The sequence below is a fragment of the Chiloscyllium punctatum genome, chromosome 33 (genome assembly GCF_047496795.1).
Source record: "Chiloscyllium punctatum isolate Juve2018m chromosome 33, sChiPun1.3, whole genome shotgun sequence".
NCBI classification, from domain to species: Eukaryota; Metazoa; Chordata; class Chondrichthyes; order Orectolobiformes; family Hemiscylliidae; genus Chiloscyllium; species Chiloscyllium punctatum.
Genome location: NC_092771.1, coordinates 4,510,593 through 4,747,447, shown reverse-complemented (window position 1 = coordinate 4,747,447; position 236,855 = coordinate 4,510,593). Strand labels below are relative to the sequence as shown.

The 236,855-nt window shown below is 42.6% G+C and overlaps 2 protein-coding genes across 9 annotated transcripts; one reads left to right on the top strand and one right to left on the bottom strand.

Annotated features, from left to right (window-relative positions):
- Window positions 1-15,187: 15,187 nt before the first annotated feature.
- Window positions 15,188-167,791, top strand: otud7a (OTU deubiquitinase 7A). Of its 8 annotated transcripts, XM_072552762.1 has the most exons (16): window positions 15,188-15,302; window positions 35,458-35,514; window positions 46,795-46,931; window positions 55,927-56,167; window positions 57,823-58,018; window positions 69,055-69,209; window positions 80,471-80,641; window positions 84,782-85,000; window positions 107,448-107,549; window positions 109,098-109,225; window positions 124,722-124,834; window positions 140,364-140,491; window positions 143,672-143,821; window positions 162,503-162,617; window positions 163,245-163,329; window positions 164,082-167,791. In XM_072552762.1, exons 6-16 carry the CDS (start codon window positions 69,125-69,127, stop codon window positions 165,450-165,452), a joined length of 2,667 nt encoding a protein of 888 aa, XP_072408863.1. In that variant the 5' UTR covers window positions 15,188-15,302; window positions 35,458-35,514; window positions 46,795-46,931; window positions 55,927-56,167; window positions 57,823-58,018; window positions 69,055-69,124; the 3' UTR covers window positions 165,453-167,791. The 8 variants fall into 8 exon arrangements, with proteins under 8 accessions (XP_072408863.1, XP_072408867.1, XP_072408864.1 ...); XM_072552766.1 differs by lacking the exon at window positions 35,458-35,514; XM_072552763.1 differs by lacking the exon at window positions 55,927-56,167.
- A 28,492-nt stretch (window positions 167,792-196,283) lies between these two features.
- Window positions 196,284-224,050, bottom strand: klf13 (Kruppel like factor 13). The gene is made up of 2 exons (XM_072552761.1): window positions 223,333-224,050; window positions 196,284-199,507 (listed from the first exon to the last, which is right to left on the bottom strand). The coding sequence occupies exons 1-2, from the start codon at window positions 223,697-223,699 to the stop codon at window positions 199,221-199,223; spliced, it is 654 nt and encodes a 217-aa protein (XP_072408862.1). The 5' UTR covers window positions 223,700-224,050; the 3' UTR covers window positions 196,284-199,220.
- Between the last annotated feature and the right edge of the window lie 12,805 nt (window positions 224,051-236,855).

The following is a 236,855-nucleotide window of genomic DNA, read 5'->3' as shown; positions in this document are numbered from 1 at the left end:
GCTTATGTTGTTCTTGGTTTTTTTCCAAAATGGTTGTAAAGACAGAGATTCTGATATTTCTGGAAATATCTACTTGGGAAGTCTTTTAAGTCTTTCTTTTAAAATACTTTTTTCCAAGGGGAGCAGCCAGTTCTCCCAGTTAAGGGTTTAGTTTGATTTTAGGGACCAGTCTGTTTTGAGGCTTCTGGTCAAAAAAAAAAGCTCCTTGCTGAGCCTGACTCTCTCTGTAAGAACCTTTGTTTTGATTTTACCTTTCTTTGCCAAGGGGGTGTTTATGGGGATGTTCAAAGTATTTGGAACAGCATCATTAAGTTGCATTGGAGTTGACTGGGTTTTCAAATAGGTTAGGTTATTCTAATTTTGGTTCTCTTTTGTTTGTGTTTCATTCAGTAGTCTGTAAATACTTCTGTTTTGGTTAAAACTGTATGGTTGGGCCAGCTGCATCACCCTTGGAGTATCCACCTGACATCTGCTTAAAACAACGAGAATCTGGGCTACCTTCCTGAAATGTGTTGAGGGGGTCTGGCCTGGTCCATAACACAAAGTACAATTGGGGTCCGTTCAGTTATCGAACCCTCCTAGTACTTCAAATACATATAAATAGTCCCTTCCATTGGTAAGGAATGCCTTGGGGGTTCCCATTGAGTGAGTGAAACTCCAAAGTTTGTTTTTTCTCAATGTGCTAAGACTGTGCAGAAGTGAACTGCTTTAGTGACGATGGATGTATGTAAAGGTTTTTATGATTAAACTATATTTTTGAAATTAAAAATAGCGAAACAGATGAGGCCTTTATTAGTTACAATTTAGAAGATTGATGGGTGATCTTACTGTATCAAACAAGATTCTGAGGTTCCTTGACAGGGTCGATGTTGAGAAGATTTTCCAAAAATGGAGGAATCTTGATCTCAGAGACGTAGTTTCAGAATAATGGACACTCATTTCAAACTGAGATGTGAAGGACATTTGTCCCTCAGAGTATAGTGAATGTCTGGAATTCTCTGCTTCAAAGAATTGTGGAGAAAGTGAGGACTGCACGATGCTGGTGATCAGAGTAAAAAAATGTGATGCTGTAAAAGCACAGCCAGTCAGGCAGCCTCCAAGGAGTAGGAGAGTCAATGTTTTGAGAATGAGCTCTTCATCAGGAATGGTTGGGGGGTGGGGGTGGGTGGTGGTGGGGTTGTTCCAAGGGATCTGAGAGGTAAATGGGAGGGGCATGGGGCTGGGGGAAGGTAGCTGGGAATATGATAAGTTGATGAAGGTAGGAGGTGATTGTGATAGTTCAGAGCGGAGGGTGGAGCAGATAGGTGGGAAGTGAGATGGACAGATACAACATTTCAAGAGGGTGGTGCCAAGTTGGAGGGTTGGATCTGGGATAATGTGGAGGCAGGGGAAATGAGAAAACTTGTGAAATTAACATTGATCTTGTGTGGTTGGAGGGTCCCAAGGTGGAAGATGAGACATTCTTCCAGGCATTGGGTGGCTTGTGCTTGGCGGTGGAGGAGGTCAAGTACTTGTGTGTCCTTGGCAGAGTGAGAGGGGGAGTTGAAGTATTCACCATGGAGTGGTGAGGTTGTATACTGCATGTGTTCCAGAGATGTTCTCTGACAAAACTGTCTGTGTGGAGTTTGCACATTCTCCCCGTGTCTGCATGGGTTTCCTCTGGCTGCTCTGGTTTCCTCCCACAGCCCAAAGATGTGCAGGTCAGGTGAATTGGCCATGCTAAATTGCCCATAGTGTTAGGTGCATTAGTCATAGGGAAATGGGTCTGGGTGGGTTACTCTTCAGAGGATCGGTGTGGACTTGTTGGGCCGAAGGGCCTGTTTCCACACTGTAGGGAATCTAATAAAAAAAAAGTTCTGCAAGTTGGTGTCCTGCCTCCCCAATGTAGAGGAGACCACATCGTGTGCCATGGATACAGTAGAGGACATTGGTGGAGGTACAGGTAAACCTCTGTCAGAATTGGAAGGATCTTTTGGGCTCCTGGACAGAGGTGAAGGGGGAGGTATGTGTGCAGGTTTTGTACTTCTTGCAGTGTCAAGGGAAGAGGTGCTGGTACAGAGGATGGGTCTTGGGGGTGTGGACCTAACAAGGGAGTTGTGGAGGGAATGGTCTCTGCAGAACGTTGCAAGAGATGGGGAGGTATGTTTGCAGATGGCAGAGGACGATGTGTTGTACTACGAGGTTGGTTGAGTGAAAGGTGAGAACCAGGGGGTGTTCTGTCCTAGTTGCGATTGGAGGGGTGGGGTTCAAGGATGGAGGTGCAGGAAGTGGAGGAGATGTGCTGGTGGTCCATGTGGGAGGGGAAATTGAGGTCCCTGAAGAAGAAAACCATCTGGGATGTTCTGTGGTGGAATTAATCCTCCTGGGAGAAGATGCGGTGGAAGCAGAGGAATTGGAAGTAAAGGATAGCATTTTTGCAGAAGGCAGAGTGGAAGGAGGCGTAGTCCAGGTAGCTGTGGGAGTCGGTAGGTTTGAAGTAGATGTCTGTGTTGAGTTAATCGCCGGAAATGGGGTTGGAGAGATTGAGGAAGGGGAGGGAGGTGTTGGAAATGGTCCAGGTAAATTGGAAGTCAGGGTGGAAGGTGTTTGTGAAGTTGAACTGTTCAACCTCTTTGTGGGAGCACAAGGTGGTGCCGATACTGTGATTGGTGTCGCAGAGGAAAAGGTGGGGAATGGTGTCAGCATAGCTGCTGAAGATGGACTGTTCCATGTACCCGGCAAAGAGGTTGGCATAGCTGGGGTCCATGTGGGTGCCTATGGCTACCCCTTTGGTCTGGAAGAAGTGGGAGGATTCAAAGGAGAAGTTGTTGAGGGTGAGGACCAGTTCAGCAAATCGAATGAGTGTGTCAGTGGCTGGGTGGTACTGGCTCGGTCTGAGGGAGAGGAAGAAAAGGAGGGCTTGGCGGCCTTCGTCATGGCTGATGGATGTGTACAGGGACTGGATGTCCATGGTGAAGATGAGGCATTGGGGGCCTGAGAAATGAAAGTCACAGAGGACATGTAGGAGGTGGGTGGTGTCCCGAATGTATGTGGAGAGATCCTGGACAAAGGGGGACAGGACAATGTCAAGATATGCAGAGATATGTTCGGTGGGACAGGAACAGGCTGAGCCGATGGGTTGACTGGGGCAGTCAGGTCTGTGTATTTTTGGTAGGAGTTAGAACAAGGTGATGCGGGGTTCTTGAACTGTGAGGTTGGAGACTGTGGGTGGGAGATTCCCTGATGCCTGTGAGTTGGCACCTGGCTTCAGCACTTTCCAGGTCAATGCACCAAACTACCACTTCATCCTCCTTGTCTGCTGGTTTAATGGTGAGGTTGGGGTTGGAGCAGATGGAGTGGAGGCGTGCACATTGCAAGGGTAAGAGATTGGAGTGGGTGAGAAGGGTGGACATTTAAGGTAGTTGATGTTGCGACGGCAGTTGGAGATGAAGAGATCAAGGGCAGGTAACAGCTCAGCACAGGGTGTTCGGGTGGATGGGTGTGTTGGAGGTGGGAGAAGAGGTCCATAAATGGTGAGCAGGAAAAAGTAAGCACCGAGGCGGAGGCAGTGGAAGAAAAATTTGATGTCGCAACGCATCTTGAATTTGTTGATTTGGGAGCATAGGGGGACGAAGGTGAGACCTTTACTGAGGACTGATCGTTCATCCTCAGTGAGGTCTGGGGGATGGTAAGAACGCGGTAGGGCTAGGAGCTGGGACCTGGTGTGGGGCTGGAGTTGGGAGTGGGAGCGAAGACCATCTCTGAAGTGAGTGTGGTTATGGGATGGTGGCTGATGTCATCAACAGAAATGATGTTCACCATGGTGTTTGGGGGAAGGGGTGTGTGGAAGCGGTGCCTTCAGTGGATCTGCTGGGGCAGAGGTGACGGAACATGTAATGTTTGCAATGTTGTCGGTGGTGTTCCGTTGAGTGACTTAGTAGAAGAGGAACTGGCTTAGGCGGCAGCAATAGGGCAGAAGTGACGTGCAGGGTAATCTTTGTGGTGGTTTTAGGCAGTGGTGGATCTTGCAGCGGTCGGGTTAATCTTGATGGCGATCGTGGAGGCCGTTGTCTTGGCGGCGATCGCGGAGGCGGTACAGTAACGGAGGTAGTTGTCTTAGCGGCGATTGTGGAGGTGGTACAGTCACGGAGGCAGTACAGTCAATCGTGGAGGTGGTCCTCCCATTCCTAATGAAGAGTTCATTCTCGAAACATCGACTCTCCTGCTCCTCGGATGCTGCCTGATCGACTGTGCTTTTCCAGCACCACATTTTTTGACAAAGAGTTATGGAAGCTGGATCACTTGAACGTATTTCAAGAGGGCGTAGGTGTATTTTTAAAACATTAGAGCTGAGGGTTATGGGGAGATGACTAGAACAGGCATATTGAATGGCATATACTGGTTTAGTGGTGCTGGAAGAGCACAGCAGTTCAGGCAGCATCCAACGAGCAGCGAAATCGACGTTTTGGGCAAAAGCCCTTATTGAATGGCATGACAGGCTTAAAGAGCAAAATGCTCCAATTTGCATCAAGGAGAGGCTACTTGTCAGATTACCAATAAAATCTTAAATAATTGAACATAATTCAAATCCACCAGATTTCAATAGAGTTCAATACATTCCTTCTGGTCTCTCAAGCTCAACAGTGCATTTCTCTAGCATGATCACTTGGACAGTGCTCTTAGTCAATGTTCTAATTCTTTGGTTCATCTTCATCATCAATCTTGCAAACAATTCCCCATTTTATGTGCATCAAGAACATCCACTCTTTGTTGGTTCCAGTTGTGAAAGGCATAGCAGGCCACAATGATGTTGCAACTCTACCTGGAGTACTCTGCAGGCCCCTGCTAGAGTTATCCTGGCATTGAATACTCATCTGAAGAATGTCTGTGTTCTGTTCCGCTGTGGCCCTGTTTAAAGTAGTTTGGGTTAGAAATATTTTACAATGTTAAAAGGTTCCTGGGAATAATGGTGGAATTAATGCTGTGACATTTGAGCATGTGGGGATAGAAGGAAACATTTAAAAGCCTTTTTTGACCAAACAAAAACAAGTTGAACTGGTTGAATGGCATTTGTGAAGTGGCTTTTTGAGATCGTTTGGTAAGACTGGTAACTACAGCAAGTTTCTAGAATTTAAAACAAAATCTACAGTCTTTCAGTGGAACAGCATATTATGCACTGAAAGCAAAGGGACTTGGGTTTTTCAGCCAATTGTTATTGCTCAAAATGAACTGTTTGAGAACATGAGATCAAAAGACATTTATAGTAACCGTGAGGATCAGAAGGCAGAATCTTATGGAATCCTGAGCATTGTGGGCTGTGTACTAGATTTGACTTTTGAGTGGTGTGAAGCTTTAAAGAGACTTCAATGTGATTTGGAGAAATTGAGTGAGTGGACAACTTGGTGGCAGCTGCAGAATAACATGTATAAATGTGAGGTCCACTTCAGTGGGAAAAACAGCGTGGCAGAGTATTTAATAAATGGCGATAGATTGAGAAATGTTGGTATACAAAGGAACCTGATCATAGAAAATAAGCATGTAAGTGTAATAAGCAGTTAGGAAGTCAAATGGTATTTTGGCACAAGCATAAATAGAAATTGCTAGAGGAAGCCATCTGGTCTGACATCACCATAGGAGAGAAAACAAATGAGTGTTTCAAATCCGGTTACTCTTCTTCAGAACTGGAATTAGCTCGGTACAAACACTGAAATTACTGGAAAAGCTCAGCAGATCTGGCAGCATCTGTGGAGAGAAATCAGAGTTAACAGTTTGGGTCAAGTGACCCTTCCTCAGAAAAGTTACCTCTGATTTCCTTCCACAGATGCTGCCAGACCTGGTGAGCTTTTCCAGCAATTTTACTTTTTTGTTTCTGATGTACAGCATTCGCAGTTTTTCGGATTTTTGTTTAGGAAAAGCTGGTATTTGGTCTTCGTATCTAAGAGTCATAGAGTCATCAAAGTCTACAGCACAGAAAGAAAGGATACATTTGTCACATAGGAAGTGCAGTGTAGGTTCACCAAACTGATTTCTGAAGTGGCAGGTTTGAGAGCAATTGGGTTGATTGAACTTGAGCCTCATTTTCCATCTTGGGACCATCCAACCACATGGGATCAATGTGCGTTTCACCAGTTTCCTCATTTTCCATCCTCCTACCTTATCAAAGCTCCAAGCCTACAACTTGGCACTGCCCCCTTGACCAGTCCTATCTGTCCATCTTCCTTCCTTCCCATCCATCCGCTCCACCCTCCCAACTGACCTATCACTTCCACCCACACCTTCATCTACCTATGACATTCCCAGCTATCTTCCTCCAGGCCCACCCCCCCCCCCCCCCCCCCCCCCCCCCCGCATCTATCTCTCAGCCCTTCAAGCCCACAAACCTCATTTTTGATGAAGGGCTTATGCCTGAAACGTCAATTCTCCCGCTCCTTGGTTGCTGCCTGACCTGCTGTGCTTTCCAGCACCACACTCTTGTCTCTGAACCTGTAATCACTGGAGTTTAGAAGGATGAAATGGTACAGTATAAAATTCTAACAGAGCTACCCAGATGCAGGGATGATGTTTTGCTTGGTTGTAAGTCACACTCAACATACACAGTAGGTTATCTTAGATTGAGATGAGGAGAAGTTTCTTCACCTAGAAGGTGGTGAAGCTCTGGGATTCCCCATCACTGAAAGCTGTGGAGGTGAAAGCATTGAATATTTTAAAGAAAAAAATTGATCAACTTCTTGAAGCTGAATTGTCAAGGGGTATGAGGAAAGAGCAGGAGTATGACAAAGTAGAGGATCAGCCATGATCGTGTTGAATGGTAAAGTGGGATTAGTGGGCCTATGCCTCCTATTTTCTATGTTCAAAATATTGGGGATGAATGGTTTTTCGTTAATCTCTAAATAGCTCAAAAACTTCAGTCTTAAAATGTTTACTATATACAGAGTGTAAAGACATTTTAATAACAATGAGTGAGTGTTGACACCTTTATGATCATAGTACCATATTACTTGGTGCTGGTGATGCCAGCATTGCCATTATGTACTTGGTCAACAGATGACAGCCAAATTGCTCCAGGTTTACATAGCTCAATCAACAGGGCCCTCTCATGGCTTAACAAGGATGAATGAAACCTATCTTAGAAAAGAAAGTAAGTACAGCTGTGAATCTGTAAAGAGGTTTGGATATCATTTTATGCTAATCAAGTCATAGGAGTGGAATATAAATTAGCCACAGTAAAACCAATGGCTCAGTTGATGGGGGTTGCTGCAGCAGAGGATCATTAAATCTCAAACCAATGAGACGGAACAATCTTGTTTCCATTCCTATGACACTTTTTCACCACTTGAGATCTGTGTGATGTTGGAGAGAATACGGCTGTCTACACTGTCAGAGGGTCAGTGCTGAGGGAGTACTGCACTGTCACAAGGTCAGTACTGAGGGAGAGTCAAATTGTCAGAGAATCAGTACTGAGGGAGTGCTGCAGTGTTGGAGGGTCAGTACTGAAGGGGTACTGCACTGCTGGAGGGTCAATTCTGAGGGAGTGACAGATTTTCGAAGGGTTAGTACTAAGGGAATGCAGCACTGTGGGAGGGTCAGTACCCACACTGTGATGGACTGTTTATTGGTGCTGGAGATTTCAACCATGCGAACCTCAGGACTGTGCTCTCTAAATTCCATCAGCATATGGACAATGTGACAAGACGGGTGAACATGCTGGATCTTGTTTATACAAAACATTCCAAATGCATACAGGGCAGAGCCCTGGTCCCACCTCGGCTCCTCAGAGCTCATCTCTGTTATGCTAATCCAAGCATACAGACTGCTCCTCGTCAAACGTGTCAAACCGCTTTGGAAGCAGGCTGGAAGGAGCTATTTCTGCTCTTCAAGATTGTTTTGAGTGCATTGACAGGTGCGTGTTCAGGGAGGTGGTAACTGATGGTGATTACATCAACTTAAAGGAGTACATGGCGTCAGTGATTTGCTACATTAGCAAGTGTATTGACGACATCACTGTTTCCAGGGTCATCACTTCTCGCCCAACCAGAAGCCGTGGATGACTGCAAAGGTATGTGCGCTGCTCAGGACCCATGATTCTTCCTTCAGAGTAGATGGCAAGGCGGCCCTAACAACAGTGAGGACCAACCTGACCTGGGCCATCAACGAGGCAAAGCATGCACATGCACAGAGAATACACAGCTATTTTCAGGACAGCAGTGGTACGCGGAGCATGTGGAAGGGCATTCAGGCTATTACCAACAACAGAATAGCATCACTGTTTGTGCTGGTGATGCCTCCCTCCTGAATGAGTTGAATAATTTCTACGTACGGTCTGAGGCATGAAATGATGTGGCAGCGAGGAAGACCACACCCCCTCCCAATGACCAGGTGCTGTGTCTTACCACAGCCAACGTAAGGAAAACCCTATGCAGAGTCAACCCATGTAAGGCTGCTGGACCAGATAACAATCCTGGCAGAGTGATCAGAGGATACTCTGACTTAAAGGCGGATGTTCTCACGGACTTCAGTTCTACATTCAACACTATCATTTCTCAGAACCTGAATGGAAAAACTGAGTCTGCTGGGCTTAAATTTTTTTTTAATTTCAAAAATATACTTTATTCATAAATTGATTTGATGGTCTGTACATTTGATCATGCCATACATATGTCCACATTTACAAACAGATTCGAATTTATCCTTGTCATTTACAATCCTGTGCATTTTTCAATCTTGTACATATACATATATTTGGCTGAGGCATCAGCAGAGCCCAAAAAACGTCCGCATGGGCCCCCTGTTCTTCTTTAGGCAGGCCGATCTTACACGGTGGTCTTTCCCCACCGCGCCTTGGCGGCAGCTGCCCCAAGCTTCAGCGCGTCCCTCAACACGTAGTCTTGGACCTTGGAATGTGCCAGTCTGCAACACTCGGTCGGGGTCAACTCCTTCAGCTGGAAGATCAACAGGTTTCGGACCGCCCAGAGAGCGTCCTTCACCGAGTTGATGATCCTCCAGGTGCAGTTAATGTTCGTCTCGGTGTGAGTCCCGGGGAACAGGCCGTAGAGCACGGAGTCCCGCGTCATGGCGCTGCTCGGGACGAACCTCGACAAGCACCACTGCATTCCTCTCCAGACTTCCTCTGCATAGGCACATTCCAGAAGGAGGTGTGTGACAGTCTCGTCCCCCCCGCAGCCACTTCGAGGGCAGCGTGCGGTGCGGCAGAGAGTCCGGGCGTGCATAAAGGATCTCACAGGCAGAGCCCTTCTCACCACCAGCCAAGCCACGTCTTGGTGCTTGTTGGAAAGTTCTGGCGATGAGGCATTCTGCCAAATGGCTTTGACAGTCTGCTCAGGGAACCGCTCGACAGGATCCGCCCTCTCCTTTTCCCGAAGGGTCTCAAGGACGCTACGTGCTGACCACTTCCTGATGGACTTGTGGTCAAAGGTGTTTTTCCTCATAAATTTCTCCACGAAGGACAGGTGATACGGAACGGTCCAACTACTCGGAGCGTTCCGCGGCAGCGAGGCCAGGCCCATCCTTCGCAACACCGGGGACAGGTAGAACCTCAGTACGTAGTGACACTTGGTGTTTGCGTACCGGGGATCCACGCACAGCTTGATGCAGCCACACACAAAGGTGGCCATCAGGGTGAGGGTGGCATTGGGCGTGTTTTTTCCCCCATTGCACCGGTCTTTGTACATAGAGTCTCTTCGGACCCGGTCCATCTTTGATCTCCAAATGAATTGGAAGATGGCCCGGGTGACTGCGGCGGCACAGGTCCTGGGGATAGGCCAGACCTGTGCCACATATAGCAATACTGAGAGTACCTCACACCTGATGACCAGGTTTTTTCCCGCGATGGAGAGCGACCGTTGCCCCCATCTGCCTAGTTTCTGTCTCATCTTCCTGATCCGCTCCTCCCAGGTCTTGGCGCACGCCCCAGCCCCCCCGAACCAAATACCCAGCACCTTCAGGTGGTCAGTCCTGACGGTGAAGGGGATAGAGGATTGGTCGGCCCAGTTCCCGAAGAGCATGGCCTTGCTCTTGCCTCGGTTTATCTTGGCCCCCGAGGCCCGTTCGAACTGGTCGCAGATGCACACGAGTCTGTGCACGGACAGCGGATCCGAGCAGAAAACAGCGACGTCATCCATGTACAGGGAGGCCTTAACCTGCAGGCCCCGCTGCCAGGAATAGTCACCCCTCTCAGGCTCGCATCCTTCCTGATGGATTCGGCAAATGGCTCTATGCAACACACAAACAAGGCGGGTGAGAGGGGGCATCCCTGCCTGACTCCAGATCTTACAGGGAAGCTATCTGATTCCCACCCATTGATTGAGACTGCACTGACAATGTTGGTGTAGAGCAGTCTGATCCAATTTCCGATTCCCTCCCCAAAGCCCATTTTGGAGAGGACATCCCTCATATATTTATGCGATATCCTGTCAAAGGCTTTCTCCTGGTCCAGGCTGATGAGGCAGGTGTCCACCCCCCTGTCCTGCACGTAGGCGATCGTATCCCTGAGGAGTGCGAGACTCTCAGAGATCTTCCTGCCCGGTACAGCACAGGTTTGGTCCGGGTGGATCACCGATCCCAGAGCAGACCTGACCCGGTTGGCGATGACCTTTGACAAGAATTTTGTAGTCTGCATTTAACAGTGAGATCGGTCTCCAATTTCTAATTTCCTCCCTCTCCCCCTTCCGCTTGTAGACGAGGGTGATGATGCCTTTCCTCATGGATTCACTCATGGTACCTGCCCGAAGCATACTGACATACACCTCCAGCAGGTCCTGGCCGATCAAGTCCCAAAGAGCGGAATAAACCTCGACCGGTAAGCCGTCGCTTCCGGGAGTTTTATTCTTTTCTAAGGACTCGAGGGCCTTGGTCAGTTCATCCAGAGATAGCGGCTGGTCCAGCCTCTCTCGTGTTCCGTCATCTAGGACCTCCGTGATAGAGGACAGGAACGACTGGGAGGCCGCGCTGTCGGTTGGCTTCGAGTCATACAGGCTGGCGTAGAAGGATTTGCTGATCCTCATGACGTCAGCCTGAGATGACGTTACCGAGCCATCTTCTTTCTTCAGGCTGCTGAGCACGGAGCTCTCTTTGTGCACCTTCTGGAAGAAGAAACGTGAGCACGTCTCGTCCTGCTCCACCGAGCGGATCCTGGACCGGAAGATTATCCTGGAGGCCTCCGAGGCAAAGAGCGAGGCTTGCTGGCCCTTCACCTCCTTGAGGTCCTCCGTGACATCGACCCCCATCGTCTGCAGCAGGAGCAGGTTCTGCATACTTTCCTGGAGCTGGGACAGTTTTCCCAGCCTCTCTCTCGCCTCCTGGACACCTTTGAGGATAAAGAACCTCTTGATGTTCCCTTTTACCGTTTCCCACCAGTCCACTGGAGACTCAAAGAGGGGCTTCACGGTTCTCCAACCTGCGTAATCCCTCTTGAGCTCTTCGATGTTTCCCGGGGTCAACAGCTTAGTGTTCAGTTTCCACGTTCCCTTGCCCGCCCGCTGTTCGTCCTGTAGGTGACAGTCGGCCAGCAGGAGGCAGTGGTCAGAGAAGAACACCGGCTTGACGTCGGTGGATCTGACCGAGAGCGTTCGGGACACAAACAGGTAATCTATCCTTGAGCGGATAGACCCGTCTGCCCGTGACCAGGTGTATCTATGCTGCGCTCCATCTGCAGGGGCGCTGAAGACGTCGTGCAGCTTGGCGTCTTTGACCGTTTCCATCAGGGCCCTGGACGTAGCGTCCGGTTTACTGTCCCCCCCGCCGGATCGTCCATCTGCATCAATGATGCAGTTGAAGTCTCCGGCCAGAATGACCGGCCTGGACGTAGCCAGCAGCAGTGGAAGCTGTTGCAGGACGGCCAACCGTTCACTCTTACCCACTGGGGCGTACACGTTGATTAGTCTCACGGGAGCGTTTCTGTATTTAACATCCGCAACGAGGAGGCGCCCGCCCACCACCTCCTTAACCTCGGAGATGGTGAAGTTGCCTCCCCGCAACAGGATACCCAGGCCGGAGGCGCGGCTATCGTTGCCCCCCGACCACACTGACGGCCCGTGGGCCCACAAGCTCGACCATCTCCTGTAACTGCTGAGGTGCGGTATCCCACACTCCTGCAGAAACAGGATATCGGCTTTGACGTTGGCCAGGAAGGCCAGCGTTGAAACACATCGCGTAGCCGCTTTAATGCTACGCACATTTATGCTGGCAATTTTAAACCCCATTTTACCAGTTTACGGGGTTACCAGTGTCCATTTTCTTCTGGTCTTGCTCCAGTGGGGTAGCTGCGTGCATCCCCGTGGTGACAGCAAACTGCTGGACCTTCCCAGGGCTGAGGTAGTTGTCCGGCTCCACGCTGGAGTCATTTCCCCGCTCTGGTGTCATCGTGTCAGACCCAGGGTCCGCATCGCCCCGTTCTCCATCTGACAGCAGGGCTGTCACTGGGATGCTGCTCCCAGTTCCCTGGAGCTGTGGGCCGGTGGGTACCCCTTGGTTCTCACCGGGTAGGGGGAGGCCTTCACCCACCCCCTCAGAGGGATCGTCTTTTCCTTCTTGGGCGGTGCTGCCCTCCTTTCTCCCCACGGCGCTCTGCCTCTTCCTCCGGAGGCGACCCTTCTTGCGCCCGTCCTCACCCTTGGAGGAGCTGCCTGTATCCTCCTCTTGGAGGTGTCTCTTCCCCCTTCGCTTGGTGGCTTTGGGGCCCTCGAGAGGTTTCCTTTTCCTGTTTTTAACGATAATCCACTGCTCTGCCTCCTTTGATCCCTCCTCTTCCATTTCCTCCGTCTGTCTTGCAGGAGCTTGGGCTGGGCTTAAATATTTCCCTTTGTAACTGGACCCTGGACTTCCTGACTGGGAGACTTCAGTCAGTCCAGATTGGGAACAGCATCTCCATCACCATCACACTGAGCACAGGCACCCCCCTCCACCCCCCCCCCCCCCCCCCCGGGGCTATGTGCTCAGTCCGCTCCTGTTTACCGTGCTGACACACGACTGTGCAGCGATACACAGCTGGAATCATATCATTAAGTTCCCTAATGACACAACTGTAGTGGGTCGGTCTCATTAGCAGGAATAATGAGTCAGCATACAGAGAGGAGGTGCAGCGGCTAACTGGCTGGTGCAGAGCCAACAACCTTTCTGAATGTGGACAAAATGAAAGAGATGGTTGTTGACTTCAGGAGGGCACAGACCACTCTCTGCTGGATATCGACGGCTGCCTCGTGGAGATCATGAAGAGCACCAAATTACTTGGCATACAGCTGGTAGAAAATCTCACCTGGTCCCTCAACATCACTTCCATAGCCAAGAAAGCACAGCAGCGTCTCTACTTTCTGCGTAGATTGAGGACAGCCCACCTCCCACCCCCCACCATCACCACATTCTATAGAAGGTTCATTGAGAGTACCCTGAGCTGCTCCATCACTGCCTGGTTGCTGAATTGCACTGTCTTGGATCGTAAGATCCTACAACGGATGGTGAGGACAGCTGAGAAGATCATCAGGGTCTCCCTTGTTACAGGCATTTACACCACATGCTGCATCCAAAAGGCTAAGAGCATTGTGGAAGACCCCACACATCCCTCACTCAAACTCTTCTTCTTCCTGCCATCTGACAGAAGATGCCAGAGCATTCGGTCTCTCATGGCCAGACTGTGCAATAGTTTCTTCCCCCGGGCCATCAGGCTCCTTAACACTGTATTCTAGCTGAAGCTCTTTGCATGACTTCAAATTGCTGCTGGACCAATGTTTTATTAATTATCATTCTTTTACTACACCATAATCTTTTTACACCACTGTGCCTATTGTCTTGACTTTTCAAGAATTAATGTGCTGTCTTACATGTTTTGCACTGCTTATGCACTTTATGCTGCTCTGCGTATGATTATATAGTTTGTGCTGTCCATGTAGCACCTTGGTCCTGGAGGAACGCTGTCTCGTTTTTTTTACTGTATCAGTTGAATGTGGTAGAAATGACAAATAAAGCTACTCTTGACTACTAAAGGAGTGCCGCACCATCGGACGGTTAATACTGAGAGGGTACCACATTTTCAAAGGGTCAGTACAATGGGAGCAGTGCACTGTGACACTGTCCGTACAGAAGGACTCCTCCATTGTTGGAGGTTCCACATGGCAGAGTGCTGCACTGTTAGTGAGTCGGCACAATAGACAATAGGTGCAGGAGTAGGCCATTCTGCCCTTCGAGCCTGCACCACCATTCAATATGATCATGGCTGATCATCCTTACTCAGTATCCTGTTCCTGCCTTATCTCCATAACCCCATGTATGGGGAACACTGCACTGTTGGAGGATCAATGTAGTGCTTGTAACACGGTGAGTCAGATAGACCTCATAGAATATGCATTTCTTACTTGGGGCTGTTAATCCAGTCTGATCAAGGAACCCTGGCTGACAGATAAAAAGAGGAACATTAGACATTCTGCCAGTCTGAGAACTGAGTTGATGGGAGCTGGACTAAGTGTCACGGATTTTTCACATGTAAACAAAGGGTGACATGGTGACAGGATACCAGCTTCTCTGTAGTTATTTAAATCGTGATTGGAGGTGCTGGTGTTGGATTGGGGTGGACAAAGTCAGAAGTCACATGATGCCAGGTTGCAGTCCAACAGGTTTATTTTAAAACACTAGCTTTTTGTCAGTACTGAGGAAGTGCTGCCCTGTTAGGGGGGTCAGTGCTGAGGGAATTTTATTTCCTTACAACTTTCTTGGTTAAGGTGACAACAGCAGCTCAAGTGGGCAAAAATGAGGACTGCAGATGCTGGAAATCAGAGTCTAGATGAGAGTGTTGCTGGAAAAGCACATTAGGTCAGGCAGCATCCGAGGAGCAGGAAAATCGACGATTCGGGCGAAAGCCCTTCATCAGGAATGGCTTAACAGCAGTTCAAATCCCTACATTCTTCAGCTGCGGACCGTTTTATTCAAATTAAGTTCAAATTCATAGAATTATTCTGAGACTGCTGAATAGCCAACGATGGATACCTCATTTGGCTCTGTGCCGTCTGTCACTGAAGGAATTTGAGAAGCGCCTGGTACTGGGATGAATTGTCGATGGAATCGGTGGAGGGGCGGAGTTTATTGCCGTGGCGAGGTGATGCGTAAGAAGGGGGCGGAGCGTGTGTGCGCTTCTCTTCGGCCGCCGGGGCGTGGCTAACCTTGAGTGACAGCGCGAATGAGGCGGTGCTGGTAGGCTGCGCGCGCAGTCAGAGTGCGTCCGTTTGCGGGGGACAGCCACTGAGGTGAATTGTGAAAGAAACAGCATAACACAACGGTCCCTATTAAACCGATTTGTAGCTGCATAGCAATAAACTGAGGTAAGAGCTAAATACCCCAAATGAATTTTTCAATCTCAGTCTACGGCATGACTTCTGGCAGTGTTCTTTTGGTCTGGTGCAATGAATTTGAATTTTTTATTTTATCATATTTTCCCTGATCATTTATCATCATGAAAACAGGTCAGTCTTTATTTTTTGGCTATTTCGTTTGAGTCCCTTGGTAATGTCAAGGTTATACAATTAGGCAGGACGGAAGGTTTTATTTTTCTTATTTTGTGTTTAAATATTTTCAGCTAAATGCCTTTTTTGTGAAAATCTCTGTCGGGTAAAATGGCATCCGAAGCTCGTGTGTGGGTTAATTAAAGGATAATTGCTTACTGTTGAAATTCTAAAGCCTGGTCTTTCAATATACTGTATATTCTGAGGATGAAAGGCTAAAGCTTTTTATTGCTGTTACTCTGCCAAAGTATTTCACACATTGCATTTATCTTCTGTTGTTAGGTATTTTACTGCTTATTTAATGTGAATTTTACTTTAATTGCTGACAGTAACTGGCGGTGTTTTAATTCTGGTACTGGAAGTATTAAAATGACAGTTTTTTAAATTCAGACTAAGTTAGAGATTTTGCTGCAGTTCTGATTAAGATGCTTTTCGGTGATGTCATACAAGCATTGAATGTTGCCTTGATATCAATGTTCTAATTATACCTTCTGTCTTAAGAATTAGCATAGTTGTGAATTTTATTGAGGTAACCGAATTGTCTTAATCTAAAATTCAGAGTAATCCATACAATTTGGTTTAGTAGACATATGAATTATTTCATATTTTTCTTCACTTTGGAAATCACCAACATTGAATAGAATTGATGTAGTCTGGTGAAATGCTGTGCCCTAGGTCTTCAGCAATAAAATATAATCTATGTATAAAAACATCATTGTGCCAAATCCAGCAGAATCATTCAACCAAAGTTTACAGCAATGCCTGTATGACAGTATGTTATATATTAATTACATGCAGATCCCGTTGTATTTCCTGAATTGCTGTCTGTTTTTGTTTTAATCTGGTACCATCTTCCATTTGATTTAATAGTTATGACTTGGGTGTAATGTGTATACTGATTTGTATTTTCTTCATTATGGAATATTTTGGGCTTGCAATATTAGAAACATAGGTTCCTGACGAAGGGTTTGTTTGGCTACAAGGGCAGAAAACATTGTCATACATGATGCTGTTAATCTACTATGATCTACCAAGTTCATTCAGCATGGTTAACTTGTATCACGCTTAGCTATGTCAAATTGTGTGCAGTGTTTCATAATTTTGTCTTTTTGTTCAAATAGACAATTCAGTATAATGGTAGATATATGAACTAGAGGAGTTTCTAAGTAGAACAGCTTGCACTCACTCTGTGGAATTTGCACATTCTCCCCTTGTCTGCGTGGTTTCCTCCGGGTGCTCCAGTTTCCTCCCACAGTCCAAAGATGTTCAGGTTAGGTGAATTGGCCACGCTAAATTGCTTGTATTGTTAGGTAAATGTAGGGGAATGGGTTTGGTGGGTTGTTCTTCGGAGGGTTGATGTGGACTTGTTGGGCTGAAGGGCCTGTTTCCACATTGTAAGTAATCTAATCTAATCTAGAACATTTATCAATGGAATAGCTTTGACCCATTAATTTCAAGGATGTCTATGAACCTTGTGTTCAACTCTTTATGAATGCATGTATTAGCACCTAAATAGTATTCATTGTACAGACGAAAATCTATTTTTACTACTGTGAATGTAACCTCTCCATTTACTACATAAACAATACAATGAACTTTTTTTTTGCAGGACGAAAATATCACTACGTTAGTTAGGAATATATTCTGCTTCTGAGGTTTGCAGTATGATCTGCATGTTTATATGGAAGAGTTTAAGTTGACATAGACTATCACCAGCACTGGAAAATCCAGGGTATTTTTGTTTGCTCATAGTTGTCTCTTTCTGTCGATCCTAAGTGTCTTAGTGACCAAATATGTACTGTTTAAGATAAGCTGTTGCATGGTGGAGAATGACCAGTTTGAGACATAGTTAACTATATAAAAGCAGGAGTGAAGAATGGTTTGTGTTTACATCAAGAAAATCTTCGGTGGAGTAGGGCTTTTGAGCCTGGGGCCTGTTTGTTCTGTCTGCTTTTCTTTTCTCTTTTGTTTTCTCTCTGTTTCTCTCACTCTTTCTTTATTTTACTACTTGTTGAAGAGCTTGGTTGCAATGATGACATTGGCAGGAGGTGGTCCTGGTGCTGATTCATACCTGCTTTGGCAGACGTGAGTTTGGGTTCCTGGTGTTGTCTGCTTCCAGCACAGAGTCATGGAGGTAGAAGTGAGTTTGTGCCCCATGTGAGACCCGGTGACATTATCAGCGGCTGCATTGGCGAGGTGGGCTCGAAGCGGAATTGCGGGGACAGAGTCAAGTTTTGTCTGGCGTGCTACCGAGCAGCATTGTGGCATCTGCATTGGTGAGGTCCAGTGAGGGCTCAGTTGTGAGGGTGTCGGTGGAGGCAAGATGGTGCTGAAGAGTGGCAACTTTGGTTCTAGCAGTGGTGGCGTGGCAAAAGGGACTCCTGCATAGTCACAATGCCCACTGCCTGTTGCAGAGCACCTAACAAAAAGGACTGTAAAGTTGAACACTTTCTTTTATTTTTCTGCCTTTATGTTCTGTTTTGGTTTATTTTTCAATGTTTTAAAATGGTGCCGGAAAGGCGACACTTTAGAACACTTTTCTGTGTCATTTGTAACAAAATACATGTGGCAATAAATAAATCTAATTAATCAAAATGCAGTAACTCATCACGACTCCTCTGCAGCGCATCCTAAACTCCTGACCTCTAATGCTTAGTAGGACAAGAGCAGCAGATACATGGGAACACCACCTGCAGGTTCCCCTCCAAGGTGCTCATTGTTCTTGGAAATATATCACTACCCCTTCACAGTCACTCAGTCAAAATTCTGGCGCACCTTCCCTGAAGCACTGCGGGGTGTTTTTACACTTTAAGGACTACTGTGTTTCAGAAGGCAACTTGCTGCCGCATTCTTCACAGAAATTAAGGATGCATATAAATGCCAGTCTAGCCAGTCTAGTTCACATCCCATCGGCAAAAAATTTCAAAAATTCTTCTAGGAGTTAGGAGTAATGATAGAGTCATAGAGATGTACTGCATGGAAATAGACCCTTCGATCCAACCCGTCCTTGCCGACCAGATATCCCAACTCAATCTAGTCCCACCTGCCAGCGCCTGGCCCATATCCTTCCAAATCCCTCCTATTCATATACACATCCAAATGCCTCTGAAATGTTGCAATTGTACCAGCCTCCACCACTTTCTCTTTTATATCTTTCCCCACTCACCCTAAACCTATGCCCTCTAGTTCTTGACTCCCCAACCCCAAGGAAAAGACTTTGTCTATTTACACTGTATACATGCTCCTCATAATTTTGTAAACCTCTGTAAGGTTACCCCTCAGTCTCCGACGCCCCAGCCTGTTCAACCTCTCCCTATAGCTCAAATCCTCCAACCCTGGCAACATCCTTGTAAATCTTTTCTGAACCCTTTCAAGTTTCACAACATCTTTCCAATAGGAAGGAGACCAGAATTGCACGCAATATTCCAACAGTGGCTGAACCAATGTCCTGTACAGCCGCAACATGACCTCCCTACTCCTGTACTCAATACTCTGACCAATAAAGGAAAGCATACCAAACGCCACCATCGCTATCCTAATGAAGAAGACGTTTGGTATGCTTTCCTTTATTGGTCAGAGTATTGAGTTCTAGGGTACACCTGATCAGGTCCTGGGGATTTATCCACCTTTTATGCATTTCAACATCCAGAGACTTCCTCCTCTGTAATTTGGACATTTTGCAAGGTGTCACCATCTATTTCCCTACAGCTTACATAAACCATATCCTTTTCCACAGTAAATACTGATGCAAAATACTCGTTTAGTATCTCCCCCATTTTCTTGGCTCCACACAATGCCAGCTTTGCTGATCTTTGAGGGGTGAAAATGTGTTGCTGGAAAAGCACAACAGGTCAGGCAGCATCCAAGGAGCAAGAGAATCGACGTTTTGGGAAGGGCTCATGCCCGAAACGTCGATTCTCCTGCTCCTTGGATGCTGCCTGACCTGCTGCGCTTTTCCAGAAACACATTTTCAGCTCTGATCTCCAGCATCTGCAGTCCTCACTTTCTCCTGATCTTTGAGGGGCCCTATTTTTTTCTCTAGTTACCCTTTCGACCTTAACGTAATTGTAAAAACCCTTTGGATTCTCCTTAATTCTATTTGCCAAAGCTATCTCGTGTCCCCTTTTTGCCCTCCTGATTTCCCTTTTCAGTATACTCCTACTGCCTTTATACTCTTCTAAGGATTCACTTGATCCATCCTGTCTATACCTTACATATGCTTCCTTCTTTTTCTTAACCAAACTCTCAATTTCTTTAGTCATCCAGCATTCCCTATACCTACCAGCCTTTCCTTTCACCCTGACAGGAATATACTTTCTCTGGATTCTCATTCTCATTTCTGAAGGCTTCCCATTTTCCAGTCGTCCCTTTACCTGTGAACACCTGCCCCCACTCAGCTTTCGAAAGTTCTTGCCTAATACCATCAAAATTGGCCTCTCTCCAATTTAGAACTTCAACTTTTATATCTGGTCTATCCTTTTCCATCATGATTTTAAATCTAATAGAATTATGGTCGCTGGCCCCAAAGTGCTCCCCCACTGACACCTCAGTCACCTGCCCTGCCTTATTTCCCAAGAGGAGGTCAAGTTTTACACCTTCTCTAGTAGGTACATACTGAATCAGAAAACTTTCTTGTACACACTTAACAAATTCCTCTCCATCTAAACCCTTAACACTATGGCAGTCCCAGTCTATGTTTGGAAAGTTAAAATCCCCTACCATAACTACCCTATTATTCTTATAGATAGCTGAGATCTCCTTACAAATTTGTTTCTCAATTTCCCTCTGACTGTTAGGAGGTCTATAATACAATCCCAATTATGTGATCATCCCTTTCTTATTTCTCAGTTCCACCCAAATAACTTCCCTGGATGTATTTCCAGGAATATCCTCCCTCAGCACAGCTGTAATGCTATCCCTTATCAAAAGTGCCACACCCCCTCCTCTCTTGCCTCCCTTTCTATCTTTCCAGTAGCATTTGTACCCCGGAACATTAAGCTGCCAGTCCTGCTCATCCCTGAGCCATGTTTCTGTAATTGCTATGATATCCCCAGTCCCAAGTTCCTAACTATACCCTGAGTTCATCTGCCTTCTCTGTTAGGCCTCTTGCATTGAGATAAATGCAGTTTATTAGTCCTACCTTGTCTCTGCCTGCCCTGACTGTTTGACTTGCTTCTGTTCTCAACTGTATCAGTCTCAGATTGACCTCTTTCCTCTCCCTGGGTCCCAAGCCCCCACCTTACCAGTTTAAATGCTCCTGAGCAGCTCCAGCAAGTTTCCCTGCCAGTATATTAGTCCCCTTCCAATATTGGGACAATCCGTCCTTCTTGTACAGGTCACTTCTACCCCAAAAGAGATTCCAATGATCCAAAAATGTGAATCCTTCTTCGATACACCACCTCCTCAGCCATGCATTCATCTGCTGTATCCTCCTATTCCTGCCCTCACTAGCTCGTAGCACTGGGAGTAATCCAGATATTACTACTCTCGAGGACCTTGTTTTTAAATTCCTGCCTAACTTTCTGTAATCTCCCTTCAGACTCAATCTTTTCCCTTCCTATATCGTTGGTTCCAATGTGGACAATGACCTCTTGCTGGCCCCTCTCCCCCATGAGAACACTCTGCACCTTCTCGGAGAAATCCTTGATCCTGGCACCAGGGAAGCAACACACCCTTCTGATTTTTCGCAATTGGCCACAGAAACGTCTGTCTATATCTCGGACTAGAGAATCACCAAATACAATTCATCTCTTGGAACCCGTCATTGCATTAGAGCCAGTCTCAATACCAGGAACTTGGCTGTTCGTGCTACATTCCCCTGAAAATCCATCCCCCATCTACATTTTCCAAAACAGCATAATTGTTTGAAATGGGTATAGCCCCAAAAGACCCCTGCACTAGCTGCCTACCTCTCTTACCTTTCCTGGAGTTAACCCATCTATGTGACTGAATCTGAGACTTTTCCCCCATTCCTATAACTGCCATCCATCACATACTGTTGTTGTTGCAAATTCCTCATCGCTTCTAACTGTCTCTCCAATCGATCCATTCGATCTGATAAGATTCTCAATCAACAGCATTTATGGCAGATATAATCTGCTGTAATCTTAAACTCTCTCTTTAAACTCCCAAATCTGACAAGAAGCACATTTCACTCTACTAAAGGCCATTTTTGCTTCTTCACAATCTACGGACCCAGAAAATAACACCGTCTTATTCTTCTACAAACTCTGCCCCAGGTTAAGTTAATAGTTATGGCTTATATTTTAAGTTTAATCAAGAGATACATCTCCAAAAACATATAATCAAGAAAGAACCCACTCTGTCCACTACTGCAGCCTTTCTGTAGGTCACACTTAAAACAACAATACACTTATCTGCTTCTGTGTTATGAACTTCACCCAACAGTTCTTCCAAGATCAGTTGTGAATTTCACTGTTTGTTAATTTTCCCAGACGCACTCCAATGTCCAGCAGTTCATGAATTCAAACAGCAAAGGCAGTGTCAGTTTCTTTCTTTCTCTCTCTCCTACACTGACCTCACCATGTTCTTCCTTTTGTCTCTTCTTCTGCCTTTTAAAACTGTTGTTGTTTTGACTTCCTTTTTCTCCTAAATTCCAAAACAATGCAACAGCATATAAAACAGTAATTGGTGCCCCTGGAATTCGAGGCAATTACATTCAGCACCTTAAAAATACCTCAAAGGAGCAGTTGTTACAGCCAGAAATTTTTTCTGTCCTCCATCTTGGATTAATAGCAGCGTAGATAATGTGAACAAAGCACAAGGATACGTGAATGATAGAATGCAATAGAAATTTCTTTGCCCATTGAGTCTGTGCCACCAAGAATGCACGCTATCCACACTAGTTGCACTCTCCTGCACTAGGCCTCTGGCCTTGAATGTTATGATACTTCAAGTGTTCATCCAAGTACTTTTAAAAAGTTCTGTGGATCCCCTCTCAACTGTCCTCCAACACAGTGCAATCCAGAACCCCTTCACACTGAGTGAGAAAGCTTTTCCTCAAAGTCCCGTGCCTTTCACTTCAAAATTGCGCCCCCTTGTCCTTGTCCCTCCTAATCTTATACAACTTGATCAGGTAACTCCTAAGCCTAATCTGCACTCACGAAAACATCGCATGCTTATCCTGTCTTTGGTCATAGCTGAAATGCATCTTCCAAGACAATATTCTGGTGAATTTCCTTTTCAGCCCTTCTTTCCCATATTGTGGTGATCAGAACTACACACACTATCCCTAACTGTGGCCTAACCAAAGTATTGTCCAGTTCCAACATGGCCTCCCTGCTTTTAGAATCTTTTACCATGACTGATACCAGTAAGTATCCCATATGCTGCCTTAACAACCCATTGTCCTGCCCTGTCACTTCTCGGATTCTGTAGTCAAGCGCTCCAAAATCCCTCTGTTCCTCTGAGCTTTCTAGTGTCCTGCATTTATTGAGTATTCCCTCATCGTGTTCCAAAGTGCATTACTTCTCATTTTATTATGGTTGAATTCCATCTGCTGCTCATCTGCCCATCTGACAAATCTCTTCATATCCACCTGTAACCTAACACCTTTCTCCTCACTGTCACACACCTGGCAACTCTTTGTATCACCCACAAATTTACTTATCATTCTCCCATATTCTTATCAATATCATTTATGAATATTGCAAACAAGAAGGAACCTTGCACTGACCCCTATGGTATGCTGCTGCACATCGGGCTCTAGACTCGCAAACGGCCTTCTCCCAAAGCCCTGTTTTTCCTGTCACTAAGATAATTTTCGATTCAACTTGTCAAATTACCCATTATCTCATGAGCTTTTATCTTTTTCAGTTTCCCATGAGAGATATCATCACAGGCCTTGATGAAATCCATATAATCCACAGAGTAAGTTTGCAGATGACACCAAAGTTGGAGGTGTAGTGGACAGCGAAGAGGGTTACCTCAGATTACAACAGGATCTTGACCAGATGGGCCAATGGGCTGAGAAGTGGCAGATGAAATTTAATTCGGATAAATGCGATGTGCTGCATTTTGGGAAAGCACTTGTGCACTTAATGGTAAAGTCCTAGGGAGTGTTGCTGAACAAAGAGACCTTGGAGTGCAGGTTCATAGCTCCTTGAAAGTGGAGTCGCAGGTCGATAGGATAGTGAAGAAGGTGTTTGGTATGCTTTCCTTTATTGGTCAGAGTATTGAGTACAGGAGTTGGGAGGTCCTGTTGCGGCAGTACAGGACATTGGTTAGGCACTGTTAGAATATTGTGTGCAGTTCTGGTCTCCTTCCTATCGGAAAGATGTTGTGAAACTTGAAAGGGTTCATAAAGGATTTATAAGGATGTTGCCAGAGTTGGAGAATTTGAGCCATAGGGAGAGGCTGAACAGGCTAGGGATGTTTTCCCTAGAGTGTCGGAGGCTGAGGGGTGACCTTATGGAGGCTTACAAAATTATGAGGGGCATGGATAGGGGAAATAGGCAGAGTCTTTTCTCTGGGGTCAGGGAGTCCAGAACTAGAGGGCATAGGTTTAGGGTGAGAGGGGAAAGATCTAAGAGACCCAAAGGGCAACTTTTTCACGCAGAGGGTGGTACGTGTATGGAATGAGCTGCCAGAGGAAGTGGTGGAGGCTGGTACAATTGCAACATTTGGATGGGTATATGAATAGGAAGGGTTTGGAGGGATATGGGCCGGGTGCTGGCAGGTGGGACTAGATTGGGTTGGGATATCTGGTCGGCATGGACGGGTTGGACCGAAGGGTTTGTTTCCATACTGTACGTTTCTGTGACTCTATAACTGCCTTACCCTCATACGCACACTTCGACTCCTCTTCAAATTTACACCAGGTTTGTTAGGCGTGATGTTCCCTGACAAAGCCATGCTGATTATCACAAAGGGTGCTACAGGCTTGGAACGCTTTCCACAAATGGCAGTGGATGCTGGATAAGTTAATTTTAAATCTGAGGTCGATAATTTTTTTTGTGGAGCAAGAGTATTAAGGGATATGGACCAAAGCAGTTATATAGAATTAGGCCACAGATAAGCTATGATTGTATGAGCTACTCCTGTTCCTGTGTTCCTACTTAAATGATGATAATTGGTCCTATAAAATTTGGGAATTAATGGTACATAAGAAAAATAATTGAATAAGACTGTAAACCATAGGTGCAGAAGTAGGCCATTTAACATTTGATGAAGGTCTTTTGCCCGAAACGTCGATTTCACTGCTCCTTGGATGCTGCCTGAACTGCTGTGCTCTTCCAGCATCACTAATCCAGTATTTGGTTTTCAGCATCTGCAGTTATTGTTTTTACCTCATTTAACATTTGAGTCTGCACCTCTAGTCAATGAGATCATGACTTCAACTCCACTTTCTAGCCTTTTACTGCAACAACCTTTGATTCCCTTTCTAATTAAAAATCTGTCTATCTTTGCCTTGAACGTAGTAAATACCACAGCCTTGACAGTCATCTGCAGTAAAGATTTCCACAAAACTGCTAACTTCTGAGAGAAGAAATTCACCCTCATTTGTTTTTAAATGTGCTAATCCCTTGATGTGAGATTATTCTGTGTCTCCCCTGTCAAGTTCTCTAAGAATGCTATAGGCTTCAATAAGATCACCTCTGATTCAGTGAGTGCAGGCCCAATCTACTCAACCTCTTCCTCATAAAATACCCTCCATAACTAGTTTTAGCTGAAAGAATCTTCTCTGGACTGTCCCCAGTGTGAGTATATCTTTGTTTCGATAAGTGGACTAAAACTGTTCATTGTATTCCACCTGATGTCTGATTAGTGCATTGTACAGTTTTAGCAAAACTTCCTTACTTTTTATATTGTATTTCCCTTGAAATAAAAGCTAACATTACATTTGCCTTCCTTTTTACCCACTGAACTTGGCTGCCAGCATCTTTGTAGTTTGAGGATGAGGCCTCCCAAAACCCTCTGTTCTGTAGCTTTCTGCACACACATTCTCCATTTAAATAATATTCAGCTACTCTATCCTTCTGCATAACTGCATAATCTCCTATCTTCCCACAATGTTTTCCATCTGCCAAGTTTCAGCCTACATGCTTCGTGTCTCTATATTCCACTGCAGACATTCATCCTCAGGATGTGCCTTTCCACACATTTTTTGTCATCTGCAAACTTGGTTGTAATACATTCACTTTCTTCATCCAAGTCATTATTATATATATATTTTTTTCTCAACTGTCTTCTATTTGGTAGCTAATCCTCTTATCCATTCTAATACACTACTTTGAGCATGAGCTATTATACTATTAAATAGCTTCATGTGTGATACCTTATCAAACACCTTCGAAAATTCACATTTATTACATCCACTGCTTCCCCTTTATCTGACTTGTTACCTGCTCAGAGTTCTGGTAAATTTGTCAGGCATGATATCTCCTTCATGAAGCCAATACTGACTCTGTTTGACTATATTATTATTTATAAATGCTCTGCTATTACATCTTTTATACTAGACTCTGACAGATGTGATTTAGGTCAGTGAGCATAACCTACCTTTTTATCTCATTTCCTTTGTAAATTAACAAATAAAAAGAATAGGTAAAACATTACAAGAATAGTTGTAAGTCGGAGGATGGAATGGAGAGAGGAACTTGGTGAAATTACCATCACAAGGGGCACAGTAATAAGCAAACCCATGAAGGTGGGGACTGACAAATCTCCATGTCTGGATTAGCTTCATCTTCAGGTCTTCACAGAGGTTGTTAATGAGGTATTCAATTCATTGGTACTAATTTTTCAAAATTCCCTTGGTTTAGGAAAGGCTTCATTTGAGTCGAAAATATCAAATATAACCATCCTATTCAAGAAGGGAGGGAGGCCAAATACAGGAAACTATAGACCAGTTAGCTTGATGTCTGTTGTGGGACAGTGGTTAGAATCGTTCCTTAAGGAACTGATAGCTGTGCACTCAGGAAGTAATCAGGGAAAAACCAGCACATTTCCTTTCAAGGAAATCATGTTTAATCAGTTTATTGGAGTTAGTGTCACAAAGTAGACCCTTCAATCCAACTTGTCCATATCGACCAAGTTTCCCAAGCTAAACTAGTCTATTTGCCTGTGTTTGGCGCATATCCAATCTGGATTTCGAAGCTACTTGGGTGCTGCCTGAACTGCTGTGCTCTTCCAGCACCACTAATCCAGAATCTGGTTTCCAGCATCTGCAGTCATTGTTTTTACCGCATATCCTTCGAGACCTTTCCTATTCGTGAACCTGTCTGAGTCTGTTTTAAATATTGTAACAGTACTTGCATCTACCACTTCCCCTGGCAGTTTATTCTACATATGAACCACCCTCTGTGTGGAAAACGTTGCCCTTCAGGTTTCTTTTTGTCATCTCATCTTTAAAATTATGCCCTCTATCCCACCATTTTTTTAGTTCCCAGTACATTGACTTAGATCAAATTTCTGCTGAATTGAAATCAAGCCCTCAACTTATCCAGTTTGGTACTCAATGAAAGGTGCAAAGTGTTTCATTTTGAATGACTATGTATTTGTTGGGTTGACCATAATCAGTTATCCATCTGGCATTAAACAGTGAATTAAGGTTATATTGTGTTGTCAAGAAAGTTCATATCAGCCTGTGCAGCATGTGAAAAACTCTTTGAAAGTTCTTTTGAAAGAAGAAAGAGTAGTGTGCTGTGGATGAAGGGCAGCCTGTAGATGTTCTATATTCCAGGAGGCATTTGATAAGGTGTCAAATCAAAAGCTTTTGCATCAAAGCTCATGGTGTAGAGGGTAACATATTAGCTTAGCTATAAAGACTAGCTGGCAGAAAACAAAATATGCATAGATGTGTCTTTGATTGGCAAAGTGTAATAAGTGCATTCCATATGGTTTGCTAACATGAGAAAATTTTAATCAGTAACTGAGTCAAGGAGTATAATGGAAAAGGCAGGAAGTAGAAAAGGCAGGCAAGTGGAGTTGAGGACTTTCAGATTTAAATGAGCAGAGCAGACTCAATAGGCTGACTGGCCCATTTCTTCTCATCTGTGTTTGTGTGACTGTATGACTGAGTGGTGTGTTGATACTCTGCCTTTAAGAAATGTGTTCCGTGCTGTTGCTCTTGCAGAGGGGGTTGTCATATACGAAATGTGTCCTTCATACAAGCAGTTGGTAAACAACTATTTGAGAATAAAACCCAATTCTTCCTGGGTGTATTTTCAAAAGTAAGACAAAAGAATCATGAGTGGACAGGGTCAGGCTCATTCAGACCCAAAAGGATTTTTGTTTTGCCTAGTTAACACAGTGCACCCAGGCATATCCCTACGAATTTTCTTTTTTTCTGGAAGTAATCTTACCGGATCCTGAATATGAGTATATGGTGTCTAATTGTCTCCAGTTTTCTGTATTAACTAGTCAAATTGTAGATGGTTCACTTTGAGAACAGTCCACCTCTTCTACTCCACTCCAATATTATCTGTCATTCTTCACTACTCATACCATCTAATACATTTGCTCTTCCTGATTGACTTACCTGCAATATTGTTTTAATATGTTTTAAGTGACAAAACTGATTCTTCTTCCTGTGATCAGAAGTATCAATCAGATAAGTCACTTTACTGGTTTTCTGAGCTACCTTGTATGGAACTCTGAATTTTGCTTTCAGTGGTTAATCTTGCAAAGGCAATAATACTAATAATTCATCTCTTGTGTGAAATGTTAGATTAGATTAGATTTAGATTAGATTACAGTGTGGAAACAGGCCCTTCTGCCCAACAAGTCCACACCGACCCGCTGAAGCGCAACCCGCCCATACCCCTACATTTACCCCTTACCTAACACTACGGGCAATTTAGCATGGCCAATTCACCTGACCTGCACATCTTTTTGACTGTGGGAGGAAACTGGAGCACCCGGAGGAAACCCACGCAGACACGGAGAGAACATGCAAACTCCTGAGGCGGGAATTGAACCCTGGTCTCAGGCGCTGTGAGGCAGCAGTGCTAACCACTGTGCCGCCGTGTTCTTTTAGTGTGTTTGTCCACATTTTTAAAATTTTGCCTATAAATGTCTTTGTGCTTTTTAAAAATTCACTTGAGGCTTTTTGGAACACGTAATCTAATTAGCGAGTTTTCAAAAGATTTGTAGCTCAGGTTGAGGTTCTGGAATATAGGTTTGCTCGCTGAGCTGGGAGGTTCATTTTCAGACGTTTTGACACCATACTAGGTAGCATCTTCAGTGAGCCTCTGGACGAAGCATTGCTGATGATTTCTGCTTTCTATTTATGTGTTTGGGTGTCTTTAGGGTTGGTGATGTTCTTTCCTGCGATGATGTAATTTACTGTTCTTTTTCTCAGGTGTTAGTAAATGTGATCCAAGTCAATGTGTTTGTTGATAGAGTTACAGTTGGAATGCCATGCCTCTAGGAATTCTCGTGCATGTCTCTGTTTGGTTTGTCCTAGGATGGATGTGTTGTCCCAGTCAAAGTGGCCAAGGAACTACACCAAAGACTAAAACACTTAGTAGAAGACTCACGCCACTCTATCCACTCCACCCAAGAATTCCTGAAGACCGTCAAAGACACCAAGATAGAGGAGGATGAAATCATGGTATCCTTTGACGTAACAGCCCTGTTCACATCAATCAACATTAACCTGGCCAAGGAAACACTGACTACACCATTAGAAGAGGTGTTGCTGGAAAAGCGCAGCAGGTCAGGCAGCATCCAAGGAACAGGAGAATCGACGTTTCGGGCATAAGCCCCTCATTCCTGAAGAAGGGCTTATGCCCGAAACATCGATTCTCCTGTTCCTTGGATGCTGCCTGACCTGCTGCGCTTTTCCAGAAACACCTTTTCAGCTCTGATCTCCAGCATCTGCAGTCCTCACTTTCTCCTCCTACACCATTAGAAGACCCAAAGACATGTGTACCAGACACCGCTAACTTCGTCAGCAAGGACAGCATTGTCAAGCTAGTAGACCTATGCCTTACCACCCACGTCACATTCAACAACAACAAAACCTACAGACAAACCAATGGAACCAACGGGATCTCCGATATCAGGTTCTTCGCAGAGACAATAGTGCAGAGACTCAAACAAACAGCTCTGCCAACCGATTAACCCAAACTTTGGGTCCGCTATGTGGATTACACCTTTGTCACCACTAAACAAAGCAACTTAGAGGAAATCTTCAAGACTATTAATAATAGCCTTACTGGCATAAAGTTCACCAAAGAGGAGGAAAAGAACAATAAACTGCCATTCCTAGATGTCGCATTAAAGCGAACAGCTAATGCGGAACTTAAAACCAGCGTCTACAGGAAAACAACACATACAGACCAACTATTGATCTACAGAGGCAATCACCCCAACATCCACAAGCAAAGCTGCATCAGAATATTATTCCAATGAACTGCTACACACTGCAGCACAAAGGAGTTATGCAGAGCAGAGCAAAATCACCTATACAGTGTATTCAAAAAGAATAGGTACCCAATGAACAGAGTCTGCTGATTTCACAGCAACAAACTCAAACAAGCAGACAAAACATGTCCAGAAACCCTGGCCATTCTCTCCTATGTCAAAGACATCTCTGAAATGACTGCCAGACTACTCAAACCCCTTGGCGTCGTGGTAACCCACCAACACACTAAAACAGGAGCTAATGAACTGGAAAGACCCAATACAGACAACCAACAAAACTAATGTAATTTACAAAATACCATGCAAGGACTGTAACAAACACTACATTGGACAAACAAGCATAAAACTAGTCACCCAGGCTACATGAACATCAACTAGCCACAAAACGACATGACTCTCTGACACTAATGTCCTTATATACAGATGAGAAAGGACACCATTTCAACTGGGACAACACATCCATCCTGCGACAAGCCAATTAGAGAGAGACATGAATTCCTAGAAACGTAGTATTCCAACTGGAACTCTATCAACAAACACATCGACTTGATCACATTTGCCAACCCCCTGAGAAAAAAAACAGTAAATGACACCACCACAGGAAATGACATCATAACCCAAAGAAACCCAAACATATGAATAGAAAGCATGAATTATCTGCAGTGCTTCATCTGGAGGCTCACTGATGCCTAGTATGGTGACAAAATGTCTGAAATGAACCTTCCAGCTCAGTGAGCAAACCTATATCCAGATAATAATCTAATACTGAGTATTTATATTTTTGTCTTCAAAACTTCCCTTCAGATAGTTTTAATAGACCTCTTTATCTCATGGCCATAAAGCAATTCAAAAGTGATAAATCTAGTAGATTCGTTTTGGGGAATCTCTGGTAGCAAGTAGCAAAAAAGCTAATCTTTTGGATACACATGACCATCTGTCCTAATTATGGTTTTGGCAGTCTGGTACAATTCCAAAGCTCCCTGTATTTGCTGATGACATGGTGTTGGTGCAGTTGTTTTATACCCATGACATACTGATATGCTGGAAAAGATTAGACAAAGTCAGAGTACCTGAGATTGTTATGACCTACCAATGCAAATAAGTTAAAATAACTGAGTTAACCTTTCCATGAGTACTATGGTTGTAATTGTCCTTCAATAAGTAGCTTCTGGAAGTTGAGTTGTTATAGCTATAACTTTAAGTATATACTGATGTCCCGCTTGCAGTTTGGCAATGATTCTACTCATGCTCAATTTACTCAGATCGGTTACTGAAGAACCAGTTTCCAAGGTGCTGGTTTCATTACACGGTTTTTCTTACTACCTGACATGCATAGCACATTTTAGAGAGCTTCACCACATCTTTATGAAGTCTTGGCCAGGTAAAATGCCTGTTCATTGATGCTTGTGTCTCCTTATTCCTACATGTCCTGCCATAGGAATCTCGTGCTTCTTTGTATGATTGTATGATTATTTGAGGAAGAACATTGTTTGCTGATCTGTGAGGATAGCTCCAATTCCTTCTCCATTTTAATCTTAAGGATCACTGGGAAAGTGTGCTGGAAATCAAGTTGTGCTATTTCCAGAGTCAACACAAAAGTTAAATGTTTTAAAGAGTATGCTGAGTTTCCCAATTTACCTGCCTTTGAGGCCCAGAATGATAGAAAGCACTGACCAGGTGTCTGTTTGCTCTTGCTCTAGTTCACAGGTCACTCATTTTTGATAATTGCCTTGGGTGTCTAGTTACTTGCTTTACAAAACTTACAGGTGCCCTTTCAAACACTGGCTTCAGAACATGTTTTGGAACATTGGTTGTGGCAATGTAATAGCATTTCAAAACTCCTTCAGACAGTAACTTCTTTAAATCTGCATCTGCTTCTCATGCCTCAACTATTGAAGATGTCCCAAATAGGTGACTAACTTGGTTTAGCCATTTTTATGGTCATTACAATTGACAGAAGAATCCCTGGAACATATTCCATAAATACTGTGTCTCCTGTAACTTCTCTTAGACTGCCCATGATAATAGCTGAAGCTTTGACTTCCATTCCACCAAATCGTCACTCAGTAGTAAGTCAAGTCCATGCATGGATAATTTTTAAATTAACCAACAATGACTGGCCCAGATAAGGGGTCACACTCTAAATTGGACTTTGAACAGTGGAACTGGGATGTCCTGTGCACTTAGTGTAAGAGTTAGTATACAAGATTTCATGAAATTTTCTGGCGGGAAAACAAAATCCTTCTCATTGTTTTGGGTTTGGCTGTATCATTTGCCTAAAGGAAAACACTTCATCTTCCACCTTGGGACCCTCCAACCACATGGCATCAATGTCAGCTTCACCAGTTTTGCCTTTATGCCTCCAGCATGAACTCATCTGTATCCAGTATAGCTCTTTTTACCATGTCATAATTCCTCAAAATCTCTTCTGACTGTGAAGCATAAATTTCTTGTGCATTACCTGTCAATTTACCATGCCTGAGGAATATCTGATATTGTTTTGGTCAATTTTCCTGTCTCGTTATTTTCTCAAAGGACATTAAAGAATGTCTTCACATCCAATTCCCTAAAATTCTGGTAGGTCTGTGCAAGCTTAAGCATTTCCTTGGCAGTCTTTATGCTATCAGTAGGGTTTTCCCAATCTTCCTGGTTGCTGGGTTCTCTCTTTTAAGGCAGTGTCATTCCAAGCTAAACATTCCCTGGCGCGCACACCTTTTTTTCACCTTTTGCTCTTCTGAATCTAGTTTCATAAATTATTTGTCTTTATCTCTCTCTGCCCTTTAGAAGTCCGACATTTTTTATGTTGAGCTGCTTTATTTTTCTCCATACTCAAGCTACTTAAGTCAAACTATTTGATTTTGACTTTTCACTGCACTGAGTACCTGATCTATCCTGTATTTCTACTAAAACTCAAATGTGTCGCTAGCCCATGGATTATGTTTTTGCAGACAATTCCACTCCCAATTTATTTGTCAGTTCAATCCATCTGGCTTTTGTAATTTCATTTCAGCTTGTCAGGGGTTACTTTTCCATTTGTAGAAAGTTTCCAGTATCACTTCTTTCTAATTTAATAATTTATCACGTACTGATACCATATGCATATCTTCATTTCTCTATTCCATAATAATTCCAGACAAACCCCAAATCTCTTGTCATGACCTGTTTGGGAAAAACTGCCGATTTTAAGCATGACTATTTCCCAGGTTCTAATCACAGGATTACTGAGTTCCCTGATTTTCCTGCCGATTAACTCGGGCTAACAGAAAACACCAATCAGGTTTCTGTACTTTTTTTGCCAATAAATCATTTCTGGTTTGCAGTAGTTTCTTCCATGATCAGTCACACAACAGCGCTTAACTTTCTGAACTTCAAACAACTCCTTCAGGATTCTAATCAAACACTTCTAGTCTGGAACTTTCAAGATAATCCTGTAACACTGAGCTAACCTATTTCATAATTTTTCTGACCTAACTCCTTTTTCTTGGAGAAGTTTTTTAATATGTCTAATTTTAACCATTACAATTTCAGAAATACTGTCAAGTTTAATCATCAAATAGACCAAAGCCAGATGCCATGAATTCAAAATCCAACTGTAAATGTGATATTAAAATATATATAAATCACACGCCTTACATCACAAAATGTGACACATGACCTCTGCTTTTCCACCCCATTGAACTATTTTGCAGACATGCGGATGACTACATACACTCCTGGGATTGTGTCTTGCCTGTTCCCCTAGCTTGAATTCTGTATCATTATTGTCTCCTAATCTTCCATCTTCTATTTTACATAGCTGGCTTACCAATAATGCTGTGGTCTTCATGAATTGCAGAAATATGATGTGGAATGAGACTATTTGGCCCATTACACCTACACCAGCAAATGAGCATCCTTACCTAGTGCCAATCTCCTGCTTCAGCAAATCCTTGCATTGTGTTTCTATCCAAATAGTCATCCAGTGCTCAACTGAGGCATTCAATAGAGCGCCCCTTCACCACAATTCTTGGCAGAGCATTCCATATTGTAACAAATCATTGAATGAAAAACTTTTTTTTCTCACATCACCACCCTTGCTGCTTTTATACACCACTTTAAATCTATGCCCTCTTGTTTCTTTCCCTTTTTGAAGTGGGAACAGGTTCTCAGTATCTGTTCTATCTAGCCTATTCATGATTTTGAAAACCTCTATCGAAGATCCTCTCAGCCTTCATCGAGAACAGTCCTAACTTGTTCAATCTATCCTTAAAACTGAAGTTCCTTATCCCTGGTACCATTTTTTTTTAAGCCACATGCACTCTCTGTGATGTGCTCACATCCTTCAATAATAGAGTCTTCCAGTACGGAGACAGGACCTTTGGTCCCATCTAGGCCAAACTGAACTCAATATCGGGTTCAACAGTTTTAGGGATTGAGGCATTTTCTCCCGTGTCCTTACACCAAACCTCTTACACCAGGCCTTGTTATCACATGGTCTGCTATTATGTTCGATCCATTTTCCTTTTGCAGTTACTAATTCTCCTAGTCTGATTATCCATTGCTTTATCTGTCAAACTGTTCTTCTCTCTCTTTGGGGCTCTATTTACTCCTTACCCTCTCTGTCATTCTATAAGGATTGGAGAATTTGAGCTGTAAGGAAAGGTTGAATAGGCTGGGACTGTGTTCCTTGGAGCATCGGAGGCTGAGGGGTGACCTTATAGAGGTTTATAAAATCATAAGGGGCATGGGTAGGGTAAATAGACAGGTCTTTTGCCTGGAGTGGGGAAGTCCAGAACTAGAGGGGATGGGTTTAGGCTGAGAAGGGAAAGATATAAAAGGCACCCAAGGAGCATCTTTTGCATGCAGAGGTTAGTGTGGCTATGGAATGATCTGCCAGAGGAAGTAATGGAGGCTGGTGTAATTACAACATTTAAAAGGATTGGGTATATGAACAGGAAGAGTTTGGAGGGATATGGGCTGGGTGTTGGCAGGTGGGACTAGATTGGGTTGGAATATTTGGTCGGCAAGGACGAGTTAGACCAAAGGGCCTATTTCCGTGTTGTACATCTCAATGACTCTATCTTCGGTGTAAAAAAAGACTTCTTAGCTCCCGTCAGTTCTGAAGAACGATTGCTGGGCCCAAAATGTTAACTCTGATTTCTCTCCATAAATGCTGCCAGACCTTCTGGAATTTTCCAGCAATTTGTTTTTGTTTCAGATTTCCAACATCTATAGTTTTTTTTTGTAATCTAACTTAGATTGTGTTTGTTCATAATTTTCAGTTACATTGAGCATGTATATGTATAATCATGTTGAATATTTATCTTCCCAGATTCAACACAGCTGAATAATCTCAGACTGCCTTTTGAAGCAAATGTGTTGCTGAAAGGTGTTGCGTGCATTAGTTTATAATTTTGTTCTGGAGATAAGGTTGTATTTCAGTATAATACCTTTGTGATATTGTTGGGTTTATTTTTGAATGCTAAACAAACCTTTTATTGTTTTGAGATTTTGGGATATACATTAAATCAAAACTGTCACTGAAAGTGCGTGCTGAAGAACTGACTTCACAATGTTCATAATGGTATCTCCTTGCATTTTACAGTGATCCAGATCTGGAGCTTTTCCAATAGTGTGATACCGCCATTAAAACCCAAGTGTAGTAAGTTAATTTGAAATATATTTCTGGAGATGTACAGCACCAGTCAAACTTGGCTGTGAAAGTGAATAAAAACTTGAATGCTAAATGCGCTCCGATATGATTGAGGTATTTCTTAGGTCATGTTTAAAAAAGGACATCCCAGTTAAGAGTACACCTTGATGTCAAAAGGTTGAGGAATTATGGGATGTTGGGGCAGTTTTTACAAGTTAAACTCACAAAGGTGGCAATCCTGTAAAATGAAATTACACATCAGTCTCCTCTGATCTTGTTGTCTTAAGTTAATTTTTAATCATGGTTGTAATCATAGTTAGGAATGCCATAACATAAATGAAAGCATGTTCTTCAGTTAATTCACAGAAGAAGGGCTATTGGTCTAGTTGATCTGTGTTGGCATTAATCTTTATTGAGAGTAAGCAGTCAAAATCACACTCCCTTTGTTCCCATATCCCTTCATCAAACTGGTTTATGTTCCATTTGTTAATGGGGGACTTTTTACTTTGTGGCATGGCTGACAGTTGTATGGGAATAGTTTTAAATATAGATACCATTGTAATTTTGCGGTAGGTGTCAGTATTGTTATTGTTCTGAAGGAACATCTCATGAAAAGAGAACATTCTTTTAAGTAGCACGGTCTTTTAGAGTTTGATGCCGTCTGGTTCTGGAGAATTTTTTAACATTTTCTATGATGGAGACTGAGCTCAATTGCAGAGAATGTATCTCAATTGAGCCCTCCGACTTGATCAAATTGCAATGAAATCTGATCCTTCCAATGGATCTTGAATTTAGTTCCTTAGAAAAGAAAATGTTGTCCTTATTTGTTCTTGAGGGGTGCTTGCTATATACTGATGCAAGCAGATATGTCTGTTGAGGTCATTTCACATGAGGTCTCGAGCCATGGCAATGTCCTTCTCTGGAAACACAGGTTTTGTGTATGGTGTCAATTTAATTCTGCAGAATTTAGTTATCTCTTTTTTATATATATATTTAGTTATCTCTCTCCCTCTCTATATATAGAGATAACTAAAACATATATAAAAAAAAACTAAACTCTGCAGAATTAAATTGATATATAGGATTTATTCCACTACCCACTCTGGTTCCTGAGTTTTCCAGTTTGTTTATACCACGACAGAACTCAATAGTGAAATGTGCTCACTATGGTTTATTTTTATAATATTGTGTACACCACCGTAGCAGCAAAGCAGTACAACCTGCAGGACCTGGCCAAACATTGACAATAAATAAACAAAAAGATTAATAGAATTGTAGCCACGTACAAGAAACTGAAATAGTAAAAAATGGAGAAAAAAAAGGAAAATTGATGTAATATCCTTCCTGAAAATTTAGATGGGTGAGAACAACAAGGACTATCGGGTAAGTATGAGGAGAGGACAGAATCTAAATGAATTAAACGATAAGACTAATATCTTCCCTTTTATGTCTCCGTTTCCTACAAACACTATATTTTACCATTTTGAGACTGCTTTTTTTGGCTTTGGTACATGAGCTTCAGACACTGGCTAGGTAACTTGTGTCCTAATTTGATAGTCAGACAATTCTTTGGCTCCTTGTGATTCTTCCTTAACATTTTTATCTATGCAGATTTCAGTTTTGACACTTGTAGCAGGAGTTAGATGTCCCATCCTTTCTCTGCCTTTATTGTTCATTGGAAACTGCTATTGAATGGATCAAATCAGAATGTACAAGAGCATGTATTGTTAAAATGTCATGTCCTGCATTATAAAATAGCTGAAGGCTGAGGGAATGTATTCTGGTTTACATCGAGCATTAGAATACAAAAGAATAAACCTTCTACTACAAATATGAAGCTCTAATTAAACTACTTCTGAAATACTGAAAATTGTGCTGGCTATCACACCTTGGGAAGGACATATAGTGAATACTCAATTGAAGTTATGGTTGCACAAGTTAAACTTCAAGTTAATTGATTTTTAAGTGAATCAGATTCCTTCGTTAGAAAAAATGTAAGAGCTGTAGTTATGTTCTTTCGGACCTACGTTGTTAGAAAAAAAAACTCCATAAACTCTACATCCTGAAAATTGAATCACTTAATATTGGTAAATGAAAAACTTTTAAAATAATTGATAAATATTAAAGGAACATGGTCACTTTCAACTTTACTTTTGCTTGCTGTAATCACCAGAACACACATCCAACTCCTAGATGCCACTTTTCTTTGTGACCATCTGCTATTCCTTGGCCCTTGCTCTCACTGCTGACGAGATAGGCTCATGGCCTCTCCCTCTTGCTGCTGTCTCCAGGTCGAAGCTGCTCCACCTGACTCTTGCCATTCCTGTCCAGAACCCCTGCTTATAGTGAAGCTTCAAGAGAAGAAAATGTCAGGTGGAAGGAATTCCAAGAGAAGGAATTGGGGAGTAGGAGGTTTGATAAGAGGGAGTGTTAGTGAGAAGCAGAGGCTGTGACCATGGAGGGTTGGCAATGTGAGATAGGGTCAACGTGCAGGAGGGGCCATTTTAAAATGATATCAATCAGATCATGTGGCCCTATGCCAGACTAATGTGAAACAGTTTTGAAACAAGACTTGAAATATAAATTACAATATAGGCACATTAAAAGAAAACAACATAAAATCAAGACTTGGTGTATTAGTGTTGAAGGGAGGGTGGTGTGACTTTGCCGGAATATTACTTGGGCTCCAAGGGTTAATCATGAGAGATGACAGGCCCTCTAATTGTATTTGGTATTATGTTTTACGTTCTGTATTATCCACACAGTTATCATGAAGGGAACAGTCTGTGTAATTCTTAAAGATCTTCAGCTATGTGGCAATCTCAAATGGACCACGGACAGAGCCTGTCAAACACTGCAAAGGAAAATAGGAAGGAACATGAAATTTAGAAGGGTAATGGGTTAATTGATCAAAGCTTTCAAGATATTGAGAAGAATAGGTGGGGTTAATGGAGAATCCAACTTTTTCCACTCGCTAGAAAGTCGAATGTTCAGGGATACAGTGTAAAAATTAGAGCCAGACGTATCTGGAGTCATATTAGGAAATACATTTTCACTTTAATGATGATCAAAGTTTAAACTCTTAATATGTGGCAATTGTTGATTTTAAATGTGAGATGAATTTTATTTCACAAAAGGTATTAAGGAATATGAGGTAAAAGCAGGTGTATGGAGTTAGATCACAGGTATCATAGTGGAATAGCTCAAAGAGACTGAATATCATATTTCTCTTTCTAGGTTTCTAATTGTGTAGCTCACAACAGAGTCATATCAGAAATCCCAACAATTTTCATAGCTGGGGATAGACAGATTATGGCCAAGGTTTCTTTCAAACAGTAGCAGCCTGAGTAAATACTGCAATATCTACTTAAGTGTTATTACCTTGTAAATGTGGCATTTTTCCAACTCAGCCAAACAAAAATGTCAATGAATTGCACCTGTGGCACGACTAAGTTTACACTTGTGTTGAGGAAGGTGTTGAATTTTGCATCTATTTTTGTTTATTTCGTACTCCTCCTACTGAGTTTCCCCCTTGTCTTTTAGTTATCTGCATTGAAGGGTATTAAATAGCTTTAGCACCGAATAAAGACTATTAGTTGTCTACAAGGTTTACAACAAGGAAATAGGCCCTTTGGCCTAACTTGTCCATGTTGCTCAGTTTTTACAATTAATCTAGCCCCATTTGCCTGCGTTTGGTCCATATCCTTCCATGCCTGTCCCATCCATGTACCTGTCCAATTGTTTCTTAAATGACAAAATTGTACTCCTCCACCACTACCTCTGTTCCAGACACTCACCACCCTCTCTGGAAAACAATTGCCCCTCTGGACCTTTTTGTAACTCTCTTCTGTCACTTAAATCTATGACTTTCCAGTTTTAAATTCCCTACAGTGGGGAAAAGCTATTAGCTATTTACTTTATCTGTACCTCTCATGATATTATATACCTCTATAAGGTCACTTTTCAATCTCCTACAATCCAGTGATAAAAGTCCCAGCCTATCCAGTCTCCCCTTATAACTCTAACTTTCCAGTCCAGGTAGCATACTAGTAAACCTTTTTTGCCATCTTTCTAGTTTAATAATGTCCTTTTTATAATAGGGCGACCAGAACTGCATGCTGTCCTCCATATGTGTAAGAAGTGAGGAATGTTTGAGGACTCAGAGTCTGTACTCAATGGAATTTAGACGGATGAGGGGGATCTGTTTGAAATTAACAGAATACTCGATGCTGGACAGAGTGGATATTGGAAAGATGTTTCCATTCGTAGGAGAGACTAGGACCAGAGGGCACAGCCTGAGAGTAAAGGGAAGGCATTTTAGAACTGAGAAAAGGAGAAACTTCTTCAGCCAGAAGAATCTATGGAATTTATTGCCACAGAAGGCTGTGGAGGCCAGGTCAGTTGGTATTTAAGACAGAGATAGATAAGTTCTTGATTGTGAAGGGGATAAGGGTTACAGGGAGAAAGTGGAAGAATGGCATTGGGAAACTTATCAGTCATGATTTGAATGGTGGAGCAGACGATGGGCTGAATGGCTTAACTACTTCTCCTATATAGTATACTCTTATATGGCCTCACCAACGTCTTGTACTGCTGCAAACGATGTCCCAACTTGTATACTCAGTGCTCTGATTAGTGAAGGTAAGCATGCCAAAAGCTGACTTCACTACCCTATGTCTACCTGTGACTCCACTTTCAAGGAGCTATGAACCTGTACTCCTATACCTTTGTTCTTTAACACTCCCCAAGACCCTATCATTTATTATTGTAAGCCCTGCCCTAATTTGACCTACTAAAATGCAACACTTTGCATTTATCTAAATTAAACTCTGGTTGATCAAGATCTCGCTATATTCTGAGATAATCTTCTTCACTGTCCACTATACTAACAATTATGGTGTCATCGCAATTTCACTAACCATACCTCCTCATTCTCATTCAAATCATTTATAAAAGCAACAAAAAGCAGTGGAACCAGCACCTATCCTTGTGGCACCGCTGGTCACAGGCCTCTAATATGAAAACCAGCTGTCTACCATCATCCTCTGTCTTTTCCCTTTAAGCCAATTTAATATCCAGTTGGCCAGCTCTCCCTGTTTGCTGTGAGATTTAACCTTACTCAATAACCCACCATATGGTACCTTGTCAAAGGTCTTGCTGAAATCAATTTAGATAACGTCTACTGCACTGCCTTCATCTACTTTCTGGGTCACCCCTTAAAAAAAAATCAGATTCATGTGATATGATTTCCCATGTACAGAGCCATGCTGATTGTCCCAAGTGAGTCCTTGCATTTCCAAATGTCTTTAGATCCTGCATCTCTGAATCCCCTCTAACAATTTACCCAACGCAGACGTTAGGTGCACCGTTTCTGACATCCCAGTTCTGTAGATCAAAACCTGATGTTAAACATATTATCTTCAGATATTTTTGATACCTGTTGAAATTACTTGACAGTAAAAATAAAAGCTTTGAATTGAAGTCTTTATTGTTAATGCTATTTTTTTTGCTGGAAAGTGATGAGAAACAATCTAATCTGTTTGATGAATTGGCATGAATATTTGGAAGTGCATACACAGTAGTACTGTTCTATGTTAACATTTTTTGTAGAGTAGTGAAACTTCTGTGGCAATGTTTACCATATTCATGGAATTTTACAAAGTAGAGCAATTGGGGCTAGATTAGGTTAGGATGTCTGGTCGGCACGGACGAGTTGGACCAAAGGGTCTGTTTCCATGCTGTACATCTCTATGATTCTATGAGAAGGGGACCGTTTAGTCCATTCTGCTTGCTGACTCTTTGAAAGTGTTAGTCAATTAGTCTTACTCTCCCATCTCTTTCCCCATAGCAAGTTTTTCCTTTTCAACTGTACGTTCAGTTCTCTTTTACTATAAATCAGGTTTCACTACACCTTTTTAGCCTGGTCATCCACGATCATTAATAATCTGCTGTGAAAGTAAATCTACACATTTCTCCTATGGCTCTCTTGCTAGTTACAATAAGGCTATCCTCTGGTTACCACCCTTCCTGCCAGTGAAATATGTTTCTTCCAATATACCTTTACCAAAATCCTTGTCAATTTGAACACCACCACACCAACACTAATTTTTCCTGTACCACTGCTTTTGCACTTTTTTCCCATAATAATTGAAATCCTTCACCCCTTGCAATATTTGAATAATACTCTTTTTGTAACTTCTCCATCTTTAAATGAAGTAAGTATAATTGCTAAATTGATTTTTCAGGAATGTTGTTTGAAGAGAAACATTATGAAAGCAGAGAAATTAAACAAAAATCTTTGCAAGAGTTGTTCTGGACTTGAAACGTAAATTCTACTTCTTTCTCCACAGCCACTGCCAGGCCTGCTGAGTTTCTCCAGTACTTTCTTGCTGCAACACAGGCCAAGCCAAACTAAATCAGCCCCACTGTCACTGGATTCCCAGTACAGTGAAGTTAAAACATTCAATAACCCTCCATAATGCCCAATTGCTGCTAATCTGATTTTATGAGTAACGGATCTTGGACACTGTCTTTATAACTTAAAACAAAAGTTAACAGTTTATTCTTACCAATGAAACTTTAGCAGAACACAAGTAAACAATAAGGTAATCTGATTAATATCTACAATCTAAAGCCCTTTTTTAATTATAAACCCCCTTTTGCACAAAGACAGACACAGTTAAGGGATAAATTAACAAAGAAAATAAAACAATAACCAGTTTCCAATGATTGATACCAGGCATTCATGAAATCATTGGACAATAGGCTGTTCACAGACAAGTAGAACTGCATATGTTATGTTCGCATGTTCTATATCTTGCTTGAATTCTGAAGTCACAAGTTAGTGCAAACAACTTCAGAAGTATTTACCCATTTCTTACAGATTGGAGTTCTTTTCTCTGAACTTTCAATAAGTTGATTCATGGATTTGTACAATGTGGGAAAGACCCTTCAGCCCATTGAGTCTGTGTTGATAAAGCTACTATTAAAAATGTGCTAATACCAATTTCCTGCACTTGTCCCATATGCTTGAATGTTATAATATTTGAAGTAGTCATCCAGTTTTTTTTTTAAAAGTTTCTAAGGTTTCTAGCATCCATTACTTTCCCATGCAGTGCATTCCAGAGTCCCACCACCTGCTGAGTGAAAAGTTTTTTTTTCCCAGATCCCCTCTGAATTTCCTACCACTTTTCCAAAAGTTATACCCTCTTGTGATTGACCCCCTAAACCAAAGGGAACAGTTGCTCTCTCTTCACCCTGTCCATTCCCTTCATAACCTTGCACACCTCAATCATGTCCCCCCTCAGTCATCGCATGGTGGCTCAGTGGTTAGCACTGTTGCCTCACAGCACCAGGGATCCAAGTTCAATTCCCACCTCTGGCAACTGTCTGTGTGGAGTTTGCACATTCTCCCAGTGAGTGCGTGGGTTTCCTCCAGGTACTCCGGTTTCCTCCCATAATCCAAAGATGAGCAGGTCAGGTGAATTGCCTGTAGTATTAGGTGCATTAGTCTGGGGTCTATATAGGGTAGGGGACTGGGTCTGGGTGGGTTACTCTTCGGAGGGTCAATGTGGACTTGTTGGGCCGAAGGGCCTGTTTCCATACTGTAGGGCATCTAATCTAATCTAATAATCTCTGCACTCAAGAAAGAAATCCAAGTCTATGTATTCTCTCCTTATGGCTCAATTTCTCCAACCCAGACAACATTCTGGTGAACCTCCTCTAGTACTGTCATATCCTTGATGTAGTGAAGTGACCAGAACTGCATACAGTACTCCAATTGTTGCCTGACCAATGCTTTGTACAATCCAACATTATCTCCTTCCTCTTAAAGACTATCCCATGACTAATGAAAGCAAATGTTCCACATGCCTCCTTAACTGTCCAATTCACATGCTCTGCAGATTTCAGATATCTGTGAATAATACCTCTGTTCCTCTAAGCTACCCAATGTCCTGAACCCAGTACTCCTTCATCTTGTTTCTTCTTTCAAATTGCATCACCCTACACTTACCAGGCTTAAATACCATCTGCCACTGCTCTGCCCGTCTGACAAACCCATCTGTATCTTTCTGTAACCTACATCCATTTTCTTTGCTATTATCCATTCTAGCAGATTTGGTCAAAGTTTTGTAGCTTGGGTGCTTCTTGTTGTGGTTCTGTTCGCCGAGCTGTGAATTTGTGTTGCAGACGTTTCGTCCCCTGTCTAGGTGGCAGATACCAATCACTATAAATGCCGGAGGAAGCATCACAGAAGAACTTCACAGGAGGCTCCCAAACACTGAGGATGTCACCCAGACGGGAGACGAAATGTCTGCAACACAAATTCCCAGCTCGGCGAACAGAACCACAACCATAGCAGATTTGGTGTTTTGCAAGATTTGCTTGACCTTCCCGCCTTCCCCCCCCCCCCCCCCCCCCCCACCCCCCACACACACTTTTATCTATATCAGTTATGTATGTAACAAACAACAATGGTCTCAGTACTGATCCTTGCAGTACGCTGCTGGACACCAGCCTTCCAGTCACTCAAGTAGCCTTCTACCACTACCCTTTGTCCTATTACTAAACCAGTTTCTGATCCATCTTGCCAAGTTCCCTTAATTCCATGTTACTTAACCTTCTCGATCATTCTCCCAATTGGCTCCTTGTCAAAAGCTTTTCTAAAATTGATATAAACTACAGAAACTGAATTTCCCCTCATCCACACACTTGATCACATTTTCAAAGAATTCTAACATTTGTCAGACCTCCATATGACAAAGCCATACTGACTATCCCTAATTAACCATGTCTTTCCAAGTGGGTGTTAATTCATTTCTTCAGAGTTTTCTCCAATAGTTTCCCTGCCATGACTTGAAACTCACCAGTCTGTAATATCTACTACTGTCCTTAAAAGGTGGAACCATATTGTCCATCCTCCAGTTCTCTGGCACTTCCCTTGTGGCCAGGTAGGAATTAAAAATTTGTGTCAGAGCTCCTGCAATTTCCTACCTTGCCTCCCACAGTAGCTGGAGGTGCATTTCATCCGAGCCAAGGGATTTGTCTGTTTTTAAGCCCAACAAAGCCTCCAATACCTCCCCATTTCCTATGTCAAATTGTGCGAGTTCTCCATAGTCCCTTTTCCTGAATTTCACTCCAGCATTCTCTTATCCAGAATAAAAACTAAAGAGAAGTATTCATTCCAAATCCTTCCAATATCCTGCCCCCTTGGTCCCTAGTGGACCCTACTCTTTCCTTGGTTAACGTCTTCCCTTCAATATATTTACAGAGTATTTTAGGATTCTCTGTAATCTTGTATGCAGGTTCTTTCTCATGCTTCCCTTTTGCTCTTCAAATTGTGTTCTTAAGTTCTCTCCTGCACTTCCTGTATTCCTGTAAGGACACAGTTCAATTGCTCCCTTTGGACTTGCTAAAAGCTTGACTTTTCTTTATCCAGTCCTGAAATGTCCTAGTCATCCAGGGTTCTGTGAACTAATTGATGCTACATTTCCCTCTAAAGAGTACATGTTGAACCTGTACTCCCTCTTGCTTTCTGAATGCGTCCCCCTGCCATTGCACTGCTGTAGATCTACCTGCAAGGAACTGTTCCCAGTCTAGTGGTGAAAGCCTGCTTTATTTTAATGAAATCTGCCTTCCACCAATCCCAAAGCGTCTTTTGCAGGCCATCTTTTTTCTTATCCAGAATAAATTTGAACTATTTATCATGTTGTGGTTCCTATTACCTAAACGTACCCGGACTGCCATATCAAACATTTGTCCGGCTTCTTTACAACAGAACCAGGTTCTTGTCGGACCTTCTCTGTATCGATAGAGTATACTTATGAGTATTGATTGGGTGTATTTAAGAATGAAATAGGTTTTTGAGTATCAAACTGATCAAAGGTTACAGGGGGGAAAACGGGAGAATGGAGTTGAGAAACCTATTCGCCAGTATTGAATGGTGGAGCAGACTCTCTGGGCTGAATGGCCTGATTTCTGCTCCTATGTCTTATGGTCTTAAAAAGCTCCCCTGGATACATTTCGAGGAATTTGCCCCCAGTAAACCCTTAACACAATGATTATGTAATTACCCAAGTATCATTCTTACACATCTCTGTGAACTGTCTACATATTCACTCTTGGATAACTGGAGAGAGAGCTAAACAAAGCAGCACAGTCTCTGGAAGTCTCCAAAGAATCACTTGCTCCTGCTAACCTGAGTCAGAACCAGTTCATCCTTGATTGACCAACTCAACATCCAACCAGCTACTAGCCCTGGGCATAGCAACAACTCAGCACTGATTTCTCTATAGAGTCCTTAATCAGTAATAAAGATGCAGTATCTTCCAGACCAGTTTCCAGCAGAAAGCATCTGTCTTTGTTCTCTTCTCTTTTAAAACAAACTCCTGTTCAAAGTTCACTTATTAACTTTTGGCAGCACAGTGGATAACACTGAAGCCTCACAGTGCCAGTGACCCAGGTTCAATTCCGCCCTTGGGCTACTGTCTGTGTGAAGTTTGTGCGTTCTCCCTGTTACTGCATGGGTTTCCTCCCACTGTCCAAAGTTGTGCAGGCTAGGTAGATTAGCCATGGGAAATGTGGGATTATGGGGATAAAACAGGTGAGTGGGATGTGCTTTGGAGAGTCTGTGTGGATTCTATCGATCGAATGCCCTGCTTCCATACTGTAGGGATTCTATAATTTCGACACTCAGTTCCAAACTAAAACAAATGAGAAAAATAAAAGAAAAATAGCAATAGTCTCTTCTTTCTGTTTTTATTTTAGCAGCAGACTAAATGGATTCCTGTTATTAACTCAATCATAGTAAGGAAACTGATGAGAGGTTTAGAAGGGTAATGTTTGTGGGTTGCACATGTTAATATACTCCTATATGGTCCCTTATCCAATGTTTAAGAAGTCCATATAAGCTGTATTTCTTTCAAAGTGACCCAAAATTGACCGCATGCACTTTCTTAAAAAGTTGTTGAATTCATTTTTCAATGCAATCAAGTTCAAGAAGGTAAGAGATGGTTCGGCAGATATTGGATAAATCAGGTCCGGAAGTGGCTAAATATAGATTACAAATTTTGGCATTAATTGTGGGATGGGGTGAAAATAGTTGTAAAAGTAAGACTAAGTGGTAATGGAGGAGGTATTAGATCTAGAATTCTAAACTTAATCCTGTTGTATAGAGTTTGCACAGTTTGGTTTAGGCTGAAAGAGTAGAGCACTGAAGGGTAACGGTTGCAATTGGTCTCCCTGATGTTCAATTGGAAGAAATTTTGACTAATACATGACTTATATCAGGCAGGTAATCTGACGAGACACTTGTGTTTGCACAACTGAAGTGGTGGAGAAGTAGAATTGGATGTTATCTACATGTAAAGAAAATCTGATTCCATGTTAGTGGAGGATGTCACTGCGGCTATCACTAACTCAGGCAGGTATGTTTTCATGCTTTCTGGAAACACTTCTTTTTCCTTATGTTGAAAACTGTTCAGAAACTATGGCAATTCTTGCACCCAACGTCAGTCAACATATAATTAAAGGATTAGTTGTTGAGTCAAACAGACTGATTACTTGGTAGCTGCAAATCCTGGGACTCAGCAATGATTGTAGCTTGTCACAGGGACCCTTCTTCATTAAAGTTGTGTAACTGTTAAGTGGTAAAGACATCCACTTATGTGCCTGGATCAAAGAAGACTACAAGTCAAATTTATCGACTGTTGAATTGAACTTGCTATTAGTCAAAACCAATATATTTATATCTAAATCTTGACCACCTGATACAGAGTCACAAAGCAAGGAAACAGACCCTTTTGTTCAACCAGTCCATTCCAAACTAAACTAGTCCCACCTGCTGCTTCTGCCCCATATCCCTCAACCTTTCCTATTCATGTACTTATCTAAATGACTTCTAAATCTGCGTGGGTTTCCTCCGGGTGCTCCGGTTTCCTCCCACACTCCAAAGATGTGCAGGTTAGGTGAATTGGCCATGCTAAATTGCCCGTAGTGTTAGGTAAGGGGTAGATGTAGAGGTATGGGTGGGTTGCGCTTCGGCGGGGCGGTGTGGACTTGTTGGGCCGAAGGGCCTGTTTCCACACTGTAAGTAATCTAATCTAATCTAAATGTTGCAACTGGGCCCACATTCGCCACTTCCTCGAAGTTCATTCCATACGCACACCGAGCTCATGTCTTTTTTTAAATCTCTCTTCTCTCACTTTAAAAATGTATTCCCCAGTCTTGAAATCCCCCATCCTAGGGAAATAGCACCTATCATTAACCCTACTTATACACATCATGGATGTACATGGAATAGTGTAAGTTAGATGGGCTTCAGATTGGTATGACAGGTCAGAGCAACATCGAGAGCCAAAGGGCCTGTACTGTGCTGTAATGTTCTATGATTTTAAAGCATCTATAAGATCACCCCTCAACCTCGTACGCTCCAGTGAAACAACTTCCAGTCTTTCTGTGTAACTCAAATCTTCCATACCTGGCAACATCCTGGTAAATCTCTTCTGAACCCTCTCCAGCCTAATCCTATCCTAATAACAGGATCACCAGAACTGGACACAGTACTCCAGAAGAGGCCTCATCAATATCCTGCACAATATCAACATGACAACCCAACTGCTATACTCAAAGGACTGACCAATGAAGGCAAGCATGCTAAACATCTTTTTAACCACCCTGTCTATATGTGACTGAAAGTTCAAAGAATTATGTACTTCAACCTGTAGGTCCCTCTGTCCTACAACACTACCCAAGGTCCTGCCATTAATTGTATAACTCCTGTCCCCATTTGTTGTACCAAAATGCAATAACTCGCATTATCCAGATTGAACTCTATTTGTCATTTTCAACCCATTGACCCGTTTGATCAAGATCTCTGTAATTTTAAAAACCTTCTTCACTGCCTACTATGCCATCAATTTTGGTGTCTTCCACAAACTTACTAACCAGGTCTTCTATATTCTTATCTAATTCATCCAAATGACAAACAAAAGAGGACTCCGAAACGATGCCTGTTGAACACTGCTGGTCACAGGCCTCCAGTTTGAAAAGCAACCCTCCATCACTACTCTGTTTCCTGCTGTTGAGTCAATTATGTATCCAGTTGGCAAGCTCAAGTAGAACCTATGTGACCTAACTTTACTAATCAGTCTACCATGTGGAATCTTGTCCAAGACTTCATTAAAGTCTACTGTTTTGCCTTGTCAATTTTTTTGGTAATTTAGGCTGAGAATCAAAAGTTTGATGTTTATATTTTTTGATACCTGTTGAGTGAATGAAATACCTGGCTTGGTTGCTGAGATGAGAGTCTGACATGTTTATAATTCTAGTCTTTTTCGTCATGGACTGGGTCTGCTGTGCATGATTCTTCAAATGAGTTCATTTGTGTATCCAGTTATTCTAATTTAATGGATGCACTTGCTTGGCACTATGCTTCTCCTTTAACTGACTAGTGGCTGCTGTAACTCCCCCAGCAGCTTCTTGTTAATAACTCTGGAATTATTGAGGCCATATCTGGAGTAATGTGTTGGTTTTCTTATTTAAGAAGGGACATAATTGTATTGGAAGCAGTTCAGAGAAATTTTATTCAGTTGATTGCTGATATAAGGGCATTATCTTATGAGGATAGGTCTGACAGATTGGGACTGTATCCATCCTAGGAGTTTAGAAAAATGAAAGGTGATATTATTGAAACACACACAATCCTGAGGGAGCTTGACAGTGGTGAATATTAAAAATTGTTTCTCCTTCATAAGACTCAAACTAGGTGACACAGTTTGAAAACAAGGGGCCTTCCATTTAAGGCAGTTATGTGCAGATTTCTTTTCCTCCAAGGATTGTGTGTGGGGAACTCTTTCCCAGAGTACGGTGGAAGTACAGCCTTTGAATATTTTAAAGTGAGAAGCTGATAAATCTTTGACCAACAAGGGAGTCATAGAGTAAAGGAGGTAGATAGGAAAGTGGAATTGGGCTACAATCAGCCATGAACTTGTGAAGTGTGGCAGACTTGAGGCACCGAATGGCTTAGTCCTGCTCCCGGTTTGTGCGCTCATGCCTCAATAGGACCCCATAATTTGACTGATCTAGTCTTTTTGATGTCATCAAAACCTTTGAAATGTTTTTGTACCTCAGGTGCAGATAGACTGCAGTTTGGACTCGAGCCCATGGTTCCTGCTTTCTTTTCAATCCTGAGGTCAAACTGTCTTTGCTCCTTAATCTCCCTCTTATTCAGCTAACCTATCTTTGATGACCCCTTTTGTATGACCATGGCATCCTTCTTCCCCCATACCTGTACTCATCCTTTGTGCTCCACAGCATTTCCTGTTTTCATAAGATAGGCCTATAGATTGATACTCCTGAATGGGGTTCTTTACATGCTTTGCTTGATTTGAAGATTTATCCTAGGACCGAATGGTAGCTATTCCAGAGAGCAAGTTCAAATGGCTCCAACTTTGTCCCAGCTACACATCTCAAAATACTCCTTGGAAACTGATACCCCCAGTTACTTGGAAGTGCTTCATCAAACTACCCTGTTTCTTGGCCACCATCTCTGCCTTAGGCTTGCTGCAGTGCTCTAGCGAAGCTCAGCATAATCTGGAAAATCAGCACTTCATTTTCTGCTTGGGGATTCTGCAGTCTTCTGGACTCAGTATTGAGTTGAGTTACTTTAGAGCTTGAGCTCTCCCATGTCCTTACCCCAACCCCCGCAAACCAAGCCTTGTTATCGCTTATTACACATGCGCTATTACACACTACCTATTGTTAGCCACTAACAGTTCCCATTAATAGCTGTTCACCCTCTTAGCTGGATCATTGCCCACTCCTTTCTGTCTAAATGCTCTTCTCCCACTTTGGGCTTTATCCCCACCTATCATTTACTCCTTATCCATTCCCCCCACCTTATCTCCTGCATTTAAACCAACATTTTCCTAGCTACCATCAAATCAGAGGAAGGGTCACTTGACCCAAAACATTCATGCTGACTTCTCTTCACAGATGCTGCCAGACTGCTGAGCTTTTCTAGCAATTTCTCTTTTTGCACCCAGTTACTTCCTTGTTCTTGCCATCTCTTTCCTTTACTTTCAACCATTGCTGTCAGAAAACCTTGCATTTTGGAATATTGCATGCAGTTCTGGTCTCCTTCCTATCGAAAGGATGTTGTGAAGCTTCAAAGTGTTCTGAAAAATTACAAGGATGTTGCCAGGGTTGTAGGATTTGAACTGTAAGGAGAGGTTGAATAGGCTAGGGCTGTTTTTCCTGGAGCATCTGAGGGTGAGGGGTGACCTTAAAGAGGTTCATAAAATGATGAGGGGCATGGATAGGGTAAATAGTCAAGGTCTTTTCCCTGGGGTGGAAGAGTCCAGTACTAGAGGGCATAGGTTTAGGGTGAAAGGGGAAAGAGGCCTATGGGACAATGTTTTCATGCAGAGGGTGGTGCATGTGTGGAATGAGCTGCCAGAGGAAGTGGTGGAGCCTAGTACAATTGCAGCATTTAAAAGGCAACTGGATTGGTATATGAATAGGAAGGGTTTGGAAGGATATGGGCCAGGTGCTGGCAGGTGCAACTAGATTGGGTTGGGAAATCTGGTCGGCATGGACAGGTTGGACTGAAGGGTCTGTTTCCATGCTGTACATCTCTATGACTCTAGTACTGCCTTCACGTCTCTCTCTTGAGCATGCACATACCTGTGAACAAGGTCCTTGGATTCATGATCTTTGTTTCAGATAATTCTAATCATGTCAGGCTCAAGATATGACTCTCATCCAGCAGTTCTATCCAACTTTCACTTGGAAATCTATCATTGTGGTGACATGGGTTTAACCACTGCGTATGAAATTGGCTTCTTGATTTATTGCAACTGCACTTCGGTCTCTTTCAAAATCTTTTTCGTTTTCAAAATTGTGCCTCACTCAAAAATGCTCCTAAACCTTTTGCTTACATTTGTACTAAGATGTGAACTCATTTCTCTGTGTTCTCAAATTGTCCTGAACCCGTAGTCTAACTACATCAACATCCTCTGTTCTTACTTTGCACTTCTGTTTTCCTCTTTTAGACTTGCCTTGTATTAAAACATTCTCATTCATGTGCTTTGAATTCTCCTTGTCTTCATCGACAGCTCCCTGCCTCTCAAGATCCAAAGTTTTGATCACTTGAGGCAAACTTAATCCACTACCTCTAGACTTTAGTGACCACATCTTTCTCTTGTTACTTCAATTTCCTCTGTTCTCCCCATCCACCAATGGCAATAATTCCAAATTTTTATTTGCATTTGGAAATTTTGATTTCCTTGACTTTGACCTATCATTTATCACAGCAACTCTATTATAGCCTGCTTAATCGCCCTCATGTTTTTGGTTTTGACACCCTTGCTCCCTTCCTTCTTTTGAGCACTATCTTCCATGTCAGACTCCATGCTTTCGGTCATAGATTTGAAAATATCAGAAGCACAATTAGCCAAATCATCAATTGCCAATATATTTCACTGTCCTCTGCTGAAATCACGTGTTATTAAGGATCATGCTAGAAAGTAAGATAACACCATGCCTTAGACTCGCTGCACTCAACCCCCTACCCATGATTTCATGTGCTATCGAGCATTGGCATTATTCGCTTTTTCTTGAGGACTGTGTCACGCACGTCTGAAGTTCATTGGCACCATCTGTCCTCTCCAGCTATTATATCATCTCCTAACTTTTGATTTCTTTATAACATGGTTGAAGATGTCCCACGTGAGCTCCACACCCATCTCACCTTACCTTCCCTGTTTGAATCTCGACAGTCTCCCAGCCTCTTCACAGCATTAAAGTGGCACCAGCTGAACTAATGAAAGGCGTCCCTTTTCATGGTCTTATTAGAATCAGTTGTGCTATTAATTCCATGTCACATTTTTTTTTAAACAGCCCCTTTACATGGCTGCATTTCTTTAGTATGCATCTCGAGCAATGTATTTGGATTGAGATGCAATCATGTACAAAGGCCCCTCCCAGTCTGTTGTCGTCATGTGGCCTTTACTATGAGGTACATTGCTGTAGACTGACATCTTGAGCTCATTTCAGTAAAGATCTGGTGTTGCGCATACTTCTGTGTTATACACTTTAAACATCGTGTCAGAAATGACACTTAGGTGACTTACAGAGCAGTAATAAAGTGCAGGCACTGACAGTTGGGCATAGTTGAGCTCTGAGCTGCCACTGAAACAGAAGTGAATAATAACAAAGCAAGCCACAGTATAAACTGGATTTTTTCTGTGCACAATGGCAAAGTTATGAAATAACACTTTTATCACTGTTGGGAAGTGACTATTTCAAAATATATTCCACCCTAAAACCTCTCTGAAGAACAGAGAAAACACACCACAGAAACTTTAATTGCTCTGAAGTTACATTTGAGCTCAGGATGCATGTTATGTATGAATGGATCAAAGTGAAGAAAGAGTTCTTTAGCATATATATTCATCAATCTGTAAATCATGACTCCATCTTGCAGAAACTTTTGAATTTGCACAATTAAGGAATAATCCATTTAAAGCCAGGATTGTATTAGGCATAAAAGATCCCTGTTGTGGTTCTGTTCGCCGAGCTGGGAACTTCTCTTGCAAATGTTTCGTCCCCTGTCTAGGGGACATCCTCAGTGCTTGGGAGCCTCCTGTGAAGCGCTTCTGTGCTGTTTCCTCCGGCATTTATAGTGGCCTGTCTCTGCCGCTTCCGGTTGTCAGTTCCAGCTGTCCGCTGTAGTGTCCGGTATATTGGGTCCAGGTCGATGTGTTTGTTGATCGTCTGTGGATGAGTGCCATGCCTCTAGGAATTCCCTGGCTGTTCTCTGTTTGGCTTGCCCTATAATGGTAGTGTTGTCCCAGTCGAATTCATGTTGCTTGTCGTCTGTGTGTGTGTGGCTACTAAGGATAGCTGGTCGTGTCGTTTCGTGGCTGGCTGGTGTTCGTGTATACGATCGTTAACGGTCTTCCTGTTTGTCCGATGTAGTGTTTTGTGCAGTCCTAATGTAGTGTACAAAATCCCATGCAAGGACTGCATAAAACACTACATTAGTTTTGCTCATGTTGGGTATCGGGTCCTTCATTCTGGTGAGTTGTTGTCTGAGAGTGGCTGTTGGTTTGTGTGCTGTTATGAGTCCTAGTGGTCGCAGTAGTCTGGCTGTCAGTTCAGAAATGCTCCTGATGTATGGTAGTGTGGCTAGTCCTTTGGGTTGCGGCATGTCCTCGTTCCGTTGTCTCTCCCTTAGGCATCTGTTGATGAAATTGCGAGGGTATCCGTTTTTGGCGAACACCTTGTATAGGTGTTCCTCTTCCTCTTTTTGTAGTTCTGGTGTACTGCAGTGTGTTGTGGCCCTTTTGAACAGTGTCTTGATGCAACTTCGTTTGTGTGTGTTGGGGTGGTTGCTTTCATAGTTTAGGACTTGGTCTGTGTGTGTGGCTTTCCTGTAAACCTTTGTGGTGAATTCTCCGTTCGGTGTTCTCTGTACCATCACGTCTAGGAATGGGAGTTGTTGTCCTTTTCTTCCTCTCTAGTGAATCGGATTCCTGTGAGTGCTGCGTTGATGATCCGGTGTGTGTTCTCTGTAATCATTAAAAACACAGAAATAAAGGTGTCATCCACGTATCTGACCCAGAGTTTGGGTTGAATTTGTGGTAAGACTGTTTGTTTGTTCTAACCTTTGCATTACTGCTTCTGCTATGAGTCCAGAGATCAGTGAGCCCACGGGTGTTGTGAGGCACAAGTTTAAGTATGCCGTCTTTGTTGATAGGGTTTTGTCGATGGAGGTGAACAGTGCCGTTACATCGAATGAGACCATAGTTTCTTCATTGTCTAGGTGTATATTTCTGATGATGTCCAAGAATTCCTGTGTCGATTGCGTAGATTGTCTGGATCCGCTGATCAGGTGTTTCAGTTTCTGCTGTGGTCTCATTCGATGTAACGGCACTGTTCACCTCCATCGACAAAACCCTAGCCAAAGAAACAGTAGCTAACCTGCTGGACAGACATAACAGACAACAGGACGTTGAATCTATCAACAAAGACGGCATACTTAAACTACTGGACTTGTGCCTCACAACACACTTCACATTCAATAACCAAATATACAAACAAATCAACGGAACACCCATGGGCTCACCGATCTCTGGACTCATAGCAGAAGCAGTAATGCAAAGGTTAGAACAAACAGTCTTACCACAAATTCAACCCAAACTCTGGGTCAGATACGTGGTTGACACCTTTGTAATCATTAAAAACACAGAAATAGAGAACACACACCGGATCATCAACGCAGCACTCACAGGAATCCGATTCACTAGAGAGGAAGAAAAGGACAACAACTCCCATTCCTAGACGTGATGGTACAGAGAACACCGAACGGAGAATTCACCACAAAGGTTTACAGGAAAGCCACACACACAGACCAAGTCCTAAACTATGAAAGCAACCACCCCAACACACACAAACGAAGTTGCATCAAGACACTGTTCAAAAGGGCCACAACACACTGCAGTACACCAGAACTACAAAAAGAGGAAGAGGAACACCTATACAAGGTATTCGCCAAAAACGGATACCCTCGCAATTTCATCAACAGATGCCTAAGGGAGAGACAACGGAACGAGGACATGCCACAACCCAAAGGACTAGCCACACTACCATACATCAGGAGCATTTCTGAACTGACAGCCAGACTACTGCGACCACTAGGACTCATAACAGCACACAAACCAACAGCCACGCTCAGACAACAACTCACCAGAACAAAGGACCCGATACCCAGCATGAGCAAAACTAATGTAGTGTTTTGTGCAGTCCTTGCATGGGATTTTGTACACTACATTAGGACTGCACAAAACACTACATCGGACAAACAGGAAGACCGTTAACGATCCGTATACACGAACACCAACTAGCCATGAAACGACACGACCAGCTATCCTTAGTAGCCCCACACACACAGACGACAAGCAACATGAATTCGACTGGGACAACACTACCATTATAGGGCAAGCCAAACCGAGAACAGCCAGGGAATTCCTAGAGGCGTGGCACTCATCCACAGATTCTATCAACAAACACATCGACCTGGACCCAATATACCGGCCACTACAGCGGACAGCTGGAACTGACAACCGGAAGCGGCAGAGACAGGCCATTATAAATGCCGGAGGAAACAGCACAGAAGCGTTTCACAGGAGGCTCCCAAGCACTGAGGATGTCACCTGGATAGGGGACGAAACGTTTGCAAGACAAATTCCCAGCTTGGCGAACAGAACCACAACAACGAGCATCCGAGCTACAAATCTTCTCACAAACTTTGAATAAAAGATCCCACAATGCAAACACGCCTATTAAGAGAAGAGAAGTTTACACTCAGGAGAGTAATTAACCTGTTCAGAAGTGCTGGCTCTTGCATTATGCTGATAGATTCTCCAAGTACAAAGGGCAGAACAACAACAGACCAAGAGCGGAATGCAAATATTATGGAGGACATTGTACAAAGGAGAAGGCAGCACATCCAGCATGGGGAAAGCAGTGTTCTCAATGCAAGAACTGAATCATTTTACACCCAAGTGTCGTCTAAAAAGGAGCATACAAGCAAGTACAGATGGCCACTGGAGAGAGTGAGACGAAAGATTCTGACCAGTTACTCGACACCATATAACAGGTTGGTTCAGTGAAGTCACTATTTGAGACATGGTTTATGTCTTATTAAATGAGAACTACAGAAGGAAACTAACCAATCAACGTGAAGTGTCAGATACTGGTGCATCATGCATAATGTTCACAGACCTGTGAGAAGTGGCGAAACATGACAGTCCAAAAATGAAGGCCTAGAAAATAACATTAATGCCATATGATAGGTCTGTGCTAATGCCAAGAGGATAGATTACTCCAAGAACCCATTGTAACAACATGACCGAGGATCTGGAATTTCAGATCATAGATGGAGAGCAAATGCTAGTCATCTCAGCTGGGGCAAGTCTAAAATGTAGACCTTTAAACCTCACTGTGCCAAACAAGATTTGCAATGTGTCGTAGCACAGTTTAAGCCATTTATTTTGGGACAATTCCTAGAGGAGTACAACAGTGTGTTTACGGGGTTAGCGTATAGAATCCTAGAGATGTAGAGCACGGAAACAGACCCGTCAGTCCAACTCGTCCAATTGACCAGATACCTTAACCTAATCTAGGCCCATTTGCCAGTACTTGGCCCATATCCCTCTAAACCCTTCCCACTCATTTACCCATTCAGATGCTTTTTAAATATTGTAATTGTACCAGCCTCCATCATTTCCTGTAGCAGCTCATTCCATATATGCACTGCCCTCTGCGTGAAAAAAATGCCCATTAGTAACCTTTTAAATCTTCCCCTCTCACCCTAGACCTATGCCCTGTAGCTCTGGATTCCCCATCCCAGGGAAAATACCTTGTCTAATTACTCTATCCATGCCATTCATGATTTTATAAACCTCTATAAGGTCACCCCTCAGTCTCTGACATTCTAGGAAAAACAGCCTCTCCCTGTAGCTCGAATCCTCGAACCCTGGCAAATCCTTGTAAGTCTTTTCTGAACCCTTTCAAGTTTCACAACATCCTCCTTATAGCAGAGAGACCAGAATTGCACACTATTCCAAAAGGGATCTAACAAATGTCAAGACCTCCCCACTCATATACTCCCTGCTGTGACCAAAACGGAAAGCATACCAAATGCTGTCTTCACTATCTATCTACCTGCAACTCCATTTTCAAGGAACTATGAACCTGCAATCCAAGTTCTCCCCAGGACTTTACCATTAAGTGTATAAGTCCTGCTCTAATTTACCTTTCCAAAATGCAGCACCTCACATTTATCTAAATTAAACTCCATCTGCCACTTCTCAGCCCATTGGCCCATCTGATCAAGATCCTGTTGTGCTCTGAGGCATTTTCCTGGAGAATATCTACTTGAATGCAAGACTCGTCTTTGCTCTATTGAGGAAACTTCTACTGCACTCATGACCAGCCACAAAGACAAGATGGAAGAGCTGGAAAAGAAGGGCATAGTTAAGGAAGTGATAATTCCTACAGAGTGAGTTACCCGCATAGTAGCAATGAAACAACCTGGAAAGTTAAGTGTATGCATCGACCCAAGTATCTAAATAAGGCCCTGAAGGGATCTCGGTATTCCATGCAAATAATTGGAAAAAAAAGTTGCCACAATTTGCAACATCAAAAATTTTCAACACTTTTTTTAGATGTGAAGGATCGTTGCTGGTAAATCAGGCCAGATGAAAGCAGCAATTTTCTAACCATGTTCTTGACCCGCTTTGGTAAATACAGATGATTTTGCATGCCATTTGGTATTTCCACTGCTCTGGAAGAATATCACCACAAACCGTATCAAATCATTAGTGATCTTCCTGGACTGGAAACTATAGTGGATTATCTGCTTATTTATGGATGTGGAGACACAATCGAAGAATCCATCGCTGACCACGATCAAAATACAGTGAACTGCTTGACAGACCTTTTTCAGGTAAGCCTGAAGCTGAACAAGAAAAATTTACAATTTAACAATACCTGAAGTCAAGCAAAGTCAAGAACTTTTAAATGTTGATTGGGAAAGGCTATTTACAGGTGAAGGGCTAGTTGGTAAATGGGAGGCCTTTAAGGAGAGTTCAGGAACATACTGTTTCTGTTACAGTGAAGGACAAGGGTGGTAGGTGTAGAGAATGCTGGATGACTAGAGGTTGTGGTCAAGAAAAAGGAGGAGGCAAATATTAGGTATAGATAGCTGAGATTAAGTGAATCCCTAGAAGAGTATAAGGGCAGTAAGAGTATACTTAAGGGGAAAATCAAGTGGGCAAGAAAGGAATGTGAAATAGCTTTGGCAAATAGGATTAGCAAGAATCCAAAGAGCATCGAAAAATGCATTAAGGGCATAAGAGTAACTAGGGAGAGAATAAGGCGCCTTAAAAGTGAACAATGCTGTCTCTGTATCGAGAGGTTGGAGATGGATGAGATATTAAACGAGTATTTCACAGATCTGTTTACTGTGACGAAGGCTGTGGAAGCTAGAGAACTTGGAGAAGTAAGTAGTGATATATTGGAACATGTCCATATTATAGAGGTGGTGATGCTGGACACCTTAGAATGCAAAAAGGTGGATAAATCCCTGATCAGGTGTAACATTGAACTTTGAGGGAAGTTTGGGAAGTGATTGCTGGGCCACTTGCTGAGATCTGAAAATATGTTGCTGGAAAAGTGCAGCAGGTCAGGCAGCATCCAAGGAGCAGGAGAATCGACATTTCGGGCATGAACCTGCTGCGCTTTTCCAGCAACACATTTTCAGCTCTGATCTCCAGCATCTGCAGTCCTCACTTTATACTTGCTGAGATGTTTGATCATAGATAGCCACGGGTGAAATGCCAGAAGCCTGGAGGGTGGCTAGTGTGGTGCCATTATTTAAGAAAGATGGTCAGGAAAAGCAAGGGAACTGTAGACTGGTGAGCCTGACATGAGTGGAGGGGATTCTGAGGAGCAGGGTTTACATGTATTTCGAAAGGTAAGAACTGATTAGAGTGTCAGCATGGCTTTGAGCATGGGGAATTGTGTCTAATGAACTTGATTGAATATTTTGAAGAAGTGACGAAGAAGAGCATTGGACATTGTGTGGACTTCAGCAAGACTTGAAAGTTCTGCATGGTAGACTGGTTAGATCACGTGGGATTCAGGGATACCGAGCCATTTGGATATAAAGTTTGTTTGAAGGTGGGAGACAGAGGACAGTGGGGAAAATAATGCATTCATCTGCAGACCCGTTTAAGTTTTTTTGAAGGGGCTGCTGTTAAAGTTCTGGTTGCACTTCAGCTCCACACTCCTGATCTATGGTCACCTGAAGCAGGGTACGGTAGACAAGTCTATGAGCCGCCTTGTGGCTTTGCATCTAGGCCTGGCCAAGATAACCATTAATAGGTCCATGCTGCAGCCTGGAGAGGAGCTTGGTGTTCCTGCCTGTCTGCCCCTCTTTTGTGGTTACATCTGCGCTCAGGTGTCCTTGGAGGGGAAGCATGCAGTGCTCAGTGGCACATTCAAGGCCTTTCAAGATGCTGGGCGTAGTGTGGGCTGGAGCGCATTATCAATCGGGATAATAATATTCTGATTTTGTTAATTGTTTCTGTAGTATAAGTTTCTGTTTTGCCTTTTAAGTTTGCATTTGTTTTCTGGTTTGGTGCCTTGGGAAGAGGGCTGTTTTATTTGCCCTTTGTTCCAATTTTGGACCTCTTGTATTATCCCTGTCCCAGATGTACTTGATGAGGATTGGAACGAAGAGAATTTTATTTTTAGTTGGAATGAGCATGAAAACATCCTCTGGATGTTAATCCTTCGTTGTCTCTATCCCAGGAGTGTATGATGGGGATGGAGCAGAAGGCATTGACTTACTTAGTTATTTATTTGTTTTTTTTTGTTTTCTTTGATTTTCCTTTAGTCTCTTTTTATATTGGTCCTCTGTGGTCCCTACCCAAAAGAGGTTGGTGGGATCAGTCAGGGGAGAGCCATTTTTGCTGGTTAATTGTTTGTTTTTCCTCCGAGTAATAGGATCTTTATTTTTCTTTAACAGATTCAAGGCAGCTTTATTTTCTGTTTTGAAGGAGCAGTGTGGGCTTTGCTCTGAGTTTCACCCGGTGCTGTCCCTGTCCCCGAAGTGTCTAATGGGAGCAGTAGTGGAGGATGTTGGATTTGTCTGTTTACACCCTTTATTTAAGAGTGGAGCATTGTTTATCAGACTGCAGGCTTGTGACCAGTGATGTGTCCCGAGGATCGGTGCTGTGTCCTCTGCTTTTTATCATTTATATAAATGATTTGGATGCTCATATAGGAAGAATGGTTGGTATGTTTGCAGATGACACAAAGATTGGTGGTGTAACGGACAACGAAGAAGGTTTTCTCAGAATACAATGGGACATTGATCAAATGGACTGAGGGGTAGCAGGTGGAATTTAATTTTGAAAAATGTGAGGTGTTGCAATTTGGAAAGACCGATCAAGACCAGACTTTACACGTAATGGTAGGGTTCTGGGGATGTTGCTGAACAAAGAGATTGTGGGGTGCAGGTTTGTATTTCTTTAATAGTGGGAGTTGCAGATAGACAAGGTAGTATCGCAGGCACATACTATGCTTGCCTTAATTGGTGAATGCATTGATTACAGAAGTTGGGATGTCATGTTGTGGCTATACAAGACGTTGGTGAGGCCACTGTTGGAATACTGCATTCAGTTCTGGTCTCCCTGCTATAGGAAAGATGCTGTGAAACTTGAAAGGGTGCAGAAAAGTTTTACAAGGATGTTGCTGGGTGGAAGAATTTAAGCTATAGGCAGAGGTTGAATAGGCATGGGGCTATTTTCCCCAAAATGTAGGCAGAAGGGTGACATTAAGGGTTTATAAAATGATGAGGGGTGTGGAGAGGGTGAATAGCCAAGGTATTTTGACCAGGATAGGAGAGACAAAACTAGAGGATATAGATTTAAGATCAGAGGTGAAAGATTTAAAAGGGTTTTGAAGATCAACTTTTTCACGCAGAGGGTGGTGTTTGTATGGAGTGAGGAAGTGGTGGAGGCAGGTACAACTACAACATTTAAAAGGAATGGGTATATGAATAAGACCATAAGACATAGGAGTGGAAGTAAGGCCATTCGGCCCATCGAGTCCACTCCGCCATTCAATCATGGCTGATGCGCATTTCAGCTCCACTTGCCAGCATTCTCCCCGTAGCCCTTAATTCCTCTAGACAACAAGAACCTATCAATCTCGGCCTTGAAGACATTTAGCGTCCCGGCTTCCACTGCACTCCGTGGCAATGAATTCCACAGGCCCACCACTCTCTGGCTGAAGAAATGTCTCCGCATTTCCGTTCTGAAATGACCCCCTCTAATTCTAAGGCTGTGTCCACGGGTCCTAGTCTCCTCGCCTAACAGAAACAATTTTCTAGCATCCACCTTTTCAAAGCCATGTATTATTTTGTACGTCTCTATTAGATCTCCCCTTAATCTTCTAAACTCCAACGAATACAATCCCAGTATCCTCAGCCGTTCCTCATATGCTAGACCTGTCATTCCAGGGATCATCCGTGTGAATCTCCGCTGGACACGTTCCAGTGCCAGTATGTCCTTCCTGAGGTGTGGGGACCAAAACTGGACACAGTACTCCAAATGGGGCCTAACCAGAGCTTTATAAAGTCTTAGTAGTACATCTCTGCTTTTATATTCCAACCCTCTTGAGATAAGAGACAACATTGCATTCGCTTTCTTAATCACAGACTCAACCTGCATGTTTACCTTTAGAGAATCCTCGACTAGCACTCCCAGATCCCTTTGTGCTTTGGCTTTATTAAGTTTCTCACCATTTAGAAAGTAGTCCATTCCTATATTCTTTTTGCCAAAGTGCAAGACCTCGCACTTGCTCACGTTAAATTCCATCAGCCATTTCCTGGACCACTCTCCCAACCTGTCTAGATCCTTCTGTAGCCTCCCCACTTCCTCAGTACTACCTGCCTGTCTACCTAACTTTGTATCATCGGCAAACTTCGCTAGAATGCCCCCGGTTCCCTCATCCAAATCATTAATATATAATGCGAACAGCTGTGGCCCCAGCACCGAACCCTGTGGGACACCGCTCGTCACCGGCTGCCATTCTGAAAAAGAACCTTTTATCCCAACTCTCTGCCTTCTGTTAGATAGCCAATCCTCAATCCATCCCAGCAGCTCACCTCGAACACCATGGGCCCTCACCTTGCTCAGCAGTCTCCCGTGTGGCACCTTATCAAAGGCCTTTTGAAAGTCCAGATAGACCACATCCACTGGGTTCCCCTGGTCTAACCTACTTGTTACCTCTCCAAAAAATTCCAACAGGTTTGTCAGGCATGACCTCCCTTTACTAAATCCATGTTGACTTGTTCTAATCAGACTCTGCTCTTCCAAGAATTTAGAAACCTCATCCTTAATGATGGATTCTAGAATTTTACCAACAACCGAGGTTAAGCTGATTGGCCTATAATTTTCCATCTTTTGCCTTGATCCTTTCTTGAACAAGGGGGTTACTACAGCCATCTTCCAATCGTCCGGGACCTTTCCTGACTCCAGTGACTCTTGAAAGATCTCAACCAATGCCTCTGCTATTTCCTCAGCAACCTCTCTCAGAACTCTAGGAGGGGTTTAGCGGGATATGGTCCAAGTGCTGGCAAATGGCGCTAGATTAATTTAGGATACCTGGTTGGCATAGACGAGTTGGACTGAAGGGTCTGTTACCATGATGAAAATCTGTGACTCTGAGGTCTAGCAGGATCTGTGGAGAGAAAACTGAGTTTTTATAGTCCACTCTGAGGAAGAATAATTGGATCGAAAATGTCAACTCTGATTTCTCCACAGATACTGCCAGACCTCCTGTGCTTTTCCAGCATTTCTGTTTTTTGTTTATGATTTCCTGCATCCGCAGTTCTTTTGGGTTTTAAACAAATATTGGAGTTTAACTCTATCCAGCAAACAAACCAAAAGCATTTCTTATTTACAAGAATATATTTGATATAGTTGAGGCACCGAGAGGGTCTGATAACTGAATGGACCCCCATTTAACTTGGGCAGAATGAACAGTGGTCACGCACACCTACACCTTGGCAGCAGCTGCCCCAAGCTTTAGTGTGTCTCTCGGCATGTAGTCCTGAAACTTGGAATGTGCCAGTCTACAACACCTGGATGAGGTCAAGACCTTGCTCCGGAAGACCAACCAGTTTCGGGCAGACCCGAGAGCATCTTTCACTGAGTTGATGGTCCTCCAGGTGCATTTGATGTTTGTCTCAGTATGCTTCCGGGAGAACAGAACATAAGAATCCTGTGTCGCTCAGGATGAACCTTTGCAAAGACTACTGCATTTCTCTGCAGACTTCCTTTGCAAAGGCACATTTCAGTAGGAGATGTGCGAATCTCTATCCCTCTGCAGCAGCTTCAGGGGCAATGTGCGATGGTGCAGAGAGTCTGGGTATACATGCAGGATCTAACAGGGAATGTACTTCTCACCACCAGCCACGCGATATCTCGGTACTTGCTGCAAAGCTCTGTTGAGTCATTGTGTCAAATGACTGACAGTCTGCTCAGGGAACAACCCGACAGGATTCACCCCCTCTTTCCCACAGGGTCTCAAGGATGCTACCTGCTGACCACTTCCTGATGGATTTATGGTCAAAGGTGATTTTCTTTGCAAATACCTCCCTTAAGGACAGGTGATATAGAATGGTCAAACTACTTTGAGCAATCCGTGGCAACGAGGCCAGGCCCGTTCTTTACAATACTGGGGACAGGTAGGATCTCAGTGATATTTTGTGTTTGCACATGGAGTTCTATACACAGCTTAATGCAGCCGTACACAAAGGTGGCCATCAGGATGAAGGGGGTGTTTAGCAAGTTCTTTCCCCCCACCTTCTCCAGAGTTTTATACATTGTGTTACTGTGGATATGGTTTATCTTAGAGCTTCAGATGAAGTGGAAGATGGCTCGAGTGACTGCAACTGCGCAGATTCTGGGAATGAGCCAGCTCTATGCCAGTTGCTCTGTTGTAATGTGCACCAGCTAAACAAGCTAGAGAACTGTTGTCGACACACAACACCCCAGAAAGGCCATGGATGAAGCTGAGGAACAGATTTATCTTATCACTGTAGAATACTATTCAGGCCACTGTTGAAGTGGACCAGCCTTCTCAATGACTACAGGTGAAATTGTTAAATTTCTAAAAGTGAATGCTGACAATTACAGCAATCCAACATTGTCGTGAATGTGCATGAGCCACAATTCATGAGTGAGGAATTGTCATTTCATTAACTGCACCGCACATCATTTCCACATGATCCCAGTCAAATAAGGGCTGAAGCAGCAGTGAAAACGGTAAAAGAATCATTAAGATATCAAGCAAATCCCACATATTTATGCAAAGAAATTCTCAAGTTGGAAAGCATACTGACAGAATGGAAAATAATCCAGAACAAAGACCAGTGCCACACTGCGTAGAAACTACTCTTCCAATAGCAAGGAGCTACTGAAGCCAGAAATACTAACCAGTGTGAGGGGCAAAATCAAGATGAAACAGCATAAAACCAAATTTCATTTTGACAAGACCGCTAAACATTGGAGAGCCAGGCAAAGTATAAACCTTCAACACTTGACAAAAACCAGCCAAATTGGGATGTGCATGGAACAGTTATCTCTTTGATCATGTGCAGTGGATATATCATCACATCTCCTTAACTGGAGTAGCTGCACATGTCTGGTCAGGAATAGGTGAATTCACCACCTGTACAGTTTGCACATCAATCGGAGAAAGGGTTTGCAGCAACCCAACAGAAATAACATTAACAGTATCACAGCAGCTGTAGTGAATGATTCAGGAATGATACTCCCTTGGAAAAGAACAGCTAAATGAACTTCCAATGACAACGTGCATGCCCACACTACTAAGAGATCAGCACAACTCAAGGAAAATGTGCAAATAATGCATGTGTGTAGACTAATGAGCTTAATTACCTGCTAAGGCATGAGGAAGGCATATGATTGGTAAGTTGGGTAACTGCAAATATACATGATAATGCATGCAATTTTTTTGTATAGGAAGTGGAATTTGGATTAAAGCATAATCATGCACAAATGTTCCTGTTAGTCTGCCAAAGCCATGTGACTTCTACCATGCACATTATAGGCATAAGTCTTAAGCTTATGTCAGTAAAGACTTTTTGTTGAACACACTGTTTTGTAGACTCCAAACAGTCTATTTTTCCCCTTACACAGGGCACCTCTAGGGTTCATCAAAAATCTGTCCTCTGGCTCCCTCTTGCTAATTTGTATTTTATCCATTAATTTTGGCTCTGTTTTATTATTCAGAATTTAAGAAAGGAATACTAATGTCATATTCACAAACATTGTAACCAAGATATCTTGTCTGCACAGTCCTTTGTGCAAAGGAATTTTCCAGTAACCCAACAAAAACAAAAGCAGCAGTATTAAAATTAGAATAATATCGTCTTACAGGCTTCGGAGCAGAAAAGCTAAATCTCTAGCTCGTGCTCAAGATGTCAAAGCTCCTTCATTAAATTATAGTGGCACTTATAGAGATTATGATATCTTTGTGTTTTTCTGTCTTTTTCACACATCTTAGTTTGTTTTGGGAAGCTCCTGAAAATTGTACCAATCAATTGCGTTTGGTTCATATCCCTCTAAACCTTTCCTATCAAAATGCCTTTTTGATGCTGTAATTTTACTCTCCTCGGCCATTTCCTTCGGCCATTTCCTCGTTACATGTATATAACATATATGCACCATTCTCTGTGTGAAAACATTGTTCCTCCGGTTCCTTCTAAATCTTTCTTTCTCACCTTAAACCTATTCCCTTAGTTATTCGCCTTATCTATGTCCCTCATGATTTTATAAACCTCTATAAGGTCACCCATCAGCATCTTATGCTCCAGAGGAGAAAAGTCTGAGCCTATTCAAAGCCTCCAGTCTCTGTGACATTCTTGTAAATCTTTTTTGCACCCTTTCCAGTTTAATAGTATCCTTCCTGTAGGAGGGTGACCAGAATTGTACACAGTGCTCCAAATCTGGCCTTACCAGTGTGTTGTACATCTATAACATGATGTCCCAATTTCTGTTCTCACTGCTGTGACAAATGAAGGCAAGCGTGCCAAATGCCCCTTCACCACCCTACCTACTTGTGACACCACTTTCAAGGGACTATGTACTTACACCGCTGGGTCAGTCTGTTCGACAATACTTCCAAGGGCCCGAGCCTTCCAAATACTATGTAAGTCCTGCCCTGATTTGTCTAACCAAAATGCAACACCTCACATTTTTCCAAATTAAACTCCATCTGCCATTACTCAACCCTTTGGCCCAGTTATTCAAGATCCTGTTGTACTCTTAAAATTCACTGTCCACTTATACCATCAACTTTGTTGTCATCTGCAAACTTACCAACCAAGCCTTCTATATTCTCATCCAAATAGTAATAGTTGATCTCATGTAAACTTGACCCCCTATTTTTGGCCAAATAATCTGGAATTTTCCGGATACCTTGTGTAACGGTTGACCCTAGTTATTCACAGATAGTAGATCAACATTTACGAGTCAGTGTGCCGGCCGTCACATTCTGCTCCAGCTCTCTAGTCTGCCGTTGTTCCACTCCTGTCCCGGTCTTCCAGGCCATCTCCCTTTTTGTTCCCCTCCGGGTTTTCTGAATCACCACAATTCAATGTTTATTTTTCTTTGTTGTTTAGAGATCACTTGGGCTTCTGTTACTGAATTTCAGCCCCTCAAAAATAGTGTCCATGTAATAGTCGACCCCATAAATGTAACCTTAAAAATTACTTTAAAAAATTTGATTATTATTCGTGTGTATATGGTATATAAATGATGAACAACAGGGATCATTAGTTGGGGAACGAACATCGATCGTTGTGGCACACTACTGATAAAGGCCACTAGTCTAAACAACAACCGTTGTCTTCTGCCATCAAGCCAATTTTGTATTCAATTGGCTAAGTCTCCCTGGATCCCATTTGATCTAACCTTACTTATCAGTCTACCATGTGGAACCCTGTCAAAGGCCTAGCTGAAGTCCACATAGATAATGTCTCCCATTCTCCTTTCATCTATCTTCTTGTTCACCTCTTCAAAAAAAAAATTATCAAGTTTTTGGAACACAATTTCCCATCCACCAAGCCATGCTGATTATCCCTAATCAGTCCTTGCCTTTCCAAATGGATGTAAATTCCCTCCAACAAAGTACTCACCACTGACATCATGCTCACTGGTCTGGAATCCTCAAAGCTTTTCCTTGCAGTCTTTTTAAAATATTGGTGCAACAGTAGCTACTTTCAGCCTTCCCGCACCTCACCTGTGTCTGACACAAAAAACAAATGTCTCTGCGAAGGGCCCTGCAATTTCTTCCCAAGCTTGCCACAAATATCCTGGGATACACTTCTTCAGGTAGGGAAGATGTTTCTACCTTTATGCATTTAGGACCTCCAGCGCCTGTAATATGGACTCTTTTCAAGACATCATTATTTATTTCCCCGAGTTCCTGAGTTCCCATGTCTTTCTCCACAGTAAATACTGACATGAAATATTTGTTCAGCATCTCTTCCATCTCCTGTGGATCCACTCATAGATGACTTAGTTCATCTTTCAGAGGCCCTATTCTCTCACTTGTTACTCTTTTATCCTTAATGTACTTGCAGAATCTCTTCACATTCTCCTTAACATTATTTGTGAAGGTTAAGTTATGTCCCCTTTGTTCCCTCCTGATTTCCCTCTGAAGTGTACTCCGACACTCCCTATATCCCTGAAGGGATTCACTTGATCCGAGTTGATGTGTGCCTGTTTCTTTTTCTTGACCAGAGCCTCAGTATCTCTAGACATCCAGTGTTCACTCATCCTGTCAACGTTGCCCTTCACACTAAAAGGAATATGTTGTCCTTGAACTCTTGTTATCTCACTTTTGAAAGCCTCCAACTTAACAGATGTCCCTTTACTTACAAACAGCCTGCCCCAATCAACTTTTGAGAGTTCCTGTCTAATACCATGAAAATTGGCCTTGCCCCCATTTAGAACTTTATCTTGTGGACCAGTTCCAAACTGTTCCCCAACTAACACCTTAGTCACTTGCTCTGCCATATTTCCCAAGAGTTAAGTTTTACCCCTCCCCCAGAAGGGCCATCATGTATTGATTGAGAAAGTTTTCTTGAATGCACTTAACAAATTCCTTTCCATCCAAGCCCTTAACACTGTAGCAGTTTCAGATGATGTGTGGAAAGTTAAAATCCCTTACTATTGAAAAAATATGATTCTTAGATCTATCTGCGATCTCCCTACATATGTGTGTTTCTTAATTTTCCACTGACCATATGGGAGCCTATAGTGCAATCCCATCAAAGTTATCACTCCCTTCTTATTTCTCAGTTCCATCCATTTAGCTTCGCTGGGCGATCTACCACAAATATCTGCTCGAAGTACTGCTGTGATGTTTATTCAAAATTGGAGCAGAAGTAGGCCTTAACTAAATTAAGTTACGATGTAATGCTACCTGCTATTTAGACTTTTTTGTTCGGATTTCAGCATCTCACTTTTTAGGTGAAACAGGCTTGTTTTGTATTGGCTAAGAGAGAGTTGCTTTGGTTTTTAATTCTTAATTAGTTATTGTGGTGAAATGGAATAGTCATTATCTTTAACTGCATCCTGGTTGCAGTTGTGGATTGTTTTCTTGATTCTTTTGACTCATAAGGTATGAGTCATTGTCACACACTGGTGGAATTGTTACTTTCACAGCTACTGGATGGTACAAACAGTTAGGAGTGAGCTGCTGCATTCATATTACTTTGAGCAGTAGAAAACAAGCAAGTAATTCTGTGAAGGATGTTGTACTTCCCTGACTGACTGCAGCAATCAGAGGGCAACAGCCGTGGGCTTGTCCTGGATTGATATTGACATAAAGTTTGTTTTATATGCCCTGGAAACTGCTATTTATTTTTTTTAACAGATGACTGACTAAAAGTCTTGAGACCAAAACCAGTTCTGCTGTGCTTCAAGTAGAGCATCTACATGATCACATGACATTTGATATGGATTCGGTCCTGTCAGACTTTGTTCGCTCCACTGGGGCAGAACCTGGTCTGGCAAGAGACCTGCTGGAAGGTGAGTTAAATGCTGAAATATTGTTCATTGTTATATGGTATTGTATAATCTTTAGTGAAAAAGGGTAGAATATTTTGTTGCACATCTTTTTTTCAATAGGTTTTACCATGTAAAGTTGTAATGTTTAGAATTTCTTACCTTGACCACATGATGTAGGAGTATGACTTTTTGGTTGATTATTGGCCAGCTTTGCTGCTTTTATGCTGCCACACTAAATTGTTACAATGCTGCAGAATACCGCCACTCGTGTTAGTTGTTCACATTCTGCAGGAGTGGGGAAAAAGTATTCTTTGAAGCTACTTTAGTCCATTTCGGTCAGAATGTATGTCTGTTCATATGTAGCTTTTCAATAAACTGCTTAACCTTGTTAAAAATCACACAACACCAGGTTATAGTCCAACAGGTTTAATTGGAAGCACACTAGCTTTCAGAGCGCCGCTCCTAGCTCGTGTGCTTCCAATTAAACCTGTTGGACTATAAACTGGTGTTGTGTGATTTTTAACTTTGTACACCCCAGTTCAACACCGGCATCTCCAAATCATGACTGTTTAACCTCTGTCTTGTTCTTGTTTCTCCATGAAAATACTGATGCTTTTAAAACCAGATGGACTGTGTGTGAACATGCCATTTCTGTATTGTTTCAGGGCCCTTCATCAAATTCCTACCTAAGAGAAAGTGCGTTTCCTAGCAGTAATATTGAGGGCTCAATTTTTACAGATATCAGCCTTGATGGCTTCTTATCTATTGGATTGACATGAAATGACTTTGTTCCTGTAATGACTCCATATTCTGAGAACTCCACCACTATTCCCCTAGCATAGAGTGATTTTGAGTGGACTCTTCGATTCAGGGAGTTTCATTTGTGTCGATCAGGCAAAAACGCTTTCTTCTGGCCACTGTTTTGTTCTGCACATGTATGAATGTATAATTAAAATAACATGACTTTGAGGACACTGTGTTGTGAAATGAAGGAAAATTATGATGATAAATATTGTTATGCCATATACTTTTGATAACTTTAGCTTTTGGATACTACAAAGTCATGGCGATGTGAGTGATTGAGTAAAGGAGTGGGAGGTCATGCTCCAGCTGTATATGACATTGGTTAGGCCACTGTTGGAATATTGCGTGCAATTCTGGTCTCCTTCCTATTGGAAAGATGTTGTGAAACTTGAAAGGGTTCAGAAAAGATTTACAAGGATTTGCCAGGGTTGGAGGATCTGAGCTATAGGGAGAGGCTGAACAGGCTGGGGCTGTTTTCCCTGGAGCATCGGAGGCTGAGGGGTGACCTTATAGAGGTTTACAAAATTATGAGGGGCATGGATAGGATAAATAGACAAAGTATTTTCCCTGGGGTCGGGGAGTTGAGAAGTAGAGGGCATAGATTTAGGGTGAGAGGGGAAAGGTATAAAAGAGACCTACGGGGCAATGTTTTCATGCAGAGGGTGGTACGTATATGGAATGAGCTGCCAGAGGATGTGGTGGAGGCTGGTACAATTGCAACATTTAAGAGGCATTTGGATGGGTATATGAATAGGAAGGATTTGGAGGGATATTGGTCAGGTGCTGGCAGGTGGGACTAGATTGGGTTGGGATATCTGGTCGGCATGGACAGGTTGGACCGAAGGGTCTGTTTCCATACAGTACATCTCTATGACTATGACTCTATCTATACAGTAAGTGGTAAAATAAAATTTGATCCCCATTTTCAAGGTCTCATGTAAAACTGACTACTCTGAGAAGATAACTTGGCATCTTACGTTACTAGGCAGCAAGGGTATTGAAATAGAGTACATTAGACTACTATTGATCTTTCATTGAGCAATCTCCAAATTGACCTACAGTATTTTGCCAGTCTGCATGGCCTCAGGAGACTGGTTGATATCTCTGTTCGAGAAGAGAGACAGGATTCCCTTTCAAGGTCCTGCAGGAAAACTTGTGGACCAGCCAGAAATGTTCCTTGGATGCTGCCTGACCTGCTGTGCTTTTCCAGCAACACATTTTCAGCTCTGATCTCCAGCATCTGCAGTCCTCACTTTCTCCTCCCCAGTCATCTGAAGGTTCCTCATGCCTGATGGATATTATCCTTAATTGCAAGGGATTGCTGCCAATGACAAAAGAGTTTTATAATGAGCCAATGCTTTTAATAGCTTGTGCTGCAGTCTGGTGAGAGCCTATGGGTGATAAGGAACAAATAATTCACGGTTTGCCAAACAATTTGTAGCTTGAGTGTTGGTTGCCATAGTTGTCGTTATGTTTGCCAAGCTTGGAAGTTGATTTGTAGACATTTTGTCCCCCATCTAGGTGACATCTTCATTGCTTTGCAACCTCCTGTGTAGCCCTGCTATACTGTGTCTTCTGGAATTCATTTGGTTCCGTTCCTGCTGCTTCTGGTTGCTGGTTCCAGTTGTTCATAGTAGTGGCCAGTATATTGGGTCTAGGTCTACATGTTTATTGATGGAGACCATGGATGAGTGCCATGCTTCGAGAAATTCTCTGACTATCATCTGAATAGCTTTGTCTTATTGTTGTGTTGTTCCAGTTGAATTTGTAGTCCTTATCATCTGTGTGTATGGCTACAAGAGGCAGGTGGGCATGGTGTATATGGCTAGTTGGTGATTGTGGATATGGATTGCCAGTTGTCTGCCGATTTGTTCCATATGGTGTTTGTGCAGTCTTTGCATGGGATCTTGTAAATTATGTTTGACTTGCACATGATGGGTCTAGGGTCTTTTGTTCTGGTGAGCTGTTGATTGAGCATGTCAATCGGTTTATGGGCTGTCATGAACTTGAGTGGTCGGAGAATCTGGCTGATAGTTCCATGGCGTTTTTTATAAACTGTAGACTGGTTAGCAATTTTTGAAGATTTGCAGCTCAGGTTGAGGTTGAGGTTGTAAGTTTGCTCGCTGGGCTAGTAGATTTGTTCTCAGATGATTTTTCACCATGCTAGGTAACATCATCAGTGACCCTCAATTGAAGTGCTGGTGTTCTGTCCCACTTTCTATTTGTGTGTCTTTGCCTGTTATGATGGGTGATATAATTTCCAGTTCTTCTCAGAAGTTGGTAAATGGTGTCCAAGTCAATGTGTTTATTGATGGAGTTCCAGTTTGAATGCCAGGCCTCTAGGAATTCCTGTGTGTGTCTTTGTTTAGCTTGTCAGAGGATGGATGCGTTTTCCCAGTCGAAGTGGTGTCCACCTTTGTCTGTGTGTAAGGATATTAGTGATAGTTAGTCATGACTTTTTGGTGGCTAGTTGGTGCTCGTGTACACTGAATTCTTAGAGGCTTGACATTCAAACCAGAACTCCATCATTAAACGCATTGATTTGGACCCCATTTACCAACCTCTGAGAAAAAGAACGGGAAATGCTATCACCGACCGTAACAGACCAAGACACACAAACTGAAAGTGGGACAGAACACCAGCGCTTCAATGGAGGCTCACTGATGTTCACTAGCAAAGTGGTGAAATTTCTGAGAATAAACCGACCAGCTCAGTGAGCAAACTTAACATGTTGACTAGTTAGTGTGTTAGGTCACAGCAAGTCCTCGTTGCATTATTTGTCTGTTAGGTATCTGCGGATAAAGTTGCAGGGATATCCATTTTTGGTGAACACCCTGTCGAGATGTTGTTCCTCTCTTGGCAGATTGGAAGTGCTGTAGTGTGTTGTGGCCCTTTTGAACTGGGTTCTTATGCAGCTTCTCTTGTGTGTGTTTGGGTGGTTGCTGTTGTTGTTTAGGATCTGGTCCGTGTGTGTGGCTTTTCTGTAAACTTTTGTGGTTCTTTCACCGTTCTGTGTTTTTTCTGCTATCACAGTTGAGATGTTCGGCCACGGAGTCGTGCAGTTAATTGGTGCAGGTGTCCCGGAGATGTAAGCTCCGCGTGATTTAGTTTTCCCTTTCTGTTCTCCTATTATGAAGACATTGGCATTTTCTGGAGTATAGTGCCATAAACACTGGTAGTCTTATGTTTCTTTGATCTAGTGGCCAAACATTTTGCATTACATCCTTCAGTTATCAATATTCTGTGTTTACCACTGACCAGAAACTCCGCTCAACTAACCGTATAAATACTGTAGCTACAAGCACGTGTCAATCGCTGAGAATTCAGTGGCAAGTACTTCATTGCCTGATTTTCCAAAAGCCTGTCCTCCATCTATAAAGCACAAATCAGGGGTGTGATAGAATACTTCTCATCTGTCTAGGAAAGTACAACTCCACCAGCATTGTTAAAAGCTTGATGTGATTCAGAACAAAGCAGCCTATGTGATTGGCACCCACCAATCACTTTAAACATCTAGTTCTCGACCATAGATAGATGATGGCACATGCAAGATGCACTGCAGTAACTTGTCAAACCTATTTTGAAATCACCTTCCAAATCCCACAACCTCTGACAACTGGGAGGCAAGGACAGCAGATGGATGGGAGCATTACCACCTGTAAGATCAACTCCAAGCCTTAAACCATCCTGATTTTGAATCTTATTGCCGTTTCTTCACTGTTCCCTGATCAATATCCTGGGACACCCTTTCTAACAGCACTGGACTTACCTAACCATTATGGAATACAATGCTTCTAAAGACAGAAGTACGTCGGTTAGGCTACTTTGAAATGTTGCATGCTGTTTTGGTCGTCTTCCTATCAAAAGGATGTTCTGAAACTTGAAAGGATTCGGAAAAGCTTTACAAAGATGTTGCAAGATTTGGAAGATTTGATCTATAGAGGAAGGCTGAATAGGCTGGGGCTGTTTTCCCTAGCGTGTCAGAGGCTGAGGAGGTAACCTTTATAGAGGTTTATAAAATCATGGGCATGGATAGGATAAATAGGCAAAGTCTTTTCCCTGGGGTGGGAGACTCCAGAACTAGAGAGCATATGTTTAGGGTGAAGGGAAAGTTATAAAAGAGAACTAAGGGGCAACCTTTTCACGCAGAGGGTGGTACATGTATGGAATGAGCTGCCAGAGGAAGTGGAGGCTGGTACAATTACAACATTTCAAAGGCATCTGGATGGATATATGAATAGGAAAGGTTTGGAGAGATTTGGGCCAGGTGCTAGCAAATGGACTAGATTAGGTTGGGCTAGCTGATTGGTAATGAACCAGTTGGACCGAAGGATCTCTTTCAATATTGTTCATCTCTATGACTCTAAGGCAGCTCCCACTCCTGCGAATGAATGGTGATGTTCTGTGTTGTAAAAGTTGAATATGGCAGCATAAAAGCAGCAAATCTGTCCAATAACCAGACTCCTACAATATGTGGTCAGGTTAAGAAGTTCTAAACTTTACAAATACAGAATATAGTAAAAACTATTGAAGAAAAGGAGTGGGTAACAAATGCTGGTCTAACTATTTATGCCCACATCCCATGGGAAAAGACAGGAAATTAAATGCAGGTATTGAATATTGTTTGTGTGTAAATTAAAGCCTGGTCCTGCTCTTTGCTTTCTAACATCCCTACATATTTGGACCTGTCTGTCAGAGTCACTTAAAGCTATTCAAGATGAATTCCTGAGCATGTTGAGGATCCATCAAACTCACCACTCATAACTCCGTATTACAAAGGCCAGTTTCATGTCATTAAAACATAGGCCATTCAGTGGGAATAGGCCATTCAGCCCTTATCATGCTCCATCATTCAATAAGATCATGTGAATGACATCTCATCTCCACTTTTCAGTTTTTCCCCCATAATCTTTGGCTTTCTTTTCAAAAATTAATCTGCCTCAGCCTTTAAAAGATTCAATCATGCAGCTGTCACTGTTTTCTGAGGAATGAGTTCCATGGGCTTAGTCCTCAGTTGCCTTGATAGGTTCAACCAACTTACATGGAGTAGGGTTTGAATTTGAAATTTTCCTTTGTTGCTGGGTGCTCACTCCTGCAATGTATTAAGTTATCAGCATATTGATGTTAAATATTATGTTCTACATATCCTTTGTAAGTAGTGTTCAGCAACATAAATTAATTCAATTTCTTGAATATTTGCTTAAGTGGCCTCATCTAACTTACAATAGATATCGGACTTGGTAACATTAGTTCAGTGACATGATAAAATTTAATGAGCATTAAAATTGCTAGTAATTTTAAATTACATGCTGTTTTCCCCAATAAAAATGAGCTAACTTTCTCAAGCACTTACTTTCTGCGTTACATCAAGCTTCATTCCTTTTTAAATTTTCCTTTGTGGATTGTGTTGCATCTTATTGTTTGAGTTCTTAAATTGAATTGCATTGGACTTACAGCACAAAATCAGGGCATTTATTACAGTTAAGCTGTGCCAGTATTTATTCTCCACTTGAGGCTTCTTTATTCTTCCTCGTTTACATGTGAGCAACTTAATTCCCTTGTGGAGCTTCCCCTTAAATGCATCAATTCTCATGATTGCAAGTTTCACTGTCATGATTGAATTGGGAAGAATGCACTGATAATTATGCCCCACTGCTAAACAAACCTTCACAAGATGTATAAAATTCCAGTTGGACCACCAAGATGACAGCTTGCCTGACTGACAGGACAAAAGCAATTCACTCCAGGTTTTCCCATTAATAATGAAAAAAATTGTAGCACACCTAACTTGAACAAATAGCAGAGGGAAAAGAAAGGACTACTAATCTAATACTGTGCTACTTGAACTGTACCCCTATAAAGACTGTTGGCTTTACATATTATTGGTGCAAAATTCTGAAGATCAAGCAGCTATATACAAAAGTGGGTTAAATTAGCTGACATACTTCACTTTGACTTCTGCAATAATGAAAAGCTGTTGTCTGTAAAGCAATAGTCATTTTTCATTTCAGTGGTTGAAATAAAAGCCCTATTAGAATTCTGTCTTCAACTTTATTTCTCTCATCAGGAAAAAGGGAGAGTGAGAGAGATATTTTCAGTTTTCCAACTCTGGAGGTGTCTGGTTTCTTTACAATTAGAGATTTGTAACAGACTGCAACTCAATCAATAAAAGGCTATTGTCAGGCAGTTCTTCCTTCTCTCAAACTCCTTAGACCATTTCCTCAGTTAGAATCTCAGTGCTTCAAAAAGCTAAAAAGGTGTAGCTATATCGTAGTCCAACAATCATTTCAGCTTACAGTTGTAAAGGAAAATGAAAATGTGTTCCCTTTCACTATATTCTCATCACACGCTGGGTAAAGAAATTTTTCCTGGAAGTGGGAATAATCAAATGATTCCAAAAGAAAATTGGGGACCATTTGAATGGCTTTGGGAGGAATAGGAGAAACTGCATTATTCTGCATCGAGCCATACCGTACTTGATTGACCAAGTGGCCTCCTTTTGTTTTGATTTGGAGATGCCGGTGTTGGACTGGGGTGAACAAAGTTAAAAATCACACAGCACCAGGTTATAGTCCAACAGGTTTAATTGGAAGCACACTAGCTTTCGGAGCGACGCTCCTTCATCAGGTGATAGTGGAGGGCTCGATCGTAACACAGAATTTATTGCAAAAATTTGCAGTGTGATGTAACTGAAATTATACATTAAAGAATTGATTGTCTGTTAAGTCTTTCGTCTGTGAGAATACCATGATAGTTTCACTTCTTTTATGTGTAAATCACAAAACCTTTTTTTAAAGTTGCATTCTCAGGTTAGCTGTTAACAATGGTGATAGCTAGACAATATGTTGAAGGTGTTAGCCCCCTGTGTTCTCTGTCTATGACCTGATGTTTAAATTGATTCTAATCGAAAAAAGTGAGATAACAGAGTTTTACATAAATTCATGCAGTGGTCCAGGACATTCAGCCTCGGACCTTCGGGTGACCATCCTCCAAGGTGGACTTTGGGACAGGCAGCAGAGGAAAGTGGCCGAGCAGAGGCTGATAGCTAAGTTCGGTACCCATAGGGAGGGCCTCAACCGGGACCTTGGGTTCATGTCACATTACAGGTGACCACCATTGCACTACACACACACACACACACACACACACACACACACACACACACACACACACACACACACACACACACACACACACACACACACATATTCCTACACACGCACACAGACACCCACATACACACTCCTGCACTCACACATGCACCCCCTCACAGACTTAAGACACTCTGCACTCACCGCGGACGCACACGCACACTCACAACCTCCACCCCAGACGGATGGACGGACGCACACATGCATACATATATTTTGTGGGGTGAATTTGTACCTGCAGAGTTACATTGCACTTTGCTCAAAAACTGCATATGTTCATGTCAAACTCTGAGCTCAAAAACCGCATGAATTTATATAAAACTTTGTTATCTCACTTTTTAGATTAGAATCAATCTAAACATCAGGTCATAGACAGAGAGCACAGGGGGCTAACACCTTCAACATAATGTCTAGCTATCACCATTGTTAATAGCTAACCAGAGAATGCAACTTTTTTAAAAAAGGTTTTGTGATTTACACATGAAAGAAGTGAAACTATCACTGTATTCTAACAGATGAAAGGCTTAACAGACAATCAATTCTTCAATGTATAATTTCAGTTACATCACACTGCAAATTTTTGCTATAAATTCTGTGTTACGATCGAGCCCTCCACTATCACCTGATGAAGGACCATCGCTCCGAAAGCTAGTGTGCTTCCAATCAAACCTGTTTGACTATAACCTGGTGTTGTGATTTTTATCCTTTTGTTTTGTAATTGATTTTATACTTGGCCTTTAACTCCAAATGACATAAAGATTGTTTGGGATACTTTTAAATAGAGTATCACTTTGTCCACTATTTCAATTTGATTTCATGCAATATCTCTGCTATGTTTAGAAGGGATAAACATAGGAACTTATGCAGACATAGATACTTAATAGAAAATGATCAGTTGCTTGACTTATGGAAAGGATTGGGTGTTCACACTAGGTAGTTTGGAGTCAGAATTCTAGTTCTGGAGGATAAAACAGTCAAGCCTTTAATTTCTCCAAAATTAAGCTAAACTTTAAGTAAGGCCACAGCAGAAGCATTTGCTGCAGAAACCGAAATTATAAAGCTGATTGCTTTTTAATGAATAATAACAACAGTTTTTCTCTTTGACATAAACAGTTTGATTACAAAGATGATTCGGGGATATTAACCTGAAGAACCTATAATAACTATATTCATAAACAATCTTTCTTCTAATTCTGATACAATTTATTTCAGGATTGGAAGATTTTATTGTTCCCTTTTAATGATGGTTGATGTCATTCTGTTTTTATTGCTTTAGTTTACTCTTTTAAAAGAAAACTGAATTGAATTAATGACCTGGAGACAAGCATTATTCCCACCACAGCAGTTCAGGCACTTAAATTCAGTTAAATAAATATATATGGAATAAGTGAAGCTAGTTTCAGTTAATGTGACATGCAAATTCTAGATTCATCATTCATCACTAGTGTCCTTTAGGAAAAGAAATCTGTCATTCATACTTTGTGTGGCTTATATGTAACTCCAGATCCATGGCAATACAGTTGACTCTTAACTCTCCTCTCAAATCCCTAAATAATCAAGTATTATGAGTTAACATCTCCGCATACAGAATGATGTAGACGTGCTCTGCTGAGCAGTATGCTGTTATTGCAATGCCAACTTTTTATTGGAATGTGCTTCAAGTACATCGCAGTTATAGTAAATTTTGATATTAAATCAAACTAAAATGATCATTGATATGAGGTTGATGTCTTATGTAAATATATGCATTCATTCTCGTCAGTGAATTTGCTACTTATGTTAAATATCAGTTTCAAAATTTTTAATGTACTTAATAGAAATTAGTTTAGTAAACAATTATTCTGGCTAGTAAGAACTGATTAATATTTTAAATTATCTGAAGGAAGCTCTGCTGTCTTTCACAAATCTGATGCTGAAATATAAATGTGCACATCAGCCGTGGTCTAATTGAATGGCAGAATAGGCTCAATTGGGTGAATACTGGATTAGTGGTGCTGGAAGAGCACAGCAGTTCAGGCAGATCCAACGAGTTGGATGCTGCCTGAACTGCTGTGCTCTTCTAGCACCACTAATCCAGTATTTGGTTTTCAGCATCTGCAGTCATTGTTTTTACCTTACTCAATTGGGTGAATGGCTTACTCATGTTCCTGCTTCTCTACTTTTTGCTACTAGTAACTGTGTCAAAGGCTGACAGCAAAGGGGAATAGAAGGTTCACCAGCCTACATTACTCTCAATTTGAAATGCAATCCAATGCATTGTCTCTGTATTCAGGAGTATTGCTCAATGTATTTAAAACATTGGGTATCTCATGTTTCATAACTAAATAACTCCTTCTGAAGTAGAGTCACTGTTATAATTTTATTCATAGCAACATTCTTTCAAACTGCAATGGCATCAATTACTGAATTAATATTGGTACTCATTTGAGGAATAAATATTGGCTATACAGCAAGAGAATTCTTCTGGTTTTTTTTTTGAAAAAATAGCATGAGACCTTTAAAGTCCATCTGAGAGGACAGAGAGCATTTTGCCCACCATCCCAAAGACTATGGGTTGAAGTTAATCAGCAAAAAAAACCCCAAAGGGTTACGAAGAAGTTATTTAGCTTTGTGAGTCGACACGATCTAGAATGTGCTGCCTGAAAAGTCATGGGAGCAGATTTAAGAGTAATTTTCAAAAGGAAATTGGAAATAAACTTGAAAAGGAAATCCTTGTAGGGTTTTGGTGAAAGAGAATGGGTATGGGACTAAATGAGTGGCTTTCAAAGTGCTTTTAACCAATATGATAGCCTTGTCCTTTGTTGTAATAATTTGAAACAAAAGGCAAACCTCCTTCACACTGCACTGAAATGTCAGCCCAAACTTTGTGTCCAAATCTATGGAGTGGAACATGAATCCACAAGAGTGCTACCACTGAACCAAGGCCACATGTGGAAGCACTGAATGTCAAATATTCTGTACAGTACTGCGCAGAACTCAGTGAATCATTGTCCAATAGTGATATTGATTGATTATTATTACTTTGTTAATTATTTGATGAGCAGTTGCATCATCACATCTAAAAATGAGTTAGAAATTTTACACTTCTATTGCTCAGTGATGATATAACAAGTGTGTATCCAATTTTTTTTATAAGTAGACCTTTTAGAAATGCAATGAGCAAGTATTCCTATATTGATTTGTTTCAAAGTAACTTATTTCATCCATAGAGTTTGATGCCTAAATAAAGGTCATGGGAGGGAAGTCAGCTGATTTTTTTTTTCTCTTTAGATAACGTATCAGTTATATTTGGATAATAAGCAACAATGTACAATTTTATCTTTGTAGGTAAAAACTGGGATCTAAGTGCAGCACTGAATGACTTTGAACAACTTCGACAAGTTCATACTGGGAATCTACCTTGTGTGTTCAATGAAGGAAGCTTCTACAGGCAGCAAGACCAAGAACTGTCCGATCAAATGAAAACATCTGAGCAGAGACAGGATGAATTTGCTCAAGGTAATGTGTTTCACAGTTGGAACACAACATTCCTACAGGTCATGGAGTCACAGAGTTGAACAGCTTGGAAGTACATCCTTTTGTCCAACTCGTCCAAGTCCCATTTGCCAACATTTGGCTCATTTCCCTCTAAACCCTACCTATTCATGTATCCATCCAGATGCCTTTTAAATGTTGTGATTGTACCAGACTCCATCACTTCTTCTGGAAGCTCATTCAATGCACGCACCACCCTCTGCGTGAAAAAGTTGCTCTTCAAGTCCCTTTTAAATCTTTCCCCTCTCACCTTGGCTATTCACTCTAACCATGCCCTTCATGATCCTATAAACCTCTATTACATCACCTCTTGATCTCTGACACTTCAGGGAAAGTAGCCCCAGCCTATTCAGTCTCTCCCTATAACTTAAACCCTCTAACCCTGGCAACATCCTTGTAAATCTTTTCAAGTTTAACAACATCTTTCCTATAACATGGAGACCAGAATTAAATACAGTATTTAAAAAGTCCTGTAAAGCCACAACATGAAATCCCAACTCCGATAATCAATGCGCTGACCAATAAAGGCAAATATACCAAATGCCACCTTCGCTACCCTGTTGACTTGTGCGTCCATCTTCAAGGAACTGTGAATCTGCATCCCCAAGGTCTCTTTGCTCGGAAATACACCTGAGCAGGGTCCTCCCGAAGTGTATAAGACCTGCCCTGATTTGCCTTACCCAACTGCAGCACTCATTTATCTAAATTAAACTCCATTTGCCAGTCCTTGGTGCATCAACTCATCTGATGAAGGTCCAATTGTACTTTAAGGTGACCACATTCACTGTCCACTGCACCATCAATTTTGGCAAATAATTTCAAATTTAGTAACTATTCCTCCTATATTCCCATCCAAATAATTTATATAAATGAAAAAAGGAGTGGACCCAGCACTGATCCACGTGGCACACTGAGGCCTACAATCCAATAAAGAACCCTTCACAACCATCCTCTGCCATCTTTAAGCCAATTTTGTATCCAAATGGCTAGCTCCTTGGATTCCATGTGTCCAAGCCTTGCTAATCAAAGTCATAGAGTATGGAAACAGAACCCTCAGTCCTTACCGAGCAGGTTTTCCAGACTAAACAAGACCTATTTGTCTGCATTTGGCTCAATCCCTCTAAACCTCTCCTATTCATGTATTTTGAAGCAAAGTAAAAATATTGCATAATCTCTGTATAGTGGTTTACATGTGTACTTACAAAATAGAATGGAAAATTCTGAACATGTGCAGAGATATTGATATCCAAAGTACCTAAACTCAAAGCAGCCAATCTTTTACTGTGTCCAATTTGTAACTTGTTAACATTGTGGAAAAATGCTGTCAATGTGCTGGTTCCCTCAGTGGGTCTTGAGAACCGATCGAAGTGACTGGGCAACTTAAGTAAGTTTATATATGAACTTGACATCATTGGTAATCAGAAACCTATCTACTTCAAATAACCTGAGCTTCCTCTGAGTGAACAAATTTTTCTTGGTCCTAATTCACGTACCCACTTTATACTAGATTCACCAATAGGAAACTTCTTTCCTACAGCCGTCATGTCTATCCCTTTCAGTAATTTGTAGGTTTCAATTAAATCACCTCCCAAAGAGGAAGAAAATGATAGGAAGAAATTTTGCAAAATATGTTCCCCTTCCCCAGTCCTTCAGCTGGCAGGCAGACTAACACGCAGGCGCAGTGTGGGCCACTGCCCAGAGCAGGTGCAGTGTGACCTAACCCGTTGTCCTGTACAGCTGCAATATGACCTCCCAAATCCTATGTTCGATGCACTGACCAGTAAAGGAAAGCACACCAAAGGCTGCCTTCACTACCCTATCTACCAGTGACTCCCCTTTCAAGGAACAGTGAACCTATACTCCAAGGTGTCTCTGTTCAGCAACACTCCCCAGGACCTTACCATTAAGTGTATAAATTCTGTTCTGATTTGCTTTCTCAAAATGCAGCACCTCACATTTATCTAAATTAAACCCCATCTGCCACTGCTCAGCCCATTGGTCCTATCAGATCAAGATCCCTTTCTGCTCTGAGGTATCTTTCTTCGCTGTCCACTACACCTCCAATTTTGGTGTCACCTGCAGACTTACTAAGTATACTTCCTATGTTCACATCCGAATCATTTATATAAACGACGAAAAGCAGTGGACCCAGCATTGATCCTTGTGGCACACCACTGGACACAGGCCTCCAGTGTGAAAAGCAACCCTCCACCACCACCATCTGACCTCTACCTTTTGAGCCAGTTCAGTATCCAGATGGCTAGTTCTCCCTGTGTTGCATGTGATCTAACCTTGCTAACCAGTCTACCCTCAGGAACCTTGTTGAATATCTTACTGAAGTCCACTTCAAACATGTCTACAGCTCTATCCTCATCAATCCTCTTGGTTACTTCTTCAAAAAACTCAGTCAACTTAGTGAGACATGAATTCCCATGCACAAAGCCATTTTGACTATTCCTAATCAATCCTTGCCTTTCCAAATGCATGTCAATCCTGTCCCTCAGAATTCCCACCAACAGCTTGCCCACCACTGATGTCAGGCTCACCAGTCCATAGTTCCTTGGCTTTTCCTTACCACCTTTCTCAAATAGTGACACCATGTTAGCCATCCTCCTGTCATATCTTCAAAGACCTCTAGCAAATTAGTCAAACATGATTTACCTTTCATGAAAGAATGTGACTATGATTGTATTTTGTCTTTGCAAATGTCCTGCTATTACTTGCTTTATAATAGATTCTAACAATTTCCCAAGATTAGATGATAAACTTGCTGGTCTATAGTTCCCTGCTCTCTCCCTCCCTCCCTTTTTGAGTAAGGACATGTTATTAGCATTTTTTCAAATCACTGGAACCTTTCCTGCCTCCAGGGAATTTTGGATTATAATAGCCATGGATTCATTTTCCCCTGCTACCACTTCCTTCAAGATTCTATGATATAGGTTATTGGATCCTGGTCTGCTTTCAGTCTCGATAGTTCACTCAGTACTTTTTCTCCCAGTGAAGATTATTCTAAATTCTTCCCTTCCTATAGCCTCTGAATGACCTATTACTATTGGTGTAGTACGAGTGTTCTCCAGTGTGAAAACTGAGGCAAAATATTGATTGTGTCTCCACTCTTTCTCTATTCCCCACTGTGTACCCCATTATTAACTCTCCAGTCTCATCTTTCAATGGATCAATTCACTTTCTCTTCCTTTTTTATATATTTAAAGAAGCTTTTGCTGTCCATTCTTATATCTTGTATGAGTTTTCTTTCATAACTTACCTCTTCTTTTAATTACTTTTTTGAAGTAACCCCTGGTTAAGCTTTAATAGCTTGTCATATAAAACATGATTGTATAAAATATATATAGCAACTCGCGGACAAAACTGACTTTAAAAGCTGCTGATGCAATGTTTTTGTCACAAACTGCCTTCAAAATGTTTTTCTGCAAAACCATAATCTGTGTTTTTGTGCAGGTGTAATTTTGCTTAAAGTTAAGACTTTACATTTCCTAACTAATATTTTTACTATAGAATTAGGTTGCAGATGTGTTGCTTCAGTGGTAAGGACCAGAGTACTGAGAATGTCTTTTTCATTGAAACTCAAAAGGCAAAGGATTTAATTAAAAATGTACACAAGTTTAATGCAAGACTTTTTCTTTGAGTGTTATACGGATTAATTTTCACATCACTGTTTAAAAATGCTCATAGTTACATTTATCTTCTGTTTTCTGAAATGTCTGGGTGCAAAAAGAGATGTTTGAATATAGGTGTTATGTTATATACAGGATATGTCCTTTTTCTTTATTCACTTCACTTGATATCACATTTCAGTTGTTCATGGACTGACATTTACCAACACTTTTAGCCATCATATCAAAACTGTGGTTTTAAAATATTTGTATACATGAGTAATAGTGAATATTTTATGTTTATTCTAAAGGAAAATATTACATTTTTAAACTATTTTGTTTTATGTGCTAATTCCTTATTTATGTTGTTTTGTGAATTTCAGATTTGCATTTTTACTTTCTGTACATTGCATTGTAATCAAGTTGCTGATTCTGGGTACTTTTTAGCCAATAATATTTTGCATTCATCTTGTACTTTATTTTTTTTCAGAAAAACGTCTTTCCCGAGGAATTTCTCATGCAAGTTCAGCCATAGTGTCCCTTGCTCGATCACAGGTAGCAAACGAATGCACTAATGAGCATTTTCCTTTAGAGATGCCCATTTATACATTCCAGCTGCCTGATTTAAATGTGTACAGTGAAGATTTCCGAAGCTTTATTGAACGGGATTTGATTGAACAGTCAACAATGGTAGCCTTGGAACAGGCAGGTGAGGAAATATTTTACAAAATGTTGGGAAATGACTAGGTGTTGGGAGCATTGCTGCTTATCATACATGCAAATGAGTTGAACCCAAATTAGCTGTACAGGTAACAAAATAACCATTGGTACCAACTAAGAGGAGATGGTTAACAATGTCTTGGGCTACACCAAAATACAGAAAATAAAAACATACTTTAAGAATGTGTTGTTACGTGGCAAATGAAATTCAAAATAACAAATGGTAAAGCAAATCATTTTGAAAGTAGGAGTATAGAGGTTATTTATTCCTTGAAAGATAAGAAATTAAATGCAGACAAAGAAAAAATATGGAAATACAGATACAGACATCAGATGCAAGTTGATAAGGCAAACAGAAGATGGATAGGATCACTTCCAGAAGAATAAGATACCAGATCAGGTAGATAGTGCTAAATGTATAAAACACTTCGATTAAGTCAGCATAGACCACTGTACAGTTCTGCTCTACATTTGATGAAAAGGTTAATGAATCACTTGAATCACATTACCCTTGAGAAGGTTTCACTATCAGGAAAAGTTTGCAACCTGAGAGGAATATTTTGAATGAGAAGGGAAGACTATGGGGAGATCTAAATTGTAAAGAGATATGTTGGAGTGGAAATGGAGAAAACATTACTTGTGGTTAAACTAAGAGCAAAGTTTATAAGTATAAGCTAGTCATAAATGTATAAGTTGCTTTTAGCATGTTAAGAAATGTATAACTTGCCACAACAGGAAGCGGAGAACATTGGCACATTTGAGAGGCTTGAAGGGAATAGAGGGTTCCGGATCTGGATGGTATGTGGTTGGAGAGAGAGAGAGAGAGAGAGAGACAGCTAGAAGAATTTTAAAAGTTTGACAAGAGCTACAGAGTCATATACTATATAAAAGAGGCCATTCAGCTCATTATATCTCTGCTGACTATCCATGAACTGAATCCAGTCAGCCTCGTGCTCTGGATCTGTTCCCGTAGACTGCAAATTAATTTTTTAAAATATTCATTCATGGGATTAATTTATTGCCCATCCCTAATTTCCCCAGAGGACAGGTAAGAGTCAACCACAATGCTATTGGTCTGGAGTCACATGTAGGCCAGACGAGGTAAGGATGTCAGCTTCTTTCCTTAAAGGATATTAGTGAATTAGATGGGTTTTTCCTGATAATCGACTTAATTAGGCTCTTAATTCCAGATTTTTCTTGAAGTCAGATTCCACAATTTGCTGGATCTCAACGACATTACCTGGGTCTCTGGATTAATAGTCCAGTGATAATACCACCTAGGCCATCACCTCCCCTTCAAATCAAAACTGGCAGCAGTGGCATCTATAGTGACTGGAACTTGGGTTCAGTGCCTTGGACCTATTGGCCGTGCTACACCGGCCCACAGTCCTTTTGAGTATCCATCTAACTTCCTTTTGAAATCAGTGCGGCTCAATGGTTAGCACTGCTGCCTCACAGCTCCAGAGACCCAGGTTCAATTCCACCCTTGGGCAACTGTACAAACTCCATACAAACATTCTCCCAGTGTTTGTGTGGCTTTCCTCCACATGCACCGGTTTCTCCCCACAGCCCAAAGGTTGGTGCACCACCAAAGGTACAGGTTAATGCTAAATTGCCCGTAGTGTCCAGGGATTAGCAGTGGGAAATGCAGCGTTACAGGAGTGGGGTGGGGAATGGGTCAGATGGGATGCTAATCGGAGGGTCGGTGTGGATTTGATGGGCCACATGATCTGCTTCCACACAGTAGAGATTCTTCAATCATTGATTTGTCTCTGCTTCCATCACCCTTGTGGACAGTTCGTTCCAAGTCATTACCACACAATATAGAACACAGAACAATATAGTGCATAACAGGCCCTTCGGCCCTCGATGTTGCACCAATCTGTGAATTCATCTAAGCTCATCCCCCTACACTATCCCTTCATCATCCATGTGCTTATCCAAGGATTGTTTTAATCTCCCTAACGTGGCTGAGTTAACTACATTGGCAGACAGGGCATTCCACGCCCTTACCACCCTCTGAGTAAAGAACCTGCCTCTGACATCTGTCTTAAATCTATCACCCCTCAATTTGTAGTTAAGCTTCCTCGAACAAACTGACTTTGTCATCCTCAGAAAAAGACTTTGTGTATACCCTATCTAATCTTCTGATCATCTTGTTCCCTATCAAATTCCCTCTTAGCCTTCTTCTTTCCAATGAGAACAGATCCAAGTCTCTCAACCTTTCCTCATAAGACCTTCCCTCCAGAGCAGGCAACAGCCTGGTAAATCTCCTCTGCACTTTTTCTGATGTTTCCACATCCTTCCTGTAATGGAGCGACCAGAACTGCACACAATATTCCAAGTGAGGCCGCACTAGTGTTTTGTATAGTTGCAGCATGACATTATGGCTCTGGAATTCAATCCCTCTACCAATAAAACCTAACACACTGTATGCCTCTTTAACAGCACAATCAACCTGGGTGGCAACTTTCAGGGATCTATGTACATGGACTCGAAGATCCCTCTGCACATTCATACTACCAAGAATCTTTCCATTGACCCAGTACCCTGCCTTCGTGTTGTTCTTCCCAAAGTGAATCACCTCACATTTGGCTGCATTGAACTCCATTTGCCACCTCTCAACCCAATTCTGCAGTTCATCCAAGCCCCCTTGCAACCTGCAACATTTTTCCACAGTGTCCGCCACTCCACCCACTTTAGTGTCACCTGCAAACTTACTAATCCATCCACCTATGCCTGCATCTTCGTCATTTATGAAAATGACAAACAGCAGTCGTCCCAAGACAGATCCTTGTGGCATACCACTAGTAACCGGACTCCAGGCTGAATATTTTCCATCAACCACCATCCCTGCGCTCTTTCAAAAAGCCAGTTTCTAATCCATACTGCTAAATCACCCTCAATCCCATACCTCCAAATTTTCTCCATCAACCTACCATGTGGAACCTTATCAAAGGCTTTACTGAAGTCCATGTATACCACGTCAACTGCCGTATCCTCATCCACATGCTTGGTCACCTTCTCAAAAATCATCTGTGAGGTTTGTGAGACATGATCTACCCTTGATGAAACCATGTTGACTATCTGAAATCAAATTGTTGCTTGCTAGATGATTATAAATCATATCTCTTATAATCCTTTCCAAAACTTTTCTTACAACAGACATAAGGCTCACTGGTCTATAATTACCTGGGTCATCTTCACTGCCCTTCAAGCACACAACATTTGCAATCCTCCAGTTCTCTGTACTAAATCTGTAGACAATGACGACTCAAATATCAAAGCCAAATACTCTGCCATCTTCTCCCTAGTTTCCCAGAGGATCCTCTGATAAATCCCTTCAGGCCCAAGGGACTTGTCTACTTTCACTCCTTCTAGAATTGATAACACCTCTTCCTTACTAACCTCGATCCTTTCTAGTCTCATATCTCGTATCTCATTCTTCTCCTCTATAATATTATCCTTTTCCTCAGTGAAAACTGATGAGAAATATTTGTCTAGCACCTCTCTGATCTCCCACACAATTTCCCACTTCTGTCTTTGACTGGCCCTATTCCTACCCTAGTTGTCTTTTTTTTCCCCTCATATACCTATAGAAAGCTTTCGGGTTCTCCTTTATTCTACTTGCTAAAGACTGTTCATGTTCTCTCTAAGGCTCCTCTTAACTCTCCCTTTAAATCCTTCCTTGCTAATCTGTAACTCTCCATCACCTCATCTGAACCATCTTGTCTCATCGTCACATAAGCCTCCTTCCACTTAACAAGAGATGCAAATTGTGTCGTAAACCACAGTTCCCTTACCTTATCACTTTCTGCCTGCCGGGAAATTCCTATCAAGGACATGCAATATCTGTTCCTTAAACCAGCTCCACATTTCGATTGTCCCTATTTCCTGCATTTTGCTACCGCGTTCTATACGTCATAAATCTTGCCTAATCGCATTATAATTGCTCTTGCCTTGTGGCATGTATCTATCCCTTTCCATTGCTAAACTAAACGTAACTGAATAATGATCACTCTCTTCAAAATGCTCACCTCCAACTAAATCAAACGCCTGGCCTGGTACATTACCAAGCACCAGGTCCAGTGTTGTCTCCCCTCCTGCACATATTGAACAAAAACTGATCCATCCAACATACTAGAGGTATAGCATTTCCAGTTGATGTTTGGGAAGTTAAAGTCTCCCATTATGGCCACCCTGTTCCTTTCACTCCTACCCAGAATCATTTTTCCAATCCTCCCCCCCCTCTTTCCCCCCCCCACCTCCCTAGAACTTTGCGGAGGCCTATAAAAACCTCCCAGCGTTGTGACTTCTCCTTTGCTGTTTCTAACCTCAACCGATACTACCTCAGTAGATGAGTTCTCGTCAAAAGCTCTTTCAGCCACCGTTATACTATCCTTGACTAACAAGGCCACACTACCCCCTCTTTTACCGCCTTGCCTATTCTTAATGAAAGATCTAAACCCTGGAACCTGCAACATCCTTTCCTGACCCTGTGCTATCCAAGACTCCAAACTGGCCACAATATTGAAGTCTCAGGTATCTATCTATGCTGCAAGCTCACCTACCTTATTTCGGATACTTCTGGCATTGAAGTAGACACACTTCAAACGAGCTTGCTGTCTGCCAGCACATTCCTGTGACTGTGAAGTCCTGTCCATGCCCTCCCTATTCTCATCCTCCTGTGCACTGGAGCTATACTCAGGTTCCCATTCCCCTGCTGAATTAGTTTAAACCGACCCGAATAGCACCAGCAAATTTCCCACCCAGGATATTAATACCCCTCTGGTTCAAGTGAAGACCAAAGCTCTTTCTCAGATCTCCCTGAATCTGTTGTCCCAAACCCAGTCAATTAATTGAATTATCTTTTCTCTTTATCATATCTGGTCAACATGAACAGGTTGGACCAAAGGGTTTGTTTTCATGCTGTACATCTCTATGACTCTATCTTATTCAAACCTGCTATAACCTTCGACATATTTTAGAAAATCTTCTCTTGACCTCCTTTGTTCCAAACAATCAGAGTTTCTCCAATTAACCTTTTTAAAAATAATATTCCTCTATCTCTGGAACAATTCCATCTCCAGTATCCATTGTTAATATTATGGTGATGAGAGATAAAAGTAATATCCTACATGTAGCCTAGTCAGAGACTCTAAGTTCAATGTAATTTCCCTGCCTTTGAACTAAATAAATCGTTTTATGAAACTCAAGGTACTTTACGAACCATGCTGAATATTTCATGCCACCTTTAAAGATCCCAGTTACACCCTAGGACCCACTTTCCCTGCACACTGTATAAAACTCTGTCATTTAGTCTCTGTTGCTTCTCTTTATGTCATCTTTACACGATGCATGACCTCACATTTCCAGGTATTAAATGCTATCTGTTCCTGTCAACACATTGTTTTGCCCTAGCTATGTCTGGATACAGTTGATTTGTATTATCTTCACAATTGCCACTTCTCCAAGTTTGGTATCATTGACATGTTTTGAGGATTTGGATAAATAACCTTTTGACACAATGTCTAGATAATTTGGATAGCTGCTTTGGGAGAATGGGAAAAGTGTGGTGCTGGAAAAGCACAGCAGATCAGGCTGCATCCAAGGAACAGGAGAGTCGACCTTTTTAGGCATAAGCCCTTTCATCAGGACTCTGAATCTCCAGCATCTATAGTCCTGACTTTCTCCCAGAATAGGAAAAGAGACTGGCAATAATAAATTATTTCCTTTATCAATCATGAAATTTAAGTGATGCTCCATTTTTTATGTCCTGAGAGAAAGTAAACTCCTGAAATATTTGAATTGCTGAAGTAATATACTAATGTATTTGCTTTAAAATAAATCTGCTGTATATTTGTTGTGCCTTTTTCACTAACTTTTTGTTAGCCATCTGCAGTCTAATACTTTATCTAAAACTATGCTTGCTATGAATTTAAAAATTGAAATTAAATTAAATTTGCAGCACTTAAATATCATTCAGGATTTTACTTGAAATACCTTCTGAAGTTGCATATTAAAATAAAGGATTTATATAATCATCTGGAAAGGAATAATTTGATTACGGATAATCAACACTGGTTTTGTGAAGCGTCAGTTGTGCCTCACAAACTTTATTGAGTTCTTTGAAAAGATGACAAAACAGATGGATGAAGGTAGCGCAGTGGTGTATCTAAACTTCAGTAAGGTGTTTGATAAAGTTCCACACGGTAGACTATTGCACAAAATAAGGAATTTCGGGATTGAAGGTGTTTTAGTGGTTTGGATCAGAAATTGGCTCGCTGAAAGAAGACAGAGGGTGGTGGTTGACGGGAAATGTTCATCCTGGAGCTGTTACCAGTGGTGTGCCGCAAGGATCTATTTTGGGGACACTGCTGTTTATTATTTTTATAAATAAACTGGAGGTGGGCAAAGAAGGATGGTGAGTAAATTTGCAGATGACACTATGATAGGCAGAGTTGTGGATAGTGCCAAAGGATGTTGTGGGTTACAGAGAGATATAGATAAGATGTAGAGCTGAGTGGAGAAGTGGCAAATGGAGTTTAATGCAGAAAAGTGTGAGGTAGTTCACTTCGGAATAAGTAACAGGAATGCAAAGGTAATGGTAAAATTCTTGGCAGTGTAGATGAACAGGTCTGTGTCTAGGTGGATAAATCCCTGAAAGTTGCCTCCCAGGTTGATAGGGTTGTTAAGAAGGCATATGGTGTGTTGACATTTATTGGTATAGGGACTGAGTTTCAGAGCCATGAGGTCATGCTTCAGTTGCACTGGTAAGGCCGCACCTGAAGTATTGTTTGCAGTTCTGGTCACTGCTTTATAGGAAGGATGTGGTTGTTGTTGAACACTGATGACTAATTCCAGTGTAGTTGTCCATTCATGGTCAGTCGCACTGGTGTACAGAGTTTTTTGGCCTAAAATTTCTTGTTCGTTTTTGTGGAGTCAGTTGTGGGCATCATTTATCATTGCACAACGGACCTGAACAGGAAGACACAACATGTCCAGAGTCACCCTCCCATCCATTAAAGACATTTCAGAGATGACCATCAGACTACTCTGGCCCCTAGGCATCATAGTAGCCCACAAATCTATTACCACACTGTAACAACAACTGATGAATTGAAAGGACTCCATACCCACAACACCAGAACAAATGTAACATACAAATACCCTGTAAAGACTGTGACAAACTGGCAGATAACTAGCCACCAGGATACATAACCACCATAGGGCAATATATTTGTCCTGGGACAGGCCAAACAGAGACACAGGTGGGAATTCCTAGAGGCCTAGCATTCAAACCAGAACTCCTTTAACAAACTTACCGATTTGGACCTGGTTTACCAAACTTTCAGAAACAGAAGTGGAAAAGATACCAGCCAACACAACAAACCAAGACACGCAAATTGCAAGTAGGACAGAACACCAACACTTCTTCGGAGGCTCACTGATGATATTACATGGCATGGTGATGAACAGTCTGCAAACAAACCTACAACCTCATCCACAACCTGAGGTACAAATCATCTCCGAGGCCTCACCTATGTCTTCAGAGTCCACAGATTGCCTGTATGGGAGCCACCCTTTCCTGGTTATACTTTTGCTCCTTGCATTCTTCGAAAATGCCTTTCGATTTTCCTTTGTTTTACCTATGTGTTTTTCATGCTGTCTCTTCACTTCCCTAATTTCTTTAAGTAATCCCTACACTTTCTGTATGCCTTGAGCTTCTGGTATTATGAGCCCTCATTATTTGTCATATAAACATCCCTTTTTATTCCTTATTATTCCTGTACATTTCTTGACATACAGGTTTCTGAAATTTTTGTTCCATTTTAAATCTTTTTTTTTGTTTCGTAACCTTGTGTGTTTTTAACTTTGTCCACCCCAGTCCAACACCAATTCCTCCACCTCATGTTTCAGTCATGAAATTCAGATCTATGCTGTGACAACTGCTGCTCGAGAGCAGTTTCCTTGCTGAGTTCCTCAGCACGAAAGAACTGTGAAGGAATGCTATCTTGAGTGATCCAAAATGCATTTCCAGATGGTTCCTAATTCTGGTTCCATGTGTTACTTGCAACTTCCTGTCATACCTCAATTGAGCTTCATGTAATGTTTATTTTTCCTTGAGGGTCTAATTTTGATAATTTAATTATTAGAACAAAAGAACATTAGGAGTAGGCCATCTGGGCTTTCAAGCCCACTCCGCCATTCAATATGATACTGGCTGATCTTTTCGTAGCCTAGCTTCACTTAACTGCCTTCTCACCATAACCCTTCGTTCCTTTACTGTTCAAAAAATTATTTATCTTGGCTTAACTACTTCACTGGACATGGAATTACTCAGATTCCCAACCCTCTGGGTGAAGAAATTCCTTCTTAATTCAGTCCTAAATCTGCTTCCCCAAATTTTGAGGCACTGCCCTCTTGTCCTAGTTTCGCCTGCCAATGGAAACATCCTCTCTATGTCTATCCTGTCTACTCTCTTCATAATTTTATGTTTCTGTAAGAACCTGACTCATTCTTCTAAATTCCAGTTAATATAATCCCAGTCTCTCCTCATAAGACAACCCCCTTGACTCTGGAATCAACTTACTGAACCTACTCTGCATCTCTCTGATACCAGTGTATCCTTTCTCATACAAGGAGATTGCACACAGTATTCCAGGTGTGGTCTCACCAGCACTCTCTACAACTGCAACATAACCTCCCTGTTTGAAACTCAATCCCTTTAGCAATGAAGGACAAAATTCAATTTACCTCCTTAATTACCTGTTGCACCTGCAGACCAACCCTCTGTGATTCATGCACAGGGACACCTAGATCCCTCAGCACAGCAGCATGCTGCAATCTTTTTTACCATTCACATAATAATCCTTTTTATTGTTATTCCTACCAAAATGGATGACTTCACATTTATTAGCATTGTACCCCATTTGCCAAACCTTTGCTCACTCACTTGAAGTATCTATGTCCCTCTGCAAAGTTTCACAATCCTCTGCACACTTAGATCTACCACTCATGTTTGTGTCATCCGCAAACTTTGAAACACTACACGTGATCCCCAACTCCAAAGCATCTGTGTAAATGGTGAATAATTGAGGTCACAGTAATGATCCCAGAGCACATCACTAGTCACTGATCGCCAACCAGAAAAACACTCATTTATCCCCACTTTATGCTTCCTATTATCAATCCTCTATCCATGCTAGTTGATTACCCTTAAAGCTATGCATCTTTATCTTATGCAGCAGCCTTTTATGTGGCACCTTGTCGAATGCCTTTTGGAAATCTAGATACATTACAACTACTATAGAATTATAGAATCCCTACAGTGTGAAAACTGACCATTTGGCCCAACAAGCCCACAATGACCGTTCAAAGAGTAACCCACCCACACCCGTTCCCCAACCTTATTCCTCGACATTTCCCCTGTGTAATGCACCTAACCTACATAGCCCTGAACATTATGGTAAATTTAGCATGGCCAGTTCACCCAATGTGCACATCTTTGAACAGTGGAAGGAAACTGAAGCACCCAGAGGAAACCCATGCAGACAGTGGGAGACTGCAAACTCCACACAGACAGTTGCCCGAGGCTGGAATCAAACCCGGGTCCCTGGTGCTGAGAGACAGCAGTGCTAACCACTGTGCCGCCCATACTGGATCCTTGTTGTCAACCGTGCTCATAATATCTTTATAGAATTCCAGCAGATTAGTTAAGTATGACCTGCCTTTCATGAACCTATGCTGCATCTGCCCAATGGGACAATTTCTCTCTGGATGCCTTGCTAGTTCTTAGTTGATAATAGACTCAAGTATTTTCCCCACTACAGAAGTTAAGCCAACTGGTCTAAAATTCCCCAAGTTTTGTCTATCGCCTTTTTTAAACAGTGGTGTCACATTTGCTGTTTTCCAATCCACTGGAACTGCTTCAGAGTTCAGCGAATTTTGGAAAATTAGAGGAAGTGCATTTGCTGTCTTTCCTGCTATCTCTTTACCTCCATTAGCTTGTCCAACGCTATCTCTTTTGTGATAATGGTTGTTTCCAGGTCCTCACTTACTTTCGTCTCCTTGTCAATTACTGGCATGTTATTCGTGTTCCTTCACTGTGAAGAACAACACAAAATACCTATTCAATACCTCGGCCATGTCCTTGTATCCAAGGAGCAAGAGATTCAACGTTACGGGTATTAGCCCTTCATAGAGTCATAGAGATGTACAGCATAGAAACAGACCCTTCAAATGACGCTTGTGATTCGGGCCTGAGCGATAAATTGAGGGAATTGATCTGAGGGGGAAAGTAGCTGGGACACCAGTTGGTTCATGACACCATCCATATCCTTCACCTCCTCCAAGATTTTCATTTCCCTGGCCCCTAATGCCTCATCTTCACCATGGACATCCAGTCCTGTACACAGCCATCTGCCATGACGAAGGTCTCCAAGCCCTCCGTTTCTTACTCTCACTGTCCCAACCAGTACCCTTCTACTGATACCCTCATCCACCTGGCTGAACTGGTCTTCACCCTCAACAACTTCTCCTTCCAATCCTCCCGCTTCCCCCAAACCAAAGAGGTAGCCATGGGACCCAGCTATGCATGCCTGCTTTTTGGATATGTGGACCAGTCGATCTTCCACAATTACACCAGCACCACTCCCCACCTGTTCCTCCATTACATCGATGACTGTATTGGTGCCACCTCGTGCTCCTGCAAGGAAGTTGAACAGTTCATCAACTCTACCAACACCTTCCACCCTGACCCTAAATTCACCTGGACCATCTCAGAAACCTTCCTCCCCTTCCTGGACCTTTCCATCACCGTCTCTGGTGACCGACTAACCACAGACATATACGACAACCCACCGACTTCCACAGGTTCCAAATGGTTGATATTGCCCTCCAGAGCATCTCCTCAACTTTACACACCACCATCATTGAACCCCATCCCTCCCAATGTAACAAGGAAATAACCCTCCCTGGTCCTCACATTCCACCTCACCAACCTGTGTATACAACACATCATCCTCTGCCATTTCTGCCACCTCCAAATGGACCCCACCACGGAGAGATATTTCCCTCCCCATCCCTATCATTGTTCTGAAAAGACCATTCCTTCTGCGACTCACTCGTCAGATCCACAGCCCCCACCAGCCCATACCCCAGTGTTGGCGTCTTTCCCTGCCACCGCAGAAAGTGCAAAACCTGTGCCCACACCACTCCCTTCACCTCCATCCAAGGCCCCAAGAGATCCTTTCACATCCATTGGAAATTTACCTCTACCTCTACCAATGTCACCTGCTGCATCCATTGCACCCGATGTGGTTTCCTCTACATCAGGGAGACAGGACGCCTTCTTGCAGATCGTTTCAGAGAAATCTCTGGGACACCTGCACCCACCAACCCCACCGCCCCATGGTTGAAGACTTCAACTCCCCCTCCCACTCCGTCAAGGACATGCAGGTCCTGGGCCTCCTCCACTGCCAAATTGTTAGCACCTGATGCCTGGAGGAGGAACGCCTCATGTTCTGCCTTGGGACCATATAATCACATGGGATAAACAGCTTCCTCATTTCCCCTCCCCTCACATTATCCCAGTCCCAAGCTTCCAATTCTGCACTCCCCTCTGGACCCATCCATCATCCCCCTCCTCCCAATCTGTCACCTACACCTACCTGTCACTTTCCCAGCTACGTTCCCCCAACTCCACACCCCTCCCATTTATCTCTCAGCCCTTCTTGATGAAGGGCTTATGCCCAAAATGTCAATTCTCCTCCTCTGATGTTGCCTGGCCTGCTGTGCTTTTCCGGCACTACACCCTTGATTCTGAACTCTAGCATCTGCAGTCCTCACTTTCTCCATGTCCTTATATCCCATGACTAAGTCCCCCTTCTCATCCTGTAAAAGACCAATGTTTTACCTTAGCCACTCCTTTTGTTTTTTTATATTTCTTGAACCTTTGTATCTGTCTTTGTATTCTGAGCTAGTTTACTCTCATTATCTATCTTTCTTTTCTTGATAACTTTTAAAGTTTTTCCAATCTTCTAATTTCCCGCTGGTCCTTGCCACTTTGTATGCCTTCTCTTTTAATTTGAAGGCCTTCCTTATTTCCTTCAACACTCATGGTAGATTACCCCTTTCCCTGCAGACTTTCCTTTTCACTGGTATACACTTTTGCTGAGCCCTTTGAAAGTCCTCCACTGTTCGTCACATTGCCACCATGAAGTCTTTGCTTCCAGTCTACTTTAGCCAACTTCTCCCTCATCCTATTGTAGTCTCCTTTATTTAAGCACAGGACCGTCGTATTGGATTTTGTCTTCGTATTTTCCATCTGTATTCTAAATTCACCCATACTGTGATCGTGCCTTCCAAGAGGATCCCTATGATATCATCCATTATTCCTGTCTCATTACACAGGACCAGATCCAGGATCATGTGCTCCCTTGTTGGTTCCATTACATGTTCAAGAAAACTATCGTGGATACATGCAATGAACTTTTTCCTCAAGGCTACCGTGACCGACTTTATTCGATCAATCAACATATAGATTAAAATTGCCCATGATAACTGCCATGCCATTTTTTTTAATAGGAAATAGATATTTCTTTGCTTATTGCCTGCCCCAATGTGATATTGTTTGGTGGCCGATAGACTACGCCTATCAGTGACATTTTATTCTTAGAATTTCTAATTTCCACCCAAATGGATTCAACCTTATTCTCCATCGAATCTTTATCATGTTTCACCACTGCCCTGATGTCATCTTAAATATCAGAGCTACACCACCTCCCTTATCTTCCTGTCTGTCCTTCCAAATAGTCTGGTACCCTCGATATTTAATTCCCAATCATGACCATCCTGCTACTAAATCATACTCTTTTGCGATGATTTGTGCCATTAACTCATCTACCTTGTTTCGAATGCAACAAGCATTCAGGTAAAGTGCTTTTCTGCTGGTTTTTATACCATCTTTATGAATTCTAACATCTCCATTAATCATATCTCCTGAGTTATCCTTCCTTTTAATTTCTTTGAGTCTGCACACATGCTTTCCTCTCTATTTACCATCATACTTCCTGTCATTTTTTTCCCCCTTACCTTCCCCCAATTCACTAATTTATAGTCTTTGTGACCACCCTTTTCACTAGAACACTGGTTCCAGATCAATTCAGGTGGAGACTGTCCCATTAGTACAGATCCCCGTTCCAGAGCTGATGCCAGTGCCCCATGAAATGAAACCCCTCTTTCTCACACCACTCCTTTAGTTGCGTGTTTACTTCCCTAATTTTCTCATCCTTAAACCAACTGATAAATAAAGACCCTTTGATGATTTTTTAGCTGACCCACCAATTCTTAGTGGTATAACTGATTGTTTTGCAGCTGTGCTAATATTCCCAAAGGATATACCAGTGTCTCTGCAAAGATTAGTTAGCACATGGAAGTGGGTCAAAGTGACAGAAACGGTGTGATGGTACTTTGCTTAATTTTTGCCCCTAGCACAGAGTTAAAAGAAGGTGGTTTCTTTCATGTCATATATTCATGTACATGCTTGTTTGGTTGTTGAGATGATGCTTCTTCAGTTAACCTGGTGGTTTAAAGCTCAGCTATAAGTTGCAGAACGGTCTTTTCATTTGCAGGAAAGAAAATCACTTCAATCCGAATGTATAGAGTGATAGAGATGTACAGCATGGAACCAGACCTTCTTGTCCAACTCATCTGTGCTGACCAGATTTGGTAAATTAATTTGGTCCCTTTTGCCAGTGTTTGTTGGCCCACATCCTTCTAACCCCTTCCAATTGACATACCCTTCACTTCCCTCCACTTAACCTGATGAAGGAGCAATGCTCTGAAAACTTGTGATTTCAAATAAACCTGTTGGACTTTAACCTGGTGTCATGTGACTTCTGACTTTGTCTACCCAGGACCAACACCAGTATCTCTACATCATATTCATGTACCCATCTAGTTGCATTTTAAATGTTGTCGTTGTACCAGCCTCTACCACCACCTCTGGCAGCTCATTCCATACATGGACCACCCTCTGCAGGAAAGAGTTGCTTCTTAGGTTACTTTTAAATCTTTCCCCTCACCTTTAAATGTGTACCCCTTAGTTTTGGACTCCCTTAACCTGGCGAAAAGACCTTGCCCCTCATGATCTTATAAACTTCTGTAAGGTCAGCCCTCAGCCTCCCATACACCAGGGGAAACAACCCCAACCTATCCAGCCTCTCCCTATAGCTCAGACCACCCCCCCCCCCACCCCTCCTAAAACACCTGGCAACATCCTTGTAAAACTTTTCTGAACCCTTTCAAGCTTTAAAACAACTTTCTTATAGCAGGGAGTTCAAAATTGAATGCAGTGTTATAAACGTCGCCCAAGCAATATCCTGTACAGCCACCAGATGACCCCTCAACTCCTATACTCAATGCGCTGACCAATAAAGGAAAGCATTCCAAGCGCTGCCTTCATTATCCTATCTACTTATGATTAAACTTTCAAGGAACTAGGAACCTGTACCCCAAGGTCTATTTGTTCAGCAACATTCCCCAGGACCTGATCATTAAATGTATTAAGTGCTCTCCTGATTTGCCTTACCAAAATGCAGCACCTCTCATTTATCTTAGTTTAACTCCATCTGCCACTCTTTGTCCTATTTGGCCCATCTGATCAAGATCCCATTGTACTCTGGTGTAACCTTTTTCACTGTTGACTGCACCACCAATTTTGGTGTCATCTGCAAATGTACTAATCATGCCTATGTTTACATCCAAATCATTTTAAGCAAATGACAAAAAACAGTGGACCAAACACCAATCCTTGTGGCACACAACTGGTCACAGGCCCTCAGTCCGAAAAACAATCCTTCACCACCATCCTCTGTATTTTATCTTCAAGATAGTTTTGTATTGAAATAGCTCTCCCTTTATTCCATGTGATCTAACCTTGCTAACCAGTCTACCATGCGGAACTTTGGCTACATGGACTTCAGCAAGGCGTTTGACAATGTCCATTACTCTACCTTTATCAATCTATTTTGTCACTTATTCAAAAAAAACTCGATCAAGTTAGTCAGACATGATTTCCCATGCACAAAGCCACGTTGACTACCCCAATCAGTCAAATACAAGTACATCCTGTTCCTCAGCCTTACCCATGATTGACGACAGGCTCACCAGTCTATCGTTCCCTGGCCTTTCCTTACAACCTTTCTTAAGTAATGACACCATGTTAACCAACTTTTGGCACCTCACCTGTGGCTATCGATTGTACAAATATCTCAGCAAAGGGGCCAACAATCACTTTGCTAGCTTCCCATAAAGTTCTAGGGTGCACCTGAACAGGTCACTGAGATTTATCCACTCTTATGCATTTTAAGATGTCCAGCATCTCCTCCTCTGAAATGGGGACACTTCCCAATATATCATTATTTATTTCTCCAGGTTCTATAACTTCCAAAACCTTCTCTACAGTAAACACTAATGCAAAGCACCTGTTTAGTATCTCACCCACTTTTTGCAGTTCCACACATAGGTGGCCTTCTTGATCTTTAAGGGGCCATATTCTCTCCCTAGTTACTCTTTTGTCATTAATGTATTTGTAATATCTCTTTGGATTCTCCTTAACCCTATTTGCCAAAGCTATCTCATTTCCTCCTCTTGCTGTCCTGATTTCCCTCTTGAGTATACTCCTACTGCCTTTGTACTCTGCTGGGGATTCCGTCAATTTCAACTGTCGACGCCTGACCTATGCCGCCTCCTTTTTCTTGACCAGAGCCTCAATTTCTCTCGTTGCTACACCTACCAGCCTTGCCATTCACACTAACTGAAGCAGCCTATCTCTGGGCTCTCATTATCCTATTTTTGAAAGTTTCCCATTTTCCAGCTATCCCTTTACCTGCAAATAGCCTCCCCAATGAACTTTTGAAAGGATAGGATCTATTTATATTTAGAAAAGAATGAGCTTATCAGTGATAGGCAACATGGTTTTGTGCGGGGGAGATTGTGCCTTACCAACTTCACAGATTAGATTAGATTACTTCCAGTGTGGAAACAGGTCCTTAGGCCCAACAAGTCCACACCGACCCGCAACCCACCCAGACCCATTCCCCTACATTTACCCCTTCACCTAACACTGCAGGCAATTTAGCATGGCCAATTCACCTAACCTGCACATTTTTGGATTGTGGGAGGAAACCGGAGCACCCGGAGGAAACCCACGCAGACACGGGGAGAATGTGCAAACTCCACACAGAGAATCGCCTGAGGCAGGAATTGAACCCAGGTCTCTGGCGCTGTGAGGCAGCAGCGCTAACCACTGTGCCACCGTGCTGTCCACTTCAAGAGTTCTTCGAGAAAGTGACCAAGTTGTTAGATAAAGGACGGGCTGTTGATGTCATATACATGGACTTTAGTAAGGCGTTTGGTAAGGTTCCCCATTGTAGACTAATGGAGAAAATGAAGCCAGATGGAGTGCAGGGTGCTATAGCTAGGTGGATTAAGATCTGGTTGAGCAACAGGAGACAGTAATGGTTGAAGGAATTTCTCAAAATGGAGAAAGGTGACCAGTGGTGTTCCACAGGGGTCCGTATTGGGGCCACTGTTGTTTGTAATACACATAAATGATCTAGAAGAGGGCACTGTTGATATGATCAGCAAGTTTGCAGATGAGACAAAGATTGGCGGAGTAGCAGAAAGCATAAGGCACTGTCAGAGAATACAGGAGGATATAGATAGACTGGAGAGTTGGGCAAAAAAGTGGCAGGTGGCTTTCAATCCAGAGAAATGTGAGGTGATGCATTTAGGCAAGTCTAATTCTAGAGCGAATTATACAATGACTGGAAGAGCTTTGGGAAAAGTTGATGGGCAGAGAGATCTGCGAATGCAGGTTCATTGTACCCTGAAGGTTGCTGCACAGGTGGATAGAGTGGTAAAGAAGGCATATAATATGCCTGCCTTCATTTGGATGGGTATTGAGTATAAGAGTTGGCAAGTCATGTACAATTTTAACAAGACATTGTTTCGGCCGCATTTAGAAGACTGTGTACAGTTCTGGTCGCCACGTTACCAAAAGGATGTGGACGCTTTGGAGAGGGTGCAGAGAAGGTTTACAAGGATGTTGCCTGGTATGGAAAGTGGTAGGTATGAAGAGAGGTTGAGTAGGTTAGGTTTATTTTCACTAGAAAAAAAGGAGATTGAGGGGGGACCTGATTGAGGTTTACAAAATAATGAAGGGTAAAGACAGGGTGGATAGAGACCAGCTTTTTCCCAGGATGAAGGATTCAATAGCGAGAGGTAGAAAGTTTAAGGGGGATACACGCGGCAAGTATTTCACACAGTGTGGTGGAAGTTTGGAAAGCATTGCCAGCAGGGGTGGTAGAGGCAGGCACGGTAGATTCATTTAAGATGCGTCTGGACAGACGCATGAGTAGGTGGGGAACAGAGGGATACAAATGCTTAGGAATTGACCGACAGGTTTAGACAGTACATTTGGATCGGCTCAGGCTTGGAGGGCCGAAGGACCTGTTCCTGGGCTGTAAAATTTCTTTGTATTTGGCAAGAACAATCAAAATTAGCCTTCCTCCAATTTAGAACTTTAAACTTTATAGTCTGGTTCCCTCTATTTCTTACAGCAGTGATTAACTATGGTAACTTTGAACAAAACATATAAAAGAAATAATTTCAAAGATACAAGTGTAGGATTGTATACACGCTAGCTCCTAGAGCCATAATAATCTAAAAGCAAGCTAGGGGTTGTGTGAATGTTTTGCTGAAAGGTTTACAGTAAGAACTCCCACCCTGGCCAAAGAAAAAAATCTATGAAGCTCTAAGAGCTTGAAGTAATTGTCTTTAGTTGTACAACTACCTTTCTGTGCATTAAACTAGACCTCCCAAATATTTCAGGGTCAAGAAACCTAACTTAAAGTATAAGTTATAACCAGACATTTAATGTACCCAGTTTTGATGCACAAAATAATAGCCTACAAAAACTATCACAAAATACATTGGATTTTGAGGTAACATCTTTAGACTTTCACTAAGGTCCTCAGCTGCATATATAAAACTATTCCCATTTAGAATGATAACTTAATTTAATACCTTTATCATATCCTGCAATTCAATTTTTTAAAAAGAAAATTCTGCTTTACATTGACTCAGTGCTGCCATCCTTGAGAGCCTCTTCCATTGATTAATAACTTGCTCATTGAAATGTTGTTTTTGTGGATTAGTTTACAGTTTACAATTGTTAATTGATTTCTTATGTTTATCTAATAACTGCACAATTGACAGTCATTTTTAGCAAGAAAATCTAGTACATTATGGTGGTGGGTTCTCCAAGGCTATTGTGATATGACAATCTATTTACTAAATCATGATTACTTTTAAGATTGTTTATTTGCCTGTAGAAAATAATTGTTTCAGTTTTCTTTGTGTCCTGAAGCTTTTACTGAAAAGCTTAAATCAAGGATAATAGTAGGAAGTTGTGTGGGGAGTCAGAGGAGATGGGGAAGCACTATATAAATATTTTTCGACAGTGTTCACTATAGAAAATGAAAATGTTGGCGAGGAAGATACAGAGATACTTGCATGTAGACTAGAAGAGATTGAGGTTCACAAAGAAGAGGTATTAGAAATACTGCAGAGTGTGAAAATAGACAAGTCCCCTGGGTCGGATGGGATCTATCCTAGGATCCTCTGGGAAGCAAGGGAAGAGATTGCTGAGCTTTTGGCATTGATCTTCAAATCATCATTGACTACAGGAATCGTGTCTGAGGACTGGAGGATAGCAAATGTGGTTCCCTTGTTCAAAAAGGGTAGTAGAGACAACCCTTTACAGAGCAGTGAGTCTCACGTCAGTTGTTGGTAAAGTGTTGGAAAAGGTTATAAGAGAGAGGATTCATAATCATCTAGAAAAGAATAATCTGATCAGGGACAGTCAGCACAGTTTTGTGAAGGGTAGGTCGTGCCTAACGAATCTTATTGAGTTTTTTGACAAAATGACCAAACTGAGAGTAAACCGGTTGTTGTGATGTATATGGGTTTCAACAAGGCATTCAATAAGGTTCCCCACAGTAGGCTATTATACAAAATGCAGAGGAATGGTATTGTGAGAGACATAGCAGTTTGGATCAGTAATTGGCTTGCTGAAAGAAAACAGAACATAGAAAAATACAGCACAGAACAGGCCCTTTGGCCCACGATGTTGTGCTGAGGTTTAATCCTAATGTAAAGTATAGTAACTTAACCTATGCACCCCTCAATTCACTCTATCCACGTGCATGCCGACCAGTCGCTTAAATGTCCCCAATGACTCTGCTTCCACCACCACAACTGGCAATGCATTCCATACATTCACAACTCTATGCGTAAAGATCCTACCTCTGACGTCTCCTTTATACCTTCCTCCCAATGTTTTCAAACTATGACTCCTTGTACCAGTTAATCCTACCCTGTGGAAAAGTCTCTGGCTATTGACTCTATCTATTCCACTCATTGTTTTGTACACCTCGATCAGGTCTCCTCTCTTCCTCCTTCTCTCCAGAGAGAAAAGTCTGAGCTTAGTCAACCTTTCTTCATAAGACATGCCCTCCAATCCAGGCAGCATCCTGGTAAACCTTCTTTGCACTCTCTCCAAAACCTCTATCTTTCCCATAGTAGGGCAACCAGAACTGGACACAATATTCCAAATGTGGTCTCACTTGTAGAGCTGCAGCAAAAACTCGCGGCTCTTAAACTCGATCCCCCTGTTAATGAAAGCCAAAACACCATATGCTTTCTTAACAACCCTATCCGCTTGGGTGAAAACTTTGAGGGATCTATGAACTTGCACACTCAGATCCCTCTGTTCCTCCACACTGCCAAGAATCCTGTCTTTAATCCTATATTCAGCATTCGAGTTCAACCTTCCAAAATGCATCACTTTGTATTTATCCAGGTTGAACTCCATCTGCCAATTCTCAGCCCAGCTCTGCATCTTGTCTATATCACGCTGCAGCCTGCAGTAGCCGTCGATACTATCAACGAACCTCCAACCTTTGTGTCATCTGCAAATTTACTAACCCACCCCTCAACCTCCTCATCCAAGTCATTTATAAAAACTACAAAGATCAGAGGCCCAAGAACAGAGCCCTGCGGGACCCCACTTAACACTGACCTTCAGGCAGAATACCTTCCATCTACAGCTACTCTCTGCCTTCTGTCAGCCAGCCAATTCTGAATCCAGATAGCCAAATCTCCCTGTATCCCATACTTCCTGACTTTATGAATGAGAACCTTATCAAATGCCTTGCTGAAGTCCATATACACCACATCCACTGCTCGACCATCATTGACCTGTCTTGACACCACCTCAAAGAACTCAGTAAGATTTGTGAGACATGACCTGCCCCTCACAAAGCCTTGCTGACTGCCTTTAATGACACTATGCTTTGCCAAATAGTCATGAATCCTATCCCTCAGAATTCTTTCCAAAACGTTACATGATGTCACAATCCCAACTGATGCTAATACTGGACTGGGGCAGGCAAATGGTGATTGATGTATTCGTGGTTACAATGCCATGAAAATAGAAAGTCATCAAAGGTTCATGGATGCTTTTTTTTTCACCTTGAGTACTGAAAAAAGCAAAGAGGTGGAGGTTTTGTTACAACAACAGGGACCACCAGTTAGATTGCTCTAGGATAGTGACAGTGATTCTGTCACCACACCATATGCCATGTTAGGAATTATGGGGACTATATAGTGACTTTGTGCACAGGTGTTCCATCAGAATTTACCTAGTTTCCAAGGATTAATTTTAATAGACAATTTGTAGAATTTAGAAGATTAGTGATGACTGATCAAACTTTTCAAGATATTAACGAGAATTGACCAGAATTGGGAAAAAGACATGGTAAAATATCTTTTGTAGCTTGTATAATGCATTTACCATCTTGATTGCCAGTTAAATATTTCGATACAGATTTGTGAATGCAATATAAAATTAATGTAATGAACATTAATGTAATGTAATGAATTTATTTCCTAGCTGTGTCACTGCCATGACACACAGTATGACCTTACACAATATTTGCAGCATATAATTAAAATGAGAAACTGGACATGTACAGCCAGAATGGATATAATGAACATTTGCACTAAATTTCATTAGTGCTTCAGTTATGGTAGGAGTTGCTGTGTAACCACTTTTGTAATCACTATGATGCTATGCCACACTTTCATATGGAATGCTAGTATTTTTATTCAAGTAATGTGTCTTGATTGGATGGCTTCCTTAATGGACTGCTTAGTAAAGGAGTGGGAGTGTGGTGCTGGGAAAGCAAAGCAGGTCAGGCAGCATTCCTGAACGGAGGGCTTTTGCCTGAAATGTCTACTCTCCTGCTTCTTGGATGCTGCCTGACCTGTGCTTTTCCAACACCACACTCTTGACTCTGACCTCCAGCATCTGCAGTCCTTGCTTGGTAAAGGGGCCAACCTTCTAAGCCATAAAGACCAGAATGCCCCAAGGTCTACCATGGTGTTGTTAGTTAGCTCATCCTTGCTGGAAGGGTAGTGAGATCCTACAGTTCACCACCTCATTGAAATGCACATGGGCTAGCTTGGAATTAGACAAGAGTTCTTACACTCCACTGTGATTTCTGCTAAACACAGACCTTTGCAGGAAATTGTCTGTATGGCTGTTTACTAAGGGCAGGATTAACCTCTCTGGTGATGTCAGTCAAACATCAATTTTGATTACAGTCAATATAGTTTACTGATGTTCAGCTTTTAGGCTTATACGTGAAGACTAGGTATATCCATATGAAAATAAACATGTTTCCAGGAGAAACTGTAATTAAATTGCATGTTATTTTTTTGTCCGAACCTCTGGAATTCCTACAGTGTGGAAAGAGACCATTCAGCCCATCAAGTCTGCACCAACCCTCTGAAGCTAATTCTACTCAGACCCAGGCCCCCACTCTATCCCCATAATCCTGCATTAACATGGCCAATTCATCTAACCTGCACATCTTTGGACTGTGGGAGGAACCCGGAATAGCCAGCAAAAACCTGCACAGACACTGGGAGAACATACAAACTCCACAACCAGTCACCCAAGGCTGGAATCTGGTTCCCTGGTGCTCTGATGAATTAGTGTAAACCAGTGAACTCCACATCTGGAAAAATGACATTGACATTGAGCATTCACCTAGTTTGGTTTGTATCTTGACTGTTTAATTGCAATATGACCTTAAGATGTGTCTTTTCTATCACTCCCTTCAATGTTGCTGCCATAAAGGTGCGATGATAAGCTGCCAAATTAAGCGATAAATGGGAATTTATGCCACCAATTAAAAATAAGTAGTTTAATATTGTGCACCCTGAAACTCTGTAAACTTCAACAGATAACCAGTGACATCACTGTTACCATGCTATTTACAAACTGACTTTTAATTTTCCAGGTCGACTAAATTGGTGGTCTGTTGTTTGTTCAAGTTGCAAACGGCTTCTCCCACTAGCAACAACAGGAGATGGAAACTGTCTCTTACATGCAGCCTCCTTAGGTAATGTACATGTAAAGTATAACCAGTTTATTTTGTTGCAGTTTGTTCAAATGTTTGGCATAAATAATGTCCCGACAGATACATAACTTAGGTGCAGAAATTCAAATTCCAAGTGGCTAACTTCAAGGAATTGCATGACAAGATTTCAAGATTTCTTCCGATAAAAACAAACTGGAAGCAACTCTATTTCTCTTTCTCCTTGCCAGGTCCTTCTCGCGTGCCCCCCCCCCCCCCCCCCCCCCCCGTCGTCTCGCTTGGCCTGTCTCATTCACCCCCATCTCACGTGCTGCACTTTTGCCCCTCCCTGCACTCTCGCCACCCCCAGCCCTCTTGCGCCCCCTCACTCCCCTCCCCCTGCACTCTTGAGTCCTCCCTGCCCCGCCCCGGAATCTTTCTCCCATCCCCAATCCACTCGCCCCCCCCCCCCCGCCCACTCTCGCTCCCTCACAACTCTCATCCCCATGCCCCCTTTCCAGGCCCTTCCTCCCACTCCCCAGCTTTCCACCCCTTCCCACCCCCTCTCTCTTCTCTTCTCTTCTCTTCTCTTCACTTCTCTTCTCTTCTCTTCTCTTCTCTTCTCTTCTCTTCTCTTCTCTTCTCTTCTCTTCTCTTCTCTTCCCTCCCCCTCTCTCTTCTCTTCCCTCCCCCTCTCTCTTCTCTTCCCTCCCCCTCTCTCTTCTCTTCCCTCCCCCTCTCTCTTCTCTTCCCTCCCCCTCTCTCTTCTCTTCCCTCCCCCTCTCTCTTCTCTTCCCTCCCCCTCTCTCTTCTCTTCCCTCCCCCTCTCTCTTCTCTTCCCTCCCCCTCTCTCTTCTCTTCTCTTTTCCCTTCCCTCTCTACTTTCTGTCCCCATCCCCTCGTGTCCCGCCTTCTCCCCCCACTCTCTTTCCCCACCCCATTCTCTTTCCCCGTCTCTGCCCTCCCTCGGTCCTCCCGTCCTCCCCCTCTCTATCCTCCCTTCCGCCTGTCCCCCATTCCCCTCCAACTCTGTTCCCCCTTCCACCCCCCCCCTTCCTCCCCTGTTTCACCCCTTCTGCTCCTGCCCATTCCCGCGTCACCCCGCTGCCTCCATTCTCCTGTCCCCACTGTTCCCTCCTCTGTCCCTCCCATCTGTCACCCACCTCCATCCCCCCATCTGTCCCCCCCGCCCTCTTCTGCCTTCACCCCTCTCTCTTTCCCTCACTCTCTTCCCAGTCCTCTTCCCCCCCCACCTTTTCCCTTCTTGCCTCTCATCTCTTTCACTCACTCACTCACTCTTACCTCCCTCTCCCTTTCTCTCTTTCCCCTTCTGCTCTCTCTCTCGCACCTCCTCCCTCCCTCTTTTCTCCCTCTTTCTCTTCTCCCCCTTCTGTTTCGTCTCACTCTCTGTCTCTTTCCCTCCACTCCCTCTCTCTCTCTTTCCCCTCGCTCTGACTCGCTTTCACTCTCTATCGCTCTCACTGAAACAACCTGAGACCTGTTTCCATCTTTGTCAATTAAGTGACATGCCGGACAGAATTATAACATATTGCTACAACTGTGAGATTGTTCTGAATTCTGTTTGTGTTTGAGGTATGTGGGGTTTCCATGATAGAGACCTGATTCTTCGTAAAGCTCTTTATACTATGATGAAAAACAGCACCGAAAGAGATGCATTGAAGCGACGGTGGAGATGGCAACAGACACAGCAAAATAAGGAGGTTGGTATACAAAATGGACCTGTTACTAACATTGTAATTTTAACCAACAGTGCAGCCATAAGGTACAAAGTAAAACAGGGCATTTGAAAATAACATGCAGTTGAATGAGTCTTGCTTACAATAGAGTAAGACATTCTACTTTCTTCACTGCAGTGTCATATTTTTGGTCTCAAATGTAGTTCTGTGCAGTATGTTATTACATTAAAGACTAAACAATCTCAGATAGCTCCAGTTCACATACTTCAGCAGTTTACATGTCCATGACAGATCCATTTTCGGATCTTTGGGTTTGAAATTGAATTTAATTTTTAAGCTTGCGGGTAGCTTCAATAAATGTTTTATGAAAATTGTGATTAATGTCTTTTTGTTTTGTTTATATTTGCTCCTGGGAATGAGGCACTGCTTATTTGGACAGAATTTACTGCTCTTGAAGCTTTCTTCAAATGAGCTGAAAAATGAGTTGCTTTCTTTGAATCACTGCTTTTCCCCATGATCACCATGACTTTGCCTTTCTGACATGCCCTATCTACATCCTGGTACACCTTGCGCCCCTGGTCCTGACCACTGCTGGGAGGTCTGTACATGACTCCCATTTTTTTTTTGCCTTTGTGATTCCTCAACTCCACCCACACAGACTCCACATCATCTGACCCTCTGTCATTCAGTGCCAAAGATTTAATTTCATTCTTGACTATCAAGGCAACTCCGCCCTCTCTGCCCACCTCCTGTCTTTTCGATAAATTGTAAATCCTGAATATCATATTTGACTGATGACTTCTGACCTTGTATTTGTGCCTTCTCCAAGACTGCCTTTTTCCACCTTTGCTCATCTGTTTCTGAAATCTTCATTGATGCATGTTACCTTCATACTTTGCATACATTCTTTGCAGATATCCTGTATTCTACATCCATAAGTTTGATGTAATCCTGTATCAATGTCCTAACTTGCATCAAATCATGTATATCGTCCAGGTTTTGATTTTAAAGATCTCATTCTTGGTTTCAAATTTCTCAGTATCTTTGCCCTTCCCTCTTGCTTTTATTGCTCCACAATGCTGTAAGTTATCTGAACTGTCATCATTCTACCTCACTGAGTATTCCCCATTATAATCACGCCATCACTGGTGAGTGTGCTCTTAGTTGCCTAGGCGCTAAACTGTGGAATTCATTCCTATGTCTCACTGCCTCTGTACTGCATTTCTTACAAACCTATCTTTTGACTAAACTTTTGATCATCTGAACTAATAGCTCCTTTTTGGTTCAATGTCATGTATTATTTTATTACATTCCTGTGGAAACACCATGGAACATTTTAGTTTGTTAAAGTTACTATTATAATAAGTTGAAGATTAACTAGTGTGAGCATCTTAGCTCAGCTCTGCTTAAGAAAGGTCTTGTTGAAGGGGCATGATCAGGAAGCTTCACATAGTCCAGAAGGAGGGATTCCATCTAGAGTGGGACTCAGTGAGGGTATAGTTGGCAGAACTTGGACTCTGAGGGAATTCATTGCACAGAGAAAGAGGTACTCTTTGCTTGCATTTGTTTTTGGCTCTGCGTTTGTAGGTTTATTTTTAAACAGGATAAATTAAAACCCACAGTCAGGGACCCAGCACAAAAGAGTGACATCACAGCTTGATAGTGAGGATAGAGATCAGTTTGAGACTAGTACGATTGAGAAAAGGAGCAAGTCAAACAGTTGGGGCAGACAGGAACAAAGCAGAGAATGAGGTAGGATTGATAAATTAAACTACATTTAATTCAATGCAAGAAGCCTAACCGAGACAGGCATGTCGAGGAACATAGGAGTGGGATATCATACAATTACAGAGATGGCTCAGGGATGGACAGGACTGGCAGTTTAATCTTCCAGGATACAAATACTATCAGAAAGGTAGAAAGAGGGCAGGAGAGGCGGGGGAGTGGCATTTTTAATAAGGAATAGCATTCCAGCTGTACTTAGGGAGAATTATTCCTGGGAATACGTTCAGGGAAGTTATTTGAATGGATCTGAGAAATAAGAAAACGAAGATCACCTTACTGGGATTGTGCTATAGACCACCCTCCCCCAATAGTCAATGGGAAATTAGAAAATAAATTCAGAAGGAGCTCTCAGTTATCTGTAAGAATAATAAGGTGTAAATCGTGGGGGATTTCAACTTTCCAAACACAGACTGGGACTGCAATCGTTTTAAGGGTTTAGATGGAGAGGAATTTGTTAAGTGCATACAAGACAATTCTCTGATTCAGTATGTGGATGTACCTACTAGAGAAGGTGCAAAACTTGACCTACTCTTGGGAAATAAGGCAAGACAGGTGACTGAGGTGTCAGTGAGGGAGCACTTTGGGGCCAGCGACCATAATTCTATTAGTTTTAAAATAGTGATGGAAAAAGATAGACCAGATCTAAAAGTTGAAGTTCTAAATTGGAGGAAGGCCAATTTTGACGGTATTAGGCAAGAACTTTCATAAGTTGATTGGGGGTAGATGTTCGCAGGTAAAGGGATGGCTGGAAAACAGGAAATCTTCAAAAATGAGATAGAGTCCAGAGACAGTATGTTCCTGTTAGGGTGAAAAGAAAGGCTGGTAGGTGTATGGAACGCTGCATGACTAGAGAAATTGAGGTTTTGGTTAAGAAAAAGAAGGCAGCATATGTCAGGTATAGACAGTAGAAATCGATTGAATCGTTAGAAGAGTATAAAGGCAGTAGGAGTTTACTTAAGAGGGAAATTAGGAGTGCCAAAAAGGAACATGAAGTAGCTTAGGCAAATAGGAGAATCCAAAGGGTTTTTACAAATACATTAAGGACAAGACCGTGACAAAGGAGAGAATAGGTCTCCTCAAAGATCAACAAGGCCACCTAAGTGTGGAACCACAGGAGGTGTGGGAGGTACAACATGAGTATTTTGCATCCGTGTTTACTATAAAGAAGACTATGGAAGATACAGAATGTGGGAAAATAGATGGTGATATCTTGAAAAATGTCCAGATTACAGAGGAGGAGGTGCTGGATGTCTTAAAATGTGTAAAGGTGCATAAATCCCCAGGACCTGATCAAAGTCTTTTCCCTGAGGTGGGAGACTCCAGAATGACAGGACATAGGTTTAGCGTGAGAAGGGAAAGATATAAAAGAAACATAAGGGGCAACTTTTTCATACAGAGGGTGATACATGTATGGAATGAGCTGACCAAGGAAGTGGTGTGGAGGCTAGTACAATTGCAACATTTAAAAGGCATCTGGATGGGAATATGAATAGGAAGGGTTTAGAAGGAATGGGCCAGGTGCTGGCAGGTGGGGCTCGATTGGGTTGGGATATCTGGTTGGCATGGGCAAGTTGGACCGAAGCATCTGTTTCCATGTTGTACATCTTTATGACTCTATAAACTACAAGTTCATCAATTGGTGATAGTTCCTAATTTGGCTATCTATACAGGTTACTTCCAGATTGAAGGGAAATGAGGGCAAAATTTGTAGGCTGCAAATTGAAAGACCAGTATGAAACTTTTAAAAATCAAATCAAGAATCAAGTAATTTTAAAACAGGAATGTCAGGCAGGGTAATGTTTTATAATTGCATGACATGGGAGCTGTTGGAACCCAGTGTGGTTTGTAGTGACTCTATCTGTAGCAAGTGTTGGTTGTTTGAGGATCTCTGGCTCTGGCTGTTGAGCTGGAGTCTGAACTTCAAACACTACGATGCAATAAAAAGGGGAGAATTACCTGGAAGCTATGTTTCAGGTGGCATTTGCACCCCTTAGATTAAAGAGCTTAAATTTCATTCTGTCAGGGACAGAATGTTATAACTATGAGCGAGGCAAGTAGAAGGATCTAGAGCCTCAGTCCCAGATCTGTCTGACAGATTTGAGATTTTTGCTCTCTGTGTGGATGAGATTCTGGCTGTATGGAGGATGAGCAAATTGAACACAGCATCATAATATAGAGAGCCATTCATGAAGGAGAGACAAGAGAAATGAAGTTGTAATCGGGAATTGTATAGTCAAGGGAATAGATACTGTTCTCTGTAGCCAAGAGACCCAATTGGCTGTGTTGCCTGCCTGGTGTCAGGGTTCAGGATATCTATCCCTCTGTAGAGGAGTTTGTAGTGGGAGGGGAAATATCCAGTTTTCATAATCCATGTAGATACCAATGATATGAGGAAAGAGAGTCTGCTGAGGGAATATGAGTAACTCGGGGCTAAATTTAAAAACTGAACCAAAAAGATGGTAATCTCTGGATTACTGTCTGAGTCACAAATTGGCACAGGGCCAACAAAAGTAAAGTAGTAAACATGGCTCAAAGATTAGTGTGTGAGAAATGGACTCAAATTCGTGGGATGTTGGTACTTGTACTGGGGAAGGGGGCAGCTGTTGCGATGGGATAGGCTCCACCTGAATTATGCTGGAACCAAAGTTCTGGCCAATTGCATGAGAAGAGCTGTGGATGAGACTTGAAACTAAATAGTGTGTGGAGGCTTCATTTGCTTGGAAAATTATGCAAAAAGTTAAAGGGGGAAGGGCTAAGCAAAGGTTCAAGTTTCGCAACAAGTAGTAACACAGAGAATAGAAAGGGTCAGGAATCTGAGTTCAGGTAAATCAGATGAACAGACGACAATGATAATGGGGGTGGGGGTGGGGGGGGGTGCAGTCCATGCAGGACTGAGGCTGTTGTACTTAGAGTCATAGAGATGTACAGCATGGAAACAGACCCTTCGGTCCAACCCGTCCATGCCGACCAGATATCCCAACCCAATCTAGTCCCACCTGGCAGCACCCGGCCCATATCCCTCCAAAGCCTTTCTATTCATATACCCATCCAAATGCCTCTTAAATGTTGCAATTGTACCAGCCTTCACCACTTCCTCTGGCAGCTCATTCCATACATGTACCACCCTCTGCATCAAAAGGTTGCCCTTAAGTCTCTTTTATATCTTTCCCCTCTCTCCCTAAACCTATGCCCTCTAGTTCTGGACTCCCCGACCCCAGGGAAAAGACTTTGCCTATTTATCCTATCCATGCCCCTCATAATTTTGTAAACCTCTATAAGGTCACCCCTCAGCCTCTGACGCTCCAGGGAAAACAACCCCAGCCTGTTCAGTCTCTCTCTGTAGCTCAGATCCTCCAACCCTGGCAACATCCTTGTAAATCTTTTCTGAACCCTTTCAAGTTTCACAACATCTTTCCGAGAGAAGGAGACCAGAATTGTACGCGATATTCCAACAGTTGCCTAACCAATTGTCTGTATAGCCACAACATGACCTCCCAACTCCTGTACTCAATACTCTGACCAATAAAGAAAAGCATACCAAATGCCGCCTTCACTATCCTATCTACCTGCGACTCCACTTTCAAGGAGCTATGAACCTGCACTCCAAGGTCTCTTTGTTCAGCAACACTCCCTAGGACCTCACCATTAAGTGTATAAGTCCTGCTAAGATTTGCTTTCCCATAATGCAGCACCTCGCATTTATCTGAATTAAACCCCATCTGCCACTTCTCAGCCCATTGGCCCATCTGGTCCAGATCCTGTTGTAATCTGAGGTAACCCTCTTCACTGTCCACTACACCTCCAATTTTGGTGTCATCTGCAAACTTACTAACTGTACCTGTTATGCTCGCATCCAAATCATTTATGGGGTGTAGGTTTGCTCGCTGAGCTGTAGGTTTGATATCCAGACGTTTCGTTACCTGGCTAGGTAACATCATCAGTGGCGACCTCCAAGTGAAGCCCTTGGCTCGTTCTACCGCATCTGTCCATTCTTGATGCTTGTTTGAATAACGGTTTTTGGCACGCAATTTCTCGGTTGTATTTTCGGAGTCTGTGGTGGGCGTCATTGATTAGTTCTCGGAGCATTCTGCGGCTGTTTTGTTCTGTTAAATTTCTGGCTTGAGGTGTTTTTATCAGCAGTTTATATTGGAGACATTTTGGCAGTACTTGTTTTCTTAAACATTCATGCAGGAAGTACAGTTGTTCGCGGGTGGAACTGTCTTGGATGGCATTCCTTTCCCATCTTCGGGCCAGTTGTAGCATGTTGCGCCCATAGGTTTTCACAAGGTTTGTGAAGGTTTGTAGCTCAGGTTGAGGTTTAGGGTGTAGGTTTGCTCGCTGAGCTGTAGGTTTGATATCCAGATGTTTCATTATCTGGCTAGGTAACATCATCAGTGGCGACCTCCAAGTGAAACGTCTGTATATCAAACCTACAGCTCAGCAAGCAAACCTACACCCTAAACCTCAACCTGAGCTACAAACCTTCACAAGCCTTGCAAATCATTTATGTAAAGGACAAAAAGTACTTCATTGCACACAGTATACGAAACAAGGTAGATGAGCTTGTAACACAAATTGGCAGGTATGATGTTGTTGTCCGAGATATGGCTACAGGGCGATCAGGGTTGGGAACTAAATAACCAAGGATATATGTCTTATTAAATAGACAAGCAGATGGGGCACTGTTGCCTTGTTTGTCAGAATGAAATTAAATCAATAACAAGAGCTATTGATTTGGAAGGAATGGAATCTGTGTGGGTAAACTTGAACTGCAAAGGAGAAAAGACCATGATGGGAGTTGTGTGCAGGCCTCCTAACAGTGGTCAGGATGTGGAGAAGAAAATAAATCAGGAAATAGAAAAGACGTGTAAGAAAGGCACGAATACAATCATCATGGAGCACCTCAATATGCAGGTGGACTGAGAAAGTCAAGTTAGTAGCAGATTTCAAGAAAAAGTTTTTGTGAGATCTGAGATTTTTTTTTGGAATACTTTGTGGTAAAGCCCACTAGAGTACAGGCAACTCTGGATTTGGTGATGTATAATGAGGCAGACTAGATTAGAGAGTTTAAGGTGAAAGAATTCCTAGGGGCAGTGACCATAATGTGATAGAATTCACCCTGCTGTGTGTGAGAGAGAAGACTGAATCAGATGGTAATGGTATTACAATTAAGGTAACTACAAAGTCAGGAGGGAGGAACTGGCCAGAGTTGATTACTCTATGCTACTTTCTCCCCACCTTCACCCTCCCTTCAGGCACTCTGTCTGTATTCCTGATGAAGGGCTTTTGCCCGAAACGTCAATTTTTCCTGCTCCTCGGATGCTGCCTAAACTGCTGTGCTTTTCCAGCACCACTATTCCAGAATCTGGTTTCCAACATCTGCAGTCATTGTTTTTACCTAGTTGATTAGACAGGAAGCCAAGCAGGGAAGATGGTGGAGGAGCAATGGTAGGAGCTTCTGGGGGTAATTTAGGAGGCACAGCAGAAATTCACCCCAAGGAAGAAGCAGCATACTAAGGGGAGTCTGAGGCAACCATGACTGATGAAAGAAGTCAGAGGCAGCATTAAAGTAAAAAAAAATATGCAATGTGGTGAAGATTAATGCAAAGCCAGAGGATTGCGAGGCTTTTAAAAGCAAGTAGAGGACAAAAAAAAGCAGTGAAATGGGAGATAATGATCTATGGGAGTAAGCTAGCTAGTAAAATGTAAGAAGATTGCAACAGATTTTTTAGTTACCTGCAAGGTAAAAGCGAGACATTGGACTGCAGGAAAATGAGTCTGGTGAAGTAGTAATAGGGAACAAAGAAATGGCAGAGTAACTCAGTAGGTATTTTACCTCTGTTTTCACAGTGGAAGACACTAGCAGCATCCCAGAACTTCGAGAGTCAGGGGTCTGAGGTCAATGTTGTGGGCATCACTAAAGAGAAAGCATAAAATCAACAATTGCTGGAAAAGCTCAGCAGGTCTGGCAGCATCTGTGGAAAGCAATCAGAATTAACATTTCGGGTCGAGTCTCCCTACCTCAGAACTTGTCAGTTTATATGTAGAAGGTAGGTTTGGGGGGGTTGGGGGGGGGGGGGGGGGGGGGGAGGGGGAGGGGGAGGGGGAGGGAGTGTAAGGTGTCAATGACACATAGGTATAGAGCCCAAAGAGAGAGAAGATCAGTTGAACAGACAAAGGAGTGGATAACAATATGGCTAGGAGTGTGCATAGCTATTACTGGGGACTGTTATTGGCTGACAATGGGTTGCATGTAATAGCAGATAACAAGGCCCGGAGTGTCGGGGTGGGGTAAGGACATGGGGGAGCTCAAATCCTAAAGTTATTTAACTTGATATTGAGTCCAGAAAGCTGGAGGGTCCCCAAACAGAAAATGAGGTGCTGTTCTTACAGTGGTATTTCAACACACCACCTTGTTCCTTGGTCCAGATCTATCTCAGGTTTGCTGCAGTGCTCCAGTGAAGCTTAGCATAACCTGGAAGAACAGCACCTCATTTTGTACTGATGACACAAAGCGAGGTGGATGGACAGTGTTGAGGAGGTGGAGAGGTTTCAGAAGGACTTGGACATGATAAGTGAATGAGCAAAGAAGTGGCAGTTGGAATATAATGTGGAAAAATGTGAGGAAGAATAAAGGCAGAGGCTTTTTTCCAAAGAGGAAAGGTTTTGGAAATGGTAAGATCCTGGGGAATGTTCCTGAACTAAGCGATCTTGGAGTGCAGGTTTGCAGTCCTTTGAAAGTGGAGTCACAAGTTGACAGGATAGTGAAGAATACTGGATTAGTGGTGCTGGAAGAGCACAGCAGTTCAGGCAGCATCCAACGAGCAGCGAAATCGACGTTTCGGGCAAAAGCCCTTCACCAGGAATAAAGGCAGTGAGCCTGAAGCGTGGAGAGATAAGCTAGAGGAGGGTGGGGGTGGGGAGAGAGTAGCATAGAGTACAATGGGTGAGTGGGGGAGGAGATGAAGGTGATAGGTCAAGGAGGAGAGGGTGGAGTGGATAGGTGGAAAAGGAGATAGGCAGGTCGGACAAGTCCAGACAAGTCAAGGAGACAGTTACTGAGCTGGAAGTTTGAAACTAGGATGAGGTGGGGGAAGGGGAAATGAGGAAGCTGTTGAAGTCCACATTGATGCCCTGGGGTTGAAGTGTTCCGAGGCGGAAGATGAGGCGTTCTTCCTCCAGGCGTCGGGTGGTGAGGGAGCGGCGGTGAAGGAGGCCCAGGACCTCCATGTCCTCGGCAGAGTGGGAGGGGGAGTTGAAATGTTGGGCCATGGGGTGGTTTGGTTGATTGGTGCGGGTGTCTCGGAGATGTTCCCTAAAACGCTCTGCTAGGAGGCGCCCAGTCTCCCCAATGTAGAGGAGACCACATCGGGAGCACCGGATACAATAAATGATATTTTTGGATGTGCAGGTGAAACTTTGGATGTGGAAGGCTCCTTTAGGGCCTTGGATAGAGGTGAGGGAGGAGGTGTGGGCACAGGTTTTACAGTTCCTGCAGTGGCAGGGGAAAGTGCCAGAATGGGAGGGTGGGTCGTAGGAGGGTGTGGACCTGACCAGGTAGTTCGAACAGGATAGTGAAGAAGGCATTTGGCACACTTGCCTTTATTGGTCATTGTATTCTGTTTCGGAATTGGGAGGTCATGTTGCAGCTGTGCAGGACATTGATTAGGCCACTTTTGGAATACTGCATTCAGTCTGGTCTCCCTGTTATAGGAAAGATGTTGAGAAACTTGAAAGGGTTCAGAAAAAATTTACAAGGATGTTGCCATGGTTGAGCTATAGGGAGAGGCTGAGTAGGCTGGAGCTATTTTACTTGGAACTTCAGAGACTGAGGGGTGACCTTAGCAGAGGTTTATAAAATGATGAGGGGCATGGATAGAATGAACAGTTAAGGTCTTTTCCCCAGGTGGGGAAGTTCATAACTAGAGGGCATAGGTTTAAGGTGAGAGGGGAAAGACTTAAAAGGGACCAGAGGAGCAAGTTTTTCAAGCAGAAGATGGTGCATGTACAGAATGAGCTGTCAGAGGAAGTGGTTAAGGCAGGTACAATTATAACATTTAACAGTCTGGATGGGTATATGAATAAGAAAGGTATAGAGGGCTATGGGCCAAATGTTGACAAATGGCTCTAGATTAATTGAGGATATCTGGTTGCCATGGACGAGTTGGATTGAAGGGTCTGTTTCTATGCTGTACATCTCTATGACTCTCTGAAGCACAAAGGAAGTTGGGAGTCCTGGTTCAGGATTCTGTTAAGGTTGACATGCGGGTTCAGTTGCTAGTGAAGAAGTCAAATGCAATGTTCATATTAATTTCAAGAGAGCTGGAATCCAAGAGAGGAGATGTACTGCTCAGGCTGTATAAGACCATATTTGGAATATTTTGAGCAGTTTTTGGGCCCTGTATCTAAGGAAAGGTGTGCTGGCATTGGAGAGAGAGAGAAGTTTTTATTTGTCATTTCTACCATATACAAATGATACAGTAGAAATGAGACAGCATTCCTCCAGGACAGAGGGTGCTATATGGACAGCAGAAACTACACATTGTATATATCATAAAATGCATAAGAAGTGCAAAACACAAGTTAGAGTGTAATAGAAGAATGATAAATAATAGATTTTTTTTCTAGCAGCAATTCAAAGTCATACAAAAATTTTCAGACGGGAAAGTGTCTGATCATATTGTGTTAAGGAGCCTGATGGCTTGGGCTTGGTCATGAGAGACTGAATGCGTTGGTATCTTCTGCCAGATGGCAGGAGGGAAAAGAATTTGAGTGAGGGATGTGTGGGGTCTTCCACAATGCTCTGAGCCATTCGGATGCAGCGTGTGATCTGTCTGTAATGGAGGGCAGAGAGACCCCAATGAACCTGTCAGCTGTCTTCACTATCCGTTGTAGTGTCTTGCGATCCAAGACTCTGCAATTCCCAAACCAAGCAGTGATGCAGCAGCTCAGGGTACTCTCAATGAACCCCGTGTAGAATGTGTTGAGAATGAGGGGTGGGAGATGGACTTTCCTCAGCCTACACAGAAAGTAGAGACGCTGCTGGGCTTTCTTGGCTATGGAGCTGGTGTTGAGGGTCCAGGTGAGACTCTCCACCAGGTGTACACCAAGAAATGTGGTTCTCTTGTCACTGCAAGAGATGTAAAACAGTATAACATTTGGTCGAAGGGCAAGGAGTAGCTGGGTTGCTATGAGACCAAAAAACAAATTCAGATTCGGCCAATGTGTTGAAATTATGCTCCAAGATTCCAAACTCCAATCCAGTTTGATAATATTAAAACCAATGAAATGATCTGACGTTTTGGGATATAAATATCAGACATTTTGAACAGTTAGCCAGAAGGGAGAGCTGCCAAAAGACCAACAGATGTAGACTGCTAGTTTAAGAGCTTTCTGAGAGATACCTGTGTATGGAGGAAGCCTGGGCAGCAGAATATCGAGGCTGACCTGGAGAGAAAATCTGCAAAGCTGACTGGTTTTGAAACATGGTTATATTTTTTTGTAAATGGTAATCAGGATGTTTTTATCGAACTAGTATTGTAGAGGGAAAGGTAAAAGATAGAGAGAGAGAGGAGTTGTTAGTTATTCACTGTTAGACTTTTAAAAATGTTGTTAATTTTTATTAGACTTTTGGGATATCTCGCGAATTTTAATAGATTACTGCATGGTGTGAATCTTTTCTGTGTTGCTGGTTTAAATTAAGAGGGGTTTACTTTATGTCATAACAACTTTTACATACCTTCTCCATTCTGTTCCTTCAAACCAGAGCATTACTGCTTAGCTTTTATTTTTAAACCTGTTGTTAAACCTGCCTTTCTACTTTTGCTACAAAATGTGGTACCTCCCATTTATCTATGTTGAAGTTCTAACTCATGTTCTCCTCAACTTAATGATACAGCTCCTCCTATAATTATGTTCAAGACTCATACCTAACTGATAATACTGCTTACGTGCTAGAATTGACTTTCAAAGGGCTTCAGGAACTGACTAAAATCAGACAGTTTCATTTCAATACTAAACTACAGAACTGTGTTTTATTTATTCATTCAGGGGATGTGGGCATTGGTGGCTGAGCTAGCATTTGAAGCCTAGCTCTATTTGCCCTTGAGAAGGTAGAGGTGAATTGCCTTCTTGAATTGCTGCCGTCCATTTGGTGTATGTGCACCTTTAGGGGGAGAGTTCCAAGATTTGACTGAGTGACAGTGAAGGAATGGTGAAATATTTTCAAGTCAAGATGGTGAGTGGTTTGGAGAGGAGCTCTTAACGTCGTAGTGTTCCCACGTATCTGCTGCCGTTGTGTCTTGAGATGGTAAATGCTGTTGGTTTGGAAGGAGCCTTGGGTGAATTTTTGAAGTGCATTTGTAGGTAATATGCTCTACTGCTACTGAGTCTTAGTCAGTGGTGGAAGGAATGAATGTGAACGTGGCTGCTTTGTCCTGGATGGTGGTAATTATCTTGTGTTGTTGGAGCTGAACTCATCCAGGCAAGTAGGGAGTATTCCATCACACTCCTGACTTGTGCCTTCTGGACGATGGGTAAGTTTGGGGGAGTCAGGAGTTTTTGCTCTCGGATTCCGAGCCTCTGACCTCATATTTTCTTTAATACAGCTAGTCCAGTTCAGTTTCTGGTCAATGATGACCCCCAGGATTATGGGGGATTGAGCGATGGTAATGCCAAGAGGTGGTAGTTAGATTATCTCTTATTGGAGACGGTCATTGCCTGGTGCATGAGTTATTGTCAATTTTTAAATGCACACTTTTGTCACTTCACCCTTAGCAGCAATCTTGCTTCCGAATCACAAAGTTACAGGTTCAAGTCTCTATCTAGGATTGCCCATCACGTGCAGTTTGTAGGAATTTCTTTGCTACTGTGTTTTGTACTATCTCTGATGAGATGTTCAACTGAGGCCTTAACTATCCTCTTGCGTTAATGTAAGGGATATCGATATGTTTTGAAGAGCTGTGGGATTATCCCCCAGTGTCCTTGCCAGTCTTTATAATCACTCAGTTTTAATCTCAAAAACAGGTTATTTTATTGTTATTACAATGCTCGTTATAGAATCTTACTCTATACAAATTGCTGCATTGACTAGACTCAGAAGTACTTAATTAGTTGTGATGTGGTTTTGGGTATTTTGGTCATATAAAGCACTTTATAAATGCAAATATCTCTCCCTGCTTTAAACAAAAGGTACAATTGGGCTTGTTGCTGCCTTAATTTCAGAAGTTCCGACCACATTCTTAATTGATTTAGGACAATCAGGGATTTGTGAGAACTTTCCATTCAAAATGGTTTTATTTTAATTGAGCAATAATTTTTTTTGAATATCTAACAGGAATGTTCATGTTGTAAAATAGATGGACTTTATATTCCTGTTCACATTGAAGTTGATTCTTATTTGTACATCACTCTGATCCATGTTTTAAGCTTGTTTCTTTGTATATAATCGAGACTTGATGCGTGAACCGGACTTGTATTACCGACTAAATTTCAACTTTCTTTGAAACTCAAAAACCTGATGGCTTGATTTTGTGATGAACAAAATGTGGTTAGTTTATGTCAATGTTGCTGAAACACAGCCATTTCCTGTCAAGGCCCTCAGTTACATTTGTCAACTAAAATTCAGAATTTGTTAGAAGGTTTTCTGAACTTGACAGTTCAGTGGGATTGTCACTAAAATGAGGCAAATTTGTGGTATTGTCATTTTCTTTAAGTGGGCTTGGACTTCTTTTTTGTTGATTCTATTATATAGAATTACTGAAAAATATTTGTAGACTTACACAGCTGACTCTAAAACTACATATACCCTGTATAATGTTGCTTTTGTTGCTGTGTCCATTTATATGTTTCAACTGCATCACCATAACAGAAGTTCTGGGACAAAGCACTGACAGTAGCAAAATTAAACTTAGGCCAGAGTCAAAATGTGTGGTGCTGGAAAAGCACAGCCGGTCAGGCAGCATCCAAGGAGCAGGGGAGTCGACATTTCAAGCATAAGCTCTTCAGGGATGTGAGGGAGGCCCAAGGGGGCTGAGAGATAAATGGGAGGGGCTAGGGCGAAGGTAGCTGGGAATGTGATTGGTAGATGAAGGTGGAGGGTGTGGTATGGTGATAGGTCAGAGTGGAGGGTGGAGCAGATAGGTGGGAAGGAAGCTGGACAGGTAGCACAGTTCAAGAGGGCAGTGGCGAGTTGGAGGGTTGGATCTTGGATAAGGTGGGGGCAGGGGAGATGAGGAAACTGGTGAAATCAACATTGATTCCATGTGGTTGGAGGGTCCCCAAGGTGGAAGATGAGACGCTCTTCCTCCAGGCATCCAGGTGGCGAGGATCTGGTGGTGGAAGAGGCCTCTGACTTGCATGTCCTTGGATTAGGAGGGGGACTTGAAGTGTTTGGCCACAGGGCGATGGGGTTGTTTAGTGCGTGTGTCCCAGAGATGGTCTCTGAAACATTCTGTGAGTTGCCGTCCTGTCGCCCCAGTATAGAGGACACCACATCAAGAGCAACAGACACAGTAGATGGCAAAAGTGAGTACTGCAGATGCTGGAGTTTAGAGTCAAGAATGTGGTGCTGGAAAAGCACAGCAGGTCAGGCAGCATCTGAGGAGCAGGAAAATCGACTTTTTGGGCAAAAGCCCTTCATCAGGAATTCCTGATGAAGGGCTTTTGCCCGAAACGTCGATTTTCCTGATACTCGGATGCTGCCTGACCTGCTGTGTGTTTCCAGGACCATACTCTTGATAGTAGATTAGGTTTTTGGAGGTGCAGGAAAATCTCTGCCAGATGTGGATGGATGCTTTGGGGCCTTGGGTGGAGGTGAGGGGAAGGTGTGGACACAGGTGACAAGAGAAAGTGCCTGGAGTGGAGGGTGAGCTGGTGGGGGCATGGACCTAACAAGGGAGTCACAGTGGAAATTACTTTGCAGAACGCAGATAGGAGTGGGGAGGGAAATATATCTCTGGTGGTGGAGTCTGCTTGTTGATGGTGGAAATGGTGGATGTTGGTGAGGTTGAAGGTGAGGACCAGCCATTGGAGGTGTGGGGTTCATGGGTGGAGGTATGGGAAGTGGAGGAGATATGCTGGAGGGCATCGTTGACCACGTGGAAGGGGAATTTGCGGTCCTTTAAGGAGGCCATCTGGGATGTTCTATGGTGGAATTGGTCCTCCTGAGAGCAGATGCGGAGGAATTGGGAGTAAGGGGTAGCGTTTTTTTACAGGGGGTTGGGTCGGAAGAAGTGTAGTCCAGGTAGCTGGGGGAGTCGGTGGGTTTGAAGTAAATGTCCGTGTTGAGTCAGTTGCTGGAAATGGAGATGGAGAGGTCCAGGAAGAGACCTTATACCGCAAAGGTTGTGTCTTTGTGGACTTTCTTTGAATGGGGCAGGTGTAATTCTGCTTCTGGCTGATCTAGTTGTTTAATTGTCCAGGATAGGAATAAAATTGAGGCCTTTTACAGATTTTCCCAACACGGAGCGAAGTCTGTCTTCAATAAAGTAAAAGACATTTTTTATTAAGCAACTGCATGTGCTGTACAGGCCCAATCTTATGCTTATTGCTTTTCATGCTTCTAAATTGACTCTTATGTAATTTGGGTGAATTCAGAGTAAACATGTCAGTACAGGATGTGACATTACTATTAAATCCTTGTTTTCTTAATAGTTTGTTTAATCAGTTATGTAAGCACATTTAAAATGTGGCTTCATATTTAAGTGATATGTCTATTTCTTACTTGGCAAACTAGTCTGGTTTGGTTTACACTGAAGAGGAGTGGGAGCGTGAGTGGAATGAGCTCCTTAAGCTTGCTTCCAGTGAGCCTCGCACACATTACAGTAAGAATACAGGCAGCAGTGGTGGGTAAGTTGGTTGCTTTGGTGACTTTGACTGTTCATACTCCATGTCTGCAATTGTAACGTTCCAATTATTTATATTCAGTCTGCTTCCAATCTTAAGGTTTTTTTTACTTAGCTTAAAAAAAACAAGATTTATTTCCATACTATAATTCACTTTTTTAGGATCTTAATTTATGTTGTTCAATGGTAACCAATTATTGATGAATTATATAAATAGAATGAAATTAATGACCAAACACGCAAGCTCAAGCTGCAACTTAGAGTGGAGCATCAAATTGAATGTCAGGATTAGATTTGGTGCTGTTAGGCCTGTTTGTAACCAAATCTGTCACTTAGCAAAACCTTTAGAATATTTATAATAGATCCCAGGCTTCTCCACTGGTGGGATTGGTTATTTCATTAACTTCACTTACACTGATGAGTGAAAAGGAGTAATTTTCAAACCATAATGCAAAGAGCACGATGAACAAAGTTTACATTGAATAGTTTTAAACTTAAATGATTTGCATGCATTCATTATAATTTCAAATTAAAGTGTGTTTCAAGTACTTAAGTTGTACAAGGCATCGATAACACTGCACCTGGAGTACTGGGCACACGACTGGTCACTGCACTCATGTCAGTGCTTTTGAAGCAGTTCAGAGAAGATTTAGTCTGAAATGAAAAAGGCTAATCGGTCTATGAGCCGAGTTCACCATAAAGGCCCCTTCTTCTCAAGTTCCCTCTTGACCTGCAGCGTGGTGACCCTCTGGTTAAGCTCACCGCCAGTCATCTCTCTCAAATGAGGAAGCAGTCCTGTGGTTGTCTTGGACTATGATAACTCACTTTATGTATTACTAAATTAATGTTATAATTTACCAAGCAAAACTTGAATGGTATATTTTCATTTGCAAGTAAGGCTTTTCCCTCCTCAGCCAGTCTGTCCCAAGATTTAATTAACATTATCATAAAAGTTTGTTTCAAAATGTTTTGTGTTGTGATATAATTGCACAATATTTGAGGGTTAGTAAGATGGTTCTTATTAATTCTAAAAGAGCCAAAGTAAACTCTAAGGAACACTGCAGCTACATTTAATTGGACAGTTTGATGCTCCCCTTTTCTCAGTATTTTACCTTCATTGATGTATTGTAGTTGTAGTAATAAATCTTTCCCCACATTGTTTGCTCGATTGAGATGTTAGAATATAATACGGCATCATTACATTTGCATAGTCCTGACACACCAACTGGATGTCATATACCAGCTGTTGAAAAGCTAATAGCCACCAATAACATCAAGCAATAGATTAGAACTGTAAACTGGAATTGAGTAATTATCAATAATGTTGCTTTCAGACTAGATTGCTATGGATGCAAGCATTATTTATTTATTTACCTTTCCTCATTGATTCCTGCTGGGTTATAATTGCACAGGGATCAGTCTTCCTCTGTACTTTCCCTGAATTATCTTTTTCATGTATGAGCTGAGATGGTGAGGATCAGGCTGTTCAACTAGGGAAAGTGTTTGTCCCCTTCTGATTGTTTACTGGTAAAGCAGAACAGTATATCAAAATAAATGCAAAATAAACAGGAAAAAGAAAAGGTATGCTTTGTTAGCTGTGGTTAGTGTATTCTGAGTTTCATTGTATTGTAACATGGTGTGGACAATAGTGGCTCACCATTGTATAGTTTAGGGTAGGTGTCTTTGCATCATCCATTTTTGTTTCACTTTAATCTTACTCTGTTGCAATACACATCACATTTAGTTCTACACTTAACTGTCTCAAGTGAATTTTTGGGACCTCAAGATATGAATATCAGTTTTTTTTATTTGCAAAAGCAGATTGTATATACATACATCATTGTTAGTTAGAGATCCAATTAATTACCTATTGTGTTCTGTTTTCTTCACCCAATTGTTTCTGTTTTCTTTCTTTCTCTATTTCTCCCCGTCAAAGATGCTGACTCATCTTGGCTAACAGCTCCACAGGTGCCAGCCATCCTCCAGTACCTTCTGTAATGCCCATTTTAAAATTCAGGCTAGGTGGGATATTTGACCATAGAAGACTAAACCAGTTTTATCCTTACTAGATATTTTGACAAATGCAATTTCCAAGGTGAGGGAGATCTCACTAATTTCCTGTGTCCTTTCCTGTGGCCATAGCTGAGACCAGTTAAATCAACAGCACAGTTTGGAAGTCGAATATAGGGGCTCCTGCTTCTGTCCGGTGCAGTATGATATTTTGCATTTTAGATTAGATTAGATTACATTACATTACATTACAGTGTGGAAACAGGCCCTTCGGCCCAACAACTCCACACCGACCCGCCAAAGTGCAACCCACCCATACCCCTACATTTACCCCTTACCTAACACTACGGACAATTTAGCATGGCCAATTCACCTAACCTGCACATCTTTGGACTGTGGGAGGAAACCGGAGCACCCGGAGGAAACCCACGCAGACACGGGGAGAATGTGCAAACTCCACACAGTCAGTCGCCTGAGGCGGGAATTGAACCCGGATCTCTGGCGCTGTGAGGCAGCAGTGCTAACCACTGTGCCACCCATTTTTTCTAAAATGTTGAACAGAATGGCATACGTATGTTATGTTTTGGCATTTCTATTGATTTTAACCTGTGAAGTGACCATTTAGTTTTATGAAAAAAATCTATTTCAATTCAAAAAGTAGTAAATGGTTTATTTCATAGAAAATACGCACTGAATCATAAACCTAGGTTAATCCTATCCTGAGCTCAGTATGATCAAAAAGTCTAGTACTTATACTGGTGTTAAGAGTAAAATTGAGTTATTTTAGTTTCCCCATGTTAAGTTTTGAAAGAAAAACATACTTGCATTTATCTTGCACTTCTCATAACTTTCGGACATTCTAAACCACATCATGAGAAATGAAATCCTTTTGAAGTATAATAACAGTGGTAATATAAGTAAGTACAACATCAAAGCTCTGTGCAGCTAACTCTCACATTTCTATTGATGACATTGAGGAACAAACTTGTAGCAGCTCATGAGAACTCCTAATACTGCCATAGGATCTTTTATGTCTAATTAAAGATAACAGTGCCTTATTTTAATATTTCATCTGTAAGGTGACATGTCTAAAAGTGCAGCATTGGAGTTTTAGCCTGGGTGATGGGCTTAAGCCTTTTGAATGGGGACTGGAATCCAAATATTTTGAGGCAACATTAAGTCCTCTGAATCATGGTTAACATATATGTTGATTATGTATTAATGTTAAATTCTTGTTAAAAGTTAAATGGGAGCAATTTTACCTTATCACCTGACTGCTGGCATGAACATCTTGCAAGCCATTGAAACCAAGTAGAGGCTGTATTGCTAGCCACAGTTAATAGGAGAGCAGGAATTTGGTCAGATGGGTGTGTGATTGGAGGGGACATTTCTGGCCAACAAGCAGGCAGACGTTGATAGACCTAGCAGAAGTTTAGAGTTTTTTTTTAGCACCTTCCAACAGTCTCTTTAAAGCTGTGCTGCTCATTGGTACTAATAGATGAAGTAGGAAAGCAAAGAATTGTAATCGGGGTCCTGTAACTGGCAAATTTCTACATTTGCAAAGGAAAGAAAGTGACTGTTGCGCCTCTAGAAAGGGAAAATGGGGAATTATTATTGAATAATAAGAAAGTTAAGCTCCTTGAAAGTGGAGTCGCAGGTAGATAGGATAGTGAAGAAGGCGTTTGGTATGCTTTCCTTCATAGTTCAGAGTATTGAGTACAGGAGTTGGGAGGTCATGTTGCAACTGTACAGGACATTGGTTAGGCCACTGTTTGAATATTGTGTGCAGTTCTGGTCTCCTTCCTATTGGAAAGATGTTGTGAAACTTGAAAGGGTTCAGACAAGATTTACAAGGATGTTGCCAGGGTTGGAGGACTTGAGCTTTGGGAGAGGTTGGATAGACTGGGGTTGTTTTTCCTGGAGGGTTGGAGGCTGAGGGGTGACCTTAAAGAGGTTTGTAAAATCATGAGGTGCATGGATAGGATAAATAGACAAAGGCAGAAAGATATAAAACAGATCTAAGGGGCAACATTTTCTCAGAGGGTGGTACGTGTATGGAATGAGCTACCAGAGGAAGTGATGGAGGCCAGTACAATTGCAACATTTAAAAGACATCTGGATGGGTATATGAATAAGAAGGGTGTGGAAGGATATGGGCCAGGTGCTGGCATGTGGGACTAGATTGGGTTGGGATATCAGGTCGGCATAGATGAGTTGAACCAAAGAGTCTGTTTCCGTGGTGTACATTTCTATGAGTCTAAGTGACAAATGAAATAACATTAGTCTTCTCTATAGAAAACTGAAAAATCATTCTAGTAATACCTGTAAGTCAGGAGGTGGAAGATAAAATCGCTAGAGATGTCTGAGTGAGAAAGCTGATGGAGCTGGGGCTTTCATTTAGACCACAGCTGGAATACTGTGAACAGTTTTGGTCCACTTATTTAAGGAAAGATATATTGACATTGGTACCAGTACCGAGAAAGTTCAGCAGGCTGATCCTAGGCATGGGAGGGATCTGTTTTAGTTGTTTTAATCTTATATTCCCATTAAGTTTACCGGAGAACTGAAGAATTCCAAATATTACGTATCTGTTCAAAGAAGGGTGTAAGGATAAGCCCAGTAAATACAGGCCAGTCATCTGAGGAACATTGGAGCAGGAGTAGGCCATTCCGGCCCTCAATTTTGCTCCACCATTCAGTAGGATCATACCTGATCTGTGGCCTAATTTCATATTCCTACTTTGGGCTCGTATCCCTTGATACCCTTGCCTGATAAAAAAAAACTTCTCTTCTGAATGCCCTGGTCCTCATTCTTAGGCTATGCCCCTGGTTCTAGAATCTTCAACCAGGAAGTAGTTTATCTGCCCTGTCTTTCCCTGTTAATACCCTCTTACATCACCTTTTAAACTTTTAAATTCTGGGCCTAATTTACCTAATCTCTCCTCATAACTTAACCCCTGAAGTCCAATTATCATCCTTGTAAACCTGTGCTGAACCCCCTCCAAGTCTTAAAACAACCTTCCTCAGGTGTGCTGCCCAGATCTGCTCACAGTGCTCCAAGTAGGATATAACTAGGGTTTTGTATAACTGCAGCTTAATGTCTGCACCCCTAATCTCCAGCTCCATAGATTCGATGGCCAACATTCCGTTAGCCGCCTTGACAATTTTCTGCATCATCTTCATGACATTTTAAAGAGCTATGCACCTTAATCCCCAAATCTTATTGGAGATCCACAGTATTTAACTTTGTGTCGTTTAAGAAGTACCGTGATCTATCCTCCTTTTGGTGCGAAATGGATAACCTCACACTTGCTTAAATTAAAGTCTACCTGTTACAAGTGACAAAGGTCGTGAACAGAGGTAGGTCGATGGATTTGTTTACAGGGATTTCCAGAAGGCTTTTGATAATCAAAGTTTGGGAGAAGATTTGTAGCTCGGGTGCTCGTTGTGGTTCTGTTCGCCGAGCTGGGAATTTGTGTTGCAGACATTTCGTCCCCTGTCGAGGTGACATCCTCAGTGCTTGGGAGCCTCCTGTGAAGCGCGTCTGTGATCTTTCCTCCGGCATTTATAGTGATTTGTACCTGACAACCGGAAGCGGCAGGTACAAATCACTACAAATGCCGGAGGAAAGATCACAGAAGCGCTTCACAGGAGGCTCCCAAGCACTGAGGATGTCACCTATACAGGGGACGAAATGTCTGCAACACAAATTCCCAGCTCGGCGAACAGAACCACAACGGCTTTTGATAATGTTCCACATGAGAAGGCAAATTACTGGCATGAATAGGAAATTAGTTGAGTGGCCAGAAGCAGAGAGCTGGAATAATAGGTAAGTTGTTAGCAGGATATGACCAGTGGCGTCACACAGGGTTCGATGTTGGGGGTCTCAGCTTTGCCCATTCACCTAATATATTATCATATTGTAATTTTACGCTGTGGGTTAACACTGCCTACCATGCTGTCCAATTTTGCGGCATTAGCACATATTGATATTTTGACTTTTTATACGGCCTTGTTTACAAATATTGTGAATAATTGAGGCCCCAACAGAGAACATGTGGATAGGTGGAGATGGAGCCAAGAGGCAGTTATGAAAGGAGTTGATAAACAGGGAGATTATGGATAGAAGGCCAGGACAGAAGAAAAGCTGAATAATAAGTTGCAAGCAGTTGGAAGCTCAGGGTCGTTTTTGTGGACAGAGTGTAGGTATTGTGTAAAGCAGTTACTCAGCCTGTATTTTACCTCCCAATATAGAGAAACCCACATTGTGAACAGTTTTACCCGGAGACTAGTTTGAATGAAGTAGAGGTCAGTCGCTGCTTCATTTGGAAGCTATGTCTAGGGCCCTGGATGGAGAAACAGGCAGCTATTATGTCTTTTGCGTTTGCAGGTGCTGTGGAAGTGCAAGGACATGTTGGGAGCGGAGGAGGAGTCTGGTAGAGTGTCCCAGAAGGAACGGTTCCTGTAGAATGCTGACAAAGGAGGAGAGGGGAAAATATGTCTGGTCATAGTATCCCTTTGGAGGTGACGAAAATGGCGGCTTACAATCCTTTGGATGTGAAGGCTACTGGGGTGCTAAGTCAGGGCCAGCGGAACCCTATCGTTGTTGTGGGAGAGAAAGGAAGGAGTGAGAGCAGGTGGGTTGAACACAGCTCAGGTTCATGTCCACCACATAGTGAGGATTCCTCAACTGAGGAAAATGGTGGGTATTTTTAGGGGCCCCCCATGGAGAGTGGCATTATCAGAACAGATGCAATGGAGACTGAGAAACTGGGAGAATGAGATGGAGTCCTTACAGGAGGTATGGTGTGATGATATACAGTCAAGGTAACTGTGGAAGTTGATGTGCTTGTAGTCTGTGTCGGGCGTCAGTCTATCCCCAGAAATGGAAACAAATGTCGAGGAAGGGGAGGGAAGAGTCAGAGAGGGCTCTGAAGCTGAGGATAGCATGGAAATTGGAAGCAAAATTGATGAATTTTTCCAATTTTGAGCAACAGAGCAAAGCAGCGCCAATCATGTCATCAATGTACTGGAGAAAGGGGGGGTGGCATGGTAGCTCAGTGGTAAGCACTACTGTCTCACAGCAGCAGGGACCCTGATTTGATTCCCCCTGGGCAACTGTCTGTCTGGAGCTTGCACACACTCCCTGTATCTGCATGGGTTTCCTCCCACAGTCCAAAGACGTGCAGGTTATGTCAATCGGCCATGCTAAATTGCCCACAGTGTCCATGGATGAGTATGTTAAGTGGATTAGCTATGAGAAATGCAGGGTTACGGGGTAAGGTGGGGGGAAAGGGGGGTGAGGCTAGATAGAATGCTATTCGGTGAGTCGGTGTGGATTTGGGCTGAATTTCCTGCTTTCACACTGTAGGCATTCTATGAAAATTTGACCATGATTTAACCAACATTCAGTGGGTAGATAGTGTAGTTAAGTCTCCAGCATTACATAGGTCATGTTTCTTGTAACACCCCTCAAAGACAAGCTACAACAAAATTGATCGATAGTTGTGTATAATTTCTCTATAGTCACAACAAAACCAAAGGCAATTTTTAATTAAGTAAGAAACTCTTTACATGTACTTGAGGCTCTCGAGTGTCTGATAACTGAACGGACCCTTGTCTTATGTTGGCAGAAAGACCTTCGACTGTGGTGGCTGCCTTAAGGTTAGTGTGTCCCTCAGCATGTAGTCCTAGACCTTGGAATGTGCCAGTCTGCAACATTTGATTGGTGTCAACTCTTTGCATTGGAAGGTCAACACATTTGGGCAGAATGAAGAGTGTCTATCACCATGTTTAGAGCACAGAATCTTGCATCAAAGATGAACCTTGACAAAACTACAGCACCTCTCTTCAGACTTCCTCAGCATAGGCACATTTCAGAAGGACTTGTGTGACAGTCTCATTAACCCCCCCCCAAAAAAAAGATACTTCTTAGGTGCTTTGAGGGCAACATGAGGTGGCACGGAGAGTCCGGGTGTACACAAAGGATCTGACAAGTCGTGACCTTCACATCACCAGCCAAGTGATGTCTTATTGCTTGTTGGAAAATTCTGGCAATGAGGCATTCTGCCAAATGACTTTGACAGTCTGCTCAGGGAATCACCTGACAGGATCCACACACTCCTTTTCCTGCAGGGTCTCAAGGATGGTACGTGCTCGCCACTTCCTAATGGACTTGTGGTCAAAGGTGTTTATCTTTGCAAATTTCTCCATAAATGACAGGTGAAATGGAATGATCCAAGTACTTGGAGTATCCCAAGGCAACGAGGTCAGGACCATCCTTCGTGACACTAGGGACTGGTAGAAGCTCAGTAAGTAGTGACAATTGATGCTTGTGTACTGAGGGTGTACACACAGCTTGATGCAGTCGCCATGAAAGTGGCCATCAGGATGAAGGTGGTGTTGGGTACATTCTTCTTTCCCTGCTCTTCATGAGCATTATACATGGTATCTGGAGAATCGACATTTCAGGCATAAGCCCTTCTTCAGGAATGAGGAAAGTGTGTCCAGCAGGCTAAGATAAAAGGTAGGGAGGAAGGACTTGGGGGAGGGGCGTTGGAAATGCGATAGGTGGAAGGAGGTCAAGGTGAGGGTGACAGGCCGGAGTGGGGTGGGGGCGGAGAGGTCAGGAAGAAGATTTCAGGTTAGGAAGGCGGTGCTGAGTTCGAGGGATTTGACTAAGACAAGGTGGGGGGAGGGGAAATGAGGAAACTGGAGAACTCTGAGTTCATCCCTTGTGGTTGGAGGGTTCCTAGGCAGAAGACTGAACTGACACCCTCCTTCGACTGACTGAACTGGTTCTCACCCTGAACAACTTCTCTTTCCAATCCTCCCACTTCCTCCAAACCAAAGGAGTAGCCATGGGCACCCGCATGGGCCCCAGCGATGCCTGCCTCTTCGTAGGATATGTGGAACAGTCCATCTTCCGCAGCTACACTGGCACCAACCCCACCTGTTCCCCTGCTACATCGATGACTGTATCGAAGCTGCCTTGTGCTCCCACGAGGAGGTTGAACAGTTCATCCACTTTACCAACACCTTCCACCCCGACCTCAAATTCACCTGGACCGTCTCAGACTCCTCCCTCCCCTTCCTAGACCTTTCCATTTCTATCTCGGGCGACCGAATCAACACAGACATTTATTAAAAACTGACCGACTCCCACAGCTACCTAGACTACACCACCTCCCACCCTGCCCCCTGTAAAAACGCCATCCCATATTCCCAATTCCTTAGTCTCCGCCGCATCTGCTCCCAGGAGGACCAGTTCCAAAACCGTACAACCCCAGATGGCCTCCTTCTTCAAGGACCGCAATTTTCCCCCCAGACGCGGTTGACGATGCCCTCCACCGCATCACTTCCACTTCCCGCTCCTCCGCCCTTGAGCCCCGTCCCTCCAACCGCCACCAGAACAGAACCCCACTGGTCCTCACCTACCACCCCACCAACCTCCATGTACAGCGTATCATCCGCCGTCATTTCCGCCACCTCCAAACGGACCCCACCACCAGGGATATATTTCCCTTCCCTCCCCTATCAGCGTTCCGAAAAGACCACTCCCTCCGTGACTCCCTCGTCAGGTTCACACCCCCCACCAACCCAACCTCCACTCCCGGCACCTTCCCCTGCAACGCAAGAAATGCAAAACTTGCGCCCACACCTCCCCGCTTACTTCCCTCCAAGGCCCCAAGGGATCCTTCCATATCCGCCACAAATTCACCTGCACCTCCACACACATCATCTATTGCATCCGCTGCACCCGATGTGGCCTCCTCTATATTGGGGAGACAGGCCGCCTACTTGCGGAACGTTTCAGAGAACACCTCTGGGACACCCGGACCAACCAACCCAACCACCCCGTGGCTCAACATTTCAACTCCCCCTCCCACTCCACCAAGGACATGCAGGTCCTTGGACTCCTCCATCGCCAGACCATAGCAACACGGCGGTTGGAGGAAGAGCGCCTCATCTTCCACCTGGGAACCCTCCAACCACAAGGGATGAACTCAGATTTCTCCAGTTTCCTCATTTCCCCTCCCCCCCCCACCTTGTCTTAGTCAAATCCCTCGAACTCTGCACCGCCTTCCTAACCTGAAATCTTCTTCCTGACCTCTCCGCCCCCACCCCACTCCGGCCTATTACCCTCACCTTGACCTCCTTCCACCTATCGCATTTCCAACGCCCGTCCCCCAAGTCCCCCCTCCTACCTTTTATCTCAGCCTGCTGGACACACTTTCCTCGTTCCTGAAGAAGGGCTTATGCCCGAAACGTCGATTCTCCTGCTCCTTGGATGCTGCTTGACCTGCTGCGCTTTTCCAGCAACACATTTTCAGCTCTGATCTCCAGCATCTGCAGTCCTCACTTTCTCCTTATACATGGGATCCCTTTGGATTCGGTCCATCTTTGACCTCCAGATGAAATGGAAAATGGCTTGGGTGACTACAGCAGTGCAAACCTAGGTAATAGGCCAGACCTATTATAATAGGCCAGAACCAAGAATACCTCCTACCTGATGACCAGGGTTTTACCCGCAATGGAGAGGGAGCAATGCTTCCAGCTGCCCAGTTTCTGCCTCTTCTTCATCATACACTTACCCCACATTTTGGTGCACACCCCAGCACCTTTAGATAATTTATCCTAATGGTGAAGGGTTTAAAGGATCAGTCAGCCTCAATCCCAAAGGACATGGCCTCATAGTTAGCTCAATTTAACTTGGCTGCCAAGACCAGTTCAAACTGATCAGAGATGCTTATGAGCCTACATGCTGACAGCAGATCCCAGCAGAAAATGGCAATATCATCCATGTACAGCCCTTCACTGCCTGGAATTCCAGCTACTAGTGAAAGAAGACCTAGAATATTTGTTGAATGTTTGATTTTTGCCTTGGATGGTTTGGAATAACTAACTGATCCTGATACCTAAATAAATCTAGTCCCATTTGCCAGCATTTGGCCCTATCCCTCCAAACCGTTCCTATTCATATACCTTTCCAGATGTCTTTAAATGTTGTAATTGTGCCAACCTCCATCACTTCCTCTGGCAGCTCATTCTATACACATACCACCCTCTCACCTTAAACCTATGCCCTTCAGTTTTGAACTCCCCCATGCCAGGGAAAGGACCTTGTCTATTCATTCTATCTATGCCCCTTATGATTTTATAAACCTGAATAAAATCACCCCTCCGCCTCCGACCCTCCAGGGAAAATAGCTCCAACCTTTTTCTATAATTCAAAATGTCCAATCCAAGCAATCTTTTCTGAATCCTTTCAAGTTTCACAACATCCTTCCTATAGCAGGGAGACCAAAATTGCCCACAGTATTCTAAAAGTAGCCTAACCAATGTCCTGTACAGCTGCAATTTGACCTCCCAACTCCTGTACTCAATGTACTGACCAATAAAGGAAAGCATACCAAATGCTGACTTCATTATCCTATCTATCTTCAACTCCACCTTCAAGGCACTATGAATGTGTGCTCCAAGATCTCTTTGTTCAGCAAGACTCCTCAGACCTTTACCATTAAATGTATAAGCCCTGCCCTGATTTGCTTTTCCAAAATGCAATCCCCCCTAATTCCTCTAAATTAAACTCCATCTGTCTGTTGGCCCCATCTGACAAGATCCCTTTCTCCTCTGAGTTAACCTTCCCTATCCGTTATACTTCTAATTTTGGTGTCATCTGCAAACTTAATTACCAAATCCTCCTATATTCACATCCAGATCATTCATATAAATGGCGAAAAGCAGAGGGCCCAGCACCGATCCTTCTGGCACACCACTGGTCACAGGCCTCCAGTCTGACAAGCAACCCTCCATCGCCACTCTGTCTTCTACCTTTTGAGCCAGTATCCAAATAGCTAGTTCTCCCTCTGAGTTGAAAGGTTTCGCTTGCTTGCTTGAGGGGTCTTATTTTGGTTCATGCATGAAGTTTAGGTAATTATTTCAGTATTTCATTGTCTGTGAGATTTCTTAGTAAGCAGACGAATTAAAGGTAGCTGTGACAATGGACAGAATATGTCATGAGTAGAAATTGTGCACATAATCTCATTTAATTTTGTAGTACTGTTCTGTAAAATAAGAATGTAAACTGCTGAAGAGGCTCTTCATCCTCTTATTGTCTGAATGCTGCTGCTTTTGGAGGAGGAAACCTACTTTCAGCCTGTATTTGGAGGAGTAAAATCACTGGAACACTTAGGAAAATGTTTCCTTGCTGACATTAATGGGCAACAGAATACATTCTGCTGTTACTTTCATATAAGGATCATGAACTCGGGGTAGTGCAATGTTGGTTTACTTCTCAAACTTTGAACAGTTTATTTCAAATTGACCAAAAACAATCATGGTGAAGGTATGAGAGTGAAGTTCAGGTTGCACCCTTGGGAAAGGAGTTAAAAATAAGATCATAAGACGTAGGAGCAATAATTAGGCCATTCAGCCCACAGAGTCTGGTCCACCATTCAATTATGGCTGATCAGTTTCTCAACCCTCTTCCCCCACTTTCTCCCCATAACCATCTATCCCCATGATAGTTAAAAACCTACCTATCTCAGTCTTAAATATACTCAGTGACCTGGCCTCTACTGCCTTCTGTGGCAATGAATTCCATAGATTCACCACTTTCTGGCTGAAGAGGTTTCTCCTCACCTCTATTCTAAAAGGTCTTCCCTTTACTCTAAGACTGTGCCCTCAGGTCCTCATCTCTCCTACCAATGGAAAATCTTCCCAGCATCCACTCTGTCCAGGCTATTCAGTATTCTGGAAGCTTCATTCAGGTCCCCCCTCATCCTTCTGGACTCCTTTGAGTGTAATCCCAGAGTACTCAAACGTTCCTTGTAAGTTAAGCTTTTCATTCCTGGGACCATTCTTATGAACCTCCTCTGAACATGCTCCAGGGCCATGAGATCTGGAGCCCATAACTGCACGCAATACTCTAAATGTGGTCTGACCAGAGCCTTGCAGAGCTATGGAAGTATATTCCTGTTTTTATATTCAAGTACCCTCAAAATAAATGCCATCATTGCATTTGCCTTCCTAACTACTGACTCAACCTGCAGGTTTACTTTGAGAGAATCCTGGACGAGAACTCCCAAGTCTCTTTGAACTTCAGAATTCTGAATTTTCTCCCCATTTAGAAAATAGTCCAAGCCTCTCTTCTTCCTACAAAAGTGCATGACCTCACACTTTCCAACATTGTACTCCATCTGCCACTTCTTTGCCTACTCTCCTAACCTCTCCAAGTTCTTCTGGAGCCTCCCCACCTCTTCAATGCTACCTGCCCTTCTACCCATCTTTGTATTGTCTGCACACTTACTAGAATGCCTTCAGTTCCTTCATCTAGATCGTTAATGTACAAAGTGAAACATTGTGATCCCAACACTGAGCCTTGCAGAACACCAGTTGTCACCAGCTGCCATCCTGTGAAGGACCCTTTTATCCTTTTAATGGGCGGCACGGTGGCACAGTGGTTAGCACTGCTGCCTCACAGCGCCAGAGATCCGGGTTCAATTCCCGCATCAGTCGACTAACTGTGTGGAGTTTGCACATTCTCCCCGTGTCTGCGTGGGTTTCCTCCGGGTGCTCCGGTTTCCTCCCGCAGTCCAAAGATGTGCAGGTCAGGTGAATTGGCCATGCTAAATTGCCCGTAGTGTTAGGAAGGGGTAAATGTAGGGGTATGGGTGGGTTGCGCTTCGGCGGGGCGGTGTGGACTTGTAGGGCCGAAGGGCCTGTTTCCACACTGTAAGTAATCTAATCTCATCCCCACTGTCTGCTTTCTGCCAGACAGCCAGGTGTCTATCCACACCATCATCTTGCCCCTGACACCTTGGGCCTTTATCTTACTCAGCCTCCTGTGCAGCACCTTGTCAAAGACCTTCTTGAAATCCAGGTAGATAACATCCATTGGCTCTCCATTGGTCTAACCTGCTCATTACTTAAAGAATTTTAACAGATTGGTCAGGCGTAACCACCCCCTGATGAAACCATGCTGACTTTGTCCTATTTTACCATATACTTCCAAGTATTCAGCAATCCTTCACAATGGATTCCAGGAACTTACCCACGATCAAGTTTAGGCTAATTGGTCTGTAAATTTCCATCTTTTGCCTTACTCTCTTTTTAAATAGGGGTGTTACATTAGCATTTTTCCCTCCTTTGGGACCCTTCCTGTTTGTCACGATTCCAGAAAGATCACTGCTAACGCCTCCGCTATCTCTTCAGCTTTCTCCCTTAGCCCAAATGATCCAAGTGATTTATCCACCTTCAGACTGTTCAGTTTTTCTGGCACATTCTCCTTGGTGTTGGTCACCATAATCAGCGCTGCCCTCTCTCTCTTGAATCTTTGGGATATTACTCATGTCTTCCACTGTGAAGACTGATGCAAAGTAATTATTCAGTTCCTCAGTCATTTCCTTGTTTCCCACTACTAACACTCCAGTGTAATTTTCCAGCGGCTCAGTGTCCACTTTTCCCTCCTTTGCTTTTTACATGTCGAAAGAAACTCTTACAGTCTTCCTTTATATTACTGGCTAGTTTACCCTCCTATTTAATCTTCTCCCTCCTCATTTCTTTTTTCATTGCCCCCTGTTGGTTTTTCTAAGCTTCCCAATCGCAATACTCTGGATTAGTCTGGTCAATTTATCTTGGACCATGCTTTCTCATCTTGCTGCAGCATTAACACCTGCAAAACAGTGTACAATGCTGAGAGAGAAAAACCTAAAATGACAGAAGACTCATAATAAAATTGTGTCATTAATGCAGTATCCAAGCGTCAGGATGGAAAGCATTTCAGCTGATGACAAAATACTTTTATGTCAATTCTTCAAACATGAGTCATTCTCAAATGCATTACCTTTTACTTAAAGATGTGTATCATTTTGCAGTTCATAAGTCTGAGATGTACAGGTTTCTTTTATTAGGTATATTTCATGCTAGAAGTTTTATGTTACCAGCTGTATCCATTTTTAGATTCAGAGGTAACTCTAGTAACTTAAAAAGTGTCTGTTGGTAGAGTGCTTACAGGAAAATGTTAGCACCCATAAATCATAAAGAATAAATGTTTGTCTGAGAATTTGATTGGGGGTTAAATGTCGGCCCAAATTGTTTAAATGAAAAGTCATCTCTGTTCTAGCTGTGAGAGTCCTAATGTGAAATGTTTTTAAACAATCTGAGCCCAGTTCCTTCAAGATGTGGACTTGTAGCACAAAACTGTCCCTGATATAACTCCAGATTAACAAGGATACCTGTTGTTGGTCTGGAATTAGAATAAAAAGACATGAGGCTAATACTGAGACGCTTCAGGACCTAAGAGAAAAAAATTTAGTTTGCATCTCACCTTGCTTTCCCTGATTTGGGTCTGCTTGATGCTGACATTGAATACTGCAATTAAAAGTCGTCTTCCATGTATCCTTCATCTTGACTAGAACAAGAACGATAAAGTTTGATTTAATGGAAAGGTTTATCTTGTAAGATTTGTAAGATACTGTGAAGAATTTGTATAATACCATTGGGTAATCTTTTTATTCACAGTGTGGATAATTCAGAGGATCCTGTTTATGAAAGTTTAGAGGAGTTCCATGTCTTTGTTTTGGCTCACGTATTACGAAGACCAATTGTTGTTGTCGCAGATACAATGCTAAGGGATTCGGGAGGTGAAGGTTAGTCTGCCTTTTCTTTTGTTTTAATCTTTCAAGGTAAATTTTTCGATGTTTCAGTATTCCACTAGGTGAAACAACATAATGAAATTAGTTAGAGTCATGTCCATTCTTATGGAACTTTAGCAATGACACATGGTAATGCACCAGATAAATTTAAATAGAATGCAGAACATTACAGCACAGTACAGGCCCTCCAAGTTTATGAGAAGATTTGTAGCTCAGGTGCTTGTTGTTGTGGTTCTGTTCGCCGAGCTGGGAATTTGTGTTGCAGACAGTTCATCCCCTGTCCAGATGACATCCTCAGTGCTTGGGAGCCTCCTGTGAAGCGCTTCTGTGATCTTTCCTCCGGCATTTGTAGAGGTTTGAATCTGCTGATTCCGGTTGTCAGTTCCAGCTGTCCGCTGCAGTGGTCGCTATATTGGGTCCAGGTTGATGTGCTTATTGATTGAATCTGTGGATGAGTGCCATGCCTCTAGGAATTCCCTGGCTGTTCTCTGTTTGGCTTGTCCGATAATAGTAGTGTTGTCCCAGTCGAATTCATGTTGCTTGTCATCTGCACGTGTGGCTACTAAGGATAGCTGGTCGTGGCGTGTCGTTTCGTGGCTAGTTGGTGTTCATGGAGCATTTCTGAATTGAGCCAGACTATTGCGACCGCTAGGACTCATAACTGCACACAAACCAATAGCCACTCTCAGACAACAACTCACCAGAATGAAGGACCCAATACCCAGCATGAGCTAAACCAATGCAGTGTACAAAATCCCATGCAAGGACTGCACAAAACACTACATAGGACAAACAAGAAGACAGCTAACGATCCGCATCCATGAACACCAACTAGCCACAAAACGACACGACCAGCTATCCTGGTCTTATAAGGGCTTCTGTCCAAACTGTCGATTCTCCTACTTCTTGGATGCTGTTGCACCTACTGTGCTTTTCCAGCACCACACTTTTCAACTCTGATCTCCAGCACCTGCAGTCCTCGCTTTCTCTTTCAGTCCAACCATGCCAAACATATCTCGAGCTAAGCGAGTCCCACCTGCCTGCTCCTACATCCCTCCTACATTTCTCGTTCATGTACTTACCTAAGTGTCTTTTAAACATTGTAACCGTGCTAACATCCACCACTTCCTCAGGAAATTCATTCCATATACGAACCACCCTCTTTGTTTAAAAAAAAGTCCCTCATGTCTGTCTTAAATCTCTCTCCTCTCACCTTAAAAATGTGCCCCTAGTCTTGAAATTTCCGCTCCTCAGCGGGGGGAAAATACACCTCCTATTAATCCTATCTTTACCCCTTATGATTTTATAAATTTCGTTAAGGTTACCTCTCTACCTTCTACGTTCCAGTCTCAGCCTATCCAGCTTTTCTTTATAACTCAAGGCATACCTGGCAGCATCCTTTGTAGATCTGTTGTGAATCCTGTCCAGCTTAATAAAATCCTTCCAACTGGCCAACCAGAACTGCACACACTACTCCGAAGAGACCTCACCAATGTCCTGTGCAACCTCAACATGTCTTCCCATCCCCTGTACTCGAAGGACTGAGCAATGAAGACAAACGTGCTAAATCCCTTTTTAACCACCCAGTCTATATGTGATGCAAACTTCAAAGAATTGTGTACCTGAACCCAAGTCCTTCTCTGTTCTGCAACACCATCCAAGTCCCAACCGTTAATTGTATAAGTCCTGCCTGTGTTTATTGTTCCGGAATGCAATACCTCATACTTATCCAAATTGAACTCCATCTGTCATTTTTCAGCCCATTGACCCATTTGATCAAGATCCCTTTGTATTGGTGTCAAAGGAAAAACTCTCCACTTTGTATTTTAAAGTTTCACAGCAGCTGGTGTGTGAATTGATTGTGTTTTCATCCTGAGCCACAGCACACTAATATGGAGAAGTGCAAGATCTGCCTCCCACTTCTTCAGCCATATGCAAATAAAGGTGAAGTTGGAGCCCAGATATTGCTATGCAGCAAGAGTAAAATTAGAGGTCGTATTGCCTGCCATGTTGTGTTATATTTACAGTCATTTTGTATTGGAGGGAGAGGTGGAGTTTATATATGTTAGCTGAAGAAACTGAGCAAATCTGGCAACATCTGTGGTGAGAAATGATCCTTGTTCAAAACTTTTAAAGGGTCACTGGACCTGAAATGTTGACTTTCCTTTCTCACCACAGATTCTGCCAGAACTGCTGAGTTTCTCCAGCAATTCCTGTTTTTTTTTAACAATTTAGTCCATTGTTTGTAAAAGTAAAAGATGTCACTCAGTTTATGTTCGTTGACAGCTGTTGAGCAACACGTTTTGTTAAACTAGACAAATGCATGAGTCAAATGTATTCCAATTCATTATTGTAAGATGTCCATATTTTTATCATTCTGTTGTTCCTTCTCTTGTTCCTCTAGTCTTGATACAATGACGTTTGCTTATAGCAGATTTGCTGTTTTGAAATTACGTTGCTGTTTTCCATAGAGTTTAAACTTTGATATTTTAATCTCATTGGAACTGGGTAAAAGCCAGTAATACCAATGCTAGTGATACTTTTTTCAAGGTAGTTCCAAAAATTACTGATAATTTAAAACTGTTACAGGTCCAGTTAAACTTGAGCAACAAGTTAGAGAATTCTTCACCAAAATGAATATGGTTGTTTACTATTAGCACTTTGTGATGTTTCTTCAGTCTACAAATGAGCTACAGTGCAGAATACCATAAATGCTGTCGTCAGTACTTCATTAGAGACAAAAAAAACCTGCAGATGCTGGAATCCAAAATAGACAAGCAGGAGACTGGAAGAACACCGCAATCAGGAGGGAGAGAACTCCAACACTAATGGTATAATCCATCTTCTCTGAAAAGTCGGACTTCTCTACCTCCTGTTGCTGCCCAGCTTGCTGTGTTCTTACAGCGTCCTACTTGTCTACGTGGTCAGCGTTTCAGCTAACAACTATCTGATATCACAGAAAATGCTCTATATACATAGCAGTCCAGTCAGTACCTAAATAAGAATAGTTAGGATTTGAAGTAGAATCCTCCATCAGATGGCTGTGAAGTAAAGCCCTTCTGAAGCATTAAAGTCAATCTTTAGTTCTGAAATGGCTCTGCTCTAACAGTTGATTATTTCACATGTTACTGTTCTGTATGCAGAAGAAATGTTTATGCTATTTTGTTTTTGCAGCATTTGCGCCAATACCTTTTGGAGGGATTTACTTACCTTTGGAAGTACCCCCTAACAGATGTCACTGCTCACCTTTAGTCTTAGCCTATGATCAGGCCCATTTCTCTGCACTGGTTTCTATGGAACAGAATGATCAACAACAGGAACAAGGTATTATATATGTATTTTCTTGCTTATTGCTTAAACCTCAACTGATATGTACAAGTTAAAAGATATTCAAACAGACTTTTCACTTTAAAAATAACATTAAAATTTCAAGGAAGCTGTTTGTTGAACACCACCTTGGACTGAACAAGATGATACTCAATTACTCAATGCTACCAATTAATGTCCTTATAAAAACGAGTGGGTAAAAATTCTAGCCAACTGATGTGATTCAATATTGTTGCAGTTTAGTTTAACTGAGTGGAGGCATGTGTAAAGATGAGATGTGAAAGCTCAGTTAGGGTGCTTGAGAGCTACAAGTTAGCTAGGAAGAACCTAAAGGGAGAGCTGACATGAGAAGTCATTGGCAGGTAGGATAAAGGAAAACCCTAAAGCTTTCTTTAGTTATGTCAAGAATAAAAGAATGTCTAGAGTAAGATTAGGGCTGGTCAAGGACAGTAGTGGAAAGTTGTGCATGGAGTCAGAAGAGATAAGAGAGGTGCTAAATGAATATTTTTCGTCAGTATTCATAAAGGAAAAAGACAATGTTGTTGAGGAGAATACTGAGATACATGCTATTTGACTAGATGGGATTAAAGTTCATGAGGAGGTATTAACAATTCTGGAAAGTGTGAAAATAGATAAGTCCCCTGGGCCGGGTGGGATTTATCCTTGGATTCTCTGGGAAGCCAGGGAGGAGATTGCAGAGCCTTTGGCTTTGATGTTTATGTAATCATTGTCCACTGGAATAGTGCCAGAAGATTGGAGGATAGCAAATGTTGACCCCTTGTTCAGGAGGGAAGTAGAGACGACCCTGGTAATGAAAGACCAGTGAGCCTTGCTTCTGTTGTGGGAAAAGTTTTGGAAAGGATTATAAGGGAGAGGATTTATACTCCTCTCGAAGTGAATAATTTGGTTAGGGGATAATCAACACGTTTTTATGAAAGGTAGGTCACAAAAAGGTGCCTCACTAACTTTACTGAGTTCTTTGAGAAGGTGACCAAACAGGTGGATGAGGGTAAAGCAGTTTATGTATGGATTTCAATAAAGCGTTTGATAAGGTTCCCCATGGTAGGCTATTGTAGAAAATACAGAGGCATGGGATTAAAGGTGATTTAGTGGTTTGGATCAAAAATTGGAGCTGAAAGAAGACAGAGGGTGGTGGTTGATGTGGAATGTTCATCGTGGAGTTCAGTTACCAGTGGTGTCCCACAAGAATCTGTTTTGGGGTGACTGCTGTTTGTCATTTTTATAAGTGACCCGGATGAGTGGACAGCACGGAAGGATGTTGCAGGTTATAGAGGGACATAGATAAGCTGCAGAGTTGAGCCAAGAGGTGGCAAATGGAGTTTAATGCGGAAAAGTGTGAGGTGATTCACTTTGGAAGGAATGCAGAGTACTGGGCTAATGTAAAGTTCTTGGTAGTGTGAATGAGCAGAGATATCTCTGTCCATGTGCATAGATCCCCAAAAGGTGCCACCAGGTTGATAGGATTGTTAAGAAACCATATGGTGTGTTAACTTTTATTAGTAGAGGGACTGAGTTTCGTAGCCATGATGTCATGTTGCAGTGCAGGTGCGGCCGCACTTGAGCATTGCATACAGTTTTGGTCGCTGCATAATAGGAAGAATGTGGAAGCGTTGAAAAGGGTGCAGAGGAGATTTAACAGGATAATGCCTGGTATGGAGTGAGGGGGGAGTTTTGAGGAAAGGCAGAGGGACTTGAGGTTGTTTTCATTTGAAGAAGGTTAAGAGATGATTTAGTAGAGATGTATAAGATAATCAGAGGATTAGGTGGGGTGGACAGTGAGAGCCTTTTTCTTTGGACGGTAATGGCTAGCACGAGGGCACGTAGCTATAAATTGAGGGGTGACAGATATTGGATAGATATCAGAGGTAGGTTCTTTACTCAGTAGTAAGAGCTTGGAATGCTCTGCCTGCAACAGTAGTGGACACGCCAACTTTAAGGGCATTTAAATGATCACTGGATGAATATGGATAAGACCATAAGACATAGGAGCGGAAGTAAGGCCATTCAGCCCATCGAGTCCACTCCGCCATTCAATCATGGCTGATGGGCATTTCAACTCCACTTACTTGCATTCTCCCCGTAGCCCTTAATTCCTTGTGAAGAATTTATCAATTTCTGCCTTGAAGAGATTTAGCGTCCCAGCCTCCACTGCACTCTGCGGCAATGAATTCCACAGGCCCACCACTATCTAGCTGAAGAAATGTCTCCGCATTTCTGTTCTGAATATACCACCTCTAATTCTAAGGCTGGGTCCATGGGTCCTAGTTTCCTCGCCTAACGGAAACAATTTCCTAGTGTCCACCCTCTCCAAGCCATGTATTATCTTGTAAGTTTCTATTAGATCTCCCCTTAATCTTCTAAACTCCAATGAATACAATCCTAGGATCCTCAGCCGTTCCTCATATGTTAGACCTACCATTCCAGGGATCATCCGTGTGAATCTCCGCTGGACATGCTCCAGTGCCAGTATGTCCTTCCTGAGGTGTGGGGACCAAAGCTGGACACAGTACTCCAAATGGGGCCTAACCAGAGCTTTATAAAGTCTCAGTAGCACAACGTTGCTTTTATATTCCAACCCTCTTGAGATAATTGACAAAATTGCATTCGCTTTCTTAATCACGGACTCAACCTGCATGTTGACCTTTAGAGAATCCTCAACTAGCACTCCCAGATCCCTCTGTACTTTGGCTTTACGAATTTTCTCACTGTTTAGAAAGTAGTCCATGCTTGTATTCTTTTTTCCAAAGTGCAAGACCTCGCATTTGCTCACATTGAATTCCATCAGCCATTTCCTGGACCACTCTCCCAAACTGTCTAGATCCTTCTGCAGCCTCCCCACTTCCTCAGTACTACCTGCCTGTCCACCTAACTTTGTATCATCGGCAAACTTTGCTAGAATGCCCCCAGTCCCTTCATCCAGATCATTAATACATAATGTGAACAGCTGCGGCCCCAACACTGAACCCTGCGGGACACCGCTCGTCACCGGCTGCCATTCCGAAAAAGAACCTTTTATCCCAACTCTCTGCCTTCTGTCAGACAGCCAATCCTCAATCCATCCCAGTAGCTCACCTCGAACAACATGGGCCCTCACCTTGCTCAGCAGCCTCCCGTGTGGCACCCTATCAAAGGCCTTTTGGAAGTCAAGATAGACCACATCCACTGGGTTTCCCTGGTCTAACCTACTTGTCACCTCTTCAAAGAATTCCAACAGGTTTGTCAGGCACGACCTCCCCTTACCATCCATGTTGGCTTATTCTAATCTGACCCTGCTCTTCCAAGAATTTAGAAACCTCATCCTTAATGATGGATTCTAGAATTTTACCAACAACCGAGGTTAGGCTACTTGGCTTATAATTTTCCATCTTTTGCCTTGATCCTTTCTTGAACAAGAGGGTTACAACAGCGATCTTCCAATCATCCAGGACTTTCCCTGACTCCAGTGAGTTTTGAAAGATCTCAACCAACGCCTCCGCTTTTTCCTCAGCCACCTCCCTCAGAACTCTAGGATATCGCCCATCGGGGCCAGGAGATTTATCAATTTTAAGACCTTTTTAGCTTTTCTAGCACTTTCTCTTTTGTAATGGCAACCATACTCAACTCAGCCCCCTGACTCCCTTTAATTGTTGGGATATTACTCATGTCTTCCACTGTGAAGACTGATGCAAAGTACTTGTTAAGTTCTCCTGCTATTTCCTTATCTCCCATCATTAGGCATCCAGCATCAGTTTGAAGTGGCCCAATGTCTACTCTTGCCTGTCGTTTGTTTCTTATGGATCGAAAGAAACTTTTACTATCATTTCTAATATTACTGGCTAGACTACCTTCATATTTATCCTCTCCTTCCTTATTTCTCTCTTTGTTATCCTCTGTTTGTTTTTGTAGCCTTCCTAATCTTCTGTATTCCCACTGCTCTTGGCCACTTTATAGGATCTCTCTTTTTCTTTGATAGATTTCTTGACTTCCTTAGTCAGCCATGGCTGTCAAATCCGTCCCCGGATAATCTTTCTCTTCTTGGGGATGAACCTCTGTACAGTGGAATAGTGTAGCTTAGATGAGTTTTAGATTGGTTTCACAGATCGGCGCAGCATCAAGGGCCAAAGGACATTACAGCGCAGGACAGGCCCTATGTTCTCTGTCCGAAACATTGACTCTCTTGCTCCTTGGATGCTGCTTGACGTGCTGTGTTTTTACTAGTGCCACACTACTCCCTGACTCTATCTCACTGGTTCTCTCTTCTGAACATGTGTAACTGCTCAAGAACCAGATGCCATAAGAGGCTGGACATCAGGGTCAGATTGAATTAGAAGCCAGCAGTTTCAGGGTTTCTGAAAGTACAGGTCTGAACGGCACTTCTGCACCAATCTGGGGTTGTTAGAATTGATATTTTCTCTGGATGACCATTCAAAGTTGCTCTTTGTTTCTTGATGCTCATCTCCAGAGCCTTGGCTCGCAATGACAGCGCAGAGGAGAGAAGTGTTGAGCAGGATTGTGTTGGTGTCTTGGCATTATAAACCCAGGCAGTATTGCAGAGGAGCCTGGGTTGGGCAAGGGAGGGGACAAATATGAAGATTGCAGGACCAGAATGCAGCAGAAACTCATATCAAGTTTAAGCACCCCAGAGGTGTTTACTCATCATGATGCAGGTTTGTTCCACTCTTTCCAAGTGATATACGATCCACTCACCTCAAAGTTGCAACATTTAAAGCAAAGCTATTGTCAATTATCTTCCTCTGGCTTTAAGCTTAAATAAAGGACTGTCATGGCAGATGTATTGCAAAACCAAACAGTTCTGTTACATTGTAATGGGCAAATTCTTTTTGACACAGGTTGATTATATTCTTTTCATGATCTGAAATTGAGGTAAGAAGCTTTAAGTATAATAATTGGCATACTGAAAGGGGAAAATAGCCAATTAGTAAAGAAGAGACCCAACCATTGAAAAGGAACAAAAGTGGCAAACAGCCATTTTAAACCTGGCTTTTTTTTTGTGGATAAATTGCTATTTTGTAGTTTTGTTCATGTAAAAACAAAACATTTACAATATCTATCGATTTATTCTGTTGTTTTTAAATGTAGAAGATCGAACATGTTTTAATGAAAATTTCTGTCAAGCTCCAGTTTGAGTCATAAAAAGTTAAAATGCTGACAACCTTCACCAGGGCAGGACTTTCTGAATCCAGTTACAGTCTGTCCATCAATGTAGAATAATGTAGCATCTGTTGCCATCTACTAGTAGACTTTATAAATTTCAAATATGACTTGCACTTTTCTAATACAGCCACCAACCATTTCATGGAACGATTTGCTTCGGTTCGAAGAGCAATGAAGTAATTGGCCTCTCTATTCAAATTTCTCATTTATTTGTTTGTAGATGTTGAAGCAGTAAAGCTATGTGCTTTGCAAAGATGTTGTTTGGCCAGATTTTTTTTAATCTCAGTTTTTTTATTGAAAAAAGAAAATTTTTAAGATTTTTTACAAAATTTTAAAGTAATACTAACAAGTATAAACATCAATGTAACATTAAATAAATAAATAAGAAAGAATAAATAATAACAAAAAAAAGAAAACCCAACTAACAACTAATCTATCCTACAAACAACCAAAACATAAAATAGAATATCATACATTGCTAGCGATAAACAACGAAATAATTAAATAACTAGATACATGCTCAAAATAGATTTACATCAAGTCATCATAAAACCTGAATTTATACGGGATTCCTCCTCCTGAGGGTCCCTGAACCAGCCAGAACCATTACCACAGCCAGACAAAAGCCCTGGACAATATGCCGAAATATCTGTGTCAATGTAGTTCAAAAAGGGCTGCCATGTTTTCTAGAATAATTCCAATTTTTGGTGCACCATATTTGTGAGGAAGTCAAGGGGGATATATTCCATGACTAACTTATGCCAGTTTGAAAGTCCTGGAGGGCCTTCAGCTACCCAATTCACTAAAATATTTTTCCTTGTTGTGGTTCTGTTCGCCGAGCTGGGAATTTGTGTTGCAGACATTTCGTCCCCTGTCTAGGTGACATCCTCAGTGCTTGGGAGCCTCCTGTGAAGCGCGTCTGTGATGTTTCTTCCGGCATTTATAGTGGCTTGTCTCTGCCGCTTCCAGTTGTCAGTTCCAGCTGTCCGCTGCAGTGGCTGGTATATTGGGTCCAGGTCGATGTGTTTGTTGATAGAATCTGTGGATGAGTGCCATGCCTCTAGGAATTCCCTGGCTGTTCTCTGTTTGGCTTATCCTATAATAGTAGTGTTGTCCCAGTCGAACTCCATGTTGCTTGTCATCTGAGTGTGTGGCTACTAAGGATAGCTGGTCGTGTTGTTTCGTGGCTAGTTGGTGTTCATGGATACGGATCGTTAGCTGTCTTCCTGTTTGTCCTATGTAGTATTTTGTGCAGTCCTGGCATAAAGTTTGCTTTATACAGCTGACCAAATACTGGGGTGATTAAAATACCGAAGTCCAGAAAACCTTTTAGTGACCACTGAAAGGGAAAGCAAGATCCATCCGGTAAATTGGGTACACTAACAAGACCTCCCAATGGCATGGCATCAGATTCCAGAAAATTGATTTTATAGCTGAGAAAATCCCAAATAAATTAATCACTTGGATTAGACTGGGCACGGGTGTCAAAGGATCACTTAAGAAAAGGAGGATATCATCTGCATGTAGAGTGATTTTATGTTTGCCCAATCCAACCCTTGGAGCCGTTATGTTAGGGTCAGTTCGTATAGCTTCCGCCAGTGGTTCAATCATTAGCGTGAATAATAATGGTGAAAGAGCACATCCCTGATGACATCCCTTGCCAACACTAAAGCACTCTGAACCTAAACCATTGGTGATCAGCGCTGCTTAATACTGAAACCCATTTAGTAAATACCTCTCCGACACCGAACTTTTCCAATATATAAAAAAGATATGACCATTCTACCCGATCAAATGCCTTTTCTGCGTCCAAGGCGATGGCTAAACCTGGTATTGTTCCCTGTTGACAGGCTTGTACCATATTTAAGACCCTTATAATATTATTAGTTGACCTGCGGCCCTTTATAAACCCTGTCTGCTCCTCTTTTATGATGTATGGTAAGACTGTCTCCAATCTTAATGCTAACATTTTGGAAAGAATTTTGAAATCCACATTTAGTAAGGATATGGGTCTATATGATAAGCAATCTTCTGGGGCCTTTCCCTTTTTAAGAATAAGAGAGATGTTTGCTTCTCTCAATGAAGGCAGGAGGCAGCCCTGACTATGTGAATAATTATATATATTTATGAATGGCCCGGCCAGTTCCCCTATAAGTTCTTTATAGAACTCAATCTAGAATCCGTCTGGTCCAGGCTTTTTGCCACTCTGAAGCTGCCTAACCGCGTTGAGTACTTCCTGGGTTGTCAGGGGGGGCATTAAAGATTTACACCTGCTCTGAGGTTAAGCCCGGGAGGGCCAAATGTTTAAAGAAGGATTCCATCTTCTCAGTTCTACCCTCAGTCTTGTGATTTATACAGTTGAAAATAGAACTTTCTAAAGGCTGTATTGATGTTTTTCCAATCACAAGTCAAGGTACCAGCACTTTCTCTAATGGACTCAATGGCTTGAGGAGCCTTTTTCTTTCTAGTAAGATATGCTAGGTATCTGCCAGGCTTGTCGCCATATTCAAATAATCTCTGCTTTGCGAATAATATTTCCCTCTTTGCTGTTTGTTTGGGTAAGTGCAGTATTCAAGGCTGCCCTAAGGGCTGTGACCCTTTGTAGCTTAGTATTGGAAGGCCTGTTAAGATACGCTGTCTCAGCTGCCTTCAAGCGAGCCTCGAGCAGGCGCTGTCGCTCTCCTTTTTGTCTTTCCCAGGTTGCAGAATATGAGTTGACCAAGCCTCGCACATATGCCTTATTGGTCTCCCACGTCATCGATGGGTTACTGGCTGTATCTGAATTAATTTCCCAGAAGGTTTTGAATTCTTGCAAAAAATACTTTATAAATTTGCTATACTTCAGTAAAAAGGAATTCTTATGCCAATGTCGGGGGGGGCCTATCCCACCATCCCTAATCTTGACTTCCATATATACTGTGGCATGATCCGAAATAGCTATATTACATGTTTTACAAACCTGTATGGAATTCAAAAGGGTCAAGGGGGCAAAAAAAAATCAATTCTGGTATGGTATTTATGTGGGTTAAAGTAGAAAGTAAAGTCTCTACCCTGGGGGTGAAGGCACCTCCATACATCATCTCATCCTAGCTCCTTATTCAGATCTGCCAGTTGTCTAGATCTCTGAGTACTCGTGGTGCTCTTAGGTATTCTATCTGTCTCTGGGTCCATAATACAATTATAGGAGGAGATTTTAACTGTATGGCAGACTCCAAAAGCTGTCAACTTAGGGAATGCTTCCTTAACAAATTTAAAGTGATGTGCTGGGGGGGGGCAGTAAAGATTCAAAATTCCATATTCCTCTCCATGTATTAGGGCTTTGATCACTATATACCGTCCAGACTCATCTTTTATCTGGCTTAACATTTGGAAAGGAAGATTCTTCTGAATAAGAACGGCTACTTTTTTGAACTGAAAGATGAGAAAAAGCCTGATCAACTCCACCCTGTTGTAGCTTTAAATGTTCTTTGTCAAGTAGATGTGTCTCTTGTAAGAGAGCTATAGCGACCCTTTCTTTTTTGAGACTTGATAATATATTTTTCCTTTTGATTGGTGAATTACTCCCCTTGACTTTCCAGGTGCACCACCTAAGCGAATGGCTAGCCGTGATCGTCCAGATAAGCGCGAGACCCCCCCAAGAGGAAGAACTCCACTCAAAACTTTGAATAAAGACCATAGGGAATTCACAAATACAAAAATTCTTTAAAACATTTAAACCAACACAATTAAAAGCTATTCCTAAGTTTAAACAAAACGCAAAATATATTTGAAAGGACACTTTCCCCCTTGCTCCCAGAGGGCATAACTACCTCTCGATAACCCCACCATAACCTGTCCTAACTAGGGCCCTGCCCTCAGCCCAGGCATTGTAGAATGGAATATACAAATTCAAGTATTTTATGAAACCAGAGTTATAAGTGAGTAACCCATCCCCCGCCCCCACACCAACACCTGGGTGCGTTTAGCAAACACAGTACAAAATAGGAATACATCAAATTACAAAATTACAATCCTGGCGAGTATTAGGCAACTAAGTCAAACGAGAAAAGAGGAAAACCCCGTTCTTAAGAAAAGGGCAAGACAAAACAAACCCTCCTCTCCCACAAATCGAGTAAGCCACGCAAACTATAAAAAGGAAATCAAAGGAAAAGTAAGGAACAAGCCCCCACACCCCCACCCCCAGGGAAAGATGAGTGGAAGAAGGTTGAAAGAAACAAAAAGCAGGGTAAACAAAGGGGGTGTCAAAATAAAGTCGTTATCCATACGGTTCGAGTCCTGCAGTCTATTTAAAAGAGTCCAAGAATTCTTTTGCTTTTTCCAACAACCCAAAGTTGTAAATGATTCCTCCATGGCTGAAGCGCAGTGCTGCTGGATAGTGCATGGAGTATTGGATATTTAGTCTCTCAGACACTTCTTCACCTCATCGAATGACCTAATCTTGCGGACCATGGCTGGAGAGAAGTCCTGGAATAACATTATTCTGGAACCCTTGTGCATCATGGCATGTGGATCCTTCCACAGGACTTTGGAGGCTTCCAGGAGGATTTGTTTTTCTCTATAACATTGGAATTGGATTAGAACCGGGCGGGGGCACTGGTCTGACCCGGGCCTGCGTATAGCAACCCAGTGGGCCCACTCCATCCGCACCCGGCCCGGTACCAACTCCAACTTCAATAATTGTGGGAGCCATTGCTCCAAAAAGTCTACAAGCTGGCCTTCCTCTTCCCGTTCGGGAAGGCCCAGCAACCAAATATTTTTCCGTTGGTCGTTGATGCGCTCCTTCGGGGTCTGGGTTCACCGCTCCAGAGCCTGACCTACTGGCGACTCGGCAGCAGTCACCGAGGCCACGGCCCATCGCTTCACCCCTCCAATGCATTGTTCAAGTTTTTTGATTTCTCAGTCATGCTTCTGCAACATGACCAAGATTGACTCCCACCTGGACCGGGACTCCTCAATAAAAGCGTCTATCTTCTCGAGGTTTGGTGATCCCGGAAAGCAGTGCCGCCTCCGCGGGTAAGTCCCCCGAGGCGGCCGCGGAAGTCACTGCTGCTGCAAGAAGGGGTTGGGGAGGGGTCCCTGCCTGTTGCGAGCTGAGAGAGTTTTTGTCTTTAGTCATTTTAGAAACAATACCAAACTATCCATGTAAAATGACTGACTACGCTGGGTAAAAGCTATCTTAAATGATGTGAAGGGTGAGGTGAAGGCAGGTGCCCCACTTTGCCCAAGTCTTAGGCAGAGCACTACAGACTCTGATTTGCTGGGTCGCTGCCATCTTGAATCTCCCCGGTCAGATATCTTCTAATGGTTTTAATCCAGAAAAAGAGAAGCAGCTGAAGCCTAAGAAACAGTTCAGAAAAAGCGCAACATTCAGCTGCTTCAAAAGTCGAGCAAACTAACGAACTTCCAAAATGTTTTCACCAAATCTCCAAAGCATTCATTTTAATGGAGTGGAGCAAATCTGGAAAGAGCTGAAGACAGCTATCTTCTCATGTTGTGAAAAAACCATGAGCTACAAGACCAGGAAACACACAGACTGGTTCATTGACAATGACCATGTCATCTAAGACCTCATCAACAATAAGAAGAAAGCTCTCTCTGCCAGGCAAAAAGTAACATCAAGGCAGAGGAGAATTCATCAACTGCAAAGGTGGAGTTACAAAGAAGGACTAAGCAAATCAAGAACCAATGGTAGACTGACAAAACTAAGGAGCTGCAACTCCTTGCTGACTAGCATGACACCTGGTGTTTCCTCAGCGCCACCAAGGTGATGTACAGACTCAACACCCTTGGCCTCAAACCGATGTCGACGAAGCTTGGCATCCTTTTGAGAGACAGACTGAGAAAATGTCAGCCTGCAATGGAGACAATATTTCAAAGAACTCTTAAACCAAATTGCAATAGTCGGCGAGAACGTATTTGATGAAATCCTCCAACTCCCCATTAGAGGTGATCTTGGACTGAACCGGCTGAAATCTAAGAGGAAAATGACATGGCCTTGCTTGTGAAACTTCTGTATGTAGATAACAATGTCATCTCTGTTCTCTTGGGAGAGAATCTTCAAGCCTTGCTTAATGCCTATGCAGCAGCACACTGGAGATCTGGCCTCTGTCTGAACTCAAAGAAGTCAAATCCTTAATAATCCAGCCCAGGTCAACTTCCAGTCCGTCCCTCTATTTAAGATGAATGGGGAAATCCTGCCAAACATGGAGCAATTCCCCTACCTGGGAAGCTACTTTTTGGTTGTGGCTCACATTGATGCTGAGATTCAACATCACATCCAATCTGTGAGCACTGCCTTCAGTCTCCCAAGAATGAGAGTCTTTGACTGTGACATCTGTGCTGATACCAGGATCCTTTTTCCAGGCAGTCATCCTCTGACTCTTCTGTATGGCCCCAAGACTTTGGTTACGTAAAGATTCCAGCTCAAGACCTTTTGAGAAATACCACCAAAGTTATTTGAAATGGGTTCTCTGCATCAGCTGAGAGGATAGACATACTAACATGATTGTCCTTGAAATAGCTAACAGTACCAGCATAGAGGCTGTGATCATCCAAAACCAACTCTTTTGAGTTGGCCGTGTACTTATGATGCTTGAGTTCTGACTGCCAAAGCAAATCATCTTCGCTGAGCTCAATGGATGCGCTCAAATTGGAGAAGAACTAAAGCTTTTCAGTGTCTCTTTGAAGGCTTCCCTTGGGAAATCCAACACCGATGTTATTACATGGGAGGTCCTTGCTCAGAAGAAGCTGCTGTTATGAAGAGTCACAATTCTTCAAGAACTCCTATCGACAAAGTTAAAAATCTCACAGCACCAGGTTATAGTCCAACAAGTTTATTTGGAAGCACTAGCTTTCAGAGCACTGCTCCTCCATCAGGTGGTTGTGGAGAATAAGACTATAAGACTCAGTTTTTTTTTAGATTAGACTAGTTTCCTATAGTGCGGAAACAGGCCCTTCGGCCCAACAAGTCTATACCAACCTCCGAAGAGTAACCCACCCACCTACTGCCTACTAATGCACTAATCACTATGGGCAATTTAGCATGGCCAATTCACCTGACCCACACATCTTCTAGACTGTGGGAGGAAACTGGAGCACCCGGAGGAAACCCACGCAGACAGAGGGCAAACATGCGACTCCACGCAAACAGTCGCCCGGGGATGGAATCTAACCTGTGTCCCTGGTGCTGCAAGGCAGCAGTGCTAACCATTGAGCCATCGTGCCGCAAAAGTTTATAGTGTGATGTAACTGAAATTATGTATTGAAAAAGACCTGGGTTGTTTGTTAAGTCTCTCATCTTTTGGAATGATCATGTTGGTTTCAGTTCTTTAATATGTAAATTGCAAAATGTTTTTTTTAAAGTTACATTCTCAAGTGAACTTTAACAATTGGTGTCATGTCGGCCCAGATAATGTATTAAAGGTGTGAGTTTCCCTGTGTGAGCCTGTCTGTGCCACCAATGGTCAGACTGATTCTCATCCAAAAAATGTATAGAATCTTACATGTATTCATGCAGTTTTTGAGCAAAGTAAAATGTAGTTCTTCAAGTACAAATTCACCCCACAAACTTAAATGTGTATATGTGCATGTGGGTGTGTGCGTGGGACGGGAGGAGGTGGTTGAGTGTCAGTGTGTGAGTGTAAAGGGGTATAAGTCTGTGAGAGGGTGTCTGTGGCAGTGTACACTGTATGTCTGAGTGTCTGTCTGAGAGAGAGTGTCTGTCTGTCTATCGACACAGACACTTCTACTACACACACACCCATCCTTGCTCTCCAACAGACACAGACACTCACGCAGAACGTTTCTCATACGCTCACACGTACATTCCCACGCACACCCCCTCACAGGCTTATACCCCTTTACACTCGCACACGCACACACTCTCACAGGCACTCATATTCCTCTCGCGCGCGCGTACACACACACACACACACACACACACACACACACACACACACACAATGTTTGTGGGGTGAATTTGTACTTGCAGAATTACATCTTACTTTGCTCAAAAAACTACGTGAATCCATGTAAGATTCTGTAAATCTGTTTTTTTTTTGTTTAGAATCAGTCTGACCATTGTGGCACAGACAGCCTCAGACAGGGAGCTAACACCTTCAGTGCATTGTCTGGCCTGACATGACACTAAGTGTTAAAGTTCACTTGAGAATGTAACTTTTAAAAAAAGCTTTGCGATTTACGTATGAAACAACTAAAGCTGACATGGTCACTCTAAAAGGTGAGAGAATTAACAAACAATCCAGATCTTTTTCAATATAGTATTTCAGTTACATCACACTAAACTTTTGCTATAAATTCTGTGTCTTACAATCTTACACTCCACAACCACCTGATGAAGAAGCAGCGCTCTGAAAGCTAGTGCTTCCAAGTAAATCTGTTCAACTATAACCTGACATTGTATGATTTTTAACTTTATACACCCCAATCCAACACAGACATCTCCAAATCCTGTCAGCAAATGGAAGTACGGAAAAGGAATTGGAAAAAGGAATGTCAATGATCTTAAAGCCAAAAGCACTTCAACCTTCCATAAACACTTGCCAAATGTGTGGATGGAAATGTAGCCACAGGATCAGGCTCATCATCCACAGAACCTATGACCAATGACATGGAATTTCGTAGGTGGACAATCATGTCTATTGACAAGTGATTGCCAATTTAACAAAAGAAGATTTTAAAAAAGTGATGTGTGGTTGTCTGAGGCCTTGCAGTCTAAATGAGGAACATTTCAGCTGTGCATATGCTGTTATCACCATATGGATCTGGACCTTCCTCAAAGTACTGTCTGTGTATTTATTCAGTATTTCAGAATGTATCAAGGTTCAGGATTCTTCAGTAGGTGGTATTCTTGTCACTACATCAGAACATCATGGGTTCATGCCCCACTGCAGGAACTGAGGACACTCCAATCTGGGACTCAAGAGTGTTGTACCTGTACTATCAAATGTCTTGCCTGGTAGAATGATTTAAACTAAGGTCTTATCTGCCCTGGAAAATAGCACATGGGACTATTCCAAGAAGAGTCATGGAGCTCTTTCCAGTGACCTGACACAATATTAATTCCTCAATTAACACTAATTTACAAACAAATTATCTGGTCAGCGTTATATTGTATTTGTGAGACAAATTGGCAGCCATGTTTCAGGCATTCTAACTATCTCGGTACTTCAAAACTAGCTCATTCTTAGCATACCTTGCCAGAAAGGGAAGTGCCCCACAAACCATTACAGTGATTAGGGAAGGGTCTGGGAACCTAACATGTAATTCTAAGAAGACTAATGTGGCGTTCCAGAGATTCTACTCTAAGTTATATCAGTCTGAGACTTGTGAGGAGGGGCAGGCCAAAATGGAATCTTTTTTTAGAGATCTGAAGCTCCCGGGTGTGACTCCCACTCAACAGTCCTTTCTCAATGCCCCATTATCAGAGCAAGAAGTGCAGGAAGCTGTGAGGCAGCTTCAGAGTGGAAAGGCACCCAGTCCTGACAGACTTCCCAGTGAATTCTATAAGGAATTTATAAGTATACTGTCGATGCTGAATATGTTTAATGATTCATACAGTCATGATTGCCTCCCGCTATCTCTGAGAGAGGCCAATATTTCACTTATCCTTAAAAAAGGGAAGGATCCGGAAGACTGTGCTTCATACAGGCCCATCTCGCTCTTAAATGTGGACTTTAAGGTCCTCTCTAAGGCTCTTGTGTTAAGGCTGGAGACTGTGTTACCCTCTATTATTAAAGAGGATCAGACGGGCTTCATAAAGGGTCGCAGATCCTCCAAAAATGTTAGGAGGCTGCTTAACGTAATTCAAGCATGTCAACAGCAGTCAATACAGGGATTGGTGATTTCTTTAGATGCAGAGAAGGCATTTGACCGAGTTGAGTGGCTGTACCTTTTCTATACTCTAGACCGGTTTGGTCTGGGCGAAGTTTTCATAAGATGGGTAAAGATTCTCTACAGTGTACTTCTCGTGGCAGTCATTACCAACGGGGTACGATCAAGCAATTTTAATATTTCTAGGGGCAGCCGGCAGGGCTGTTCCCTTTCACCATTGCTTTTTACGTTGGTGATTGAACCGTTGGCAGAGGCTATTCGTGGGGATCTCAATATATCAGCTCCAGAAGTGAGGTCAAAATTACTTAAGATCTCGTTGTATGCAAATGATGTTCTAATTTTCTTGACAAATCCAGCAGTCTTAGTGCCTTGCCTGATGCAATGCATTCACGCATTTGGTGCTTTTTCAGGGCATAAGATTAATTTTGCTAAATCAGAGGCTATGCCTATGGGTGGTCTTACGAAAGAGTTGCCTCTTGAGAGTGACTATAGATTCCCATTTAGGTGGTCACAGGGAGGGTTTTGTGTAATTGAGCATATTCATTACTCGAGTTCAAAGCCAATTTTACTCAATTATTTGAAAAAATTAAACAAGATCTCCAAAGATGGGAGGGAATTCCAGTCTCATGGTTGGATCGGATAGCGCTTATTAAGATGAATATTCTCCCTTGTTTGCTATACCCTATATGGATGCTCCCCCTGATTTTCAATAAACAAACACTCAGGAGACTGAACAATTGGTTCAGCTCCTTTATCTGGCACCGTAAATGTCCCCTCATTAAATTAGCCAAACTGCAGTTGCCCCTCAGATTGGGGGGAGTAGACCTTTCGGACATTAAAAATGACCAATTAAGCTCTCTTTTGACCTACGTAAGTGATTGGGTTTGTGGGGACCCTCTTTCAATATGGCTAGATATCGAAGCCTCCCAGACAAGGTGCCCCCTCACCAGTTTGCTGTTTTTGGATAAGGTGAGGACAGTTAGGGAATATTGCCATAACCCAATAGTCATCAATACTGTTAAAGCATGGAGGGCAATTCGGCAGAGGGAAGGTAATGTTGGCAAAACATCTTTGTTTACACCTTTAGTGGGTATGCTGAGTTTTCAACCGGGTATGATAGATTCAGGATTTAAACGTCAGGCAGCTGGGGGTATATCTTGCATGGGTGAGTTATTTGAGGGAAACATAATGATGTCCTTCGATCAGTTAGTACGGAAGTACGAGTTATCGAATAGAGACCTCTTTCGTTTTTTTTCAAGTTAGGGATTTTATTCAAAAAAAGACCACACTTTTGACTGATCCCTACAAATCTGACATAGAAAGAGGGGTATTAAGGGCTAAGAGTACACTCTCTGTCAGTACTTTATATCACCAATTGAGGGGTGCCACCTCAGATGAGTCTGATCGACTCTGCAAGATGTGCGAGAGAGAGCTGGATGTTGAAGTTTCTTCAGAGGCATGGAAGGATATTTGGGAGAATGCAAGGAAGATATCAATTTGCAATAGGACCCATGCTTTTACAGTTGAAGATTCTCCACATGGTCCACTTAGCCCAAGACAGTTTGTCAAAATTTAAATATCTTCAGCATATCCCAAGTGCAAGCTCCATATTGGAGCACTGTGGTGGGTGCAATGGAGAGGATTTTAGATGTAGGGGTGGAGAAGAACCCTATTTCGCTCCTTTTGGGCCTACCCATTGTATTTCCTGCAGTCTTACATAAAGCAAAACCTTTCAATATTCTTACATTCTGTGCAAGGAAGAATATCTTGCTAGGTTGGATATCAGAAAACCCCCCAGGCCTGTCGGGTTGGCGGAAGATTGTTATGGAGCATATTCCCCTGGATATTCTCACAAATATGGTACACCACAAAACTGAGAATTTTTACAAGACAGTACAACCCTTTTTGAAATACCTGGACACAGATTTATCTGCCACACTAACAAGGGCTTTTATATAGTCGTAACGATTGTGTTTCATGAGTCCAATATCCAGGGAGGAGGAGCTGTGAATGTATGAGTGTTTTGTTTGGCTGGGCTGAGTTATTACTATTTATTTGTTTGTTGTTAGGTATTTATTTATTTAGTTCAATAGCTAGTTTAGGTTTTTAAAAATTTTATACTTCTCTACATGTTTATACATTCGTATAGGAGGGTGGGTTGGGGTTTTTTTTTATTATTTGGGTTTAGTTTTGTACTAATTTTGTACTGTTTTGAATTGCATTGTTTTGTATTTGTTGTAGTATTTAAAAATCTATTTTTTCTTTAAAAACTAGCTCATTGCCTGTAATGTGTTGTGACATCTGGAGTTGCAAAAGATGTTGTATAAATTCTGCTTGTTTTCTTTGAGTACTTTTATGCAGTTACATTGATACAGACACATAGAGTGGAGGGGTCTGATCCAGAGGCTCAGCTTGCAAATTGCTTGACGAGGTTCATTGTCGGTAACATAATCTAACACATGATAAAATTAAAACCACAAGCAAAGGTGCTGAAAGTATGTTTCTGATCAGAATTTTGAAAATAGCTAGATCAACATTTTATGATTCTTTTCTCAATCTAGTTAGAATCATAAAGTCCCTACAGTGCAGAAAGTAGGCCAATTGGCCCATCAAATCTGCACCGACCCTGAAGAGCATTCCACCCAGATCCACCCCATCCCCGTAACATTGCATTAATTTTTTACAACGGCTAACTCTCATAACCCACGCATCCCTGAACACTACGATGCCATTTGTTTTCAGCATGCCCAATCCACCTAACCTGCATGTCTGTGAAAAGTGGGAGGAAAGCTGAGCACCCAGAGGAAACTCTTCGACACAGGGAGAATGTGTAAACTACACACACAAGCCTGCGGCTGCTTTTATCTCCACATAAGTTGACTAACATACTGCATGGTTCTAGCATTTATAGTATATGCTTTCTATTTGTTACTGTGCCTTTTTGTTTTTGTGTTGTTAATCAGACTTGTAATGAATATTGAGCCTTCTCTTATTTACACAGATATTTGATTTGGTTGCCAGGCTTTAGATTAGATTCAATTAAATTCCTTACAGTGTGGAAACAGGCTGTTTGACCCAACAAGTCCACACCAACCCTCCGAAGAGTAATCCACTCAGACCCATTTCCCCATAACTAATGCACCTAATAATACTTTTGGGGAAGTAAAAAAAGTTGTGCTCAACTTTATTTGGTGTATGCCTATTGAAACTAGCGCACTGATTTTTTTGTTAATAAATTATTGATTGGATTTGGAGTCTCTCAGAAGTTTCTGCAAGTGCTATTTTCCGACATTGTCCGTGGTGATTTCAATTTTGAAAGAAGCTTGGCTTCTGGTCCATGTCTTCATGTTAGGTTGAGAAATTGGTGTGCAGCTCTACAGGTAACTCTAGCTTGAAGCTACTGCATGTGTTCGGTGCAGATTCAGAAGCCAGTTATGTGCCTTCACTATCAAATTGTGCTCATTAACAGATATGGTAAAATGCATTCAAAAAACATTCTAGTTTCACAATTCTAATTTTAGTGGTTCTCAATTAGATTGCAAAGAAAATGTATTTCTCCATTCAGAAAACTGTCTTTATTCTCGACCTGAAAAGACAGACTAATTGCCAATATTATCTATTTGTTGCTCCTAATTTTGTTTTGTTATTTAGCTGCAATTCCCTTGACCGACTCTGAACACAAACTGTTACCTTTGCACTTTGCAATGGATCCCAAGAAAGATTGGGAGTGGGGAAAGGATGACAATGACAACACCAAGTTGGCCAAGTGAGTACTTTTGATTTAATTTGCTTTTAATTTTAGAACGTATTATTTTGTTCTTTTTGAGAATAACAAAAGCTTTTGTTTTACATATAGTAATTTTTCACATTTAACATAAAATCTCTACAGTGCGGAAAGAGGCCATTTGGCCCATCTAGTCTGCAGCCAGACCTAGACCCTACCCTTGAGGAAGGGCTTATGCCCGAAATGTCGATTCTCCTGCTCCTTGGATGCTGCCTGACCTGCTGCACTTTTCCAGCAACCCATTTTTCAGCCCTATCCTATCTCCCTAAACCTGCATTTAGTATGGTCAATCCTAACCATATGTTTGGACTGAGAGGAATCCAGAGCACCTAGCAGAAACCTAGGCAGACGGGGAGAACATGCAAACTCCACTCAACCACCCAAGGCTGGAACCAACCTCTGTCCCTAGTTCTGAGAGGCAGCAGTGCTAACTATTAAGCCACTATGCTGTCCACAGTCTTTTTCTGATGACTTGTGTGAATTGAGTGAGTAATAATTGAATAGTTTGATCTAATGTCAATTCACATTTGGATTGTTAGCGTTATCACAGTTGGTGCCTTACCTTTTGTCCATGTAGATGTTTTGTCATCATGCATTATTTTCTTCCAGTTTAGTCCTTTCCCTGGAAGCCAAACTTCACCTACTGCATAACTATATGAATGTATCCTGGATCTGTATTCCCGCTGAAACTAGGGTAAAGTATTTCCTGCTTTTAAAGTGCAAGGGCAATATTTCCTGCTGTGATTTATGTGACTTGTAAAGTATAACTTCAATGATGCTATGCAACAGAGATTATAAAAATGCATGTTTTTTTCCAAATTCCCTGAGCAAAACCATTGTGAAAACATGTATATTAATTGTAAAACCCTGTCTGTTTTCAATAGTGTGTGTTATCCTATTTATTATGAGTGAATTAATCGCTCCAAAAAATGAAAAAAAGACCTTGCTATGCTTGTATTTGGTATTTGTGCCATCTTGCACAGTGGGGTTTCCAGGCTGTTTGCTTTAAATCTACTTAATTTATGTTATTGCTGTAAGCAATGTGATTTGAATTATGTGAGCTATGCAAAATAGGAAGATCACAGGTTCAGTTGACCTATTTGTGTTTAATTAGCTCAATTCCGCTACGTATTTGGTTGGCATTCCACAATTGGTCTTAAAACCCTTCAACTAAAGGAAAGAAATTATCTGCTGATTATTCACTACTGGTTTCTATCAGACTGTCTGTGTATAGATGCCGAGTTTCACAGCTGAGTCTGTCTACGGTCAAACCTCCATATGGCGCTTATTATCTTACATGTAATTTGGGTGAGGCACTGGATAATACTGCAAGACAAAACTATTACAGCAGTCAGGTTTTAATATAAAATACTTTGTTATATTCTAATAGTTTTGTATAATACTATAAATTTCATTAGGCTAGTTATGAATTGTTTGTACTCACAGGCACCTTTGGCCCAGCCAGAATCACCAACCGGTTCAGTCGGGGAAGATGCCCATTCACTGTCTGACTCCGAGTCAGACAGAGACTCCATCTGCAGCGACTCTAATCTGAATGGAAACAAAAACCAGAAAGAGAAAGATAAAGGAGATAGACAAAAGAAGGAAAAGAACAGGACAGACTCTGTTGCAAACAAACTCGGGAGCTTTAGTAAAACCCTGGGGACTAAAATAAAGAAGAACATGGGAGGATTCGGAGGATTAGTACATGGAAGAATCAGCAAAGGAAATTCAAGCAATGGGCGCAATGGGGAGAATGTGGAGAAAGGCAAGAAAAAAGAATCCAACAAATCTAATAAAGGGAGTAAAGATGAGTCATTGCAATCAAGTTCATCACCTACTGACAAGTCAAATATTACCTCTGTTAAAGCTCCAACAGATAAACCAGCTGAACAGTGCAAGTACAGCACTGATGTCAAACTCAGCCTCAGCATATTGAGAGCTGCTATGCAAGGAGAGAGGAAGTTCATTTTTGCTGGACTTCTGTTGACTAGCCATAGGCATCAGTTTCACGAGGAAATGATTAATTATTACTTGACTACTGCTCAGGAACGCTTCAATGCAGAGCAGGAGCAAAAACGCAAAGAGGCAGAGAAAAAAGCTTCCAGTAACTCCACATGTAAAAAGATGGAACATGAACCGTCTGAGAGAAGCAAGGTGGAACCAAATCCTCAGGTGGACACTCTACAAGGTTCTTCTCAAAGCCATATGGATTCAATGAACTCAAAAACACAAAGAAGGAGCGGTCAAGCAACAGAGACCAATTCGCCCCTCAGAAATGAAATCCCTAAGACCGGCACACTCACCTCTGCCCACTTTACACACACGCCAGCTTTGTTGCGGCATGTCATCCATGTCTCTGAGATTAAACCTCCATTATCAAACTGCCCAGTTGACATTCAGCCACCTGTCATTGGCTCCCTGAAAACATGTGCAACATATCCGCAGCATAGTCACTCACTGTCTTATCAAAATTACTGTCCTGTGGGTCTTTCAAGATTCCCTACTGTAGAAACCATGGAACCTCTGAAGCATTTGCTGCCCCCTGAACATAAAAGCCACACATTTACCAATGGGTTTGGTACAAGCGATGTTAATGGCTACTTGGAATATGCAGACGAGGGTGTTTCCTCGGTATGGCAAAGTGGAGAGCAAACCAAAGGGCGAATTATGGCGGCTCCTCCCTATTTCCTACAACAAAACCGATGCAAACAGCACAACTGCCCATTCTACGGCAGTCCAGAGACAGAATTTTACTGCTCTTACTGTTACAAAGAAGAGCTTCAGCGCAGGGAAAGAGGAAACAGGTCTATTTAACTGAATTCTGAAAAATGTCATTCCAGTTTCTCTATATTAACCAAATCCATCACTACAAATGTTTTGAAGAAGCAATTTAAGTTGAGCATCCATTTATAGATCTTTATACCATGAAGGAAAGTCTGTTCATTACATTTTCAAAGTCTTTGAGTTGCGCTACAATCGGATATATTTGAACACGTTACAACTTCTGTTCGGCATTGATACGCCAAACCTTAATTCTTACTCAGTAACCTGGAGTAATGTGAGACCTTTTCATTTTGTTACTCCATGGACTGTTACCAAATATTTGATTATATTTCAACAACTATGTTTTTTTTAAATTACGCTACAGCAAAGTAAACACCAGGAGATAATTTGCACATTAGTTACCAATGTAAAAGTGATATGGTGACATAGAGCAGAAAATAACCGTATATTTGTGTTTGTGAACTAGAAGATGCATTATGACTGAAATTTACAAGCAGAAGTTAAAAATTGTAATATAGAAATTATTTTTATATTATTTTCACAAATGTGCTGCAAAAGCAATATTTTGCGCTTTTTATTAAAAAAAACACATTTGCCATTTTAATAGATGATTTACTTGCAGAAACTGTTAACTAGAAGCATACATTAGAGCTTTGTAATGTGTATTTATAAGCTCCAGTGGACTGAAGGAGTGGCCCAGGCTTTCATACATTTTGATATTTTGTAAACATGCAACTTTATTTAAGAAATGGGTTTTTCTGAAACTTGCTCCAGTGTTTCAACATGGTTTCAGTGTTTTATTGAGCTGTAAAAAATCTTTTGCACCGCTTTGCAGTGGCATTGCTTTGCTATTTCCAACCAATAATTCTGAATGCGTTCTAATCTTATATATGTATCTGTTTGTCCCACTGCAGGTATCACATTACATTTTGCCACAAACTCAAAGCAATTGTTCAAAAGAGGAAAAAGCCAGTTTTTTGGGTTCTTCTGCCCCAAACCCAGAACTTTACAGGCAGTTACACTTGCCCTGTGATTAAAATCAAAAATTTACAAGCAGTTGAAACTGCCTGAATTTTTTCACACCAACAGGGAATATTAGAAGTGGCCTTAAAGGGACAGACGAGGTTAGTATCTTAACACTGCAACAGCGCTCAAGAAGCATGGGATTGTCTACTAGCCTTCTTTTAATAACATAAGATAGACTAGTTCTGTGCAGCTTTTATTTTCACTGATGTTGCATTTTTTGTTTTAATATGAAAATAAAGCTCACGGGAATATTCTCTTTAATAATCTTAGCACTATGCACACAATGACAAAAGCAAAAATGAAGAGATGGGGTAACTGAGCAGGTCTGGTGTATCTTTTGAAGAGTGAAACAGTTAATATTGCAGTTCAGTGATCTTTTATCTCGCTGTTTGCCTTTCCAGAGATGCTGCCTTGCCTCTTAAAGGTTTCCAACACTTGGTTTTAATTTCAATTTTCCAGTCACCATAATAGTGGAGAATATAAATATGAGTGGATTGCATGCGTACCGTCAGGGAACTCTTTCTTAACTTTACTGTTAATTTGACTCAATGATTTGGCTCTCCCAATTTCAGAAAACCAGAATGCCCCCCCCCCCCCCCCAAGCCACTGGATTCCCAAGAGCGTTGGAAAATACTTTTAGGACAGAGGGAAGTGAGTAGCAACTGACTCTGACTTAATGTGAAACTCCTGTCCTTCTGGGAGAGGAAGGAAGGTATTGAAAGCTCCCATGGAAATTTAAACAGATACATTTACAGTTAACTGTTTAATACTTTGAACTTAAGGTTGAGAAGTGATGCAGAGAATTTCAACTCCAAGACCTTTACAAGTACTTGGCTAGTTGGGATGAGAAAATGCATCATTATTTTTACTTGTCTGTTTTCAGAAGAAGAAACGAGTTTGCAAATGACAAACATTTCGGTCAGTATTGAACCATTTAACTTGTGGCAAAAACCAATGAGTTCAGGAAACTTGCTAAGATTGTTTGAAAGATTGAACAATGTTTTAGGTTTTGTTTAACTATGATTGATTGTTCTTGGATTATTTTTCTTTATATGATCGTCTTACGATTATCCAAATGGTGAGAAGTCCTAGAAGCTCATTTTGAAGTTTGCCAAATTTAGTGCAAAGGCCTGACCTCTGATATAAATTGTGTATTAAAATAAATTATGATTGAGGTAAATGTGATAGTTGCCGTTATTGGATGAGCTATTCAATAGGAGATGCCTTATCTTGTTTGATCATGGTATTCTGTATTGTTCAAAATGTTTATCACCTGACTTGCACTGAAAATTAAAACCCATGTTATTCTGACTTCCTCCATTAAACTGTTTATTTTCTACATATTCTAGAATTGGCAATGTCTCATTGCTTTAAGTTAGGTTTGTTAATTGGATCAACTTATATATTGGGAATTGCTAATGCACTCTACAGCAACTGAACCACTACTATTGGCCCAAATGCTTGGGGATAAAGAAGAAAATTCATTCAATCTTCTTGCTGTTCTTCAGCCACTGACCTTGTTGTAAAGTACAGGTACAAGTCAGATGTGAACAGAATCAGGCTGTACTGTGATGTTATAAAATGGTCTGTATCCTGCTGACAATTAGTGACTAGACTGACAATAGAATGCACTCAAGCCTATAGAGAAACCACATGCAATCGAAGGCCACGATGTTGAGGTAAGGAAAAAGCACTAGCCAATTTCAAAATCCAAATGTTTTGTTATTTTTTAACAACTTTCCCCAAGAACTTGAGCATTAATAAACCCATTACAATGAGGAATTCTGTATGCTGGTCATTTCTTCTTCTACTCCTGGGCAGTTGGGGTGGGGTGGGATTTGCTGATGCTCTTCGGGAGGGTTTAAACTAATTCAGCAGAGGAATGGAAACCTAAATTATAGTTCCGATGTCCAGGAGGGTGAGAGTAGTGAGGTCAGAATATGGTTTCAAGGTCGCAAGAGTTCACCAGCATGAAGGAAGGTGGTTTGAAGTCTGTCTACTTCAACGCCAGGACCATCTGCAGTAAGGTGGGTGAACTTGGGTTGGTACCTTGGTTGTCGATTGGTTGTGGCCTTTTTAGAGACATGGATAGAGCAAGGACAGCAATGGTTGTTAGGATTTACATGTTTTAGTAAGAACAGAGATGATGGTATCAGAGGGGGAGATGTGGCATTGTTAATCAAGGACAGTATTACAGTAGCAGAAAGAATGTTTGATGACTTGTCTACTGAGGTAGTATGGGCTGAGGTTAGAAACAGGAAAGGAGAGGTCACCCTGCTGGGAGTTTTAATCGGCCTCCCAATAGCTCCAGAGATGTAGAGGAAAGGATAGCAAAAGTGATTCTGGATAGGAGCAAGAGTAACAGGGTAGTTGTTTTGGGGGACATTAATTTTTCAAATATTGACTGGAAATACTATAGTACTTAGATGGCTCAGTTTTTGTTCAATGTGTGCAGGATGGTTTCCTGATCCAGTATGTAGACAAGCCAACAAGGGGCGAGGCCACATTGGATTTGGTTCTGGGTAATTAACTGAGTCAGGTGTTAGATTTGGAGCTAGGTGAGCACTTTGGTGATAGTGACCACAATTCAGTTATGCTTGCTTTAGCTATTGAAAGGGATAGGTATAAAATGCAGGCCAAAATTTATAGCTGGGGAAAAGGCAATCATGATGTGATTATACAAGATTTAGGATGCATAGGATGGGGAAAGAAACTGCAGGGGATGGGCACAATTGAAATGTGGAGCTTACTCAAGGAACAGCTACTGTGTGTCCTTGATAAGTATATAGCTGTCAGGCAGGAAGTAAGTGGTCGAGCAAGGGAGCTATGATTTACTAAAGAAGTTGAATCTCTTGTAAAGAGAAAGAAGATGATTTATGTTAGGATGAAATGTGATGGATCAGTTCGAGTGCTTGAGAGTTATAAGTTAGCCAGGAAGGACCTAAAGAAAGAGCTAGGAAGAGCCAGGAGGCGACAGGAGAAGTTATTGACAGGTGGGATCAAGGTCAAACTAAAGCTTTCTATAGGTATATCAGAAATAAAAGAATGACTAGAGAAAGATTAGGGCCAATCAAGGATAATAGACAATAGACAATAGATGCAGGAGTAGGCCATTCAGCCCTTCGAGCCTGCACCGCCATTCAATATGATCATGGCTGATCATTCCCAATCAGTATCCAGTTCCAGCCTTATCTCCATAACCCTTGACTCCACTATCTTTAAGAGCTCTATCCAATTCTTTCTTAAATGAATCCAGAGACTGGGCCTCCACTGCCCTCTGGGGCAGAGCATTCCACACAGCCACCACTCTCTGGGTGAAGTAGTTTCTCCTCATCTCTGTCCTAAATGGTCTACCCCGTATTTTTAAGTTGTGTCCTCTGGTTCGGCACTCCCCCATCAGCGGAAATATGTTTCCTCCTGCCAGAGTGTCCAATCCTTTCATAATCCTATACGTTTCAATCAGATCCCCTCTCAGTCTTCTAAACTCAAGGGTATACAAGCCCAGTCGCTTCAGTCTTTCCGTGTAAGGCAATCCTGCCATTCCAGGAATTGACCTCCTGAACCTACGCTGCACTCCCTCAATAGCCAGAATGTCTTTCCTCAAATTTGGAGACCAGAACTGTACACAGTACTCCAGGTGTGGTCTCACCAGGGCCCTGTACAGCTGCAGAAGCACCTCTTTGCTTCTATACTCAATCCCTCTTGTTATGAAGGCCAGCATGCTATTAGCCTTCTTCACGACCTGCTGTACCTGCATGCTTGCCCTCATTGACTGGTGGACAAGAACACCCAGATCTCTCTGAACAGCCCCTTTACCTAATTTGATACCATTGAGGTAGTAATCTGCCTTCCTGTTCTTGCCACCAAAGTGGATAACCATACATTTATCCACATTAAACTGCATCTGCCATGCATCTGCCCACTCACCCAACTTGTCCAGGTCACCCTGTAATCTCCTAACATCCTCATCACATTTCACCCTACCACCCAGCTTTGTATCATCAGCAAATTTGCTAATGTTATTGCTGATACCATCTTCTATATCATTTACATATATTGTAAAAAGCTGCGGTCCCAGCACGGATCCCTGCGGTACCCCACTGGTCACTGCCTGCCATTCTGAAATGGAGCCATTTATCACTACCCTTTGTTTCCTATTAGCCAACCAATTCTCTATCCAATCTAGTACTTTGCCCCCAATACCGTGCGCCCTAATTTTACTCACTAACCTCTTGTGTGGGACTTTATCAAAAGCTTTCTGAAAGTCCAGGTACACTACATCCACTGGATCTCCCTCGTCCATCTTCATTGACTGGTGGACAAGAACACCCAGATCTCTCTGAACAGCCCCTTTACCTAATTTGATACCATTGAGGTAGTAATAGTGGGAAGTTGTGCATGGAGTCTGAGGAGATAGAAAAAGTGCTAATGAATGTTTTTCGCTGTATTCACACAGGAAAAATATGATGATGTCAAGGAGAATACTGAAATACAGGTTACTAGACTAGATAGGATTGAGGTTCATAAGGAGACGATGTTTGCAATTCTGTAAAGTGTGAAAATAGGTCAAGTCCACTGGGCCTGATGAGATTTATCTGGGAAGCCAGGAAGGAGATTGTAGAGCCTTTTTGGCTTTGATCTTTGTTATCAATGTCTACAGGAATAGTGCCAGAAGACTGGAAGATAGCAAATGTTATCCCCTTGTTCAAGAAAGGGAGTAGAGACCACCCTGATAATTATAAACAAGTGAGCCTTACTTTGGTAAAGTGTTGGAAAAGGTTATAAGCGGTAGGATTTATAATCATCTAGAAAGTAATAATTTGATTAGAGATAGTCAGTACAGTTTTGTGAAGGGTAGGTTATGCCTTAACTAACCTTATTCGAGAGTTTTTCGAGAAGGTGACAAAACAGGTAGATGAAGGTAAAGCAATTGATGTGGTCTATATGGATTTCAGTAAGGTGTTTGATAAGGTTCCCCATGGTAGGCTAGTGCACAAAATACAGAAACATAGGATTGAGGAAGATTTAACAGTTTGGATCAGAAATTGGCTAGCTGAAAGAAGACATGGTGGTGGTTGATGGAAAATGTTAATTCTACAATTCAGTTACTAGTAGTTTACCACAAAACTCTGGTGCGGCTGCACTCAAGGTATTGCGTACAGTTTTGGTCACCAAATTATAGGAAGGATGTGGAAGCTTTGGAAAGGGTTCAGAGAAGATTTACTAGGATGTTGCCTGGTTTGGAGGAAAGGCTGAGGAACTTGACTGTTTTCATTCGAGACAAGAATGTTGAGAGGTGAATTAATTGAAACATATAATTTGGGGTGGCATGGTGGCTCAGTGGTTAGCACTGCTGCCTCACAGTGCCAGGGACCCAGGTTTGATTCCAGCCTCTGGCAACTGTGTGTGCGCAGCCTCAGGCGACTGTCTGTGTGGAGTTTGCACATTCTTCCAATGACTGCCTGGGTTTCCTCCAGTTCCCTCCCGCAATCCAAAGATGTGCAGGTCAGATGAATTGGACGTGCTAAATTGCCCATAATGTTCAGGGATGTGTAGGTTAGGTGCATTAGTCAGGGGAAATGTAGAATAATAGGGTAGGGGAATGGGTCTGGGTGGGTTACTCTTTGGAGGATTGGTGTGGACTTGCTGGGCCAAGTGGCCTGTTTCCACATTGTAGGGATTCTATTAAAAATAATAATTGAGGATTAGATAGGTTGGACAATGAGAGTCCTCAGATGGTAATGGCTAGCATGAGGGGACATAGCTTTAAATTGAGGGTTGATAGATGTAGGATGTCAGAGATAGTTTCTTTACTCAGGGTAGTAGCAGAGGTATGGAATGTCCTGCCTACAACAGTAGTAGACTCGCCAATTTGAAGGGCATTAAAATCGCCATTGGATAAACATGTAGATGAAAACTGAATAGTGTAGGATAGATGAGTTTCAGATTGGTTCCACAGGTCAGCACAACATTGAGGGCCAAAGGGTCTGCACTGCGCTGTAATGTTCTATGTTATGTATTCCGCACCTCCTAATCGATGTCTAGCTTTTTATCTGGTAACTATCTGAATGAGTAGAGGTTAACCAAAAAATGGCAACAGTGCATCATTTTAGTCTTTGGACTGCCAAATGTTTGAACAAAACTTTTACTATAGTAATTAGACAATCTGCTGACATAGTCATTGATTTGTCCCATTTTAAGGTGAGTGTCGATGCTGGGGATTGGAATCCTTCTACACCTTCACTTCCAACCCCTTAAACTCTGAGTCAGCATCAAACTGTCCCAGGCCAGGTAGGGCCATTTATACTACATAGTTACATTGTACACCTAATTCTTCTTTGTTGTATTGTGGGACACTGACCGAAGATTTTAATTTACTCAATCCTTTCATTTATACGAATATAAAATTGGGTCTGTAAATCAACAAGGTTGGACTTTTGATTCACTCTGTATGATTTGTGCTTTAAGGTGAAGATAGTATGGTGAGGAGGATTGAAACTAGATTTATAGAGGATGAGAATCAGTAGGCAAATTCAGAGCAGGGAACAGGAGGCAGAAACTTAGTGACAGAAGACAGCAAAGGTTAAAATATACACAGCATAAGAATTTGGCAATATTCATGTAAAAGTACAAAGCCAAAGAGCTGTGTACACATTGCAGCAGATTTTCATTGATTTAACAGAAATTTAGCTTAACAAGGGTCAAAGATGCAGCGCAACATTTCTGGATGTAGAGTTTTTGACAGTTTACAGAAAGGGATAAAAATTGTCTGCATGTACAACAGGTAATTAGGAAGGCAAATGGAATTTTGTCCTCCTTTGCAAAAGGGATTGAATTTAAAAGCAGAGAGGTTTATGTTGCAGCTGTACAGGGTGCTAGTGAGGCCACGCCTGGACGACTGCATGCAGTTTTGGTCTCCTTACTTGAGAAAGGATGTACTGGCACCAGAGGGGGTGCAAAGGAAGTTCACTAGGTTGATTCCAGAGTTCAGGGGTTGGCTTATGAGGAGAGACTGAATAGACTGGAATTATATTCATTGGAATTTAGAAAAATGAGGGGAGAACTTATTGAAACATATAAAATTATGAATGAAATAGATAAGATAGACGTACAGAGGATGTTTCCACTGGCAGGTGAAACTAGGACAAAAGGGCACAGCATCAAAATTAGAGGGAGCAGATTTAGGACTGAATTGAGAAGGAACTTCTTCACCCAGAGGGTTGTGAAACTATGGCTTCCCTGCCCAGTGAAGTAGTTGAAGCTACTTCAGGATTGTTTTTCAAGCTAAGATAAATATTTTTTGAACAATAAAGGAATTAAGGGATATTGTGAGAGAGTGGGTAAGTGGAGCTGAGGCAACAAGAAGGTCAGCCATGATCTTATTCAATGGTGGAGCTGGGTCGGAGGGCCAGATGGCCTACTCCTGCTCCTCGGTCATATGGTGGAGACATAGCATCATTGGTTTAAAAGAAAAATCAATGACACTCATGAAGAGAGGTGCCACACAAATTAAACATTAAATGAGACTGAACTCAACAAAAAATGGCAGGAATGAATATGTTGGCAAATTTAAGTGCAAACTCAATAGGGCAATCATAGTTGGGAACTTCAACAACCCTAGAATCAACTGGGACACAAATGGTGTGAAAGGAACGGAGGGCACTTTTTTTTCTAAACTAGCACATAAGCACAATAGTGGTTGCAATTCTAGATTTAGTCTTAAGAAATGAAATTGGGTAGGTGGTTTAAATAGCTGTGGATGGTCATTTTGAAGATGATGACCATAATACATTTAGCATCATTCTGGAAGGGAATGGGATAATAATTGAACATGAGTAAAAGTTGTAAATTAGGGGAGGGCAAACTTTACAAAGCTGAGAGATGATCTGGCAAAGTGGATTGATTACAGCTACTTGAAGGAAAGTCAGTGGGAAACATTGTGCACATAGATTCTCACTTTTCAATGTAGACATGTCTCCACAAAGAAAAAGGGTGGCATTACCAAACCTGGAGCCTCCTGATATCCAGAAGCATATCAGGTAAGAAACAGCAGAACAAATAGACCTTACAACAATCTGAAAAGTAGCCATATTTGGGAAGCATGGGAAAGTATAGAAAGCACAGAGGTGAAATGATAAAGGAAATTAGGAAGACAAAGAGAGGATACGGATAAAATATCTTAGAATTTTCCACAATTTTATTGGTTTTTACATATTCCCTCTTTGGTAATTTCCTTTTTCACTTCACCCCTGTCTGGGTGGCACTGTGGCTCAGTTGTTAACACTGCTGCCTCACAGTATCAGGGTCCTGAGTTCAATTCAAAACGGGCAACTATTTTTGGTGGAGTTTGCACATTCTCCCCATGTCTGCGTGGGTTTCCTCTAGGTTCTCCAGTTTCCTCCCTCAACTCAAAGATGTGCAAGTCAGGTGAATTGGACATGCTAAATTGCCTATAGGTGCATTAGTCAGGGGCAAACATAGGGGAATGGGTCTGGGTGGATTACTCTCTGGAGGGTCGGTGTGGACTTGTTGAGCTTTAGGGCCTGTTCCCTTACTGGAAGGAATCTAATCTTTCTTGGGTGCTAAGGTCTGAAGTTCCCTTACTCTTGGATTGTAAAATATTGATTTAAACCATGACCAGGTTTTTGGTCAGCTCTTCCAATAAAATTCTTACTGTCCAAACTTCACTCAGTAGTGTTGCCAGTACTGAAACCGCATCAAGCCCTGAGCAAGATGTGACAGCTGTATAGCTGTCCTTCCACACTCTGTTCTCAGAGGTCACAATGATTTTTGAGTCTTGAAATGGGGCTTATGTAGCTAAGTATCAATTTATTAATTTATGTTGAAATATGTTCCAGTGAAGAGCTTTGCAACATGTACATGAATACAAGTTACTGCTCAAAGATTGCTGAGTGCTGCAGATTTTGTTAAAAAGTGAAAATTATTTTCTTAATGGAAATCAAGTTTTTGCATAGTAACAGTTCAAAGCTCAGTGCTGAAGTTTTTTTGACTGGAGATGGAATACAGAACTGTTCCCATAAGCAGGGGTCAGCTGGATGTATTGTTGCTGTGTACTGTATTTATTATGTGTTTAGATACTCTGAGGCCAAGAATTTAACAATCATTTTAATAATTGCCTTCGTAAGAATATAAAGTAAACATAGAAGATTCTGGGCGACAATTTAAAGTTGAGGAAATGTGTTCGCTATGGCGAAAAGATTAAACAATGTTCAAAACAAACTTGATCCCACCAGAAATTTTAGGACAGGAAGGGAATCATAAATAATGATTTTTTTTTTAATGTGATTAATTGTTTAATTAGCAGCACTAGTTACGTTTCTAAAGAATGGAGATTAGAGAAATTAGTGTTTGTATATGGTAGAGGAACAAATGAGTCCAAAAGGTCTTCTCCTGAAGCTAAAACTTCTTCTGTTGTAATGAAAGGTTGAGTAAGTGCCTCGTGTATGGTGCCTTCTGAGGCAACTTGTTCACTTTATGCACGTTTGTTAATGGACATCATGATCCTGAGAAGATGATCAGAATTAAGTTCTCCTGGACCATTCACAAGAAATTGCTGGTATTACAATGCAAATATTGGGTTACTTTATCTATTTCTGCTCCATTCAAGCATGGTGTTCCATGTTACTTTACTATGAAACTGAAAACATGTGGCCCGTAACATTTCACTGGGTTGTGAAATTAATTGTCCTCCTAGTTCTATTGACAGTAATGTTCTGAATGTAATATTATGCTGAGACTCAGGAACTCAGTACTAGACTGAAAGCTTCAAATAGGAGAAAGTGAAGACTGCAGATGCTGAAAATCAGTCGAAAAGCACAGCACTGGAAAAGCACAGCCAGCCAGGCAGCATCCAAGGAGCAAGACAGCTGACATTTTGAGCATAAGCTCTTTATCACATTCCTGAGGAAGAGCGTACGATCAAAACGCTGACTCTCCTGCTCCTTGGATGCTGACTGACCAGCTGTGCTTTTCCAGCACCACACTTTGAATGAAAGCTCTAAATGTTCAGCATTCAGAAGAATTCAGACTCTGCATCAGGTACTTACTTACTAAGGAATATTACAAATGTTAATGACAAGGGGTGATGGTTGAGTGCTTTCTTGTTGGAGATGGTCATTGTCTAGTATGTCTATGACACAAATGTTATTTGTCAGTTATGACCCAGGCATGGACATTATCCAGATCTTACTGAATTGAATAAACTGCTTCAGTATCTGAGGGGTTCAGAATGGTTCTGAATGTTGTATGATCATTAATTAAAAATCCCGACCTCTAATCTTACGATGGAGGGTGGATTATTAATAAAAGCAGTTGAAAATGTTCGATCTTTAGGACACCATCATGAGAACCTCCTGCAGTGATGTTCTATGATTGACCTTAAACAACTATAACCATATTCCTTTATGCTCAGTATAACTCCAACTGGCAGAAAGGTTTCCCCTCTATCCCCTTCACTCCAGTTTTGCTTGCGCTCCTTGAAGCCATATTCAGTCAAATGTAATCTTAATGCCAAAGACAGTCATTCAGTCTTCAACTATTAAAGAAAATCTCAAGAGGCGGGCCTTGAACATTAACCAGTTTATTAGATGATGCATCATGAGAAGATCACCATCCCAAACTGTGGCTGGGTAAGACTCCGATGTACCACAGAAAGTTATAAGATTATATAGAAAACAAGACATAGGCTGAGACACAGGCTGACCGTTAATCAGTGTCAGGATAGTCCGAGAAGGTACTGAATCAGGGGTCTGCTCTTGGGGTCAGCCTAACTGATACTATACAGTCCAGAATGGACAGGATTGAAAGTTATCACCTAACATGCTGTTTACAGAGATCCATAATAAATGTAGGACATGTCCTTAATTAGAGGAATAACATATTAGCAATACATCGTTGAGAGAGAAGCTAATTGATAAGAGGAGGCACTTTTGAGTAATTAAGCTAATTAACCAACAATACATCACATGACTGTAAAAGAGAAACTCAGCTATGTGCAGAAGGCTGAGAACCTCTCACAGTTAACATGCCAAGTACCATTGTTCTGCTGGGTGAAGGACATTTCAGCAAAATGGCTTCCACATCAACTCTGCAGTCAGCTGTTTTGTCCATGTTTGGGCCAAGGCTGGAATGAAGTCATCAGCTGAAGGGACCTAGTGAAACAAACTGAGCATTATCAAGCACATCACTGGTGAATAATTGCCATTTGATGACATAGTCAACAAAATCATTTTGCTGACAATTTATGGTAGAGTTAAGAAGCAGTAACTAGTCAATTTGACTTGTTCCTTTATGTGGATAGGACATAGCTGCTAAATTATTTGGTAGATGCCAACGTTGTGACTGTATTAGAACAACTTGGTTGGGGATGCAGCTAGTTCTAGGACGCAAGTGTTCATTCAGTACTACTGCTGGAATGTTGTCATGCCACATCATCTTTGCAGTATCTATGTCACTTTTTGAAGGCACGTGGAGTGAATCAAGTTTGCTGAAGTTTGCTATCTGCTGGGGATCTTAAGAGAAGGCTTGTATGGATCAGCCATTCAGCACTTCTGGCTGAAGATCAATGCACATGCTTCAGCCTTGTCTTTTGCACGAAGCTGGGCTCCCCCATCATTGAGATGGAAAACATTTGTGGAGCCTTCTCCACAAATGAATTGTTTATTTGTCCTCTACCATTTCATGACTGAATGTGGCAGGACTGCAGAGTTCAGATCTGATCAGTTGGTTGCAGAATCACTTAACTTTTTCTATTGCATTGTGCTTACGCTGCTTGCAATGAAACTAGTTGCATATCCTGGTTTTAGAAATGCTGGTGTCACCCATGGTATGCCTCCTGCACTCTTTGAACCTGCTGATGTATCTCTCTTCCAGTCAGTGCCTAGATTGAAGCAGTCTTCTCTCGTCAATAATGATGCTGATTCACCTCTCACTAGCCTTTGACCACAGGCCCTTTTATCTGGCCTTAGCCATGTATCTTCTTAAACAAATGGATGCTGTGATGGAGTTTAAGGATCCACCACAGAAAAATCACCTGCTTCCACACTGTTAATCTTAATACAAGGATTTTTCAACTCAACGTTCAGGTTTCTTCAATTTTTTTCATCCTTAGACTATAGGACAGTACTACACAGGAACAGGCCCTTCAGCCTCCCATGTCTGTACTGCCATTTGAAACTAACCCTGTCTACCTGCACAACATCCATAGCCCTCTCTTCCCTTCCTGTACATTTATCTGTCTAAATTCCTCTTAAACATTGCTATCATTATCTGCTTCTATCACCTCCCCATGTAGTGCTTTCCATCACTTTAAAAAAAATTGCCTCATCTCCTTTCAACTTTCCTCCTCTCACCTTTTTAAGCTTTTGTTCCCTGGTATTTGACATTACCAACATGGAAAAAAGACTGATTCTCCACCCTGTTCCATGCCTCTCAATTTTATATACTCCTATCAGGTTGCCCCTCAGCTTCCAACACTAGCAAAAATAATTCAAGTTAGTCCATGTTATGGACCAGACCCCCTCAAAATATATTAGGAAGCTAGTCTAGATCCTAACTTTTTTCCTCCTCTTATAAGCAAGTGCCAGGCGTTGGTCGAACTACCAGTCTTGAAGTAAAGTGCACTGTATTCTCAGATTATAGTTAAAATAATAAAAAGAAGTAGAACAATTTAACTCTGTTAGAAAACCTAACAATAATAGATTTACCTACCAAATGGTAACTGTTCCAGTATAGTAACATCCCCCATAAAGTAAAATAGACTGTCTCTTATGCAATTCTTGCAGCAGGGAGAGAATCCCACTTTGAGCTGTAAGAGGAAAAACAGCCTCAACATCCACCTTCAAGACTCCAGCAGCAATTGCTACCAAAAACTAAAAATCCTGGTTCAGTGGGAGCTTGACCCCACCCATTCAGGCTGCTTCTATTCTTCCAACTTCTAAAAAGAAACAGAAGGCATCACAAGCTGTTTATTGACTTGAGCAGAATGCTCATCACTTGCATCTCAATCTTTCATAAAAATAAGATGAGGACACAATTCACCTGTTAAAGCTCTAGCATCATCAGAGTCCAACCTCTCCCTATACCTAATATACTCCAATCCAGGCAACATCCTGATAAACCTCTTGTGCCCCCTATCCAAATCTTCCACATTCTTCTGGTAATATGGCGACCATAACTGCACACATGACTCCAAATATGACTTAACTAAAGTTTTGTTAAGCTGCAACATGGCTTGCCAACTTCTATATTCAGTGCCTCAACTGATGAAGGCAAGCATGCCATATATTTTCTTTCTGACCTTATCCAGTTTGTGACACTTTGTGAGCTATGGACTTGAACCCCAAGATCCCTTTGTATATAAGTGCTCAGAAGAGTCCTGCCATTTACTGTATACTTTCCTCTCCTCTTGCTTTTGACTTCCCAAAATGCAAAGCTTCACACTTCACTCCATCTGCCATTTCTCTGCCCAACTTTCCAAATGATCTATCCCGCTGTGTCCATTGACAACATCCCTCATTATCCATAACTTCAATTCTCCTATTGTTTGCAAACTTGGTAATCAGACCACCTATCTTTTCATCCAAATCATTTATTATATATATAAAACAGAGGTCCTTGAGGAGCACCGCTGATCACAGACCTCCAGTCAGAAACCCTCCATAATTATCCTCTTCAACCAAGACAATTTTGTATCCAACTTACCAATTCACTGTGGATCCCATGTGAAAATCTTCTGGACCAGCCTACCATGACAGACTTTGTCAGATGCTTTAGTAAAGTCTATGTAACAACACAAAGCAAAGCTATGCTGACTATCCATAATAAGTTCATTCTTTTCCAAACACATGTTAATCCTGGCTTCTCCAATAATTTGTCTACCACTGATGTAAGGCTGACCAGCCTATAATTTCTTGGCTTATCCCTTTTGCCCTCCTTTAAACATTGTCCATTCTCATCTTCTCAGACCTTGTCTGTAGCTACAGAAGATACAAAGATCTGTCAAGACCTCACTATGTCGAAGAGCCAACAAGAGGGGAGGCCACACTGGATCTGGTACTTGACAATGAACCAGGCCAAGTGTTTGATTTAATGATAGGTAAGAACTTTGGAGAGAGTCACCATAATTCAGTTACATTTAGTTTAGCGCTGGAAAGGGATAGGCACATGCCACAGGGCAATTGTTCTGGATGGGGGAAGGGCAATTATAATGTGATTAGATAAGACTTAGGAGGAATAGAATGGGGCAGCAAAATGCAAGGGGTGGGGACAATCGAAATGTGGAGCTGGTTTGAGGAACAAATATTGTGTGACTTTGATATGGGTTTGTCCCTGACGGGCACGGAGGAAGTGATAAGGTAAGGGAATCATGGTTTATTAAAGAAATTGTATCTCTTGTTAAGGAGAAGAGGGAGGCTTATGTGACATTGAAGCGAGATGGTTCAGATGAGACGATGGAGAGTTAGAGTAATTAGGAAGGATTTAAAGAGAGAGTTAAGAAGAACAATTTGATTGGAGATTGTCAACATGGATTCGTCAAGGGCTGGTCGTGTCTCACAAACCTCATTGAGTTTTTTGAGAAGGTGACCAAGCATGTGGATGAGGGTAGAGCAGATAATGTGGAGTACATGGACTTCAGTAAAGCCTTTGCTTTAATGTCATGCTGCAACTGTACAAAATGCGAATGAGGCCTCAGTTGGAATATTGTGTAGAGTTCTGGTCACTCCATTACAGGAAGGATGTGGAAGCATCGGAAAAGATGCAGAGGAGATTTACCAGCATGTTGCCTGGTCTGTGAGGAAAGCCTGAGAGACTTGGGTCAATTCTCATTGGAGAGAAGAAGGCTAAGAGGGGATTTAATAAGAGATATACAAGATGATTAGAGGATTAGATAGGGCAGACAGTGAGAGTCTTTTTCCGAGAATGATGACATCTGCTTGTTCGAGGGGGCATAGCTGTAAATTGAGAGGCAATAGATTTAAGCCAGATGTCAGAGGCAGGTTCTTTAGTCAGAGAGTGGTAAGGGCGTGGAATGGCCTGCCTGCCAGTGTAGTCAACTCAGCCACATTAGAGGCATTTAAAATGTCCTTGGATAAGCATATGGATGATGGAATAGTGTCAGGTGATGGGCTTAGATTAGTTCATAGATTGGCGCAATATCAAGGGCCGAAGGGCCTGTTCTGCACTGTATTTTTCTATGTTCTATGTAATCTCCTTTCTTGCCGCCTTCAGTATCCTGAGATGAATACCATCAGGCCCTGAGGATTTATTTACCCTAATATTTTCAAAACTCCTAACACCACCACCTTAATATCAACATACCCCACCCAAGTCTAACCATCATCCATGTCCTGCCTCTCAGTGAATACTAACAAAGTAACAATTAAGGACCTCAACCACTGCCTCTGGCTCCATGCATAAATTCTCTCCTCTGTCCTTGAGTGGACCAACCTCTTCCCTTTTTACCCTCTTATTCCTTATATACCTATGAAATGCTTTAGGATTTAACTTTTCTCAGTTTGCCAAGAACATCTCATTGTCCCTTTTACCCATCCTAATTCCTTGTTTAAGTTCTTTCCTGTTTCCTCTATATTCCTCAAGGATCTTGTTTGATTTCAGTTTCCTAAGGATTATATGTTTCCTTTTTGAAAAATCTTTCAATATCTTTTGTCATTCAGAGTTCCTGAATCTTGCCATCCTTATCTTTCATCCTCACAGGAACATGCTGGTCCTGAACTCTTAAAGACTAGTTGATCAGATTTCTATATAGCAAATGTGGATTTACCCTGAAACAGCTGCCGCCAATTTAATTTCTCCAGTGTCCCAGTCAATACTGGCTAAGTTAAAATCATCCACTACAACAATCCTGTTGTTTTTACGTGATTTGCCTATGTGTCTGCTCCTCTATCTCCTCCAGACTATTGAGAAGCCTGCAGCATAACCCCATCATAATAATTGCACCTTTCTTGTCCCTGAGTTCCAACCATATGACCTTGCTGAATGAGCTCTCCAAATGTCCACTTAGTACAGTTGTGACATCCTCTTTAATCAGGAATGCAACTACTTCCTCCCCTCCTTTTACAGCCCTCTCCATCAAGTCTGAAACACCTAAACACTGGGTCATTGTGCTGCCAGTCCCTTCTTTCAGCTAAGTTTTTGTAATGGCTACAATATTGTAATCCTATGTACTAATCCAGGCTCTAAACTCATCTGCCTTACCTGTTGTATTCCTTGCATTAACACAATTCAGACCACCAGTGTCGCTGTGTTTGTTAACCTGGCCTTGCCTGATCTTCCCATGAGAGATGACATCCACCTTCTCAATCACTCCACATGTTGACCTATTTCTTTCCTGTCCCCTGCCACACTAATTTACAACCTATGAGTGGTACTAGCATATCTCCCTATAAGGATATTGGTGGCTTTTCATTTTAAGTGCAACCCATCCTTCTTGTAAAGGGCCCTCCTGCCCGAGATGGATCCTAGTTATCCAGATATCTGAAGCCCTCCCTCCTCCTCCCAAGTCTTTGGCCACACATTCAACTACATTATCTTATTTCTGGCATCACTAGCATATGGCGCAGAGACTAATCCTGAGATTACAACCATCGAGGATCAGCTTTTCAACTTATTCTTTAACTCCCTAAATTCCCTTTCTGCCTATGTTAGAACCAACATGGACCATGAACTTCAGCTGCTCACCCTGCCCTTTCATCCTGTGACCAATTGCATCACCCTGACCTGGCTCCAGAGAAGCAATGCATCAGTTTGGAGTCTAGCTTGTAGTCACAGAAACACCTATTTGTCACTACTGCTCACCTACTCTTCCACCCTCCCTGCTGTACAACAGAGCCTGCAGTGACGCCAGTGATCCGGCTGCTTTCTCCTGAGGCCATTGTGCCTCTGCATTCCTGCCTTGCCAAAATGTATCCAAAGTGGTATTCTGCACTGCCTGCCCCTCCTGGCAGTCACCCATATGTCTGAACTTTTGGTGTGACCACATCCCTGAAACTCATATCTCTAAAACTTTCTGCCTCCTGTATGCTCGTTAGTTAGCCTGACTGCAGCTCCAACCGATCCATGCAGCCTGACAGGAGCTGCACATAGACACCTCGTGCAAATATAGTTGTCAAGGACATTTAATTTCTCCCTGATCTCCCAGATCCCTAAGGAGGAGCATACCAGTACACTAACTACAATCAGTACTCTAGTATTTAGCAGATTGAAAGAAAAAGACAGACCTTTAGCATACCTTAATGCTCCTCACCCTCCACAGCAAAGCCCAATGCTCACCAAAGCCTGCATTTTGGCATCAACAGCAACATTTCAATCTCACAGCCCCTCTCGAAAATGGCTGCTTCCACAAGAGTTTGCCTCCCTTTTATATGCTGCCAATAGGAAGGAAAAGGTTCACCAGAATCCTTATCAGTCATTCCTCACTTTGCTCCACAAATATTCAGAAAGAGACAAATGTAATTTAATAACCTGCTAATTTAAAGGCTGCCACAAGAACAAATGGCCAAAATTAACAGGTGGTTATAATTTTAAACGGGTTCATTAATGTTCAGGGCAGTGAACTGGTCACCTTACCAAATCTCTTGGCAACTTAGAATACAATAAGTGAAACCTTACTACATGATGACAATTGCTGTGTTTGATACCAGAAAATAAGCACACAATGCAGTTAGCCTTCACTCACTTCCTCCTTAACTTCCAGTACACCTCCTTTTGTTCATAATTATTATTGCAAAATTCAAGTTGTCACATAGTAAGTTAAAGCAGTTCTAATATTTAATTTATGAATCACAAGGAGATTTCTGTATAACCACAGATGTTTGTGTAGTGTTGCAACACAGGGGTAGCAAGTCAGACAAGAGCAAACTCTCTAATTCTGGGTATTGCGATACAGTGAATAAAATATTCAATTATCTCAACTGCCCAATTGTTCTGAATCAGGGTAATAGGATTAACTCTAGGAAGAGGAATATGATATGAAATGTGGCACAAATAGCCTTTTCTTTTGTTATTTCATGGGATGTGGGTATTGCTGACAATGCTTAATTGTCCTAGAACTGATCAGGCATTGCAGAGGACTGTTGACCACATAGCTGTGATTCTGGAGTCACATGTAGACCAAGCCAAGAAGGGCGGCAGATGTTCTTCCCTAAATGGTTACGGCTAAAGGATATTAGTGAATCTAATAGGATTTTATGATAGTCATTACATAATGTGGAATCTTCTCAGATCTGAATGGTGTGGGCTATGGAAAGATATATGTTGGGGAATTGGGAGAAATGTGCAGGAAGTCTTTTCTTGACAGTGAGTCAAGAGATTGCATCTCTTGCTAAGCTCCAGACATCAAAACAAGATTTTCACTTGTGAGCAGTGAAAGCCCTTTTACCATGGATTATTGCCCATTATGACCATCATTACTACCTAATCCCACTCTATTAAGATGCAAGCTCCCGTTCTGCTATCAACTTGATAGAAACTGAATGCTCAACCCACTGGACTAAATCCTTTCCAAAATGCTTTCCTGTTTCAAATTATTTATGCTGTAATAGTGAAGGAATTGCAAATAATTGACTGTGTTGCAATGATCAAACTTTGTGATCCTGGATGTATAATATTGGAAGTACAAAATAACACGAAGACAGGAAATGTTTTGTGCATATCCTGGCTATTTGTTAGAGTTTTGTCAAATAAATAAGAGGACCAAGAAAAAAAAGAAATTGAATGCTGATAGTTCCAAACATGTGATGCACAAATTTGTTCCTCGGAGACAGGTAAGAAGGGGTAAGATTAACGAACCTTGGATGACGAGAACAGAGGAGCTTCTCATCAAAAGGAAGAAGGCAGCCTATCTAAGGTGGAGGAAGCAAGGATCTGGCACAGCTTTAGAGGATTACAAGCTTGCTAGAAAGGAGCTCAGGAACGGACTGAAGCGTGCCAGGAGGGGGCACAAGAAAAGGCTTGGCAAGAAGGCTTAGGGAGAACCCAATGGCATTTTGCTTATACGTGAAGAATAAGAGAATGATCAGGGAGAAGGTACGGCCGATCAGGGATAGCGTAGGGAACGTGTGCGTGGAGTCTGAGCAAATAGGGGAAGCCCTAAATGAGTTTTTTGCTTCGGTTTTCACTAAGGAAAGTGACCTTGTTGTGAATGAGAACATTGAGGAGCTAGGATACAGGCTTGACCAGATCAAGATTGATGAAGTTGATGTGCTGGAAATTTAGGTTCACAAGTCCTCAGGGCCAGACCAGATTTATCCAAGGCTGCTCTGGGAAGCAAGAAAGGAGGTTGCTAATCCGCTGGTGAGGATATTTGCCTCCTCACTCACAACGGGAGTTGTACCAGAAGATTGGAAGAAGGCAAATGTTGTTCCTCTTTCAAGAAGGGTCATAGGGAAATCCCTGGCAATTACAGACCAGTCAGTTTTACATCTGTGGCCAGCAAAGTTTTGGAAAAAATTCTGAGAGATAGGATTTATGACTATTTGGAAAAGCATAGTGTGATTAAAGGCAGTCAACATTACTTTGAGGGGGGCAGGTCATGCCTCACATATCTTACTGAACTCTTTGAGGAGGTGACAAGACAGGTCAACAAAGGTCAAGCAGTGGATGTCGTGTATGTGGACTTCAGCAAGGCATTTGATAAAGTTCCCCATGGTAGGCTCATTCATAAAGTTAGGAAGTTTGTGATACAGGGAGATTTGGCTATCTGGATTCAGAATTGGCTGGCTGACAGAAGGCAGAGAGTAGCTGTAGATGGAAAGTATTCTGCCTGAAGGTCAGTGTTAAGTGGGGTCCCGCAGGGCTCTGTTCTTGGGTCTCTGATCTTTGTAGTTTTTATAAATGACTTTGATGAGGAGGTTGAGGGGTGAGTTAGTAAATTTGCCGATGACACAAAGGTTGGAGGTGCCATTGATAGTATTGAGGGCTATTGCAGGTTGCAGCATGACATAAACAGGCTGCAGAGCTGGGCTGAGAAATGGCAGATGAAGTTCAAACTGGATAAATGTGAAGTGATGCATTTTGGAAGGTCGAATTCGAATCTTAATATAGGATTAAAGACCGGATTCTTGGCAGTGTGGAGGAACAGAGGGATCTTGGTGTTCGAGTGCATAGATCCCTCAAAGTTGCCACCCAAATGGATAGGGCTGTTAAGAAAGCATATGGTGTTTGGCTTTCATTAACAAGGGGATCGAGTTTAAGAGCCGCGAGGTTTTGCTGTAGCTCGACAAGTCCCTGGTGAGACCACACTTGGAATATTGTGTCCAGTTCTGGTCGCCCTACTATAGGAAAGATACAGTGGCTGTGGAGAGGGTGCAAAGAAGATTTACCAGGATTCTGCCCGGACTAGAAGGCTTGCCTTCTGAAGAGAGGTTGACTAAGCTCGGACTTTCTTTTCTGGAGAGGAGGAGGAAAGGAGGTGACCTGATCGAGGTATACAAGATAATGAGAGGCATGGATAGAGTCAATAGCCAGAGACTTTTCCCCAGGGCAGGATTGACTGGCACAAGGGGTCATAGTTTTAAGATATTAGGAGAAAGGTTGAGAGGGAACGTCAGAGGAAGGTTCTTTACGCAGAGAGTTGTGAATGTGTTGCCAGTGGTGGTGGTGGAAGCAGAGTCATTAGGAACATTTAAGCGACTGCTGGACATGCACATGGATAGCAGTGAATTGAGGGGTGCGTAGGTTAAGTTATTTTATTTTACATTAGGATTAATCCTCGGCACAACATCGTGGGCCAAAGGGCCTGTTCTGTGTTGCAGTTTCCTATGTTTTATGTTCTATGTATTTCTGAGTGGGTATCTTGCAACTTTACCTCGCTCTTTGTTCTTTTGGACTTCAATCTTGAACAGCAGTAACCAACATCTCATGGCACATTCCGTGGTCATTGCCCACATGAGCCTCATGTCCACATACATTGACACCCAAAACATACCAGCCTCACTGCAAAAACATGGTGTATCTTCAATCTACTAAAACTACACTTCTGCACTTTGGTTCACGTTGGCAATGCTTTTGTTGCAATGCCGCTGCAAGAATATTTTATGTGCAGGACAGGGTACCAAGCTCAAGGATTGAACCAGGCTGCATTTCACGGCTGTTCACTCACTATCTTAGCACAGACTCACTTTCCACCTTTCTGGATGCTGACATCATCCTTGCCTACATATGTTTTGTCCACTAGCCAGTCCTTAAAGACCCAAAGTACTTCTTTATTGCCTTACCTTGCCTTGCCCTTAAAGCTGGCAACGTCTCATGGTTGTATATGCTACTTTCTATGTCAATCTAACGCCTACAGTTGTTGCCCGCAGCCTGTATAAGCAAGAATATTGCACGTGCATCAATCAACTGACCGTGTTTCAAGAAGCTAAGAGGAGTAGACCTCCAAGTCAGAGAGAGCTGTCATCAGTCAGTGGGTCCTAGTACAGTCAGTCAAAGGCAGAGTCTGCGCATGGTGCAGGTGTTTGGGTGCGGTCAGCGCTCCATCTTGCTGCAGTCTGGGTAGTAGGCTGTCGTCAGTCTGGTAGGCTGTGCAGTGGGAAACTCAACACTGGAATGAGTCAGCAGCGGTGCTATTGAGGGGTCATGGATGGTGAAATGTAAGAGTTGCTCATTGAGGATGGAGCTGGTAGTGCATGCAAAGACATAGAATGCAGAATGTGGGGTTATTGGTGGTCGTCACCATAGTGACCTCAATGGGTGGGGAATGGGGGACAGAATATGCGTCTCAATAGTGACAGGCTCAGGGAGTTAAGGATGAAAGTTGCAGTTGCACCTCCAAGAGCAAAATGTGGGAGATTAGTATTGGTTGCTGCCCAGGGGGGGTTCAGGAGGGGGACCTAATGACCATGAACTTTGTCTCACGACTAAATGTGGCCTATGACTGGAAAATGGCTCGACCATATCCAGAATGGGCAGAGTCAGTGATGACAAGGTCATTGCTGCAGCCCAGACAGTAGGAATTGGCAACATTGCTGCCTTGGCCCAGGTGGAGGATGCTTTAGACTGGTGTATATTGTGTTAAGAAGACCATTCCATCATGCAGGTGAGTTCACCAATATGCAAATGATTTGTGATCATTGGTGCCAATTCTAGCAAGTATACATCTAGTGTCCTGGAAGTTGCAATCATCCCTGTAGCCTTGAGCACTTCTATTGGTTTTAAGGGTCCAGCTGTTTGAAACGGTAGTTACCAGGGTGCAAGAGCTACCTTCTGTGATCATGACTGGTGACTCCATTACCTAACCCCACACTTAGATGGAGTGTGGATACAATGAAGCCTGTTCTTTGACCAGGACCATGGTGGAACAGACAATAGCCCTCTTGAAGACCTCGGTTTTGATATTTGTTTGAATCACTCTGGACAAAGTGTGCTGCAATGTTATCCTCCGCACAAGTGAAGATGTGATGGAGACTGAAGAGCTGGGACATCAGCAGGCTGAGGATATTGAGCAGGAGCTTTATCGCCTTTTGACATGCTAGAGCACAGCAGCATCAGATGTTGCAAGCCAGACAGGACTTATACAGCACTTATTTTCAGTAAATAAGAGCTGCGTACAGTGATTATTTGTTGACTATAAGATTGTTAATGCTTGATATGCAAAGAGTTTGTTTCTGATCCGAGAGGCAAATGCAGCTTTTTAAAAAAAAATACATTTCCACCAATTCCAGCAGAATGCCACCGCCAGGTACTTCCCTCTCTTGTCAATATTCAACAGAACCGTTCCCTCCATTCCTCCTCCACTCTCAACACCTTCCCCCCCCCCCCCATATCCCCACTTCGCTTTCCCACGTAATCGCATGAGGCGCAATACTTGCGTGTTTGCCTACTCTCTCCTCAGTATCCAAAGCCCCAGACACACCTTCCAGGTAAAGTAGCAATCTACCTACACTTTCCCAAATCTAGTCTAATGTATTCACTATTCACCAATGCATTGCAACCACACTGACTCTCCAAAGAGCATCCTACCCAGACCCACTCTTTCCCTATAACCCTGCATTTCCCATGGCTCATCCAATCTGAGTCGGAGAATTTGGTTCGTATAGAATTTGAGAGATGGCATTGAGGCATAGTATCCAGTCAATGAAACAAATTTGGGATAAAAGCATGAGAAAACTTATTTAGCTTTGTAGAGAGAAGCCCTCACTTAGCCAATTTTTAGTATGATTCACCCCATGACCACCATTAAGCTAGATTTTAATTCTCAATTTTATTGAATTCAAATTTCACATTCTGCCATGATGGAATTTGAACCTAAATACCCAGAACATGAGCGTGGGGTGCTGAATGACCATTACACTCCTCCACACCATGCACACAGTCCAAAGCAGAATACAACTGGGGTGGCTTAACACCAAGCATCAGGCCTTTGGTAGATGTAAAGATAGACAAATCAGGAATGAAGCTGCAAAGGGAGAAATTGGAGTACATCAATTAGGCTAAAGCAATGAAATGGATGGCTTGCAATACTGAGAGATTCTTTGGTGTTCAAATATTGATTACTTGAAACCTCTTCTATTATTGCAGTATCGCAGCTTCTGATTTGCAAATGGGAGTTAGGTTCTTCGTGTCCCTCATATGCACTAAACATTTTTTAAAAATCTGAGCAGTTTGGCAGCTCCACAGTCTATTTCATCACCCGATTCACCCACTCTGTATTGATTCCTTTCCAAATACATGTAATTAGAATGAAATTAATGACAAAGTGAAACACAGTTCAACATTGAACAAGAGAGCTCGAAGGAAAGTTGCAGATTTTTGTGCAAATGCAAGACTCTTTGTTTTCATTATGTAAAAGAATCACTCATCAATTTTATTTTTCTCAATGATTAGTCAACAAACAAAATTACTTTATTCAAATAATGACCACATTTAAATTATTTTGAACTCATTTTTACTTCAAGGTAAAACCTAGTGTTATGGTCAATAAAAAGTTCCATTATTTATATTTGGAAATGATAATAGTTTGATTATAGAATACCTAAGATAAAGATATAAAGGTGTATGATTCATGAAACAAAAGAACACTGTCCAATATTCTTGACCTGAGCACTTCTCAGGAGAAAGTGAGGACTGCAAATGCTGGAGATCAGAGCTGAAAATGTGTTGCTGGAAAAGTGCAGCAGGTCAGGCAGCATCCAAGGAGCAGGAGAATCGACGTTTCGGGCATGACCCCTTCTTCAGGAATGAGGAAAGTGTGCCAAGCAGGCTAAGATAAAAGGTAGGGAGGAGGGACTTGGGCGAGGGGCGTTGGAAATGCGATAGGTGGAAGGAGGTTAAGGTGAGGGTGATAGGCTGGAGTGGGGGTGGGGCGGAGAGATCAGGAAGAAGATTGCAGGTTAGGAGGGTGGTGCTGAGTTTGAGGGTTGGGACTGAGACAAGGTGGGGGGGAGGGCGGGGAAATGAGGAAACTGGAGAAATCTGGGTTCATCCCTTGTGGTTGGAGGGTTCCTAGGCAGAAGATGAGGCGCTCTTCCTCCAGCCATCGTGTTGCTATGGTCTGGCGGTGAAGGAGTCCAAGGACCTCCATGTCCTTGGTGGAGTGGGAGGGGGAGTTGAAGTGTTGAGCCACAGGGTGGTTGGGTTGGTTGGTCCGGGTGTCCCAGAGGCGTTCTCTGAAACGTTCCGCAAGTAGGTAGCCTGTCTCCCCAATATAGAGGAGGCCACATCGGGTGCAGTGGATGCAATAGATGATGTGTGTGGAGGTGCAAGTGAATTTATGGCCGATATGGAAGGATCCCTTGGGGCCTTGGAGGGAAGTAAGGGGGGAGGTGTGGGTGCAAGTTTTGCATTTCTTGCAGTTGCAGGGGAAGGTGCTGGGAGTGGAGGTTGGGTTGGTGGGGGGTGTGGACCTGACGAGGGAGTCACGGAGGGAGTGATCGTTTCGGAACGCTGATAGGGGAGGGGAGGGAAATATATCCCTGGTGGTGGCGTCCGTTTGGAGGTGGCTGAAATGATGACGAATGATACGATGTATATGGAGGTTTGTCGTGTGGTAGGTGCGGACCAGTGGGGTTCTGTCCTGGTGGCGATTGGAGGGGCAGGGCTCAAGGGCAGAGGAGCGGGAAGTGGAGGAGATGCGGTGGAGAGCATCGCCGATCACGACTTGGGGGAACTTGCGGTCTTTGAAGAAGGAGGCCATCTGGGTCTATGATATTGGAACTGGTCCTCCTAGGAGCAGATGCGGCGGAGACTAAGGAATTGGGAATATGGGGTAGCGTTTTTACAGGGGGCAAGGTGGGAGGAAGTGTAGGTAGCTGTGGGAGTCGGTCGGTTTATAGTAAATGTCCGTGTTGATTTGGTCGCCCGAGATAGAAATGGAGAGGTCCAGGAAGGGGAGGGAAGAGTCTGAGACGGTCCAGGTAAACTTGAGGTCGGGGTGGAAGGTGTTCGTAAAGTGGATGAACTGTTCAATCTCCTCGTGGGAGCACGAGGCAGCTTTGATACAGTCATCGATGTAGCAGAGGAACAGGTGGGGTTGGTGCCAGTGTAGCTGCAGAAGATTGACTGTTCCACATATCCTACGAAGAGGCGGGCATAGCTGGGGCCCATGCGGGTGCCCATGGCTACTCCTTTGGTTTGGAGGAAGTGGGAGGATTGGAAAGAGAAGTTGTTCAGAGTGAGGGCCAGTTCAGTCAGTCGAAGGAGGGTGGAAGGGTATTGGTTGGTATGGTGGGAAAGGAAGAAGCGGACGGCTTTGAGTCCTTCGTGATGGGGGATGGTGGTGTACAAGGACTGGATGTCCATGGTGAAGATAAGACGCTGGGGACCGGGGAAGTGAAAAACATGGAGGAGGTGGAGGGCGTGGGTGGTGTCCCGAACGTAGGTGGGGAGTTCTTGGACTAAGGGGGACAGGACCGTGTCAAGGTATGCAGAGATGAGTTCAGTGGGGCAGGAGCAGGCTGAGACAATGGGTCGGCCAGGGCAGTCAGGTTTGTGGATTTTGGGCAGGAGGTAGAAACGGGCGGTGCGGGGTTGTGGGACTATGAGGTTGGAGGCGGTGGATGGGAGATCCCCTGAGGTGATGAGGTTATGGATGGTCTGGGAGATGATGGTTTGGTGGTGGAAGCACTTCTCAAGTCAGGTTATGTGCCAAATTTCTATTTTCAACTGTATTTTGAGCTTAAAATAATGCAACAGGTGAAATTGAGTAAAGCAGTTTAGAATAATGATCAAAGATATAATGGTCACTGATGTACAATTTTAATTAGGCTGTGGGAGTTTTTAACGTGAATGGCTGGAGCCCAGAGATTGGTTATGCTCTGTGGAAGAAGTGGTTTCAGGGCATTCTAAGCTTTTAAGGAAAACTGAAAGAACTGCAGATTCTGTAAATCATAAACAAAACTGAAATTGGTGGAAACGCTTAGCAGGTCTGGCAGCATCTGTGAAGAGAAATCAAAGTTAGCGTTTCAGCCGAGGCTTCTGAGGAAGAGTTACCAGATCCAAAATGTTAACGTTGATTTCCCTTCACAAATGCTGCCAAATCTGCTGAGCTTTTCCAGCAACTTCTGTTTTTGTTTTTAAACTTTTCATGATTCAACTAAGAATTGATGGTATAATTGATATAATTATGTGGACATCTTGTAATACTTGTGCTCGAGGATAAACTGACCTGTTATATTGTCAGACATCTGTCATTGTAACACAGTGTGGCGAATTCAAAAATGTAAATAATTTCATTGCTCTGTTTAGTTTGAGTAGGAGAATGCAGACATATTCACTTCCAGTCTCATTCTTGTAACTGATTGCACAAAACTATAGAAGTTAATTTGCAAGTTAGAATTTGAGCAAATTAAGAGATCATGCCTATGGGGAAGAGGGGTTGCAAATAGAGAAAAAAAAATTAGTTAACAAGAAACATAAATGGATCATACGTAGATTAGTGAGATATATATAGATGGAATGCCACTGTGTGGAGGCATCAGCAATTTACAGTGTACATCAATGGCTTAGATCTAGGAACTAAATGTACGATTGCTACATTTTCTGATCACTCCGATGGGTAGGAATGTAATTTGTGAAGACCAGGTAAAAAGTCTACAAAGGGATATAGATAAGTTAGGCGAGCGGGGAAAAATTGACCTATGAGGTACAGCATGGAAAATGTGAGTTTATCTACTTTGGCAGGAAGACAAGAAAAACAATATTTAAATGAGCATCTTTTTTTTCTTCACTTGTCATGGGATAATGGCTTTGCTGCCTGGGCCAGCATTTATTGCTCTGGAGAAAGTTGGTGCAGACCTACCTTCTTAAATAACTTTAGTCCATTTGGTACATTCACAATGCTGTTAGGGAATGAATTCCAGGACTTTGACCCAAAATTATTGATGGAATGGTGATATATTTCTAAGTCAGGGTGGTGAATGGCTCAAAAGGAAACTTGGAAGGTTTGGTGTTCTCATGTACTTTGCCTTTGTAACCAGATGGTAATGGTTGTGGGTTTGGAAGATGCTGTCCAAGGAGCCAAGGAGTTTCTGCAGGCATCATTCAGATGTACACACTACTGCTACTGTGCATTGATTGTGGAAAGAGTGACTATTTGCAGATGTTGGTGCCAATTAAGTGGGACACTTTGTCCTGGATGGTATTGAGGTTCTTTAGTGTTGTTGGAGCTGCACTCATCCACGCAAGTGAAGAGTATTCCATCACACTCCTGACTTGTGCCTTGTAGATGATGGACAGGCTTTGTAAGACAGGAAAAGGTTACTCACCACAGAACTTGTAGCCACTGACTTGATGTTGTAGCCACAGAAATTTTATAGCTAGTCTAGATGAGATTCTGTTTTTAAAAAAAACTGCAAAACTCTTGTTGCATCAGGATACCCAAATCCTTATGTATAAATCACAATGTTAGGATGCAGATACAATTAGTGATTAAGTAAGCAAATGGAATATTGTTTATTGCAAAGGGGAATGGTATATAAAAATAGATATGTTTTTGCTACGGTTGTACAAGGTGTTTGAGAGTCCACATGGAAGATTATACAGTTTTGGTCTCTTTGTTTAAGAAAGTGTATAAATACTGTTACGAATTTGAAGGCATGTACTGTACCTTTTAAGAGAGAGTGAATGCTGTTCTGAACTGAGATTACAAGCACCTGTGTTTATGACCAGATGGCAGTCCCAGAGTGCACTAGAAAATTGAAAATATGTAACACTTGGTTGTGAAATGGATACCTGAGTTTTGGTTGCTGCTTTGAAAGCAGTTCAAATTTAACTAATAAATTTAAATTATGCCGCAGGATACTAAAATCTAATCTAGTTAAAATTTATTGTTTTGATACATTGAACCAATGAGACAATCTGATGTTGGGAGGTATAAAAATATGGACCTTTTGACAATTGGTCAGAGAGCAACTGTTGTCAAGACAGAAACACATGGAGAGTTAACACCTTGCTCTCAAAGAAATTAGAAAACATTCCCTATCAAAGGTACCTTTTCATTTGAAGCATACTCGCAATAAAAAGACGACAACCCAGGGAGATCTTCAGGTGGAAGAAGAAAGACACGTGACAACATTGGCGGTGGCTTTGAAATTAAGTTGATGTAATTTTAATGAGTGTCTTATTGGAACAACATATTGTTATAGAGTTGAAGGCAGATAACAAGCAGTTAAGAGAAAGGGGGGGTTCAGAGTTGTGAGTAGTTGTTTAATGTTCACATTTGAGTTAAAAAAAGAACTGATGTTATTTTATTTAAATAGTGGAATTTGGGAATTCTCTGTCACTCATATTTTAACATTACGAAGCGAGGTGAGTTTTTCTGGGTGTTTGGTTTAGTTAACAGAGGGGTTCACCTCCGAGTCATAACAATACATTCGAAGCGGTTTCGTGAGAGTTTACTCAATTGATTGCTGGGATGGTGGGATGTGTGGTTATCTTAGGAGAAAATGTTGGGGACAAGCTGAACCTGTGTATGTTAGAAATTAGATGAATAAGAGATCTTCTTGACATGTGAAAGATTCTGAGGGGTCTTGACAGAATGAATGCTGAAGGCATTGTGGGAGAGACTGGAACTTGAAGGTACGGTTTAGAAATAAAGGGTCTCCCATATAATAAGATGAAAAGAATTTTTTTCTCACAAAGGATAGTGAGTCTGTGGAATTCTTTTTCCCCAGAGAGCTAGGAAGGCAAGGTCATTGAATATTTTTAAAACATAGGTAGCTAGAGTTTTGAACTACCAAGAAAGTGAAATTGTATGGGAAGTAGGTGAGAAAGGGAAGTTGAATCAAGAGTTACATTAATCATGGTCATATCAATTGGTGGAGCAGGTTCAAATAGTTGAATGGCTTAATCCTGTTTTCTCATCGTTTGATTCTTAGTAATAATGGAAATTGTAAGAAGTTACAATATCAGACAGTGAAAGTCTGATCTCATGGACACTGACATCTTTAATATCTATGAATTCATCTATTTCCTGTTGCTTCCCCCCGCCCCCAAAGATTCTATTTGTATTTGGTACTTTGTGCTCTCAGTTCTCTTTCTCTGATGTTTCTCATTCTTGTACTGCCTTTGTTTTCATCTTTCCATCTGTTGTTGTTGTCGTCTTGCCTTCACTGGATCACACCGGTTTTTTTATATGTGATTGCACAATAATGAGGTAAAATGGACATGATGCTTAAATAGCCCTTAGACATTCACTGTCCAGCTCACATTTTTAAAAAAGTCATTTGTAGACTCTGAAATCTGGTCAGAATTGACAGTTTTGGGACAATGATGATGCCAAAAGCAGCGATTGCCAAATGCTGTAACCATTCTATAAATCTTATGATTTCAGAGCTTTGGTTCTCAATAATGGGTCTCACAGAAAGTCTTAAACATTTATTTAAAAGAAGCCCTCACTATCCATGCATATTATTTGTTAAGAAACTGTAGTTTTGCTCATGTTAAAGTTTGCATAGGACAATAATCACAATATTGATGTACAAAGTAAAATTACAAAAAGCATACAAAGCAGAACATCAGAGCAGTGAGCACCAGCATTGTGAAGTGTGATCCCTTTAATAATGATTGGATGCATGTAGCGAGTCACTACATGGCCTTCTCAAGTTAGAACTGGTTTATTTACATAAAATAGAAATTAATGATTTACATAGCATGTGCACACGAGGTCCTGAGGAAAAATTGAACAGTCTGATTGGAAAGGGAGAATCTTGCCCAATCCCTAAATATAAATATACAGTATAAGCACCAAAGAATCACACTCTCTAAAATACAGATCAGCTTGTAATTTTGCTTCATTAACATTAGCTAACATTACTGACATAGCTGGTGCTATCACTCACTCTTATACATGAAACCAAAAAACTCTTGACTCTCTGGAAACCTGCGATCATTTATTTTTTGAGAAGTAGGCAGTTGAAGGACCTTCAATTTTAAAGCTAAGAGATGTCCATTGTGGGAATGAAACAGTTAACTGATGTACCATGTAATTCCCAGGATAGGTACATTAAATTGAAGCAGAATAATATTCCCTCTGTACTGTCTCATCAAACACTCCTAGGCCAGGTACAGCACAGGTTAGAGAACAAAGGTAAATCTAGATTATTTTTCTCCCCATTTTGGAGTGAGATTGTCTGCGCCATAGCAGCAGCAATTAATTTCAGTATCTCAATGCACAGAAACAATGATATCAAAATTTCAAATTGATGACTGTTAGCTCCATTCTGAACGGTATTTGAACAAAACCTCTGAGGTGAAAGGACAACGCTATCTCAGTGCTGTAGCCAGTCCTAAACCCAATTTTAGAAACCTTTTTTAAAAAAAACTCGTCCTCATCCTGCCATAGCCATTCCTCAAATTGCCTTCCTTCCTAAATAAGTATTTGTTGTATTTATCAAATGTGCTCCTAGCTTCATTACTTTTATACAGTGGGCCTCTTTGGGGCTTTCAATCTGAGTTATTTTAATCGGGAAACCAATCTACAATACATTTGAGGTCTGAGCATATTTGTTTTGCAGCCTCAGAAGTTCACTTCCATAAATTGCCAAATGACAGTGAGCAGCTACTTCCTATAATAATCCACACCATTATAAAGTATTAGTTCATATCCAAAATGATTATATGTCTGATGAACTGTCCAGTGTAATAGTAAACCATACATTTCGTCCCTTACTGAATTAGCTCATTCCACCCTCAGGGCAGTTCTTGGTAATTGTTCCTGTTTCTGATCATGTTCCAATGATTGCTGCTGGAGAAATGCTAGCATTTGTTAAGAACAGGACAGACTTTTGACTATTATATCTTTCATGACTAAAGACTTATCAATGATCACAGTGTAAGTTCAAACGTGAGTGAAGGTATTGAAGGGCAGCTTGCTTGTGGAACTAATACTACAGTGAAAGAGAAGCATTTTTTGGGGGGTGAGGGGGAGAGCAATGAGTAGGCAGGATAAGTTATCAGAAAAATATTTACAGTTTTTAAATTATGCCAGCTTTTGATGGAGAGGAGTAGATTGTGAAATAAACTTTAAATTCTTGTGGCGTAAGACAATTTTAAAAAAAATTGTATGTACCAGTTTAACTGACAAGTCAGTGCGATTAATTCAGCTTCCATCATACACATACAAACATTTAACCACTCAACTTGACCATACATTCTCCTCTTTTTTTTAATAAAAGGACCAGCCTATTGCATTTTACAATTAAATAGAAACCCAAAAATAAATACAGAAGATTATCAAAGAGTATCTGCGAGTTGATGTGTTTCAGACACATTTACTACGAGAGAGTGCAAGAGGTACAGGAGTAAAGTTACCTGATCTCAGAATCAAGTACCTATAGTGCTATACTGACCCTATCAACACAACAAACACAAGGGGCCAGAGGCAATAGCTTCCATGCAAAGCAAGTATGTACACTGTCCACATGGATTCCTTTGGAATGTATATTATCATTCCACAATGCAACCAATAACCTCGAGTATACAATACACTACATTTGACAGCACTTAAAACTATTCTAAAATATCTTCAGAACATTTTGGAATGGCTTCTCGTTTTTCATTCGTTCACAATATGAACTTTCTAAGTTTGCATACAATTTTACAGAGTAATTATGTTTTTGTTGTGGAGAGGGACAGAAGGCATGGTGATCAGCAGGAAAGACAACATCCACTGGCAGCTTGTGACTTTAACTCAGAAACAGGAAAGCTCCGATTCCTCCACCTCGTGCATTGTTCTTTAGTTACCTTCTGAAAGTGATATGCAGCGTACTGGAGGAGGTTGAGGGTTGGATAAATGACCAGGAAAATTGCAAACCCCTTTCAGCCACCAATGAAACGTGTGCTGTGATTTGGAAGAACATACAAGTTACAACAACCCCATGATTAACACTCGAGCCACAAACTTTAAAGTTTCAAAAGCAGAATTGACCAATGTATCCCCCTGCATATCAACATGACATCGATGCAATCAGAGTGCAAATATTTAAGGCAAGGCAATGGTACAGGAGAAATGTACTATCATCCCTGAGGGAAAAACTGAACCAGGTTAAATCTAAACTGCATGTTGCTTTCTCTATTGTGCAGTTTAAAAGAAAAGTAACATATCCTGAGGTGAACGTGTAGTCATTTTGTGTTTTCTCTTAAAGCTGTTAACTTTTTTTAAAGACTCAGTAGCGGTGATGCTGTCCCTTCAACATCGACCAATCTAACATCTCTTTTTTTGTTTTTCACTGTTGCAGTGAAGTTCCACGGTTGTGAGGTTAGACAAATGAAAAGTGTAGTCATCGGGCACAGGAGTGTTTAGGGCGAGCTGGCGGGACTTAGCGCTGGGCTGGATGCATCTGATCGGCTGTAATCACTGACTGAGCTCGGCCGTGAGCTGTGCGCCCTGTTCAGCATGCTGGGCTGGAAATTGACATGTCGCCGAGCATGCTTCATCAGGTGGTCGCTGCGCATGAAGCGTTTCTCACAGAGGGGGCAGCGAAAACGCTTCTCGCCTGTGTGGGTGCGGTAGTGTCGAGCCAATTCATCAGAGCGAGCAAACTTCTTGTTGCAATCTGGCCAAGTACATGCGAATGGCCTCTCACCTGAAATTAAAATGAACAGATTTAATTAATAATAGATTTTAAAATACCTTTCATTTATATGGAGCTTTTCACAATCACCAGCCACCTCAAAGCACTTTACAGTTAATGCAGCACTCTTTGAAATGTAGTCACTGCTGTAAATGCAGGAAATGCAATAGTTAGTTTGCGCTCAGCAAACGCCAATTTTAAAAATCTGTTTCTCGTGTTGTTGATTAGGAATAATTATTGGTCAAGGCACCAGAAATAACTTCTTTACTCTTTTTCAAAACAGTGCCTTAGGATCTGCACAAACACTGAGCAGGCTTAATTGGACCTTGGCAAAACATCTTATCCACAGCAGTGCAATGCTCCTTTTAGACTTGCACTGGAACATTAATCTTGATTTTTGTGCTGAAGTTCTACAATGGAACTCAAATTTAATTCTTTTACAAAACAAACAGCTTCTTTGGAAAAATCACAAGATGGTGTCAGAGGATCATTACAGGGTGAGGGCTCCTCCTTGTGGCCCGTCTGTTCCATCTGCCTTTTTTATTCTTTCGCTTTTTCTTCTTAGTTTATAATCTTTTTACCTTGTGCAAGGTACGAGTTTGTGCAGTGAGGGAGAAATCGTTATGGAGGAGATCAAGCCAGCAGGAGGAGGGCATGCCCAACATGACAGCAAGAAAAGGTCTCAGGTCTCTGGCCTCTGGCAATTGTCCTATTGCAGCTGGCCTGGGGTGAATGGTGACGAGAGGTGGGAGGGGGTGACCCAGGGCAGCCGGTGTCCTGGGGACTGCAGATGATGAGAGTGGGAGCAGGCGGATGGCAGCGAAAGTGGGAGGGGGCAGCTCAGGATGAGCAACAGCAAGGGCGCGAGCTGGAACAGACAGCCCATGGCACCAGTGCGGAGAGGTTGAGCCCTTGTGAGGAGTACAAGGCCAGCATGACCAGGTGCTTATAGAGACTATGTTGTTGAACTCTTAACTGTGTTTCCTTGTTTTTCAATTATTTTAATAAGGGCTGTAATGTTTAACTTTTGACTTTATTTTTCTGCTTTGTACCAAGACCGCAATTTCCCCTCAGACGTGGTACCTTCTTCAAAGACCGCAATTTCTCCTCAGACGTGGTTGACTATGCTATCCACCACATCTCCTCCACTTCCCGCTCCTCTGCCCTTGAACCCTGCCCCTCCAATCGTCACCAGGACAGAACCCCACTGGTCCTCACCTACCACCCCACTAACCTCCAGATACATCGTATCATCCTTTGTCATTTCTGCCACCTCCAAATAGACCCCACCACCAAGGATATATTTCCCTCCCCTCCTCTATCAGTGTTCCAGAAAGACCACTCACTCTGCGACTCCCTCGTCAGGTCCACACCTCCCACCAACCCAACCTCCACTCCCGGCACCTTCCCCCGCAACTGCAAGAAATGCAAAACTTGCACCCACACCTCCCCCCTCACTTCCCTCCAAGTCCCCAAGGAATCATTCCATATCCGTCAGAAATTCACCTGCACCTCCACACACATCATTTAATGCATCCACTGCACCCGATGTGGCCTCCTCTATATTGGGGAGACAGGCCGCCAACTTGCGGAACATTTCAGAGCACACGGCTGGGACACCCGCACCAACCAACCCAACCACCCAGTGGCTGAATATTTGAACTCCCCCTCCCACTCCACCAAGGACATGCAGGTCCTTGGCCGCCTCCATCGCCAGACCATGGCAACACGATGCCTGGAGGAAGAGCGCCTCATCTTCCGCCGAGGAACCCTCCAACCACAAGGGATGAATGCAGATTTTTCCAGCTTCCTTTCCCATCCCCCCCCCACCTTATCTCAATCCCAACCCTCGGACTTAGCACCGCCTTCTTGACCTGCAGTCATCTTCCCGACCTCTCCGCCCCCACCCCCTCTCTGGCCTATCACCCTCACCTTAACCTCCTTCCACCTATCGCATTCCCAACGCCCCTCCCCGAAGTCCCTCCTCCCTACCTTTTATCTTAGCCTGCTTGGCACACCTTCCTCATTCCTGAAGAAGGGCTTATGCCCGAAACATCGATTCTCCTGTTCCTTGGATGCTGCCTGACCTGCTGTGCTTTTCCAGCAACACATTTTTCAGCTCTGATCTCCAGCATCTGCAGTCCTCACTTTCTCCTCTGTACCTAGGTACCTTTTTACCCAAGATGGCACTAAGTGGCAACTTGTAAACCTTTCACTGTACTCATGAGTACATGTGACAATAAATGTAATTCAATTCAATACAGAGAGAATGCGTTCTCCAAACAAGTGATATCAGACTTGAAATTTTAACTTTCCTTGTCTCTCTACAGATGCTGCAAGACCTGTTGAATTTCTCAAGCCCTTTGTTTTTATTTCAAATCTCTAATGCCCATTTTACTTTTATTTAAACTGAATTTGGATTCCCCCCTCCACCCCTAAACTAATTTTCATTTGGATAGGGTTCAGAGGCACCAGTCATTTAAGCACCACATTTCTAGGTATGAACCCAATCTGTCTATTTCACCACTGAGTCATTACAGTCAAGCTAGATTCTACTCTTTATATTAGTTGCGACTCTTACCTGACACTCTCGCATAGGCGTTTTAGGACAGATGTGAGGCTTAAAACTCTTTGTGCATGCATTTGGTCAACTGTCCTAATATCTATTTTAGCATCACATTTTAACTGGTTACATTGATGTGAAGTGCCTTGGGCTATCTGTCTTTATTAATTTTTTCATGGGCTGTCAGCGTTGTTAACAAAGGCCAAGTATTTGTTGTCCATCCCTAAAATCCCCTTGAGTGGGTTGTGAGGAAATTTCAGAAGACAGTTAAAAGTCAACCAAGTTACTGAGGTTCTGGGGGCACATAGTTTGGACCAGGCAAAGATGATTTCCCTCCAGATGTTAGTGAACCAGTTGGGTTTATACAATGAGATTATCGAAACAAGATTTATATTCCAGGTTATTGAATTTAAATCCATCAATAATAGTGGAATTTGAACCCATGTTCTCGAAACATGAGCCCAAGCTCTGGATTACTAGTCCAGTGACATTACTATCTATAGAGCATAGAACAATACAGCACAGAACAGGCCCTTCGGCCCTCGATGTTGCACTGATCTATGAACTAATCTAAGCCCATCCCATCATCATCCATGTGCTTATCCAAGGACGATTTAAATGCCCCTAATATGGCTGAGTTAACTACATTGACAGGCAGGATATTCCACATCCTTAACCACTCTGAGTAAGTAACCTGACTCTGACATCTGTCTTAAATCTACCACTCCTCAATTTGCAACTATGCCCCCTTGTACAAGCTGTTGGCGTCATCCTCAGAAAAAAGACACTCACTGTCCACCCTATCTAATCCTCTGATCGTCTTGTATGTCTCCATTAAATCACCTCTTAGCCCCTTCTTTCCAATGAGAACAGACCCAAGTCCCTCAGCTTTTCCTCTTAAGACCTTCGCTCCAGACCTGATAAATCTCCTCTGCACCGTTTCTAATGATTCCACATCCTTCCTATAATGGGGCAACCAGAACTGCACACAATATTCCAAGTGACGCCGCACTAGCATTTTATACAGTTGCAGCATGACATTACAGCTCTGGTACTCAATCGCTGTACCAATAAAACCTAACACTCTGTATGCCTTTTTAACAGCACTGTTAACCTGGGATCTATGTACATAGAGATCCCTCTGCACATCCATACCATGAAGAATCTTTCCATTGACCCAGTATTCTGCCTTCCTGTTATTCTTCCCAAAGTGAATCACCTCACACTTACCTGCATTGAACTCCCATTTGCCACTTCTCAGTCCAATTCTGCAGTTTATCCAAATTCCCCTGCAACCCTCAACATTCTTCCACACTGTCCATCACTCCACCAACTTTAATATCACCTGCAAACTTACTAACCCACCCACCTATGCCTCTGTCCCAGTCACTGACAAACAACGTTGGTCCGAAAACAGATCCTTGTGGCATACCAATAGCAACAGGATTCCAGGCTGAATATTTTCCATCAACCACCACTCTAACCTAATAATAAGATCCGTTGCAGTAAGGAGGTAAGTGCCGAATTTTGCTTGTTGTATTCTTTAGACCCAGTTTTTTAAAATAAAGGTTAGCTTTAGAGGGATGGCGGTGAAGGCAGTGCAATGTTCCTCCTGCAACATGTATGAGGTGAGGGATGCCATGGACATCCCTGCTGATTACACTTGCAGGAAGTGCACCCATCTCCAGCTCCTCCAAGACCGTGTTAGGGAACTGGAGCTGGAGTTGGATGAACTTCGGATCATTCGGGAGGCAGAGGGGGTCATAGATCGGAGCTATAGGGAAGTAGTAACTCCAAAGATGGCAGATAGATGGGTGACAGTGAGGGGGACTGGGAGGAAGCAGCCAGTGCAGGGACCCCCTGTGGTCGTTCCCCTCAAGAACAAGTATACCGTTTTGGATACTTGTGGGGGGGACGACTTACCAGGGGTAAGTGACGGGGCTCAGGCCTCTGGCACGGAGCCTGTCCCCGCTACTCAGAAGGGAAGGGTGGAGAAGAGCAGAGCAATAATAATTGGGGACTCGATAGTTCGGGGCACAGATAGGCGGTTTTGTGGGAACGAGAGAGACTCACGTTTGGTATGTTGCCTCCCAGGTGCAAGGGTACGTGATGTCTCTGATCGTGTTTTCCGGGTCCTTAAGGGGGAGGGGGAGCAGCCTGAAGTCGTGGTCCATATTGGCACCAATGACATAGGTAGGAGTGCTGAGGATGTTAGACAGGCTTTTAGGGAGCTAGGTTGGAAGCTCAGAGTTAGAACGAACAGAGTTGTTGTCTCTGGTTTGTTACCCGTGCCACGTGATAGAGAGTCGAGGAATAGGGAGAGAGAAGAGATAAATGCGTGGCTACAGGGATGGTGCAGGAGGGAGGGATTTCGGTACTTGGATAACTGGGGTTCTTTCTGGGGAAGGTGGGGCCTCTATAGACAGGATGGTCTGCACCTGAACCTGAGGGGCACCAGTATCCTTGGGGGGAGGTTTGCTAGTGCTCTTGGGGGGGGTTTAAACTAACTCTGCAGGGGCATGGGAACCCAGACTGTAGCTTTAAGGTGCAGGACCTGGAGTGTAGGGAGGGTAGGAATATGGCATCAATCTTAAAGGATGGTGCCTGTAAACAGAAGAGTGGCTTGAAGTGTGTATACTTTAATGCCAGAAGTATACGAAATAAGGTAGGTGAACTCGCAGCGTGGGTTGGTACCTGGGACTTCGATGTTGTGGCTATTACGGAGACATGGCTAGATCAGGGACAGGATTAGTTGTTGCAGGTTCCAGGGTTTAAATGTTTTAGTAGGGTCAGAGGTGGGGGTAAAAGAGGGGGGGGTGTGGCTTTGCTTGTCAAAGATAGTATTACAGCGGTGGAAAGGAAGATGGATGAAGATTTGCCATCTGAGGTAGTTTGGGTTGAGGTTAGGAATAGGAGAGGTGAGGTCACCCTGTTAGGAGTCTTTTACAGGCCTCCGAATAGTCCTAGAATCGTTGAAGAAAGGATTGCGAAGATGATTCAGGAGAAGAGTGACAGTAATAGGGTGATTGTTATGGGAGACTTTAACTTTCCTGATATTGATTGGGAAAGCTATAGCTCAAGTTCGTTAGATGGGTCAGTGTTTGTGCAATGTGTGCAGGAGAGTTTCCTGACACAATATGTAGATAAGCCAACAAGAGGTGAGGCCATACTGGATTTGGTTCTGGGTAACGAACCAGGCCAGGTATTAGAACTAGAGGTAGGTGAGCACTTTGGGGACAGTGACCACAATTCGGTGATTTTTAGTCTAGTGATGGAGAGGGATGAGTGTGTACTACAGGGCAAGAGTTATAGCTGGGGGCAGGGAAATTATGATGCGTTGAGGCATGACTTAGGATGTGTGGATTGGAAAAGTAGATTCCAAGGCAAGAGCGTAATTGATATGTGGAACTTGTTCAAGGAGCAACTATTGAGTGTCCTTGATAAGTACGTACCTATCAGGCAGGGAGGAAAGGGTCGTGTGAGGGAGCCGTGGTTTAATAAGGAGTTGGAATCCCTTGTTAAATGGAAGAGGGCGGCCTTTGTAAAGATGAGGCGTGAAGGTTCAATAGGGGCGGTTGAGAGTTATAAGGTAGCCCAGAAGGACCTGAAGAGAGAGCTAAGAGCAGCAAGGAGGGGACATGAAAGGTCCTTAGTTGGTAGGATTAGGGAAAACCCTAAGGCTTTCTATAGGTATGTTAGGAATAAAAGAATGACTAGGGAAGGAATAGGTCCAATCAAGGATAGTAATGGGAAGTTGCGTGTGGAGGCTGAAGAGATTGGGGAGGCGCTGAATGAATACTTTTCGTCAGTATTCACTCAGGAACAGGACATTGTTGTCGATATGAATACTGAGGCACGAATAAGTAGAATGGATGGCTTTGAGATATGTAGAGAAGAGGTGTTGGAAATTCTGGCAAGGGTGAAAATAGATAAGTCCCCTGGGCCTGATTGCATTTATCCTAGGATTCTCTGGGAAGCAAGGGAGGAGATTGCAGAGCCATTGGCCTTGATTTTTGTGTCCTCTTTGTCTACAGGAGTAGTGCCAGAGGACTGGAGGCTAGCAAACGTGGTTCCCTTGTTCAAGAAGGGGAGTAGGGATAATCCTAGTAACTATAGGCCAGTGAGTCTCACTTCTGTTGTGGGCAAAGTCTTAGAGAGAATTGTAAGGGATAGGATTTATGCACATCTGGATAAGAATGATGTGATCAAGGATAGTCAGCATGGTTTTGTGAAGGGCAGGTCGTGCCTCACAAACCTTATTGAATTCTTTGAGAAGGTGACGAAGGAGGTAGATGAGGGGAAAGCGGTAGATGTGGTATATATGGATTTTAGTAAGGTGTTTGATAAGGTCCCCCATGGTAGGCTACTGCAGAAAATACAGAGATATGGCATTGAGGGTGAGTTGGAGGTTTGGATTAGGAATTGGCTCTCTGGAAGAAGACAGAGGGTAGTAGTTGATGGCAAAGGTTCATCTTGGAGTGCTGTCACTAGTGGTGTTCCGCAAGGATCTGTTTTGGGACCATTGCTGTTTGTCATTTTTATAAATGACCTGGAGGAAGGGTTAGAAGGTTGGGTGAGCAAGTTTGCGGATGATACGAAAGTCGGAGGAGTTGTAGACAGTGAGGAAGGATATGGCAGGTTACAGCGGGATATAGAGAAGCTGCAGAGCTGGGCAGAAAGGTGGCAAATGGAGTTCAATGTAGCTAAGTGTGAAGTGATTCACTTTGGTAAGAGTAACAAAAAGATGGATTACTGGGCTAATGGTAGACTACTTGGTAGTGTGGAAGAGCAGAGGGATCTTGGTGTCCATGTACACAGATCTCTGAAAGTTGCCACCCAGGTAAATAGTGCAGTGAAGAAGGCTTATAGCGTACTGGCTTTTATTGGTAGAGGAATAGAGTTCAGGAGTCCTGAGGTCATGCTGCAGTTGTATAAGACTCTGGTGCGGCCGCATCTGGAATATTGTGTGCAGTTTTGGTCGCCATACTATAGGAAGGATGTGGAGGCACTGGAACGGGTGCAGAGGAAGTTTACCAGGATGTTGCCTGGTATGGTAGGAAGATCCTATGAGGAAAGGCTGAGGCACTTGGGGTTGTTTTCTTTGGAGAAAAGAAGGTTTAGGGGTGATTTGATAGAGGTGTACAAGATGATTAGGGGGTTAGATAGGGTTGACAGTGAGAACCTTTTTCCACGTATGGAGTCAGCTATTACAAGGGGGCATAGCTTTAAATTAAGGGGGGGTAGATATAGGACTGATGTTAGGGGTAGGTTCTTCACTCAGCGAGTCGTAGGATCATGGAATGCCCTGCCAGTAGCAGTAGTGGACTCCCTCTTTATGGGTATTTAAGCGGGCATTGGATAGGTATATGGAGGATAGTGGGTTAGTGTAGGTTAGGTGGGCTTTGATCGGCGCAACATCGAGGGCCGAAGGGCCTGTACTGCGCTGTATTGTTCTATGTTCTATGTTCTATTTCCTTCTTACAGAAAGCCAAACTGCTAAATCACCCTCAATCCCATGCCTCCACATTTTCTCCAAAAGCCTACCATGTGGAACCTTATCAAAGGCTTTACTGAAGTCCATGTATACCACGTCAACTGCCCTACCCTCATCCACATGCTTGGTCACCCTCTCAAAAAACTCATTGAGGTTTGTGAGACATGACCTGCCCTTGACAAAACCATGTTTACTATCTCCAATCAAATTGTTGCTTGCTAGATGATTATAAATCCTATCTCTTATAATCCTTTCCAAAACTTTTCCTACAACAGACGTAAGGCTCACTGGTCTATAAGTACCTGGGTCATCTTCACTGCCCTTCTTGAAGGGCACAGCATTTGCAATCCTCCAGGCCTCTGGTACTAAACCTGTAGACAATGAGTGACTCAAAGATCAAGGCCAAAGACTCTGCCATCTCCTCCCTTGTTACCCAGAGAATCTTTGGATAAATCCCATCTGGCCCAGGGGACTTATCTACTTTCACACATTCTAGAATGATCACATCTCCTCCTTACTAACCTCAATCTTTCTAGTCTAATGGCCCGTATCTCATTCTTCTCCTCTACAATATTCTCCTTTTCCTGAGTGAAAGCTTTAGGATTCTCCTTAACTTACCTGCCAAAGACTGCTCATGTCCCCTCCTTGTTCTTCTTAACTCTCTCTTTAAATCTTTCCTAACTAATCTGTAACTCTCCATCACTCCATCTGAACCATCTCGTCTCAACGTCGCATAAGCCTCCCTCTTCTGCTTAACAAGAGATGCAATTTCTGTAGTAAACAATGGTTCGCTTACCTTATCACTTCCTCCCTGCCTGACAGGGACATACCTATCGAGGACACGCAATATCAGACCTTAAACCAGCTCCACATTTCAACTGACCTCATCCCCTGCATTTTGCTACCCCATCTATGCCTCCTAAGTCTTGCCTAATCACATTATAATTGCCCTTCCCCCATCTATAACTCTTGCCCTGTGGCATGTGCCTATCCCTTTCCGTCACTAAACTAAACATAATCAAATTATGATCAATCTCTTCAAAGTGCTCCCCTACCACTAAATCAAACACCTGGCCTGGTTCATTACCAAGCACCAGATCCAGTGTCGCCTCCCCCCTTGTCGACCCTTCGGCATTCTGTCAAGATGCCCTTCTACAATATTGGACAAAAGCTGATCCACCTGACATACTAGAGTTATAGCATTTCCAGTCAATGTCGGTAAAGTTAAAGACCCCATAATGATCGCCATGTTCCTTTCATTCCTTCCCAGAATTGTTTTGCCAATCCTCGCCTCCACATCCCTGGAACTTTGCGAAGGCCTATAAAATACTCCCAGCAGTGCAACCTCTCCTCCTGTTTCAATCCATATCACCTCAGTAGACAAGTCCTCATCAAAAGTTCTTTCTTCCACCATTATACTGTCCTTGACTAACAAAGCCACACCTTCCCCTCTTTTACCACCTTCCCTGATCTTAATGAAAGATCGAAACCCTGGAAATTGCAATATCCATTCCTGATCCTGTTCTATCCATGTCTCCGAAATGGCCACAACATCGAAGTCCCAGGTACCTATTCATACTGTAAGCTCACCTACCTTATTTCGAGTACTTGTGGCATTGAACTAGACACACTTCAAACCAGCTTGCTGTCTGCCAGCATATTCTTGTGACCGTGAAATCCTGTCCGTGTCCTCCCGACTCTCATCCTCCTGTGCACTGGAACTACAAGACAGGTTCCCAAACCCCTGCTGAGCTAGTTTAAACCCACCCCAATAGTGCTAGCAAATTTCCCACCCAGGATATTAGTACCCTTTTGGTTCAAGTGAAGACCATCCTGTTTGTAGATATCCCACCTTCCCCAGAATGAGCCTTAATTATCCATGTACCTGAAACCCACCCTCCTGCACCATCCCTGCAGCCACGTGTTCAGCTGGTATCTCTCCCTGTTCTTTGCCTCCCTATCATGTAGCACGGGTAACAATCCAGAGATAACAACTCTGCTCTAGCTCTCAGCTTCCACCCTAGCACCCTGAAATCCTGCCTTACATCCTTATCCCTCTTTCTTCCCATGTTGTTGGTACCTATGTGGATCATGACTTGGGGCTGGTCACCCTCTCCCTTCAGGACCCCAAAGACATAATCCGAGACATCACTGACCCTGGCATCTGGGAGGCAACGCACCAACAGTGAGTGTCTTTCATTCCAAACAAACCTTCTATCTGCCCCTGTACCTACTGAGTCCCCAAAGACTAACACTCTCCTCCTTTTCCCCCCCCCCCTTCCCTTCTGTGCAACAGGGACAGATTCTGTGCTAGAGACCTGCATTCCAATGCATGCCCGTGTTAAGATTTCCCTCCCCCCGCCCCCCAGTATCCAAAATGGGATACTTCTTTTTCAGGGGAATGACTGTTTTGACCCCCTTCTACCAGTTGCCTTAGCTTTCTCCATGCCTGTAACTCTTACCTATCACAGACTCTGCCTCCCGCTTGATGCAAAATTATGCCACCTTCTCTTCATCTTCCTGTATAAAGCAAGTTATTATTCTTACACCTGAATCCAGGATGCTGAGGTGAGTTCTAAACTTCATCATTCTGCTGGTTGAAATCATTAAACTGAAATGGATCAATGGGACACTTATCAATATCCCCAAGTATCTCACTGGAACTATACACATACATTGAGCCTTTAAGAGAGTCTGATCATTGTTAGTTTTAGATTGCCATAAACCCACCTCATGGTCAGAATAACCTCATACACCAGCAAAAATGGGATCAAGTCTGTTTCTGACAGGGTAAATTAAGGAGAAACTTATTTTAGTGAAATTTTACTCATCATGAGATGTTGACGATAAAGAAAGGAACACTTTCTACTTCAAATATTTGGTATTAGTATTCAACCATTCCAATGCAGATAGAGACAGGATGGTTCAGATAAGGAATAAAGATCTCACTAAACTCTCCCAAAATATAATCCCAGGATATATACGACAGTTGGAAAGATAGATTAAAAATAGAATTATAAAAGGTTGTTCTGTAGTTGTACTGAGAAAAATTACATCTACAGTCTTACCTACTCGTGTTTTAATATGTATTGCAACAACTTTGTGACATCTCAAAGCTTCATGGACATGATCAGACTGACAGGTAATTCCATGTGGTGAACTGACTCTGGTGAGTGAATCACTCCTTGCCCTGCAGGGCCAAAGTGCTGCCAACACTCAAATCTTAAATACGATCTCTGACAGCAGAAGTCATCCACAACACTAAGAAACATTGTCTCTCTTTCCCCATCCTTGAAACTATTTATAATCTGAAAAAAAAATACCAATAGTATAAAAATAAAGTACTAACTTCACCATTTCAAAGCGACTTGATGTCAAGAGAGATTTTCCAGTATGGAACATTATAAATGCAAGGCATTTTAAATGATGTGTAAAATAGGTCTGATAACATTAATCAGGGTTTTACAGGCATATTGTGCAACATCCATTCTTTTTATGTCAACAAATTATTTACTTTAGCTTGAGGATAAGGAGCTAGGGATGAATACAGTTCCTTGGTGAGGAACAGGGATTAAAACAATAAGTTGTGGCTAATAATTAATAGCAAACATACCATTCTATGAAAAAGCAAAGGCATGTCATCTAACTGATAGTATCTGTTTTGATGAATTGTCTGAATAAATAAAACAGGATATGACCCAATGATTCAATTCGTGCTTCAGGTAGAATGATGAACAAGCAGTTTGCTGACAAGACCCTACCCTGAATACAGTGTGCAGGTTTGATTTCCTTATTTACGGAAGGTTATAAATGTGTAGGAGGCAATTCAGAGGAGGTTTACTAGATTGACACAAGTTGTATCACCATAATCCAGCAGTCTCTGAACTGGGCCTTTGCCGGATCACAGGAGTCTTAAACACCATTAAAATGTCCTTTGCTATATGTTGCTCATAATACTTATGCATTTCATTATAAGGTTCAATTCAAATTTCTTCCTGTAAATTGTTAAAACAATACATGTTCCTTAATATGGAACCTTGAAAACAAGAAAATTACATAAGCACCAACATCAGAGACGATTGTTCCTGTAAGTTGTAGCAATTAATTTTACACTCTCCACACTGAGCTGTGCGCAATAAAATATATCTTTTCACTAAAGGGTCCAGGCAGATTAAAAGTGCTTCACTGAAATAAATATGACTGCAGACCAAGCATTTGCAGGCAATGACTTGTAACCTTAACAGCAACTTTAGACTAGAACTGGAACCAACTGTGTATACTGGACCAGGGTGTCAGATCATGGAGGTACAACCTGTATCTATAATGATTGGACTGTTTTGTGAAGATAGGTTGGACAAGCTGTGCTTGTTATTACTGGAGGTTAAAAGAATGAGGGGTAAATTTGTTGAAGCGTATTATGAATCTTGAATGGTCGTGATAAGTTGAACATGGAAAGCATGTTTCCTTTGCTGGGTAAAATTAGGGGTCTATCTTTCAGAACAAAGATGAGAATTTTTTTCCCCAAGGACAAGTGTTTTACTGCGACTTTTGATTCCCTCACCTAAAGAGAATCTAGCATCATTCAGGCTGGACAGGAGTGTGGAATTTGAAACATAAACAGATAATTCACAATTATATTGAGTAGCAGAGCCAGCTCAAAGGGCTGAATATAACCCAGTAAGGAGGAAAGATTCTAAGGAGAGGGATAAATCAATCATAGTCAACCAAGGAAGTTAATGAGTGTTAAGTTGAAGGTAAAAGTCAGTAATAGCCACACAGACTAAATTCAAAATCCACTGTAATGGACCATACCAGACCCCCTCAAAACATTTCAAGGAAGTAGCCCAGACTCTAACTTTGCTAGTTGTTTTAAGCAGGTGTAATGCAGATATTCCAGGAGTGATGCAGCTGGTCAAACCACTTAGTCTTCAATAAAACAGAATTTATTAATAAAATTACTGGATGAAACACAAATAAAAGAGAACAGAATACAGAATAACGTAACCTATCCAAAAATCCAACAGATTATCCCACCTTAATGATGCTGTTCCAAATACTTACAACAATTGCCATAAACATTCCTTGGCACAAAATGAAAAATCAAACACAGTCTTACAGAACAGAGAGAGATGTCAGCACAGAACAACCTCTTTCATGTTGCTGTTACTTTGATCAGTAGCCTCAAAATTACCTGACTGCAAAAACCAAAGATAAACTGAGTGGGAGAACTGGCCGCTCCCCTTTCTTTGTAGAAGTGTTTCTTTTATTTGAAAGCCTTTTGCCTGAGGCTGAATCTGTTAGCTATTTGCAAATTGGCCCTTAAACCCATCAAAAGCATGAAAGTAGAGGTAACATTTCAGGTCCAGTTGCTCTTCTTTTTCTCTCCAAAGATGTTGCCAGACCTGTTGAGTTTTTACAGCAATTTGTTTTTGTTTTTCTTTCTGATTTTCAGCTTCTGCCATTCTTTAGTTTCTTTATCCCCCCCCCCCCACCCCAAGCAGAGTTAGCATAGCTTCATGAAAGAAAGATCACGTTTGCCTAATTTATTCAAGCTTTCCAAGGAAGTCTCAACCAGAATGGATAGAGGGGTAAATCACTAGATGTGTTGTACTTGAACTTTGAGAAGATGTTTGACTAGGTACCTCACAAAAGATGACGTCATGAGAGAAGAGCCCATGGTACTGCACAAAGAGAGAATTGATGCAGGAAACAGAAATTGGGTATAAGAGGTTCTTTTTCAGGTTGGCAACTTGTAATCATTGGAGATCCACAAAGACCAGTGCTGGGAATGCAATAGTTTGCAATATACATTAATGACTTCGAACAAGGAATCAAATGTATTGTAGCCAAACTTGCAGATGAGACAAAAGTAGGTGGAAACGCAAGTTGTGAGAGCGATACAAATAGGTTACGGAGAGATACTGATAGGTCAAGCAAGTGGTCAAAAAAATTGACAAATGGTATACAATTTGGTAAAATGTGAAGTTCATTTTGGAAGGGAGAACAAAGACCAATGCCAGTGGACTAAAAATGAATGAAGAGCCTTAAACTGGGACTGTAGGCAGCCACCCAACTGACAGGCATGCTGCAAGGTCAGAATGTTTTATAAGTGACTACGTAGGAAGGTTTCTACAGAATGTGGCTATTTCTGGCTGGGCTACCATTTCTTCCATTCCTATTTGTCCTTGTAGAAAGTGCCTCTTTGACCTGCTGCAATCCTTGAAGTTTTGATAGACCCACAGCACTGTCAGAGAGGTCATTCCAGAATTCTGATCTGGCAGCACTGAAAGAACTGTGATATATTTCCAAGTGCAGGTTCATAGTTCCTTGAAAGCCCAGTCACAGGTCGACAGGATAGTGAAGTATGCATTTGGTATGCTTATCTTTATTTATCAGTGTGTTGAGTATTGGATTTGGGAGGTTGTGTTGTGGCTGTACAGGATATTGGTTAAGCCACTTTTGGAATACTGCATGCAATTCTAGTCTCCCTGCTATAGGAAAGATGTTGTGAAGCTTGAAAGAGTTCAGAAAACATTTATAAGGATACTGCTTGGGCTTGAGGGTTTGAGCTACAGGGAGAGGCTGAATAGACTTGGGCTATTTTATCTGGAGTGTCGGAGGCTGAGGGGTGACCTTATAGAGATTTATAAAATCATGACAGACTTGGATAGGGTGAATAGTCAAGGTCTTTGTCCCATGAGAAGGGAGTCCAAAACTAGAGGACTCAGGTTTAAGGTGAGTGGGAAGAATTTAAAAAGGGACCTGTGAGGCAATTTTTTTCACACAGAGGATGATGCATGTATGAAATGAGATGCCAGAGGAAATGGTGGAGGCTGGTACAATTAAACCTTTAAAAGGCATCTGGATGGGTATATGAATAGAAAGGGTTTAGAGGGATATGGGCCAAATGCTGGAAAATGGGACTAGATTAATTTAGAATATTTGGTCAGCATGGACAGGTTGGACTGAAGGGTCTCTTTCCATGCTAAACATTTCTGCGACTCCAAGTCAGGATGTTGAGGGGCTTGGAGGGGAATTTGCAGGGGGTGGTGTTTCTATGTATCTGCTGCCCCTGTCCTTCCACATGGAAGTGGTTGAGAGTTTGGAAGGTGCTGACTAAGGAGCCCTTGTGCATCTTCTAGATGGTGCATACTGCTGTTACTGACCACTGGTGGTGGCATATGGGGTACTTCTAATGTGAGAGGGGAAAGAGTCAAAAGGGACCTGAGAGACAACTTTTTCCACACAGAGGGTGGTGCATATATGGAACAAGATGTCAGAGGAAGTGGTAGAGGATGATATAATTGCAACATTCAACAGACTTTTGGACAGGCACATGGATAGGAAAGGTTTAGAGAGATATGGGCCAAACACAGGTAAATGGGACTACTTCAGTTTAGGAAACTAGTTGGCAAGGATGAGTTCAGCCAAATGGCCTATTTCTGTACTGTGTACCTCAATGCCTCTATATTTCTGAAAAAAAGCAGTATTATTTAAATGAAGAAAAGCTGCCGAAAGCTGCAACACAAAGGGACTTGGGGGATCTTGTGCATTAAACACAGAAAGCTAGCACACAGGTGCAGCAGGTAATCAGGAAGATTAATGGATTATTCTCCTTTAAATAAGGGCCAACATAAGAGTTAGGAAATCTTACCACAACTGTCCAAAGTGCTGATGAGACCACATCTAGTGTACTGTGAGAGTTTTGATTGCCTTAAGAAAATACATAATTTATTTGGAAACAGTTCAGAAGATGCTCACTAGAATGATTCCTGCGACGGAGGGAATTATAGACCAGTTAGTCTGACCTCAGTGGTGGGAAAGATGCTGGAATCTATTATAAAGGATGAAATTACGACACATCTGGATAGTAGTAACAGGATAGGTCAGAGTCAGCATGGATTTATGAAGGGGAAATCATGCTTGACTAATATTCTGGACTTTTTTGAGGATGTAACTCAAGTGGGACAAGGGAGATCCAGTAGATGTAGTGTACCTGGAAGCTTTCAGAAAGCTTTTGATAAAGTCCCATATAGGAGGTTAGTGGACAAAATTAGGGCGCATGGTATTGGGGGCAAAGTACTAACTTGGATTGAAAGTTGGTTGGCTGATAGGAAACAAAGAGTAGTGATAAATGGCTCCATTTCGGAATGGCAGGCAGTGTCCAGTGGGGCAATGCAGGGATCAGTGCTGGGAGCGCAGCTTTTTACAATATATGTTAATGATATAGAAAATGGTATTAGTAATAACATTAGCAAATTTGCTGATGATATTAAGCTGGGTGGCAGGATGAAATGTGAGGAGGATGTTAGGAGATTACAGGGTGACCTGAACAGGTTAGGTGAGTGGTCAGATGCATGGCAGATGCAGTTTAATGTAGATAAATGTATGGTTATCCACTTTGGTGGCAAGAACAGGAAGGCAGATTACTACCTAAATGGAATCAATTTAGGTAAAGGGGCAGTACAAAGAAATCTGGGTGTTTTTGTACACCAATCAATGAAGGTAAGCATGCAGGTACAGCAGGTAGTGAAGAAGGCTAATAGCATGCTGGCCTTCATAACAAGAGGGATTGAGTATAGAAGCAAAGAGGTTCTTCTGCAGTTGTACAGGGCCCTGGTGAGACCACACCTGCAGTACTGTGTGCAGTTCTGGTCTCCAAATTTGAGGAAAGACATTCTAGCTATTGAGGGAGTGCAGCATAGGTTCACAAGGTCAATTCCTGGAATGGCGGGACTACCTTATACTGAACAAGACGGTTGGAGGAAGAGCGTCTCATCTTCCGCCTGGGAACCCTCCAACCACAAGGGATGAACTCAGATTTCTCTAGTTTCCTCATTTCCCCTCCCCCCACCTTGTCTCAGTCAAATCTCTCAAACTCCGCACCGCCTTCCTAACCTGCAATCTTCTTCCTGACCTCTCCGCCCCACCCCACTCCAGCCTATCACCCTCACCTTGACCTCCCTCCACCTATCGCATTCCCAACACCCCTCCCCCAAGTCCCTCCTCCCTACCTTTTATCTTAGCCTGCTGGACACACTTTCCTCATTCCTGAAGAAGGGCTGATGCCCGAAACGTCGATTCTCCTGTTCCTTGTATACCCTTGAGTTTAGAAGACTGAGAGGGGATCTGATTGAGACTTATAAGATTATTAAAGGATTGGTCACTCTGGAGGCAGGAAACATGTTTCCGCTGATGGGTGAGTGCCGAACCAGAGGACACTGCTTAAAAATACGGGGTAGACCATTTAGGACAGAGATGAGGAGAAACTTCTTCACCCAGAGAGTGGTGGCTGTGTGGAATGCTCTGCCCCAGAGGGCAGTGGAGGCCAAGTCTCTGGATTCATTTAAGAAAGAGTTGGATAGTGCTCTCAAGGATAGTGGAATCAAGGGTTATGGAGATAAGGCAGGAACAGGATACTGATTAAGGATGATCAGCCATGATCATATTGAATGGTGGTGCAGGCTCGAAAGGCAGAATGGCCTACTCCTGTACCTATTGTTTATTGTCTTATGAGCAAAGGCTAAATAGGATGGAACTCTACTCACTGAAGTATAGAAGAGTGAGAGGTGAACACATTGAATCATAGTGGATTCTTAAGGGCCTTTACAGAGTAAATGCTGTGAAGATGTTTCCCCTCATGGGAAAGTCTAGGACTAGAGGGCATAGTCTCAGAATAAATTTCAGACTGAGATGAGGAAGAACAACTTCTCTCCGAGCGTAAGGAGTCTTTACAACTCCTTGCCAAAAACAACCATGGAGGTAGAGCCCTTCTGTAAAATTAATTTTGTGAAGGGTAGGTCATGCCTCACAAACCTTAGAATTCTTTGAGAAGGTGACCAAACAGATGCATGAGGGTAAAACAGTTGATGTGGCACATATGGATGTCAATAAGCATTTGATAAGGTTCCCCTTGGTAGGCTATTGCAAAAATATGGAGGCATGGGATTGAGGGTGAATTAGCGGTTTGGATCAGAAATTGGCTAGCGTCAAGAGATACAAGGTAGTGGTTGATGTGAAATGTTCATCCTGGAGTTCAGTTACTAGTGGTGTACCACAAGGATCTGTTTTGGGGCTGCTGCTCATTTTTATAAATGACCTGGATGAGGGTGTAGAAGAATGGGTTAGTAAATTTGCGGATGACACTAAGACTGGTGGAGTTGTGGATAATGCTAAAGGATGTTGCACGTTACTGACATAAATAAGTTGCAGAGCTGGGCTGAGAGGTGGCAAATAGGGTTTAATGTGGAAAAGTGTGAAGTGATTCATTTTGGAAGGAGTAACAAGAATACAGAGTACTGGGCTAATGGTAAGATTCTTGGTAGCGTGGATGAGCAGAGAGACCTTGGTGTCCAAGTAAACACATCCCAGAAAGTTGACACCCAGGTCGATAGGGTTGTTAAGAAGGCATACAGTGTGTAAGCTTTTATTGGTAGAGGGATTGAGTTTCGGAGCCTGAGGTCATGTTGCAGCTGTACAAAGCTCTGGTACGGCCACACTTGGAGTATTGCATACATTTCTGGTTGTCACATTTCGGGAAGAATGTTGAAGCATTGGAAAGGGTTCAGAGGAGATTTACTAGGATGTTGCCTGGTATGGAGGAAAGGTCTTACGCGGAAAGGCTGAGGGACTTGAGGCTGTTTTCGTTAGAAAGAACAAGATTGAGAGATGACTTAGAGACATACAAAATGATCAGTGGGTTAGATAGGGTGGACAGTGAAGGCCTTTTTCCTTGGACGTTGATGGCTAGCACGAAGGGACATAGCTTTAAATTGAGGGGTGATGAGTATAGGACAGAGGTCAGCAATTGTTTCTTTACTCAGACAGTAGTAAGTATGTGAAACGGCCTGCTTGCAACAGTAGTAGACTTGTCAACTTTAAGGGCATTTAAATGGTCATTGGGTAGGCATATGGACAAAAATGGAATAGTTTAGGTTAGATGGGCTTCAGATTGGTTTCACATGTCGGCACAACATCGAAGAACCTGTACTGAGCTGTTATATTCTATGGTCAGTAGTGGAATCAAGAGCGATAGGAAAATTGCAGGAAATTGGATGTGAGGAATGTTGAATCAGCTATGATCCTACTGAATGGCAGAGCATGCTTTAAGGGGCCGAATGACCTACTCCTATTCATATTTCTAATGGTCCACTTCTGATCCCATTTCATATCTTAATTCCAATATTGTTCTGAACACCTTCCAGCTGTGGTGTTTTTATATGTTTTGATATTTCATAAGTTGTCATCATACCAACTTGTATTTATATAGCATTGTTATCATCATAAAAATATCAAGGAGGAAAAACAATCAAAATTTCACAGTGAATGCAGAAATATTGGGGCAGATGACCACAAATTCAGTTACAGCGATATTTTAAGGGTCGGTGTAGAGGAGGGAGAGATGGAAAGGCACCAATTGGGGAACAATTTAACAGGAAGATGCAAGAATTGGAGAAATCCAAAGACTTTGGAACATTGCAAAGGGTTTCACATAGATGGGAGTGCCAAACTTGAATGTTTGGTGGACAGGTGCCTTCAAAAAGGAGAGCAGTGATGCATGAATGGGACTAGATCTTGAGCTTAAAGAATACAATGTGGGAAAATGAGAGGTCATGCACTTTGGTAGGAAGAATAGAGGCATGCACTATTTTCTAAATGGGGAGAAAATTCATAAGTCTGAAGTGCAAAGAGACTTGGGAATTCTAGTCTAGGATTCTCTCAAGCTAAACTTGCAGGTTGAGTCAGTAGTTAGGAAGGCAAATGCAGTGATGGCATTTATTTTGAGAGGATTTGAATATAAAAGCAGGGATGTACTTCTGAGGCTCTGATCAAGCCACATTTGGAGTCAAGAGTATGGTGCTGGAAAAGCACAGCAGGTCAGGCAGCATCCGAGGAGCAGGAGAGTCGATGTTTCGGGCAAAAGCCCTTCAGTCGGAGTGAGGCTGTGAGCCGAGGGGGTGGGGAGATAAATGGGAGGGGGAGGGGGAGGGGGGAGGGGGAGGGGAGGGGGGTGGGGCTAGAGGGGAAGGTGAGAGTGTTTTAGCTGGATGGAGGTGGGAGTAATGGTGATAGGTCAGAGGGGAGGATGCAACGGACAAATGGGAAAGAAGCTGGACAGGTAGGTCAGGTCACATTTGGAGTGTTGTGTGCAGGTTTGGGCCCCATATTTCAGGAAGGCTGTACTGGCCCTTGAGCATGTTCAGAGGAGATTCACGGCAATGGTCTCAAGAATGAAAAGCTTAACATAAGAGGAACGTTTGAGGACTCTCTGTCTATAGTCAACGGAGTTTAGAAGGATAAGGGGGGATCTGATTGAAACTTATAGAATTCTGAATGCCTGGACACAGTGGGTGTTGGGAAGATGTTTCTATTGGCAGTAGAGACTAGGACCCAAGGACACAGCCTTAGACTAAAAGAAAGACCTTTTCGAACAGAGATAAAGGAGAAATTTCTTCAGCCTGAGAGTGGTGAATCTATAGAATTAGCTTTCACAGAAAGCTGTGGATGCCAGGTCATATTTAAGACAGAAATAGATAGGTTCTTGATTGTAAAGGGGATCAAGGGTTATGGGGAGAAAGTGGGAGAATGGGATTGAGAAATTTATCAGCTATGATTGAATGGTGGAGCAGACTTGATGGGCTGAATGGCCTAATTTCTGCTCCTATGTTATATGGTCTAATGGAGGATGGGGGAGATGAGAGGTAACTTAGGAGAGCTTTCTGATTTAGGTGAATATCCTTGCGTTCTTTTGATCTAATTCGTGTGTAAATACTGCACAATTTTTTTTCTAACTGACACTTGCAGTATTATTACAGAATGTCATCAGCCAGTTGCCAAGAGGCAATATCAAATTAACAGGCTCCTCAGACAAACCTATGACCACTTTTATCTAGAAGGACAGTGGCAGCAAATACATGAAAACATTATCACCTGCAAGTTCCTCTCCAAACCACTCATCTGCCTGACTTGGGAATATATCACCATTCTCTCACTGTCAGAGGGGTAAATCATGGAATTCCTTCCTTAACAGCAGTGTGGGTCAACCCTTCAGGACACAGACTGTGGCAGTTCAAGAAGACAGCTCACCACTACTTTCTCAAGGTCAACAAGGGATGGGCAATAAATTCTGACCAGCCAGTGCCACCCATGTCTCATGAAAGAATTAAAAAACAGGCAAATTTACCCAACGACCGTGGCAGAGCAATCATAGGGAGACCCAAAAGGCCACCACTAATTTACCATTAACTGTGTGCAGAAAAACAACTCAATTTGCTGCTTCCCCTATGAGCTAGGCAGGTAGGTAACTGGCTATTTATTTGATTAAAAAATGTAGAGTTTGAATTGTTCACCTTTGTCTACTTTTATACTTTTATGGAGAAGTTCAACAAATGGAAGAAGAGCTGAAATACTCAAACTTCACAGATCCCCTGCACCCACCCTTTTCTACGACAAACTGGACTCAATTCCTGGTCCCTGCTGAGTCAACTGATCTCAGCATCCGAGTGCAAGAGGAGGAAATCAGCAAGGGTTTTGGTTCCTAAGTACCTGTGTGAACATGGAGCAAGACTAGAATTGAACTGTGCAACGCCCCACATAAGAATGTCTTATTCTTCATTCCAATGAAATGGGCACCCATCACTAGCAAGGCTCCAATTTACTGTCCATCCTTAGGTCTACTGAGAAGCTGGGAATGTGATGTAAACTTAAATTGCTATTAGGTAGGAATTTGCAGGTTTTACAAAAATCCTTTAGTAAAAGATGAGGGAGTGGGGAGGAGAAGGAGAGAAGTGTTAGGGAGAAAGAGAGCGAGGCAGAGGGAACTGGTAGATGGAGGGATAAGGCAGTGAGATTAAGGGGAAGATGGGAGGGAGGGGGAGGAGGGAAAGAGTGTTGGGCAGAGGTGGGAGAAAGGGGGGAAGTGGGGGAGACAGTAGAAAAGGGTGAGGGGATGAAATCAGATAGATAGAAGGGAGCAAGAGGGTGCAGAAAGGAGAGGGGTGGAGGGGAAAAGGGACAGCAGAAACAAGAAGAATAGGAAAGATGTCAAGGAGCGAGTGGGGGAGTGAATGGCATGGGGAGTGAGATGGTAGGGAACTTCGTGGCAATGGGGACAAAATGGAAAAAATTTATGGGTTGGAATGGGGAGGAGGGAGCAGTCGGAGCTGGAGGGGAAAAAACAATTGCTGAAAGGTGAGAGGGACAGAGTGAGAGTGTCTAAGAGTGCAAGGAGGGTAGAGTGAGAGTGGGGAGTGAGTGCAAAGGTGGGAAGAGAAAGGAAGTGCAAAAGCAAGGAGGAAGAGAGTAAGTGAGGATGATGAGGGTGACAGAGTGGGTACAAAGGAATTGGCGGAGAGAGACTGCAAAGGGGAAAGTGAGAGGGAGAGAGAGTGCGAGGGAGAGGTCAGAGAGAGGAGAGTGAGTGCGAGGTGGGAATGCAGAGAGGTGGGGAAATTGGAGAGAGTAGGGGTGGTGGAATGGAGAGGGGAGGGGGGAATAGAGGGAGCGAGCGAGGGGCAAGAGTATGAAGAGCATATGTTAGGTTATGGTTACTTGTCTTTTTTGCTGTCCAGGTCTCTCACTTTCAATGTCTGATTCTTGATGAATGTGGGATTGTCGTCCTCCTCTTGGCTGTTGCTCAACCCCTCCCCTTATTCCTCCACTTCCTACTCACCCTTTTGCTATCCAGCCCCTTTCTCCATTTCCTCCTCCCCCTCCTTTGCCCTCATCCCCTATTCTTCCCCCATTCTCCTTCATCTCTCATCTATTCCGTTTCCAATATCCTTGTCTCTGTTTCTCTCTTGCCCTCCTTGCCCCATTATCATCCATTTCCCTCTCATCTCCCTCTACCACTGCAGTACCTAACACTCCCTTCCCCTCCCACTCCTTGCCCACTCCTTGCCCACCCTCCCTTTCTCTTGCCTTTCTTTCTCACAATCCACTTCCCTCATTTTCCACTCCTCACCCTCCTTCCCACACTCCTATCCCCCTCCTCCTGGTTGGGAGATTTTGGGATGAAGAGCATCAGTGTTTTGAGTCTTTGGGGTCGCAGCAGTGCCCTGGGGCAGCGGAGGCACGCAGAGGCAGCACCTCGAGTTGAGGGGGTTGGAGACAGGCAGCATCCTGGGTGTGGGAGAGGTGATATTTGATTGCTGATGGGTGGATGGAAATGATAAACAGAGATGTGAGTTGTTTTAGAGCCATGGAGAGTATTTTGGGGCAGGAGGGTGTGTATTTTGAGGGTCAGGGGTATGTACTTTGGGGTCTGGAATATTATTTGAAGTCAACATGCAGTTTTGGGCTGAGTGCTAGGATTTCATCCCAACACTCTGGGACAGGCTGCCATTAGGGTTAGGGGTCCAAAGGTGTAGGATTGGGTGTGGGGTGAGGTGAGGTGGGGTGGGGGTGGCATTGGGTGTGGAAGCAAAAGGGGATTGACTGCATTGGGATGAGGTGGAGGAGATAGGTCTGGGAGAGTTGGGTTTGGGTGGGGCGATGTTGTTAGTAGAGTCAGGAGTGATGGTGGGAGGAGGATGGTGCTGCTGAATAGTATTAGCGATGAGATCCGGTTGGGGGGGGCGGTGTTTGGGCAGGGCTGGGAGATGTTGGGGTGGGGGATAGTGTTGTGGTGAGGGTAGGGAAGGGGTGGTATTGGGGTTGGGGTGGTGGGAAAGGGGTGGAGTTGAGGTGGTATTGGTGGGAGGTTATTGGAGTGGTGGTGTTGAGGTGGGCAAGGGTTGGGAGTGATATTGCGGTGCGGAATGGCCCCTAGGCCACACTGACCTGTGTGAGTCCGGAGGTGAGCCTTCAGGTGCGAGGATTTGCCGTAGACCTTACCGCAGCCGGGGTACTGACACTGGTGCTTCTTGGGCCGCCGCTCCTGACCGCTCCTGCCTTTGCCTCTCCGGCATCTGGGTCTCGGGGGGACGCAGTGCTCGGTAGCCAGGCTCCTCGCTCCGTCCTGCGGGCTGCCATCAGCCGACGGGCCGCCCTGAGCCGGGATCCCAGCCAGAACCAGCAGCAACCCGGTGCCTTTGTCCTGACAGTCCCCGGGGGGAGTGGCTGCTGGACTGGGACTGTGGACCACTGCTGTCCGGGACATGGACACCAGGCACTCGGCAGCAAAACGATCGAAAGCCGCACTCGCCATTTCGCATGCGACAATAACAAGGACACAAGCCCCTCTGAAAATCCCAGGCACCGAACCCCTTTGTTTGATAACGAGTGGGAACACACCCAGACTCCCGGAAATATTGCAATGCAGAAAAGTATCTGCACAGCCTCGTAATCTGCTTTCTCTGATTTAAGAAAACTCCTCCGGGTCAATTTTGGGGCTAAGTTTTGGGTTAAGTACCATTTGGAGGGAAAAAGCAACTAACTAATCAGTCCGTCTTTGTCTCATTGTAGCTAAAAAAAATGGATCTGCCCTTATTACAGTTTGAGCCTCAGGTTAGAGGCGGGACATGACCGTCAGTCTCAGAATCTCCACTTCTATTGGTTCTGTTACCCGAGAAAGGGACAGCTTGTCATGGAGTAGGTGCGGGGCATGTTCCGTGTCGTTCGCCATGGGCAGGGCGAGTCTAACAATCCTGTCACAGGCCAGCTCTGTCATGTTAAGATGATCCCTGTGTTTAAATTCTCACCCACATTGCTAGCTTTCAATTTGTTTACCCGATGTTGAGAGAGTGCAGAAATAGAGGAGCTTGGTTTTATCTCTTTAACCCTTCCCGATCCACCGAGTCTACTTTTGACCTAGAAGATATTCATATTTCAGCCAATACATGACCTGCTTTTAAAGGCGTCAGGTAGCTCGCCAAAATGTTCAGTAATTTTCTGTTCACTGGCCAGGGCACATAATCCCCCATTTTAATGTCGACTTCCAAATGGCAATCTCCAGAGATTGTGAAAGCTTCATTCTAAATCACTGCCAACTTGTCATGTTTGACACTGAGCAAGTTAGGCATGTTTGGTTTTATCTTCAGTTCATGGATTGACTCTTCAGTAATGTTCTTCAGTCACGGGATGAACAGGAGAAGGCAGAACAAGCCAAGGGTGTGTATACTGTAGGCTAAACAAGAGAAGATTGAGTGAAGGACAATGCTGCTGTCTTGTCAACAGGCAGCCAATGAGGGGCTGAGGCATTTCAAATGATTTACTACAATAACATTACTCAGTCTGATGCCATATTTGACTCCCAGTTACAAATTCAGTTTTGATCTGTCCTGATTGTGTTGCACATTTACTTAGGTGTGATTCTATTTGCAAAGTAAGTGCTCCAAGAACTGTTGTTAACTTTCCTTCCTTTGATGACTACAAGAATTAGAAATCTCAGTTTTTTAAAACCTGCCAGAAACCTCCACTGGGATCCTGTCACCACCTTCTGTTTGATATCTTGCAACTTTACAAGTCAGAGTCTGAATTGGACAGCCAGATTACAGCACTGAGGCTTGTTAGCTCAATTATTTTAAATCCTGCAACTTTTCATAGACTTCATTCACTCCCAACGCAGTGTACAGTGCATTGGGTGACCACAATCTCGTGCTGGGCCATCTTAGTCATTCTGCTTAGGGAGGGGTGTGAGCCCCTTGCATGAAGTGGATTTTGTTGAGTGGATGTTGCTGTTTTTCAAAGAGGTAAAACCCTGGATTCTCTCTTGACTGATCATTCACCAAATCTTTGGTAATATTGCTGTCAGCCTGGAAGTGGGCTTCTATTTGTTTTGTCAAAAGATGCACAGACCTCCAGAAAAATGTATGTGTCTTGGAGTCACACAGTCAAGAGATTCTGAAGATTTTTGCAGATAGTTTATTCTGCGTTGGCTTAAATGTACTTGGTCAACCAGCTCATATCAGGCCTAAAACCTGCTTGTTCTATTAAGGAGCTTCGGCTCCACGAATAGAGAGCAGCTGGTTAGGAGGAGACACTCAAAACCATTTATAAAACATACATAGTAGACAGATTAACCTGTGGGCCCTGCACCATCCCTGGGAGTGAACCTGCAGACCCTGCATCCTCCCTGGGGTGAACCGGCAGACCCTGCACCCTCTCTGGGGGTGAACGTGTGAATCCTGCACCTTCTCTGGGGGTGAACGTGTGGATCCTGCACCCTCTCTGGGGGTGAACATGTGGATCCTGCACCCTCTCTGGGGGTGAACATGTGGATCCTGCACCCTCTCTGGGGGTGAACCTGTGGATCCTGCAACATCTCGGATTCAAACATTTTCTTCTATTTCTCTGTAGTGAGAAATTGGAAGAAGGCAGGTGGGGAGAACATTGGAGGCAGAAACATTGAGAAATTGTGTCCAGAAAAATGGGCAGAATCTGAAAATTAGAGCCAGACCCCTCAGGAATGATGTCAGGAGGCACAAATGGTATTATGTATCGATCCCAAAATGGTTGTTAGGTAAGGTTATTGAAGGATATTGAGAGATTAATCAACACATATTTATTAAAATGGTGAAATCCGCTCAAGGGAATGAATAGTCTTCCTGTTGTTTACAGAATATTTCATTGAATGGTGGAGTGGACCAAATGGCCAAATTCTGCTCTTATATCTTATGGTTTAAGGTCCAAGACTGTGAGCTGGGACTGGGATTAATGATAAGAACTGCTCTGAGGAGAGACTTTGAAAAAGATTGGTGCAGTGACAAAAGTGTTTATTGTCAAGTAAAATTTAAATCCTAGTTCCTTCAGCAGTGTTCCACAGAAACTGCCTGAAATTCTGCTGAAAGTAGAGAGGTTTTGTGGAATGTTTGATTGTCCACCCCACTGCCTGGAATTGATAGACCTTCAATATTAACCTTGCACTCACCCAATGATCTTTCAAATAGCTCCGAAAATCCCGAAGTATTTAATAACTAATGACATATCTTTGGAGTGTGGTCACTATTGTCAGGTAGGAAATATGGCAACAATTTGCACACAGCAAGATTCCAAAAACAGCTGTTTTGGTGATGTTGGTTGTGCATAGGTCAGCACACAGGGAGGAACTTTCAGTTCTTCAAATTCAACAGACAACACCTCTGGCAGTGCAGCACCCCTGAAGTATCACACTGGAGTTCAGGCCTAGACTTTGTGCTTACCTTTATAGAGGGTGAACACCATACTTGGTAGCAAGATGTACTACCCTGAGCCATCATTAGCATCTAAGTTACATGACATCCCATGTGACTGTGACAGAGATCTCTCCTCAACCTTCTAGAACTGTCAGCAGCCCCTGACATTTTTGGCCATCTTATCTTCCTCGGCCTCTCCAGCATCACCCAGTTCATTCTGACCTCTTGCACAACCTGATTTTAACTTGTTCCATTAGTGCCTGCACCACAACTTCTGGTATACCCTCCCTACTGCCCTTAACCTTGTTCTGCTCCTTTAAGTCGCCTCAATAAATAAATTATTTTAGCCAAATATCTCCTTTTGTGTTTGATCTCATATTTTGCTTCATTACTTCCCTCTGAAGTACTTTGGAAAGTTTTATTAGTCAAAGGCACTATATAAGTGCAAGTTGTTTTACTAGAAGTTAGACTATTTTCAAAGAAAGAATATGGTTAAGACAAAGTCATATGGCTAATGTTTGTACCTCATACTCACTATGCTGGGTAAAATGATTCACCAGACCATGCAGTGTACAGTTCACAGAAAAACGTCTGCACGCAGAAACCTGAAAGTAGCATTTGTTTTGCAGACTGAGCTGGTTCTTCCTGTCTGTTTGATGGCTTGGTTTCTAATCCCCTGCCGAATTTAGTGGCACAGACCAGTGCAGCTTTCAATCATCTGTTTTCTCTTAAACAGAGTACAAAGGGTGGCGGCCAAAGTTCTGACCCAATTTTGAGAAGTTGTCTAGATAATTTGTGTTTTATATTTTCTGTGTATGTTTTAAAGGGCAACAGTTGCCCTGAGTCAGGTGTGTCCGTGCCTGAGGCAAGAATAGGTGATGGTGGAGTCTGCAGTGGAATCGCCGGCATTGGAAATTCCTGTGTGTGGAGGGGTGGGGAACCTCATGGCCAAATGCGGGCTTTGAGGGGCCGGGGGCGGCCCAGCCTTGGTTAGCAATGCAGAGTAAAGCAAACGGCAGAACATGGTCAGGACTGGTTAAATATCTATCCAAAAGACTTCAAGAGTCGCCGTGTAACTACACCTGCCCTAAAGGTCCAAGGGACGTGCAGAGTCCGAGTGAGAGCTCACCGAGCGGGAAGGAATCTCGCTTTTAAAATTGTGAATGTTACATGCAGACAGTGACTGTGGTGACGGCGTCTCTTCAAGTCTTTTTTCCTGCTCAGACTGTTTTTCTGCGCGCCTGTATTGTTTATACTCGCCCTTTCTGACCCTTTCACTGAGTTGAGAACATTTCGTTCTGGGCTATTTATAGCCCTTCTGCGTCATTGGGTTTTTGTACAACAGCAGAGACACACGCAATCAGCACCGAAACATCCTCCAGACACAGAGTCAGAAAACAAAATGAGCCAAAGATACATCTCAGGCAAGGGAACAACCTGAGCCAGGAGCACCAGCCTTATGGCCTTCAAATCAGTCTCTGATCCCTCACTGAAACATTCAATCGCACTCCGCCCTGTCTCAGGCTTGATTATCCTAGGACTGGCCCGGCTGTGTTCCAGCTTTTCACTCCCCACCCCCAAAAACTATCCCTTTCTTAATGTAGGAAAACCCATTCTCCATCACCCCTGTACTCACTTACAAACACTGGCTTCCAGTTAGTGCCTCCATTTTAAAATTGCCTAATTTTAAAAATCACTCCATGAGGCTGGGCTCCTGTTATGCATTGGTAGTGTCCCTATCTCTGAGCTAGCAGGCTTTGGTTCAGGTTCCACTGCCCCAGAGATATGCTGTACCATTTCTGAATAGGCTGATTAAAATGGACTGTTCATTCCAATCTCTGAATCAGCTACAGTCTTCTGGGATCTTTTATGTTCTTTCAGTCGAGCGTTTTTAATCTTTTTTTTAGATTAGATTACTTACAGTGTGGAAACAAGCCCTTCGGCCCAACAAGTCCACACTGACCCTCCAAAGCGCAACCCACCTAGACCCGTTCCCCTACATTTACCCCTTCACCCAACACTACGGGCAATTTAGCATGGCCAATTCACCTAACCTGCACATTTTTGGACTGTGGGAGGAAACCGGAGTACCCGGAGGAAACCCACGCAGACACGGGGAGAATGTGCAAACTCCACACAGTCAGTCGCCTGAGACGGGAACCCGGGTCTCTGGTGCTGTGAGGCAGCAGTGCCACCGTGCATGGGCAAAGTTAAAAATTGCACAACACTAGGTTACAGTCCAACAGGCTTATTTGGAAGTACAAGCTTTCAGAGTGCTGCTCCTTCATCAGGTAGCTGGTGACAAAGGAGCTACCTGACAAAGGAACAGCGCTTCAAAAGCTTGTACTTACAAATAAACCTGTTGGACGATAACATGTTGCTGTGTGATTTTTAACTTTGTCCATCCCAGTCCAATACCGGGACCTGCACATCATTTTTAATCACTCCAGCTGTCTGGACCCTAAATTCTGGAATTCCCTGTCGTTGTCCTAATTATGTAAGACTTGAAGGACCCGGTGTTAGACTGGGGTGGACAAAGTTAAAAATCACACAACACTAGGTTACAGTCCGACAGATTTATTTGGAAACAATAACTTTTGAAGCGCTGCTCCTTTATCAAGTGGTTGTGGAGAATAAGATAATAAGACACTGAATTTATAGCCAAATGAGTACAGTGTCATGGGAATGTGATGGTGGATTAAACAATTTTAGATCAAGTCTTTCATCTTTTAGAATGGGATGTGTTGGTTTCTGTTCTTTGATATGTAAATCTCAGAACTTCTTTTAAATTACATTCTCAAGAAATTCTTTTCTAACAATAGGTGCCATCTCAGCTCAGACAACGCATTAAGGTGTGAGGTCTGTCTGTGTCCCAATGTTGAGTTAGACTGGTTCTATTTCTATATAGTGGGATTTGCAGAGTTTTACACGCATTCATGCAGTTTTTGAGCAAAATATAATGTAATTTTGCAAAAACAAATTCACCCATAAACTTATATGTGTGCACGTTTATGAGAGACAGAATGAGTGTGTGTATGTGAGTGTGTGTGTGGGTGTGAGTGCATGTGATAGAGTGTGTGTGTAGGCTTGGTTAAATGTGTGTCATGATTTGGAGATGCCGGTGTTAGACTGGGGTGGACAAAGTTAAAAATCACACAACACCAGGTTATAGTCCAACAGGCTTAATTGGAAGCACACTAGCTTTCGTAGCGCTGGTCCTTCATCAGGTGGTTGAGCTGCACTCCGAAAGCTAGTGTGCTCCCAAGTAAACCTATTGGACTATAACCTGGTGTTGTGTGATTTTTAATTTAGATGTGTGTATGAGTGTGATGGGAATACACCTGGGGGTGGGTGCATGCATGGGTGTGAGTGCAGGAGTTGTATGTGTGTGCATGTGAGCGAGTGCTTGTGTATGACAGAGGGTTTGCGTGGGTGTGTGTGTGTAAGAGAATGCATAGTGCAGTGGGGTCACCTGTAGTGTGACATGAACCCAAGGTGCTGGTTGAGGCCATTCCCATAGGTACCAAACATGGCTATCAGCTTCTGCTCGGCTACTCTGCTTTGTTGCTTATCCCAGAGTCCGCCTTGGAGGACACCCGAAAGTCCGAGGCCGAATGGCCTGGATGGCTGAAGTGTTCCCTGACTGGGAGGGAGCACTCCTGCCTGGTGATTGTTGGGCGGTGTCCAATCACCTATTGTCATAACATCCTCTCGGTCTCACCGATGTACCATGCCTCAGGGCATCCTTACCTGCAGTGTATGAGATAGACAATATTGGTCAAGTCACATGAGTGCTAGTGCACATGATGGGAGGTGTCCCCATGTGTAGTGGTGTTATCCGTTTTGACACATTGACATGTCTTGCAGTGGCTGCTGTGACAGGGTTTTACAGTGTTATCCTGAAGACTGGGCAGTTTGCTGCGAACAATGATCTGTTTAAGGTTTGATGGTTTTTTTAAAGGCGAGAAGTGGAAGTGTGGGGAAGGTCTGGTGAGGTGCTCATCCTCATTGATAATGTGTTGCAGGCTGCAAAGACTCAGCAAGCATTGTCTATGTCATGCACTGCAAGCAAAGATGCCCTGAGGCATGGTAAAGTAGTGAAACCAGGCAGATGTTACGACAGTGGATGAACTTACACCGCGCAACAATCACCAGGCAGGAGTGTTCCCTCCCGGTCGGGGAACACTTCAGTTGGCCAGGCCATTCGGCCTCGGACCTTCGGGTGACCATCCTCCAAGGCGGACATCAGGACAAGTAACAACACAAGAGTGTCCGAGCAGAAGCTGACAGCAAAGTTCGGTACCCGTGCGAATGGCCTCAATTTGGACTTTGGATTCATGTCATACTACAGGTGACCCACTGTACTATACATTCTCTCTCTCACACACACACACTCCTACATTCTCACACACCCATGCAGACATTCTGTCATACACAAGTTCGCTCTCATACGCACACATACACCCACTGCACTCACTTCCAAGTGCACACCCTCTCATCGGCATATACCCCATCAAACTTAACCAATCCTACACACACACATTCTATCACATGGACTTGCACTCATAAGCACACACTTGCTCTGTCTCTCCTACACATGCACACATATAAGTTTACGGGGTGAATTTGTTTTTGCAGAATTATATTGTATTTCCATGCATGAATCCATGGAAAACTCTGCAAATCCCACTTTAGAAATAGAACCAGTCTAATTCAACATTGAGACACAGACAGACCTCACACCTTAATGCGTTGTCTGAGCTGAGATAGCACCTATTGTTAGAAAAGATAGACCTTTCTTGAAAATGTAATTTAAAAGAAGTTCTGAGATTTACATATCAAAGAACGGAAACCAACACATCCCATTATAAAAAAAGAAAAACTTGATCTAAAATTGTTTAATCTACCATCACATCTCCATGGCACTGTACTCATTTGGCTATAAATTCTGTGTCTTATTATCTTATTAGAGAAAGTGAGGACTGCAGGTGCTGGAGATCAGAGCTGAAAATGTGTTGCTGGAAAAGCGCAGCAGGTCAGGCAGCATCCAAGGAACAGGAGAATCGACGTTTCGGGCATCAGCCCTTCTTCATCGATTCTCCTGCTCCTTGGATGTTGCCTGACCTGCTGCGCTTTTCCAGTAACACATTTTCAGCTTATTATCTTATTCTCCACCACCTCCTGATGAAGAAGCAGTGCTTCGAAAGCTATTGTTTCCCAATAAATCTGTTGGACCATAAACTGGTGTTGTGTGATTTTTAACCTCATTATTTAAGACACTCCTCAAAATGTACCTTTTTGATCAATATTTTGGTAATTTTACTTATAATCTCCTGTCGAGATTTGCTTGATAGTCTCTTGTGAAGGGGTTCACAACATTAGAAGTGCTATATAAGTGTAGGGTTGTTATTGTCCATAGATATAGTTGCTGTACAGGAAAGAGAGTTCTTTTGAGTTAATGGAGAATCTGGCTCATCACTGCCATCTTGTGACTACTTGGGTTTACTGTCTGGTGGGTACTTAACCAATCCTGACTACAAGGTGGAGGTGCCGGTGTTGGACTGGGGTGGACAAAGTTAAAAGTCACACAACATCAGGTTATAGTCCAATAGGTTGGACTATAACCTGTTGTGTGATTTTTAACTTAATTTTGACTATGATCTTAATGTTTAGATCAAATTCCTAGTCTTGAATAATGGTCTATCTGTGCCCAGTATCACAGTAATCACTGATCATTGCTATCTGTATATATTTACATGTGCATGCCAGTTGTGTGTATGTAATTATCTGTTATCCTTCCTGGGCCACACACTCTGATTCTCTGGTTTTGCTTCACTTACTAACTCAAGTGCAGATCCTTAGTTAAAACATATTCAAAGTAGTGGCTATTTTGTGTCATGTCTTGAATTCTGTCTCATCATGTTAGCCCATCACTAGTTTCACACCATCAATTACTGTTAAAGCAGGAGGCTCCAACTTAAAGTCCCCTGGATTTGGGCCTATAGTATATGTTCTGTGTTGGAAAGCTGAAGTTCAGTGACAGAGATCCATCATTTTTAGGTTAAAAACCACACATAATGAGTGACCAGAGACAGTTATTTGTACTTCTATTTACTATCACACTGCTTCCACTCAAAACACTTTCCTGGGATCTTAAGACCATAGAAACACATTGTTGTTCCTCTTTCATATAGGTTTTTAAAAGCCAAGCTCTTCTCTTCCCTCAAGTGCCTTGCACAGTTTCTTGATACCAACTCATGTTTCTCATGCTAAGAATTGGTGTGGGTGTTGTTTACTGTGTTGGTATAATTTTGACACTGTCAGCGTGCATGCTGTGTTTACACGTCTTTTGCAATTCCAGCTGCATTGATCACAGTAACCAGCATCAGTTACTATGACAACACTGTACCACAACCCTTGTTCGTATTAAATGTTGTTTCAAGTTTCTCGGTTGTTGCTCTATGTGGGTGGTTTGAGGGTTCTTTTTCACATTAATTGTGCTAGCACCAAGCATACCTAAAAATGAGGCTTCAGTGTGGTGTCTCTACAACACAGTAGAAGCTGCATCAAACAAATCAAACCTCTAAAGTCCAAAGTCTTTCCACATTGAGTAGTGAATGGTGGTGGACAATTAAATGGCTCTCTGTAAGGGGAGGCTTCATAGATATCCTTATTCTTGATGATGGGGAGCCCAGTAAATTAGTGCAAAGGAGTGGCTGAAGCATTTCCTATCTGATGTGCCACTTCTTAGATGCCCTGCATCACAGATCCCAGCCTTCAGCTAATTTGATTCTCTCTATATGATATCAACAAATGGCAGAAGTCACTGGACTCTGCAAAGCTGATGATCCTGAGAACACTCCAGCAGTAGTGCTGAAGATATGTGTTACAGGACTAGCCGCGCCCTCACCAAACTGAACCAGTACAGTTACATTAGCATCTACCTACAATGTGAATAATTGCCCAGGGATGGCCTATCTGCACAAATGATAGATTCAACCTGTTCAATTACCACCCTACTAGTCTTAAGTTGCACATTCAGTACGGAAGAGTTTACATTCCATTTTAGAATGGCAGGCAGTGGCCAGTGGGGTACCGCAGGGATCAGTGTTGGGACCGCAGCTTTTTACAATATATGTTAATGATATAGAAGATGGTATTAGTAATAACATTAGCAAATTTGCTGATGATACTAAGCTGGATGGCAGGGTGAAATGTGAAGAGGATGTTAGGATATTACAGGGTGACCTGGACAGGTTAGGTGAGTGGTCAGATAATGGCAGATGCAGTTTAATGTGGATAAATGTATGGTTATCAACTTTGGCGGCAAGAACAGGAAGGCAGATTACTACCTAAATGGAATCAATTTAGGTAAAGGGGTAGTACAAAGAGATCTGGGTGTTTTTGTACACCAGTCAATGAAGGTGAGCATGCAGGTACAGCAGGTAGTGTTGAAGGCTAATAGCATGCTGGCCTTCATAACAAGAGGGATTGAGTATAGAAGCAAAGAGGTTCTTCTGCAGTTGTACAGGGCCCTGGTGAGACTACACCTGGAGCACTGTGTGCAGTTCTGGTCTCCAAATTTGAGGAAAGACATTCTGGCTATTGAGGGAGTGCAGCGTAGGTTCACGAGGTCAATTCCTGGAATGGCGGGACTACCTTACGCTGAAAGACTGGAGCGACTGGGCTTGTATACCCTTGAGTTTAGAAGACTGAGAGGGGATCTGATTGAGACATATAAGATTATTAAAGGATTGGACACTCTGGAGGCAGGAAACATGTTTCCGCTGATGGGTGAGTGCCGAACCAGAGGACACAGCTTAAAAATACGGGTTAGACCATTTAGGACAGAGATGAGGAGAAACTTCTTCACCCAGAGAGTGGTGGCTGTGTGGAATGCTCTGCCCCAGAGGGCAGTGGAGGCCCAGTCTCTGGATTCATTTAAGAAAGAGTTGGATAGAGCTCTCAAGGATAGTGGAATCAAGGGTTATGGAGATAAGGCAGGAACAGGATACTGATTAAGGATGATCAGCCATGATCATATTGAATGGTGGTGCAGGCTCGAAGGGCAGAGTGGCCTACTCCTGCACCTATTGTCTATTGTCTATTGTCTACCTGATGAAAGAGCAGCGGTCCAAAAGCTAATACTTCCAAATAAACCTGTTGGACTATAACCTGGTGTTATGTGATTTTCAACTCTATGGACATAGAAGGAGCACAATTTTGAGCTAGACGTGGAATCTGCTACTGATTCCTAATATTTAAGTTCACACTTGTGGAATTGTGACAGATATAAGGTATGAATGGAAATCAAGTGTTTGGGCAATCCGTTTCTCAGTAAGGATTCTCCTCTCTGGGAAATTAGTGGGCAATGTTGAGCACAAAGAAAATTAAATAAAGCAAGGAAGAATAAATTGATTATACTTTAACTATTCTATTTGTAATGAGGAGGGTGAACTGGTTTGGTTTCCACTGATTCTGTTCAGAGTTAGTGGCTATAAAGTTGTTAGTCATTATTGAGTCTGACCACAGATTAGATCAAGAAGTGTTTTCCCTCAGTGCTGACTGTAACATCCTGTCCACCACTCACAGCTGTTACTTTAAGGATGTGGAGTGGCATTGCAATTTCTGGGCATCAAGGGTATGATTCTGCAGTTTTCAATGGGTGGAATCTGACCACCCAGGAGCCAAGAATACAGACCTCCCAAAGGCTCGAGTCCATTAACCCCATGCATCAAAGGCTTGGAGCAGATGCCAGAGCCTTTGTTGTTCAGCTACATCTGACAAGGTACACATCCCATCTCTGGTAATCTGAACAGACAAGTAAGAGATTTAAATAGAATCTAAATTATAGGGAAAGCTGAAAAGTGACGGGATGTTTTGTGAAGGACTGTCTTGGAGCCCTTGCTGATTGGGAGAAGTTGTGTCGCTGGCTGAACAGAATGATTCTTTTGTAAATGGTTCTTTTAGAACTCCCATCTTTTTCAATTCCCATATCTTGCTGAGAGCTTAGTAGATGTACAGACTCAAGGGGCCCTAATTTTCAGCCCTGTTTTGTGCAGGATGGGCAAATATGACTTTTGTTTGTGGTGTGGAATGATATAGTTAACCCCAGTGCTCCCAGGACAAGAAAGAAGGAGAAATCATCTATTGATGTTCCTCTCCACAGATGCTGCCCGACCTGCTGAATTTTTCCAGTAATTTCTGTTTTTATTTTTATTACTGATGTTCCTACTTCTGCTTGTTTCCTCAGGGCTTGTTAGATGGTCTCACATTTATGGGGAAAGATTCTGGGTTAACCTCCTGAGACTTGAGCCCAAAACTTTAGCTGACACCCCAGTGCAGACTGTTTAGAGAAATAAGAGCCAACAGGATCCAGACTAATGTCACAAGCTCAATGCAAAATTAGTGCAGAGGCAGTCTCCATTTTTCTTATATTCTCTACCCCCTCCCCACCATCGCCCTTTCTGGGATGGGTGGGGATTGAAGTGGGGGTGGTATGAAGTTGAGGGTGGGGAATGTAGTGGTGTAGAGGAGGGGTGGGGAAAGGGTTGGGATTGGGGGACGGGATAGAGGTGGGGGATGGACTGGGGGATTGGGTAGAGGTGGGGATGGATTGGGGGTGGGGGTGGAGTGGGGGATGCAGAAGAGGTGGAGATTGATGTGTGGAATGAAGTTGGGGTGGGGATACAGAGTGGGGTGCAGATATGGGAATGGGTTGAGGTGATGTTGGGGTTGGAATGGGGAATGAGGTGAGTTAGGGGATAGGGTGGGAGTTTGTGGTGTTGGAGAGTGGAATCTGGGAGTATGGGAGTGTGGTTCTGAATTGTTCACCAAGTTGGAATAGATTCTTTCCTCGAGGGAAGAGAATTCTGGGGTGTGTGTTGTTCCTGAGTTGTGGTATTCAGTTCCCTTTGTTCCAGCTGTGTATGAGTTACTGGAATGTAGCACATATACAACGGCTGCCCTCTGCCAATAGATGTTTGGGGCTTAAAACAACTTTATCCTAATCCTCTTACCTGCAAAGTCAGGCTGGATTCTACATGTGCAAATGTTCAGTTTGTGCTGTACTGGATACACACTGTGCAGGGGCCAGGAGTCTGGCCATGAGGTTTTGACCAGTGGCTGGGACAGAGATTTTCCTTGACCAACCCTCAAGCCTTCTCATTCATACCATTCCATCACCAAAAGCTGGGAAATCATGTGCACATCATTTCCTTCTAGAAACTGTCAATATCTCAGTTTGGTGAG

Coding starts and splice junctions, on each gene's coding strand:
- otud7a (XM_072552769.1), top strand. CDS start 69,125: ATGACATTTGATATGGATTCGGTCCTGTCAGACTTTGTTCGCTCCACT. Junction 85,001..107,447: donor GGTAGCCTTGGAACAGGCAG/GTGAGGAAATAT, acceptor TTAATTTTCCAG/GTCGACTAAATTGGTGGTCT. Junction 124,835..140,363: donor AATACAGGCAGCAGTGGTGG/GTAAGTTGGTTG, acceptor TTTTATTCACAG/TGTGGATAATTCAGAGGATC.
- klf13 (XM_072552761.1), bottom strand. CDS start 223,699: ATGGCGAGTGCGGCTTTCGATCGTTTTGCTGCCGAGTGCCTGGTGTCC. Junction 199,508..223,332: donor TCACCTCCGGACTCACACAG/GTCAGTGTGGCC, acceptor TTTTAATTTCAG/GTGAGAGGCCATTCGCATGT.